At 38.2% G+C, this 288358-nt stretch overlaps 12 protein-coding genes across 35 annotated transcripts; 3 read left to right on the forward strand and 9 right to left on the reverse strand.

Moving 5' to 3' along the window:
* Positions 1-4973: 4973 nt before the first annotated feature.
* smyd5 (SMYD family member 5) lies at positions 4974-14764 on the reverse strand. Its single transcript, XM_028009589.1, has 13 exons — positions 14610-14764; positions 13905-14013; positions 13586-13725; positions 12602-12723; positions 12432-12501; positions 11935-12039; positions 11661-11723; positions 9103-9173; positions 8910-9016; positions 8647-8703; positions 8455-8549; positions 7590-7660; positions 4974-7199 (listed from the first exon to the last, which is right to left on the reverse strand). The coding sequence occupies exons 1-13, from the start codon at positions 14700-14702 to the stop codon at positions 7058-7060; spliced, it is 1245 nt and encodes a 414-aa protein (XP_027865390.1). The 5' UTR covers positions 14703-14764; the 3' UTR covers positions 4974-7057.
* Positions 14765-15165: 401 nt separating this feature from the next.
* On the reverse strand, positions 15166-25926 carry sfxn5b (sideroflexin 5b). 2 transcript variants are annotated; one of them, XM_028009579.1, is made up of 14 exons: positions 25743-25924; positions 22882-22950; positions 21659-21736; positions 21287-21313; positions 21140-21194; positions 21019-21044; positions 20849-20902; positions 19803-19859; positions 19658-19723; positions 19361-19451; positions 19018-19133; positions 18786-18871; positions 17434-17551; positions 15166-17214 (listed from the first exon to the last, which is right to left on the reverse strand). In XM_028009579.1, exons 1-14 carry the CDS (start codon positions 25797-25799, stop codon positions 17137-17139), a joined length of 978 nt encoding a protein of 325 aa, XP_027865380.1. In that variant the 5' UTR covers positions 25800-25924; the 3' UTR covers positions 15166-17136. The 2 variants fall into 2 exon arrangements, with proteins under 2 accessions (XP_027865380.1, XP_027865381.1); XM_028009580.1 differs by lacking the exon at positions 15166-17214 and adding an exon at positions 17221-17341 and having other exon boundaries at positions 25743-25926.
* A 2539-nt stretch (positions 25927-28465) lies between these two features.
* rab11fip5b (RAB11 family interacting protein 5b (class I)) lies at positions 28466-41375 on the reverse strand. Of its 2 annotated transcripts, XM_028009401.1 has the most exons (6): positions 40597-41375; positions 37191-37720; positions 35173-35767; positions 32191-34620; positions 30684-30819; positions 28466-29654 (listed from the first exon to the last, which is right to left on the reverse strand). In XM_028009401.1, the coding sequence occupies exons 1-6, from the start codon at positions 40974-40976 to the stop codon at positions 29394-29396; spliced, it is 4332 nt and encodes a 1443-aa protein (XP_027865202.1). In that variant the 5' UTR covers positions 40977-41375; the 3' UTR covers positions 28466-29393. The 2 variants fall into 2 exon arrangements, with proteins under 2 accessions (XP_027865202.1, XP_027865203.1); XM_028009402.1 differs by lacking the exon at positions 32191-34620 and having other exon boundaries at positions 40597-41374.
* A 1373-nt stretch (positions 41376-42748) lies between these two features.
* bend4 (BEN domain containing 4) lies at positions 42749-55161 on the reverse strand. 3 transcript variants are annotated; one of them, XM_028009850.1, is made up of 6 exons: positions 54405-55161; positions 47812-48375; positions 46244-46335; positions 46098-46121; positions 45771-46011; positions 42749-45477 (listed from the first exon to the last, which is right to left on the reverse strand). In XM_028009850.1, the coding sequence occupies exons 1-6, from the start codon at positions 54850-54852 to the stop codon at positions 45245-45247; spliced, it is 1602 nt and encodes a 533-aa protein (XP_027865651.1). In that variant the 5' UTR covers positions 54853-55161; the 3' UTR covers positions 42749-45244. The 3 variants fall into 3 exon arrangements, with proteins under 3 accessions (XP_027865651.1, XP_027865648.1, XP_027865650.1); XM_028009847.1 differs by having other exon boundaries at positions 46098-46160; XM_028009849.1 differs by having other exon boundaries at positions 46098-46157; positions 54405-55160.
* Positions 55162-55799: 638 nt separating this feature from the next.
* shisa3 (shisa family member 3) lies at positions 55800-64841 on the forward strand. Its single transcript, XM_028008311.1, has 2 exons — positions 55800-57246; positions 59802-64841. The coding sequence occupies exons 1-2, from the start codon at positions 56976-56978 to the stop codon at positions 60362-60364; spliced, it is 834 nt and encodes a 277-aa protein (XP_027864112.1). The 5' UTR covers positions 55800-56975; the 3' UTR covers positions 60365-64841.
* atp8a1 (ATPase phospholipid transporting 8A1) lies at positions 64415-172578 on the reverse strand. Of its 9 annotated transcripts, none has more exons than XM_028008301.1 (38): positions 172151-172578; positions 153986-154100; positions 148910-149009; positions 147207-147305; positions 142932-142977; positions 142707-142747; positions 141042-141115; positions 138269-138338; positions 138052-138179; positions 137000-137111; positions 136546-136711; positions 136214-136219; positions 131496-131623; positions 130758-130835; positions 130561-130649; positions 127905-127952; positions 124617-124689; positions 119790-119895; positions 117955-118037; positions 116962-117011; positions 116790-116859; positions 116291-116375; positions 114842-114981; positions 111721-111859; positions 107963-108027; positions 100160-100332; positions 97957-98140; positions 95025-95135; positions 88380-88454; positions 86816-86938; positions 81965-82043; positions 80099-80160; positions 79619-79675; positions 79206-79313; positions 71597-71685; positions 71178-71270; positions 69721-69812; positions 64415-66839 (listed from the first exon to the last, which is right to left on the reverse strand). In XM_028008301.1, the coding sequence occupies exons 1-38, from the start codon at positions 172197-172199 to the stop codon at positions 66748-66750; spliced, it is 3498 nt and encodes a 1165-aa protein (XP_027864102.1). In that variant the 5' UTR covers positions 172200-172578; the 3' UTR covers positions 64415-66747. The 9 variants fall into 9 exon arrangements, with proteins under 9 accessions (XP_027864102.1, XP_027864103.1, XP_027864101.1 ...); XM_028008302.1 differs by lacking the exon at positions 141042-141115 and adding an exon at positions 140318-140391 and having other exon boundaries at positions 127905-127949; positions 172151-172577; XM_028008300.1 differs by lacking the exon at positions 141042-141115 and adding an exon at positions 140318-140391 and having other exon boundaries at positions 172151-172577.
* Positions 172579-180830: 8252 nt separating this feature from the next.
* On the forward strand, positions 180831-186040 carry grxcr1a (glutaredoxin and cysteine rich domain containing 1 a). Its single transcript, XM_028009465.1, has 4 exons — positions 180831-181353; positions 183670-183909; positions 183989-184054; positions 185644-186040. Exons 1-4 carry the CDS (start codon positions 180955-180957, stop codon positions 185818-185820), a joined length of 882 nt encoding a protein of 293 aa, XP_027865266.1. The 5' UTR covers positions 180831-180954; the 3' UTR covers positions 185821-186040.
* Positions 186041-189229: 3189 nt separating this feature from the next.
* On the reverse strand, positions 189230-199647 carry slc30a9 (solute carrier family 30 member 9). 3 transcript variants are annotated; one of them, XM_028009462.1, is made up of 18 exons: positions 199518-199647; positions 198973-199088; positions 197638-197835; positions 197474-197521; positions 197276-197375; positions 196995-197087; positions 196763-196845; positions 196215-196273; positions 195237-195304; positions 194255-194413; positions 193609-193744; positions 193470-193509; positions 193309-193380; positions 192966-193073; positions 192672-192837; positions 191720-191849; positions 190614-190727; positions 189230-190514 (listed from the first exon to the last, which is right to left on the reverse strand). In XM_028009462.1, exons 2-18 carry the CDS (start codon positions 199070-199072, stop codon positions 190470-190472), a joined length of 1719 nt encoding a protein of 572 aa, XP_027865263.1. In that variant the 5' UTR covers positions 199073-199088; positions 199518-199647; the 3' UTR covers positions 189230-190469. The 3 variants fall into 3 exon arrangements, with proteins under 3 accessions (XP_027865263.1, XP_027865264.1, XP_027865265.1); XM_028009463.1 differs by having other exon boundaries at positions 198973-199113; positions 199518-199643; XM_028009464.1 differs by lacking the exons at positions 189230-190514; positions 190614-190727 and having other exon boundaries at positions 192660-192837.
* Positions 199648-201470: 1823 nt separating this feature from the next.
* Positions 201471-209057, reverse strand: gsr (glutathione reductase). Of its 3 annotated transcripts, XM_028009719.1 has the most exons (13): positions 208778-209057; positions 208224-208398; positions 207254-207280; positions 207074-207162; positions 205817-205886; positions 205499-205646; positions 205370-205424; positions 205194-205293; positions 204856-205104; positions 202724-202835; positions 202513-202644; positions 202241-202374; positions 201471-202117 (listed from the first exon to the last, which is right to left on the reverse strand). In XM_028009719.1, the coding sequence occupies exons 1-13, from the start codon at positions 208822-208824 to the stop codon at positions 201968-201970; spliced, it is 1488 nt and encodes a 495-aa protein (XP_027865520.1). In that variant the 5' UTR covers positions 208825-209057; the 3' UTR covers positions 201471-201967. The 3 variants fall into 3 exon arrangements, with proteins under 3 accessions (XP_027865520.1, XP_027865519.1, XP_027865521.1); XM_028009718.1 differs by lacking the exon at positions 208778-209057 and having other exon boundaries at positions 208224-208533; XM_028009720.1 differs by lacking the exon at positions 208778-209057 and having other exon boundaries at positions 208232-208366.
* Positions 209058-209648: 591 nt separating this feature from the next.
* On the forward strand, positions 209649-214659 carry znf518b (zinc finger protein 518B). The gene is made up of 2 exons (XM_028009079.1): positions 209649-209755; positions 210188-214659. Exon 2 carries the CDS (start codon positions 210338-210340, stop codon positions 212780-212782), a length of 2445 nt encoding a protein of 814 aa, XP_027864880.1. The 5' UTR covers positions 209649-209755; positions 210188-210337; the 3' UTR covers positions 212783-214659.
* Positions 214660-215552: 893 nt separating this feature from the next.
* clnk (cytokine dependent hematopoietic cell linker) lies at positions 215553-231050 on the reverse strand. 7 transcript variants are annotated; one of them, XM_028009081.1, is made up of 18 exons: positions 230885-231050; positions 229869-230052; positions 226029-226069; positions 222347-222500; positions 220189-220241; positions 220052-220100; positions 218783-218833; positions 218642-218688; positions 218546-218556; positions 218383-218466; positions 218012-218036; positions 217451-217475; positions 217291-217375; positions 217193-217209; positions 217030-217121; positions 216856-216933; positions 216015-216170; positions 215553-215925 (listed from the first exon to the last, which is right to left on the reverse strand). In XM_028009081.1, the coding sequence occupies exons 3-18, from the start codon at positions 226029-226031 to the stop codon at positions 215773-215775; spliced, it is 1083 nt and encodes a 360-aa protein (XP_027864882.1). In that variant the 5' UTR covers positions 226032-226069; positions 229869-230052; positions 230885-231050; the 3' UTR covers positions 215553-215772. The 7 variants fall into 7 exon arrangements, with proteins under 7 accessions (XP_027864882.1, XP_027864884.1, XP_027864886.1 ...); XM_028009083.1 differs by lacking the exon at positions 229869-230052 and having other exon boundaries at positions 218012-218033; XM_028009085.1 differs by lacking the exon at positions 229869-230052 and having other exon boundaries at positions 218012-218033; positions 218654-218688; positions 230885-231049.
* A 39586-nt stretch (positions 231051-270636) lies between these two features.
* hs3st1 (heparan sulfate (glucosamine) 3-O-sulfotransferase 1) lies at positions 270637-273338 on the reverse strand. 2 transcript variants are annotated; one of them, XM_028009581.1, is made up of 2 exons: positions 273134-273338; positions 270637-272708 (listed from the first exon to the last, which is right to left on the reverse strand). In XM_028009581.1, the coding sequence occupies exon 2, from the start codon at positions 272573-272575 to the stop codon at positions 271655-271657; it is 921 nt and encodes a 306-aa protein (XP_027865382.1). In that variant the 5' UTR covers positions 272576-272708; positions 273134-273338; the 3' UTR covers positions 270637-271654. The 2 variants fall into 2 exon arrangements, with proteins under 2 accessions (XP_027865382.1, XP_027865383.1); XM_028009582.1 differs by having other exon boundaries at positions 270637-272722.
* Positions 273339-288358: the final 15020 nt, after the last annotated feature.

Below are 288358 nucleotides of genomic sequence, written 5' to 3' on the forward strand. Positions count from 1 at the left end.
AAGGAATCTGCCCACAAAACCCTCACTGTAGCAGCTTCAGTATGAATGATTAACAGCTCAATTCTTCATTTTTCATTCTTTAATCCCAGGCAGCCCAGCAAGATTTATACGATGCCAATGAGGCTTTAAGCATTTTGTACTAAAGATGAATGTGAAATTACTGAGCTGCCCACAAACTTTTAAAAACCTTCCAGAGAACCACACAGCAGAAGCACTGCTGACAAGTTGTGATATTCTGATGTGAACTAAGAAAATGGCTTCAGCAGAAATAAACCGCAGACGTTTCAACCATCAATCAACGCCATCAGGTCACTCAGTTGCCATGTTTGTGTTCCTGAAACTGTACTTCTTCTGTGTTTATTTAAATTCAGGGTGAGCTAAAGTGCAGTACCTTCTCTGCAGGTCGGCTGATTTTACGTGAAGCAGTCATTTATCAGTTAATTCTGGAGCGTCGCTGCAAGGCAGCAATGGTGTCTGTTGGGGTAACTGATGTGGACAGAGTTAATGTAGTCTGGAGATTGTTTCCATATGGGGCTTGTTTCATGCAGAGCTGCTTTGCTTGCGTCTTTAAAAAAATCAGCTGTTATTTCACAGTTTGCTCCCTTCAAGCATTCAAAGAGACAACTTTTGCAGCAGCATCAGCCATAAACAAACAGTTCCCTTCTGACCTCGGTGGATAAATCAACAGCGAGACACTGTGTGCTCTCAAGAAAGAATAACTTCTGTCCAATGGGATTCAATTACCTGGCCTGTTGTTTTTTACTAGTGCTACATTATCAGGAATAATATGGGAAAAATATAATGAGGTGTTAATTTGAGGATTACAAATACACTACCAAGTGTGAAGCACATTTAGACATTAAGTTGTAAAAACACTTTGAAATAACAATAAATCAAGCAAAGCTTCATGATGGCAGTGGTTAGCGCCAATGCCTCAAAGCAAAAGTGTTCAAGATTCAGGATAATTTGTAAATATCCATTGTGATCTTAATACTATTGAAATATATATTCCAACAGATCCACATTTTCATCTCTCACCCATTTCCGTCTTGTTCCAGTAGCCCATTTGTCATCAAGGTGCTCTGGTTCCCCAACACCTGACGCAGACCTTGTTTGGCTGGGCGATGTCTGAGCCGGCATGTTATGCATCTTAATATCTCTCATGGTATGAGGTAGGCAGTAGCTTGAAGGGTCTTGCCTAAGGACCCAGACTGGATTCGAATCCTGCCCTCTCGGGTGATATACTGATGCCTTATCTATTGAGCTATCCAGTCAGCTGAGCTATCCAGTCAGCATGAGAAATACCAGGGCCTCAGGGAGGAACTGGAGAGGGCCTGGAAGGTGAAGACCACAGTGGTGCCTGTGGTCATCGGGGCCCTCGGGGCAGTCACCCCCAAACTGGACCAATGGCTACAACAGATCCCAGGAACAACATCAGACATCTCAGTCCAGAAATGTGCAGTCCTTGGCCCAGCCAAGATACTGCGCAGAACCCTCAAGCTCCCAGGCCTCTGGTAGAGGACCCGAGCTCAGAGGATAAGAACCACCCGCGGTGGGTGAGAAGGGAATTTTATATATATATATGACAGTCTCTCTAGAGCATGTTTTGTTTCAAAGAGGCACATTATGAAGGGATTCCCAAACACACAGAACTAGCATGGTTCTATGTGAATATGCAGCCAATACTTGTCGCAATCTGCCGTCAGGTCGGCCTGGGGTTGCCAGGGACATCATAAAAGCAGTTCTGTAGGGTAAAGTTCACATCTGAAGGGTATATGCTTTGCTTCAAAGAGCAACCACTGCTTCCTCAAGGTCAGAGATCAGACTCTGCCTCAAGCGGCAGAGATGAAGTATCTTTCTGTCTTGTTCTGAGTTGATAGTAGGATGTATTTACAGAGGGGGGCCTGGTATGAAATAATACAGGCACTGCTCAGGTCTGTAATGGTAAAAAAAGAAAGAGCTGGGTCAAAAAGAAAAGTAGTTAATTTGCCTCTTTGTCAATTATCTTATTGTGATATCTGGTTAAGAAATGTTGGTTTGTCACCAACAGACATGGATCTTGGATACAAGTTGCTCAACTGAGCTAAATGTTAGTGATGGGATTAAGCTGGTGATTGTTGGTGGGGAGAATTATGTGATTTGGCAAATAGGATCCCTGACAATTATGGAAGAATCACCACATTAACTGTGCATTCAATGATCTTTTATTACATTTCTGATAAAAATTTGTTTTTAGTTATTATTTTAATCATTAATCAATGTTCCCTATCTGGGTATTTCAAAAATATCACAAATTTGATAACTATATCCTTGGTTATGTTATCTTATGTTAGAAACATAAGATAATATATAGTTAATGTGCATCTTCTAGTTATTGGCTCAGCTGAAGACTTTAGAGGAAATAAAGAACATCAAGTTTTCCATCCTAGTTCCATCTTCTGCATAATAGATAATATTACATATTTCCTGATCCCACCATTAACTGTAACAGTTTGTAAATGCCGTCTTCTCTTTTGTGTAAAAAGTCAAGTACTCTTCTATCTTCCATCAGCATATTATGGTGATGACAGTAATGTGCCACTTCTAGTCTCTGAAATACATTTGAAGTGTTTGGTGCTTGATTTGCAAGAATAAAAGGCCCTTTCTTTTCATATTCATAATGGTTCTTCACAAAAGCCCACTCCCTCCTTCCGGTCTTCTTCCCAATTTTTAACCAAACTTCTATATTTCAGAGAAAAAGGGAAAAACTCATTGACCTCTCAGTGTTTGCTACTTGAAGCAGATGGGCTGTGTTGTGTGGAGGTCTACTGGGTGTGGACAAATCTACGGGCTCAACCCCGTAACCCCTGCAGAGTTCTGCTGTGGCAACGCTGCTGCTGAAGTTACAGAGCTCCTGCAGAAAGTCTGGCAAAGCTTTAACGCAAGACGAATAAGTGAGGGAACTTGAAGAGCAGGATCAGCCTAGAGGGTCCGAACTTCTGACACTCCCAGGTGGGCTTTATTTTATGCCTGTCTTTTACACTGAATATTTTTTATCTGACAATGATGTAATTGCAGAAAAAAAAGGAAAATAATGAAAAAGTAAGGAGAATTCTGAATGAACAGTGATATGGATACTTTTATTAAATGGTCCGTACCTTTTTACAAAGGTAAAAAGGTATTTTCCTATTTATCTATAAAAACATGTGCATTAAGTGAATAAAAAAAACATTTTTCAATGTTCTCCAAATTGTAAGTTTGATAACACTAAGACTGTTTATTAAGTAAGCTAGTTAAGGTTTACTTAAGCAACTGCATATTTTTTTTATTTTTAGGTTGAAAACAGAATACTTCAGCTGAGGTATATGAAAGGATTTAAGGCCACAATTTTGAATATTGCCATTAACAAATATTATACTTTTGCTCTTTTTAAATGTGTGCATCCTTTGTGCCAATATAAACAAACTTAAGCTGTGGCAACAACATTCAAATGTACTGGATATGGATCAATATAAATTGTAATGGTTTTTTAAAGATGATATCCCAACAGTTTTGGTCAAATAAAGACTGTGCCAAAAATTATTTTTTATTTCAGTGCTTTTATTGGTAAAACGCCTATGCAGTTTGATAAATCATAACAGATGGCACAGATGACCATTAGGGGATCCTTTGAAATGACTGTGAAAATGACAACACTGAAAATCTTACATGTCTGTGATCTTTGTGGCCGCAGGCTGCACTTTCTGAAACAAGCTCAACATAATCCGATCGCCTTTAGTCTCCAGATGTGCAAAGCTGCAGCAGACATGTCCCTAAAGACCTACAGATGTAATTAGGAGGTTCTACAAAGTGTTGACAAAGTGGTGACTGACTGAATACAAATTTTCAATCACACTAATAGGTATGCAATGTTTTATGTTGGTGTATCACAAAAACCCCAATAAATTGAAGTTGTCAGTTAAGTAGCAAAATGTGAAATGCTGAGACATGGGGTGTGAATACTTTTGCAATACGCTGTACAAATTAGCATATTACTTCATTACTCAGTTTCTCAGTTACTTTTTACAGCTCTTAGGTTTTAATCATTGACATTTAGGCAGAAAACTCCAGGAGTGCATATAACTGTCACCTAATAAATGAAAATCACTTCAGTCTTTCAGTCAATATGACATTTAACTTGCTGACTTGTGTATGTGGGGAAAAAAGCCAATTTGGAAAATGAACTGAATATGAACTTTTTAGCATCACATTTATCCCCTCAATTTTTTCTAATAATCTGTCGAAAAGAAACTCAACTCCCTCCAGACCTTGATTAAATCGGCACCCTGCACTGGTAATAATTTGCAAGTAGCCTGTAGTGGAACTGGGTGAGCAACAGGTGCGTTAGTGAAATGAAACGCTGCAAATTAGTGAAATAGGTTTTTTGAAGTAGAAAAGCAGTTTTAAGCCTTTACAATGCCTCCTTTAGTCTCTCAACTCCCCACAGGGACTCTCAAAAACTCTTAAGCATGTTATATTTATCTACTTGTTCCTTTTGTCAAGTCTTAATCTGAAATTTGCAGTCAAAGTTTTACTGTCTGTTTGGGCCTGTTCATGGATAAATTTCTAAGTAATGCAATAATATGCATATTATGAGAAAGCTATTTTTTAAAGGGACATTTTAGAGGTATGATTTATAGTTTAATTCAGGTTTCTATTTCCTTTTATTTTAAATAAATGTTTCATTTCCTTTGCTTTATTTAATTTTTACTTTGTTGTGGAACAGGATCAATAAAAGCCTCCATTGGGAAAAAACTATATCACTAAATTTAGATTTAATATGGATGGAGTTAAATATTTGCCTCTCTCTGTTCGGTGTAATGAAGGCAGATAAATGACTCAACGAACATCCAATTTCAGCGGCCTATGAAAGCGCAATAAAAACGACAACTGCTGGTTTGCTGCTGTAACACATTTTACATGGAACGTACACAACCAGCTGGAAGTGATGAATGCATTGAGAAGAAGGGTTTATTTATACATTTCAGATCTTTCCTCTGCAGCTGAAAATGTTGAGATTTGTGATTACAGTTGATGAAATATTGCTTGATGTGAGGCCATAGCAGCCTTTTCGCTCATGTGCAACCGAGATACACAGCTCTCAATAAAAGGCCAAACAGTAACTGACAAAGCAATTTTCCACTCAAGGTCTCCATAATACATTACATGAGCATTAACTGGAACCCATAGATCGTGGTATGAAAACCAAACTGTATTTCACTGTGTCTTTTCAACTCACAAGGTTGTCATTGTGAAATAAAAACCATACTCTAAAGTCAAGTATGAAATTAGTTTTAAAGGGCAAAAAGCTAAACATTCCTTGCTTTCTGTCAAGGTGGGCTCAGGAAAAAAGTTTCTTTGGTACAGCCTGCAGTTCTAATGGCAGTCAGATTTGTGGTAAGTTTCTGTTTATCTGTTCTGCTAATGAAGAGCTTTGAATCAGAAATAAATTCAGAAACGGACAACTCTGCTTTTCACAAAAAAGGATTAGAGTCACTGGAAAAAAGAAAGAATTTTGACTTTAATCAGCCATGTAAAAAATCTCATAAATCCAACATGTTCCCCAAGAAAATTAGTTATTGTGTGTATCTCTGTCATTGAAGCTGCTTGCTCCCAGCTGGCCACCTGCCTTAAAGTCAGAAGTCTGAGATTAAACTAATAGAAAAAAAGTCAGAATTTTTTTGGTTTGGCTTTTGTTTTTTTCAGTGGCCCTAATCCTCTTCCAAAGCTTTCAACTGCTAGAATTTCTAGAAAAAATAACAGATGTGCTTTGCTCAGACAAGAAAACATGAAAACCTCCTAACGGTAACATCCACCTGTTCTCTTATGCACAGATGAAACCAGCAACCAGTTATAAACAACTAAACTATCAGGGTTCACTTATCCAAATTTTAACTGTGGCAGGCCGGTATAACATGAAGGCTTTCGCAGAATCTAAGCAGAACGTGATGGGAAAAAAACAAGAGTTTCAAGCTACAGGAGAACTGTGAGTTTTGACAATATAGCCATAACGAAGGTTTCAGATGAGCCTAATAATAACTGAGAAAAAAAACAGCAATGTCAGCATAATTAATGCCATCATGCATTGAAAAAAGCATAAATGGACTAGAGTGAATTGAGCATCTGTCAAAATTTATGGAACATTATTTATTTATTTCTAATACTGATTCTGTCACATAGTGAAAAAAAGCAACACAAACCGTTTATCTCAAAGCACTTAATTATTAATGCTCAACCACTGCATTTGGAAGGACGTCTATCAACACTGACCACATGGCATCTGCTGCTACACTGACCATATTGTGATTCATACTGAAAGCAATAGAGCTAAATAACTCTGAAGATGCAAATCTGTCAGATCTGCTGAAAAAAGGTTTACATTTCTCTTTGTTCAGATTTTTCCAACTGATAATTAAAAACCCAGAAGAAACTAATGCCAATGTTGAGCATTTCTAAATATCAACTTAAAAATCACGGAAAACAAAATACGAATATATAGAGTGTAAGCATTTATCTGCTTAATGTTTTATTTCTCTTACAAAGACAACTAAAATATGAATTTTAGGTGAGATTTTCCTTCAAAAGCTACAAAATACTTGAGTAAAGCATGAAACAGGAGAGCTTAACAAAGACTTTTGAACCCTACCACTTTTTCTGCCCACCTGCTGACTGTGAGAAATCCATCTTGAATACTGATTTTGTTCACTGTTTGCTGGATTTATAAGCGTGTCAATGTTTGATCAAATCATTTGCAGAAGATTTAACCAAACAAAGAAAAAAAACTATAAATGCAGCATCAAGAGGTAAATTTCCAGCTATTTAAAAAAAAAATTCTGGGTTAAAGTATCCAAGTGAAACAGTTTCCACTGCTCTCTTGTAGTTCTGTATAATCTGACTACAGATCTCTAAAATACAGAGTGAAATGTGTCACTTCACGCTTCTGGACATGCAGATCACAGTCTGAACTGGTCTTTATTCTTTTTGGCCTCATGTTTCAGAGGGACGGGAAAAGCAGAGAACAATATGGCAGAGTCTTTCATCAAACATCTGTCATCTCATCTTCCATCTCGTCCCCTTCTGTTTCACCCTCTGCTTCTCCCTCCTCCTCCTCCGATGTGACGTCCAGCTCGTCCATCTGGGACGTGCACTTTGAACACGAGCAGACAAACAGGTAGTTTTCCCTGGGAAGAAAACACTCAGTCAAGATATTGCGCCCACAGAAACAGCTGAAGATATTAACAGATAGGTACCACAGCAAATGAATTCAACTATTTTAGTGAATACTTCCAATAATTTAATCAACTAGCATGATATAAACACTCACCAAGGGTGGAAATGCACTTTATTAAAACTGAAATAAGCAGGTTGCATTAAAACTTCAGGTGTTATTGAGACTGAATGTAATTTGAAGATGGATTGACATCATGCTGATCAATGAGCAGCAGCTATGCAGTTTCTGCCTCAGGACTGCCCATCAGTGCCTGCTGTTTTTTTTTTTATTGATCCACATTTAATCCATAAGAGTGTGACCCGCCTCTAAATGATTTATCCTAAAGATTACGTGTGTTTACCTCAGAATCTTGTGCCTGCTGTGTCGGCTTCTGTCCCGCTGACAGAAATCCAAATAACTGATGCAGATCTCCTGAAAACAGAAGATGAAATTGAACTGAGGAAGCCAGACCAGAAACCGCGCTCTTGGTAAAAACACAAGCTTCAGGTTTCCTGCACATTTTTTCCATGTAAAAATCTCAACTGCATGAATGGAAAGGAATAAATGGATGATGAGCAAACGGATGAATGTAAGGAAAGTCCAACATATTTTCCTTTCAATACGTTTTCCGCATATTGGTAGACGTAGAAAACAGATGAACAGATGGACGCATGGATATTTGGATGAACAGATATATGAACAGACTGATGCTTAGATGGAGGAATAAACAGAGAAAATGGACAGAGCAGATCGCCCATGACATTATGAACAAATGACATGGACAACATCCTATAATTAAAGCAATTTATTTTGACAATCAGATGTTCTTTCAAACCAAGACTTTCTAAATGTTTCCAGATTGTGTGGGAACCCCTGAAAAGTTGGGCTATTTTTCACCAAGAAGAAAAAGAAAATAATATGTTCCTCGCCTGTCTGTGCACAATGTAGCAGTAAGTTAAATCCCCCTGTTTCTTCGTATTTTCCCCCACATCCACAGGAGAGATTTGCTGTGAAACTAGCACAGCTTCTGTGACATTACTGTGCCATGCAGATGCAAGCCTTCTCAATCTTTCTGACAGCTTGACAAACCCACTCCGATTCTGGACGTCTCAGCCTTCTAATACCGTCTGACAGGGGAGAACACCAAGCTAGACTATAGAGGGATGTTCTGTCCCGTCTTTGCCGGACTAAAATACATCACTGTGAATCCAGCAGTGTCAGCTGACCTCTCCTGGGCTGATGTCACTCAGGGCATTGAGGTGAAGCAGGAAATTGTTGTCGGGGAAGGACGCTTCTGCGTTTGGGATGCAGCTGTGGTTACCTGCAAGAATCAAACGTGGAAATCTTTCTGGTTTAATCTACTCTTACAACTAGAACCTTTTTGTTGGAGATAAACAAATAACATCGCCGACACTTACAGGAACTTTGCAGCAGGTAAAGTCCAGATCCCTCGCAGTTCAGAAACTCTCCCGTCTCTGCACAGAAACACACAAGTTATGTTCATTAGCTTCGACTTTCTGTTTGTGTCTGCACACATATTACATGAATGCACTGCTGTTCCTGCTGGAAAGTGCAATACAGAGTAGAACAAGGTCTCATTCAGACAATATGAACATCTCCTCAGCAGAGAATAAATCTATTTACTTCAGAAATTACTGCAGTACTGAGATAAAACAGTGACCTTTGTCGATGTCCTTGTATAACTGGTCAATAAAAGAGTCGAGTTGCTCCCTCTGCTGGTTGGGAAGCTCCAGTGCATCACAGGCATGAACCCACTGACTCAGAGAGCTGTGTTAGACACAAAATGACATTCAAGCAGAGATCCGGAAGCAAGCATGTGGATAGTTAAAGGAAGGAGCAGAGGAAGGGCTCACCTGGTGCCGATGCCCTGGCCATTTGTTCCCACCAACGCAAACAGAGAGCGGAAACCCTCAGGAACAAACCACTGCAACACAGATACACAGCTACTACTTTCATTCAGATTACAAATAACTGCTTGGTAGAATAAGAGCCGCATTGTGAGCTATTTTGAAATATTTTTATATAAGAGAAACAACATTTAGAAAGGCATACTGACTCCAACACTGAGACTAAAATGAGCAGAAAAAACTGGAAAAGTAATCCAACATAAATTTTTTAGTCACAATAAAATCTACAATTGTTAACAAATCAGGAAAAAACAGCAAATTATTAAGCCCTTTAGAAACACACATACTTAAACACCATCCTCCTTAAAATGTTGCATGCATGGGCTAAAAGCAGTGAGCTTAAAACATGTTGAACTATACATGTAACAATAAAAACTTCCCATATTCTACTTCTAAAGTTTTAAAACTATTTATTTGAATCAGTCTTTCTTTAATGATGAAAGTTTCATACAAACAACTTCACAACCAAGTTGTGGATTTTTGTTTCACAGTTCTAAAACAATGCATTCACTGCCACAGTTGGATAAATATCCCTTAGCAGTTACACCTATTTAGTAAATTTGTGCAAACCAGCAAAGACCTTGGCTTTAATTTGTTTTCGGCATACAAATATTTATTGTTGGAAGGATTTTTTAGTTAATTATCATTTATTTGCTTTACCTTTATTTTATAATATCATCCATTTCATTTACCTTTGCATTTACATTTTAATAATGTGCTTTGAGTGTCTTGAAGTGCTTTGAGTGTTTTGAAGTGGTTGCAGAAACTCTGGAAGCGGCCTGCTGAGGAGTGAAAAAGAAGGATACCATGAACGAGACATTCCGGCGTTGATTGCCCAGAGGAACTGCAAACCTATAGTCTTATCTTATGAAATATGCTTTTGAAGATTGTATGAATGAGTTGTGTTCATGTGAGTGTGCAGCTGTTTTCTGCTCCCCCTCCCTTCAGGGCTGCACGCCGTCATGTAACTAGGGTGTTCCTAATTCTAATAAAAGCAGGGCAAGACTCAGTTGAAGCTTCAGAGCATAGGCAGAAATCTGTAACTGGGTTTCAACTGTGCTCTTCCTGCAGGTAAAACTAAATTCTGACTCTTGTCTCTTCTTTGTGTCTGTGTTTAGGTAATTTAGACCTAACATTTATATAAATAAATGTATGAAAGATAAAAACTGTACTGTTTGTCACTGAGTTGCTGAGCTCTGAATGTTAAGTGTTTGAAGTGACAGGTAGAAGATTGTTTGTGATTGTTTTCTGTTCTGAAACTTCTCAGGTCCAGAGAAAAGGTAGATCTTAGTAATGTGAAGGGATCCACAATAAGTGGAAAGTGAGGAATGAGGGTTTTCGTGAAACTCTACCAAAGTCCACCGCCATCTCCACATTCTTACGCAAGTTCAGTTCTGCGTGGTTTTGAATACTTCCTGTCCTGGGTCAACCAAGTGACGGCGACGTCGTTGGCAGAATGAAGTAGTTTCACAGGTGTTTGTTTCAAGAGGGAAGAAAACACATCTCTGCTGTTTGCCAGCTGTGTGAAAAGATACTCCCCCGTTTCACCAGCTGCTGGTAATCCACTGAGTTTATTATAGTGACTGGTTTCCTGCCTCAGCTTTAAAGTGTAGCTCATTAATTTTCAATAGGATTAAGGTCCTGGCTTTGGTAATCCTGTTCACAAATCATATGTCAGCCCGCTTAATCCTTCCCAGAACCAGTTTTAATGCGTGAATAAGATCATTGTTTGCAGGATCTCCCACTTCCCTTCAAGTTAAAACCATCCATAAGAGGCCTTCAAATCCAGTCCTCAAGGGCCGGCAACCTGCAACGTTTACATGTGTCTCTGCTTCAACACACCTCAGTCAAATAATGAGAACATTAGCAGGACTATGGAGAGTATGACTGCAAACTGAGGAGGTAATTCAGAAAACAGATTCAGGTGGATTTGAAAACCTCTCATCGAAGTGTTGATTTAAGCTTGTCACCCTTTTTTGTCATTCCATGTAGTTTGTGCAGTGGCAGCAAGGCAACCCCACAGTTTGATGCTGCCACCACCTTGAACTCTGGTAGTGTTGTGAGGGTTGAAATCCCAAAATGCTCAATCTTTGTCTCATCTGATCAAAAAACGTTTCTCCAGACAGAATTCAGCTCATCCACATGGCAGCTGTGCATTTCATTTGAGTTTTATGGTGACGATTTTATAGCAAGCATTTGTTAAAGCATATGAAAAATTGCCAAGGGACACTTAACTGAATATTATTGGAGGTTTAATGGACATATTTGATGATGTATGGTTTGAAAAAAATCCCAAACAAGCATTTTTATTTGATGATTCCACCTTGAAAAAAAAAACTGTTCGGTGTCCCCACTTCATGCTGATTATTAGTGTATGTAAACTTCTGACCAGCTCTGAAAAATCCAAACAAATTCTTGCTTTTTTGTTGTTTTCTGCAGATTTTTTTGCTTATAAGAAATGAATGATTGCCAGACTGAAAAGAAAGGGTGTGAGGAATACTGACCCGACTGAGATGCTCATCATAAAGTGCTTCCTTAAAAAGGCTGTGCAACAAGCCCAGCTGCCCCTACAAACACAACAGGACAGAAAAATTAGATCCCACTGAACAAACACCTTTCATAAAGTAAATGCAGCCACAGTGGGGGGTTCAAGTCAAAGCGCTGTGCTGCTTTGCCCGCTGAGCTGTGAAGAACTGTGATGTTCTTTTTGAACTGACAGATTTAAAATGATTCACACACACATCATGACCTGAGGTCTCCAACAGGAAGCTAACTCACCCTGAATTGCTCTCCCAGGAGCTTATGGGCGATCTCCTCCTCCTCGTTCGCCGCCCGGCTGCAGAAGTGAGAAAACAGCTTCTGCCAGTGTGCTTTATCTTTGGCCTGGATAACATTCACATCATGGGGTCCATTAGTTATAATGGTGAACAACAGCTTAATTCATGTATAATTAAAAAAAAAAAGCTCAAACTGAAAATTAATTTTGCTTAAGTTAATATGTTGATTAAACTTTAATTTTGTAACCTGCCTGGCTGATTTCAAACATTTTATAAAGCAACTTTCTCATTAAGGCCATCTGTATCAATCTTAAAACTCATTTCATGGCTGATTCAACAATAAGGTTTGAATTATGAAACAATGCAGGGTGAAAATCTAATTACATCCGTAGAAGGTACATTTTGTATTGCCGCGTCTGATACTTGTCAAGTTAAAATTAACAGATTCCTGCAAGATTTTGGTTCCAGATCAACACGTCTGAGTCATTAGAGACTCACCTGTTTGACCACAGCGACCATTTTGGCCATCAGCATGATGCTGGACGTCTCTGGAGGATAATGCACGCTCCTAAAAGCAAACAATACCTTTTAATTACTAGCGAACAAACATGTTTGAATGCAATCAGGACACAAGAGGAGATAAAATGGCGAGTTAAAGTCTGCGTCACCTCCATGCATCTTTAAGCTTGTTGATGGGGTGGTCTGGATCTTCCTCAGAGGGACCCAGACACAGAACCCGATGGTATTGATCTGCAGCTGCTTGCCGACACTCGCTGCTGCAGTACATCACCTGCAGAGCAGCAGCAAAAAAAAAAAAGATAAAAACAGTTTTGCATCACCTGGCAACAATGTAATCAAGAAAGTGATTGTAAAGTTTATTGGTCTTGTTGTCTCCCAGGCTAAAAGTACAAGTACAAGATATTCAAGCATGCAAAGGGAAGTGAGTTTTAAGTCCATCTAATAAATTCTTAGGTAACCAAATTTTATTATTTTAAATATTTGTAAATATTTGTAAAAGGTCAAATTAATCTAATGCTAAAAAATACTAAAACATTTCTGGAACACCAGCTATTCCTCAACCTGTATAAAAAGATATGTGGAGTTTTTTGCTGTTTAAATACAAAAAAAAAATGTGGAAGTGAGAAATGTGTAATCTAGCAACTGACCAGCAGGGGGCAAGTAATTTGGTTGCAACAAAAAATTAATTTTTACTGAATATTAAAAATATGTTATGTGTATGTCCAAATTGCATTGTAACGTTTTAGCTCGATCAACTCATTACACTCCAGAGTTAAATTATCAAGATGATGATGTTAAAATATTTAACTCCAGGCTTTAGATCCCGAGAAATTAATAAAACTCTGTGTCTCAGTTAGCTGCATGTTTTTTTTATGTTTTATTGTTTTCCACTGTGACACCCATGTAATACTGATGTATTTAAAACTACTGTAAAGGAAATATGCAACTCTAACTGTAAATCTGGAACTGGAGAAATGTTTCAGTTTATTATCATTAGAAAAACCAATTGATTGTCCAGAGATCAGATTCGCCCAATTTTGACTTCAATAAAAAACCAAAAATGCAATATTGCAAAATAGCAAAACACTAAAGCTTGTGTTGTGGAGCAGCAGAGGGACAGCGAAAGGGCCTACCTGGCACTGAGGGCAGGCTTGATGGAGCTCAGGCCGGACACGGCAGAGCTCGGGATGGGGAAGGCTGAGAGCGGGATTGCGGCTGAGTCTCCGGGCATTTTCTTCTGCAGTCTCCAGAGATTGTAAGCAGTGTTCACAGGCTGGGAAAAGGCAAAAAACAGAAGGGAAACTATGAACTTTTAAAATATTTAAGTTTAATTTTATGCAAAATTTCCACAAAAATTTCAGACCTACTTTAATTCTGAAGAGTATGCATCTTGGTGTTTTTTTAAAAGTTTTTATGTTTGAGAACTTCACTACAATGAACAGCACTTTATACCTTTATATTTATACAAGGAATTCCACAGGAACTGCGAAGAAACCAGAGGCCGCTCAATAAAAATGGTTTCTTCCTTCTTGATGCTTCTTTTCGCAAAGAGGCCCTTACCCTGCAAACAATCAAACAAGTAGCTTGAGAAAAAAAAGGAATGTAGCAAAAATGAATAAAGCAAAATACACTGCAGCCCTTACTGCAATCATTTAGTTAGGATGGATAAAAAAATGGTAGAAAATAAAACTAATTAGACCAAAATGCCACAAGGTATGCCTGCAATGTTTAATAAACTGTACTTATTACCAAATTAATGAAATAACTCAACAGTTTGTACTTCATGACATCATACCTATTCCAGTTTAATTAAAAGACAATATGTTGATAATTTGACTAGAAACAAAGATGTTTTAATGCTCCAGCTGTTCACCTCTGTACTGCTACACTAAAGGGTCTTAGTGAATCGTAGATGGAAAAATAAATAAAAACCAATGAGTTTGCATTATATGCAACAATATCCAACATTATAGATAACATTTAAGCTAAAATGTGATCTCGCTGCCTTCTTACTTTATTTTCTGTTCAGTGTATAATGTCATGTCATGCAGCAGTGAGCTGCAGCCGACATGCGGCTAGCAGCACCGCTCCTGAGGCGCCACTAAACCACAGAACAACTTCAGTCTGTTTAAATGTGACAAAGCAGGAAAGTCTCACCTTTATGTTGTCTATAAACTGGACTTCCACGCTGCTGGTGACTTTACACGGGTCCACACAGAGGGAAAACATGTCATCCACGGGAGCAGCCATGTTTGACAACACTTTTGCCCTTTCAACCCTTGAAGATAATCATGTAGAAAAAATAGGCAGCGCCTCCTGCTGGTGGGATGATGAATAGCACCTTTTCTTTCTTGTTCTTACTTCTTTATTGGATTCTTTCTTCTTTCCTTCCTTCCTTTCCTTTTTACTTATAAATCTAAAATGAAATTATAAAACTTCTATAAGCGATCAAACATGCTAGATGTTTGATCGCCCCTAAATTCCCCTAAATTCAAAGGATGTAAGAAGAATGTCTGTGAACTCCTTTGAAATTCAGATACAATGAAATTACAAAGAAATTAAGAAACAGGATAACTTTAATACAATTTTTGAGTAAGTTAAACAAAAATGTAAAACGATAACATAGAAGCTGCTGCCCAAGAGCACACTCCTTACCAACCCACTCAAAGATATATAATGTAAATTAATAAAAACACAGATATTACATTTTTGACAAGCAAACATTTAATAAGAATGAATTTATAAACAATACATCTCATCTTACATATGTTACACATATATTTAAAATAATGTACAGAAAAGAAATCTGATGTAACTGCAGTTAAAGTTGAATAACAGTCAGTAGTGTAAAAATATTAAGACAAAAACTTCATACAATATCAGAAGTTGTGAATGCTAATTCACATTACGTGGGTTAAAAAAAGGTGCTCTGTTAATATTTGTCGGTCTATAAATCAGTAAATATCTGCAGCAGATGTTCATTAAACCCCAGTAAACAGGGACCAATGTGCCGGCTAAAACAAATCCAACCTGGTCTAGTAATATGTGACCAGTTTAGATTTTGACAGACTGCTCCAACATATAGATGTACAACACAAAGTCTGACTCATTTCAATTCGTACTCTTCAGAAACTAATGTTTTCTATCACAACTTTAGCTTATGTTACAAAAGAACAGACTTGTGACTGAATAAAAGCAGTCATGGTACCATTCACCTTTATTAGCACAAATAGTTTAGATAAACAAAATATTTAATTTCAACATATCCACAATTAGTAAAGATCAATTAATTGGCATTCTGTGCTTTGGACAAACAAGCCAAACACTAAATTTGATTTTATATGTTTGTGACAGTAAAACATTTTAAGTTAAGAATTATTTTATGATTTTTTTTTTGTATTTTTAACTAATTAGAAATAACTGATATATTTATGTACAGTTACAAATAACATAAACTAAATTTCTTTGTACATTTTTCTGTCCCTTTGCTCCAAGTATGCCTCTGAAAAAGAAATGTTTTAATTTTTTGCCTTCCCCTCACACCACAGAAATAATGACAAAGTATGAGGGTCAAGAGATTAAATTAAATCAGCATAAAACTGTGTTTTTGGCAACAAACCCTACATGTAGGACTAGTAAAAAAAAAAAAAAACACTGGAGGACAAATCTCTAAATCATGTCTACAGGTAGCAATGATGGAGGATCTAAAATGCTGTGATCCTGTTTTAAATAAATACCTGTTGGACTTTACTACTGAACATGAAATGGGTCACCAATGAGGTCTTCCTGTCCTATTTGCCAAAACAAGTTGTTCAAAATATCAACAGCAGGGAAGAAGAAGAAGAAAGTGAAAATAAATTACTGAAAGAATAGCTAGCAAATTAAAAGGTTTGATTGATAAAAAGGGATGTTATAGTAAAAATTGAGAGTACAACATTTCATAGTGTAAACGTATGCTGCTGCAATAAATCTGAGGCATTTCTACATTTCTACTAGGGTGCCTATAAATGTGCAGGGCGCTGTCTATAAAGTGTATTTTGAGAGGTGCCTTCAGTAATATTAATGCACAGGGAAGAATCCCCACACTGTGCAGCTGCCCTCTGCTCTACAAAAACTCAATAACCTCTTTCATCCTGCTGCTTCCATCCCAATTCACAGACTTTCCTTCTGTTGCTTCACAGGCAGCTGTTCGCAGTGAAAATCTGACAGAAAAACAAACATATCACCAGCTGCCAGAGCTCAACACTTGGGGCCAAAAAAATATGAAGAAATGCGAGAAAAACACAATACATATCTGACTCAAAAACAGTCCAGGAAAGATGCATTTAAATGATCTCATTATCAAAATTTAATGGATCACCATTTAGGTTGATTGTGCTACAGAAACTCCAGAAAACAATACTCTGTAAATATCAGAAACACATTATTGATAAAAAGGGATGTTATAGTAAAAATTGAGAGTTCTTGGTCAGCTGTAGTGAAGGCAACAATCTTTGGGCTGTTCAGAGGATTCACCATGGCTCAGTGAATGCAGCATTTTCTGTATGAGAACAGGTCTAGGAATGTTGGGTAAATACAACTCTAATAATAATTACGTGTCAGATACCCCGAAAACCCTGCAGCAGGGTCGCGGTTACAGTCATTCATAAAGCAGCCTCAGTTTAGAGCTTGTGTCCCATCTTCATCATAAACCTTTGTTGTAGGTCAACACTTTGCAATCCGTTGCCATGGCAATCTCCGGCTCAAGGCGAGATACCTCAATCTGCCAAAGGAAAAAAAAAAAAAGACAAGAAAAAAAATTATACTGAATTGATTAAGCTGTGTAGCTCTGGGTTTCACCTTGAAAGTCATTTTTAGAGAGCTGAGTAGAGAACAAAAGCCTGCAGGCCCTGTGGGAGTTAAGTGGAGTATGTTTAATGTGAATATCTTCCCAGCTGCTTCATGAGCCATCTGGCCTTGAGAGCAGCTGAACATGCCGTACCTGAGACATCTGAGGGAAGAGGCTGATGGCCACGGGCAGCGAGAGGCCGAACGTAACCAGGCACACAACGCTGTGGATGGGCAGCAGAAGTCTGCGGTTTCTCTGCAGGAATCGCAGCCTGTGTGAGTCAGGACAAGGATAAAAGGGAACATGAGCCTGCAGCGTGGATTGATCCAGGCTGACTACTGCTATGCCTGAAGTTATTTTAGGATCGTTTGCAGATCTGGGGGAGCTGTTTCACACAATTAGAGGGTGGGAAATTCAGAAGGATGGAGTTTAATTAACCAGATGGCACTTTTCTTCTGTTATTTAAATTTTAAATAAAAATCCTAAGTTTATTTTTGCCTCTTTTTGCATTTCTGTCTTTGGTTAAATTTCCCTCCACTGTAGCGACCTCAGGGCACAACATATGTTGGCTCCCATTTGGTACATGCACAATTATATGGACTAGATTCAAACCTTCTGATAAGAGTGTCTAACAATAACCTATCTGTAACATAACATAAATATAAAAGTAAAATTAAAACAATTCACAGAGTTTTTAAATGGTGTTGAACTAAAGCTGATGAATGTTTTTCATAAATTACAAGAGGTCCATTTGATTCAGCGGGTCTAAAAAGTGTAGCTGCAGACCCTGTTAAAATGTCAGGTGTGATGTGAAAAGTCAGACAATAATAAATTACAGCAAATATCCAAGGTCAAATATCCAAATTATTGAGGACATTCTTGCCTGTTGTCCTCTTCAGATGTCACCCCACAATTTTTCTTTCAAATTTATCACCAGACTTTTTCAAAACTCTGGTTATCTTCTCCTGAAGTCATTTTTTCTGTTGGCTTTGATGTATTCTGTTACTCAATTATTAAAATCTAATGAATAAAAATAGAGCAATAAAATATTAAATACAAGGAAAATATTGCATTAATGTTAAATGAACATGAAATAAACATAAATCATTCTATATATGGAATATTTAAAAAGTAGACCTTTGATGCAGGTGAATTATTTTTTGTCTGTTCTTAACTTTTAAATGGATGGACAGTGAGTTACTTTTTTTCTTTTTAAAGCAGCATCTGCTACAGATTTATACAGCGCCTGCCACATTTATCGGCAGACATAGTGAAAATGTGAACAGCGGCTTTAAAGTAAATTTTAAAAAGTCTTTTCCTTGAAAACCTCCCCGCAAAAATTGTTGGTATGTAAATACATTAAAGTGGTTGTTATAGAGACTTGATGAGCAAAGATTATCCTCCTTGACAAAAATACAATATACTAGTTGTTTTATTTGATTTCTCAAATGCAATGATTGTTTTTTATTCCTTCTTATTTTTCACCTGTGTGTTTCTGCACAAACCTTTCGAGGTAGGCCATGATGATGGGCGGCAGCACGAAGATTGGCATAGGAAGAACCACACGTGTGAAGGCGGTCTCCATTATTGCCTGGGAATAAACAACAAAGATTGTTGACATGTGATTAAATCTGATGCTGAGAGAGTCGAGCGAAACAGGAAATGAGAAGTCACCAGTTAGCCACCATGATATTAAACATTAAATTCACAATCAAACAACACAAAAAAGAAGCTTACATGTCGAGCAGCAATTTTGGAGGATCCCACCACGCTGCCGTTGTTGTCCAGAACATCGACACCTTCAGATAGCTCGTTGTGTCTCATCAGGGCTACATTACAGATGTTTGCACTTGCTAAAGAAGGAACAAAGGAGGCATTACAAAACATAAAACACCAACAAGAATTCAAGAAAATTTTGCTAAAAATAAACAGCAGGATTTTAAATTAGGTACACTATGACCTTCATAGTTATTTGTTAATACAGAGAATGTACAGTATCTTCTATGAGTTTGCAGCTCTAACCAGCAGAGGGATACATAATAAAAGTCTCATTATGACAGAGGGTCTTTTGAAAACCCACCTACAGCTGGGAAGGGGACAAATCTCTGGATGATCATTCTGGTGCCAGGGCTCAGATTGTTGGCCTTCTGAATCAGCACATTCAGTACCACCTTTAAAGAGAAAAATCCAAATTAGAAAAAGTAAAATGTTGCAATTGATGCAGTTGTATTAAACTAAATCTTGTATTTTTGTCAGTGTGCTCAATCTAATTAATTTTAACTTAAAAACTGCAACTAGTAATACACCAAGATTTCTGAGAATTACAGAATATTACAAGTAATGACATCAACTTCAGTGAAGAAGAAAGCTAACTTACTGCAATAGAGACAGCACTGGTCACAGCTCCGACATAGCCTTCCAGAAACTTAGATGTAGGAGTAGGCTGCAGAGAAAAAAAATGAACGCTGTCAGTTTTATTTATTCAATTTCTACAAAAAACGGGAATCTGAAGTCGTTTTTACCTTTGTGGCATTCCGGTTGGCATAGTTCACGCAGGCATTGTGACTCTGGTTCAGCCACTGAAAGAAAACACAAAATACAAAACACAAATGATCCATAATCTATGAGGAAGGAGCGAGAAAAGAGGTAAGTCTCTCAGAGTGGCAAAGCTGACCAGATGATCAAAATGGGTAATAGATGCTGTGATGTGATGGTGCTAAAAAGTATGGCTTTTCTGCCTTTAAGTATTTCCTATAAATATGCATAAATATGATGCAACCGATGTAATATTGTGACTCAGATTTTAACAAGCAGATTATATAAATTTTTAGCAATGCAACAAGGATTGCAATGTCTTATCTTGTGATACTTGCCTTGAGTGGATGAGTTCTGTTTGAATTTAAAAGTTAAAAACTTAATTGTTTTACAGTGGCCTGGTGGAAATATGTTTTATTTTAAACATCTTATCTGAACACAAATTGAATCAAATTGTATTTTTGTTATAATTGTTTATTTTACTGTACAAACCCTTGCAAAGGTAATTCTACTTTTAGAACTTTCTATCTCTTCCCCGTTGCAACTCTTCATACAAACTTTATTGTATTTTACTGGGATTTTATATGATGGATCAAAATAAGGCAGTGCATTATTGCAGACCAGAAAAAATAAATATATTCATGGTTTTCACTGTTTTACAAATAAAAATCTGAAAACATCAAATTACATTGAGCCCTCTTTCGTTAATGTTTTGTAAAAAAAAAAAAAAAAAAAAAACACATTAGATGCAATTACAGTTGCAAGTATTTAAAAATATGTCTCTACCACTTATGGAGATCTGGAGACTAAAACTTTTGCTTCTGCCAATCTCCTCAGTTTCAATAGAGATGTTCACTATTAGTTTTCTGGCTCAAAGATTTGCATGCAGGACAAGAAGTTTGGTTTTGATCAGGGCACTTTCTCTCGCCACTTCTCCAAATTGTAAAAAAAAATCATATTTATACACAAATATAAATGACTGTAAAGATTTTGGATACTTTAAAGCACCACAGTGGTTAGTTATTTCCAGTACCTGCCAGATAATGGTAGACATCACAGTCTGATTTGGGAGGAGAAGGCCAATGACCTAAATGAAACCAGGAAATAAGAGCTTATTTTTGAACAAAATAAGTCCAAAGTTTCATTTTTTTTGTCCCCAAACATGTTTACATTCAAAATGCATGGGTTGTATGTTAGACTTACAATTGGTGTTCCGAATGGCACATAACCTGCATAGTGGAAATATGATTTTCAGCATAAAAGCGATGGGAAAAATGATTCGCTTTGAGGAAATCTGGACAAAGATCTTCATCTGAGGACATACCTGACATTCGAAATGGCATGAAGATCTTCTCTCCTGTGTCAGGGTGAATGATGGCCTGTGACACAAAGATGAGAGTTTCCTCATGCTGCCACCAGCTCAGGGATGAATGGATGAAAGTGGGGTTAAGATGAAGAAACATAGTATTACCTGTTTAATCTTCTGGGCTTCCCACAACTACACAGCAAAACCAGAATGTCATTAAATGAGGAATGTCATCTTTGTCTTCCAGTTTCACATTTTGCACCGTAAGTTGCATCATATTTTATGATGCAATCGACTTTATAAATTAATTATTCAAGAAGATGCTTTAAAAAATCTCGCAGTCTTCCAAAGAAATGTACCTAATTTTTAGTTTTGAAATGAAGGAACCGATTAGGAATTTTGCGTGTGTGTTTCATTTAACTCATCAACTCTGAATCTTTCAGAGAAGGGGAATGATTCATTGCATTACTTATATTGTTCCAAGCCTTCTGAACAAATTTTGAAACACGGTTTGCATCAACTCTGGCAAATGCTCACCTGAGCTGCAGACACTCCAGGAGGAAGTGTGTTGTGTTTGTAGTCATCAAGGAGTTTGATGCATTCTTTTAACTTTTTCTGAAAAAATAAAATAAGTCATAAACACACTAACCTAGGGACAAGGGTGTACAGAAAATGGATGGATGGACATGCTAACCTATTACTTGATTAGGTACACTGGTACAGTTGTTTGTTAGCATGAATAGTGAATCAACCTGAATATGATGAAGATACAAGCATCAGAAGGGGGATGCAAAAAGACCTTTAAGTTTCGGTGCCAGATGGGCTGATTTATCTGGAAGTGCTGATACCTTTGGTTTACAGAGCATGGGGTAAAAAAGAAGAAAAGAAATGTGTAGCAGTGGTGTGGGTAAAAATATTGAAAAGTTAACCAAAACTGTGCAGTAACAGATTGGAAAAGTGTCTACTATGATGAGTCTTGATTTCAGATGCAAAATCCAGATAGCAGGCTTAGAATTTTATGAGGAATCTTCATCTTGTCTTCTATCAACTTTTCAGGCTAGTGTTGGTCATATAATGGTAAAGGAAAAATTTTCTTGGCATATTTTGGGCCTTTTGGTACCAATTGGGATCAATATAAACTAAGACTAAGCATGAGTGTTCTTGCCCACCGTGTTCATCCCCGTATGACCACCTTGTACAAGTTTTTTGATGCCTATTTCCATCAAAATGAGGCATCCCATCAGAAAGCTCAAGTCACCCCAGACTGGTTACATGACAACAGGCTGATTGTATTCTAAAGATCACCACAGACTTTTTCTGGTAGAGCATCTATGGGATATGTTGGAAGAAATTATTTCATTGGATATGCAACTGAGAAATCCATCTCAGCTATGTGATGTTTTTATAACAAAATGGGCTAAATATAGGAGTAAAGTTTCTGATTTCTGACAATGAGAAGACCTAGTGAATGGTGAGAAATGACTATAAAGCTCTAAAATTACAGTTTACATTTTTAAATATGCGTTAAGCTGACTAAAGCTTAATATGTTTCCTTTATTATCCAAGAGTAAAATGTGCTATTCAATTTCAATTATGGAAAAGAGAACCCAAATGTTTAAAATTAGTGGAGACCAAATCTGTCATTTGAATCAGATAACAGATTGTTTCAATAAAAGAGAATAACATAGAACTTTGCACACAAAAGACATGCCAAACATGCAAAATACTTGCAAAACAAGCATTTTAACAGGAAGCTTTACCTCTGAGACAAACAGGGTGCTGGGATCAATGATGTCAACAAAGTGTCTCAGACGTCCAAGGAATGAACTCTGAGGAAACATCATATCACAGGTAAATTTTAGTCTATTTTAAAAGAAAACATTAATGAATATCTTTAGGAGATTTTATGTTTGGAAATATTTGCCTAAACTAAAAGTGTAAAAGTCAAAACAATGGCACAAATGTTAAATTATTACACAGCTTTTTGTGCAAATGTTTCTGCAATTTCCTACAGGAAACATCATACAGTTGTGAGATTCAAGTTACTTCGATGAAAAACTCAACTTTCAAGCTATTTAATTAAAATCTTGTTAAAATCACATTGTGTTCTTCATGGAAATGAGATACACACACTTCATAAATTAGATACTCTCGATGCCCAGTGGCTACATACTGAAACTCATCCTAATAATTATTAGTATTAATCTTTGGGGAAAGCAGGAAAAAAATATAACAGCACACTTCAGTGGAAGGCTCTAAATTGCTGTGGTCAAGCATTCTGTTTTTCTCCGTCTGCGTCAGCATGCCAATTGCTGAGTTTGTGTGCCAGCTCTTTGAAAAGACCCACTAACAGTTTGTGCCAGGAGCCTCTTTGGCAACCTCATTGGACAAAAACAAGGCAACAAGATTCAGTCAGATTCCCTCTGAGATATTTATTAGTTATGAAGAGCAGAAAACACAGCGGAAACAAAGTGTCTTTTTATAATTAATTCCTTAGGAGCATATCCTAATTGAAATGACTGGAATATTATTTCAGTCTTCACGATAGACCATCATTCCCTGCTCTGGGTTTTCTATCACTGCCTTTCTGTCACTGCACATCCCCTGTTCTGACAGGCCATATGTGCTGCAGCGCTGTTTTGTAAGAGAGGTGGAGAGAGCGCGGAGCCATGTGAGGAGCCGGCTTTAATTATGCATGAGCTTCAGCTCCCATGAGAGAAAACAACTAGGCTAGCAAAGATGGAATCCGGCTTGAAGCGCAGACAAAAAGCAAGCAAGATTTATGCTGATTCAAGAGCTGGCCTGATTTCCTGCACTTTAATGCGAGACCCAAGAAGTGTTACAGCAACTTTATCAAGGTGTTATAAACTGAAGGTGGATGATTAAAGCGGTTTTCTCTTGATGTTCTTCAACTGGTTTTGAACAAAGAAATGCAGCAGAAAAAAGCACAAAAGCAGTGACCCATGAAAGAAATAACATTATTGTGATCCATAGATAAATTTGTGATCAATGAACTAACTGTAAATAAGTGAACATAGACCAGTTCTTATAAATATGATATAAACATCCTGAATCATTTTTACTATTTGTGCTTAACTTTGAGCCTGATTTTGACTTCAATCTATTGTGTGTGAAACCAGAGAGATTCTAAAGCTCTTTTGTGTTACTTTATGTTTCTTTTGTGTTATGTGATAATTTTTGCATCTCGTTACAGCAATTTTGCAAACATTAGTGATGAGTTTGCAACTCATTCAAAATAAAACTTCAGTGTTTTGGGCCTGAATATTTGATCGAAATGTTGCAGAAATATGAAAAAACAGCAGGCGCGATGAATAAATTAAGCACAAATATGTCTCTGCATTTATGTAATCTTTAATAAGAGTAGCATTGAGTGTAAAACTCTGGCAATCACAGTGTAAAAGCATGGAACCTTAAATCTAATACGCAACCAAATGCTGCATCTACACAAGCCTTAGCAATTATGATATGGTAAGAATTTATATATTGATATCAATATTACTGATATACAATTGCAAATTGATATGTTGTTCAGTTCCAAAAAACAGAAAAAAGAACTGATCTCCAAAATGAGCCAAGAGGAATGCCACTGTAATATCTTCACCTGTAAAGGTATAAGCCGGTAGTTATGAAACAAACGATGTTTTCACATTAATCAATTGTGACCACTGAGTTTTGTTCAATTAAGCCTTAAATAAGTACAATTGTAAATGTCACTTTAAACTTTCACATAGGTAAGATCTTTACCAAAATGGCATTGCAGAAGTTTTGTGGATAAACATACTAGTTAGTTATATAATGTAAACATAGCCTTAGATATCCATTTACTAATTTTGCATTATGCTGTCATGAAGTGCGGTGACTGGTGGTGAGGAAGACGCTGAACAACCCAGGTTACAAGGAATAAAGCGATGATTTAATGATTAAAATGAAGCACAATCCAAAAATAGTCCAAAACAACCAGGCTGAGCGGAAGCCAGGGCTCAACGCCGGTAGCAACTGGAGAAATGACTGGACAACAGAGAGACAGATTGACGCTTACAAACGAATTGCCCTGACGCTTCTAAAGTTAATAAGCAACCTGAGTTGGCGTGAAGGTCGCATTACCAACATAAAATAATTTCATAACAGTAAATTATCATGAAGCTTCAGGTCACCAGGTGCATGCTGAAGCATGCACTGTGTAAAACTTTCGGTTTACACAGGAACTTCAGTTTGAACCGGTCTGGGCTTATTTTGAAAATCTTGCAGAAATGAGGAGAAAATCACCAATTTGTGCGTTTTCATATAAAACACAAGCACACCCTCTGCAATGGTGATACCTTATAGAATAAGACTAAACAGCAGTAGAAGACAATAGAGCAATATTTCGCTTTGGTGCAACAAACTCCTAACTAATCTGATCGCATTCAGAAGTTTCAGAGTTTTTGCATGAATACAATCACTGATGAACGTCGGCGGCAACTTTTGCAGCAAAGAGTCAACATCCAGAGCGAAGCGATGAGGGCGGAGGAACAGGATGTTTCTTTTTTTCTCAACCGAAAGCCTTAACAAACAAAATGTCAAGAAACCGGGTGGTTACCGGAGGACACGGAGCTCCTACCTGATCGTAGCGGGGTCTCCCGAGCTGGAAAGCGGGACACGCTGCAGATTCCGCCATGACACCAAACTCTTTTTATTTATTCACGAACTGAATCATTAGAAGGGATTTTTTACAGTCGAGCGAACTACAGTCAGTGTGTGTGAGCAACTCGGGCGAAGCGACGCGCCCCTACGCCAGCAGGGAGTTGTAGTTTTTTCCTTTGCCTTAACACTGGCAAAGTTGATGCGCATGACTACACATCCCAAATAATCGATAAGCTGAAAGTCATTGCATAACTGTTCGGATTGATCTTGGGAGAGATAACCACTGATGCGCCCATATAGGTGTCAGGTTGGTCCCATCAATACTGTGTGAGGAGGTTTGGTCTCACGGAGAAGCGATAATTAGACCTGGACTCCATTCAGCGATATGAATCACCAGGATTTTCATTTTCATTCAGTTTAATGTCAGCCCAATCGCAAAGTTGATTGAATTGTGTTGGAGTGATAAAAATATAATACCACTTGAATGGTGTCATGTTACAAAAACCAACTTAACTGTAGTAGTGAAATGGGAAAAATAAACGAAACATGATTTTAAAGGTTTAATACAAATAAAATCTGAAAAGTGTGTTGTGCCTTTGTGTCTGGTTTCCTTTTATTTTACATCCCTAAATAAGATGCAGTGCAACCAATAAGTCAACTAATTGCTTTGTTAAAGTCTATGAAGTTTATTGGAGCTAGTTAGTGAAAAATGTTATGTTAAAATAGTATCACAAACTATGAACATCTGATAGAGCACTGTTCTAACCATCATCCAAAAACAGAGTGGGTATGGCCCAAATACAAACACACAGATATCCTCCTAAAGATTCCAGGAGCAACTTCTGAGATTTATACTGATCAGTTAAACTTTTACATTAAGTTTAATGCAAAGATTAATGCAAAACATGCATTAAAAAAGTTTTGCATTAAGACAGAATTACCTGTGTGGACTATTCTGTCTGTGTAGAATAGTCTACATTTTTACTACAATTACACAGATTTTTTTATTTTTGAGAGCACCCTTTCTTAATTATTATTTGAACGTAGTGATGTACATTCAAATAATAATTAAGAAAGGGTGCTCACAAAAATAAAACATCTGTATAATTGTAGTAAAAATGTCTAATTAAATATGTGGTATCTTAAAAATCGTCATGGAAAAAATGGTGCTCAAATGAAAATTTGAGCAATGAGAATTTCAGTGTCTCAAATTTCACGTCAAAGAAGTCATGACCTTCTGTTGAAGCAGTGTAGACCATGAGCAGATGTTTAAATATAATGCCATTTAAATTAAACAAAAATCCATATGCCCAACACCGGCATCTACATGATAGTTTTATGACTATCACATAAAGCAATTATTTAATTCTTTCTCTGTTTTTTCAGACAGATAAGCAATTCATTGAAGCTACATTTCAAAGCCTGTGCAGGTCTTCTATTAGATTATGTAACCTGTGTTGGAAGTGCTACACAGGATCTCTGCAGTCCAAGTTATTTTTCAATCAATTACATAATCAGGTTGCAAAACAAAAATGCAGATCGAGCAGGTCCTTGATTAAAACAGTCAGGGGCGCCCCCTAGTGGACAAAATTGACCAAGTCTGCTGCAAAGTACACCCCGTCAAACAGTGTGGTCTCTGCACCAGCGTTGATGACATATTACTGTTCATTTATTGATAACCTATTAAAAAACAGTACCTCTGTGGGATCATCATACTCTTTTTCTGAATAGAATGTAAGACACATTTGAATTAAAAGGTAATTTTCTCTAGTCTACATGGACTCATATCTAAATACATTTAGCTTAATTTAAACATCCCATTAGTTGCACACTGTCCATAGTTATCAGAAAGGTTCTGGCATAATTCTGGCAATACATCTAACTACATTTTATCAGTGATGGCAAAGTTCAGTAAAATTGGTTTGGCCCCTGACATAGAGACTTATTTTAATCATAGTTCATGCAGTACTAAGGTCAGTAATTTGGGAAGACCTTAAATAAAAACTTTCAAAAATTTGTTTGGCATCATTTAGAACAAACAAACAAAACACCACAACCGTTTGCCCCAAAATGTTGATTAGATGAAAGGAAAACAGTTGTAATTTTCAGAAGCAACAAGTCTCAAACTGGAAGATGCTGGAAAAAAGATACTGTCCACAAGTTGTGCATCAAGTTGTCTGAGGGAGAGCTTAACATGAAAGAAAGAAGCCAACACTTTATAGCATGACTGAAAATTATAGTTGGATGCTGTGAAGAAGAATGTTATGGTCTATAATGCTTGACTATAAGAACCAAGTTTAGTTTGGATGAGTACATTTGTTATCAAACTCAAGCATGGTGATGGAAGAATCACTCTAAGGATCTGTTTTTCTTTATTTCAAGCTTGTTGTGAATTTGTTATGTTTAAATGTTAGATTCATGCCAAGAAACCAAATAAAGTAAGCAAAGAATACACAGTAAAGAGGTACACCATTTGTTAAAAGCCAAAGAGGCCTGTGTGGTAGCTCTGCTGGCTGTAGAAAGACAGAAACGGTAGGTGGTAACCTAACTCTTGCTTCAAAAATTGCTGTTGTGTGTTGAATAAGCATAATTAAAAGTGCATAATTTAAAAAACACAAAACAAATGAATATGTCATTATAGTGCATGATGAAACACTCCATATGGGACTTCATCAGGGACAAAAAACTAACCATATAAACTTCTGTTCATGTGCACTTTATTTTATTACAGTTTTGCGGTCATATAAAGCATTGCAGCTAGCTACAGTGGTGCTTCAGAGTGGCATTGGATACATTATCATGAAAAAAGTAAAGTAACTTACAATACCATTATATAGTTGTTTACAGTAAAATATTACTGTTTCTGTATGTACATAATGCAATAAAAACTTAAACATTGTCATTGGTTCAGTTCAAGTGTGAAAAACAAGTTCAGGGAAAACTTGAACAAGACATTTTTAAGAGTCTTCAACACTTAAAAATGCATAAACTAAGGCTTTGTCCTCAAGTCTTAAGACGTACTAAATGTTGCTTTGACATTTGTGAGTTTGCAAAGCAGTTTTTCCTCCTTTTTGTTGTTTTAATTTTTCTTTCAGAAGAAGTAATAAGCTTAAATTGACTCTTTAACTTACTCTTTATGGCATGAAATAATCTGAAATTAGATTGTTTTGCCAGAAATCAAACTTTTTATTTCAAAGACAAATTGAGTCTAACTGTAAATTCTATAAGAGCTAATTCAAAGCACTAGAAAAATTAATTTTTTCAGTCTGCATTTATTTTGAGCACATGCAAAAGCTGCCATTTTTAAGATAAAGTGGCAAAAGCTGACTACTTTAAGTTATTCTACTACAGAGAGCTGTGTGAAATCATCATCTGCGTCTGCTTTTATGGAAGCTTTTATTATGGCATGTCTTCAGTTTTTTGTTTGTGCCAAACTGGGAAAAAGTAACCAGCATGCATGAAAGTTAATATTATGTCTACATCAACAAGGCAGTAGTATTAGCAGGGAGACCATCTGGATGATTGTGAGTTCAAATTAATGGAGCGTTTCTCCAGAATAATACCTCCTATCTGAAAGAAAGAATCCTTGCATACTTTGCTAATCTCCAAAACAACACTGGCTCAGTTGTCACTTGTGCCTTGAGCGTACTTGAAGCAGTGTGGGAGTCTGCTCCATGATCCGCAGTAACAGATTATCAATGTAGTCCTCCATGTCTCGAACCTGCGCTTTCACTTTCTTCAGCTCTGCCTCAACCTTCTGCAGCTGCGCCCCCTGCTGGTCAGATGCTGCCTGCTGCTTCTCCATGTCCATCTCCTGCTGCAGTAGCAGGGAGATCAGTTCCATGTTGGTAAGGTGCTGATATTGAGCCACTCTGTCTACGGTAACCTCCTGTAGAGAGAGCAGATTTATGTAATTATGTTTACTCGCCAACTTTTTGCACTTTATTCTAAGCAAAATCCAAACCATCAAAGATTTTCTTCTGTAAACCCCTCTGTTCTGTAAATGGGACATTTTTCTGTCTTTTTAGATTGTCTTATTTCACAACATCTAAAAAGGTCAGCAGAGTCCAAGATGAAACTCTTTGATTTTATCTACTGTCAGCTTTATCTGAGCATTACTTGGTCTGAGCTCAGGATCTGTGTCTCCATCCAAGCTGTTTTGAAAGGTCCTATAAATAACTATTCTCATTGTTTATTTATTTATCTACTCTGAGTAGTTTGGAGATGTCCCCTAAGTCCATTCAAATCAATGACCGAAAACTAAAAGGCATTCTGTCTCAACTTTGTGTTTACGTTAACACACACCTTTAGATAAATGACTGAAAATTAACATTTGTCATTTATTTATGTAAATTATAATATAAAAAATACCAAGCAGCTATTTAAAAATAAAATCAAATATTTATGGTTATAATAACAGTGGCTTTGACCTGCTAATTATGCATTATCCATGTAATATTAAAAAACATACAGCTTTTTATTAACCTAACTTGGCGACCTGCGGGTTTTATTGTATTGCACTTTAAAATGTTTTGAAGGTTTTGAACAGATACAAAAAGGTGCTTCTTTTATTCTTGTTTCAGTGAAAATGTGCATTTAGTTCTTAACAGCAAAATGTCAGAAATGTCTTTCTGTATCTTGACTGACACACTGAAAAAGTGAGTGGGGCTGTCTGGCCACGTCGTAAACTTGTTCCGATTTTATTTGGTTAAACAAGACCACTTTGTGTCATTTGGTAGTTATAAATCTGAGAAAATGAAGTGGAGTCCCTCAGAATTTCAGCTTAAGGCATAAATCAATGTTTTCGGTCACAAAACTGAAGCTGTGAAATCAGAACTCAACTGTTTCTTTAAAAATCTGAAAGACTGTAAAACTGTTGTATGAAAGACTAAAAACAAATGTATCTTTTTATCTGTACCGGACTCTTCTCAGGTTCAGGTGCGGCCTGATGGGTGGATCGTCCTGGATTTATGGTAGATTTTAGCTTCTCAAGAACTGAGCGACCCTCTTTCTTCTCAGGCTGGCTGGATGTCAACGGTTTCACTGGATGAGACCTGAAAAGGGAAGAAGTTGGGACCAGCATTCCAACACTAACATGCTGTTTACAATAATGCAAAACGCATTTTGACAGTATGCGGTTTCTGAATGACTTAGTTTTGCAATTTAAACTTGAGGAACAACAGAGAATGTTTTAATAAGTACATATTGAGAAAAGCAGAATGCATAAAGGCCATCAGTAAATAAAGCACTCGTCTTTATAAAAGAATTGAAGTCAAAAATGGGGAAAATTATATACAGTTCATTCATTTAGTCAATAACAATGAGTAATTATTTACAAAACTAAATGTTGAATTTGAACTTATAGGCGTACAGAAAAAGTTGACCAGTTTTAGCTTGATGGTATATAATATGCTCCCACTGTGAAGTCACTGCCCTTTCCATTTTCACTTGTTGGAACTGAGCCTTAGAATAAGAAGAAGAAATCAAGTCCTCAATGTTTAAATAAATTAGCTATGGAGACAAATCAGCTGTCTAGTATCTCTTTGCTTTAAATAAATGTGCATAAAAAAAACAGCAATAGCCAGTGGCCAGCTAGTAAGAAACTCAAACATCAGATGATTTACCAATTTGTGAAAGCACATAATTAATCACTATCAGGCTGCACTGACAACTACTCTTTTCAGTGTGGATGTTTTTACTGAGGGAAAGACTCAAAGTTATTATTTTTCAGTGTTAGTGAAGTGCTTAAAATATCACAGGAAACAGTAAGATATAAAAAGTTTTTAAAAGGAAACTGTTTTCAACAGATGCCAAAACACATTCATCTGGAAAAAAAAAACATTTGTTTTTTTAAAGCCAGCAGTGCTAACAGCTCTCATATCTACTAATGGATTATACATGTCATATATATAATATTATTCTTTTAAATCCTCCATCTAGCAGCCCAAATATTTACCCTGAATTGTACCATCCTTATTAATTTGTACATATTAGTGTCCATTTCTTTCTTTTGTATGTAGAGAAAACTGCAACGACAATGGTTCTACTATGGTGTCATTAGCCTTTTAGGAAAACACTCATTTGTTCTCAATAGTAGCCAGTAGCTAGCATAATAGCAGCAAAACAAGCAAAATTAATGCAGTGCAATGTTTTAAGCAAGCAACACAATATCTTTTAGCCAAAGAAATAATCAAAACATGAGATGATTTACATAAATGTAAAGCAAAACAGAAGCAATGCAACTGCTACCATCCAATCAAATTGGATGTGAACGCAAACCTTAACATGAATGTGATCAAAATCAAATAAACCATCACAGCAGAAAACAATATTAACAATGATTTAAGCAAAAAAAAGACATCCCATTTTTATGTTTTGTTGTCTAGATCTTACAAAAGGTCATGTTCTAGTGTGAGGAGTCTCACCTGCTCTCCTGAAGGGGCAGGCTGCCAGCAGGCTGTGTCTCCTCAGGTAAAAGTGAGTGCCGTGCATCAGTCAGGGGCTGGTCAGTGGTGAAGGTGGCAGACAGCGAGGGGGTGGAAGAGGCCATAGCCAGCAAAGTGCCGACTTTAGCAATTGGCCCTGTGCTTGAGGCTTGTATGGGGGGGCAACAGACCAGGGTGTCAGCTGACAGGGGGAGTGTAGAAGGGATGGAGGGAGAACAGGGTTCATGTTCTTGCAAAGATTTCCTAATCTTTGTATTGGAAGGGGTTCTGCAGTATGGTGCAACTTTTGCATGAAGATCTTCAAAGCTGATTGGAGTCGTTTTTTCTTTGTCCAATGAAGGTATTGGGGATATTGTGTTAGACATAAACTGGTGTGTTTGGTCACTGACAGAGGTCAATTTAGACTTGTTGGGGTGTTCAAAAACTTGTAAGGAAGACAGCACTGATTTAGTTGGTTGATAAGACAATGGTCCTTCACTGACTTCTGAAATGTTCTGGACGAGGGATAGAAACTGCACAAACTCCCTGTCTCCATATTTGCTTTGGCTGCTTGGGCTGTCACTGCTGTTCTGTCTAGAAACTCCTTTTGGTCTGATTCGTGCACTAACAACTCCTGAAAATGACTCGGTCTGCTTAAGTTTGTCCAAGTTGTCTTCTGGGTTCCCATTATCATCACAGTCTTTCTTATTCTTTTCAAAGTCATCATCACATCTTATTTGTTCACCTTTATGTTCAGCTTCAACATCTGGTGAGTTAGATGCAGAATTTTGTTGCAATGGAGCAACAACCCCTTGGCTCTTTGACACACAGGGACCACACAATGTTTTATTTGGTAGCTCGCATAGACAGTCATGGCAGTTGTCTTGGCAAACTGGTGATACTTTGCAAAGTTTTTTAGAAGATGCAGTTACTTCAAAAGAAGAGTTCAAAGTGGTTATATAGGTGTCCTTTAATGTGAATATGTCCCCAGATGTGGTCTCCTTCTGGTAAATGTCTAATTGTGAATCTTGGGGTAGAACGTTTTCTCCTAGATTGCTTTTGAAATGATCGGCTGCTTCAGATTGAGAAGATCCATCTGAGTCAATGAAACCAAAATCTGAATTGCTCACATTCATGTTAAGGTCTCCTAGTGTTAGTGAAAAAGATATGTTATTGTTGAGGCATGTGGATTCACATGGGTTAGGTTCTTCTGTCTCCTCTGCTGTAGTATATGATATATTTGGTACATCAGGGGGAACACTGGACAGTATGCTGAAATGGTCACTATCAAGAAGCCCTTCAGACCCTGAGTTCTTGAATGAGATTTTATCCCCTGCATTTTCCTCAGTGCTCATTGATAAATGATGACTGTTTAGTCTTTGTTGTCCATAATTTCCCCTGCATGCACGTCTGTACAAGTCTTGCTCAAACAATGTTCCACCCCAACAGTCAGCTACATCTTCCAAAGGTTCATATTTGAACCTTTTGGAGTTCTCTTCAGATATAAGTCCAAATGAGGTGTTGTTTGTATATGGTTGGGTGTGGACGCCTACAGACTCTGATGTTCCGCTGCTTGAACTTGTGTTGGGAGAAGGGATCTCTTTTTTGGATTCACCCTCCCTGCCATGCTGCAAAGATGCCACACCAGTCTGAGAGAGGAGATAGGCTTCTTTATGGACAGCTAATTCCTGGCCTCTGTGCAGCCAGCCATCTGAGAAAATTTCATTCACCGAAGTCCTTATAAGTCTCCTTGGAGGTAAAGGTGGAGGCTCGTCATTGCATCTTTGCAGTTCTTGTACGTAGTTACAGCCAATGTTTTCCACTGGAGAAAAGCTACGTTTACAAGATAAGGTTGGACTGGTTCTGGGCTCTTCTGGAGGAAGTCTACCTTTAGGGGAGTTGAGTCTACTACAGGCAAAGGCATCAAAGGATTTCTCCCATTCTCCTGGATGCTCAGACATAGAGTAAGGAGGGGAGTGGATAGAGAAGCCAGGCGTGGTTCCTTTGGGCACTAAAGCAGGTAGTGATATCTGCTTAGCAACTGGCCGGGGGCGCTCACGTTTTATTGAACCCCCATTTTTACTGCTGACTTCAGGATTGGTGTCTGCTGGCAGAGTGGTGTAATGAAAGGGGGGTGAGTCTGATAAGGAGCATGGTGCAACAGAAGGCAACTTCTCTAACTCTTCTGCCACAAGCTCCTCAAAAAAGGGGTTGCGCTGCATACATGGCAGAAAAGGGTTGGAAGGGGAGAGAGGGTTTGAGGAAGGAGAAGAGGAAGGGGTGAAGAGGTTGATGTGACTGTGATTGTCGGGTGAAACATGACCAGAGGGAGAAGCAGAGGGAGAGGAGCACGGAGGAGGTACTGGGGAGCAAGGAGAGAGGGAAGGGGGTACATCTGAGCTGCTTTCTACCATAGTAGAAACTTCCAGCCTGTAGAGGAAAATAGGGCAAAATATTCCTCTTGGTTAATGATGTGCCAGATTACCAGCTGGGGAAAATCAGTTTACAAAAACAGAATACTTGCTCATTAACTAGGATAAACCTTCTCAGCTAAGTTCAGTTTAAAGATATCAGATCATAAAAGCAGAATTGTGGAAACATAAATAAGAAAAAGCAAAGCCCATTTGCAAAATAATCAAGCAAAGAAAGAAATAAGTGATGTACAGTAGCAATTCAAGCTCCACCTACACTTTCAGGTACAGTGTTGGTGAGTGCTGGGTGAGCAGGTGTGTGCATGTGATGCAGTTTGGAGAGAAAAACACACTGAAAAAAATGGCAATGCTGAAGTGCCAAATATGAAAATACGGATAGTGATGATGATACCATGTGATTCTAAAAAGGCCAAAAATAAGTAATTCTGTTTTCAAATGAGCACATAGTAGAACAAATACTTGATTTTGACACCCATTTTATTCAGTATGCCCCAAATGGAAACCAAATATCTTCAAAACTGTGGAAAACCTATGATGATTCCTGACTCACCTTGGCTTGTTCTGGGAGTCTCCGGAGCCAAACCAGCCTCTGAGCCTTCCCTCCGATGAAGCACCAGCCTGGTTTAGGTCTGACTTAGTAGGCAGAGAATCGCTCCTCCCTGCAGAGAACAACGTCTTTCTCAGTTTCCTTCCTTTTTCAGGTGAACAACCTGCTGAAGACACAATTGGCATTGCTGCCTGAACAGGGCGATCTCCAGTCTGAGCCTCTTGAGCTAATGCTTCTTTCTCTTCCTCCTTTTCCTCTTTCTTCAGCTTATCAAAGGACCAGCGCCGTCCCTCGGTAAAGGAACTTTTCTCCTCTCCTCTTTTTGTGAGATTCTGCAGAGACCGAGACAGTGGTGAACATTTCTCCAGCAGAACCAGTTTGGACGGGAGTGCTCCAGAGCTTTTCAGAGTCAATTGCTCTGAATCGTAGACATGGCTTCCATTTATACAGAGAGATGACTTGGACTGAGTCATGGTCTGACCCTTGAGAGACTCCACTGTGACATTTGATCGAGGGAGGGCTGTGGTGATCTTACTAGCTTCATCGCTGAAGGCTCGCTTGTGCGTAAGAATCTTGGTGGTGTGCTGGGTGGTGAGCACTATCAGAAAGAAATAAGAAGAGATATAATCACTTTTTAAATTGTAAAATATGAAGGATTATGTTAACAGCAGCTGAAAAGAATATTCAAGTTTACTCTTAGAGTTTCCATGCAGGTCTGCTTCTCTCTTGCAGGGAAAGTTGTGCAGATTTGACCTTTTCTCTACTTTAGGATCTTTTTCCTGGTCATGTTAAAGTTTCTTTACCAAACCTTTAGGTGTCGTCTACATGTATTGCTAAAAGTATTAGGTCTTTCCTTAAAAAAACATTTGTGGTGTTTCGGCCACATGTGTAGCCAGCACCTAGGCATGCAGACTGCTCCTACAGGCATTTCTGAAAGAATGGATCACTTTGAAGAGTTCATTGAATTCCAATACTGTGAAAGAATGCTACCTGTGCATTGTCTGATCTACACAGAATCCGCATCTCAGCCTAATAAAATACATTTTATAATAATTAGAGCAGACTTTGCCTTCTAATTCCACATCAGTGTCTGCCCTCACAAACATTCTTCTGAAAGAATTGTTATATGCTCCTATAAATTCACGCCTCGCTTGCTTTAAATAAAGATTTGAAACTGATACAGGTGTGAATAGAAGACTAACATCTTATTACATCCTAAGCTATGGGTTAGGATTGAAATGTCTCTTAGATTCATAAAGGGAAGTGACCCAATAGTATTGACAATACACCATAATCTGACTTTTTTAATTACCTAGATGGCCGTAAACTTAAAAGAATCATTTTCTGTGTGCCTGTTAATATATGTCCAAATATCTCTGTTTCAGAAACTGAGAAAGCTTCTTGATTCTTAATCTTTGCTAAATTATAAGACTAATTCATTAATGAACATTAATGTTGATTGCAGAAGCTTACTCAGACTAAAGTTGTGTATCTTTTTTACAGAAGTGGAGCTTTGTTGAGTTTAGTTTCTTTGCCTTAAGCATGGAAACATAACCAACAGTCCAAAATATCATGTTTCCAAAAGCAATTACCAAGGAATGTATTTACTTTTCAAAAACAGGTAAACTATTGAATTCCTTGTAGCAACCAACGGACCTGAATAGACAACATTCAAAGCAGCAAGCAAAGACAGAAGCCTTATCCTACAGTACAAGGAGTACAATTTATATTTGTCTATTTGTTTTGAAATGTATTTATGTGATCAGGTTCACAATAACTTTTCAAACTATAAAGATACTTTCAGAAACTTCTGTATCTATGAGTTTGGTAGCTCTATACATAGCTATATAGCTACCACATAAAGAAGATCTAAATAAATGTATTTTGTTTAACATTATTGTAAAATTTGTATCATTTTTGTTGCTTTTGAGACCAACTTATCTTTGAGAAGTGGCAAACATCTGCAGTTTAACTAAAAACATTGATTAATTTAATAATTCTGCAAATAATTTCAGACCTACCTTTTTTTGCTAGGTCTGCTTCTCCATAGTGTGCATCAATTCTCACTTTGCTTGTGTAAATGGGGGAGCTGGGGGGGTCTGACAGCAGATCCAGGCTGGGCGGAGGGCCAAGGTTATCACTGGCCATGGAAGACAAGCTGCTCTCTGAGGCCAGAGATGAGCACGACCTCGTGTCAGATGACTTTTGCAGTCTTCCCTTGAAGAAGTCTTTCATCTTGCTCCTCTTCTCCTCTGTTATCTCCACCTCTTTTGACTTCACCCCAACCCCTCCCTCCTCTCCAAACGGTTGCCCCAGGGACCCTGACAACGCAGCGTAGCGGCCCGGCACAATGGCTGAGGAAGACTCCACATCACCCCTTTTCCTCCCAGTGACGCGATCCTTGAGCTTGCCGAATGCAGACCGGGGCTTGTCCTTCATGGTGAGGTCGAACATGCTGGCGGTCATGTTGTTGCGGGTGAACTGGACCGTCACCTGAAGTTCACCACGCTCCTTCTCTTTTCTACCCGCCTTGGAGTTCAGCTTGAACCATCTACAGAAAAAAAAGAGTCCAATGCATCTTTGTTTTAAAGGGGTATTATTCTGTATTTTCCAGGCTTATTGCACCATTTCACAGTGCAATCAAGTAACTATGTTCAGATTTTTAGTTGTCACAAAAAAGCTGAACATATCACTAACAACTTAAAAGAAGAGAGACTTTGTAATTTTACCACTTTTAAATGGACCTCTGTCTCTTTAAAAGGTTTCTACTCTTTCCAACCCTCCACCTTCAGCAGGTCATAATAACAATGCTCCTCAATTATGACAGTTCTACCAGGTGTTTTCTAACTGCTGCTGCCACTAGTCTGGAGGAGTTTTGTGGGGAATGCGTGAGGGAATGGGTGCTCTGTGGGGCGGAAACTCAACTGGAGTCTGCAGCTACAAGGAGGAGCTTTGGGTAAATAGGTTTTGTATGGGCAAGCTTTTAGGCACCGCTAAACGGCTGCTATGTGAGACTCAGTAATTCCTCCAACATGTAAGATAAAAAACAATAATCCAGGTATGTTTTTGATGAGGGAATGAAATTATAATATAAAGCTCAAAAAATTGGATTTTACATAATACTCCCCTTTGAGAGCTTAAAAAAGAACTTGTGCAATAAAAATAATAGTTTCTCTGAGTAAAAGTGTCCCAGTTATAAAACTTTTAGATAAAGCTCAGCGGTGTGTGCTTTAGTTCTACATTTGGCAAAATTATTTGAAGGCCTCACAGCTACAAATGGAAACTCATATTTCTCGAAGTGCACAAAAAAGGTCAGCTGAAAAAAAAGCATTAACAGATAAACTGGGTCAACCAATGAATTCAGTCCTTTCTCTGTTCCTCCCTCTCAGGTCCACTGAGAAACTGCTACAGAACGAACAGCAGGAATTCAGTGAGCATAGAGGGAGCAGGATCCTCAATTAAAGCCAGATGTTGCTGTTTTACTCTATTCCAGTGTTTCAAATAACAGAAAGGCCAGTTGCGTCACCTGTTGTTGTATGAAACACGGGTAGTTCCCTATCATTCACAGTTAATCATTTAGACTGATAATAACCAAAAATGGATATTATTTATATTGACATTCCATTGAAAGTGATCATTTTCATGTTTTCCGATCACCTGTTCTAAGTATGACACTGTACTTTTCTTCATTGAATGTAAACGATGAAGACATCACAGAAGACCTGCATGATAGGAAAAAGGTCTCTTGACCCAGAAAAGTGGATGCTTACTTCTGCCTAACTGTACCTCTTGACTTGTGAACCAAAAAGGTAATGAGTGAAAGACATGAGTTTGGAGGGAAAACAACCACTTATGGTGTTTTGATTGAACTGGTGAGTCAGCCACATTTAATACCCTGCAAAAACCATTATAAAAGAACAATGTTGAATCTTTCCAAGACTTGACAGCCAGTAAGTAATCTAAAGCAGAACTCCAATAAAAAGAAACTGACCGTATGCACAGGTTCTTATATAACCTGTCAGTTGGGTAATGTTGGTCATCGATTTTCCAGAAATATTTGTATTTTTTTATTCAATGTGTTTATAGGTAGTAAACAGATGCAAAGAAGAAAAGTATCAATAATTTTTTTTTAAAAGAAAAATAGGAAATTGTGGCACACATTTGTTTTCATCCCCCTTTACCCTGATGCCCTTTAATAAAATCCAATATAACCAGAACCAGTTTAACAAAGAACTAAGCAACACAGCAGTTATGTAGGAGACAAGGTTGTGGAGTATGCAGAAGGGTTAGTTCATAAACAATATCACAAGCTTTTGACATTTCACAGAGCACTGTTTAATCCTTTCTACATAAACAGAAATATTTTGTCACAGCTGTAAACATATCAATACATGACTGTTGGCCTAAACTAAAACAGCCAGGAACCGTTGACAACATAAATGTTAGTTATACACCTCCCAATTATAGTTTCAATGGAGGAGTGAAGCAGGAAAGCTCTTTTTGAAATAAAGCAAAAAAAAAAAAAAAATTTAAACGTTACATTAGCAGTCTAACAGAATGTGTTAAACTGTTTAATCGGCAAGGCAGTGTTCAGGTCATGAGAGATCAAACCATCCCCAGAGTAAAACATGTTGGTGGTGGAATCAAAGTTGAACAGGGAAGGACAGTGAAATTCTGTAAGAAAACATGTTGGAGGCTACAAAGCCTTGAGGTTCACCTTCTATTAAGACTGTAAACTCCTGTTCATTTACAGAAATATTTGTTTTTATGTCCTAATCTTTAGCTGAGGCTCAGTTCAATCACAGGTCTTAAGGGCCATTTAATGCAATATGTTCTCTAAAGCCATCTGACTCTCGCATAATCAGCTTTTAAAATCTATTCCCAACTATTAACTGAATTTTTCTGTCACAGCCTTGGACTATTTATATAACAACATCAGAAGAAAGTTAGATGTGTCAATCTCAGCAGCCACATGCATAATGATTAACATTTTATGTGATGGCTATTAATAGAAAATTACAGACACAATGGCTGCTGTTGTCAGACATGTTTTCTCTGAAATTGTACAAGATTGTCGGGAAATGTTACTTTTGCATGAAGACTGACTTAATGGTCACGATGAAGACTCGTGCAACAGTGAAAAGTGCAACTCATCTTGTTTACTTGCGGTGCATTATGGGAACCTCTGCTACATCAGTCCATAGGTCAGGTCTTTCTGAGGATGTTGCTTCTGCATCTTGCATCCCTGTCCTGTCTGCAGAACAGTTCTGGTTCCTTCTTACACTAACTCATTGAGAATAACCGGTTAGCTCAGCTGATGCACATGACTGATCATCACAAACTAAAAATACCAGAGTCTTCCTCGACTATAAAAAACACTGTCTAAAAGTGAGAGGATAGTTAACTAAAATGAAAATGTGAACTTACTCATCTCTGGGACACATTCCGTCCTGGAATATCCTATCCAGAGGGATGATAGTTTGACCCAGAAACACGTCCAGCCCGATGAGGACCCGGTGCATGACGGTGAGAACCAGGTCTCCGCTCCCTGGGGGGAACGCGCTGCGGCCGCCCTCCTCCAGGATCCCGGGGAGCAGCTCGAAGCAGCACTCCTCGTTCCACACGGGCACCTCCGCCTTCTCCACCAGCCCGGTGGTGTACTTCTCCTTCCCCACCTGGATGATGGTGTAGAGGTAGCGGCTGCCGTGCTTGCCCTTGGTTCGCAGCCCCCTGGCGCGGAGCACGGTGACATTAACATGAGTAGGCACCCACCGCTGATCATCGTCCAGATCTATCAAGGACATCATCTTGTACCGCTGCCCCCCCTTAACTCAACACACGCAGTTTCACTCACTGATGTGTCTGATCAGCTGATCGAGAGGTCATACCCCCCCTTTTTTCTCAGTGCTGCGCAAAAAATACCGCTGCAGGGGGAAAGAAATCTCCCAAAATTCCGACGAGCCTCAGTTTTCAGTCTTCAGTTTCAGCCGCTTCTTGCTGCTTAAACTCAGTCAATGCAAATCACGTTATAGTGGAGCAGAAATCATCTGCTCCCGTTCATGTCGCATCATCAACGAGTTGACGGTCCGGAATCTGCTCATTGTGTGTCCACGGCCCGCCCTCCTCCACCACAGCAGGCCGGCATAGAGAGGAGAGAGATGCCGCAGAATTAAAGAGAAACACCCAAAGCTGCATGCGTCTGATCCAGCGAGACACAGAAAAGCTGTGTGAAGGTACAAAGAAAGCAGCCCGCCTGCGCTGCGTTTTGATAGGTGATAAGTGCAATATTCAATTTAATAACTGTTAAATTCATTTCTTGCAACTACACTGCAAATCTTACAAAGTATTTTTGGTCTAGTTTCCAGTGTAAATATGTTAGAATACTTGAAAAAAACAAGACTGACTGTAAGTAAATGTTCAGCAGGATATATGAGCTTGTTTTAAGTAAACTATTCCTTAATATTGTCATAATCTGCCAACTGAACAAATATTTTTTCATCAATATTGTTATTGACTTAAAACAAGCTCATATATATTGCTGAACATTTACTGGTAAGTTAGTTTTGTCTTGTTTCTAGTGTTTCAAGTGTAAGATTTTGTGCAAAAACACAAAATCTTACCAAGAAGATGTTCTCGTTAATGCTAATCATCTTGTCCATGAAAAGACAGTAATGTTTATGGTTAAATGGCATTATTGTCTTGCAGCAAGGAGGTCGTGGGTTCAAATCCCTGTCATATTTCCTTCTTTATATGTTGCAGCTTCCTCCAACAGCTCAATAACATCACTATGAGGTAAATTGGTTACATAGACAATGAATAGATACAAAATGTCTCTCAAAAGTTCCACATTTTTGAAAAGTAAACAAAATAAATACCTGAACAACAAACAAATCTATTAGTGGGAAATGCACACGCTTAGAGTAATACTATTTTGAGGCAAGCGCTGATTTATTTTCAGCGTTCAGCATTTTGGAGTTCACACCTAACTGCATTTATGCAGGAGTATAAATACCTCCGTGTTCACCTGGACAACAGACTAAACTGCACTGTACAGTGAAACCATGTAAAAGCCACAGCAAACTTTACTGTTAAAGGAAAGCTCACAGTTTGGAGCAAAACGCTGCAGGCTTTCCATAAGTCTGTTGTGGAGAGTGCAATCTCTCCGATAATCATCTGCACAGACGCCTTCATGACAATATTTTTACTAGTTAGTTACATCTTTCTTGAAACTGCAGAGCCACCGTGTGGATTTTTGCAACTTGGACTGAAAAAATTTCACAATCACCTCCTGAAATCCTCCAGAGGGAGGAGCTGTAGTCTCATCTTGACTCTAACACCGACATGGACTCATTTCTACAAATTATTTAGAAGTTTTGACTGGATAAAATGAAGCAGCAACATTTCTCCATTGTACAACTATGGAAATATATTCAACTAAAACTCATCACTGATATTCTCACCATCAAAAAAAAAAAATCTTGATTAAATTAAATATCAGTGAAATGTGATGAGAAAAACAGTGACAGTTCAAGGTTACGATTAATGATCTGTTTATAAAGACATTTTGAACAGAGAGGACTTTTCAACTTCATCTTTTAGTTTATTCATTGGAAATAAAAAAAACTTTTACTGAATATTTGTAAAAATTGAATGTTTCACAGTGTTGATTACAGCCACTTTGAGTAAAGAAGTACAAGGGAACAAACGCACACATTCAGAACAGCAACACAAACAGCACAATCCAACAGTTTTAAGGTTTCTCTGGCACTTATCTACTTGGCTTTTTAAAGAGGGAGACATTGTATTTTCTGAAAGAAAAAAAAAACTTTAACAATAACCATACTTTATTTTACACAATTTACACAGCACATTTTATGGGTGACTTGGCCTCACGATCAGCTACATTCAGATGAAGAAAACAATGTTACATATTAACGCAAAGAAAGTTGTTCAGCATGAAATCTTTTTTGAGGTGAGTATTTAGCTCTTTACATCCGTTTGTCCCCAGTGAGACCATGAAAAGTGCAAATAACAGCTTCAGAAATAAACAAGTGCTTCATGCTTTCTCTCTCAGAGGAAGTAGACGCTTTCAGTCATTGTCAGGGAACAACACACACCACATGATGACACAAAGCTTTAACATTTTACTATGTTAATGTCTTCTTACTCATTTAAGGCTTCATAAAGTGGCAACTGCCTTAAACTAAAGATCTTTACTGTTGTCTGTGTTTTGCTCCTAATTTAGGTTTTAAATAAAAGTATTAATTGCACACTGCTGCCCATGAAGTTGGATAAATTACAGTATACAACAAGGTTTCATTTGTCTGACTTAATCAATAGTATTTAGTAGGATGTTGACTCCGTTGCAGAAGAGCTAACATCTTCTGACAGATTTCTACCTGTCAGAAGATTTCTGAAGGTACCAATCTTCAGAAATCTTTCACCAGGCTAAGAAGTGTGTTTATGTGCATTTTTGTTTCCTATTCTTCCAATAGTGCATTTGTAAGGTCAGATACTGATGTTGGATGAATCGTATCCACCTGTAAATATGGAGGAAATTGGAGCACCTGAATTTAATCATTTCCATGGGTGATCCAATAAATTTGGCAAAATAGTGTATTTTCTACCAATTTTAATACAATTATTAAATTGTATTAAATTGTCTATTTATGACATGCATATGTGCATATCTTCTGAAAACTGCTTTTATAGCATAGTAAAAATTAAACTAACAACAAAAAAAGGAAAAGTGTGTAAAAAGAGAATTATTCAAACCTGGTAGGCAACAGTGAGCAAAAAGTAGCGGTATCGATGCAAATTCAGAGAAAAACGCAAACTAAAGTCGTATTTCCATTCGGCAGGACTAATTACTGGACTCTAAACAGGTTAAAGACACAGAAAACTTTGGTTAAAGTTGTGCTCTAAGGTTGCCCTGACGTCCAAAGCAATTGAACACCCTCCCCAAAAAAGTCTTTGATATTTAATTTAACTATTTCTTTTCAATGTGACTTTGAAATTTATGTTTGTCTTAATTGCAGTGTTTTCTAAAAACAAATTTCAAGAATGAAATTTCTGTTTTGTTGCTTTACGTTTAAATGTTTTTAGTATTGACTTTTTTGTGAATTTGTATCTAGCACCTACTGTGACACTTGGAAGCAGTCCACTGAATTAAAAAAGATGTCTCCTTTAAAACTGCCAAAAGTAAAATTTTGACTGATGCAAGTATGAAACAACCGTTTTTGCTAATGCACTCACGGAAAAACATTTGCGTCTCTCCTGTGGTCTGAGGATCCTAAAATTGAACCAAGATCACCATTGTTATTTTTGGAGGTAAAATGTGAAGCTTGCAAAATCGTGAACAAGGATCCCAACTATAAAGTACGGCTGTGGCTACAGCATCATGTTTTGTGTGTGGTTTGTTGCAGAAGGGACTGGAGGCTTTTTAAAAAATAAAAATGTGGTTTCAATTACATGTAACTACCTCCAAAATATAACAAGATAACTTTTAAGTTTGGTTGTGACTTGGAACAAATGTCTAGTGTTGACCTACATATTTTTGTTTAGATTAAATGAAGATTGAATCAAAGTCAAAGCGCAGCAGAGCGAACAAGCGAATGTGACGATGTCAGAGGCACTCCTGTTAAAGATTTCAGGTAAAGGTGCTTTCACTACATACAGATGCAAACAGATTAAATGCTACTTTTAGCTATGAATATTATGAAGGTGCAGCTTGTGTAGATATATGGAAATTCTAACAGAACTATGCTATAAATTTAACACAAAATATTCTCTGAAACTGACTTAGCCCTAAACATAACCCACTGACAGTTGCTATTTAAGGTAGCAAAAAGGAAGACTCAAATTCTTTTAAAATTGGAAACTGGCAAAAGTCAAATTTTGACTCAAAAAATACAAGTATAAAACAACCAAAAAGGTTATAAAATTATTTAAAGCAAGGGCTGGAGTTGTATTCTGTATAACACGCTTTCTCTGGAATGTTTTTAGATAAAGGTTGGTGTTTCTGGATATGTTGTTGTACAGCTACATATTAAGGTTCATCATTTTTTGTATAGCTTCAGTCCGACTGGCCGTTCTGGCAGCCTTTCAGAAACAGCTCATCCTGCGACAGATGTCCTTCGAAGCCGTCCATGTAGAGGCTGCTGGTGCTGCTGCCGCTGCTACCCAGGAACGTACCTACCGCCCGGCCCTGGCGGGCGTGGCCGACGGCGTCGCTGAACACTTTGTTGATCTGCTCCTCTGAGGGCATCCACCAGTCTGGGTTTGAGGCACAGTGCATCCGGATAAACTCTGAAAGGTAAATAAAAGTTATTCTCCTTACTGGAAAATCAAAGCACAGTTAAGATTTGAGTCAGGATTTTGAAAGTGAGATGGCTAAGATTCATATCTGGTGGAGGAAGATGAGAAAAGAATGACCAAAAACACAAGACCATTGAATGAAACATTGATGTAAAAGCAGATAAACCTGCTTGATTAACAGTCTAAAATCACACGGCTTTAAAACAAAGTTGTCACGCTTCAGTGCTTTAAATCTGATGGTGAGTGCATACTCTCCTAAATCAGTGGAGACTGAGGCGACGCACCTCTGAGGCAGCTGACTTTGACTGGGTTGAGCGGCCGTCTCTCCAGGCCCGGGTCTCCTGAGTGCACCGAGCGCTTCCTCTTCCCCAAACCGCAGGAGAACTTGAGTTCATCCGTGGTGAAAACATAGCGGATCAGGTATCGCAGGAGCCGTCGGCCATCTTTCTTGGAGGAGTTGACGGCTTCGTCCCACTGCTTGTTGGTGATGAAGAGCGGGTAGTTCTCCAGCAGCTGTTTGCTCCCCTGAAGGGAAGAGGAGCTAAACTTAGGAGTTTGATTGAAACAAAGAAAAACACTTGTATATATGATCCAATGATTAAACGACAAACCTCAAAGACGGTTTGTTCTTCCTCCTGTAGAGATACATCTTTTAATTCCATATTGTCACACTGCTTGAAGATGGATATGATGTTATATTTTTCTCTTTATCACATTGATAATCCTTTATAAAGCAAAACACAAGCCTGTTTCTCACCTCAGTGAGCTGCTCCTCTGGCATTTGCTGGGCCAGCTGGTTGTGAAATTCAAGGACAGCCTTGAAGTAGTCCAGAGTATTTTGGCAGGGAACTGGGGAAAATATAAACAGGTGTTAAAGTGAACAATAGTAGAAAAAAATCCCTGCAGCAAAAATAATTGATTTTGTAAACCTACAATCATATCCTTAGATTACTTTTTTACCTTTCTTATAAATCTGAGAAAGAATTTTGAACATATCTTTATTTTATTCTTAACTTACTCACAACTGCAACATATTACTATTTAAAGCAACTTAGCAAAATTATATTTTATGTGAGAATATGTAAACATTTTTCTTGTTGCTACAATTCCTGTTTGTAGAGGTGAATTTTTATTTATTTTCAAATGTAATCTAAAAATTCATTTCTTTCAAGTAATAGAAACTCATTCACAGAGTCAAATATATTACAGTGAAAAAAAAAATATTTGACGCCTCATAGATTTTTTTTGTCATAACTAAATGTCTGCTTTATTGTGATTGTGAAGGTCATAACATGGACATCACAGAACATATCTGTGTTAGAAATATTTTGGGGAATTTCATTAGACATACATTATAAGAATCAAATTGCATCCCTCTGCCGGCAATGAATTTATAAGACACTTCTCTTTTTAAATTGAATTACTCAATTAAATTAACTTTATGATGACATTTCTGCCCGTCGTGTAAAGTTCAATGCTGTATCATGATCTATAATCCAATTCATATGTGACTTTCCCAAAGGTTTACTAGAAGAATGGGTAGTGACTTTCATATCAATGGAAAATATAGCACATGTAATACTGTTTCACTCCAAATGTAATTTTCAATTATGGTTACTTTAGAAGCTTGTTGTTTTTCTTCACCACTAACATCTGAATGTGACCGTCTGCCTGGACCCTCAGGCCCAGTCTGGTCCCACAAAGGTCATTCGTACTTAAACATACTTCTACTTACTACCGCTTTAAATGTGAGAGCTTATAAGCTGTCTAATATTTAATTAAATATTTTAAACCAGGTTTTATTTTCATGCTTTGTCTTTAATGAAAATGTGTGGATGGACAGATAGAAAGAAGAAAAGGAAAAGATTCTCATTAATGATCCATAGAGACAATCAGCTCAAACTTATTTATAAAGTTTTAAATGATTTAAAGCAAGCAGAATACCTATGATACCAGATATTCTGAAAAACATCCAGCTCATTCATTTGGAAATAATACTTAATTCTTACTCTAACCGTACTCTTAACAAACTTAGCACAATCAGTATTCTATCCATTATTAGTCTAACATTTTCTGTTCAAATAAATTGCTAACTTTGCCTGACCAAGACAGAATTTCAACAATCGTGCTATTTCCTTCTCTCTTTTGTCATATAAAATCCAAAAATAAAAAACTGTTTTGTGAAACTTTCTCCAAATTAATCCAAAATGTCACAAAGAAAACAAAAGCAAATGAGCGCAAGCAAGACGCAAACAAACACAGAGAAAGAAATAGGAATAACTGGATTTAACAACAAATTGAGGTTGTGGTCTTGGATTACTGCACCTGGAATGTTCTCCAGTTTGTTACGCAGCTCCTCGTTCTCCTGCTGCAGACACAGCACCTCCTGCTCCAGCTCCAGGCAGCGGGGGCAGCAGCTCTCCTCCTCCTCTTCCTCCTCCGGCAGCGTGGATGAAGGGTGTCCATACGACTCTGACGGAGCCGGGGACCCCCATCCTCCCAGGTTGTGTCTCGACGGAGACACGTCTAAACCGCGCTCGGCGGGAGCACACTGCTCCCCTTCGAGACCTGCAGCCAGGTGATTCTGAGGCCCAGAGAGCAGGTAGCTCTGCAGGGAGTCCGTGAAGATGCGGAGGACGGCAGAGGTCTGGTGCTGGTTGGAATGGCTTTGCTGGGCCTCGTCCTCGGGGTCGGTGGTGGAGGAGCTCTCCGGGGGTTTCAGCTTCCCCTGAGAGGAGCAGTGAAGACCCTGAGCGTCCCCTCGCCCGTCTTCCAGCTTGATGTTAGAGTTGAGGGAGGAAGACGGAGGCTCCAGGAGACGGCCATTGTTGAGAAGGTTGAGGACTCGGCTGCATTGCTGGGCGAAGGCATCTAGGATGAGACGGTTCTCTGTGGCACAAGAGGAGGACAGGAAGTAAGAGAAGAACTGGTGTTTGTTTTTTGTATTTTTTGGTCAGTTCTTATCTGCTTATCTGAAGGATCAAATTATAAATTCCATCTCAAAAGGTGCAAAACAAGTGACTTCTGGATGGATTTCAACATGTTCAGTACAACTGGCTTTGCAGGTCAATAACTGAGTTAGACACAGATTCAATCTGTGTCTAAGAAACACAGTAGAGCCATAAAAAATAAAGTTATGGAGACGCTTAATGCAGAGATAGATAACAGAACAGTAGTTCAGGCTTTGGACTTGTCACACTGCATCTTTTAATCTGTTATTTTAAAATAGAAAGAGTATTGTATATACTTTTTCTATTAGGATTAGAAATCTTGGGTCAAAAGGCCTTTGGAGGAGCTGCAGTGTTCCACAACTCAGGTGGAAGAATCTGGATAGAACTGTAATTAGTTGTGAGCTCAGCAAATCTGGCCTTAGAGAAAGACCAGAAAGAAAAGAAGCCATTAGGAGTTCGGTTTGCAGTTTGGAAAATGAGTGCTCTGGTAACATAAAAAAGAAAAGAAAATTTAAATTTCTGGCTATGTTTAAACCACTATGTGTGGAGGAAAAGACTGCGCATCAATCCTAAGCAATCCCTTCCACAGTAAAATATAATGATGGTGGTAATGCTGAGGGAATGATTTTCTTCAGCAGGGAAAGGGAAAGTCAGCAGAGTTTATGGTAAGATGAATAGAGCTGGTCCTGACAGAAATCCTTTTGAAAGCTGAAAAACCAACTTCAAACTGTGGTGAAGGTTTGCCTTAACAGCAATCACAGACATAATAACATAATATTATGTCATAATAACACAATGGATACTTCAGATCAAAGCACAATCATCTGTCAGAATGTCTCAAAGTCCAGCTCTAAATCCAGAAGAGAATCAGCAGCAAGGCTTGAAAACTGCTGTTCAGAAATTTCCCCCATCCACTCTGACATACAAAGGCTCACCACACTTTGAAAATAACTCAAATGGTGTAAAATGTTCCTTCCTTTTAACTACATGCACTGTTTTGTGTTGATTTATGACATAAAACTCCAATCAAGTAATTGGACGTTTGAGGCTATAACATAACCTTGAGTGTGAATACTTTTGCAGAGCAGTTGGTATTACAAATTTAGATGAATTGTAAACATTTTTTTCTTACAATTCATTGTGCTGATGTTCTTAGGCTGTAAGTACTTATTTGAAAACTTAATTACTCAAGCTGACAATTGTTTGATCTTCAAATAAAGGCAACAGAAAGAAACAATCTGCTCACATACTAAATAAGGTGCTACCTACTTTCACTTCTCTTTTTGAGCTAAAGTGCTCCACAAAAAGCCTTGTGTGAGCTGCTTTGTTCATAGAAATGTCAGCTTTATTATGGTGATTTATTCAGATGTCAATAAACTCTAAGGTCGCCGTATCTGCTGTGACCAAGACAATCAGCACATAGTTATAGTCCAGATTCAGGCCTCAGTGCGCATATTTCCCCCGGTAGTCTGGACACGTCTCGGTGAAACGATCCCACACACCTCCACGTAATGATTACGAGTCTACTGTAGCTGCAAACAAAACACACAAACAGACCCGATGAGTTCTGGGCGGCCGCTGCGGCATCGGTGGCACTCGCTCGGACGTGTCTATCAGCCTGGCGCAGATGTGTCGCATTTATTAATATGCGTGCTGTCTCTGTTTACCCGTGGAGATGTGTCTGATATCATTCACCCTCACCCCTGCTCCCACCTCCCCCCTCCTCTCCCGGTCTGTGGCACTGAGAGCTGAGAGCCTCATAAAATTTCATTAAAAACAACACGGTCGGCAGAAGCAAATTTATGAGGCCCATTTGTTTTAATCACGACTCTTTGGGAAAGGCTTTTCAATGCAATTTGGGTTATTGTGTGTTGAACTGATTGCAGGTTCCAGGGTCTCTGCTGCTGCGCTTCACAGAAAAAGGGACACCCAGTTTCTCCGCTACAGGAAGGAGAAAGACAATAACCTGTCTCATTTGTGCAGATAAAACCACTTTGATGTACCATTATCACCTGAGGAGTGGCGCATCCTGCGTGTGTAGATTCAATTTGGCATGAAAAGTGCTTGTCGAAACATATGCAAACAATAGAACCGGGTTAAACTGATCTTTCGACATGCTATCACACATTTGCAATAAAACGATTTAATATGCAGCCGTTTATGTCGCCCAGAGTCTGTCTGAAAACTTGACTGTGAAGCTGCAAAAAAAAACAAAAAACGCAACAGCACGAAGAGCCTCTGCTGCCTGCAGAGATAACCAGATTAAAATCTGATTAAAGGATGCTGTGTCTAATATTTAATTTTGAAACTGCCAGGATAAGGTTCATCGCTTTCATCTAAATGTTGGCTCCCATGGACCAGCCACCACATGGGGAACACATTTCTTGCCTGTATGCAGCCTGCTAATGAACAGCAGCTGAGGGGGAAACAAAAAAAAAGAAAACATGAGCAGGGAACAATGAGTTTCAACAGGATGACGGCGAGGACCCGTAATGGTGCACAGAGAAAAAGGGAGAAATGCAAAGAGTGTAATTTTGTGCACATGAAGAGGAGATTCGATCACGATTGCTCCCATTACACAAATAAATCAATCACTGCTGACAGGAGGAACAAAGGAAGAAATGGAAAATATGAGGATTAGGAGATGCTGGGTTTTTTTCTATCAGCTTATTGACTCTGCTTACAGTTTAGGAGTGTACATCTAGGAAGTAAATACAAAACATACACAATGAATCAACCCCTCTAGGCTGCACTGCGGGGCAATTGGTTGCCTTGTAGGAAGCAGGTCCTGGGTTCAAATCCCAGCCTGGGGTCTTTCTGTTTGTTCTCCTACAAACAGAGAACGACATGCATCCAAATGTTATATTGATGAACATCCTCCCAGAGTCTAAGGACACTGTTGGGTAAATCGTATTTTTAGTAATTATCAAATATTCGTTGTATCATGTAGCCTTGTAGTTACATTTAGATAATGTTTAATTATATGCTTTTACTCTTTTCCTTCTATTTTAAGTGATGTTTCTGTGTGTTAAATAAGTTTGATTCCTTCCTAAGGCCTCCTTTGTGAGAGAGAGGTGACAGCTATTCTCAGGATTTGTTACTCTGCGGGGTTCCTTGGGAGATGGAGGTGTTAGTAGTTCCCAGCTGAGTTTTACAGTCCTGCAAAGAACTCTGCTTTGTTCTTCGTTGCTTTGAAGCTATACAACGTGTCCCATTCGACGCCGTGCCTGGAGCAAGAAGGATTTAGATTGTAGATAACATGTGTTTAGTTAGTGATTATCATTTAGCGCTGCAACTATGTGAAGAATTGTTATCCCCTCCACCCTTTTAGAGTTGCAGCGCCCCGTGTGGCAGGGTTCCTAAAATCAATAAAACAGAGGAGCGGGAGATGTGTTTTTCAGAGCGGTTGGAGATTTGTAACTGAAAGCACATCTCTGTCTGCTCTCCTCGCGAGTACAAAAAGAATTTAACTCTCTTGTCTTTCCTATGTTTGTTTAAATTGTTTTAATAGGTATTTAGACCTGACAGACAAGTTTGGTCTGGCTTATGTGCTTAAAGGGTCGGTATTACTTATTTTCTAGCCATATAATGCCATTTTATAGCATAATCTTCTGTTGTTATAAAAATACTGCATACATCAAACATAATTGAAAATACATTTGACTTTGTATTTGAACATCTGAAAATTGGCCCCTGTCTCTTTAAGAAGCTCCTGTTTTTTCCGACACTGAGCCTTGAGCATTTCGTCACAACAATACTCCTTTATTTCACCATTTAAAATTGTTCTTATAAATGTTGCACTGACAAGCAGTTTGTCTGACAAGCTCAGCAGATGCATAGTCCTACCAGGTGTTTATTTACTTCTGCCGCTAGTCTGGAGGAGCAGAATAGAGGAAAGAAGTGGGAAGAGCTGCTCTGTGAGGCAGAAGCTCGGCTTGCAGACTGTAGCTCCAAGAAGGAGCTTTGAGTAAACAGGAAATGGCTGCCACAAGAGATTTAAAGAATCAAGGTGACACTCCAGGTATGTGTTTGATGAGGGAATTAAATTATAACATAATATAAAGCTATAAAAAAATCTATTTTGCATAAAGCCACCCCTTTTAATATTTTATGGATAAATTTAGGAGAGGCAAAGACAAATTTTATGAGTTTCAACATTTACTGACTTATGTGTTTCATGTACCTTCATTTTATGTCTTTATTAGAACCACTTTGCGAATTTATGTCACTTTGCCACGGTCCTGGATTGAAAATAGTACCAGTGTTAAGTTGCACAAAATTCAAGACCAAACTTCGGCTTTAGGAGAGAACAAACACAGCTTTAATTAACATTTGCAAATGGAGAAAACATACAAAGCTCACATCTCAGTGAGAATCAGATGAGTTCTGACTTGGGGCTGAACGTCCCCTCATCTATAGGATACATCACACATTACTTAGTCACACCCCCTGGCTCAAGTGTCAGGCAAAAATCTATAAGTTACTTATCTGTAAGTTTCAGTTGAGCGGGGTTGCATACACATTCACAGCTCAACTCTGGCCATATTCTCTCTGTTTCTTGTGGATAAGACACCCTTTTAGGTTTATCTAACGACACATAGTAGATAACCTCTACTTTCTTTCTGTGTCCAAATAGACGTTTATCCAAAAAAGCCTCTCTGCTGATGGCTAAACAGATACTAGTAACTGAACTTCTACAAAATACGCTTATCACCTTAGCCATGTCTAACATCTCTAACCGCTGAACACCCTGTTTTTCACTTATTTGCGGAGGGTCAGAAGAGCATATGTCCTGCTGAGCTGCAACTGAGTGCAAACCTTTAATAAAAACATCATAAAGTGTACATTCAAATTTAATTAAACATTGTTAATAAATTTTTCCTTCACACCAGGATCTTACTGTTTAGGCGAATGAATGTGGATAGTTACAGAATTGTAGAATTATAGGCCAATTTTATGCGTTGGTGAAAAAAAAAAACACGTTTTAACAAGTATGGCTTCTATAGTTATTTCAATGCACAAACTAAATATCATCAGATTGTTTAAGAAAGGAATCTTTTTCTTTGGTGTGATCTACACCTTGGGTTCCCACATGACCACGCGCTTCAGACCATTTGACCAAAAGGCTTATTATTAGATTACTTAATAGAAACATTAAGAACTAATTAAAAAATATAAATGTCACGCTAAATGAAATACATAACTATCAAGAGAAATTGAGTGGACAGATTTAAATAACATTTTTGAGAAAGCTGAGAACCCAATGTTTTTCACATATGGTGTTGAAAAACACAATATCATCTGTAATCACTGCTAAATAACTCAGTCTATGGCAGTCTATCAGTCTATTTAAACTGAGATACAAAGTGGTTCTAAATCTAAAAGTACACTAAAAAGGCTCTTTCTTGTGTTCACACTCAGATTTATAAACCTTAAATTTAGCTTTAAACAATCTCCATTGAGAGAGCAACTATTCAACTTTAAATGTAGACCTGATTTCTTATAAAAAAGACCATTTAGTCAAATGCTAAATCACAACTGCCAACATCGTGTGCACCACAGGGAGGAGTCCACTCCCATCAAATGGACATAAATAAGCAATAAGAAAATAACAGGAAAACTGGCAGATGTTTGTTTTCCTCATTGTGCCCCCCTTTCCTTTCGCCCTGGGCTGAAAGCCATATCGTCATAACAAAAACCTCCACTGGCTTCTGGTTTTTATGTGCCACCCTAAAATTACTACCATCTGGCCACCGATTTTACCACCTTCTGGAGGTGCCTATTGGTAGATCAGAAGGAATAAACACTTGAATATGGTTGATATAAAGAGAATATTCCACGGTCCCATAAGAATATTTAGTTTAAGGAAGGCACGAAGACTGGTGAAGTATCATTATTTAAATAAAAGACACTATATAAGAAGGAGCGGAACTAACAGAGCTCACTCCGGACAAGTTTCACACCCACCTGTGCTGATTCCGTAGGTGCAGTCCGGGGAGAACCGGGGCTCCGAACCGCTGCCGGAGCGCCGCTGGGAGCCGAGGGATGCCGTGGCCGCTGAGGTGGATGTCGGGACCCTGCTGCTGGGCCTGGCCTCACATGGGAGACGGTGGTGCTGTTGCTGAGGCAGCGGGTGATGCTGCTGGCTGCTGCTGATAGCGACGCTGCTTTGGTGGAGGTGGTGCAGGCGCTGCTGATGCTGCTGCTGGAAAGAATGAGGCTGCTCGGGATGGAAAGTGAAGGGATGCCCGTCGCCAAACACAGGCAGCTCCAAAGCAGCGGACCGATCAAAGCGCGACTTCCCCGCGGAGCGCTTGCTCTGGAAGGGCTTCAGGGTGCTGTACGGACCCCGCTGCTGTCGGCACATCTTCGGGGCGCAGGGCCCTTCATCCGCGGGCTGCATCTCTCCCTCCATACCGGCCGGGTGTCAAGCTGCTCTTTGTGGCGTGCTGGCCTGACAGACAGCTGATGAGTGAGCGATCCGACCGTCACTGTCTGGCTCGGTTTCCCTCCACACACACACACACACATGTACGGCGTGAAGCTGGTTTACTGACAAGTGGCCGCTCCAATCCCCAGTCGGGAGCGCAGACATGAGACTCCCTCCAGAGGGAAATACAGGCGGGACTTCTGTGTAGTCAACATCCCCACCGAGAACAGCGGGGCGCTGTAGCTGCGACGTGAAATTATACTGAATAAATAAATAAATAAAAATCCTACAAAAAAAAAAAAAAAGGACGCAGAGGCCATTTTGGTTTAGAACAAAAAGAATCGACATAAATTAGATCAAATATTTTATTTTAAAAAAGCCAAAAAGTTGCTGCTACAATAGAATAAAAAAAAAAAGATAATAAAAAAAAAAAAGAATAAGGGAAAAAAAAGTCTAATAAGCAAATGAAATAATCTTTAAAATATACCGCAGCTTCATGGTCTGATTTATTTCATCTTTAGTAACAGCCTACAGACGAGCGCCTAAAACACAAGTGTTTACATCTTTAGTCTGTTGCAAGTTTATGTTTGACATCAGCTGTGAGAGACAGCTAACAGCTGCCCTAAAAACCCCTGGCTTAAAAGTTAGTGTGGCCGCGAGGGGGCGCCGCCTCAATAGCTTTCAAACAAGAACCACAGGCTTTTCCGTTCAATAAGACTAAACAGATCAGCGGGTTTTACGCCATTTAGCATTTTTACAGCATATATAGGTTAATGGTTAAATTAAAATTCAGACAGAATTAAGTAGCAAATCTAAACTTTCATATAATTTAAATGTAAATAGCATTTTTGAAAGTGTGAAGGAACCAACAAGATGTACATTTCAAAAGCAAAATGAATCTCAGAAATTCTACAATAAAGTAAAATATCTAAAATTAATGTAAAACTACCAAAAAAATATTGAAAAGTGGCACCAAAAAATCACCAGACATAGCATGACCTCAAGTGAATAGCATCAATCATGACAGAGACAACAAAATCACTACCTGTCAGACATTGTGCCTTGCAAATGTATTCAAACCTCTTGAGATTTTCACATTTCATAACATTAGAGCCACAGATGTTGGTGTATTTTATTGCGGTTTATGTGACAGCTCAACCAAGACTTTTGCATAAAGTCTTACGCTTCCTTCCTTCCTACATTTAAGAAGCATGAAGACTTCTATACTGTAGGTAGAGTAACAACATTTAAAGTCCCACAAAATCTGGAAAGAAAGAGAATTTCCAATTAAAAAATGGGTAAATATAAAAAAATATCAGCCAACAGAAGAAAAACAACTCTGTAGGAGTCAAATATGACCACAAAACAATGGCCTAAACAAAGTAAAATAAAAAACACAACGGATGATCAGACAAAAACTACCACAAAAACATACCTTCCCAAATTAGAAAGGAAAATAAAGGTATGATTCTTGTTTAAACACAATGGACTGATGTTTATCCTATAATTTTTAACAAATTCACACAAATATGGTCAGAAATTGTAGTCAGGTTTTGTTTCTCCAACTTATAGTTGCTGAAGGGAAGTCCATCTCATATTTATAACGAGTTAAGAGAAGAACTTTAGTGTCAGTCTTTAGGCATCTATATGACTATTTGCTGTTGAACAACGTGAACGCGCACGTACGGATGAAGTGGGGTGCCGTGCGCGCGCCCAAAAGCACAGATTCACAAAAGCAGCAGATCAGCAGAGAGGTGAACACACACCCAGCCCCTTCTCAGTCTGCTACACCAAAGCGGAGAAGAAACCGGAGCAGTTTGGTTCTGCTGGGCTTTCCCGTCTCCTTCTGGACCAGAACTCGCCACGGAGATGAGACTTTTAAAAGTCACTTAAACCCATCATTTGGATCCTGCTCACTTCAAACGCCGCTGATGTCCCACCGCGCTTCGGATGCAGCAAAGATGGCATAACTTTACATGCATTGGGTCCAGTTTCGCGTGGGGACATTCATCCCAGCTCGGACCCCGTGTCCAGGCAGCTGAGGCCGAACAAGAGGCGAGGCGGCGGGAGGAGGAGGGGGAACCGTGAACCCGGAGCGGCCGGGCGGGATGGTGCGCCTCTGGAACTGCCTGCTGCTGGGATATCTGACCTGGAACCTGCGCATATCGGACGCTCAGGGGGAGTACTGCCACGGCTGGCTGGACTCTAACGGGAACTACCATGAGGGCTTTCAGTGTCCGGAAGACTTTGACACTACGGACGCGACCGTGTGCTGCGGCTCCTGCGCGCTGCGCTACTGCTGCGCGGCCGCGGACGTACGCCTGGACCAGGGGGTCTGCACCAACGACAGGGAGGTGGACAACACGGAGTTTGCCCCGCGTAAGTTTAGGGAGTTTTTATTGTTTAGAACTCAAAGCCAATTAATGGAAGTATATTATATATAATTTTTTATTAATATTATTTTAAAGCAATATTTTGTACAGCAGCAATAACTATACCACTGATATGTTACTAGTTTTTTAAAATTACAAAATTTGCTTAGATGCTTGTACTGTTAACAATTAGTGGTGGCAGATCTTTCAGTAGAGGTCAGAGGTCAGCTGGAGAATCTGGACGAGGAAGAACAGGTTAAGTTTCAGACTTGGTCAGAAATACTTCATGTCTTTAATTGGAGACGGGAGTCTACAACAAAAAGAGCGCAATGCAATCTTTTTAAATCACGGTCAAAATAGAAATATTGCAAAATAATAAAAAAATGTAGCTGCAGAATCTCAGCCCAAGCTTTTAGGCTCCTTTTCTTGTTCCTTGGGTGTATTTTCTTTTCAGCTTTGAACTTTTAGAGAGCTGCTTAGATTCAATAAATTCATGCTGTTTCAAAGTTGTATTCTCAGCATTATTTTGGCTAAAGAGTCTAGCCACCTGCTTTCATCTTTGCTCCAGATGCCTTCTTTTACCTCAGCACACTTTAGATTGTTATTTGTGGAAAAACTGGATATGTTATGATGCAGCATATCTCTGCCTCTCGCCTGATGTACATAAAACACACAATTTTAATATATTTTTCCAAAGATGAAACCTGAAGAAGTGGAGGTTGAAGGTTTTCCAGAATCAAAACTAGTTTTTGCACAAGTTGGCAACGTTCTGCTGCCAAACAAAACTTGTTTTAAACTGAGCTAATCACATCATTATTGCACGGAAATGCGTTTTTACAGCTTGTACAAACCATGCAATGTAAGCTGTGTAGGTTTTAATCTTCTGCTGCCTAAATTTAGAGGTTTTATCAGTTTTCTTTCAATTTCCAGAAGGGAAACAGGGGTAAGTCTTGAACTGATTTCACTGCGTCTCATAAAATAAATAAATGCTCACAGATTTCCTTCCTGAGCGCAACCAGGCTTCATGAAGAGCAACTTGAGATGTTTGTGTGTTCAGCAGGAATGCGTCCCTGTTTTGGTTAAAACATTTCATGGGTTTTAAAAGAAAAACACGATTTAAAGTGTTTGATAATGATCCATTTGTCTGGATAAAGGTTATTTTTGTATACATCCTTGGATAAGCATTCATATTCTTTGGACATTTCCCACATTCAGTCATGTCAAAGCCACAAATCTTAATTTCTGTTTCCCAGATTTAATGCAATGGGCCTCATAGTAGCATATTATTTGAAATAGATGCAATACATTGCACAGTTTTAAGAATTTTTAACATGGAAATCTGAAAAGTAAAACTGGCGTTCATATTCAGTCTTCTGTAGTCTCAAATCCATGGGTGAAATCCAACGCTGTGTGTTTTTTTTTGATATGGGCATTTGTCCAGGGTGTCATTAGATAAGGGGATGAATGATATGATGGTCATCCCACAATGAAACATGTTTATGGCAGCCCCATGCTGCAAAGTTAGGAAAGATAATCAGAATTTAAAGGAGCTAAATAAAGGGTAAAATCTGGAGAACCCGTTAGAGGCAGCAAAAAAGCATGTTTCACTTTCCAGCAGGAAAACAAACCCAAAGCTACAGAGCTAGAGATTTAACTGAATAGTTTGAATCAAATCTGTTTTTAGGTGTTAAAATGGATCAGATAATTGAGAATCTCAGACGTTGCTGATCTATTCGGAGAGGTTAAAGCTACAGAAATGTAAATTTTTCACTGTGTGAAGCTGATGGAGACATATGCAAAAAATAAAAAAAATAAATACAACATGCAGCTCTAATCACAACAACCAGAGGTCCTAAAAAGTACTGTATATTGGTTGTACTGGACTTTATTTAGGAGAATCAGAGTAAGGGTTGGGCAGGAGAATATGAATGGTAATATTCAGATTTTTATTAGTAAAATATTGAAGATGATTTTCTTGTGAAATACAGTACATTGAAGTTTGTGGAAAATATATGAGTAGTTGTGCTGAGGTCGGTTTTTATGAAGTGCATGTCACTAAAGTCTAAATTCTGGTGGTGAATTCACTTCTAAAACCTGATAATGAACTTCAGATCTAGAACATTTTCACTAGAGGTTCACCAATAAATCGACCCAGACTTCTTCAATTTTTGGAGATCAGTGATCGACCGATAAGTATCTTATCTACCTCGACAAAGGTCTAAAAATTATCCACGGTCCTATTTTTGCTCTGCTGTGAGAGGTTTGACTGGCAGACCCGCTCAGCAGGTCAGGTCTGTACGTTTGGAGTCAACAATAGTCACCACACTGTTACCTACTCAGCGACTTTCTTTCCATATTTAGAAAGATTTCAGATTTAACAAAATCAGTATCGGCCAAACACTGAATTGGCGTTCAGCCAGAAAACTGCAATCAGTGCACCTCTAATTTTCACAAAGTTTCAAGTGACAGAAATTTTTTTTTCTATATATAATATTTTCCAGATATGAAGCTTTACTATCATGGCTGTAGATCTTATTTGCATTTACTCCTCCTCTCCCTCAGAGCCCATCTATGTTCCTTTCCTCATGGTGGGAAGCATCTTCATAGCCTTCGTCATCGTTGGCTCCCTGGTGGCGGTCTACTGTTGCACCTGCCTGCGGCCCAAGCAGCCCACCCAGCAGCCCATCCGCTTCTCTCTGCGCAGCTGCCAGGGGGAGACCATCCCCATGATCCTGACCACGGCCCCGCCCAGCCTGCGCGCCCCGTCTCGGCAGTCCAGCACGGCCACCACCAGCTCCAGCTCAGCGGGTGGGGGCAGCTCCACGCGGAGGTTTTCTCTGGGGGGTCCGGCCCAGCAGCAGCACGGCTGCCTTGTGACTGCCACCGTCTCCTCCTCAGCCTCCACTCCCACTCAGACCCCACAGACTCTACTACCTCCTCCACCACCTCCGCCCTACACATCACCGCCCATAACAGGAGCTCTCCAGCACCCACAGCTGCAGCTCCACCAACCCTCTCACCCCGCTCAGAGCACCAGCTTCCTGCTTCCCCAGCAGTACTTCTTCCCCCTGCAGCCCGACGCCTTCACAGCAACCAAGGGCTTTGCTGACTTTGGACAGAGCTGACAGGCATCACCAGAGGCTTACAGGAACTCCATGAGTCACTGAGAACAAACATGGCTGCCCAGGTTGTGATGTTAAGGACTGAAGGGGTGGACACAACAACAGGCCTGTTTGGGGGCCATTTCTACATTTTATGCACTTTTATAAAGCCAGCAGATCCCTGTGGTCTAACTAAACTCTTGTCCAACTTCCTCCAAAAACATCTAAATGTCTCGAAATGTTGTTTTTTTTAATAGAAGTATATTATACAGAGAATGTAGGAAGTTTTAAATGTAAAAAAATGACACCTGAGAGTGAAGAAACACTTTCTTCGTGTGGAAATGTGGGCTTTTGTGAAATGATTTCTTAATGTACACTAATTAAAAGCTGTTTATTGTCAGTTCTGTGAAGCATATCAGAGATCTACACAAAAACAACTCTAGTCCCCTTGGGTCAGACATACGGTCATGGGAAATAATGAGAAAACCCTTCAGCAGCTTGTATGATTTTGTGACATTTTGATATAAGGACATTTAAAACAATCTAACAATACCTAAAAACACAAGTATTATGTAGAAATACTAAAAATGAAGAAAATACATTTCTAGCTTTTTTGTAAACTGTGAAAAAAACACTGCAGCTTCCCTAAGGGTAATAGAAAAAGGGCACCTCCATGTTTAATTCAACTAAAATTAAACATTATCTCATCAGATAAAGGTAAGTTTATAACATCTTTATACTTTGTATTATGATGGAAGTTTAGACCTCAGATATCCAGCTTGGTGTCCCACTAACCTTTGAGAGTAAACACCATGAAGAGATCCAAAAAGCTCGCAGAAGAAGATTGGTGCGGTTTATGAGTCTGGTAAAGGATTTATGGAGGTCTCAAAAGAATTTTAAATCATCATCGTTTATAAGAGAATAACGGAGGAAGCAGCAACTAGAAACAGAAAATCAGCAGGAAGTGGGCAAGAATAAAGAAATTAAATGTCGTTGGGGAGAGTCGAAGCCCAAATATTCATATCATTTTGAGAGCGATACAGACAGTACATGGAAAAACACCCCAAACATCTCAGTGACTGAATACAAAAATTGCAGTTAGCTTTTAGAGTTCATATTTTCTTCCTTTCCTCAGTGTCTATGAAATATATTAGACACTAATGTGTGAGGGTGTCCTATTAAAGCACCTAAATAAGTGAGTACTTAATGGGGGGCGGCTAGTGGACTGGTTGGACCAACAAGGTAGCTCCCTACCTGTAGCTTCCTCTTGCGCCAGACTTCACGGCAGGAATGCAGAGCTGAGATCCGTCATTGTCAGTGCTCAATGAGCATGGCATGGTTGCAGTGTTAAAAACAACTCCCTCCAGAAACAGGTTTATGTTGCAGCAGGAGCTATAGGGTAGCCTCCACAAAGACCTTTCTGTTCCCCGGTTACCTGACTGTGAAACTGATCTGGTGATCAGCATCTCCTGAAACCTGCCGCGGATGTTTGCTGCTGCGTGGAGAGGATGCACAAAGTTACAGCTTTTATCACAAAAATGCATCTTACAGGATGAGTTTCAGGGTGAACATCTGCAACACATTCAACGTCTGTCCTCTCAAAGGAAAGAACAAGTTGGCAACATATTTAGAGCGTCTCTGGAGAGATGCTTTAATGCATTTGGAAAGTTAAATAAAGCTCTCCTTCCAGGCGCACTCAGACTATTTTTTGTTAAAAGTGTTTTATGAACTTTGCCTCTTTTCTGAGTTGTAAGCTCTTGAACACATTTCAGAAAAACCACACAACCTCTGTTTGCCACAATAACAAGAACACATTAGTTAGGATTCTTCATATAATCAAACTCTGTTGTTGGGATTTGTGGTCATTTTTCCTAGCGAAACAATGTATTCACCACCATGATTAACAGCAGGCACGATCATTCATCTAAATTATGTCAAATAAAAAAAGAACCAGCTTCATGTCTCTTTGTTTGGGTCAACTTTAAACATCAGATACAAAGAAACATTACTAGATCTTTTATTTCTTTCTGAAAATCTGGCTGCTTTAAAAACAAGTTTGTTGAAGACATAAATCAGTCTCCCTTACCAAATAAAAATAAAATCTACAAAAATGGATTAGTGCCTCTGAAAAAAACCCCAAATAAAAATCTGACTTTAATCTGAGAGATCTGATTGTGGGTTAATCAGAGAACCTCATTGCTGGGTGAAGACCCATTTTTCTCTTACAGTGAGGAGGACAGTCTCTATGATAACCACTAGATGCCAGCTGGTTGTTTGGGGGGCTTGGCAGAAATAAACATCTCTTCTGTTCTACAGTCACAAACATTAGGTGGATTTTTAACTGGAACCGTGCGCTTCAGGTCTCACAAAGCGGAGCCCTAGAAGAGAAACTGTGACACTATTGGCTTGTTTTTCTTTCAAACACCCTATAAAACATTTTGGGATTAGTGGCATCAGGAATTATTTTTTAAACACCATTAAGGTCTTAAGTACGGTAAGTATCCTTGTGGAAAGAAAAATACTGAAAATACAGCAGTTCATCAGGATAATGATGCACAACATGAAAGAAACGATTCCTCAACACAGAGAAGTCAACCTTCTTCACGACAGTCTGCAGTCCTAAGGAATGGTAAAGATCTGTCTCTGTACGCTCCCACTTTGTAAAATATTTTGAAAGTTTAAATGCTGTCATTTTAGCAAGCTGGTTTGACAAGTGACTAGTGATTTAGTTCATAAACTCAAATTAAGGGTTGGATTCTTTCAAAGTTTTAATGTCAAACTGAAGGCCTGCAGGCAAAATCCAGCTAAATCTAAAGGACCACAGAAATAGAAGTTCAAGATCACTTAAATATTATTTAAATCAGTTTTTATTTGTATGGTGGAAAATTTCTTCAGTGTGAAAGGATGGCAATATTTATTTATAAAAGTACTAATTGAATGCAAAGAAATATTTTGACAATTTGTTAATAGGTAGTTTGATCAATATATTCTGCTTCCCTCTGAGGTCATTTATTATTTAGTCATTTAAGGTTTTTCACACACAGAGGTGCCAATAAATCCAGACAGCATAAACCACAACCCAGCTTATGGAGCACAGAACCAATTAAAAAATCCTGATGATGGTTCTAGGGGTTCAAAAAGCAGTGAAATGACCTTTTTCAAAACTTAAACACCAAAATGTTCAATGAGTAAGAAAAGCTTAACTGTGATGTTGACACAAAGCTATAAATCACAATGAATTTTTCAATTTTTTGAAGTTTTCTTTTTAGAGTAAAAAATTAAGTTTCATACTGCAGACATTTTTCCATTCTTAGTTTGATCCTTTTCCAAACCTGTCCACAATTTAAGAAGGATAATTGTACTAAACTCTATTCTCCTCAACACTTTTCATTTCCAGGAACATAAATATAACCCGATGAATGCTACATCCATTTCAGTCAGTGCATTACCCAGCAGCCTCTTCTGTTAATTTGCTATCTTTGGATCACTTCAAAAGATGGCGTCCGTTTTGTTTTTATAGTGAATGCAGCAGATGCCAACACAGGGGCCCCTAGTGTGAAACAAGGAAATTAGTCTGGAGGCTTGTCTGTTACAGTCAGACAATTAAGACTACAGCAAAACCGCACACAAATTAATCAAAAATCTGTATTTGACCTATGATTTCATATTTCCTGGTGATGTTTTTGTCCTCTCTTTCCCTGTTTCCCTGTTGTTGTTGCTTTTAGAAACACACAAAATTAATCAAAGATCTAAGTTAGCCGCTTTTCACTTGATTTTGTTCAAATCCTGCAAAATATGATTAGTTTCTATATTATTAATTCGATGCATTAAAATTGAACTTAAACTTTCATTAAGTTTGATGAAAATGAGATAAAGGCCAGGGACATTTCTACAAGCACAGATTACATTTTTTTCCCTCTATTATGTGCTGTAGTGGCAGAAAAAAATTAATTGGCAGATTCTGCCTAAAAAAAATCCCACAAATTGGGAATAGACCAGGAAGATCCTAATCTGAGCATCACTGGTTGCTCTCTATACATGCACAAAAATCAGCCAGTGTGTTTACACTGTTCCTTCCTGGTTGTAAAGTTTATTTCAGTAGTCCTTCATGGCAGTAAAAGACAACACTTATTAGGTTTGCAGTCCCAACATGCAGAACAATCATTGAACAAAAGAAGAGAACAGAATCAGACATTAAAAAGAAATTGTTAAAAGGTGCATTTTTTCCAACTTTTGCAAAGTGATCAACACTCCAGAGAAATTCAGAGTAGTACAGTTAACACGTCGGAGAACAGTTTGTGTTATCCATTCATGCAGCCCACAACATTCACAGACGACAAAGTTTTATGTTCTCTGCAGAAAAAAAAAAGCGACAGTCCAAGTCTCCCACGACGACGGCGACGACATCCACATTCAGCTGCTTGGAAATTTCCGACAACCAATTAAGTCTTTTTTTTTTAATGCTATTAATGAGCAAAAAACAAGAAAAGTATCTGAAACTTAAAACACAAAAAGAAAACATTCCTGTAGAGCAGAGGTACATCGTATGAAGTAAAACAAGTTACAAACATATACACTCTTTAGAAATGATAAACTATATCATACCAGATATTAACAACTGGAAAGGTACATTGAGTGCATTGTGCAACACTTCGTGTAAAAGCAAGCTGAACACATACACCCCCACACACCCCTCATCCTGATCACACACACTCCCCTGTACGGGCCATGCAGCAGTACACACAGATAAATTAGAACTATACCAGAAGTCGTGCAGACGGACAACTGGAGCAAGCATCAACACACACACCCTCCCCCACACACGCAGATAATAAAAGAGACACACCAGGACTCCCAGTCACACACATGCAGTCCAGCCACACACACATACAGCACATGCACATGCAGGCTATGAAGTGACACACACAGTCAGAAATCTGATCTCCCATAGGGAGAAAAAAAGCAATCACACAGACACTGACCAGTCAAATATAAATAAAACAAGCCGGAACAATAATATTCATATTAATTGTTACGAGACATTTAAGAAAGCTCAGTTTCCACGTCGGATCTATTCTATCTTGCCAAAAATGAAAAGCTATAGACAATTCATAACAAAGCCAATCAATGCAAAAGTCATAGATCTCCAATATAAAAATACAAATTCACAAAGAACTACAGAGAGAAAGTGGTTTTGATACCGTCATGGAGTTTCCTGGCTAATATTTCTCTCGCTTAAGCTAATGGCACTTATGTTTGAAGGGATAAAATCTCCATTTTTAGGGAAACACTACCGCTACTGTGAGCTTGCCTTCAGCTCTACAGATCTGCAGGAGCAGATCTGTAGTTTTAAACACTGCAGGAGTGCAATACTCTGGAGTTCAGACAGTGCTGTTGTCTTCAGGGGTGTGCGTGTGTGTGTGTGTGAAAAAGAGAGAAAGGGAGAGAGCTTCCAAGTAGCACTAAATTATTCTTGGCAATCTTTTTCTTCTCAGAGGGAAAAGTTTCAGGTAGGCACCGCTGTGATTGTTGAGAGAGGAGTGATGTGTGGAATGCGATTCTAGGTCAAGAGCCGAGCTCCGGCTGTTAAAAACAAGAGGAAACGGGACTACTGTCGGCTCTAAAAGGAAAAAAAAAAATAAAGCTCTAAAAAGGATTAACCAGGCACGGCATCTACATGTTTAAAAGCTGCAACTAAAAACCTAAATTAACGCGAGGTAAAAGAACAAACGGGGACGAAGGCATGAGCAGATGTAAGGCATCACACAAGAGATGCTCACTTAAGTGCAAAAACAAACTAAACCATTACAAACATTTGCTCTGAAGTGGTCTGGAGAACATTTACCTGCATTTGGTAGAAAATAGTCCGAATTCACTAGTACTTGGACGATTGTATACACGACTGCTCTTTGGCAATCTTTCACAAGTTCGATTCCTCTGAACTAGATCCTCTCCAGTGGTGTTTACCTCAGTACTAACAGTGATTAGGAGTGGTTTAATAGAATGATTTTAGGCTTTGTGGCTGTGCTAAAAAGCTGTCATTCAACAGGAAGGAGAGGTTCGCTTGGACAAAACTGAGAGCGAACAGTGAAGAATTTCAGACCACAGAATGCCAAAAAACGCACAGTGCTCATCAATTCTGCTGGACACACAAACACAGCTGATAGTGAACATGGTTTGTTTCCGTCCTGGTGTTTTTGTTGTCTTTTTTTTTCTTTTTTTTTACGTCCATGATTTTCATGGACTTTTTATTGTTCCACAGTCCATCTATTTGTCCGTAGCTACTTTTGTGTGCTGGAAGTTTACGCTCCCACCAACGCTTTTCTGTCCATTAAATAACCCCGACAGAGATAGCAGCAATAGCTCCAGGTGGTCCGACCGGGAGCAAGAAGGACGACGGCGCACCTCTAGTTGCTTCTCTGTTTGGTAGTGTCGTACGCTCTGATGACCTCAGACTGAGACACCACTCCGTTCTCATCTTGAGAAAAGGCGTAGCCGTCTGAAAACAAAGCGACATGGTTAAAATTAACCCCAAACAGAACGTAAAACATCGAGGACACGAAATAAACAAAAATCCAAAGTAAGTATCTGGGAAATACTAGAGCTGCCATGATGTTGTGACATTGCTGTTGAATATTTCAACAACATTCATTGTGAGGTTTAGCATCTTGATCACCAAGCTGAAACCACATTTCATATTCAGTTTAAAAACCCTAAACCTCTTCTTCCCTCTCTCACTATCGGACATCAAATCAGACTGAGCCTTTCCTGTTTTAGGCAATTTAGACTTACCAAAATTATTATTCTTTACTAAATACCTGATTCTTTTCATGCAGTTTAAACTATTTGACTTTAAAACTGCATGAGTTTGATGAAACTTCAGCCAGCATCTTCACACGGCCTTCTACTCTCATCACTGAGCTGAGACACAGATTTCACACCAAAACCATGTTCCGTATTATTGATGAATGTGGAACCTTCAGGAATCTGGAAAATGTTAAGGTCCACAAATCTCTTCTTTTGTTTTTTTTTTCCATAATGCCAGCCAAGGCACCAGTGTGTTTAAGGTGTTACCCTAAAATCCTAAAATTAACTGAAATATTGTAAATTAACCTATTAGAAGTCTACAAAGCATTGACATAATCCCCCCCAAAAAACATGTCTTTTAAAATAGCCTTAAATATTAGCCTTAAATATTGTACACTGCAATTGAGTTATTGTACAAATTGATATTGAAATGATGATTTTGATATATGTTGTGCAGCTCCAGCAAATATGACTATAACAGGTCCAAAAAGATCCATTTTTTAATTAAAAACTTAAATAAAATAACTTTTCAATGATTTTCTAGATTAGCGAGTACCTGTACGTTTTCAATTTTTATTTCTTTAGCTTATTGATGCTAATGATGACCTAAAGGAGATTTTTAAAGGACAGGGTAGAATAAACACAACAGTTGCTCTCAGTTATTTTTTTCTAACTCTTAATGCAATTCTATAACCAGAGGAGAAACAAACATTTCTGGCAGTGACAAATGCTCAGTTTTCTTTCTTTTCTTGTCAGGAGTACAACAATAATGCGAGATGAAAGTAGTATTGGTTTTCTGAACATACAAATGAATAAATTAATAAATATTTCAAACAAACATTTCTGTTAAATAAAATAATGTGATGAGTCTGAAAAACACACAATCCCCCCCACCCACAAGGTATATCTGTACTGTGAAGCTGCACTATAATCTACACCTTCACTCTCCTAACAGGGTCTCACTTGACCTTTGGCCCGTGACTCACCTTCAAGTGTCAAATGACTCGCTCAGTGCCTGGCGGCCAGCAGGGCAGTTCAAAGGAGCCCGCTGAGTCGAGTGCAATGTGAGGGAATAACAGCGCAACATTTCATCATTATCTGGCTCTACTGAGCTTATCTCAGGACACACTGAGGCACACGGCAAGGAAGGAGCGAGAAATAAAGCTACAAGGAGAGATAGAGGCGTCTATCTGGGAGCTACAGAGGGCTGAGACTTAAATAGGGATGAGGTGTTAATAATGAATCAAAAAGGAATCACACAACAATGATTTCATCCCCACCTAAAGGACAAACAAAAAACAAGCTGATCAGACAAAAGACACAAAAGAACAAAGAAACACACAAACCAGAAAATAAAACCCATGCCAGAGAGGATATCGGATGGTTAAGACAGCTAAACCTGAATTTTTAAATATTAAACATAGAAATGCTTCATTCTGACTGATTTAAGGCTCAACTGGGATCAGATTTCTGCCTGGTTTGAGAGAAGAAATGTTTCAACAACATCTAATAATCTGAGATTATTATAAAAAACAACAAAAAAAGGAACATTGGCTTTTCCTTTGTCAAACTTATTAAGCCTGCTGGGAATTGAACACAGTTTGAGCTGATTACTGTATATATCAGCAGTTAGCAGTGTGACAAGACAGGGCTGAGAAAGCCTTGTAAGATAATACACAGCATTAATGATGCTGTCTGACGTCGCCAACATGAATATATATCAATCATTTAGCTCTTCTGTCTGAGTGAAGATGGATTCTTTTCACACAGACCAAATGAAGAATATTAAAACTATTCATCAGGCAGAACCAGTCCAGAAATTACAAGTTTAACAAGTTTTCCACTTTGTTTCCACAATCTGGTGGTGCTGATGAAAACACTGTTTGGTGTGAAGGTTGTTACTGAGCAAAGAAAACTCAAAAGTTAGCTGTTGCTTAGTTTTGGTGAAATGTTTCAAAGTTTCACAATTATCAAATTAAATTAGCTCTTTTTTATCCTTTAGAAGATCACAGGTGTAAAAAATGTTGGCAGGCTCGCTGAGACTGATTTTTACAGCTAGCAATGCTGACCGTTTACAGTTTGAATGAATTTTGTAAAATAAAATGAATGACTTGCATTGAAGCAAACATCTACATAATTAGTTGTGCACAACATAAGTTGGTGAGCGTTAATCTGTCTTACAGAAGACCAAAGCTGAACACTGATAACCTGGAATATTTTACGTAATTTTAGGCCGTTTTACTGCAAATTAGTTACGGATAAAATTAATTAATGGATGCCTAATCTGTACATAGCTGCTTCACGAATTTATCTGCCTTGAACAAGTAAATAAAAAGGAAAACATGATGAAAAAAAAAAAATAAAGAAAAAGAAAACGTTGATAAATGGTGAAAAACTGATCCAGAGGTTTCTAGCAGTTTTTTTTCCCCACTCCATGCTTCTCATTGCAGTTTTAATATCCATTTAAAATTCATAGAGTTATGTTGTCAATTTTTCCCAAACAATTACGGACACTTCCCGAACAAAAAACATAAAGAAACCAGAGAGAGAAGAAGGATGTGTGAGCAACTTACGGAGCAGGTTCTGCTGCATGGACTCGGAGCGGTACAGACCGACTGTGCTCTTCTTGAAGACGTTCTTCAGGAGCTGGGCCCTCTCCGTCAAACTGCACACACAGAAACATTGAGAGTGTTGGCTGCCTGCAGAGCATCACGGCCAGACTTAATGACCCATACATCAACCTCCAGAGTGCCTCGACCTGCCAGCCGCTCTACCTGCTGGTTCAAACATCGAGCATGGAGACTAAACTGTGGAGAGGCTAGAGGAAGGGCCAAACGAGAGCGTGGGGAAGGATGGGAAACAGCGGGGCAGCCAGGAGGAATTCATGTACATGTGTGGGACAGGACATATCGGCGTGTGCGTGAATGTGTGTCTGAAGAGAGTCGTTCATGTGTTTGTATGTGTATTTGTTGCGTGTGTGTGCTCCTGCTGGCTCTTGGACAGCAGCCAGTCAGGAGGATCACTTTCAGCTTGCAGGAGATCTCACACTGATGTGCTGCACATTGATGTGTGCAGCAGACCTCAGACCCCAAACAGCAGAGGAGACCTGCCTCGGCTAAAACACTACAGCACTGTATGGCTTTAATTAGCCGAAGAGCTTTTGCTCAACAATCCGACGTTTTGTATTTTTATGGGAAAGAAAAAAAAAACATGGGCGAAAACCACCATTATGGCATGATTACTGATATTACAGTCAGACTCCTGCAATTTAGCAACAATTTTGAGATTTATTTCCTCCACAAAGGACTGGTTGCTGGCAGAGTAGCTGTGAGTGTTCGTGACATTTTCGTGACAAAAAGATGATTCTTCCTCCTAATCGACGTTGGAAAAAATGATTCATATTTTGTCAAAAAGGCGAGAACAGCAGCTAAACTTTAAACAGTGTGGTCGTGAAAAGGTCAGGAGAGAAATCACACCCTAATATGACACAAATGAAATTCAACAAATGATGAGAAAAAACTTCTTTAGATGCAGCTTTTTATGAGTAAAGATGTAAGTACTTTAAAATGTTTATATCCCTTTCTTTTAAGATATTTTAGGTTAAACAAGGTAGGATTACTTTTTTGCCCAAATATTGTTAATTTAAAATATGGTTGTTGAAGAACCTGTGCAACTCAAACTATGTGAAAATTTCAGATTTTTAACTATACATTTATCTAATAAAGTAAAAAGAAACTCAACATTTATTCCTTTTTGCTACTGTACCACTGAAATATGTTTTGAACTTTGATATGTATGTAGAGTTGCACCTCGAGAAAACGGGTGCAAAAAAGTGCTTTTTTTTTTACTTGAAACGACCTGATGGTTTAAGAGCACAGGAGGTGTTCTGAGAATAAAAAAGAAAAATCAGGCTCATTTTTTAAAATGTTCAGTAATCTTCTGTAGATACGCCCGATGATGTCACTAAAACCTCGCAGATCGGGATTAAACAGTGAACACACAGGAATAGTGGACTGGTGTGTAGCTGTACCTCTTTCCTTGCACTACTGCTCCAGGGTCCTTTGATAAAGCCTCCAGCTCCTGCACCTCATCCACCAGGGTCTTGAAGCACGCTTTCTTCACACTGTACATCAAACATGCAGTAAACAGCGTGTTGAACATAGTTTACCACAACGAGGTGTTTGGAGACTGATGATATAAAATGTAGAAAAGGAAAATGAAGCTTTTAAGTTGGCAAATTGCTCCAGACGCAGTGAATCTGCTGATGGATGATGTCGACCCGACATCTCCTGCTGAGAATTCACAAAACGGAAACACCAGAGTTCCTTGGAAGTTTGTTGAAAAAGAAAACTTCCAAATTTAATCTTAAATTTCTGCTGGCGATAGGAGAGATACTGGAGGAATTTCCTGAACTGCGAGCATGTGAGAGAGAGCGGAGAGAAAACTCACACTTTGTAGGTTACGTCAAAGATCAACGAAGTGACCGGGATGAAGAACAGGCCCATCCAGAAGACCCCTGAGCTGAACATCATTCTCGCCTGCAGGGAACAAACACACACACGCACACATTTAATCTCAGGTCACTACGGATAATGCAGAGTTCAACAGCTGGGAGATGTTAAAGAGGAGAAACACCTGAAAAACCGGAACAACAATCCCTATCCTCTGCAATATCACACAACCAACAGCCCAAAACAAACTGTTTTGTGCTGAAATGGAGACTATAGGTTCAGATAACTTGCTCAAGGCAGGTTGATCAACCATGACTGAAGGATCCCATTGTTTTGTTTTTGTTTGGAGCCCCTTAACCTCTGTGCCCCTGTGGGAGGAGGAAGTACCTGTGGCATATTAAGATAGTTGAATCTTTTTCAAAGAAAAACAGCTATGCAATCCGTTGTGTGGAGAGTTTCTGTCAAAGCAGCATAAATTCATTTAGTCAAAGATAACTCAGCTTCTAATTGTTTATTTTTCATTTACAAGTGTACATTTGCCTTCGGCTGCTCCCATCAAAAAACATTCTAATTTCTTAAATATTTTCTGGCATAAACAATTATAGAGCCTTCTAAATATATTTAAACCATTTATTTTTATATTTGTCAGTTTGTCTCAAACTTCAGTGCATGTTATTGGGCTTTAAATGTGAAGCATAATTGTGAAGTGAAAGGAAAATAATACCTGGCGAATCAATGTCTATTGATTTTTAAAATATTAATAGGTAAAGATTCAGATGTACAAACCTGGTTGGGGGTTGTACAAGGTTTGTACATCCTTGTACAGTTTAAGTCAAGACTTAAACTGGAACTGATGCCAAAATAAAGTTCTACAAAGTATTAACTCTGTGAACTAAATATAAATGAACATCACAGTTTACACTCTTATTTGTTCTAAAATAATGAAAACCATGTGTCATTTTCCCTCCACTTCTCTACTTTGTGTTGGTTTAGCACATAAAGTCCCAATGAAATACATCAACAATTGTGGTTATAAAGTGGAAAAAAAAATACGGAAAAGGTCAGCAGGTAGAACTTTTGAAAAATGCCATAATGGAATTTCCCACCCTTGTTTCCAGATCTAATCGCCTCTCAAACAGCCCCCTAGGGTCGCCCAAGTCTTTAGTAATAAAGTTGTTTATCATTTAAGAACTCCAAGTAACATATATTTACTTTATGACTTATTAGTTTTAGCTTCAGTGAGGTTGTGAACCGCTATGGTGGGGGTTCAAAACTTCAAGATTGTCCTGTTTTCTTTGGCCCACTGTACTGAAACTATCCATCATAACACGTCTGAGTTACGACTCATGTTCCTTGCATTGTAATATGCCACTTGTTTAAACTGCCGCGGCCCCTTGACAGTACCTTTCCTGAAATGTGACAGCGCGACCCGTGGGATGCACACGCATGGATCGGTGTCAAAACTATCAAAGCACTCAGGTTAGCCTAAATTACCTAATCTGTTTGCAAACTGACTTTGATATCTGACATAAAACTAAAGGAGAGGAAGCCTCCCGAAATGGCAGGAAAAAAAAAAAAAATACTTTCTCCTACAGGGATGAATAAAGGTTTTTCTGTGACACCCAGAGGCTAAAAACGTGAGGGAAAATTGCGTTGAAGCACAAGATATTTTCGCAACGGTTTTGAAATTGTGCAGCCCCAATGGGGACATTTACCAATGCGTTTTTATTACTATTTTTATGGTTTGAGTGAGTTTAATTATTAAAATTTTTATTAAGCTTATTAAACATTTTCAAGGGGGTGCTTAAACTGTCTACAGAGCCCTTTTCAAAATAAACCAGAGTGTATACTTGGTAAATCATAGCAAAGCAGAATGAAAAATAAATTATGTTGTTCACCAGTTCAATCTACGACCCGTATTTATTTATGCAACCGTGTGATTCAGCTACAAATTATGTATACATAAGCTTTATACATCAGACATAAAGTTAATTAGGTAACAAAGTCTTATTCATAAATGTATACAACTCAGAAACCTAAACTGCAAGTAAGAAAGTCGAGCTAATAGAGGGTATTTTTCATTTTGACGTCAGTTTCAAAATCCAAACAAATCGGAGCAGTTACAAACAACAAATGTTTGTCCGCAGGCATCTGGTAAGGCTCCATGGCTTTGAGCGGGTCCAGCAGTGGCGATGCTTGCAAGTATGTCTCATATCATGGGGGCCCCTGGGTGCTAGAGGGGCAGGAGGTCCTTGGAGCTGAGCTGTATTTTTAGGACAAACTAATAAACTTTTCTGGCCAGACAGACAGTAGTGTCCTCTAGCAGGGAGTGGGGTGTTTTGACAACCTCCTTCGTCCCACCCTCTCATGGCTGTAGAAAGTCACAGACACACTGAGTTCAAAGCTCCTCCTCACACACACTCCCACCCACACACTGGACACATGTTGGAGGCTCATTGTCCAAAACAGTGAACCGCACACAGATGGATTGGATGCATAACAATAAAAACTGTGAATCAGTGGCCAAAAAAGTTTAATTGGTCCAATGCAGTCTTTACGAGCTTAACAGAAGTTTTTGATTGAAAAAATAAAGCACAAAAATTCAGAATTAATCTCTATTTAACATTACTTCCTTTAGTAGGTAATTAAAAAAGGTATATTCAACTAATCACAGCTAAGTTTAATTGGTTATCAATGTCTTCAAATTAAATTGAGAGCATTTGTGAACCTGGACTAATGTGAAAATTGACTCTGCAGGTGTATTTAACAAAGGACAAACAAAGCAGGGATCTAATTTTCACCATCACTGATTTTGATAAAACCAAAACATAAAGATTTAGAAATGAGCTAATTAGAGAGAGTGGACAAGCAAGGTCCAATAAGAATGTCATTCTTATAAGACACCTATAGCACCTAAAGAGATTTTAGGGTTTTAGGAAACATCTTGTGATCTGCTTACAGTGTGAATTTGCCTGAAAGGCCAAATGATAGCAATAGTTTTGAATGTCCTTAAATTACAGAATATAGACTCTTCCTTACAGAAGAACGGCTGATTTCAAATTCTTTTAAGACCTCTTTAAGTCTTTTCGCAAACTCATTAGCTACTACCATCTTCTTTCTGGTCGCCTCAGGCATCTCTTTTCATCTCATCACGGTGTGCACTATCACATCAACAATCAGGAAACCACCAAGCTAACTTTGAGGTTTAAACATGGCAGAGGTCTTTCAAAATGCTGAGTATTGATGTTCTAATTATGTGCACCTGATGGGGAACGCCTGTGGGTAATTTTAGCCGTTTTAGGTAGGAATGTTTTTCCTCATCTGAAATTGCTTTTGTCTTTTTGGTTTTACAAAAGCAGTCATAAAACACTCAATTTAAACACTCTGTGGCTGAATATAAATATGTGGTGTATTTACCTCACCCAGATTGCTCCACTAACTTTGTGTTGTGGTGTTTATCAATCATTAGTCAGGGAAAAGAAAATGTAAAATAAACAGCTATAAAGTCACATAATCAGGAGTATTGAGAGAGAAGATAAAACCTTTTAAAACAGCATGAGGGGAAAGTCCACTGGTGATGAAAGGATTTAAGTAGGGCCATTTTAGTCTGAACAAATAAGAAAGAGATTTCTCAACGTCTAACATTACACACAAAAACATGCCACCAGTCTTTGAACAGCCTTTGCAAAGAGAGTCCGCGATTAATCAAACATGTCATCGCTCCTCGTCTGTCGGCTGGTTAGAAATTGTATTTGTGAAGAATTGCTCAGCCTGCTCCAAGAAAAATTGACAAAAAGGGGAAATTTATCGCATTTGCATTCACAACTCTTATACATGACAGACAACTGCATTCATCAGTGTGAAGGCTGTTTTGCTGATCTGGGAAATCTTGGCAGCTTTCTCTCGAGCTTTCTTCAAATGGTCTTCCAGTTATCTTGCACACACCAATAAACACTTAACAGAAAACCCAAAAGGGACACAAGATGGATAACCTGTCTAAAGCAAGATTCAAACTTCTCCAAGTAAACTTAAATAAAAGGATAAATATGGAGATATGAGAAGGAAATGTAAATAAAACCAAAAATGTTGATGCACTTTGAAAAACAATTAACTAAATAAATCAAACATGCAAATTCCTAGCACCTCTCTTTATGAAAAATGTATGCCAAAGCTGGGCTTTTAGAAGCAGCTTCATATTGTTGAAAAAGTAACCTTAGTTTTATTTGTAGCACACTGAATGGTTAACTTTACTTCACTATAGTTGATGCTACTCATCATAACTGAAACTATAGGGAGGTGAGGCGTGGCTTGCAACTCAAAGAATTCAACATTCACCTGAGGGAGATCTCTTAGTGTCATGGTCCTCATGCTACTGTCCAAATGCATTCAGGTCTTTATATACAAAGTTGTATGGTGCATACAACTTTGGAATGTTATCTTCAGTCGACTCATCAACATATTTCTTTGATTAGGCAGACTGGAGGATGGTACGTCTTTAGTCTGTGTGAACCCAAAGACTAGAGAGCTGTTGTCTTTGCTTTCTTCTTTTTCAAATTTGTTCCATAATCCCATATAGACCTTTACAGTTCATAGTGGCTATGGGTTTGTGACCACATCAAGTGCATTGTAAAATGCTCAGTTTGGGAAACTGTTTTAAAACCTAAATCTCCTTTAAATTTCACCACTTTATCTCTGACCTGTTTGCGGTGTTTCTTGATTTCCATGATGATGCCGTTTGTTCACTAAAACTCTCAAACAAACCTCAGAGCTTCTCAGAACATTCATATGACTTTTTTAGGTGTTTCAGAGAAAATTAGGCTGAATACAAATCCATGACGCACTTCTGGAACTATTATCAGAAAGAAAAATACAAATTTCCCCCTCGCCACTTCACAATTATGTAATATTTTATGGTCTATAATGAAATTTAGGTCTTTATTATTGTCAATTTGCAGAAGAGATTGCATGTATAAATCAATTCTGAGTACCATGATTGCTTCCAAAGAAAATCCTTCTCCTACTAACGGACTGTACAATTCATCAGCTAAAGAAATACTTTAGTCTAGTGTGAAATGTATTTTGCTACAGCATTGATAAATGGCAAAATTATGTGCAAGGAGAAAGACAGAAGACTTGTATTAGAAACATATGTATTGATATCCGTTATTGTAGCAGACAGCAGGTCAGACGTCTCTAGAGTCCAAGCTTCTCGGTGAAGCATTTTGCCCTGCCTGGACATAATGATCAGAGATGTTTATCCCTTCATCCCTCTGTCAGACACTTGTCAGGAGAAGACACAGTGAGATGGAGCCAGTCCAGTAGCCCAAGTGACGCGCATCATGAATGGATCCTGCACCTGTCCTGCTCGCTGTCCAAAGTATGTTTTGCCTGAAGCTGATTAATGCGACTGCGAGGATCAGAGCGCTGCTTAGCATCTCTTGTTGAGGGCCGTGTGAGAAAGAAAAAACGGGAGGAGAATGAGTTCTGGTGTCTGTTATACAGTTCGCCCTGAGGTCCTAGTTCAATCAGCGGAGGTGAAGAGGAGCAAATAAGAGAAAGAGGAAGAAGTTTCAGGAGGGAAAAGGAAAACAGACAGAACAGAGGGCAAAAAAGATTCATGTAAACACTGCGGAGGTTCTGGTGAAGTATGCGGTCGGTGTGTTTCTGCTCCTCAGAGGCTAAAAGGAAACTAAAGCTCATGTCTCTGATGTCCTCTCAATTTTCACAGGGATATGTCATTGTTTGATGATATAGTGGTATCCCCCAGTTAGTTCTGGGCATAGAGTTACCATCTGCCCACAGGACACCGTTACAATCTTCAGTCAACTGCTGTGGGGCATGGATGAAAGCAGCAGGACTCAGACAGAAGATGGGGTAAAGTTTGCATGCCTAATGTTAGTGTAGGCGTGGGGGCGTGTGTGTGTGTGTGAAAGGGGTGTGACAGGTTGAAATTCAACAAAAAAAAGCCTAAAAACTAATGAAGCAATACTCTACAAAGACTGTATCTGTCAATCAATCTATCTGCTAAAAAAAGAACATATTTGATATGAAACTGAAGTTCTTCACAGAATTACCTCACATTTTTACATGAAAAGTTTTACAGGCTTAAACTTCAAAATTTCTTAGTTCTTCTCTGCCAACTCTTGAACTATAAATATAGGACTTCATTATCAATTATTTACCTTCAAATTGCAGCTAAAAAGAGAAAGGAACAAGCAAACAAAAAGAACAGATTAATGTGTTAACAGATCACTGGATAACGAAAGGAAGGATGGACAGATGGATGGATATATATGGAGAAATGGATGAACAATGACTGACTGAAAGGATGGATGATACACTGGGCCAGATGCCCAGTGTATCCCAGAAAAATTGGATACACTTTGGACATGTACAAAGCCTGTATATAACCAGGCTTTGTTGAAACGTTGTTCTTAAGAAAACCTTTTATATTGTAGAAAAATGCTATTTGTCTTTGCTCACCAGAATCACTGCAGATTAGAAGGATGATATCAGCTGCATGTGGTGAAACGAACAGCAGCTGCTGAAATAAGACCCACCTACAATGAAGATTGTAATTTCTTCTAATAATTTGGAACAAACTTTCAGAAAACTGCAAAACTGCTGAAATAACGGACTCCTTTAAATCTAGGCTAAAACCATTTTCCTACATCCAAAATTAATAACAAAAATATCATACTTTTACACATCTTTGTTTTCCGTATACTTTTTTCTTTTTTGCTCGTTTAATTTACCTTCTAATCATGCAAAACACTTTAAATTGCCTTGTTACTGAGGTAAAACTGTTTTCTCTATTATCTTCAAAAACCTTCTCTTTGCCTCCTAAACAAATGAGGGGGCACAAAACCAAGTAATGAAAAAGTATGAATGATTAAAAGTAAGATTGTGCCTTCATGATCCAGGATTATCAAGGCAAAAATCTTCAGAAAAAATGTTAAAGGTTTATTCCCACAGGAAAACTTACTGAAACCATGATGTATTTTCACAGCAGGCGGTTGTTTTCCTCTGCTACAGACTGTGGAATACCAGCCTTTTTTCCTAAAATAACCTCCTCCTGAGTTCTTGTTCTCTGATGAAAGGACGCCCCAGTACCCCTCTCCCAGAATGCACTGGGAAATGTCAAATGTTTATTAGCTTCCCATTAAACACCAGGGGTGAGTCAGAGAATTAGCTACATTCACATGTAAATCATAGCTTGTAAGGGAAAACTAAATCTTTAATGATTATTGTGTTGGGTGAACTCAAAAGATCTACTTAAACTTTTTTTGTTGTGGTGATTGTAGATTTTTGTTTTTAGGACATCAGTTTCTTAGCTTAGCTAGCACTCTGTTTCACTACTCCAGCATCACCTGTGGCTACTCGGAGCTGAAGGAAAGAAATGTAACACAAACAGTCTGCTAATTGGCTCAATTAAGTCATTATGCAACACAAGCCAGAAGTTGCACCCCTCTGGCTCTGTTTCTAAAGATCGGGGCTCGGTTTTACTCAGAACTTTCCCACCAGCGTTCTTCTATGGGAAATGAAACAGAAGGTGCTCGGCATCTGCGCGGCTCAGATGAACACAGCGTGTGGATTTGCATGTTTACCTGTCCGGACATGTCGGGTGCCAGGGTAATGATGGGCCACAGGGAGGAGTAGATGATGAAAAACACAACCCACAGGCCGATGCTTCCCCAGATGGCAATGTGACTGAACTGTGAGAAAAACGGGAACACGGTCAAATAATTAGACTTTGTCTTCAATGCAGGAATTATTTACTGCAGTTGAGTTTCTCTGACTTGCTTATAAAAAAATGCAGTAATGTTTCTGTTTTTTTTTTCTTCAGTGTGTAAGAGTTCTTAGAAAGTGCACTCAGAGTGAATTTCCAGTCATTTCACTGGTTACAGTTACAAGCCCACAAAGAACAAACTGTAAAGAGACTTTAGGATAAGTGAGGTGCATGTAAAATCTATCATAGGTACCTGAGGTGATATAAACAGCGAGAGAGCCTTTGACCTACCATAGTCCAGGATGAAGTTTCCAGACCAGCTTTAAGACAGACTGTGATGACGACAAACTGTTAAGGAGCAGAAAAAAACAAACATATTGAACATTTTAACTTATTTTGACCAAATCCACATTTTTATTCTTCCACAATAAATGGACATATTGAATAGTGTGATGGTGTGACTGTGACGCAGTATTATCAGGAGAAAATATACATGCAAATGAATACTAGAAATACTCAACTACAAAGAAATAAATAAATAAACTGATATGGACTGGTTCAAGTATAAACCAAAATGAAAGGAGGTGAAATGTACAGAAACATGTAGGTTGACTAAATGGGGTCTAATTAACCCAGAGCTAATTAACAGCCACTCCCATTATAAGTATTATGCTAATGATAAAAAACAAAAACAAAGACAACAAAATGTATGTGATGTTTATTATCGTCACAGGACAGAAAACTTTGAGTCAAAAAGACTGATGCACTTACTGTGTAGACCATATTTCCTAAGAGGAGATAGTCTGGAGTTTTTCCGCTCCCAAGCACTGTATCTGTGAAAGAAGTCGAGACAAGAGAAGCTTTCAGGAACATCACATTTCTTCTCAGGGTTTCAAACTCCACATACACTACATGTCCTTTTAAAAGCCCCAGTAAGAGCTGGTGCTGGTGTCAGTTAACTGGTTCTAAAAAACAAACTCATTTGGCTTTCCACAACCATAGAGCCATCTCAGTTCTATGTCATTACCTCACTTAATGTCTCATCCAGTAAATCCTCACCTGAATATTTATTGTCTCCAGGACAGAGAGACATTTTAACTACGCTGTTAGTATTATTCAACTTTATCTCTGCAAACTGATATCTCGATATCATGAGCTTAATTTATCTATGTCGTTTTAAATAGGGGGGATTTAATGAATGCTTAACTATCCTGATCAACCGATTCCTGATCTGACCAGTTCTGGCAACACTCATATCAAAAGCGTCAGATAGGCCATTTGTGGATTCTGTGGAAAATTTAGCAAATGCAGTTTCTGATTTATATAAACTGCAAGATAGGAAACATAAAAAAAGAAAGCAGATAAAAGACAGTGAGCTGGTGTTTTCCAGTGGTAATACAACATTTCTACGGTTAAATAGATAAATAAAGCTAAACTAACTCAGGAGAAAAAGTAATTGTTCTCACAGTATGTTTAGTTATTAGAGACACAAATCTTACCGCAGACGGCAAAACAAAGACAGGTGGCAAGTAGAGCAACACAATATATTTAACTGCAATCATCATTGCAATTAAATGTGTATAATTTTGTGATCATAAAGGACTGCAGTTTTTTATTTCAACTGCAAGGAATGAAAATTCTACACATAGATAACATATTTGGGCGGTATGATGGATTTTCCTGCCGTTTATGTCGACACAGGATGTGTATTTAGTGGTGGGGACATTATGCAGACATACAGTAGTTCTTAGTAAACACTACCTAGAAACTGTATGGTGGAACCCTAAGCTCATTTCCTCATTAAACTTTGAGGATCAAATAATAATTCTGTATTTTCAACTTTGTGGAAATGCGATTTACATTACAGTCCATTAGGTTGAACAATAGCCTACATGCCTTCATAGTGGTGAAACATCAAACTTTCCTGGTCACTCATTACTAAATCAGATGGCTGGCTTCTAAGGCAAGATAGTCATTTAGTTATTATATGTGACCTGTATCTCCAAATAAGATTAAAAAAAAAAACAGTCACACTGATAAGACTGCTACAAAACACAAGTGAGTTTGGGATGTAGAAAAGTTAAAATATCAATGCTATGTGACTGCCAGTGGAAAAAGCAGCAGAGGTTCTCTTTACTTCCGGCTGGTAACATGCCCTGTGCTGACAGCCTGTCAGTCAGAGTGAGGCTGCTTGGCGCCTTTGTATGGAAAGCAGGCCCAAGCTTGTGTGGTCCTCAGCTCTGGTCAGCCAAGACTTAAAGGCTTAAGGATAGCCATTTTCTTTGTACACACAAAAAAATTCAGTTTTAAAATGCACACTTTTAAAGTTTTTTACAAAATCCAACTAAAGATATTTGCTCAACCGACATAAAATGTTAGTTTCCTGCATAAATTGATCAGTGTGATAGGTTTTTGTCTACGACTGCACAGAAAAGCTACCAGCTTTCGCTTAGTGATGCAAATATGAACACATGCTTGTTGCTGCATGTCCCTCAGACCAAAGATGCCACATGTTTGCAATTCATGACTGGAACGGCCAGAGAGAGAAGTAATTAAGACAAAGTATGTGAGCTTGACTGTTTTCTCTTTTCATCCAGTCCATTGAGAGCCACGGAGGAGTCGCTGGGAGCCACTAACCATGCTGGAAGGCTTTCAGGGGGAACCAGAAGAGGATGACGGAGTGGAAGAGGCCGTTCAGACAATGGGCCCAGAAGACCTGCAAAACAGAGGCAAGAGGAGTGGAGGAGGAGGAGGAACGAGGGAGGGTGAAGGGTGGAGGGGGCGTTGAGTGAGAAACAGAAAGAGTGAGAGAAAAGGGAGAAAAAAAGCATGTGAAAAGGGTGTGGGGAGCTCCAGGTGACCCCTGACCTGAGCCCTTTGTGCCATCCCAGCACTGGGCTAAGTGGCGGTTTTGTCAGGGCCTCCTCAGTGAATGGCCACCCCGCTGACAGACACGTTGTATATCCTCCGAATGTTATGGGGGGAGAGCGAGGCTACGCGGGATATGTATTAGCAGTGAAAAGCAAGTGGATGACATCAATGTTCGGGTTTTAATCATTTTCTCCCATTACAACCAATTAGCACAAAGGAACTGACCTTAAAAATAGTAAAATTAAAATACTTGCACTGGCTCAAAGAACATTAAACAACATTATACAAAGAGGTGCAGAGGAAAGGTTTCCACTCATTTAATGTTGTTAGATCTGAGCTCATTCATAAGAGAATTTAAACCGGAGTAGCAATACATTACAGGAGAGTTTAAATAAGTAAAACAAATCAGTCTAGAAACACACACAGAGTCCGACAGGCTGGACAGAGATTAAACTGTTTTCTGGGTAATTATCAAGAGCCTGGAAAATCGAGGTATGGAACACCGTCTGTGCAGACGTATACACCTTGGAAGAGTTGGCTAAACCAATACACCCACTCCAAAACCACCTTGTTTTAAAATTTATATTAATGCAGCCACTCGGCCAAACAAAACACTAATGGGCCATGTAGCATGAAACAGCCGTGAAATCTGTGAGGCCAAAAAGAAGAAGAAAAAAAAATCTCTTCACTTGTGCCCTCTTTCCCACTCCTCACAAAATTGGTTCTGAGACATGAAAATTGCTCCAGCTTAGAAATTAGAGAAACTGTTTTAAGATTTTTCAATTGAGGTTCTGGTAAACATTTCTAAGCAGTTACTGTCTCACCTGTCAGAAAACTTTCTTGGCACCTTAACTTATCATTTTCTATCATTTTATAGCAACTTCGATATCAAACACAGACATTTGGATGATACTCTATGAAACTTTAAACAATTGTCTTTGTTTTAGTTGGTTCACACAGGAGATAGAGACAGAAGGTCATGTGCCAAACTTGATTTTCCTGCGTTAAACATGTACCAAGAACGAAAAAGGTGAAACGTTTTTAGTTAATCTGGTATAAGTACAGCGATTTCTAAAACCAAACATAATAGCAATTTCAGAAAATACCATGTCGTTGATTTATTCTTATGGATGCTAGCTGTTAGCTTAACCTTCAAGTGCAATGGCAAAGAAGGTGCAGTGCCTGTCTTTATCCCCTTTAAAACTTCCACTTTTACTGCCATATCTTATAGAATTTTATGACACAGGACAAATCAGGATAACACATACTGGCAAATAAAATTTGAAAGGTTTTGCACACCCATGTATTTAGATAAAAGTAGTTGCCTAACTAGTAAACAGAGTGTGTGTAATTTAGTCTCAGTGTAACTACAGAAGCTCTGTCGAGGTCCCTTATTTTGTATGAGAAAATAAGAGAACATAGATGTTCATGAACACCAAGGAACACACAGCCAGAGCTACAATGGAACAGTTTTAAATCAAAGCATAGTTAGATGTTTTAATGCCGTATGTTGGAATGGCTTTGACTTAAATATAGATAAGAATTTTTGGCAAGACTTGCAACTCTACATCCAAACTGAGTTGGAATTATTTTTTAAAGAAACAACAGGGAACAATTTTAGCTTCACGATGCACAAAGCTAATAGAAACATTGGCTTTCTGTAAGTCACAAAGGCTTACAGCAATGACAGTGAAATGTGAGTGAAAGGTGATTCTATTACACATGCATGTAGAAATGCATGCCACACTTCTCTGATTTTCATTCTTTTTAATTTAACTATTTCTCAATGTCCTTCCAAGTCAGAATTGTGCATTACGGTACCTTATGATGTTGTAGTACAAAAAGCCAAATGAAAACAAAAGCAACTTAAGTTTTTGCATGTGAAGAAGTTCGACAAGTATTATTCTTGCAAGGTGAAAAAAAACATGCATTTATGTTTTAATCAATTATCTCTTACTAAAAGAACAGCTGAAAGCATAAAAAAAAATTGCAAATATGTCTTGAAAACTTAACATGACATTTTTATGTCATCCTGAAAAGTGAATATTTTATGGTTTTCTGGAAATATTTAATGTTCTAACACTTAATATGATCTTTGTTAATATACTGTGACCTCAGTGGCACAACCTCATCACCTTCCCGCCAGCCAAACAAAGTCTCATGACAGCTACCCCCACCCTGGATTAGCTCGCGCTCCCACTGTGTACACAAAACCCAATCCACAGAGCGAGGGTGGCCAAAAGCAAACCCCCCCCATTCCCCTGGCTCCTCGCTGAAACGCGTATTAAATTATCACTAATGTTACAATCACATGTTTTACTCAATTAGCCTCCCACTGACAGGCTCAGCTCTCCATCAGTTTCCCCCTCAGTTATCCTATCATGGTCACTGCAGGAGGGAAGACGAGCCTCCAGGTTTCCGTCTACAATAATGATTGCTAATGAAATCAATAAATTCTCATAATCATTTGTCACAGTGGGATCCTTTCCTTTAAGCCATCAATCCACCTGGGTATCTCTTTGCTCTTGTTTTCTCTTTGAGTTGGTTAGGATCCACTCTGAATGAATGGCTGCTCTGTCTTGGGAAAATCTGGCCCTTTGTGGATGCCTTAATGGCCAAAAAAAGCAAAACACATGAAAGGCAGTAATTAATATAGAGCCAAATATTTCCAGAGCAGCCTTCTCTTTTCCGTTTCTTTATGAACAAATGAGGTAAGGAGGCAAGAGAGAAAGAAAAGCTCTGTAAACGAGGTGTTAGTTGTTGCTAAACTGCAGTGGTTATTAGGGCTGCAAAGTGATTTAATAGTTTGCATGAGAACCTACTATGTCCTTAAAAGTAAATGAGTGACAAAGTTGAAACCCCCAGGGTGAACCTCTCCCTGCTCACCCCTCAACACAAACAGCTTTAATTCACAGAGACAGTATCTGTTGTGTACAAAAGAGCCGGGGCCCGCAGAAAGACAGGTTTCGGAGGGGCCAAATTCCTGATGGATTTTCTCGCCTCGGGCCAGCTGCAAGGAAAATATCTCTGGAAGAGAGTGGACAAGCCAGCAAAAACAACTTGCTGACCTGACCGAGTCATCATTTATGGGTCTTGGAAAATGTGGCCCAAACAAAATTTAGGTTCGTTTGCCTCAAAGTATCAAGAGGAATACTTCTGGGATTCTTTTCTGGCATAAGAAAACTTCATGAAACATCCCAAAAGGTTTAATCAAGGGAAAATCCATCTGAGAGCAGGATTCATACGAAAAACCCTTTAGCTGTGTGGTAATGTAGCTCTGCCCAGTGTTGTATTCAGCATGTGTGCTTTCATTCAAGATGGTCACAAACTGATTCTTTAAAGCGGGCTTTATTGACCCATGTCATTTTTTACTGTAACATATACTGTTTCTGTTGTCAACAGTTTAGGTTTCTTTAAATGCATGAGTAAACATAAAATAAAAATCCATACATAGAATTTAAAACTTTGAAAAATGAAAAAATAAAATTTAATTTAAAAACTCAAACTAAATAGAATAAAATTTGATGAAAACTTAAATGGTAAATACATAAAAAAATCAGAATAGTCAAAATCTAAAACAATATATATAATGTGATACCTCCAAAAATGAATTCAATTAACTAAAATGTAATAGTTTTTATAAATGAATAAACAATAAGCAGATTAACAAATTTCCATCTTAGGAACATATTTATATAACAATTCCTGGCCATACTAAAGGGTTAAATAAACAAATTTGACAAGAAAACAGCTAAAATATGATTAAAATGTTTATAAATGACTAATTAAATAATTTACTTTAGTCCTTCCAAAGAAAGAGGAGTTTTAGACAGAAACTGATGCATATTGTTCGCTCCTGTCTGGTTTAAATGTGATCTGATAGGCCTGGCCTCCAAACACACGACTCTTTTCCTTAAACAAATTGCTTAATTTTCCGCAACAAATCCTTGTTATATAATGACAACATGCTCCCAATTTTCTTCCTCGCTCTCCCTTTCAGTTCCATCCCAAAACTCATCTGACCTTCCCTGCCCCAGACCACCATGGCCAATCCTCCTTTTAATCCACCTCCATGTGCAGCTAACCAGGTCACCACGCCTGTGAGGAAGGTCCAGCAGTCTGTGGCTGGGCATGAAGAAAAGAGGAGACAACTTTATTACCCAGCAGGGGAACGCTAACGGACAGGCCCCCCCATGCCGCCCACAACCAGACAGAATAGGTCAAGCCTCGCCAAATCAGATACTGAGTGGAGATCCACGAGCTACAGCTGCCAGGTCACTGAGAGAGGCGATAAATCCTTCAGAGCAACAACAGAAACATCGCCTTTCATTAATGTGATGACAGCTGGTTTTAAAATCAGGAACGTTTGGCCTTTGAATGTGTGTAACAGAACATTTGTTGTCAACCTTGGCAAATGAAATGTGTATTTTTTTCTCAGCATAAGTTTTGTTTCAAAGAATATTACAAATAAACATCCTCCGATATCTGGGGAGATCTGGTCATTTCCTATCAAGTAGGCAGGTTGTGAAAAAGTGGGAAAAAGAATGATGGACATAAGAGATAATGCAAATTCTATAAACATTCACAAGCAAATAATTTGTTAGAGTTTTGTCTTACCTTGGTGTTGAAGCCCATTGCATTCTGGGAGGTTTTGTAGAGCTCTGGGTATTTTAGCATATTTTCTTTCCTGCAGGAGCGCTCAAATATTCCCAAAGTAAGAGGGGGTAAGGCAGTAAAGAGCTACATAAAGAAAAAAGCAACACACACACACAAATATCAAGTTTCAGCTACACCAACATAGAATATTAACTAAAGTGATGAAACATCTGATATAAAATGTTAAAAAGACAAAAACAACAAATTAATAATTTGATGTTTGATGTATCGTGATTGCTCTCACACATGTGGCACGAAACTGCCTCTGCACCTAATGTCAATTTTATTTTAAAAAAAATATCCTCAATGCTGTTTTTTATAACTTTTTGCAATGCAGGTCATTGCACAAAGTTCTGATTGGTGCATTTCTGCTGTAAATCTCATGTCTGTTTTTAACTAATCACAGATGCCTATTATGATCATTCCCAATACCTCCATATGCTTTAATTTGCCAGAAATTTGTTTCAGTCTGTTCTCCAATTGCGCTACACTTAAGTCTGATTATTGAGGACCACTGACCTTGAACCCTTTTGGGGTTTGTTTTGATTGGTCACACTTTCAGTCCGTTCATATGCAAAACCCATCTCCCAATAAACATCTGCCAGGTTCTGGACCAGGAGGCAGGTATTTAAGTCTGGCTTAAGTGTAATTTCTTAGAGATGTTGTAATGTTGCATGTAGCAGCTGCTTAGAGAGAAGCGCTGGTATTGTGTGTAGCTGAGAGGGCTCAGTGGCCAGTTGGTGTGCACTCCCTGCAGGCCCATCTGGAGCGGGAGTTGGAGCTGGACTGGCAGGACACAGGACATGCTCCAATGGGTTCACTTTCTTATTCACAGCCAAGCCCTAAAGGACTTCTCTATTGAAGGGTGGATTCAGACCACTGCCTCCAACAGACTCCCACACAACCAAAAGAATTCCCCAAGTCTTTAAGAATAAAAAACTTTCCATATTACACCGCTGGTAATATGGAATGGTGGTTTATTATATAACTGATTAAAGAGGCAGCACTGTTGAGCTGTCCTCGTCAACTGACAGTTCATGCTGCAAATTGTTTCCATATTTGAAGAATATTTCAAATTTTGAATGGAGCTAAGTTGGAGTTTTATTGTAGAGTTAATAAGCACACTTTTTTCCCTCTGCTTAATTTATGACAGATATGATATATGAGCTCATTAGGAGTGGTCCTGTTATTGTGCCCTGTGGGATTCCCAAAATCAGCTCACTTGCCGCTCCACTCTTCCTATTCTTTTTATCATTCAAACGTGGCCACTCTAAATAACTACCCTCTGTGGCGCGAGTAAAGCTGTTATTCTTTCACATTCAGTGCATAGCTTGGGGCACAGAGGGAGTATAGAATTGACATCTGGTCATAAATAACAAAGAAATATTTCAGGATGTAAATGCCACACTCTGGCAAAAAAAGAATCACTTCTGGGGTACCAGAGCTAAACTGTTTGGTGTCAAAGAGGGGATCGGGTGGAGGTGCAAAGTGGTCTCTTCAGAGAATAAATATTCCCAACACTCACCACGTTATACAAGCCGATACACCAGCGTTCAAAGAGAATCTGTCCAGAGAAGCCATTGACGAATGCAAACCAGATCTGTGTTTAAAAAAAAAAAAAAAAATTAAAAAAGATTCACACTAGAAGGCAGGAAAGTTAAATAACAATAGATGAAATGTATGTTCTGCTGTCCAAAAACATTCACAATACTCTCTACTGGTGCTGTCCTTTAAAGCTATAAAACTAATGATTTATGAACAAGATTATAAATGAATGTTTTCCATTAGTAACAGAATAAACCCCAATTTATACCTTTAGGTCAAGTCTACTGTCTGCTCCACTGTAAAGTGATGTGATGTGATTTTCTAACTGTGCTCACTGTCAGCACCAACAGGGAAATCACAATCACAATCTTAAAGGTGGTGTCCAGCATACAGGAGTTAATAAAAATGAGTTAGATCACAAGCAACAAAAAAAAAAAAAAAAAAAAAATCTACAATCTAAAATACAGTATGGAGAGATTGACTGTTGTGAGCTTAAAATTGCATAAATAAGGGTGTGTGCCAAACTTCTTCTTGTAATGACTTTCGCTTTAGGAACTAAACCTTGCAAAAGCTGAATAAATAAGTAAGTTAAGGTGGGGTAGTTTGAACTGCTGACCTAGGATCAGCATATCATTGGTTGGACTTGCCAAATTTCTTAATTAGGTAAAATGGGGCCAAAGAGAGAAAAAAAAAAACCTTCAATGGAAACGGTTCACTGTATTCACCGCAGGTTTACCTCTAAACCCGTTGCTCTACCTGACATGTGGGTGACAGATGAGGTTTGCTGCACTGCTTAAGGTAATCTCAACGAAGTAGACAAATGTAATGCAAACCATCTGTTGTGCGGAAATAAAACTCACAATAACCTCTAAAAAAGTAAAAAAATAAAGTGTAGAAAACTAGGACAAAAATTATGTATTCTGAATATAAATCTATCAGTACAAAGCTGATGTATCAGAAACACCATGAAGTGAAACTGACAACCCATGGAAGCTATGATCAGAAACTGCACCTCACAGTGTTGAAGTTTGACAATTGGTGATCCAGGACAGGCTTTAGCTGCTGCCAAAACTGTCAAGAGAACATAAGGGAAGCTGTGTTTTGGCCATGGCCTACCAGGAATTTCCTCGCTTCATTTAATGTCATTATGAAGGCATGAACTGCTACAAATTCTCACATCGGGACAAAGCTTGTTTGACGACCCCGCCCACCGCTGCTGCCAGTGTCTACATGACCAATACCAGTCTGCCCGCTGGTTTTTCCCATTACATCGGGTTAGCATATGCATGACAACAAATACTGGAGGGCCAGCCGATAAATCCCAACTTTCCCTGTGTGCCCAGATCCTGCCCCGCACCTTTCAGCTTCTGTCACACCCACCAATGACCGATCCTCTGTCAGGTCCACTCTATCATGATGATTTTTTTTTTTTTTTTTACATGAGCGGCCTGTTAAATCACGTGGGATGTTCAGATGAAAATGGAACCAGATGGCTCTGAATGCAAAGACAATAGAACCACAACTTCAGATGTTTTGGATCTCGGCTTGTTTAGAATTGCATTCAGATTCCATTGCTAGGAGTTATGCAGTGTATGGATGAAGCTCAAGTCATGAGGCAGGTTCAGCTGTTAGGAAGGCTCAAGGGTTGGTACGGAGCAGCTTGTGGGTAGGTCAAACTGCTGAATTAATTACAGATCTGCTCAATAAGAGCCTCTGGGCCGATATATTGTTGTGCTAAGTTTAAAAAGCCTCCTATTCACATGGTGGGGTTGCTGCTTCTGTGTGAGTGTTTTGGCCTCGTCCTCCAGGTTCCAATGGCTTCGCTCTCTTTCTCACTCTCCCCATCTCTTGAGGGACAGATGCATTGATTTGCTCATTAGGGGAAGTACCAGGCAGGATTTTACTTCCCTTTTTTCTTCCCCTCATTGAGTGCCACTCAGTGAAGGGGTGTGGCTGGCCTCTCTCCCTCACTGCACATCATGAAAACATTGTTGGAGCAAAGCAGGAGCTGGAGGGGGAACAAAAAAGGGGGTAGACGAGAGACTAAAGAGGCTTGCATATTCATCAGCAAATGAAAAATCACCGATTCCAAGGTCGCTCCACATCGCTGCAGAGTTGTATAAGAGCCTCGGCCAGGAAGAGGCTGGGTGGGAGTGACATTTGTCCCCAATAGTCCGAGTCTGGATACTCTTAAGTTTGGCTCTGCGGGATTGCTAATTGAATTCATTCACAAAGCAAGCAAAGTATAAAGCAGATGACAAAAAGGGAGCTGATTAATATGCTGGAAATATGTGAAGCTCCAAACAGAGGTTGTATTACAATGCCAAGCTCGGCCTTTAAGTATTAATTCAGTCCAAATGGTCGGTAAGATTTTACTCCTCTACTCAGAGCATTCCTGAACCACAGTGAGCATGATCTAATGAGAGTTTTATAATTGCCTCATGTGTATCACTCGTCCATCATGTCCCCAAGTAGCGCCCTACGTTATGTCAATCAAACATGAGAAGCTACAAAGAGTGCACATTTCAATAGAGTTGCTATGGATTCTTTCACAAAGGCTTCCCAGTCTTAAAGTGAATAAATTCAAGTCTTTTTATTGCTGTTCTTTATCCAATTGTAACTTGTTCCAAAGTCAAACTTGGGAATTAAACTCAGGGTTTCTTGAAACCATTTTGTGTAAGAAAGGCAAGGCCTTGCACAAAGATATTCAGATTCACTGAACTTTTTTTTTTGTCATCCTACAACTATAGACTTTAATATGATCTCTCAGGATTTTATGTGTAAAAGCAACCAAGTAATGCATAATTATGAAGTGGAAAGAAAATGTGTTTTTAAAGATTATTTCACAAACAAAAATCCAATAACTGAGGTTTGCATTTTTGTTCTACCCATTTTACTTTGACATACCAAATAAAAAAACAGTGTAACCAATTGTCCCAGTAAATAGAATTTACTTGTGTTTATTTTAATCTCATTACAGATGATCTGTGAGGTTTGTTAGAGATCATTAATGGAGAAATGGTATCAAGAAGGCTAAGGAACATACCAGACAGGTCAGGGAGAATGTGGTACAGATGTTTAAAAAAGCAATAAATATTAAACTATTTACCCAAGACTTTAACTAAGAATTTATGGCAAGACTCAAAGACAACCCATCCATCCAGTCTGAAGAAGCTATTAAGGAAAAAAAGAATGGGAAAATATTTCAGCATCCAGATCAGCATAGCTAAGAGATCTACCCACAAAGACTTGTAAGTGTATTGAATGGTGCTTCTACGTAGGCTCAGTTGAGGAAATAAAAATGCCCTTTAAAAAAAAAAAAAAATTACAAAGTTGATTTGTAAAAAAACAAAACAAAACAAACAAAAAAAACCATTGAGGTTTAGACTTCCATGCAACAGAATCATTGAAGCCAAAAGAAACTTTGAGGTAGTTGCACTGGTCAACCATGCAGTTAAGAGACAGTCTTATGCACTTATAATAAACCCCATAATGGCTGACAAAATCATTAACTGCTCCAAGCGTTTGCACCCATGGTCAAATCTCTCACAATACCCCCTGAAGCAACAGAAGGGCTTTTCTAAAGAATCAGAGTTTGGGGATAGAGAGGCAGATGAAAGAGACCTATCCATTGAGTCTCTAGTATTCATATTGTACTCATCAGTGTATAGGACAATGATGTGGAGAACAGAATGTCAAAATTTCTATTAACGGCCAATTCTCTTCTTGTAAACCAGCCTTAAAGTTGAACAGAAAAAAGATGAGTACTCAAACGTAAACCCACTAGTGCAACAAACGTAGCTTTTAATCATACCCCGGAGCTGAAGGTGGGTTTTATGTTCGGACACTGCAAATACTGAACCAGTGAAAGACTGGATAAATGTCTCATTATCTGCTTCAGACCCCTAAACACATGAGTGGGGGGAAGAAGCTGGAGGGCCACAAATGTGTTCTCAAACTCTAGATGGTAGAGTCACGTTTTGGTGAAATCACTGGCATGCAGCCTGGTGAATTTCAAACAGCAAATACAAAAAAAAAAAACAAAGATGTTGTCTTGATTACATATCCTTCACTTCTGGAAAGTATCCTATATTTAGTCCCTTACAATAGAATGTGAAACACTTGATAAAAAGCAACAGATGAAAGTAATTCAATTTTCATGAAAGAATGAAATGTCAAATGTAAGGGTTCGTTGTCATATAATCAAATTAGTCTAAAATTAAATTTTCCCTTGGATTTGTGTATGTAACTTCAACTTAACCTGATCCTGAAAAGGGTAGTGTGGTTGAGCAGATGTAATAGAAACAAAAATGCACTTGTAGTCTCTTTCTTCATGTCACATTGTCTATAAAGGACACGCGCACTGAAATGTCTTGGGTAGCTGACTGATTTTTCATGGCAAATAAACTTGAAAGCCATCCGAGGTCAAACTGTCTCAGAAAATGTCAACGAAAGAAAAACAGTGCTCATAATTTAAACACTGTGTTTAATGTCTGTTTTTCATCCACAACAACAGCAGAAAATGTTGCAACGTACCATCTTGTTTTATTCGGTGTTTGTTAATCTTGCCTATGTTTTCATGTTTTCCACTGACTACATTTCAAATGGAGAAGAACCATATTTTGGTTCCGAACTGGAAGTTAAATACATTTTCTCATATATGGCATCTTTTTTTTCAGGTGCCAGGTTTAAAGGGAATAGACATGCAGCTGGATAGATTGTTATTTTGTGCGTCACACTGAAACACAGATTAGAGAAAGCCAAGGCAAGAGATGTCTGAGGAGCACAGACTGAATGAAAACTGTTTCCACTGTTATCCAAAAACAGTGTTTTATAGGAACGTGCCCAACATGCCATGATGTAGATACAAGAGGAAATGCAACCTGAGGTTGGTAGAAAAAGAGCCCAGATGACCAGTCAACCATTCAAGCTGAACCCCAAAGTCATCAATGTGCTTAATTTTCTGGTTGTACTTTTGTGCAAGTGGGAAGCATCATGAACTCCATCGGACAAGACCTAGCGGGTTTCATTATAGACAGCTGCCCTCCATAAAAGGGCCAAACTGGAATCTCACAAAATGAATGCTGACAGGTGCCAAAGTTTCTGGGAGAAAATCCCTTGAACTGATTTATTTTGGCCAGCTACATCAACCCTGCAGTATGTTTATAGAAACTGAAATTAAGCTTTCAAAGACCCTCAAATGTGGAATCATGGAGGCGGTTTTGTTTTGGGGCTGATTTTCTGCATCTGGTAAAAGTAAGTTATTTTTTTATATAGGAAATAAAAAATAAGGTATGTCATAACTGTCACATTTTAAGTTGTGTCAAGGATAGTTATGTTTATATCTATTTAGTTTGGAAGGTTATCAAAGCATTTGTAATGAGTGTAGTGCTCCAATAAGAACGGTAAAAGATAGAATTAACATTGGTAACCATTTGGCTAAACATGTAAGTAACAAGCAATAAATCAATTAATTGCATGATAAATTAAAATGAGCCAGATGATTTCCATTTGTACAACAGTGATTAAGAGATGTTCTCATTTAATATTGCTGGAAAACTGCCATTTGGAGAAACGCTGCAAGCATTTGACACAGTACAAAGTAGTTAATTTGCCTGTTTTCTCAGCTGAATGACTGAGCGGAATCTTTTTTTTTTTTATGACATTTTGTTTACCGAGACCTCATAATCCATTTTAATTATTGTTGTGTTGTCTATTTTGTTTGTTTATTTAAAATATTAAAATGCTTTTAAGTTTCAGAGTTACATATTCTTCAGAAAATGCTTTTTGCTCTTTGAGAGGATGTACTTGCATTAATAGGGCATTTCTATTATTATATTAGTTGAAAATAGTCTCAGGATAATATTGTTTATTGTAATAATTTCTGGGACAATTTATCGTCCTGCAGAATTCATTAATGTAACTGGCCTACATAGGGTATTAATGAGCAAAATAAGTGCAAAAATAGAAGAATTCAGTCGACCTCTAACTGTTATGTAGGTTAAAGGATCATTGAAGGGGTCACACAGTCATCACACAGTCTCTACTATTTTGCAACCTGTAAAATAGTAGAGACTGTGTGATGAAACTCTCAGTAGTGTCCAGGTTTGAATCTCTGAAAAGACACAATGAATAAACAGATGGATAAGAACATCTGAACACTGGTGGTGATAAGGACTGCTACTGCTGATAGCAGCTACTTAGCCAGTCTGGTCACTCTTAGTGATGGCTCTGAAGCAGCTATCGGCACTGAGTCTGGTTTCTGTCAAATGCAATCAAACCCATCATACACAGAATAACAGAGGCAGGGACTAACATGAAAATCTATCTAAAGCCTGTCGACTGACAACATGGTGGTCAGCTTGTCGTAGCTCCTGATGAAGGGAGCAGGTTCACAAACTGATCGCTGATTGTAGTAACTCGGGTCTAGCTTGAACACCAGATAAAACTACAGTAGGTGCCATCAGTGATATCTTGAAGAGTTTATGAATTTTCTTAGCTCAGGATATTAATTATCACTGAAAATAACAGGGAACATTTTCTTTTATGTTATTTGGTCAATATTTTTTATATCCATCTGATTCTTTGCATTATTTTTAGTATGGAGAAACTTTGTTCAACTTACCTCAATAATGTAGAGTACAATGTTCTTGTAGAAGCAGTACAGGATGCATTTGGCTACACGGTTGTAATTCCAGGCTCCATGGACGAGCAGCAGATTCTTCAAGTATTTGAACTGTGTGGGAGGGAGGAAATGGAGGGCAACGACATGATGAATGAAGAGCGGAAGCCTGAGTGCAGCACAGCTCTAATCGTTCTTCATAATTAGAGATCATAGCTGGAACACTGAAGCAGCAAAATGTACTTTAAGATTAAAGCAAGTGTTTAGTCTTTTTTTTCCCTGCAGAAATCTGAAGGACCAGTATAAGATTTTGGCCAAATCCCTCACTAACACATTCCAGAAAAGACCAGTCACAGGCTGCAGGGCCAAGCTTTAAATTGCAGCAATTAGCGAGGTTCGTATAGGGGTATTGGTCTCCAAAAGCTGTGCATTATACTTCAGTGGCTTTGTGGTTATGCTATTATTTAGAGCTTATGTTAAATTTTCAAATTATGGACTTATCTTCACAATAAAACAAGTGAATAAAAGAAGGCAAAAATTTATAAAAACCCAGCAAAAGCTGGACTTCTGGTAAATTAAGATTATTAGATAGAAACTAGGCCTTAATCCAGATATAAAGTAGCACTGATTTACAGAGCAACTGCATCAACAACAGAAACTATAGGAAAAGTCGAACTGTGGTTGCTTTGTACTTTCCATTTAAGAATTTTATTCATTACCAGGCCTAAAACTTCTGATTTTTTTAAACAGGTTTTTTTAACATTTGAGACTATTTACAATTTAACGAAAAAAAATCCCTGAAAGTGCTTGTGCAGTTGACAGGTTTTCTTCTCTGCATCTTTTACAAATTAGGAAACAATAACTTTGAAGTTGACTGCATCATAACCTTTTAGGTATTTAAACCAAATTACATGAGTCCCAATATTAAAAAAAAATGAAGCTTAGATTTCCTAAAATCAGGGCAAATTCTAATGTTTGTGAACTTTATACTTTCTCCCTGTTGAAGGCCATTCCAATACTTTGTTCTGCATCTGAACCATCTTCGAACTTGCTTATTGTCAGGACCACAGGTCCAGTAAATCATGATTAAAGTGGACAAGAAGTTAAAAGGGCTTAGAAATGTTTCTTTTTTCTGGGTTTTTCTGTAAGTCAGCAGGCAGAAACCAAAAAACCAAAATACTGGTGGCCAAAATTCCAGTGTTTAACTTCACAAAATTGTAAATTTAGATTGTGATGTGGCAAATCAAAGATAAAGAATAGTCTATAAATAAAAAATGCAATGCAAATAAAGAAAATGAGATAAAATAAGTTATCTCATTTTCTGGCACCAGATCTATTCCTCTTTGCCATATTTATGTATCCTAAGGCAACAGGAAATTCTTCTCTGAAAAAAAAAAAAAAAATAGTGAATCAGTTCCTTCCTTACCTGTTGCTGCCCAGTGTTGGTAAGCTGGCTGAAAGAAAGCTACCTGAGCATATGACCTAATTTACCCACTTCTATTCACTTATTGTAATTTAGTTACTCTATAAAGAGCAGAACAGCATAAAAATGTAATATTCTGCTGCATATGCACTTCAAAAGCACTACTAAATGTATTGTTTCATGTGTAAATAATTACTATAAGAATCCACATGTGCATCTTTTACCATAAGGAAGGAATTACCATTTTCTGTTTAAAATGAAAGCAATTACATCATATTATGTCTTTGATTAAAGTTTTTTCATACGGAAAATTTGTGGTACTTTTACTCAAGGTTCCCAAACATATAATTTCTCTGGGGGTCTGCTGACCTCTTCTTAGCATAATCAAAGAACTATCTGTAAAAATAGTAGTGGGCTCCAGCTAGCATGACCAACCCTCATGTTGGACATATGCATTTAAAAAAAAAAAAGAAAAAAAAGTTGAATCCACAATAGATGGACAGCAGAGGTGCCATGACCCAAATATTTTTAATCCTGAAACTGACTCAGAAAGCAAACCTGATTCTATAGGAGCAATAAACTGAATCTCCAGCAGAAAGGAGCTCATCCAATTCTCTTTATGATCATTTAATTCATGTAGAGGGATAAAAAAAAAAAACCAAGCTGTGTAATTTTCTAAGACTGATTCTGGTTTGAACTCAACAAATTACAGTTAATGTGCTGTAGCAGTAAAATACCAGTTGAGGTCTGGAGGTACAATTTAATTTAAAGCGGGAGCAAAACCTAAATGGATTATTAGACCACTGGGTTTTGAAGGATACAAACTCTCCACATGTCATGTGGATCAAAGGCCTTCAAGTCTCTTGAAATGTAATTGCATGCTGAAGTACAGAGGATGTACTGTTTTGTTTCTCATCCTCGAAAGCCTCTTAGCGTTAATAGAAACACGATGCTCCGTACATCGAGGCGGTGAATCAGGAGCTCCCCGGCTTTTGTTGCTTACACATATCGCATATCGACAAAGTGTTCCAGACGAGCTGGTTACCAGGATGCAAGCAGGTATTTACACAACATTTTGCCAGAATCCGTTTTCGTGGAGCTTTGTTGGGAATTAGATGTCACCAGGCGCCTGTTTTACAGGTGTTTCTACTTCAGTTTTAAGCCCCAGCTCATTCTCATAGATCACCTATTGTTATTCAGAACAATGTGCAATCCTATCACTCACACAAAACACATGAGAAGGCAGTGACAGGAACGACAGAAATGTACCACTATACCCTGCTGATAAACTAAGAAGACAAAGTAGATGTTTATGTTTCTTTTAGCTCAGGTGTATTCCTAGGTGTTGTTTGCCATTCAGGCACAAAAACATTTTAAAGATTCAGTATTACTGTTTGTGTCACACTATTCAGGTCTTAAACGCGTCTTATCCTTCAGTTTATCCACTTTTTATATAAAAAAAACTTGAAAACACTTCCTCTTTCCTTATGAAGTCCATGCTATTGCACTCACCTGGGCAATAGAGTAGTCAGAAGAGTTTGCTGCCTGCAAACCTTCGTTGCCAGAGATTCCCACTCCGACATGAGCTGACTGGATCATTCCTACATCGTTAGCTCCGTCCCCGATGGCCAATGTGATTACCTTCACTTGTTTCTTCACCATTTCAACCACCTCCGACTTCTGAAGAGGAGAAACTCTGAAAGAAACCAGCGACGCTTGTATTACGCAATACATGATTTAGCAAATTCAAAAGAAGTAATGTTTTTATTATACAACATTCATCTTAAGTACATAAAGTTTTTGTTGTATTTTTATTAAATAAATTAATAATTTATCAATAACAATTTTACATAAAAATGAATAAGAATAGCTCAATAAGTTGTAGTTTTTAAAGAATCTTCTTCTTGATGTCCTTCTAAAACTGTTGCATTAAACAACAAACATCAAATACGTATAGTACTGGTATAAAGAATCTGTACTTAAATAATAGATAATATTCATTGCAGCCCAAGAAAAGATCTATAATATTCCTTTATAGTTACAATAAATTATTGAATTCAGGAATCTGATTTTTCAATTTCAAGTTATACACAGTTGCTTTTTATTTTGAGGTGGACCTTAAACTTTGAAAAAAAGAAAACAGCCATATATGTTTGGGTAAAGAACTAAATGGCATTCTGTGTTTAATCAGGAAGTAATTTCATATTTTCAGTGAAGGAAATAGACAAGTTTGTAACTTAAAGCTTTTTTGGAAAGAATGAATGTTTTATTTTCCCACATTAAAGTTATTAAGGGAGTAAAATTAAGAGAAACGCATTTGTAGCTTTTGCAGAGGAACTGGAATTAGCTACAATTTGTCTTGGTTGGGTGAAGCATTGCAAATTCTGTGATATTTTCAGCTTATATCCAATCAGCTTGATATATTTGTATCAGCAAAGAAGTTAAAAACCAAACTCAGGCAATAAATCTCTTCTGCAGACACAGAAAAGGATAAAGAGCACATGTTTAGTGGTAAAGCACAATTTCTGCAAAGGGAAATGCATAAGTTCAAAGAATTCACATTATAACAAGAAATCAAATAGCACATGCCTTCCTAACAGTTGAAGTCAGTGGAGAACGTTATTTATTGACTTGGTGGTTAGACAGTTATTACCTGTTGCACGTTTAGTGTGAAGAACGCGAGGACGTCAGGGAGCAAACCTGCAAGTGTATTTTTCCATTTGAACCGGCGAGCCAGCTGCTGACACTTCATGCATCGAGGGAAGTAAAGATCTGTCCACAGCTCCATATGAAGTAATATACTCCACCCAGTAGAGATTTTTTATGTTATTTGACTGGAGTCCAAGTAGAAGAAGTCAGATTATATTTACTGTTGCTGTGTTGACACCTGACCTCTAGTAAAAATCTATCCAATGTGCAGTTTCCTTCAACCCATTAAAAGCATAATCAGCACAGCCAACTTTGATTTAGACATATTTCACACATATTTTGTATTTACCATTAACTCAGATCATTCCCTAGATGTCATTTCATAATTTTTTTTCAGTTAATTAATAACTAGGTCATAAAAGCAAACTAAATTAAAATGAAGATATAAACTGCTCACATCTGAAACATTTTACATTTACATGTCTAAAACGGTAAAACATGGAAGATCCCTCTTCGCGAACAAATCGCAGAGAAAATGAATGTTATATCGGTCTTTAAAGGGTTAAGCTGTGAAAGCTTATTTTTTGAGGTTTATGAAGAATTTTTCCTTCTCTGGTGTATCTTTGTGTGTACCCAAGGCAAACACAGTTGGAGGGGGAAGAAAAATAAAAATTTGATATCATGTACACAGTGCAAAGGTAATAAGGTACACTGAGAACATGCTGCTGATTTCTGGCCTGGTAGCCCGTCACAGGCGCTTAAGCACATAAGTACTTCCTACAGTTTATGTGGCAAAGGGGGTCACTGGAGTATCTTTTCATTGCCAGTTTTATTTATTAGTGTTATACAGTTTTGATAACAGAGAAGTAGAATTATTAGTACTCCAAGTTTAATTTGTCTTTATGTTTGCAGGTTCTGCTGTCATCAATTTAGGAATTGTGATTTCATTTAGACAAATACTTTAGTATCCTGTGTCTGAATCAATCAAAACTGATTGCTTGTTGGAATGTTTCAAATGTTCACTTGTATTTCAGGTCTATTTTATTCCTTCAGGAGTAAATTTTACCTGCAACAAATGACTGCTTTACAGGACAAGGCCAGATCCAGGAAGTACTGACGCACTCCGAACGTTAGAGCGTATTTAAGAGTCTTTCCATCAATAATGAGAGCAAAGTCATTTTCCTTGTAGATGGCATCTCCCAGAAGTCCACAGTGGTGGCTAAGTATTTCCCTTGTTGCCTGAAAGATACAAAATATGAAAATCACAAATATTAGTTATATACAGCTATATTTGTTTGGAAGCAATAATATAACCTCTATTCTTTTGCTTTGATGCAGTTTTTAGAAAATGCACATGTAGAAGAACAATGAAGCACCTTTTGTATACATTTGAATAAAAGTTTCACACAGTAGCTCAAATAAACTCCACACAGGCCTTCATATACAGTAGATGATCTCTGTGTAGAGTCATGTACGTATATTGTAATACTATATGCTTGGTATTAAAAACTCATATTTACTTTTGACTTGGTCCTACTCCAACCTATTTGTAGCACTTATAATAAGTCATTTCCTTAATTTATCCCAGGAATTTTCTTCAAAAACTGGACTGAATTCTTTAATCAACTCTCTCTTCATGAGGTGTGTAAATTTAAGGCGTGTTTGTTTGAATATGCAGATTTCTTTTGTATTGTAGTAGGTAAAAAAACAGTCCCTGAATTATAGAGTTTTGAATAAATAATAAATAAACAAGTCCACAAGCTTTGTCTGAAACATTTGTTCAGAAAAAGCTTGAACAAATGTACGATGTAGAGAACATATTGTTCTTCACCCTACTGACATTCCCACTGGGGTCTAAATTTCAAAGTTCATTTTTAAAATGAAAGGTTTTGTTAAATTATGATAAAACTTCACATGTGGAGGTTATTTTGACATGTACCATCTACTAAAGTATATCAGATACTGCAGCACACCTTCAGGTATTGGTGGAATTCATAGTATGGCAAATCAGGGATGCTTTAGTGGCAACTCTCCATCAGGCAGGTGGTCATACTGCTAGGTCTGATCAGCTTACATCTTAACTCCAGTTTCTAACACCAAACTGCTGAGGAACATCTGCTTCTCATCCTGGATGTTTATCATCTTTCATATTTATTACACTTAGACTCAGGCTATGAGGCGACACCTTTGATAAATTGAAGACGGATTCTGATATCTTTATAGTAGATCCAACGATGACTGATAAGAGATGGTGGAAAAAAATAAACGATTCTGACAAGAGGATCAACTGTCTTGGAATACAAGCATGTCTGAAAGGACGGAGCGGTGAGATCACTGTTTTTATCTTCTGTCTTCTGCACAGATGGTGAAGAGAGTTTCTTATTATCAGACAGGTAGGAAGCCACTTTATTTAACTTCAAACATAAATAATATATTTGGAGTTATGTATCGTAGTGAAAATTGTTCATTTATAAACAAGCTTCAACTTAGAACATAAAATAAAAGAGAAAGTGTTGAATATGTGGTGCCAAGCAGATGCACAAACAGCTGAACTCAAAGAAATAATGGAGACCATTTTCAGAACTGAAGGAGGAAGGTGCCTGGCCTGGTGTGGAGGTCAGATATGTCAAAGCATTCAGATTGCACCATGGGGACCGTGCAATTTTTGCCTGGCATAACAGAACTCTGAAACCTCAGCTTAAGGGAAATATTTGGAGAGGGAGGCTTTACGTTTCACAAAGTGAGCAATGCAGACTGAGAGACACGCAAGGAGAGAAATGATGGATTAATAGGAGAGAAGCTGAGCAAGAGGATACAAGCCGAGAGCAGCTGGGAGGACTTTACCATCCTGATGGGATCTATAAAACAGCTTGAGATGGTGAACAGCGGACAAGCGCATGTGTATCCATGAATGTGTTGAGGTCAAGGTACCCACAGGCTGGGATATCTAAATTTAAGTACAACAGTTAGATCTGAGTTACCCTGGGTCTTTTTAGATTACATCTCAGTGCATTAGCAATGTATGAAATGCTCTCTGTACAGACCACTGGAATGAGAAAGAATTCACTTTGTTTGGGACATCAGCAATCCATCACAAAGTCTGATAAGCAAAGTTTACAATTTCCTCAAGTACTTTGCTCATTTCCCCCCTTATTTCCACTGAGGAATTTTAGCACTAATGCTACGCGTCTCCGGCTAAAGCCTCTTTGTTATGGCTATAATCACCAGTTGAGCCTATGTGACGAGCTAGTGTTTGGTTTTGGAACGGGTATGTGGTGGCCATTCAGAAATCCACGGGAGCTTCCAATAAAGACTGAGCTCCATTGTTGATATAGTTCTTGACTGATGCAGCCAAAAGGACGTGACCATCATGATGTGGAATCTGGACATTTGTATGGATCAAATGTCATCATCTGTTCAGACACAGAGGCCGACAACAAGGGGACACTCAAACTTCATAAAAAAAGCACAGAGATGGATTTGCACATTTATTTGTAAAGGTGAGGCAAGCCTATACAAAACATGCTCATATTTTTTGAAAATAAATTTACTAGATTTAGATTTTACTGTGCTCAGTTCTACATATTTGGATATATTTTCAGAATGATCTGGTTTAGAGCCTCTATTTGAATCAACATAAGCTGCTGCTGGCCACGCCCCCAACTGAACATTTACACTGGCACTTGAAAATGGCTGCAAACAGATGCACAATTACACAACTGCAAATTTTTGAAAAGTAGAACTAGAGCCTCTTACACAACCAAGAAGAATGCAGCAAAATGTTTCTGGATGGGAAGTCAATAATGAAACAATTGCGTTTTCTAGCAGTAATTGTACAGTGCATGTAGCAATAAAACCAGGTAACTAAACATCCTGGAGCTCTGTTTGGGATACTTGGTGGTGAGCTGGGCTCAGCAGGGGTCCCTAGGTGGTGTTCATCAAATATGACTTATCGGAAGGTTTTTGAAATGGCTTGCTTTGCAGATACCAAAAAACATTTACTTATTACCAAGAAAAGCCTGGGTGGGTTTTTTAAGTGCTTGAACTTTTTTTTCTTTTTTTAAAAAAGACGTCTAGACATAAAGGGAAGCATAAAAACGTATAAAAAGTAAATTTTGCATAATAGGCCCCCTTTAAATTAGAAACTATTGGTAGTTCAGGCATATTTGGGACTGAAAACAGGCAAAAAAGATCTATGTTTGAATAAGTGCTCTCATATCTGCTGACCCCACAGCTTGGCTCTCTGTCTTGGTGGACAGCTTTCTGTTTCTGAGTTTTAACAAACTGCCTTATGTAAGCATCTGCTCAACCACAGCAGAATGGGAGCTGACATTTCAAAGCACTGGCCTGTGGGCTGTATGAATGCACCAACCTAACATTCTACCTCGGCTCCATTTATCACGTTTAACAAACGTATGACAGAGTGAAGGCCGTCCGTCATCACAGAGAACCACCCCCTCCAGCCGCTTCATTCACAGCTTTTCGTCTTTTTCCTGTCTTTCTGCCTGACAAAGCCAAACCCGGTGGAGTCTTGGCTTCAGTCGACATATGTAGCTTTTCCCCTGCTGAAACTGCAGGGACTTGCCCTTTTCAATCGCAGGAACAACAGACATGGCTCTCCTGCAAGGGGGTTAACAGACTTCCCTGTTGGGTGTCGTCATGTCAAATGCGGATTTCAGGATGTGGGCTGGGTTTTTATGGAAGGCACTCTGTGGAATCATCGTTTAATATAGGCAAATCTTTCTGGCAAAGAAAGATTTGCCAGAAAGACTAAGTGAGGATAATTAAGAGTTACTTCCAAAGCAAGGGATGAATTGTTATTAATCAAGATAAAATGTGTGTAGCCCTATTTAGATTTTCCAATTAGACACGTAGAAGTGCATGCCAACAGCAAGAGGTTTCCTTAAAAAGTAGAATCTTAAGTTTCTTTAACATCTTGCAATAATAGATCTTCAGAGCTGATGTAGAAACCACAGATGTAAATTCTGCAGAAACATGTTTACACTATATATGCGCAGAGGAATTGGCTGGTGTCCCCAAAATTAGCAAAGTTTTAGTTCAATCAACTTTAACAACACTCTTTAGTGTGGATGTAGTTACTGAGTTAGGAAAGCTAACTTAGTTTAAAAAGTTTAATCAGTATTAGTAAAGTAAATATTAGGAGGACGACAGCGATGTAAAAATATATTTAGATGAAACTGTTTCCTCTAACATGTTTAAACATGTATGCAGTTCATTCAGGCAAGATAGAGCAAGACTTGCAGGTAACAGGAATGCTGAACATAGTACAGTAACATTTTTAGCTTTTTTTAAGCTTTTATCTTCTGTCATGCAACAACACTGGATTTGGAAATCTCGACAGGGTCTTCAAAATCTTAGCATTAAAGTTATAATAGCTGGGCTGACTGTGCAAATTTCTAAAATTAGATGTTAGTCAATTTGAATTTCTGGTCTCATTCATTGACATTCAAGTCAATGAATGTCTAGTTCTCTGTAGAACTTGATGGCAAAGTGAGCTTATAATTTAACCACTTAATGTAGGTGTTTGAGCAAAATTACATCTTAAAGGTGCAGAACAAAAGCTCCTGAGGACAGGAATTGGAGGCCTATGGTTTGAACCATTAACTCTATTTATTCTTTAAAATAATAGTAAAATGCTGTGCAGTATTAAATATGCACCATACAGTAGTTGTTAAAGAGAGATCATACAACCAAATTTTACAAAAACCTGGGAGTGGAAATGTAGTTTAAAAAAGCAGATATATACAGATATACTAATTAAAAGAAAATATTTTACATTTATTTTTGCATGTTTTTACATCATTAGTTTCCATCCATCCATCCATCCATCTTCTTCCGCTTATCCGAGGTCGGGTCGCGGGGGTAGCAGCTTCAGAAGGGAGGCCCAGACTTCCCTCTCCCCAGCCACTTCTTCCAGCTCCTCCGGGGGAATCCCGAGGCGTTCCCAGGCCAGCCGAGAGACATAGTCCCTCCAGCGTGTCCTGGGTCTTCCCCGGGGCCTCCTCCCGGTGGGACGTGCCCGGAACACCTCACCAGGGAGGCGTCCAGGAGGCATCCTGACCAGATGCCCAAGCCACCTCAACTGGCTCCTCTCGATGTGAAGGAGCAGCGGCTCTACTCTGAGTCCCTCCCGGATGACTGAGCTTCTCACCCTATCTCTAAGGGAGAGCCCAGCCACCCTACGGAGAAAACCCATTTCGGCCGCTTGTATCCGCGATCTCGTTCTTTCGGTCATGACCCAAAGCTCATGACCATAGATGAGGGTGGGAACGTAGATCGACCGGTAAATCGAGAGCTTCGCTTTTTGGCTCAGCTCTCTCTTCACCACGACGGACCGGTACAGCGCCCGCTTGACAGCAGACGCTGCACCAATCCGCCTGTCGATCTCCCGCTCCCTTCTTCCCCCATTCGTGAACAAGATCCCGAGATACTTAAACTCCTCCACTTGGGGCAGGACACCCCCCCTGACCCGGAGAAGGCACTCTACCCTTTTCCGGCTCAAGACCATGGCCTCGGATTTGGAGGCACTGATCCCCATCCCGGCCGCTTCACACTCGGCTGCGAACCGATCCAGCGAGAGCTGCAGATCACGATCTGATGAAGCCAAAAGGACCACATCGTCTGCGAAAAGCAGAGATGAGATCCTAAGGCCACCAAATCGGATCCCCTCAACACCTTGGCTGCGCCTAGAAATTCTGTCCATGAAAGTGATGAACAGAATCGGTGACAAAGGGCAGCCCTGGCGGAGTCCAACCCTCACCGGAAACGAGCCCGACTTACTGCCGGCAATGCGGACCAGACTCTGACACCGGTCATACAGGGACCTGACAGCCCGTATCAAAGGGCCCGGTACCCCATACTCCCGGAGAACCCCCCACAGGGCTCCCCGAGGGACACGGTCGAACGCCTTCTCCAAGTCCACAAAACACATGTAGACTGGTTGGGCGAACTCCCATGCACCCTCCAGGACCCTGCTGAGGGTGTAGAGCTGGTCCAGTGTTCCACGACCAGGACGAAAACCACACTGCTCTTCCTGAATCCGAGGTTCGACTATCCGACGGACCCTCCTCTCCAGGACCCCTGAATAGACCTTGCCAGGGAGGCTTAAGAGTGTGACCCCTCTATAATTGGAGCACACCCTCCGGTCCCCCTTTTTGAACAGGGGGACCACCACCCCAGTCTGCCAATCCAGGGGAACTGCCCCCGATGTCCATGCGATATTGCAGAGTCGCGTCAACCAACACAACCCTACAACATCCAGAGCCTTAAGGAACTCCGGGCGGATCTCATCCACCCCCGGGGCCCTGCCACCGAGGAGCTTTTTAACCACCTCGGCGACCTCGCCCCCAGAGATTGGAGAGCCCAACCCAGAGTCCCCAGGCTCCGCTTCCTCAGTGGAAGGCATGTTGGTGGGATTGAGGAGGTCTTCGAAGTACTCTGCCCACCGGCCCACAACGTCCCGAGTAGAGGTCAGCAGCACACCATCCCCACTATAAACAGTGTTGGTGCTGCACCGCTTCCCCCCCCTGAGACGCCGGATGGTGGACCAGAATCGCCTCGAAGCCGTGCGGAAGTCTTTCTCCATGGCCTCTCCAAACTCCTCCCACACCCGAGTTTTTGCCTCAGCAACCGCCCGAGCCGCATGCCGCTTCGCCCGCCGGTACCCATCAGCTGCTTCCGGAGTCCCACAGGCCAAAAAGGCTCGATAGGACTCCTTCTTCAGCCTGACGGCATCCCTCACCGAAGGTGTCCACCAACGGGTTCGAGGGTTGCCGCCGCGACAGGCACCGACAACCTTGCGGCCACAGCTCCGATCGGCCACCTCGACAATGGAGGCACGGAACACGGTCCACTCAGACTCCATGTCCCCCACCTCCCCCGGGACGTGTTCGAAGTTTTGCCGGAGATGGGAGTTAAAGCTCCGTCTCACAGGGGATTCCGCCAGACGTTCCCAGCAGACCCTCACAACACGTTTGGGCCTGCCAGGTCTGACCGGCTTTCGCCCCCACCACCGGAGCCAACTCACCACCAGGTAGTGGTCAGTGGACAGCTCCGCACCTCTCTTCACCCGAGTGTCCAAGACATACGGCCGCAGATCCGATGAAACGATGACAAAGTCGATCATCGAACTGCGGCCTAGGGTGTCCTGGTGCCAAGTGCACATATGGACACCCTTATGCTTGAACATGGTGTTCGTTATGGACAATCCATGGCGAGCACAGAAGTCCAGCAACAGAACACCGCTCGAGTTCAGGTCGGGTGGGCCGTTCCTCCCAACCACGCCCCTCCAGGTCTCACTGTCGTTGCCCACGTGAGCGTTGAAGTCCCCCAGCAGAACAAGGGAGTCCCCAGGAGGAGCACTCTCCAGTACCCCCTCTAAGGACTCCAAAAAGGGTGGGTAATCTGAACTGTCGTTCGGCCCGTAAGCACAAACGACAGTCAGAACCCGTCCCCCCACCTGTAGGCGGAGGGATGCTACCCTCTCGTTCACCGGGGTAAACCCCAACGTACAGGCGCCGAGATGGGGAGCAACAAGTATGCCCACTCCTGCCCGACGTCTCTCTCCCTGGGCAACTCCAGAGTGGAAGTATGTCCAGCCCCTCTCAAGGAGACTGGTTCCAGAACCAGAGCCATGCGTCGAGGTGAGACCGACTATTTCCAGCCGGAACCTCTCGACCTCACGCACTAGCTCCGGCTCCTTCCCCACCAGAGAGGTGACATTCCACGTCCCAAGAGCCAGTTTCTGCAACCGAGGATCGGACCGCCAGGGTCCCCTCCCTTGGCCGCCACCCATTAGTTTTATACAGATAATTTTTAATTATGATCAAAGAAATCCAAAAATACTTACATTCAGACTGTCTTCATTAATCACCAGCATGCCCATGTTCTTTGTAAGAAGTTTGCAGGAATGTCCTGTAGGATCACAGAAAGAAAAAAGAAAAGAAATGTACTGAAGCTTGTTGATGTATTACAAAAGACCGAAGCAAAATCATTGCATAGGTCATCCAGTACATGAAAGGCATAAAACTACAAAAAGGAGAAAATTAAATGGGCTGTAAAAATCTAAATGTTACAGCTAGCTGAGAACTCCAGTCTAAGGACATGACTAATGAGTTTGGTTTACAAGAGTTTGTCAGTTTCCTGTTTTAACAGGCAGTTACAACTCTGGGTTACCCAACATGGCTCTCTGGGGAACGATCTCCACAGGGTTTGGCCTGGACACACACTCAGGGTCACCAGCAAGTGGTGGATGGAGTCTCTCATTGGGGGGAAAACAGAAATATTTCATGAACCAAGACTAAAGTCTTCACTTTAGCGCTGGGGCTGCATGAGAAAGCTGCCATCTGTGGCATAACCACATACATATTTGAGGGCTTCAACACTTTGCTTCTGTCTGGAAGCAGATTTCAGTAATTTTTTTTAAAGAAATTACCACATAACCTGTCTTGAGAACACATGGGTGGCATTTTCTGAGAGTGAAAATGAAATAAGCATATGAATAAACAACAGTGCGCACACACAGAGGAAATTAACATGTTTCAGAGTTAAGCTCAAACAGGCTCGGGTCTGGGGTCTAGCAGATTGTTTTCTTAAGTTCAAAGGTGCAAACGTCCAAAAATTTGCCAGTGTGGAAAATGTCTCCCCATCTCAACACCGTCTCTGTTCCCTTCCCCCACTCGTCAATTCTTGACACAACCCTTCCGCCTAATGTGTTTACCTTTTAACTCATTTCACTCTTTTTTTTTTTTTTTGTCATAGTTAAATTCTTGAGCCTTTTCAATTCCAGGAGGAACTAAAAACCGTTCCGGCAAGCCTCGAGGAATGCATAACGACACTCATGTCACAGCAATCTCAGCTGCACAAAGGAAGCAAGATTTAATTCTTCACACAGAACCTTAACAAAATAATATCCTTTGAACTTTTTCACATTTCATTAGGTAGCAACCTCAAATCTCCATGTACTTTACTGGTATTTTATGTGACAGACCAACACAAACTTATTCACCATTATATAATTATCATTGTAAAGTAGAAAGAATACAAAACCTGGACATCTCTCCCAATGAACCAGACTTTCTAGTCAATCAAACGAGAGTTTGATCAAAGCGGGTTTATATGAAAGCACCCAGAACAGCATTTCATTTTGTGTCTCTCTGCTGACGTGACTGATCAAACCAAGGGTTAAACATGCAACGTATTTACAGAGAAAGCAGTAAAAGGCTGTATTTCTGGAGAAAGAAACATTGCTCTTTTATAGAACTGGCCCAGATTTACAGAAAAGCTCTCTTAGGTTATGTCCAGATACATGAACTCTGCAGGAGTTATTTGTAATAAATCAGCCGCTTGGGTGGTGTAGGCTTCATTCAACTGTTAACACAAATCTTGAGCTGCATCATCAGTTTAATTTGGAATATTGTATGGAGCGCCGTTTCACTGGCAATGGGAATAATGTTTCAGTGAGGAAAACAGTAAAAAATAACATAAATACTGAGCAGAGTTTTTACAGAGCAGCTCAGCCAAAAAGTGGAGCTGTGAAAATACTTCCAGTGAGCATTAGCCTCAGCTGAGCCCCCTCACATCTGGGCACAGTGGGCACAAAAGGCTGATTCAGTCAGGCCTCAGTGGTAGGTGCAGCCGCAAAAACGAACCCACTTTTAAAAGCTATTTTTCTAAACTTTATGCTACCGAGTTGGCTGTATTCAAGGTTGATCCACTTTTGGTAGTCATCCACTCTGTGATCCCAGGACAAACAAGGACGTGAACTACAAACTGAAACGGCCAGGCAGCGTTGGGTTGTTTACCTTCCAGATAACATCTGCAACAGTAAAATCTCTGAGGAAGTGAGATGTAGAAGAGGGGCCTGCTTGAGTACATATGCATGGCATTTATTTCACGTCAACGTAGGGAGCTCATACATCATCCTGCAACAGATGCTTTCATTAAATGTGTGTGACACAGCAACATTGAGCTTATCCGGAGTTTATCATGCTGGGTGAGGAATGACTGCAGGGCCGACTGGAGTATCTGTACCAGGGAGGTGAACAAACGCAGCAAAAAGTGTCATGATGCAGGAACATCAAGAGGAAAAAAAGCACCTGTACTGCAAACAGCTTTACTTAGTCTTGCAAAATTTATGACTTTTTCACCTTAACTCATGGTACAACCACAAAAGATCAATGTGTTTTATTCAAATTTTAAGTATCGAACCAGAACAAAGTAGTGAAAAATGACAAAGTGAAAAAAAAGACAAATGGGTTTAATTTTTTTAAAGAAATGTGCATCTTTATTTAGCCCTTTTAATCTAATGCTGCTGAATAATCAGCAGAAGCACAATGGCCTTAGAGGTTTTTAATATAGCATTAATGTAAAAACAAAGTAACTGTTTAAAGAAAACTTCTTTGCACTTTGGCACAATCCATGACAGGACACAAAAAACATGTGGAAGAGGCTGGTCTGGTCAAATAAAACCAAGATTGACCTTTTTGCCTCTATACAAAACACTCATTGTCTGTAAAACTAACAGCACATTACTCTGAATACAATGTCTCCTCCTTGCACCATGGCAATGGCAGCATAATGCTGTGGGCTTTGACAGAAAAACTGGTCACATATGATGGGAAGATGGTTGGAGAAATGCTGCTCAATTCTGGAACAAAATCCTAAGCATAATGCCAGAGTTACAATGGCTCTGGCTTTATGCTTAGGATTTTGATTTGGACTGTGATATTCCAATGCATCTTATGTATTGGAATGGCACAGTCAAAGTCCAGGCATAAATCTATTACATTTATGGCAAGACTTAAAAATTGATTTTCACATATACTCTCCATCCAACCTGACAGAGCTTAATAAAAAAATAGACTAACATTTCAGTCTCTAGATGTGTTAAGCTGCTCTAATGCACGAAAAGACTTAAAGCTGTAATTAAATGTGAATACGTATTTCTGTCACACATTTCACATTTGTTCCTTCAGAAATATTCACTACAGTGTGTTGGTCCACTTGTTAAAACCCCAATAAAATACATTAAAACAAGTTAAGAAACATTCAAAAGGAAGGAATTCTTTTGCAGGGCACTGTAAATGTTTTTACTGTACATGTGTTAACAATTCCAGCAGCAGTTAGTCATTATGCAGCTGGTAGCAGAGCTTAGTTTGTATGAAGCTTAAGTAGTGGCTTCCCTCTGCGTACAAGTAGTTGTTTTCAGTGAAAGGGAGAATTAAAACAAACTCTGCTGCAAAGAATGTTTACAAACTACACCACTGATGATTTTAGAGGTAGACGGCACGCCACATTACATGACAGAGAACAGAGAGCAGCATTCACATAAAACACAAAGCCTTACCAAGTATGTTTGGTCTTATTTCTAGTGCAAATATCTTAGTACATTTGAAATAAGGCAAAAAGTAGAAGTGACTATTCAGCATGATCAGAGCTTGTTTTCAGTAAATAATTCTTTAATATTGATGAAAAAGTACTAGTTAGACTGGCAAATTATTTCACTTTTATCAAGACATTTTTCCCATGTTATAAGTGAAATTATTTCAAGTGTACTAAGATATTTGCACTAGAAACTAGACTAATAAGTTCGCTGTTGTTGCTCACCGATGTTGATGGCTGTTTCCTGTTTGTCCCCCGTCAGGATCCAGATCTTGATGTCAGCCTTCATTAAGGTCTCAATCGTTTCAGGGACTTTATCTTGGAGCTTGTCTTCTATGGCTGTGGCCCCCAGGAGCTGCAGGTTCTACCATAGAGAAGTTCAGAATATACAGTATATGAGTTAGTGCTAACGTGGGTCAAAAAGAAATCTTCCAACTATTTTTTGTTTACCACCCAGAAAAACCACCAAGGGATTCTTAAAAGGTTTTGGATAAATTTTTAAGCTCCTCTAAGTGCGCATTTCTTCACATGATTTCACCCCACGCACACACAAGTAGGCCCATAAACACTTTTGGTCAGTTTCTCAGGAAACTGGGGCTCTTTAGGGTTAGTTGTGGACTTGTAAGGGCTCATCACAAGACCAAGAATTTGACAAGAGCCAGTGGCAGCGGGGAGACAGAAGCCAGCAGGCGAGGAAAAACCAGAGAAGCTCTTTAAATTGAGACCTGAGCCCTAATGCCAGTTTGTGTGTAGCTCTGGCCTGCTTGTTTGCTGGGAACAGGAAGCCTGCGGAAGAACCTTATACTTATGTGCTCTGACATAACCAACTTTTTATGTCTGAAATATTTACTTTTTACCTCAGTTTGTGGAAAAGAAGAATTAAGGCATCTACTTCATAAATCGGTTAAAAGCAGTCTGTTGTTTAGGATTTGTAGTGAAGCACTGAGGCAATAAGATGATGCCTTCATGTGCTCCTGTTCCGTATAAAAAGAATTGCGGATTGTAAATTAACAAACTGATCTCCTACCTGAGGGACCAGTCTACTGATAGTCTTCCTACAAAGTACCTCCACTTAACTGGTATTGTATTTAGCATAACTGTAAGAAAATGGTCCAAAATAATGGCTTTAAGCTTTTTTGGCATATATCAATCTGCAAGGTCTAAAACAGACTTCAGTGTCAAGGTGCAGTTTAGCTGAGTCCAGGTGTTGTTGTTAGTGGATTGTGCAGCAAAGACCACTGAAGAGTTTGGGGGAGATTCAGAAGATGTGAGCTGCAGATGAAGTCAGAGAGAGATGAAGTAAAAGTCACCACCACAAAGACATACAGGAAATGCGGTACAACTGTTGCATTCCTTATTTTTTGCATCACAAGGATGGCAGAAGCACCTTACCTGAGTTCAGGGGGAAGGAACTGAACTCATTTAGTCAGATGAAAGTAAAGTGACATCAACAAGTGTTACCAGGACATCTTAGGAGCACTGCATGCTTCCCTCCACTGATTTATTGAGATACTGATTTCAGTTTCCTTGGTACTTGTCCACACCACCAAAAGTATCAATACTTGTTTCTATGATCACTGACTAGCCAGCAAACTCACCTGACCTGAATTGTGCAACGCAGCAATGATGCAGTCATTCATGCACAAAATGTATGGTACACATACATACAGTACTTCTCAATATGCTGCAGTTCTCTATTAAAATCCATTCTGCTGTTGGTCTTGTGCAGTATTCAATTTTTCCTGGAAAATTTGAATACTGAAAATAGAAGAAAAAATAGATTTTTCTTCTATTTCTCAGTTTTTATTAGCTGTCAGCCATAAACATGATAATTAAGAGAAATGAACACTTAAAAACAATCACTGTGTGAGTTAAATCTATATGTGCTCGGCTTTTTTTCAGTGAAGTCAAATTTTTTTACTGAAATAAAATAACTTTATAATGACATTCTAATTGACTTTAGCAGATCTCAATAAAAGTCTTTACAGTAAGTGTGGAACTTTTGCATCTATAAAATTTGACTGTGGCTCTATTCTGCCCCCTTGTGGAGCTGATTTGTATAAAGTTGAGGTGTGGGTGGCCCAGAGCAGCAGTGAACCCAAACCGTGGGCAGCCGCAGTGTCACACTCGGCTCATTAGGCAGCGCACGTTACATTTTCCTTTTTGAAAGCTTTTATGTTTGGCTCATGATTGATTGCCTCCATTTGTTTTGGGCGGCCCCAAGCAGCCATGAAGACGAGCCAAAAGATTGATTTACAACTGCGGCTTCCTGTGTTTGAGACACGCTTTCACACACACCAGCCGCATAGAAAACCAACACTACCTGCTGCAGAAACGCTTAGATTCAAACCAAAAGGACACATTTTAGAACATCTGAATCTCTGTATGTATAGCTACACCTGTCTTTCTAGTTACACTTATAATCATCTCCCTATTTAGCAGCACCACAGGTAGAAATGAGTGAAATGCCTTATGATAAATGTATTTTTTTACTGGAGAAACATATTCTTACACAAACAAAAATGTAAAAACTTAACTTTTATCCTGAGCTAGTATATTCTCTGGTTGTTTTTTTAAATTAAATAATAATTGTATAAACTAAACCAGTGCTGCAATTATTAGTACCTTCAACAGTTTCTATGAAATAAATGTAATAAAGCATTTTTTGCAATTTATGCTTTACACCTTAAATTAACACCTTCCAAAGAGCCAAATAATTGACAGTTTCTCTTTGTCCATCCTGTAAAACTACAACAAAGAAAGTAATTTCATTGGAAATGGTCTTGGAAATGGGAAAGACAAGAGTGCTGGAGATCATCTCTGCATCACCTCTTCTATTCCTACATTCAGAGAAATAAAAACTGGATCTGAGACCAACAAGACTGGTAAAGGTCCTAGGTTTATCTCTCCACCTCAAACAGTGAGAACGGTGACAAAACATCAACTTTAACTGGATCTGTGAGCTCTGGTCAGATGAGCCAAATTACAGCTCTCTGATCATCTGTGGTGTGCTTAGTCTGAAACAAAGTATGAATGTGTTTTCACTCACTGTTCAATCTCCTTATATTCACTGTTCAGCGTACTGAATGATCGATTACGCTGTGGGCCTGCTTCCCTCTTCCTTAACATGTTTAAATAAAACTCTGGTGGCCTCTGACAAAAAACTAAAAATGAGACATCATAAGTTCATCCAACATGGCAAAATGTTGAAAGATGACTGGCCACTTTCCTCTCAACAAATAGGGATGCCAATAACTGTAGCATAGTTGGGTTTGTGATAAACTCAAATTAAATTGAATTGAATGGGTGTTATCAACAGAAAATCAGAGCGTTCCTCATCACAAACCTTCTCTATGAGCTCGTAGCTTTCCTCTAGTTTCAGGGCTCTGTTCTGGATGGCGGTGCAGGCTCGGTGGTGCAGCTCCTGCCAGTGCTGATAGGACGACTCGCTGATGTCTGCCACAGCAAAGCACAGAGTGCGCAGGCCTGGAGGAATGAACGCAAAATCACAACTTCTTAAATGGAGATCCAGTCAGAAGCAGTGTCCAATACTCATTCAGATTTTGTCTCCTGACAAACAACTACTCAATAAAAAAAAATATTTATCCACATTACTGAAGTGCACCATTTGTGGATTTGTGTGTATATCAGTGTTTTCTGTTTCTCTACCAGACCAATGGAGATCTTCAAATTTTTTCCAGATACCTTGTTTTTTTTTTCCATTGTCTTATGACTTTACAAAAGATGACAGTGTTTGAAGTGATGCCTTAGAAAACAACTCAAAGTGTGCCATTCCACTCACAGGTTGTTAATTAACCTGAGAATCCTTCATTCTGGCATTTACTAAAAAGAAACCATTTAGGTAGACATAAATGACTTAAAGCAGCAACATTTTAGACCCATTTAAAGTCAGACCATGAGGGAAAAGTAAATAAATTGTGTCCTTTCATACAGTTTATGAAAATAGTTTCAACTGAATCTCTCCCATACAGTGCCCAGAATTGTGTTGATCTGTAGAAAAACCACCTATTTTTTTCTTTTTATTTTTTTAAAATAACTGATATGCCCCCTTTTAATAACTCAGACAAACAGGTACATTTCTGTAGAATGGAGATAGCAAAAAAACCAACACTTTCTGTTTGAACAATATGGAAACTTGCTGAAAAGTGAAAACACGTAAAGACATTTACTGATGTCTAAATGCTGTTGAGTCTCTTGAATCTCCATGTTCACTAATGTTCTCTAACAGACCTTTGGGACCTTCACAGAAGAGATGGATGTATACGGAGATTAGACTGTACACACATGCTCCCCATTTACTAATTAGATTAATTCAAACCCAAATTAATGTAATGGCACCAAGTTTATGTATAGTATCCTCCAAAACAATTCACAGTAACTGATGTTTGTTTTTAGCCATTTCCAGCTCTTTCTAATTGACAGATCAAAGATCTTCACAATCCAGCCAGAATGCTATATTTAGCCTACATCAAATATTCCCAGTGACATAATTTTGCTGCTGTTTCACAAGGGGGCAGTATGAACATAGCACATGAGGGGCTCCTTCTACTGCAGTTTCCAACCAGTTTACAGTTTTATGTTGTTACTCCTCCTTATACTCATCTAAATCAATTATCCAAAAAAAGATTAGTGGGAGTGAAACCACTTGGGGAGAAAAAAAAAACCCTCAGTGGGCTGCTAGAATAAAACATCTCATCATGGCCAGGAAGACATAAGCGCCGTCTTCTGTGCATTACAGGCTAGCTGAGACAGAGGGCAGTATTTCTCCACTCACCCTCAGTGGCAAACTGCTCCAGGTGCTTTAATGTGATCTCTTTGTACCTTGAGCTGTCGGCCAGACGGTCGTAGATCACAGTGTCCTGAAGGGAAATAAAAACTCATTGGTTACCAACAACCAGAGGGTAGAGACAGTAACCGGCTGAAATTGTTTGCGTTGTTAAATGGAATCTGTTTCCATTTCCTATCATATGTGTGAATTTTCGTGATCTTCTTGATAATGTGTTCCAGTTATCACAACTAAATTCAAAATATAGAACTTAAAATGTTTTATTCTCAGTGTAATGCACTAAAAAATTTAGAAGGTTCTGCTGACTTGTACCACTGCAGATAAAACCAAACATTTCTGTCTGTCACACTGCACATGTGTAATACGAAGCAGCCTTTATCCTGCTGCTCAAAGAAAGACTTCCTAATGTGAGGGAGAGGCAGAGCGGGGAGAGTGGCGATGGTGGTGTTGGGCTGTCATGTGTTGCCATGGAGAGAGACAGACTCACAGCTCCTTTGCAGTAGAGGCGAATCTTGCCAGATGGGGTGCGCATGATGACAGACATCCTCTTTCTTGTGCTGCACAACAAAAAGCCCAAACAGGATGGTGAAAGTGAAAAAAACAGGGGGAAAAAGAATCTCAGTGTGAAATAACAGTAGCATTTAAAAGAAAAGAAATACCTTGTAAACTCCAGCACATGAAGCAGTTCATACTTTTCTTCGCTTCCAGGCTAAAAAAAAGAAAAGAAAATGAAAAAAAGAAAAAAATGTAAGCGAAATGCGAGTTAAGCAAATCAATCCAATGGAGACTCCTCCATCTTTGTTTTCTGTCTGAGCTTTCATTAAATAGCACAAGCCAACCCTTTCTCTTCATTTAAATCAGCCTTAACTGCAGTTTAAAACTGTTTATCAGTTGCCTTCTGATGGCAGAAGAACAAGGTAAAATTCAATTAACCTTCCTAATTGGGAAGACTGTGAGGTGAAATATCATGAGACCTTTAGAAGCGATTAGGAAATGGAACAAACATATACGCCCCAAGAGGATTAAAAAAAAGAAAACTGTTCTGGTTAGTGCAATTATCATGTTTGCCACTTAAGCTAACAGCTCCAAATCCACAGTATTAATAACGGTAAAACAAACTGGACGGTTTTACACTTGCTAGATATTATTGAAAAAAAATGTAAGACTGAAAGAAACATTCCTTTTTTTTCCTCAATGTTTTTCTGGCATTTGGACCACTCTTAAGAGACAAACATGAAAAGCACAGGTATGGTCTGGTCATCCATGAAATAATTTTTGTAAAGTACAAGACTAGTATTGAACATATCCTTAATACAGGTATTTATGATATTTTAAATAGCAAAAGTTATTGTTATTTGCAGATGGGTGTTTATTGGCAGGGTGAGTGTTTATAGGGGCTTATTAGGGGTCACATTACACCACCACTGGCTGAAAGACTTAGAAACCATTTCTTTCAACAGAAAACATGCTCCAAATGTGTCACGTTTCCTATTTAGCATTTAACATAAACTGTGCTGATTAACTCCCGCGTCCCACAGTATGGTATTCATGTTTACCATCATGAAATCAGGAAAACGGTGTTATATACATTCCATGTTCCATCTATCAACACAACAGCCTGCTTTACTTTCCTCAGCTCAGTCTCGACTTACCATTTCCACAATCACGCTGTCAGGGGTTCGTCCAGAAAACACAAAGCCGAGGTTTCGAGCGGCTCTCACCAGAGCGCCTTCATCTTAAAAGAAAATAAAGGAGTAAAACGTGCCATGAACAGACCTGTTGACATATTGTTGCCCTTAGATAACTTGGAATTTGAGCTTGAAATTCTAAAGAACTAACAGCTCGCACATAAATCTTCTCCCCTTGGGAAAAAAACAACAATATAGACAGAAACTTAATATAGGGAATAGGTAATTAATGCTTAAGAAACTGCAGTGTAGTACAGTACATTATAGAAGCGTTTGTACTAACGATGCACAACATATAAACATATTGATATCAGAGTGTTCAATAGCACAGTTGCAAAGACAATAACTTAGAATGCATTCATTGTTGGTTATTATATTCCAAGGGTAATGAATTAAGACAAAACAATGTTATATTTTCTCAGTTGGAGGTCTTGCTGCAATTACTGCTGACATCTGACATAGATAATGGCACCCAGTGGGCTTAAAGGTCACAGAGAGAGTTTGAAGCATCACATTAATAAATCAGACAGACAGGAAAATGTGGATCTTTCCCAACTGAAGTCATCGTTGATATATTTACCAAAAACAGAGTAGAAGAGGAGAATAGAAACAGCCTTTATTCACACAAAATATCAAAACGTGCTAAAAAAATACATTTTATATAAAAAGATTTATAATAGTACATTGAACAAATATTGGTATTACTTGATGTTCATGTTTTGTCACACAAATCCATAAACATCAATGTATTTTAATGGATTCTATGTGGCAGAACAATACAAAGTGGTGCAGAATTATGGACTAGTGGGAGTGAAATAGAAACTTTTTACAAATTAAACTCAATTTTTGTGTACTGATATTCAGCCCCCCTCGACCAATATTCCAGTTTAGCTGGAGATCCGTGTGTTGATAGATTTGTAGTTGTGCTATACTTGTGTGTTGGTCCAAAATGTAAAAACATTTAAAGGGATTGTATTTTTGTTGCCGAATTTCAACTATGCTTAACATATCTCAAATTGCATGTTTAAGCATGCAGAAGTCTTTATGAGTCACTCATTTCCTGAAATTTACATTCAACTGTAGAGACAAAACACTGTTACACTGACAAAATAATGCAGATGTAGGCTTGTTTTGCTTGTCTATTTCATTGTAAATGCTTTAAGGTTTTCCTCTTTCTCTAGTGTTCGTCATGGTAGCAGTTCTGTGGAGTTAAAAGAAGCACTGAAGGGCATGTTTTCCTGACTGACAGCTGTCTCTATTCCTTAGACTGAACTGTGAATGTGTGAGACTGAGGGATCATGCTAAGGCTAAAGGAATCAAAAGTGACATACACCATGCTTTTTGTAAACAGGAGACTGCATTTTATAGTGTGATCTTGTGCTCTTAGGATTATATAAATGCACTATTACATTCATATGAGATACTGGGGCCAGAAGGCTGCAACAGAGCGTTTCCATTGCCCAGGCTCACAGGTCACTACACGGAGAATTAATCATCACAGAAACGCTTCAAGGACATTATTTTTATTCAAACCACCTAAAAGCAGGTTCAGTATTGTTTGTTATGTAGTTTCAGAGGGTGCATACAGAAGCGGTTTGGGATTATAAATAGATAAAATGTGTCCTAAACAATGTTTTCTTTTTATTATAAACTTGTAAAATGTTGCAAGAAAAATTCTTGAATGTTTACAACAAAGACCAATCCTGAGTTTATCAGTCAATTTAACAACTGAACAGAGCCATTTGGCACACACAACATGCTGGGATAATATACCAGAAGAGAACAGTAAGCTGTAATACCTGGAGAAGCGGCTTGGTAGATGATTTTTCCCTCCACGCGCTCAGGGACTGCAGTGTGACAGATGGCCATCATGGTCATGAACTCCAGAATAACAGCAGCTGTAGGCTAAAGACAGAAGAAAAGACCGCTTTGACTTTTAATGTTCTTAAATAAAACATGTTAACAGAAGCCAAACGACCTTGTTCTGAAGTGGAAGAGAGGCACAGAGAGCTCAGATTGAGAGACACATCGATATGAAGGAGACATTTTAGACATCTAGCTGATTCTTAACCGTAAAATCCAGCAAAAGCAGCCATAGTAAGAGTAAGACATGGAAAAAGGGTTTTTATTAATTATTTGCTGTAGATCAGGATGAACTGCAAGTTGACATTTTGACATTTAAACAATGCATGGTCAGAGAGCTGCTTCACTGGTAAAGAAAAACAGAAACAGAAATATTACTTAAAATCTGAACTGGAAAATAACTAAAGTTCAAAAATACTATTTATAGTGCCTTGTGTTTGCATTGAGCCGACTAAAGACAATATTCCAGTGTAAACAACTATAAATAAATGCCATAATTTTAGACCTTACTCAAAAATAATTTCACTTCAAAATCATGAAGTATGTTGTGTTAGTCTATCACAAAAAACCCCGTAAAACAAAGTGTTTCATATTGTTCTTTGACATAATTTGAAAATGTTTCAGTTACTTCAAAGTTGAAGTATGAATACTTTTGCAAAACAATGCAAGACCTTTCTCTGTTTTGCAGATTTAACCCAAAACATCTTTTCATCCTAATAAATCTATCCATCTTAAATCAAACCTAGAACCAGTTTTCAGTTTGCAAAAACACTAAAATTATCCAGTATTTCTTTTATATTACACTCTTTCATTTTTTATACATTGGCCATCAAGTCTATTATGAATAAAACAGCTCCAATTTGCTAGAATGTCACCATTTCCCTTGTTCCTTTGAAAAGCCAGCCTAAGGTGTGTGTTACCATCTTAAAAATATGTGGTGTAAGATCTGAAGTGTCAGATCTGATCGGACAGATGACAGCTGGTAAAAAGCCAATAGGCTCACAGAACTCGCCTGCTGGATTCAAGCTACTGACACACATTTAGTCATGCTTTTCCAACCAATATAAACTTGTCTCAGTTCATGGGGGGGGGAAAGAGCCCAACCTACATATTCAGGGCATTTACATTAATGAGAAGACCAGTATGACTAAGCTGCCGTAGGGTGGACTCAGACAGGCATCTGCTGAGGCTCCAACTAATGCCGAAGGACTACCAGTGTGGAGTCAGTGACTACAACTGAGCCAGGGATATTAGCAGCCTCCAGGGCCGCAGAAGGCCTTCCTATTACAGCAGGGGTAAAACAATAATAAAAAAAGGAATATATTTCCTAACAGTGGACTAATATTAGCTCACCCTGCTGCTTTACCATCTCCATGAGAAATGAATGCAGCTTTCATAAGGCTGCTGTAATGGAATACAAATCCGCTGTTAAACATGCAGTAATCACTAACCTTTAATTATGCTTTTAAAGTGTACGAATCTGTGAAGTGATTATTTTAAAAAGTGCTTCTTTCACTCTCTTACTTAAACACAAAGCTGTGTACTTGACATTGTTAGTAGATTTGTTCCACTGGCCTTGAGAACTATGATGAAAGGAGCAAAAGGATAAAATAAATGATAGGGACACAAAGGGCAAATCAAAGGGCCACTTGTGACTGAAAATACACAGAGTCTATTACAGTCCAGGTGGCGCTGAGAGTCCCCTCTGTCTCCTGGCAGCATGCTAATCTGGTCTGGGGTGACAGGTATCCTCTGAAGGACATGTGGGGGTGGGCGTGTGTGTGTGTAGGAGTGAGAGAGAATTTGTGTGTACTAGCTTAAGAGCTCAAGGATGATGAGTGTAGAAATCCATCCTGGAACTCAGTCATAATTAAAAAAAGGAAAAATAAGGTCTTTGTTTAAGAATCTGTATTATTTAACTGTAAAAACCTGAATTTACACAAAATTGTTGGTTATGCTTATTAATGCTTGGACAAATGGTAACGAAACATCCCAACAAATCTTTGCATGAGATTTGATCAACTCTCAAACTGAATTCTGGGTAACTTGTGTCACAGCAGTGGTGAAAGACTCATCACTTCAGACTTGACCAATGTGCAAAGAGGCTGAAGGGTCAGGAGAAAGTGAAGAGGAGAGCTAGTGAATAAACACCCAAGATGGTGAAACCCGTCAGACAGCAAGTTCAACATAAATATTGCTACAAGGTGTTTCATTTTATCAGAACTGTTAACTTCTCCTAACCTCCTCACCACGGTGTTAACATTATGACTCCAAACAGCCTCCAGACAAGTGTCTGAAGAGTGAAAGTTCCAGGCGTGAAGTGAATTCAGCACTGCCATGCAAGTGCCAGTGATATTTTGGTACAGGGCTAAATGAGCTTTAGTATCAAAATATATTTAAAATAAAAGTTTACCTTTTCGTGGCTTATAAATATGTGTAAAAGTCAGTAAGGACTAGGAATCACTAGATCTTAGAATAAAGGAAAATCAGAAACAGCCATCTTTACTAGAGGCACACCCAGAAATCAACAATTTTCAGTTGAATCACCCCTGATCGGTAAGCGTTCAGTTAGAAACTAATTAAACTAGGAAAAGAAAGATTTTATTTTTTTTTTTTCCCCCAATTTGGAAATGAGCCATACATAAACACTACCAGGTTTCCCTGACATCACTCTTCGGTGTAGATGGTATTATAGATAGAATAAAGAATAATCGATGTTGCCTATGAGGTGATTATAAATGATTCTCATCTGCCTTTATCTGGTGCATGAGGTAGATTTAATACCAACAAAAACATATCAAAAATGCTATTTTGTGTCCCCACTATTGGTTAGTCGATACCAATCTGCATCTTCAGTTTCTATTCCAAGTTAACAGGAGTGACACATAGTGGTCTTCTGCTGATGTAGCCCATATGCTTCAAACTCTGACATTTTGTGCAATCATAGATTGTGTTTAATATATCATGGTTACAGACTGTGATTATTTGAGCTACTATTGCCCTTCTGTCATCAGAAACCAGTCTTTCCATTATATTCCAACACCTATAAGGCCCTTTTGTTCACACAGCTACCTCTTCTTTTTTATTTGGGACCACTCTCTGTAGAACTGACAGATATTTTTTTTACTCTGAAGCTCAATTTGCACCACAAACCATCAACTTCACTACTTCTTATGCTTGAGCCAACCATCTGATTGGCTCATTTGCCATTGGTGCTCACAGACAGTAGAGCAGGTGTACCTAATAAAACAACTGGTGAGTTTTGGGATTGTATTTAACAAATAAATAAATATTAGGTGTGAAAATAATGGACCTCAAAAGTGCTACGATGTTAAACACCATTCACAGTTAATCACCTAATAAGAATTCTTGCTTCAGCACAGCAGAGTAATCATGAGCAGAATTAATACCGAAGCCGCAGAGAGACTGTGGTTTTAAAACAGCGGTGGGTAATTAGCAGTGGGCGAGGGCCTATCAACACGGAGCCGGAGCAGACCTTAGACAAACCCAATGTGTGAACAGATTCTGCTGTCATAACAAAGCAAACATCACAGTGGGATTACCATTTTCCCTGAGCAGAGATACTGTACATAATTAGATCTGACATTCTGCCTCCTCAACTCTGCTCTGCAGCTGAGTGAGTCACAAGCAACACAACCACAGTCTTCACCCAACCTACTGTACGTCTGCAGATGGTCATGAAGGTTTCCCTTATTTCACATGTAGAGTGCCTGGTGAATTTTAGGGTACATTTTTTTGATCTCCTGGGCGATGTTGAATATTTACAGTAACTTTAAAAATAGTCTAAAAAGGGTGTAATTATAATAATATTAAATAGTTTTGTTCCTAACAAAGATCTGTAAGCAGGGTTTGTACATTTCTCCCACAGCATGTCTAAGGTAAGTTTTCAGCAGCACACCAAGGAGATAATACAAATGACATGAAACAGGCAGCATTAATTTACTATAATATTATATATTTTATTACTAATATGAAATTATTGTGCCAGCATTCTACATTCTAGAGCAAAGATAAGAAAAACTAAAATATAACAAAATTTTATGTTTGAAATGCGTCTCTCATACACATCCTAAATATCTGACCAAGACAAAACACTAATCGATAAAAAAACTCCCCCAATTTCAGAAACGTTAAAAAAAAAAAGTCAACCTTTACTTCAATACAAATCAATAAATCATTGAGAATTTATGAATAATACAGACTCATTACATTAAAACAATAAAAAAGTGACATACCTCTTCAAATTAAACACAATAAGTCAGTCCCAAAAAAAATCTCTGTAAAATGTTCATTGTAAGATTTCTAGCATTTAGCAAATACAAAAAAAATTGGCAATTCTAACTGCCTTAAAAAAAGAAAAGATTAGTTTGTAAATAATGTTCTCCAAAATTAGCCTTTTAATCAAACGTTAGATTGCACTTTATAACAAAACTTTGCAGTTTGAATATTTGGCACTTTCAAGGACTTTCTACAGAAAACAAGCACTTTCTAAACCTCGAAAATGTCCCATTGAAATTCAAGCATTTTCAAGGATTTCACGCAACCAAACAAACTATGTATAAGAGTGAAAAACAGCCATGCAACCATATGAAATCCTTAGTAAATTACATCAACACACATGCCAAAACAGGCAAGGAACAAATCACACAACATCTAAGACTTGGACTCAAAATCCCTTTTAATTTGTCCTAAGCAGCAGCAGTCAGTGGAGGCAGGCGACGGAGATCCCTGGCATTACTTACGTGATTGTTTTGGAGGTTTTCCAGTAAGCTCTGGTCATTAAATCCAGCCTCCTCTGATGAGTGTGTGCTGTGCCTGGAGAGAGGCAAAGGGGAAATGTCGGCTCACTAGAACACACTTTGATAGAGCAACTGAACAACACTAAAAGCGGACTAGAAAGTTACCAAACAATAGACTTGGCTGGTAAATAACAGATAAGCAATATATATTATAATCAAGGTGCAATTTGACAGCAATGGAGATGACGACAAAAACATAAAGACCATAACAACGGGAAATTATCTCTTCTGGTGTTCCACAAGGACTTATGGATTTCCCCAAAATTTAAGTTATTTTATTTCCTGCCATTGCACTGTCAGAGAAAATTATTTTAATGGCAGATCAAACTCTTGTCCATATTTTTTTAATAAAAACCTAGAAATTATACAAATATCTCCATCAACTTTAATTCCAATCATTAATCTGCCTGCATAATGTTGAAAAACTTAAATATCATTCATATCTTAGTTTCCCAGAAATTACACAGTGTCTTAGGTTTAAAAACTAAAGAGTAGGGCCTACTTCTAAAGAATAACATATGTAAAGGCAGCACCATATGACCCCTGTGGTTGCAAAAGAAACGTAAGAAACGTCTTCTCCACAAGTCTAAGAGAAAAATTACCCTGCTTCTCACTTGATTTATTACCTAAGTGCTGACAGATCTCTAAGAGTTAATAGCGCAGTCCGTGCTGTGTGCCAGCAGTATTGACATAAATTGAATCAACTACATTGCAGGCAGAATGCAAATGCCGGGTTCTTGGGCTTCAAAAAAGCAATGTTTAGAGCGAATATTTGGGATTGTCTGCTCTTTGCCAGAAGCAGATAAATCCGAAAACAAAGACATGATAAGAAAGATTATCATTTTATAAAGAGTTCACCCTCAAACATTAATCTCTGTTTCCGTGTAAATAGCTAATTACTTCTTGACCTGGCTTATTCTGGTGCATTAGATAAATTAGAATATGATAAAAGTTAAATGATTTCTGTAATTCAAGTCAAGCTCATTTTATAGATTAATTACACACAGAGTGATACATTTCAACCACTTATTCCAATTAATTTAGATGATTAGCGCTTACACGGCTAATGCAGATTATATGAGACCAAAAGAAGGACTTTTAATATAGAAGTGTTATGTGATCAGTAACAGTCAAGCGAAGGATTGCTGTTGCAGTTATACTAAGAAGCTGGTGGCTCAGAATGTTGCATCCAAGAATACTTCTGGGTAGTTGAGAGGACGGAGAATGTTTGGTCTGTGTACAAGCAACAAAGATTTCATTTCTTGAGCTAAACTGAAATCTGGTTTCTAAAGTCTCACGACTGAGAAAAGAGGCACAGAATCAGAAGCTAGCAGTCCAGTTGTACCTTGGGGAGCCATATTATCTACTAGTATTGGTTGACTGTGTTTTATGGAGCTTAACACTACAAAGAGATGCTGATTTAATTTTTTAGCAGGACAACAGCAGTACCAACTCTAATGGCCAGAAGATCACTTACTTGACCTCAACCTCTCAGAAAATATAGAGACACCAGACCCAACATTCTCCAGTGTAAAAGCACAGTTATGGTAAAGTTCACAGTCATACTTAAAGTTATTTTCAATATTTGAACAGAGAAAAGTGACATGCCCTTCTTCTCATTTTGCCAAGAAAATCTAAAAAGCTAAAAATCCTCACTGTTCCCCAGTACACCCAAACAAAGACACTTGGTAATCTTTTTTTAAAGTAATTAAATTATATGTCTTGTATTAATTTACTTGTTTAGGATTTAAAACAGAAAGCTAAGGACTTGAAGCCTGGCTAAATATGTTTATGGAAAGACTAAATTGTGGCAAGTAGATCTTTAGATCAACGTAATATTCTACTCATCTGACAAACTGAGTTTGGGGACATTGATGATGAGTTTTAATGGCAATAAATTACTGAAATACATTATTATTGCAATTTATTGAGATATACGTTTTCTAAAGGAAATTGCAAATTAAGGGTTGCTGATTTCACATTTTGAATAGAAACAAAATGTATTTTTTCATCCTCGTAACATAAGGGAAGTAAATTTATACATAGCCACTAGTCTCCCACTAGGCGTCCAGCAGGGATCAATCTGACTCTAAATAGAGTCCTATAGATCAGGCAGACAGCAGTACTGCCCATGGCACTGAGTTTGACAGTTTACAGAGGCTGTTGTTACGCTTTCTAGTCCAACAGGATGAGAAGTACAGAGCCACGAAAGACAACCTGATGGCCAGCTTAAAAATAACCGTAGGAGACACATTTAGGGAAAGGATAAATGATATATGAAAAAGTACGACTCCTTATGAATCATAAACTAGTGTTTGGGAAAGCTATCTATACTCAGGTCACTGAATAAAGGCTTACTTCATAAAAATGCCAAAATGTGGCACTTCTTTCCTCGAGTGTTTTCTGTCATTATATGATATAAATAGAGCAGCTTGCCACGTCTTTTGTCTCAATGAAATTTGCTAGAAGCTAGACTGGGTGAGAACAGATCGAGATATTGATTATCCGCCAGAACGCTCAGGTCCAGTCGCTATGGGAACAAGGGTGAAGGCAGTTCATGGTCAATAATCAGGGATCCGATATAGATCACAACTTTCACACACCCTGCTGTAATGTTTCAGCTATGAGAGGGATATACTTATAAGCGAGCCTACTGACTCACTTGCTTTTTTGAATGTTTCAATTTTAAGAAAAAGATCAGTCAAGAAATTGTCTTTGGAGGAAGCCTGCAGCAAGTATATTTAACAGATTTAAATATTCCTTAGAATGGATAAGGCAAACCCATGCTGCAAATATGTGTAAGAGAGGAGGTTATACATATAAGTGGCAGCCATTGCCAAAGTCAAACAAATGTTAATATGCCATATGAAAATCACAGTTTCAGCCTCAATAGCTACCAGTGAATGCTTATTCTGATAATTATTTTATCAAATCAGACCTGCAGATGTATGCATGCATTAAACACAATTACACAATTTGTTCTTAAAGAATTGCCACAAATATTAACCATAATCATCTGTATCACAACAGATATACATGGTGTTAAGAGCCACAGTCACACACAAGACGTCCAGAGAGTACTGCACGGCCACAGAGAGGAATCACACACTGAGGTATTGTTTTCAAAGTCACCATTTCAACAAGGCAATGCAGCACTAATACATCACAAAGGCAGGGAGAACAGTCATTTTTTTGTTAAGTTTTTTTTTTTTCTTACACCAATCATCTTACCAGTCTTCTTCTGCAAAACTACCCTCCTCAGCTTCAGGGACATGGCTGCTGGAGCGAAGGTGGGGAAAAAAATAAAGCATCTTGATGACAAAGTGTTTGGTTAATGTGTGTGAATGTTCAGGCGCCAGGACTGGAGTTAAAATGAGGCTGTTAAAGTATCAGAGGTCAGATAACTTACTATGCTCTCTAATTAAGTATTCAGATGCACCACATTGATTTTACCTCAAGGGGCTACATACAAGCAGCGCTACATTTATAGCAGCTGGGAGTAAAGAAGAAGAAATGCAGGAATGGCCTGGTGGGTGGTAGCTGTTTTAGAGGGACGTTCTATAAACCAGGAATCTTCTCTATGCCTCAAACCGCCCTGGCCTCAAAGCATCCAATTATCATCCTTAACACATGCATGTTTTCTCTGACGACAAAGCATTAGTATTCAGCTCATATTATGTATTCAATGTTACAGCTCCTCAAAACTATAACAGTACACCAATCAGGCATTAAATTATGATAAATCTATCTGTACCTTTATGGCATTAAATGATTTTTATCAAAAAATAATAAAGAGGTGAGTTGGAATTTTTAATCATATATATGCTTTCACTAAAGTCCAGACACCCCAAAGGGTTCAGAGAGACATTTTCTTTCAAACTAACATCATTTCTACTTCAGACTTGAACTCCAATCCAGTGGAATTAATTAATGTCTACACCCTTGGGCATGGCTTTATTAATTACAGCAGTACTTAATTTGTGGTGAGGCACACATGCAGGCGGCGGTGTCAGTGGGGGTTTTGTATGTGCGCTGAGACAAAAATTACAAGTCACGCTATTCAGTAGGAGCTAAGCACATAATTTCACATTTATTTTTGATTAAGTTTGCATTTCCTAAAACGTTTCCCCATTTTCCCTTAATTTAGTGCAACACTCTAAGGTGGAGTCAAATGCTTAATATTTGCTTGTATGCTAATCTGTCGATTTAATAATTATTTCCAGATTGATAGATTTATTAAATCTATTACAAGACACAAAGGAGCTACTACAGTATGTGGTTTTCTTTGTTTTGCAAACTACAACAATTCAACATTTTTTTATCATTCTGTTTTAGATTGAGAGCCTAAAGGGTGAATAGAACCAAACATCAGCAGTTGTTCCCGCTGATCCTCGATTGTTCATAGATGCACAAATGAGTCCTTACTTAAGAGAAAAAAGTAAAAAAAATAAAAATAAATAAAAGGAGGGAAGGTGAAGAAAAACAGCCAGGTGATGAAACTGGACTATTTTCAGCTTAACCTGCTGCGACTTCCTGGTTAGAAACTCAAATATCCAATCAAAAAACACTCTTTGGTGTACGAGCTGTCACTTAGAGAAGAGGGCTAAACGTTAGGTACTGTCAACATCACTGGGCAGTTTAAAATGACGACCAAGGCGACACAGAAATGGAAAAAGCTACTTAAAGAGAAATTGTATTTTCGACATGTCAAGACCTCAGTGAAAACCCTGCCACTCCACCTCCACATTCTTCAAATATTAGAAAAAAAATGGAGTTAGACATTTGTGCTAGTTTGATCAGGAAAAATGTTGTTTTTTTTTTACACCAGTGTAGTTATAAAAATCTTAAAGTTTACAGAAAACAAAAGGTCAATCAGCCTCCCCAACATTACATAAATGAAACATACAAGTGACTGTCCGAGGTTCTACAATAGGGTTGCTAAACTTTTTGTTTCTGCTTATTAACCCTAATTTTTTACCTTTCATGGCTAAATTTTAAATTGGTTCATCTTTTCACTGCTGCCTAAAATAAAGTCTTAAAGGAAAAAAGAAAATTTCAATCAAAACACTACAAAATCACACAAAAAAGGAGGAAAAAATATAAGATAAAGACATAAAGGAAAAAATCTATTTCCGTCTTTCCTCTGCATCTACAGTTTTTAAACTGAAATACGGGCATAGATTTTTGGGTGGCAGCACGTCAACAACATCTTTTCTACTGTAACTCTCTAGAATGATATGAGCAAGCCGTCTTTACAGTGGTTCTAATCACAGCCTAATGGGAGCAGAGACAACCAGATAAAATAATGTCTTTTGTCCGTCAGTGTGAACTTCATCAATCACACGTTTTAATTGAATCCTAATGGGATTAATCACCTACTGTCACGCCTGCACTTGCTTTGCTTCTCTGAAGACACTGAGCTCGCCCACTTGTTTTGCATTTGTTGAAGATAATCATTGAGGCAGAGAATTTAAATCAGAGTAGGAAAAAAAACTGATTTAATGAAATGTTAAAATGTTGCTAGACATATTTCATGTCTGGTAAAACAAAAAAATTTATATGAGGATAATTAGCTTTTACATCAGCATCTATAACAGGATACAGTACAAACGGGGGGTGGGGGGGTGAATCAAGTTTTTGCAAACACCAAAGGGCTGCGAAAACGATGGTGTGAAGAGCCTTGGCTTGCGAATTTCTGTCCAGGTTTTATTTATAGTTAACATTCAGAGGCAGAAGAGCATCGATGCAGTTGCTAATGTGAAGGTGAGGAAGAACAGAGAAATGCCAGATCCACACTGATGCATACCCAGCATTTAATAAAGTCTATGGGGGAGGCAAAGGTATGGGATGTAGGGCAGAAAGCAGGAAAAGATAAAGCAGGACATACCCATAGGCCACACCGGCGATGGTGCACTTCTTAAACTGCATCACATTACAGGTCAGTGTTCCTGTCTTGTCAGAGAAAATGTATTTTACCTGTATGGGTAGAAAAAACGCTTGTGGGTGCACAGTGGATTCCAAAATTCACATGGAAAACTCCTGAAGTTTTCCGTAGGAGAAAATAATTTAAACTGAGTCATTTACCTGGCCTAGTTCCTCATTCAGATTGGACGTGCGGGCCATAGCCGGTGTGTTTGTGGCCTCATACAGCATGTCGGTGTCCTAAAAGGGATCAAAGACCGCCATTAAAGCAAAAACTCAAAATGCATCTGAAAGATAACACTGACCTGCAAGGGAGAAAGAAAAAAAAGAATAAAGTTCCCAGAACTCATTTGCTGGAGTTTTATTAAGAATGTGAAAACTGAATAAGTATTTGCAGGTTAGCTTAAAAAAGTGCTTCCACAGAGGGAATACTTAGTTGGTTGACCTAGTTAGGAAGATTAGCATAAGGCCATTTTACATCTTCAGTCATGTACTTCAGATCATGTAGGATTGAGATGCACATATTCTGAGTATTTTTTCCTCAGTGTGCATTACAAGCATACACCTGAAAATCTTTTTGCTGAGAAAAACATTTCCATGAATGATGGTACTCTGACAAATTCATTTAAGTTCACTGTACTCTGTTTACCATCTGCTTGTTGATTATCCTGTTGAATTGAACCAGAAGTTATTTTTACCAGTGAACAACTTAAAAGGTTTCATTTCTAAATTTCCTTTCTGCAAGAAAGCAAATAAAACATAAAAAAAACTTGAGTTAAAATGTGTTTTCAATATTTAACTGAAGAAATAGTGAGAGCCTTCAATGATTTGATTTGTGTAGTCATGTCAACCTGCAATGTTGACATGACTACAAGATGAAAATTAACAGTATTGACTCACCCAGTTGATGAAAAAGGCTTGGATGAATTTGATAACCTCCAGTGTGACCAGGAGACTTATTGGTATCAGGTTGTTGAAAAGGATAATGAAGGTCAGGAAGTTGAGGCCAAAGTTGGCAGCCCCACCATCTGTCAGGGGAAATGTTTTGGACAAAAAGCAATGAAACAGAAGAAAACTCATCAGTCTTTGCTTGGTAATACCAGTTAGTCAAATCAAAATGCCAAAAGGCTACTTCAAGCTGAGGGTCAACATTCAGCCAATCCACAAAGTGTTTTAGGACCAATGTTGAGCATTAGCTGGAAGTGGTCTTTTCTTCCACCCAACCTCATCATTTTTTTCTCAACCGATTAGCAATCCAATTCAAAGTCCCGAAGATTTAAGCCTTGGCATCCAGCATGATCCAGGCAATGAATTCTACAAAGCACTATGCAAGAAATGATACTGGTTCCAGCAAAAAGCCCCCAAACAACTGGTAATGACCAACATGTAACCCCACTGACACGAAATATGAAAACAGGAGGGATGTGATTTACCTTTCCTCAGCTTGCAGGAGATGCAAATGTTACCTTCCTCAACCCAAGCCTTGAGCTTAGCTTTGCGATTGAGAGGGCCAGCCCTTCCCCATGACAGAATGATTTCATAAGCAAAGAAAACTACACAACACAAAGGAAGTGGCACAATGGAAAGCTACAGCTACAACACGAAAACAAGGGAATAATGCTTTGTTTTTTGAAGAAGTGAGGAGGAAGACAGACATTTCAGATGCTCTCAAGACAAAGGAGGGAGATTCAGTCCACAGCACATTCTCAACTGGCAAAAAGTGGAAAAGAGAGGGTGGATTGTATCAGCAGAAGCGTAAGTGTGATCATCATTTCAGTTATTTCAAGTAGCAGGCTCAGAGAGGAATGTTGGTAATAAGTTGGTATTAGATAAAGTAATACTGGACTGAAAGTTGATAGATCAAACCAGCAATTCAGGACAGGCAAAGTCAAACTTAAAAGATGCAAAAATACTGCTGATTCCCATTTTCTTTGAGTCATCAAAATGTGGTTAGATTAATATAACGCAATAGTAAAAGATTTGAAGATTTATGTAAAAATACAAAAAGGAAATAGCTTTTTCTGATTTCATTATTTTAAGTTTTTGAATATAGTTGGGATGTCACATTTTAAAATAGGAAAAAATTTAATATTCAACTGATTCAAATCACATTGAAAGCAAAGCTGGGCCAAATATATTTGTACACAGATCTACTATCCAACAATAGTTTTTCCTTAAAACAGAACTAACATTTATGCTAACTAAATGTGAAACTAATTGTCTGAACGTATGTGAAACTATGCAGCCAATTTTTAAATTTGCAAGGATTCTGTTTAAAAACATGCAATGGAAAGACAAAAAAGACCAAGACATTGCAACCACTATCTTGTGGATGTACAGGAACCATTTCTGGGACTCTGTACGTGTTCTGGGTCAAAATCTTCCCCCAAAAATAGCCCTCATACAGAGGAAGGGTTTTTTTGAAAGGTGGAGCTTCGTAGTACGACGAGGACAAACGTCACTCTTTGGTTCATCTCCAGCAATTTATTTCAGTAATCTAATCCTCTGCCGGTGATATTTTCTGTTAACTTTGAATTTTATAACTGGATTTGTGTATTTTTGCTTGTGAACAACCCTAGCTGCCTATGCTGAAAAATCTATGCTTTATAGAGCTTACTTTCAAGCACGTTGATAAAATCCAGCAGCTTTAGTAGAAATCGCTGAGCTTTTTTTTTTTTAGAGATTTTATTCATAAAGTTTAAATATTTTTCAGTTAATATGTTCCGAGATACAAATTAAAATGATCAAAACTCCCCAGGATTGTTAGTCTTTCACATATCTAGAGCTTGAACAGAGCAGACTTGCTGCTGCAGTGTTCCTATGTGTCCATGGTTATTTTTCCTACAAAATCAACAGTCAATTTGAAATCCAGTCCAACTTCACATCATCACAAAGCTTGGAGAGGCAGAGTGTGGTTTTACAGTATAACAACTATCAAATAATTAACGCTGATTTCCTAGTTTTTTTTTTAAATTGAATACCGGACTGAGTTGTGGCATCTCTGTCCCACAGAAGTTAAAGGAGAATCACATGAAAAGCCCAGGTTCCAGTCCCAACAGCTAAAACACACAAAAAAAGAAACCTAGGTACCGTAGTTTAAAAGTTCCACTAAGTAAACTTTTAGGAACCTATAGTGGAAACGTGACTTGAGATATGAGGTAAAGTTATTGTTGGAAAGCATAGTTTTTCAGCTATTAGATACAAAAAAAACAATTGCAGCAATTTTAAGTAGTAAAAGGTGTAATTTTATTTTTTTTATTTTATTATTTTCGATTACACTTGCAACTTTAAATTATAATAAATTGAAAAAGGTTTTTTTTTTATTTTAGGGATCAAGATCTATTGATTGTATAAATTTTATGATTATAAATTACTGCATCGTCCATGTTAACTACTCAAAGCAAAAAGAAAGGTTATATACATATTTACACTGGGAAGCTGCACAAGTTGTCACAATGCATTAACCCAATCAAATGCAATCACCAGTGTCAGCACTTTTGAACATGTCAAAGTCAAATTTATCCATTTATTCAATCAGAATGCATAAGCTGGGGTTAGAGTCAGCACTACATTGACTATTTTTGTCTGCATTTTTTAGAGCGATGTTGATTAACTGATGGATTTATATAAAAAGTGTCAACATAATAAATGACAATCTCTGCACCTCTCTTTTATCACAGGTTGGATAATATGCACTGGACAGAGCCTCAACAGCTCCTTATGGAAGTAAAAGTATTTCAACATGGATACTTGCTTTACAACTCACACTTCCTTGACCTCTGACATACGATCCTTTAGATGAAGGTTTTAATGTTGGTGGGGACAGTGTTAAAACCTTTTTTTTGAGCCGACAGAAACTAAACTAACTTTATGTAAGTTGTAAAAGGGGACCATGTAAGTTGTAATGCAAGCTTGAATTGGCCAGAGGAACAATCTGTCCTAAAAAGGCCTATCAAGGTAGAGAGAAATGGCAGGAGTCACGATAAGCACTTTGCATACCAGATTCAGAGCTTCATCAAGATAGACCAACAACTCATTAAAAAAAAAACAAACAAAAAAAACACGTACATACAGAGCTCTGCAAAAGTATTCATAATCATCGAGCATTTTAATATTTGGTAACATTACAACCACAAACTTCACTGTGTTGTACTGAAACAAAAATAAAGCAGCATATTGATAGACTATCAATATGGGTAAAAATGTTGTGCAACTATATTTAAATTAGTTTTTTTTTATGATAGATTTGTAGAACGCATGAACAATAGTTGTCCTGTGGAGAGATACTCCCACCTGAGATTTCGATCTCCGCAGCTCATCCAGGGTAATCTGGCATCACTCGACTGCTTCTCTTCACGTTTTGCCATCCTTCACCTTTCCAGGTTAATTTTATCTTTCAAGGAAGTTTACTCTTATTAAAAGTATCTTAAAATAACTATATCAAATCAAATAATGAGATTTATATTGAACCATTTTTTCTTATCATATAACTGAGCAGTTAAAATTAATAACGATATTTGTACGGGGCAACTGTGGCTCTTTGGTAGAGTAGTCGTCTTGCGATCGGAAGGTTGTAGGTTCGATTCCAGCTTCCTCCTGCCACATGTCGATGTGCCTCTGGGCAAGGCACTTAACCCCAAATTGCCTACCGACCTGCATATCGGTGTTATAAAGTGTGTGTTTGTGAGTGCGACTGGGTGAATGTGACTCTAGTGTAAAGCGCTTTGAGTGGTCAAAATGACTGGAAAAGCGCTATATAAGTTCAGTCCATTTATTTACCATTTGTAAGCCATGTCTGATATCCCTTCTTCAAAACTGCGCATATAATAGGCCTGGGCCATTAACTGTAAATTAAGAATATGTGACAATGACCAGCATCATTTTGCCCATTTCTGTATTTTAAAAAAATGAAAAGTACTCTTTTGGCTCTGCATTGGTTGAGCTACATGTAAAGTCTGACATGATTTTAGGCAATACCTGCCAACCCTAACATTTAATATCCTAATAAATGGAAGATTGTGGTTGTAATGTGACAACAAGTGGGAAAGTTCAAGGAGTGTGGATACTTCTGCAGTGCACTGAACTGAGCTGCTTTCCACCAACCATCCTTCCTCTTTTATCCGTCTTGGAAAAACTCCAATGCGAGTGAGAGGGCAGCAGAGGCATTTAGAAAATGTCAGCCCTTGCCCCTTGGCTTGCAACACACTATGTTCAAGCTGCAAACACATAAGCTTCCTGTCATCAAAAAAAAAAAAAAAACGACCACAATCTCATCTGCCTTTCTCTTCTTGCAGGAAAAATTAGAATAAAAAAAAGGTCTGAAGCTGGAAACTGCAAAGAGTTTAACGTGACAAATCAAAAAACAAGGAAGAGAAGTGAAACAATTTGCATCAGGCACTGAAAATAACTGGAAGAAGGTATAAGAGAGCTGGAGGGGAGAAACCTATTGTTGGATCCCTGGTCTGTGCTTGTCCATGGCATGGGCCCATACAAAGTGGGGCAACGATATAGGGGGCGAGGGTAGGGGGCTTCATTTGCTTAGCAAAGGCAGAGCTTCAGTAAGGGGTTAGTAAGGGAGGGTCATTCACGGATGGCCAAGGCTTTTAAATGGTTGTTACCTGGAGCTGTTAAAAAACGACAACAAAGAAAACAAAAATCAAACAGAACATTAGAAAAGAACCAAAAAGTACAGCAGCGCAGTGATATTCAACCATTTCTGTTTCAATGACATTCATCCACATCACAAACAATGTTTTTGACTTTACTTATTCCCACATTGCCACATATTTCACTTGTTGTACAAAATGTAAATTAACTAAAGCAACAGAAAAACACAACGCGTACTAGCTGTTAAGGAACTTAAAATGGCAAAAGGAAAAAAGCCGATATGAACAAGTGAGACACAATATGTGGAAATAAGATGCGCAGCTGCGGCTGCCCGGATTCTTACAGTTGAGATCCATGTACCAGGCGTCATCGCCGTACTGGTACTTCCAGATGGTTTGGCCGATGGAGCAGATGAGAGAGATGGCCAGGAGACAGCCGAAAAGCACGAGGATCTGAAAGTTGGTGATCCGCTCCACATTGGAGAGCTTCAGAGGAGGCCGGGTGGAATTCTGACCAACATGTGAGCAGATGGGAAAACAAATTAAAAAAAAGTAAAATAAAACTGCGGTGTCCCTTCGCTACCAAGTGGGAGCAAGAACATTTGGTATATGGGTGTCTTTGTTACAAAATATCTTCAGAGAATTAAATGCATTGAAGCTAAAACAGTAGTGGCTAGTTCAACTCTTTTAGCCTTTGATCAGCTACAATATCCTCTACAAATGCACAAGAATATTTCTCTACGGAACAAATGTTGGTGCACAGTACAATAAATGAGAAATTGCAAAAAATGATTTTACCTGCATGAGTTTGGTGTCGTGTCCCGTATAGACAACCACTCCATGGATCCACTGTGTGTTCCTCAGCTGGGCTCCTCTCAGTAAGATCTGGTCTGGACCCAGAGGAACGGTGCTGAGGTACGGAGCACCACAACTGTTAGGGCTTTCAAACTTCACCTCTGTTTCCCTCAGAAATCATTCCCCAAACTGATCAAAAAAAATTAGGACTGAAACGAATAATCGCAAATATTTGTGTCTGTAGGCACCAGTTGCTAATTCCCCCCTCACTTTAAATTTCACCTAAACTTAATTTAAATGAATGTCTAATTCATTTAAATTTATGCTGATTTTTTTCTCTCCACTTTGATTTTGTCATTGTGTGAGAGCCTCCTGCAGACACTTAGAAAGATAGAATCTGCCGATTCTAACTTTCCTCTCTGACCATGGTAGAGGTGGCTGCAGTTGAAAAATCACAAATATCTTTAAATTATACAAGTGACACCTTTGACAGATGTAGCAGTTTATTAAAGAGAAACACCAGTTTCGAGGGTGGCCACTATTAAAAACTTTACCTCTACAACTTTATAAAAGTGCATATTCATTATGTGGTTGACAAACAAAAGCATTGAAGTATGTGGATTTAAAAAAGTTTATTGAGAACTTCCCCTTATTAAAATACAATTTATATGACCAAAAGAGCAGGAGAAAATTAATCAGATATAAAGTTTTTTTTTTGGTCAAAAGTGATTTTTTCCCACCAAAATCACCTTTAGCAAAAATGACCAGCGTGAATGTTAAGAACATACATATTTTTTTGAAAGCAATACTAAAAAGGGTTAACAATGCTTACTAATAAGTTTTTTTTTACTGCAGACATTTGAAATCATTCCATCATGTGCTAAAAAGACCAAAGAGCTTCAATTTAAAAACATCCAAAAGAAATGAATGTGACTGCAGCTGGAAATTTTTATTTATTCCCTCACACCATAAAATGCAAGACTTTCTGACAAATGAGCTCCTGAGATGGAAAGTGAGGCAGATAATTTGATACACAGGTCTGAAACTGAGCTCACCTGTGTCCAACCAAGCGGATGTTTCCAACAAACTCATACAGGTGCCGGTTTGGGCTTTCACATTCCATCCGCCCCGACAGCCGCATCAGGTTGTCAATGTCCTTTATGTCTGCAGTCATTTGGAGACCCTGTAGTTGTGAGCAAAACACAGCTTTACTTCCTTCTATGCTGTAAACCTAAGTGCTGCAACAACAACAAAAAAAGAATATATACCAACCTGTCTGATTTTAAGGTTTGTTTCTCCATCCAAATTAGATGTTTCAATGTAGCACATGCCCTGTGGTTCACTGTTATGGAGGAAGAGGATACAGAATCTTGGAGCAGAAAAGTAACAGCAATTTGATGTTCTATATTCAGTGATGTTCTATATCAGCGTGAATTAAACTTTGATTTGCTTAGAATGTTTTCTATATCAAGCCGTTAACAGGAAATCAATGAGTAAAAAGCTACAGTAACAGATTAAGAGGCTACAGTAGAGAAACAGCAAGACTAAAGCGCAACAAACAAAGATATTGAAGCCAGCAAAAACTGCCACCAATGTTTGACTGATGCTGTCTGTTTAATATACAGCAAACATCTAGGGGCCAGACAACATTTTTGTTTGGGGCTGCTGTTTCCCATTAGTTAAACTGTCTTTCTAGAGCAGCAAGAATAAAGTCCAAAAGGAACAGAGAGAGGAAACATCAGAGCAGGGTGACAGGAGCAAGCAGGCATACCAAGCACAAACAATGCAAACAAATGGGTCTCAGACAGACTCTTGGCAAAGTGACAGCGGGTTAGCGCATGCCTGAGGTTAAATGTTGAGTTGGGTCACTGGTTAGCAGCCCTGCTAACAGATTAATCTTCTCACACAAAAGGCTTGATTGATAGAAATGAGCAGGAGGATGTTCCAGCGATGACAAAGTGAATTAAAACTGAACTGAAAAAGAACTAATGCGTTGCAGTAAATTAGCACAAAATAGAAATCCAAGATGGCTTCCGGGTTTCATCTTGAAATGTGACTGCATGCAAACTGTTCAAATAAAGCCAATACATTCAGGCAGCCTGCCATGCAAAGATATGAATACGAAAAAATATATATTCACACCCAACAGAGAGCATGATATAGAGGGAGTTTCCTTTTGAGCAGTTAGTAGTGTTAGTTTTAAAGGACATTACAAAATCATAGTAAAAGAGTTAGCAGTTAGTGATTTTTAAAGCTAAATCACAATTTGAAAGTTTTTGAAAAATCTTTTGTACAGTGCCTTTTAAAAGTATTCAAACCACATTTTGTCAAGTCACAACCACAAAACCAACACAAACTAGAGCATAATTGTACACCATTTAACAATCAAAGTGTGACGTGAACTTGTATTTGCTAAAGTTACATATGTTGCTTCACATTATTTTTCTCTGAAAAATAGCCTGAGCTCAGAAAATTGGATAGAGCTTCTCTAAAGCTTTCATACATTTTCAATAATTTTCTGTTGCCTTTAGGTCTGGTTGTATCTGCTTTCTTCCAACTAAAGAACATGCTTTGATCCAAACTATTCCACTGTAGCTCTGGCTGAATATCTGCCCTCCTGGATCGTGACCCTCTGCCAATTTCAATTCTCCAGCAGACTCTGACAAGTTTTCTTCCAGACATCAACAGAACTTGATTTTTTTAGCTGCAAATGCATTTTTTGCTACAAGTAATCAAATGTACACTACAGGTATGCTGTTATTGCGTTTTAGGCAATACAATATTTTCTTATTTAATTATGTTTATCCACAATTTTTTGTATTTCGAATATTGCATAAAATAAGCTTAAGTGATCAAATTAAAAATCTGCAAAATGTTTTAAATTCCAGCCCTATTGGACTGAGATTAAATTACACACAGATGGAAAACTGTCTATTTATTAGATGACTCCAGAAGGTTCTTGGTTGCACTAGATTTTAATTGGGAGTATCGGCATTAAACACAAATGCACACCACATATTTCAGATTTTTATTTCCTTCCACCGTTTTGCACTTCTTTGTGTTTGTTTGCGACACAAAATCTCAAATTATATTCAAGGTTTATGGTTGTGATGTGGCAAAATGTGGAAAGTTAAAGTGGTATGGAAGACTTTACAAAGGCAGTGCAATCAATTTAACTAAAAAGTTTTCGATGACAGAAAAAACGTCACAGGCCCCTTCCTGCCTGCAGACTGGAAATAAAGTCTGATCCCAGTTGTAACAAAGCCCCACCCCCATCTCTCCCACCGCTGTTTCAGTTGGTTATGTTGCTGGTTTGCTGACCTGGACGACAGAATGACGAGGTCAGCCGGGAGATGATCTCCATTTGCAGCTCTGACTACTTCCCCAACAGCCACCTGTTATTACCAACCACACACCAGCAGGGGGCGAGACAGAGGCAGTGTGGCAGTAGTTTGCACAGGAGGCAAGAAAGGATGAAGGAGAGGTTTGAAAAAAAAAAGAGGAAGGATGGGAGAAGAAAAAAAAAAAAAACAAGAAAACATTGAAGGGGAGAGAGACAACTGGTTCAGTTTTAGGGAAGAGCACGATGATCAGTCCTGTGTGATCACAGGTATGCTTCTCCATGTGTTCTCCTTTTCACAAAACCATCTAGAAGAAAATGCTGAACAGTGAAACTGCTTCACCAGAGAAGGATCTTAGCTTTATATATTACAGAGGAGTCAAATTATGCTTTTAAAAGTCAAATCTAGACCAAATCCAAACAGTTTCTGAAGAGGAGAAGGAGATCAGTAGGCTTATGAAGACATGACCTCTCAAATCTAGTTCAAAAATCACATTACTTACAACCCACCAAAGGAAATGATGGTCATTACCTAACACAAAGGTTTATGTATTTCTAATTGTGCATTAGATTAATCATTGAAAATCTTGACTCAAAGGCTTAATAAACCATCACTTCTTTAATGTGAGCTGAGAGTGTCAGAAGAAAAAGGGAATCGGGGAAAGAGATTCCTAAAAAGTCTTGCATGGGGGCTGATTCCTATACCTGGATGATAAAATGACAGCATCCGCAGGAACAAAATCACTGCCATTTACTTTAATAATATCACCCACTTCGACCTGTGAAAAATAAACTGGTTACTGCTGCATGCTGCCTATAAAACAGCACAGAAAACGTAAAATCAGCAGTGGGAATAAAAATTCACAGCTGGGATGATAAAAAAAAAGCGAGAACATTAAACCACAGAAACATCTAATAGTAATGAGAAGACACTGCTGGAGCAGCTGAAGTCGTCTTCCATTAACACTGAACCCTGCACACAGTTCATCAGGCAGCAAATAAAACAGAAATATTTACATAGTTTCTAATTAACATTTTTACTGTGAGAAACCAGGATCTGACAAGTATCTTCATGGGAGCATGAGCTAAAGTTTGCAACATTCATACAATTCTGTTCTATCCTGATGAAAAAAACAAGGAATTATATAAATGCATTATATACAATTCTCTTCTGCACATAAAAATGACAAGAAGTGACAGGAACTTAAAATAAAAAAAAATAAAAAATACAAGTTTGCCACTTTGGCTTCATTCAAGATGCTCTAAAGAGGAACAAACACCACTGGACAAAAATTTGGAACAGAGTATGCTTTTGTAAAATGCATGCTGAAGAGGAAAAACTCATCAATTATTTAAACTTTGGCTTTTTAGAGAATCCCAAGTCTGTAACTGGATGAGACATTAGCATGGAACCAAAGGGAAGAGGCAGATTTCCATCCAACAGGAACTAAATTTAAAGCACACATGATCAACACTACTTCTTGTAAACTTTGCACTAACTCCTACTTTGGGAAGATTTGTTTGCAATAAGTTCAGCCTAATCTCAAATTGCATCTGTAGGGCTGAAGGAGGAAAAAACTAAGTAATTCTCACACAGGCCATGAACTGGTTACCATGGTTTCAAAATCCATTAAAATGTGCTTTTCTACTTTTCTTTAGTGGCATAGAGCATATATTGTATTAATGCTCCCCCCTCTTTCAGTTGCTGCTGCACAGATTTTTTCAGACTGCATTTGAACCCTGAGACAAACTGGGAGCCCTCAATACAAGATGGCACTCTCTTTACACATCGTTCTGCTCTTCACACAAATCTGCATACACAAGTTTTACTGCAGAGTAACAATATGAAATGTTACTCCTTTGTTTTGTTTGTATTACATGTCCATCCGCTAGGGGCACTGTTATGCGAGAAGTATACGTTTTCGTGTTTGTACTCTTCTTCTCTGTCTGGTTGTCTGTTTGGCTGTGGTACTTGGCGGAATAAAACTTTGAGCAAAGAAACAAGTTATTCTTACTGACTAACAAGAAAGACTGCAGCATCAGGAAATAAATCACAGCGGTATTGTCTGAAAAATGTTCAAAAACATGAGCCAAAATTTTCTTACTAAAAGCTGAGCAGAGTTGCCAAGCGGCCCTGTTTTACCTAAAGACACTCTACCTACAGCTGGCCTGATTTTGCAACAGAAATTAAAGAACTAAATCATGAGGGGAAACTTCCTCTTTGTCCTCTGGTCTCACTTTCCAAAGGCCACCCCCATACGGGCATGCTGTATAATTATTTTAGAATGCATACTAAAGTGAATTGGAGTATAAAGGTGTCTCAACTCCTATTAGTGAAATAAGAAACGGCGACAAACTATGGGCACATACCTTCTCCCAGTGCACAATCTCCCAGGCCCCGTTCCTTAAGACTGCGGTGATTCATGAGTAACGGTGAGGAAGATGGAGCCAAAGACAAAAGAGGAAGTCAGAAAAGGAATAAAATAGAGACAAAGAGAATTGTTTGTAGAAAACAATACTGACATTGATTTTCTGTATATATGTAGCAAAACAAATTCTATGGTTTTCAACAAAGCAGAAGAGTGTTTTCAGTACCTTGACATTCCTTTTTGTTGACAACATTGTCAGCTTTGTGGCGTTTCTGTAAAGAACAAAAATTTACCTTGAGCACACTTTATGTTGGGACATAAAATATATGCAATTACAAAAACTATATTCCAAATATGTTATTTTATTAAATAAATAAAACATCTTTCAGTGCAAGTTACTTTTTACACTGAAAGACAGAGCTGCAGATACATAAATTAGCATCATAGAGCTGAAGTGAGATTAGACCACCACTTTTAATCCAGAGTGATTTTCCCACCAAGCCTTTGTAACCTTTTCAACAGTCACATCATTTAGCATTTTATCCACCAGTATAGTGGTGGATAAACCCACTGCAGCGTTTTTCTCCTTTGTGATCCCAATAGGGGTTCTAAATCTACAGCTTAACTTTCCTCAGTTATCCCTGAAGGGTCACCTGACAGATGGAGAAAAGTCAGGAGAGATTAAAGTGTTGATCTAAAACCTGTCACATAATGGGTTTAACAGAAGCATTTGCATCTCAGTCATGTTTGCTTTACTTAAAAAGAATGGATTAATTTTTCAATTTATTAAGAAGAATTTAAACATTTGCTCATTACCATGTGATTTGTTTTCTACTATGTGGTGTATCTCAGTTGTCCTGCCAACAAATTCTCCCCACCTGAGCTATATGAATCTCTGCAGCTCCTTCAGAGTCTGATTAAAGTTTTTATCTCTGTCACTGTCAACTCGAGGTGGACAGTTATGTTTTGGTAGGTAGTGAAGATGAAGTTGATGGTAGTTACATAAAATGTGAAAACGTTGAAGGGGTTTGTACAGATCTTCCCCTTGTGCCGCTTGTTTGCTCAACAATCATACAATCATCTGTGATTTCTGCAGCTGATTCCAAGGGACAGCTTGTCAACCAGCATCACGCTGAGTAATAACGAGTTGCTGCACCCATCTCATTAAAATGATTACTGTGCATTAAAACTGAGCTCCTGAGAGCAACGTGTGCTCTAGTTGATTAACAAAGAGAGGACACATCCACCTGCATCTCCGCTAACTACCTGTTTACAAGAAAAGAGACCTGCACCAAGGTAATCTAGTTTAATCTGCAACAAATTCAGCCCCTCAAGACTGTCACTCAAAATATTTATTTTATTAAACAGCTGCCATCAGAGCAGCGTGTGCTAATACAAATCTAGGCTGTTTACATTTTAAATGACAGGCATAATTTATCAAATCAGCAAGAAACACTTAGGAAGAAAGGACAGACCCTCTACAGGTTTCACTAACTCAAATTTAAGGTTTTTAAAGACCTTTTTAAGACCATTATGAATTAAATTTAAGGTTTATATTATGACAGAACTGTACAAAAGAAAATTACACATTTTATATGGCAACAGTGCCAAGATTTTTGCACAAATGCACTTAACGCCATATGGGTTGGAAACTGAAGTGAATCAGTGGCCACAGTGGCGTCCAGCCACTAATGATAGATTTACACTTTCCCATCATAGACGAAAAAAAAAAGTTATCTAGCTAGCAAAAGGTATATTTGCAGCTAGTTAGCGGTAGCCTCAATCGCCTCAACTCACAGATTGTAAGATTTCTCCACTCAACTCAAATGTTTGCTTGGCAGAAAAATCAAGCAAGGAAAATAAACTACATAGAATATGAAAGATTAAATAAAATTTAAGACCTGTGATTAATTTATTTAAGGCCAACTAACATTTTAAATTCACATAACATAAAAATTCTAAGGTTTTAATTTTAGTTAAATAAATTTAAGACTTAAGGATGCACAGAAACCCAGCAGGAAGATGTACGGAGAGAAGGAAGAATGAAAACACAAGGAAGGACAAAAAGAGGGAAAATGGAATACAAGGCTAGAAAAGGAAAGGATAGAAGGAGAGAAAGGCAAAAGGAACGATGGAACAACACAAAAGTAAGAAATGAATGACATAATGGAGGAAAACTGGAGACACAAGGAAGGACCGAAAGAAGGAATGAATTTATGACAAAGTATGAGCGAGGAAGACAAGGAGGACATAAACAAGGAAGGAAATAAGGACATAGAATTTAGATGAAGGGATAGGGGAAAAAGTCTGAAAATGCAAATATTTTTCCATACTCTTCTTTTCTGTGCTGATAATAATATATTAAAATCATATTATTTTGATAATATATAATTATATTATATTAAATAATATGATTTGAAGCATAGGAAGCATAGCATTCCTATGCTTCCAGACAGCATAGGAATCCTGAACTATAGCAGGTGAATAACAGTGACATCTCCAGTTACTAAACTCTTTTTCTCTGTGACAACTTGTCTTCCCTTCCACACTCAGGTGGCTAAATGAAATTATATTTAATATCCCTGCATCATGCTGTACTTTTTAATGAATGGACCTGTCTGCGGTGCATGACTTCAGGCTTTTTTTGGCCACACTGTTCCCAGAAAAAGTTTGCTTCTCCGAAGGCCATTCATCATGCCCTGTACTCAAGCTGTCAGCCCGTTTTCATTCATCCACACCATTAGGTGTGGTGCCACAGATAGACCTCTGCCTTTTTTTAGGCAAGACGTGTTAGGAGAGCAGAAATACGTTTAAAAGAGCAACTCCATAGGTTTGGCTGCTTTTCACTTGTCCTCATATTCACTACTTTGGTCTCTAGCCACAGAGAAAATGAGATGCACTGTATTTAAATAATGTGTGTAAGCTCACAGTGCAGCAAAAGGTGAGCCAAGTGTGGAGGTTATGCACAAGTACTCCATCATCAGGCCTCTACAGACTTCCAACACAGTAAAAAAATAAGCAACGATGAAAGCAGCATTTGCCATATATTTGTTTCAGTCTTCATTTTCAGGTCAAGCATGGCAATAAAATGCAACCAATGCTGTTAAAATGAAGCTACTACAAAGTCACATTATTATGTTCCCATTTGGAGACATTTAAATCTGAATGATGGCAGAACTGCTTTGAACAAACAGCCTGAGGCTGTTGGAGAAGAGACAGCCAGCAACAAAGTAAGGCGTGTGCTGTACAGTGTGTGCATGATTCATGAAGTTAGGGGTCGATGCTGGCTTGTCAGGTCAACTTGTGAGGGACAGCGCAGTACAGAGAACAGACGTGTGTGCAGGTGACCTTCAGCGATAAAGATGGAGTCATCATCCATTCTGTTCCCATGTTTTTCACAACAGGCCAGGAGACAAAAAGTGCTGCGCTGGTCCCTTCAGATAGACGCTACAGTGTAGTATAGAGTAACTGCCCACCGGGACCTGCGCGAGGGATCGCATTGCAGTGTCACTGCAATACAGTGGAATGCAACATTCTCTCACTTCGCTAAGATAGGCTTGAGTGGATTACACACCAACTGCAGAATGCACATATTTTTAGTTTGATTATTAACCCACCCAAAGTACAATATGACTAACACCACATCCAACGATTATCTGCTGCTCACCCGGGACTGGGTCAGGGGGAATGAGGTACAATAACCTTCTTTTTTCCCCAGCTGGATTTTGGTTTAGTTTTATTCAAAAGATTAACAATCAAACAAAGAACCAAACTCACATCTAAATCTAAAGCAGGGGTGGGCAATCCTGGTCCTGGAGGGCCGGTGTCCTGTAACTCTTAGACGTCTCCCTGATCCAACACACTTGAATCCAACAGCTGAATCCCCTCCTAAGTGCAGTCAGGTTCTCCAGAGTCCTGCTAATGACCTCATTATTTGACTCAGGTGTGTTGAAGTAGAGAAACATCTAAAAGTTGCAGGACACCGGCCCTCGAGGCCTGGAGTTGCCCACCCCTGATCTAAAGCAAACTAAAATCTAAAGCATCTTCAAGCATCTGTTCAACAGCTCAGGGCAGTCACTTTGTTTTGTACAAACTGTCTTTGTGTGTGAGCACTGAGTATCTAGGTTAATTGAATAAATGTGTTTTTGGGTCCAGTTGGCACAGCTGGGGCCCCAGAAATGAGTGTCCATGTTTGTGTGTGTGTGTTTGATGGCATGGCTGTGTGTGTGGTGTGGTCATAACCACTAGAACCTGCTTTCTGCCAATAGGCCACAGCTCATGATACACAGAGCTGTGGAAAAGTATTTTCCCTCCTTGCAGATTTCTTCTGCTTTTGCTTTTTTAGTCAAACATATTTGTTTCATATCAACAAATTTTAAAAAAGTATAAGACTGGAACATACCTACCGAATTCTGTTTATAAAAAGAGACACATGGCCTAAAATTAAACTGTAAAAAGACTGAAGAAGCTAAAGCCCCGTTCTGACTGATGCATGTCTTACCAGATCTTCAATTATTTCCTTGACAGCAGCGACAACCAGAATAAAGATCAGTGGCACCAGGGTGGTCCAGCGACCAGTGGGGGACACATCTGGGATTTGCTAAATAAAACACAATGTCACAATATTAGGTTGGATTTTAGTGATTACTTTTTCTGAAGCTTTTACCCTTCAAAAAAAAGCATTTTATTTTGATGTGGGATCATAAATTCCCACCAGTAAAGTTGCTGTATATTACAACTGACGCAACAGAGAATGTTTTAATGCTTTATTTCTCTTCTCAACAGCTTTTCTTGGTTATACTAAAAACTTACATCACTAAATGCGGTTCTTCATCTGCTAAACAGTATGCATGAGCAACAAACATTTAAAAGCAAATTTTCATCAGGTTTTATAAATGTTGTGTCCATCTATTAGAAAAACTGATTTCCAAGTTTCTTAAAGGTCTGAGAAGTGATTGTTTTTCTTCAGAAGGATTACACAATACAAAAAGTGATACAGGTTCTTTGATAGATGAAGTAGTTTAATCCAGTACATGAAGGAATTAAAGGCAAACCTGGACAAAAACACATCGACATTCAGAATTTCAGGAAAAAAAAAAACACGGTCTGTAAAAATGTTCAAACCAGGATACCTCAAGTCTCATAGTTTTACCTTCGCATGGTGTAAATTCTGTAATTCTGTAAAAACTAATGTTTTGACAGTTACTATTTAGTCAAAAAAAAAATACTCAGCAAGAAGTCCTACACTGCACTGATATAGTAAATTGATTAGAAAAGTATTTTTAGCTATAGATGCATCTTTTGTTAAAATGGTCAGGTGTACACTGAAGGAACCCTATGTTATTCCATTATAGGCAAAAATGTGTTTTTCATTTCATTTCCAATTAATGTATTGAACCTTTAAATGCATTTTTAATACTGTGTAAAATAGGCTTAATTGAAATAAAAATGATAGGAATTGCCAAATTTTTATCTGATTAATCATTAGAATAATCCCTAGATTAATCCATTATTAAAATAATTGTTAGTTGCAGCCCTAATGCTTCGGGCCTTAACATGTAAACAACAGCAAACCCACAGTGATAAATCAGTATTATACTCCTGGAAAGAAACTTGAAAATTGATTTCATGTCTCGTTCATCTGCATGGCTGTTTTATTCAAGGTCGACATATCGACACGGCAGGAAATGAGGATTCACACTGGCTGCGTTTCAAAAGGACACTGGATGGAGTTGTTTCCTAACCGCACAGCTTTCTCTAAGTGGGACAGTCTGTCAGCTCAAATATAAAGACAAAAACTCAAGTTTTTGTGCTGTACCCTCCTCCATTTTCTGCTGTTTGCTGGTGAGCTCCAAACACCTGAAATTCAAGTTGCAGCAGTCTCTGCACTGCAGTGTAGTACCTTAAAGCAGCAACCTGTACATATTTCATGTCATTTGATGCATGTTGAGTTAGTAGGTATAGAATTGCATGTATTTTTTAATCAAGTTATATAAAATACCGTGTCTGAGTGTGTGTGTGGTTGTGTGTACATATGAAATTACAGACATGACCTTCCAGGAAGTGATGTCTAGGTCAATGCAAAGTGTGGTTGGGAAAAAAAAGTAATTAACCAAATGGCTAAAATTGTATCTCAGTATTGACAAATGTAGCTGTTTTATTTATATTTTTGCATTGCAGAAATACAAAACTACTAAATCTTACCTGCAGGAGTGCAATGAAGAGAAAGAAGGCGTTGGCTGCCCTCCTGAACTGCGAGTAGAGGAACCGAGGGAGAAAGGTGAGAACGTTATATTTGGCTGTGCTGAAGAGCCGAGTCAGGCACGACGCAACGAGGTGATGGTGGGGAGCAAGATGAGACAAGAAAGGGAGAAAACAAAATAGGTTAGTTTGCAAAGTGTAATCTACAGTGGAAACATTGCTGAAACAAGAGTCATTCAGAGGAGACTTTAATTTTACCATTCTGACAACAGTCTCCAGAGTTAGTTTTACAGAAACATATTTATTTGTGTCATACAATGACAAACTGCAAACACTGGTGCACTAATAATAAAGAATAATTAGAGGCTAGGAGGTGGCAGAGGGGGCATAAAGACATCCTGACAGAGATGAGCGATGCTGCCTGTGCTCCTGTGGTCATCATGGTGGAATATTGAAACTAGAGGCGCTTTCAGCACCCCCACAGCCGAGCCTCCAGCAGGCTGATTTACGGCCGAGTTAAAGGGGGCAGTCAGAGGAGCCACTTTAGGAGAAGATGTATATACTGCTGCAAGCCAAGCCAGTAGCAATGCTTTGCATACCCCTGCAGACAGACAAATACAAACCAAGTATAGTGCCTCTAACTCGCAAAAGTGACCAAAAGAAACAGCAATGATATTGCCATTTTAAACCTACCAGAAATACAATATATATATATATATATATATATATATATTTACAAATAAAAATATGGAAACTGTGGCACATATTTGTATTCCTTTGAGTCAATACTTGATAGAAACAACTTTCACTGCAACTGTAACTTTTTGAAGTATGTCTGTTAACTTAGCATACCGGAAGATGCAAAGTTTGCCTGCCACAGGTTCTCAATTGAATTTAGGTCTGGACTTTGACTAGATGGTTCAAAGACATGTATATTCTTTGATTAATATAATTCTGTTGTAACTCTGGTTGTAGATTTCTAATCAATCTCCAAATGGAAAGTCAATCTCCATACCAGTTTCAGAAGACTAGCAATTTCCAAAACTTTCAACCAGTTTCTCTATTCCCATTAAAGAGAAGAATCACACAGCATGATACTGCCACCACCAACTTTAGTCATGGTTCAGAAGTTCTTTAACCCATGTATCCTTTACTTTAAACTTAATGATGCACAACTATTTGTGCAACTCTAGCACCTGAAGTCCTAATAAAATATACTTGTTTACTTGTACTTGGTTGTTTTAATAAGGCAAAAAAACAATCACAAGACATACAAGTAACTATGTAGTCTTCTTTTTGTAAGACTGACAAGTTTTATTAAACAAAATTGAGAACATGTATGCAAATGACCGATGATCTAAAACCTTACATATTCTTAGACAGATATAACTGTTGCTTTGTAGCAGTCACGTGAGTCATGATCATAAGAGGAAGCTCAGCATTATCTAAGTGACCGGAATGATCAAGCAAACCAACAGGCGGTATGAGACATGCAATTAAGAGGAAGTTTCTTTGTGAGAGTGACTTTTACACACAAGTACGGTAGTTGATATTGTGATCAGATCAGAGTTTTATTCAATCTTTAGCCTAAACTCACATGAGATCCGAGTGGGAAGTAAAAGCACACAACAGTGGCTAAAAAGTTGTGATGCCAAAAATATGGGCCCATTGTTTTCATTCACTATAATTGTTGTGCTTAAAAAATATATATATGTGTGTATATATATATATATATATATATATATATATATATATATATATGTATGACTGCCTTCTTACACATTGATTTCCATATTAGAGTAATAAACTAAACTAAAGAGGGCAGTTTCAATAGCCTACTAGTTGAAATAAAAGTATAGCTGCAGTGACAAATACTTGTCAGCAGCAAGTGCAGGTGTGTAAAATATATATATTTTTTTTTTTTCCCAGAACATAACTAGCACACACATTGCTTAGTTGGCACTGTTCTGCTAACAAAACACAAAACTGAACAGTCATAATTGTTATTAGCAGTGACAGCACACTATGCTGTTTACAGCAATGTTAAGCTGTTGGAGGTAACATAGGTTAAATATTTAACCTTTGACAGATGACTGTCAAAGGTTAAATAGATTTAAAAGCAAAACTCAAGGTATATACTTGTGTACTTCCTTTAAAAGGCACTACTTACCTGCATCCATAATCATTATTTGAGAGTATTCATTTTGCAACACAGTGTTAGAATTATACCAGTATTGGGAGTGAACTTTCAAGCCCGACCTAAGCAGGTCATGTACCTGGGAGGCTTACGTGCAAGCCTCCCACAGGTCAGGGAAGTTTTCCAATAAATTCTTTGAAACAAATTAGAGTTTAATGATGCAAACTGGGGCCATTTTCAGGTCGTTTGGTAAATAGCAACCTGTCCTTCAGTAAGTATCTCTTTAGTAACAAAAAAATTGCATTTCAATGTTGGAAACATGTGGCAAGTTGGTAGGAATTGCAAACGGCTACAGCAAAAGCCAGAATTAGTCATGTATGCCAGACTGGAATTGCAGTCTGTTGCATGGAAAGCATAAAAATGCTGATTAATAGATTTCCAATCAATACAATGCTATTTTTGTAATTAATGAATTCCTAAAAATTGTACAGGCCCAGTTAAAGGCAAACATTTGACCACATATTTGACCACAAAGCAACATTTCCTTTAATTTTATTGCACCTTCCACCTGACAAAGATTAGGTGAAAGTTGCCAATTAAACAATAGTGAGAATCAGCATAACTTGTACTGGAGATGAGAATGATCTAAATCAGATGGCAAATATATGCACAATTATATAACTTATGTGATAAAAAACAAACATGTGTCACACTAATATTTGCAATGGTATTCATGAGTGAAATGCATTATAGGACATACACTGTGTACAGTAGCAAAATTGCCAAGGCTTGTGATACAATACCAACATAAGCATAATTTACACGGTACAGTACCATCGCATATACAACATTTAACATTAAGCTATTTTTCATTGAGCTATGTTTCTCATTAACTTGACAGTAGTTTCTTTGATATGGTGACATGGAGCTTAGCTTTACACAGAAGCTCACATGGATGCTTATAAAATCAGTGAAATACATTGCTGATTTGCTTTGGAAAGTCATGATGATTAAAAAAAAAACATATTCCACATTGGCTGGTTATTTAGCGCTTTGTGTGTTCATATCAACTGTACCATGCGTTTCACACAATAGATGGCCAACAAGGAAAAAGGCACGCTCATCTTTTCACAAGACAAACTGTCAACATTAGAGATTAATTGCCTTTTACATTAGTCTGTCAGCAGCAGGTGCAGGTGTGTAAACAATCCACAATAACATGAGCTACAGCTCCTTCACTTTGGATTTAATCCAGGTGGAGACTGAGGCGAAGATGTATTTAAGTTAGTAAAATTAGTTTCACTATAGTACACTGATTTGGGAACCTAAACTGTTGAAGAAATGTTAGTAAAAGTCTGAATATATAGAACATTTTTATAACATCTGAAGGTGATGTAGTTACTTGACTGTGCTATAAAATGGCACTATGTACCTGGAGTATACATAATACTGGCCCCCTTTAAAGCTTACGGAGAGTTCCTAATTTGAGTCTCCTTCAGTTCTTCTTTGGTTTGTTAATATGTAAATTTCTTAACCCAGCGGAGTAAATAGCCTAAATGACCATCAGGATGCAGGCCACCAGGATTCTGATGACTAAGCTAATAAAAAACAATGTAATGTGGAAATATTAAAGCACAGAATAACTGATTACAGTATCTCACCATGCCATCCTAATTGATGCTTTCTAATCCTGATCCCTGAGGCACACTGGCACCGGACTCCAGGAGGCTTATCTGGGCTGGAGTGAAACAGAACCTACAGCAGACGCCAGCAAGTCTCTGCAGTTAATGTTTTATACATCTTAGATCCACTAAAAATATGTTATCACTTCTTCAGAGTTGCCAATTAAACAATGAAATCAGTGAGACTCTGCATAACTTGTACTGGAGATGAGAATGATCTAAATCAGATAGCAAAAGCTTGTGCATGTTTCCATTCAAAGTCTCCTGTTACTACACCTGTTCAGCTTACAGTCATCTCTGCGTGTGCATATACTGTACATATCAAGTTCCTCATGCAGGAATGCTAGCTGACGGCATTTTCCAAACAATTTTGACCTTCAAGGCAAAAATCCTGTACTCCCTGGAGAAGAGCAACAAAGTAGAAAGGTCAGGCTGAAACATCTGCTCTAATCCATTTCTAGTGCAAACACTTTAACACTACCTGTGCAGCTCATAATGCATCAGTAAAAAGGCTTCCTATCAACTACAAAAGATAACAAGATAACAAGAATGTATTTATTTGCAACTGGGAAAGCCTTAATAGACGGCCATATTATCCAAGTAGTCAACGCTATTTATTTCATAGTACATTTAACTCATGATTTAATGATGTATTTATTTAATTTTGTCCCTTTTACCTTCCATAAAGTAGAAGAACAAAAACAAATAAACGAGAAACAGATGGAAATATTATTGGATTGATGGATGTAGGGACACAGTATGAAAATACAAAATAGTCTCTTGTACCATTCACAGAAAGCAGGAAAGTAGCAATTTATTCAAACATAAAAGCTATTAGAAGAGTAAAATTTTGGGACTGAAACCATGAAGAAAAAAACTTTGAAAGGAAACCAAGTCTTCAGTTCCTGTTATAAAATTTTAAAAAATAAATAAATATATCCAGTTTTCTTGAGAGGACATTGCTACTGGGTCCTGAGTTTAGTGAACAACAAATCTGTGTTTGTAAAATTGTTTTTGGGATCATTTCTTGGCCACCATTGTATTGCAACAGCACTGAGCATGTTTGATAGAAAAGGAGCAGCAAAGAGCCCCACTTAAGCTTAAACTGACCACCTGATGAAGTGGACCAGTCAGCTGCCCAACATAACATTAACTCAGCTCTTAAATATAGAGACTCCTTTGTACCTCACGGATCTGTCACTAGATATAATGCACACATAGTTATTATCTTTGGCACATTTCAATGAATAACCTTCTTACCTGACACGATTGCTGCAAAACTTTGTGAACTGCGGCTGATTGAGGTATATAAGCCGGGCATCTTCTTGGTCAGCCAGTGACGTCTTCTCTGGTGTGTCCTCTGTCTTTTCATATCCTGCATCAGGCAAGAAAGGAGGTTTTAGTCTAAAGAACAAATAAAACATCAAAAGAACCAAAAAAGGTAAGATGAAAAGCTGTTTTGAAGTCTTTGAGTTGTCCAGTGTGAATAACACCAAAGGAGACCTTGGTAGGAGAGGAGGAGCCACAGTCAGGGGAAGTCTATGGAGACATTAGATGCTTTACTGCTTCAGATGGCAATATGCCTTATATTATTTTATTGTTTATATAGTGATATCGTAGATGATACTAAATAACATGGTAATTCTAGTCTTGAATTATTTGCAACACTTCCTATCAATCTATTATCTGAAAGAGTGGGTGTGGCTAAACCAAGTGTCAACTGTCACTGAATTGGTCATGAAGCAGACAATGAATTAGCAAAGACAAAGAAACATTTAGAGTTAAATTCACAGAACACTCACCTAAACTTTGGAGCAATAATCTGACAGCAGTAAAAAGTTTAAAACATCAAAGAAGTGGGAAGAGGATTTAGAAAATATTACATAGAGTTGCCAAGCTAATTTCTTGTAATCTCAACAGCAAAAGTTCGCAATAGGAAATCATCATATCATATGAACAATGTGACTTTTATGTCAATGAAGAATGAACAACAACACTGTTAACGCAAACCGAAGGGGATGCATATGTATTATATAAATAGAGTAATAAAAACTATATCTAAAAAGATAAACAAGAACATTGTCCATCTATTTTGTGCAGCTAAATAAGACAAGCAGTGAAAGACTGGGAATGTCAGAGTGTTTAAGTCATGGTCACCCAAAGGCATTGTGAAACACCATCGAGAGAATGCGGTCTGACTCAATGATCATTCCTTTCTTTTACAGGAAGTTTGAGCACAGACCACCCACTCATTAAACCAGTAGATTAAAGAAAAGTATGCGAAAGTAAATGTTTGTGGTCTGATTACTTAAAACATGTTAATAAAGTCTACATTTCAATTACTATTTTACAGTCAGGGGGCTGTTTTGTTGCTGGATATGTGTGATTATTACTCAGAATTTCCTGTCCAATGTGACATCCTGCTGCAGAGACTGCACAGCTCTTATGTGAGAAGATTAGCTGATGCAGTCTGATGATTTGAAACAACACCACCAAAGTGCCTTTGTCAATGTGTAGTTGAACTATTTTACTGAAAATTTGTTTTATGGCTAAAGTTTCAAAAATACTCTGTTTTAATCCTGTAAAGAAAATATTGATTTTATTGTTTTCACTCACCAACACTTTCTTTCTTCCAGATAAAGCAGTTTTAAAACATGGAAGCAATTATTCTGTCCTTTAAAAGCCTCTCGTTGATTGGATGAAATTCTCCTTCCATCTCTGAAATCACAAGGCGCTTGTCTGCTCCCAGCCTCCCACTGAGGTCAACAAAGTGGGCTGCAAGGACAACACTACTGAGGCGCAACGGGGGCTGCATGTGGGTTGCAGAGACGCTCATGAAGGTAGTGTGAAGCAATTTTTTATTGGCAAGGAGCCAATCCAAAACTGGCAAGGGTCTCACTTTGTAAGCAAAACTAACACAAGATGAACAGGCTCTGTTCTGCAGGTGCATCATGAAAAAGCCTACTTGGTGCAGAACAGGATGGTCTATGAAATTTATAAAAAGCAAGCTAAGTTTGAACTAGCAAGGTCTGACACTTATTTTTAAAACTACAGCAAAACAAATTGTTGCCATGTTACAACCAAAAACTTTACTGTAGTTCTAAAGGAACTTAATGTGATAGACAAAGACAAAGCAAAGCATAATTGTGAAGGTGAAAGAAAATGTCCTTGTTTGCTAAATGTTTTAAAGATAAAAAAACAAAAGTAATGCATATATTTTCTTTTCAACCCCCTTTATTCCAACAGTCCTAAATTAAAATCCAGTGCCTCCGATAACCTACTAAGGTTTTACTCAGTGTAAATTCAGCTGTGTTAGAAAACACTGGTGATGAAACAGCATTGTGAAGCTTGGAATACAACAAAGAGGTTCAGAGATACATAGGGGAGGAGGGGATTTAAAGCAGGGTTAAGTTATGAAACTATATTCCAAGCTTTGAGAATCTCAAAAGTCCAGTTCATACAATAGAAAGAGTATAAAACATCTGCAAACATACCAGGACATGGTGGAGGGAGAGCATTTATCAACGAAGCAGCCAAAAGGCCTACAGTAACTCTGGAGGAGCTGCCGAGAAGCACAACTATGAAAATCATAAGAAAACCTAAAGGCTGTCCTGAAGGAAAAAATGGCAGGAAGAAATCATTGTTAATAGACAATGACACAAGAAGTTGTGTTTGGAGTTTGCCACAAACCATGTGGGGCACAGTGGAAGACGTTGTTGTGGTAAGATGAGATAGAAACTGAACTTTTCATCACCTTTTACATACCTTCCCCAAGATGAAATAGCAGAGGAGGCAGCATAATGTTATGAGAATACTTTCCAGCAGGCCGAGGAAAGATGGTGAGAGTTAATGGGAAGACGCAATGGGCTAAATACTGAGAAATCCTGGAAGAAGACACATTAGTGGCTGCAAAAGACTAGAAACTGGGGTGAAGGTCCATCTTCAAATCACATCACCGTCATGTGTCAGAAAGACCCAGTCAAAGTTCAGGAACAAATTTTCTTGTCAACATCTATCCAGTCTGACTGAGCTTGAATTATTTTGTAAAGATGAAAAGTTTTAAGTTTGTAGATGTCTAAAGCTGGCAGAGGCATACCCCAAATATGGTCAGTTGTAACGAAAGTGAAAGATGATTCTACAAAGTGTTCACTCAGGACTGAATAAATATTCATGCTCTACATTTATTATTTGGAATTTAAAAATATTTCCATATTAATTGTGTTTGTCTGTATACCAATAAAATATTTTAAAGTGTGAGGTTATAATATAAACATCCAAGTCCTTCAGTAATTTAGGTCTCCATAGTTGCCATTCTTTTCTCTTTTCACATGTCTGACTTAATAAAAATCAGCTAATTACCAGATGATAGAATGCTTAGATCAATCGATGTGTAATATTTAAACTTGTTTTTTATGCTTCTTTATAGTCACAGGAGTTAAGTTGTAACTGAGCTCCAACGTCCAAGCATTGGAACTGAAAGATAGACAGCCTAGATCACACAAAAAATTTAAAAATATACATTCTGAGAAAAATTGTATCATCTTTTTCCTTATTTTCAATTAAATGTTTGGAGTGATACCAAGGGCAGACCCAGGAAAGTATCACTCAAACCTTCAGGTACAGAGAGTATTCCCTGACTATAAAATTATCAGGCTGGTCCTGATCACATGCTACTTGTTGCGTTAGAAGATATGGGTTGACGTTAAAGAAAAGCTTTTATGACGACAAAAATAGGAAACGGGAAAGAAAGTCATGTGAGTGCAGAAAAATGGCTTCAACGACAACAAACTGGAGAGTGGTGAGATGCTGTAACCAGAGACACTAAATGATATGCCCCAGTTGTAACCCTAGCTTGCTCTGCAGTGTTCCCTCCATGTCACGTCAAGGAAACAAGGTGGAAGACTGACACCGCCTTTAAAGTCAAGCTTTCCACTTTCACTGCTCCGTGCTTTCCTTCGCTTTCTCACCTTACCCTTTATTACTTTCCAACTCATGTTATGTAAACCCCAAATCTCAAATTCCAGTCCTTGTTATTTTAACAGTCTACTTAGCGTATACCAAGAAGTACCCAACAAATCTTATCTGGAAAGTTTCTCTACTCAGCATGTGTTCGATAGCTAAAAATAAACGGCCTGTTGTAGTCATTTGGTCACCAGGGAAAACATTGGGTGGTCATCCCGACCTCGTTATGCAAGATGTCAGATCAGGAAAGGTGGTTTATTGGATTAGTTTGGGGGGAGCGGGGAGGATAGTGTCAGCACAACAACAGCAGAGTCAAGTGTTGTGTCTTTGTCTTTTGCTCACTTAGGGACACACAGTGTACAGAGAGAACAGATTTCAAAAACAAATCTGTTTTAATCTGAGGTAGAAAGTCTTTAATCTATAATGCAAGAATTAACTTAAAAACAATATTGTTTGTAACACTTGAGGACAGGAAAAGACAGCAAGTATCACTGCAGCATGAGGCCATTGTGAAGAAGCAGGCCATGTGGCTGAGGATGTGATTGATGCTGCACCTCTGTGTTCTGAATGAGCCTTCGCAGCAGGAGTAGGCCACTGGGGTAGGCCAGGTGCTGCAATGCACCAGTTGCTGGTTGTGCTCTTTTTTAACTTAGCCTCCTCCCCTCCCTTTTAGCAGTTACGGAACAAGATGAGAACTCAATTTGAGTAAATATGTTAAGTACGTAAATATTTCATTGATCTCTATGAAACAACCCTGACTTGTATTTGTATGTTACCATCAGCTACTTTGACCTTAATATTTTCATTTTCTAGATGACACATATATAATTAACTGGACATGAATTTAATAGGAATCAGACAGGAGGCATGAATTGCTTTACAATTTTAAAGGAAGTTATGTCTTACTTTTCAGCTAACTGAAATGTAAAAAAAAAAAAAAAAAGTAATAAATAACATTTTCTTGCGATTTGAAATATTTGTTCTCAAAAGCATTTGTGTGTTTCAAAATGAAAACAAAGGAAGCCAAGAAATGCACACAGCCATTAAAAAATATATATTTTCTGCCACATGTCTGCTGCTCATTCAGGTTAAGAGACGGAGACATTAAGAGTTGCAGAAGATAACAGGAAGGCTAAACTGAGCAAAACAAAGTTGCTTTCTTATGCTTTTGAGATGTCTATAATAAAACAAGTAGGATTTAGAAACAGACAGTTCTGGAAACCTTACTATAATAAGTTTGACACTATGAGTAATAATTTGTATCAGAAGGTCAAAGTTTTACAAAAAATAAATAAATAAAGACGAGAAACTGGTCACAAAATTATTATCTTGCCAAAATTAACAAGCTTGATGATAGAAGCCAAGACGTAATCCCAAAGTTGTAAAAGGGAGTTACGATAGAAAGATAAAGTGGACCAGCAAGAAAGTAGATAACAGTAAACCTGAGTTTTACTTTTGCTGAAGAAAACTAAGGGGAAAAAAACAAATAATGTCTCAGGCTTGGTCCTACTTGACTTGTAATAATAAATTAGTTCCTTTGATTTCTGATGTCATGTTTTATCTCCATTGCTGTTTGCAATGATTTAAAAAAAACATTTTCTCCTAACCTTTGTTATGACACTGGAAAACATATAATGCAGATTTTATTGCTTAATAACCTTCATAAATTTCATAGATTCAAATCAGAAAAAGAAATTGCATTTTTTTTATTATTCCTTCTTGTGTGTGTGTTCATAAGAACTACATGATTGTTTTAGATCCCTACCTTATTTCTTAACATTACTTGAGGTTTCCTGTGGCGTCTTTACCAACGTAGTCCAACGGACAACGATTTCTATTGTATGTCTTTCCACATACATCTCATGACAGAAGCACAACTTCAGATTCCCTAATGTTGCTTCTGTTACACACAGACTGGACAACTTTAATTTCGGTGTCACAAGTGTTTATTTTTGCATGCAACACAAAACAGAGAGATTTAGATAGAAGTACATGAATACATACTTCTGACTGAGCTTCTGACCGTTTACTTACTGACTGCTGTAAAATGCCCTATACAAGAAGTTAAGAAATAATAAGAAAGAAATATAGTCTAGCTAAACCAAAATACTGCTTTAGAGCACAATGTCAGACACCAAAGACAAAAATTTATTTTAACAATTAAAGACAGAACAACACACACCACAGTATGTAATCTAATGAGTAACGTCGCCGTCCTACTAAGGACGCAGTGGGAAGTAGCGACTTAGCTTCCAAGGTTAACCAAACCCAGCTAATAAACATAACTGGTATGGTCACTGTGTGAGAACTTCATAAAATGAAATACAGCACCATCAAACATCACTGGACCTATTATACATAGACTCTGTATGTTTAACCTCACCTGTGACATAAAACAGAGCTTTTGATAGATACAAGTACACAAAAACATTTCTGACTGAGCTTGTGACCCTTGACCTTTTTTTTTTATTTTCTAACCATTAACTTACTACTTCTGCTGTAAAATGCAGAGAAGCGACAGTCAGTCGCGCTCAAAGGTGCTGCACTTAAAAAGAAGCAAAAAAAACAGAATGGAAATTATTCCCACACTGATCTTACTTCTGAAGCATCTCCTGTGAGGTGGAGGGCCTCTAATCGGCAGCTATAAGAGTATAACTAATTCAAGTGCCACTATAACAAGCAGTCTGAGGTTGTGAGGCAGAACAAGGACTAAGGACCAGTTTCCTAAGTATAACTTAAATTCCAATGGCTTAATAACTTCCCAACATGATGTCTACCTCTATCGGGTTGGTTTATGCCTCCTATGTGCCTAAGACCCTCGTCAGGTTTCTGTTGCAGCAACTATTCTTACACATCTGATCCAATTTAAGGCTTTGAGTTGAACACTTTAATTGGATTGGGGAGGAGAAACAGGGTGGAAGCCGGAAAGTGGTCTAATACTGCAAATACTGATCTAACATTCAACATTAATCCTGTAATTTAAATACGTGTGTAATTATTCATCTCATCATCAGCAAAAACTGATGAGATGAAAGAGTTGATAGTTCCGATAAATTAAGTTTTCACAGAACCCTTTTAAAGAACTCTTCTGAAATCTTCTCTGTTAAGTTCAAGTCCCCTGGTTCTACAACAGCCTGTGTAAAACATATTGTGGTTACTGCTATTAACGTCTTAGTGGAAGTTCTGCTTTTTATCTCTAGAAGCTACATTAACTCCAGTGTGCGTCATGACGTCAATCCCACTCACAATAATAAAAACAAGAAGGGAAACCAGACAAAAACTTCCTTTGAGCTTTATTATTATCCTTCTGTACTATAATAAGCAAGTTAGAACTCCACAGACGCTCCACAGACAAGGCTAAATAAACCTCAGTTGGAGCAGCGAGGAGTGGCAGACAGCTCTGAAGGGAAAGCCTCTTGGGGAAGGATCAATGCCACTGAGAGTTGTAATATGTTTGGATGCAGGCCAGATGTCAGGATTATTGCTTGTGTCAGCCAAGATGCGGACTGGTGGCACAATACTCAAGAGAAGGGACATATTTTGGACAGGGCGCCCAGTGGGAAAAACTGTCCAGAGGACTCGACTATGACATGATGGTCTTCCCCCGTCAGTCTAGAAAGGCTGGGCGACTATTGTACTGTATATAGCAGAGAAAATGTCAAGCGAGACAAATTCCTATCTTAAAAAACAAATTCTGTCCAATATAAAGATGCTTCATTTGTTCAATTATTATTACATATAGTTCATGCACACATTATTGAAATAGTTTTTCCCATCTATGATCATCTCTCATTCATAAGCTCTAGCCACAATTTCTTTAAAGATTTATATATAAATAAATTAACCAAACCTTTACATTTTTAAGCAGACTTGGTATGTTGCCTTGCCTTCATATTATTTTTTTTCTCTTTATTGTAGATCAAAGGTTTACAGTTAGTCGCATAAGTGCATCCCCAAACTTCCAAACATCAAGTCAAATATGGTAGAATAAATAAACAACACAAGTATGAAACTGCGCAACTCTGGGCGTATTACTATATTGTGCATTTCTATGAATACTTTTCATTTTATTCCAGCTAAAATCTAAAGTTAGCCATAAAAACGTACAATTTTCAACAAAAACTGAATCTATCAGCAACCAAAGATCATACATTTTGTTTATTCAAATTTAAAAATAGGTCAGCCTACTTGGATTTAATTATTTCATCAATAATGTTGTCTCAAATATTTATTTGAGCTGCAAAGGCAAGTTATTGTTTACTAGACTTTTCGTTTATTTCAAATGTACCAACACTAAATCTTGTAGGACGCCATATTTGACATCTTTGCACTGTGATATTTTCATAGAATATATCAAATGGTTTTTGTTTGTCAAATAACTACATAACCATTTATCCATTAGGTCCGTAATTTTTAAAGTACGCAGTCAAGTACGGCATTTAAAACTATAAATTTCTCAGAATACAACACATCCTGTCTAGTCTCCCTTAGACACAAAGCTAGGACCGATAAGCCTGAGAGGTTAGTAAAGTGTGATTGAAACTGTCTGCCTGGACAGAATCAGGCTCACTCAAAGCTTATTCAATAATAAAGGAAATGGGAATAAGAAGCAGGAAGGTAGTAACACTTATCCAACACCAGGAAGTGAACACCAGTCAAACCAGTTGAAAGAAAAACAACAGATCTTAGCATTGTCATTGTTGAATGGCACTTAAACAGAGGCTCCTTACCATCATTAAGGTTTCATATTAGTTCAGAAGTGATGTAATTTGTGATCTCTTAATGGGTTTGCAAAGTTGGCCTAATATACCACGTCCCTGTATATCTGTATAGCGGCACCAACTCTCTACATGATGCATTCAACCCAGATAAATATTTTAGTGGACAGAGCAGCCTATTCAAGGCTGCAGTCTATTTATGGCCAAAGTCTCAGAGATAAAATCATCCTTTTCTATCTTTTCACTGTTTGTGAATGGAAGGAAGGGCTATTGGAGACTATAGGTACTGCCTCAATCTAAGCTATATCCATAAGTCTCTTATCAGACCTCGGTGCTGTAACCAGCACCCACAACAACAGGGCAGCTGCAGAATTAATCCCTCCGCCCTGTTTGGCTCCATCTGGCTCCTCATAGGCTCAGGCAGACTGTAGCGGGACGAAAAGTCCGGGGACAACGCAGGCAGCTGGGTCTAGCAGTGACATCACAGGGATGGCCTGGCTGAGCTTAGTGAGGGATCTGCCGAGAGACAAGCCTTTCCACTCAGAGCGACTTTATGAATGATCAAACACAAGAGCATATGCTATACACTTTGCAGATCCCTGCAAATGCTTCGAATGTCAGCAGCATTGATATATTATGAAGGCATCAAAACCGTTTCAAATAAGGGCCCTGAAGGATTTCTTAGGCTAAAACAGCAGCTTCCAGCATGCTAAATATAGATCATGCTAAAATGCTGATGTTATGCAAATCTTAGCATAGCTTGTTGGAATACTAATAAAGGCCAATTAGCACCTTGCATAAAAAAATCATTGCAGGAACCGAAGACTATTATGTGCTCAGTTAGTGTTCAGCTATAAACAAAGACAACAATGTGATGTAAAAAAAATAATAAATAAAAAAATAAAATGCCATTCTGTTGGCAGAGATTCATGAAAAGTTAATCAGGCCAAAGCTAATTAGACATCTTCTCTGGATCAGAGGTAACACATACACTGAAAAGCAACCCCACTCTAAAGATGTTTCTTTAAATATTTACAAAAATATTTATCACTAAAATCTTTTAGAAAATACAGCACATTAATTGTCTGCTTTTGTTTAAAATAAGGCACTAGGAATCAGCTTTAATAGCTATAAGACAATTCCAAATTTCTGTGTTCTAAATTACAATTAGACAATGAAACTTAGAAATGCCATTCTGTTGGCAGAGATTCATGAAAAGTTACAAATAATTTAGGAAATACTTTCAACCAAAACAGGCCAGATATTGCTAAAGACATAACAAGTTTTGTTTTGTTTTTTTCCCCTCCAGAGGGTCTTTTGTGGGCTCTAGTGTCCCTTATATGAAAGTAGGCTGATTAAATTCTGAATTTATTTATGTTAATCCTAAATTAAAACCTATTTGATCAATTGTCTTGTTTATTTATATGTATCAAAATTAAAACTAAATACATTTTAGTTTTAGTAGTATAAATCAATTACTACTTTGCATAACAAGAAATAATTATTTTTTTAAAAGCAGTGGCATCATGTTAAACATTTTTGTGGAAATACCAGTATAACTGTTTTTACTAAAGGTCATCATTCAACAAAAACCTCACAACACCCTATGCCTAAAACAGACCAAACCTGTTTTTATGTTATTATTCCAGGGTTAGACTTATTAGGCAGGACAACCAGGATGGTGTCTGTCTGACCGGTTTAGTAGGATTCAAACTTAAAAACAAACAGCGTATCTGTTCATTCATGCTGACTAAAAAGAACCTGTGTAAACTACCATAGCTTAGAGATCGTGTGAAAGGGATGAATATATTCTGTGCATATGTTATTATCCAATGTGCATTTTCATTTTAAAAAACCCTAAAATAGTAATTTAAACAATTTTTACTTGGCATTTACCAAAAACCGACAGGAAAATTAAAAAAAGGATAAAAATGACAGACACCAGGCTCATTTCCATCAAATACCATCTATAAATAGCTGCAATAATGAAATGGCAGATAACAATTAATCCTAGTCAGTGTTTTAAATGATGTCAACTGACCTGATGTGTCGCATCTAATGAGACCATTTGCCAGAAACATCTGCAAATTATATTGCACGTCTGCAGAGAACATGCCCTTTTCTTAAGTGCATTGAGGAAACATTTATGTGGACCTCATACTTGTCTAATTGATTCAGGCCTAAATCTTTAGAGTAGGTCATCTGTTAATATTAGTTATGGCGCTTCTATTATAGGAGCACAGACTCTCATGAAAGCGATCACTTCAGGTGCCATTAACATCACCATCTACAGAACATGACCTACATATGTCAAATATTGCAGGGCTATAAATTAAAAGAAAATGTAGATTAGGCTACAGTTTCTTTTAACCCAGATATTGCCTTAGATATCTGAACTGGTAAAAGATCACTTATTCAGAACTATGAACCAGTATCACAAATGCACATAGATATATGTGATAAGATATTAAAAAGAAAAACGCTTCAATACATGAGTAGTTCAAATTATCCATTTATAGATAGTTTGAATCCATCTATAGTTGATGGTATAGAATCAACTATACTATCTATGTATAGTTGATTATATACATAGATAGTATAGAATCAACTATCTTGATTCTATACATGGATAGTTGGAACTATCCATGTATAGAAGAGGCACTATGACTTTGTTAAGCCAAAATCTAAATTAGACACAATCAGGCCCATAAAATCCACAAGCTCTGGGAGGATGGAGGTGCACAGGGAGGTGAAGGACAGCAGGAGTTTCATCTTACCCACCATTGATGGTGCTGCTTTCCTGTGGAGAGCCTGCCAACACTTCTTCATCAGACCTCATCATCCCACAGCCTCACTGGCTGTATTCTTGCACATAACCTTGTTGCATTTTCTTGCTGTGTCACAGAGACACACCCAGATCAGAAAAACAACCGGCAACTGCTAGGATTGTTTGGGAATATCGACTTTATCAAATGAATTCTCGTCATCTTTTACACCACAAAATACTAATTTATGACACATCTGGAGGTTTAAGCTTCCTTTCTACCATCAATGTAGAGATTATTTTGCAGGTGTTAATGGAAAGAAGACTTTAACTGTGGATCACTGAATTTATGTTGAGAGACTGCAAGATTCCAGAGATTCAAGTTGTGATCACAAAGTGACAATTGTTTTGAACCGCAAAGCATCCCATATTAGACGTCTTTTAAATAGTTAAATTCACACAGATGGCAGATGGGAAATGTACCCAATCCATTAAGCAAATCATAACACTTGAGAGGCATCAATCAGAATTTTATGTCCGATTTCCAGTATCCAGTTTTTGCACAGCTCAGGCCTAGCAATGCTAATTTCACCAAAATCCACATTTTTCTTTAAAAATTGCAATATAAAAAAAGCTTTGAAAATACAATTACTAATATTTCTCAATTTATAGACTGAAGCACCTGACCACCTGAACTTGTCATAAAATACATTTATTTTAGACTATTAAATCTGCTCTCCCTAAATTAACTTTAGACTGTTTTCACACTTAGTAGTCTGGTAAACTAGGTTCAACTGAGGACCAAAGTTGTAACATTTGTTACATCTTCAGCTGTTGCAGCTTGCTTTCACACTGCACTGTCAAACAAACCAAAACTTTTGAAAACCTATTTACTGCCTCATCTAAGATGAGGCTGCACCAAAAACCACTGAAGAAAACACTGAGCACTGCATCCTTCTTCACAAAAAGTAAGTAAAAATAGAGCAGAGTGAGATATTGGTGGTTGTAGGATTTCTTTTTTGTCTCTGGCAAAATACCAGAAGCCATTTCTCCCACAGGTGCTGATTCGTACATTAGTTTTGGTTGCATTTACCAGAATGCCCTGCGCTATGGCCCGCTTCTGCTTTTGGAAGGACCTTCAGTCCACTTGCATTCAGATATGAATTCAAATTATACCAGAGTTCACTTTTCCCAAACCAAGACCTAGGTTTTAGAAAGACTAGAGTTTGATTTATTTATTTTTTGTCCACATCAGAGTTTAATTGCATATTTACACCTCCCCGTCAGAAAACTAGATTTTGATTGAAGCGGACTTAACAGGGCTGGTGTGAATACACCCTCTAACATCTTAACTAAAATGAAAATACTTTTTACCTCGTATCAGCACCCACACCAAAGATTATTGTTGTCAGCATGACCTGGTAGCGCTTTGCACGGTGTGCTCACTGACTGGGAAAAGAAGAATCATTTTTGAGTTTCCAACTGGCTGATCAGTCAGGTCCAATCAAGATGAATCTGGTTTCTTGGTGCAGGAAAGCATGCATCTATGCTTTTTTATGTTGAATTTTGCATTGACAACAGTTGTTATTGTTTTTATCACTCTTATTTCTTTTCAATCACCAAGATTTTCTCATCACTTTCCATGAGCTTCAGCATCACCAGACCTAAAATCTGAGAGGACATTGAGGGCTGAAAATGTTAATGCAGCTGCCCAAACATTGGTGTGCGAATGCATAGCGCTTAGCAAACATTGCATCTTTGCACCATCTAGATATAATGTCTAGCCAAAACACTGATTTCAAACAAACACAAAGATGCTATTTTATTGCTTTTATCAGAAAACACTAAAATATCTAACAGAGCAAATACGACTAAGACTGGTCATACGATGTTGTGCAAAAGTTTAAAAAGTTTAACTGTGTAAATGATACACAGTTAATCATTTACCTAATTATTATTTTATTATACATTCTAAAAGGCGTACTTTTGGCTTTCACAACACAAGGAATTTCCAAACTAGAACACTGTAAAATTAGCAATCAGTAAGTTCAAAAAGGGCATTCTAGGCAAAAGTGGGATTAAAATAAACATTGGCAAAAACATACTGGTCTGGAGCTGCCTTTGCTTTCTCCACATTTTAGAAACTGTACCTCCTTTTTGTCTGCACTTGCACAATAGTTCTTATACCTAATGCAGCAGTTTGCGATGCACAGAGAAGAGTCATTGAAGTGAGCGCAGTCAAGAGTCTGAAGAGTAACAAGGTTAGACCGGCAGCAGGTAACCGATGAAGGCAAGACGTTAAACAGAAAGCAGAGAAGAGGAGACGTCCCATTCCAGCACATAGAGAAGGAAAGCCCGAGGGGACTTGATATATCACATTGGCAGCTCAAGACGAGGGATTTAGTGGTGTGTTGGGCTTCTGTGCCACATTATTATCAGCCGGTGATCCGCAGGGCACACAGGTAGCACTGGATCCCTTCAGAAGAGAGAAGTCTGTCCCCCTCCAGTTTCTCCCTTCATGCTGATACCACAATTCAGACAGACTGAGACTTAGCTGGTGTTATTGAAATGCTACAGGGGGAACATCCCGCTTCACTTACACTTGGGAATAAAACCTTAAGACAGGCAGGCAGGCAGAGAGAGAGGTACAGGGCTTAAAGAAACAGCAGATTATTTTGTGTCTCACAGAAAAAGCATGTTGGCAGTAGGAACTAAGCAACAGCTTCCTGTCAGGACAGGTTTTACCAGCCTGTTCTCATCTTTAGAGTAAACTACACAAGGGGATTTTACCCATCTGCAGCTAAACATGCAAGCTAAGATAGCAAACTAGATGCTTGTCCCTTTCTGCATCTCATTTTAACTGTTGGTGGCATTTGTCAGATTCTCCATCTAGACCAAGGAAGAAGTGATCAATCACCTTCTATTGTCCATGGAAATTTGTGTTCAAGAGATTAGAATCTAAAGGTGCCTGCCTTTCGTTGCTGATTTACATATTAAATGTGCCGATCGCTTCGTGTGTCACATGTGTGCCAAGTGTACTTGATAGGGTTATTTTGGCAACGCATTCCAACAGATTGGCAGAGATGCCCAATGTTTCCACCACACAGTAAAGAAGAGTGACACCGAGTGAAGTAACACGTGGAAGCCAAGAGCGAGGGGTGTGCGCAGTATGCAGAGCTGACGGACGGGTCGCTGATGGATTAGGTGGTAAGCCTGGCGGAGGGTTGCCCTTGCTAGATGGATGTCTGCCCCGTGTGCTGGGGTGATTAAAATAAAAAAAAAAACTGGTTGGGGGTTTGATCTGACTCATAAAAACACCAAAAATAATTATGTGACACTGGTAGGCCTGTCACAATAACACATTTTGCTGGAAGATAAATTGCTGGAAATAATTATTGAGATAAATGATAGTATTGTTTTGTTGAGATCATTTTCATGGAATATATTGATATGGCATAATAATGTCAGAATGTCTTCTCAAACACCCATAAACTTTCATTTTTGTAAAGATTACGTGACACTGGAGCTGGAAAATATTTTAAATATTCAAAATAAGCCACAACAACCAAAACCAATAAATAAAATGGATTATGATGTCTCTGTAAACAAAATGTTCCTTTAAAAAATATATCAAAATGGAAGTTATTGAGCTCATTTTTGATTTATCATGCTACTAATTCAGACTTATACACTGGACTGTCCATTAAAATGAAACAAATCCAAAGCCATGAGACAGCTTCATAGCTTATCAAGCACACAGATAGGAAAAGAGCTCAACTATTTCCTCTTCGTAAAACTAAAAAGTAGTGTAAGCATGAAAGCAATAGCTGATGCATAATTAATGTTTTTATTCTTGAAACTCCAGCTTCTACATTGAGAATCTACATTGTCAACAGTTTTAGAGAAAATCTATATTTTGTATTAAATTATTTAGGTTTCTACCAGCAAACTGTTTAAGAGCACCTAAAGAATAGCAGCAATCTGTGATGAGATGTTGGCACAAAGTAAGGATGCACCAATCAGAATGTTAAGTGCCAATCTATGGTTTCTGGAAAGCTTTGCCCTGCTGATTATAGCTGATTCTAATTTCTCTTCAAATACTTTGACATAAAAGGATACAAGAACAGCATTCAAAATATTCCTTTACAATCATCCTGTTATGAGTGGTCAATTACTAATATTAGAAATTGAGAAAGCAAAATGGAAGAAAAAAAAATAAATTGAGAAAGCACTACAGTATTGCCTTATAGATAAATCACTGTAAAACAGGATTTTTCTACAGCACTGCAGTGTAGTTTGTCCTCGTTATTTCAGAACAAGGACATGAGATTTTAAACTGACTTTAGTATTAGCATGGTTAGTGCACTAAGTTTTATTAAGCTTGCGTTGATATTACAGATAGCACAATATATCCTCTGAGAATTCTACTAAAATTATTAAATGCAGAATGCTCCATCAGGTTAAAATGGAAAAAGTTTCCAGCAAATGGTCTGAGACCGGGACTCAAACCCAGAACAACCGTGATGATGAGTGAGTTTTACCAACAAACCACCAAGCACCCCAAAGTTTCCTTTTTAAAATTGATTGTTACATTCTTGGACGTCCTGCAACTTCCTTTTTAGCACCCTGCTAATTTAAACAAAACAGGAAACTTTTGGTCTGATTCCCCCAGTAACCGTAGCCACACCAAAGGCAATTGCAGCCTGGAAGAGCTCAGTGTGGCTTGGAAAAAAAATGTCTATTTTTTCCACCCCAAACAGCAGGTCATCACTATGAGACAAACTGAAAATTGTCCAATTTCGTGGTCATCTTCCAATTTCACTGTCCATGTACAACGATGTTAACAACTCTAAAGAAAATATTTCATCAGTTTCTTTCAGCAAGACCTAAATTTCTTCTTTCAGAATTTATTTTTATGTTGTTCTGTAGCCATCTGTTGGGACAACAGTAACTCAAAGTTAAAAAAAATAAATAAATTTTAAAAAGCAGTCAAAGGGTATTTATTAGATGATTTTTCAAAACTCAAACACAGAAATAGAGGTGAGAAAAGTGCCACTTGATATGAGCCTTGTAATTGTCTAGCTGCGAACTGTTTCTCTTCTGAATTATCTGTTGATAGGCGGGTGAACAGACTTCAACACCAATATCAAATATTGCTGGCAGCTAGTTCTACAACAAAGTTACTGCATAGCAATTCACTGTTAGTCAAAAACTATGAGTTGTCCATGTTTTTAGGTTCATCCACAACATTTTAGGATGTAGATAAGCAAACAGAAAACCCTCAATGAATTTGTTTCATTTCACTTCTACCGGGCGAGCTAGTTGCTATGCAGCCAAATAATATAGTAGACAGCCATAATTCAGAATGGGGAAGTAGCCAGTGTATAAATCAAACTTGGGCTTAATCAAAACACATCAGCACAGACTCTACATTTGGTGCAAAGAAAAGCAGAAACTGCAAGAAGGGTCATAAATCACAAGGTATAATATTGATCACTGCAGATATATTCAGCCCCTGTCCTGAGAGGTCTGAGGTCAGCGCCAGCATCAAATCAGGAATGTGAAGGGTCGAAGGCTTCAAAACTGACTGCACCTGCACCCTGTGGTGAGCATGGATTTGCTGAGCTATACGGTAAGCTCCTGAAAAAAGAGACGCACCCAAAAACTCAAATCTACTGAGCAACTTTCACAGACAAAAGGTAAACAAATTTTCTCATAACTATAAAATCTTGAAGAGTTTATGTTGTACTTCACAAACAAAAGAACTGTAGCGGATACCTACTGATAAATCCCAACTGAATGTATTTTTCAGTAGAATAATACATCTGGAGAAGCCATAAGAAGTCCTGTTTAAAGTTTGTCATGTAGTGAACATGACAAACCAGGTGAAGGTACTCTGGTCAAATGAGACCAAAATAATTTTTTATATATGCAAAAAAGCTACGAATGGTGGAAGACAAACATAGCACAAACAATCCACATTAACACTGATGGCATCATGCTGTGGGACAGGGAAGCTGGTCATAGTTGATGGGAAGATCGATGGAGCAAAAGCCAGAGCACTCCAAGAGGAAAGTATTTTGTAAAAGATTTGACACTGGAGGGAGGTTTGCCTTCCAGCAGCAACATACAGCAGATTCATCCATCTTCCTGATCTACAAAATGAAAATTGCTTTTGTCCCCGAGTCTTGGTTTAGCATGCAAGTATTTTTTCTGAGTCAAATTAAAAGTGGTCCAATGGCAACACATTTAGCCAATATAGTCACCATTATGTTGCTTTTATTTATTCAAGCCTGGTTTTAATATCATTTCCTGCATTTATAAAATGGATACGCTTTCTCACTACTATTTTTGGTATTTAGGTTATTTTCTCAAGAGGACCCCAATGCTCCATGTTTACATACGTGACCAGTTGCTAATTTAGATTGCTGCCTGTGTGTTAGAAAGGCCTAACCCTAAACTAATGTTCACTGACCGTCTCCATTAAATCTGACTGAGCTTGAACTAGTTTTAAAAGGAGGAATGAATAAAAATCTCGATCTCTAAATGGAACATCATGTTTTTGTAAAATATCCTGAAAGCAATGTAGTTCCCTTTACTTTACAAAAATGCACTAAAATATCTCAGTCTGCCATAACAATCCAATAAAAATAAGTTTGTTTGCCTTATAAGTGAAAGAGTTACATTAGTATGGATAATCTTACAAAATTTCACGTGTCAAAATCCACTTTTTTAAAGGATGACTTTTACTTTCATTTCTGGTTTTGTTTTGACACATTCAGGCTTCCAGAGATTTGCCTCGTTTCTGAAACTTATAAAGTCTTGACGCCAGTTTAACTCAGAGAAGTTTCTGCACTTCCCCTCAGCTCATACCAGACGGCCTTCATTGCAGCTATATTAAATAAATATTCACAAACTGCTACATATGCTCTCCAGCGGCTTCTCAAACACATAAAGCTGATTACAACTGCATCTACATACCCTCCGCTCGAGTGCGAAGATCGGACATTGTTCTCTGGACGGGCGGCATCTCTCCAAGCACAGCCGAGTGACGGCACCTGTCAAGCGGCCGAAGCTCGTGGGTTCTGCACCCTGCGGCGGCGGCTGGTGCGGCTGCTTCTCGACCGTCAAGGAATGTCGAAACCCCGTCTGAAATGCAGCGGAGGAGCCTCTCTCATGCGGACAGCACTTTCTGTGTGCTAACGAGAGAGGCGGGCGAATTGAAAGCAGCCTCCGTTAAATTTCGCCGTAGCCGAAGGGAACATGGCTAAGCAGCCCAGAGGTTCACAAGCCCTCCAGCATCCCAGTGTCACACGGCCAGAATCAAACCGTTACACGCCTTCATTTCCTAGGGAGTGGACGCGGACTTAACCCAAACTGAAGCGAGGGAAGACGGTGCCGCTTCACAATATGGACCGTACCACATGAGCTCACCGGGGGAGGGATGGAGGCGGTCGAACCAAAATAACTGCCAGTTCTCTCCGTCTAGTAGTTAAATAATTCAGTAAACCTATGAATATAAAACACACCCGGCGTTTGATTAATCATTATGGCTCATAAAGTTTGACGTAAAAATGTTTTTTTTTTTTCTTTAAAAATCTGCCGGTCGGAGTGAAGACCTCCCCCCTCTGCAGTAGATGTTGTTTACAAAAGGGGAGTTGGCGCATCACTGATTATTAATTTTGTTGTTTTATTGGAAATAAAGCCGAAAATAAAATTGATTGATGGATTTACATGGCACGACTGGTAAATACTGTAGACCAAGCCTTAAAGTAAATCTGAAGACATTAAAAATAATAGTTTTATTTTTTTTATTTTTTATTTTTTTTTACTCACTGTTTGCAGTTTTTGTTACTGTAACAATCTCTCAAAAAAGTTATTTTTATTTAGTGTTTTTATATTTCTTTGATAATCTACTTTTTAAAAGTTAACCAGACCCGCAAGTAATCTGTGATTTTTTTTGTTTATTTCCTGTATATAACTTGGACATTGCAAGTAGGTCAATTTCTTTTTGACAGTTGTCACTAATCTACAAGAGACTCCAGGTTTATCTTCCGCGCATAGAGAGCAGTATGTTTGAGGAGCAAATGCAAAACCAAAGTTCACTTATGGAGAACTGCAGCAAAAATTTGACCTTAATCTCATCAAATCTGAATAATATCCATTATACACTATCTAAATACCAATCAGTTGTTTGGGAGTGATGCCGGAAACTAGCCTTTTCTTTTCTGACTGTTCATCAAAGACAAAATCAATCTCCTTCTACAGCCATCTCCTTCCCCAGACCTAATTTCTATAGAAAACCTGTGTGGTGAACTACAGAAGACAACATAAGACAAACCAGAACCCTGAACAAAAAGGAAATACATAACACCATAATGTCATAGTTCATTTATGCATTATATAACATTATGGATATCCAAGTTCTAATGAAAATACATACAAATAAAGCATGTATATTTCGTTGTGTCTTAAAATATGTACTCATGTAAACTTCTACGTTTACCTGTGCTTTAGAGGGCACTATGGTGATTTGAACTTAGGCCTGTGTTGGTTATCTAATCTCTATTGAAGATAAGTAAGCTGACTAAGTAATCTTGAACTGCATACATTTCTATGAGCTCCTATTAATCTTTAATGAATAAAATTGTTGGTTAAACTTTGTTTCAACTAAGACATGAGGCCTAGTAGGAGCTTGCTGTTTTTTCCATATGAGTGAGTTTAAGATGCTTTAAAGCAAAAATAAAGAACTGATCTATTAACAAGGTTCTGACAAATCTCTGTGATTTGTATCCTCTCTACTTCACGTTTCCCTTTTCCTAGCAACTAGTATCTATTTTTTACCTGTACTCAGGCAGGTGAAGGTTGTTGCTTATACATTGAACATGAATTTTTGAAGAAAATGTTGCTTAGTCGACCCCTTTTACAGATGATGATGCAAAACCCATAAATAAACCAGTTGAACTATCTTTTCCATAACATAACTCACAAAGTAGTGCATAACTGTGGATCCAGACCTGGATACAGACCATAGCAGCAACACTAAGCATCTGTAAGCAGACGCTGCTATCAGTCATTGTGTTATTATGTGATTACTGTCTGGAGACGAGCTCAGCAGAAGATGTAATCCACAGGTGATTTACTCTGGCCCACAGTTTCCTTTATATCCTCCGTCAATGTGTCATGGTCTTGTCATGAATCGGCTGGATGCTCGGTGATCTGAAACTAGATACTTAAAAGATCTGCATGCAAAAACAGAGGGAGTGAGCAGCAACCACCCCATCTCTGCTGCCTATCTGCTGTGCATTGCTTTTTATGCTCATTCACATTGCAGTTAAAATGTTAATCACAGCTCCGACGCCATTTGTGCAGCAGCAGCTCCACTGCTGTTGCTTGAGAGAACTGCAGATACACTACAGATGGATTGGGGTTTTTTTATTTTTATTTTTTTACAATGCTTATCTTAAGCATTGTAAAATGCTTTCAACAGAATTTCAACAGAAATAGATGTTCAACATCTATTTTTGGAAAACATTTAAGATATTCTACTTCCTTTCTTGAAATGCTCTTAGAAATGTTAAAGATTTGCATGAAACATCCAGAAAATCCAAAGCAGCCGTGTTTTCTAACAGAAGGTCAAGCTTCATCTCATCTAAAAATAATCAGCAAACACCAAAAACGTCCATGCTTTCCCATTTGCCTGCTACAGAAACATCTCCTCTGCAGATTTCCTTTCTTTCCCTCCCCTCCACCTAATTCAACATCAGCCCACCACCACGGGGATTTGGCTCTTTAGCTCCCACCGTTGCTAAGAAACAGTGACAGGAAGCCTGCCTTTTTGACTATGTGCGAGTTGCTCTGGTTTTCTGTCTTACAGCATTCCCAGCCCAAACAATGACGCTTTCAGCCAGCTATCCAGATTCCTACTGCTGCTACTGTCTGTGTCAGCTGTAAACAGCAGGAGTGATTTCATCAGCTTGTTTTACAGCTTCACCGGACCTTTTATGAGTCCACTTCCTGAAAATCGTTTATTTCGACAAAGTAAATAGACATTATTGCTGCAAGTGAATTCAAATTCAAACCTATGACCTATTTTGTCTCCTTTTAAACTGTCAGAAGAAAAATAAATCAACTGTAAATCTATTGATAAATGCCACATTTAAGTTCATGGTTAGGGATCTTCAGATTTTCTCCACAAGTTTTCAAAAGTTTTAGTGTAGGTTTTTTTTCTAATCCTAGCAGTTTCTAAATTATATATCCAGGTTCAAATATGTACATCTCCCATAATTATTTGGATATATTTCCTCTGAAGCAAACCATTTTTGTAGCCATTAATGAGATCCTTTTCTGAGCAGAGGTCATCATAATGTATAAGTCTAGTGGCACATATCCACTTTTTAAAAACATGGTTCACATTTGAGAAGCTTAATATCATTCTGCTTCATTCACTTTTAAATCCCTTTTAATGTGTTTTTTGATCACTGACCCCATTACCATGCTTGACACCTTGACTCCAAACATACTACATGTAGCTAATGTGATGGCCATTGAACTTTTGAGTATCTGTATTCATTTTTATGTGCTATACTTTTAAAGATGAAAATAAACCGATCAAATCCTAAAACAGACAAGTGGTGGTGAGGTGTACATTCTTAATAGGTCAAGGAAATGCTTAAGGAGACTGAAATCCTCCCATCAACAAATAAATCAGAATTATGCAGAAAAATACATTTAACTGTCTGAGTCTCTGCACTGTCTGAGAATACTTCACCACTCTACCGCTGATGCACCGCTGCATCAAACAGCGATATATTTTCAATGTCCCTAAGAAAACCTTGCTTCTAATTGATGTTGTGTCCTCTCCTTCTTTTAGCCTTTCTTTTGTCTCTGTAGTAAACCACCTGAGCCACTTTACTGCTGTTTAGAGAGGCAGCATTGGAGGAGACAGTAGAATAAAACCTGCAACAAATTTACAGCATCCATACTTAGATGGATTTTCAATCTGCTTTCAGAGAATTATGCACAAGGCTTTTTTTTCTTTAGTGGCATGAAATAAAACTGAGAGCTTATTTAAAGTAAAGACTAAACTACCAATCACAAAGATGAAACTCAGCTTCTAAAAAGAGTACATGACATGTCATCATTTCTGTTTTCCCTTCTGCTTCTGAGTGTGTTTTTAAACTGAAAGATTCTTCTAAGGTGCAGAGAGAGGATATGCAACCCCTTAGAAATAGACTTCTTTTGCAAGGGACCATTTGGGATGTTTTCTAAACTAACAGATAGACCAGATAACTGGTTTATTCAACAGTTAAAATTATACCAGAGCTTTTGGTTTGTGCTTGAGCTACAGCACCTTCATGCCACTTGAACTATTTCACATTTTTGGTCAAATCACAAACTATGTTGTATTTTATGGATTGTGTTTTCAGGGTGATGTGCAATCATAAGTGCACACAGTATTTTATGCAATCAAATTTTGAATTTTAGCTTCATCTGACCCGAACATCTTCTTCCACGTGTTTGGTATGTCTCCTATGTAACCAGGGGCAACAGCAAAAGAGGTTTTTTATAGCTTTCTTTCAACAATGGCTTTCATTCAGGCACTCTTACAAGAAAAACAGATAATTGTCCAGTCAACACCTTCTCCAAAAACCTGAGCTGTGGGTGTCTGCAGGTCCTACAGTTTTTTATTTTTTTTTATTTTTATGTATGTGCCTACAAGGGAGCAGTTTGTCTTGGTTCTCATTTCTTTAAAACACTCTTGATGGTTTATAAATCAGTGAATGGCTTGGTACCACAGTTCAATAACATTCTGTTGTCACTATATCAACCTTCCAGACCGCTCAGGTCTTCTGGTTCTAGTCTCTGCATCCCCAGAATCAGAACCAAATACGGAGAATCAGCTTTCAGTTTATGTGCTCCTCTAATCTGGAACAAACTTTCAGAAAACTATGAAACTGTTGAAACACTGAGTCCCTCTAAATCATGCTAAAAATACATTTGTTTAGAGTTTCCTTCAACTAATGATAAATTAAGATAAATTAATTTAAGTGTGAATTGCATTTGTCTTATTACTTCTCTTTATTTTGTAATGTAGTGTTTCTTCTTTTGTTTTACGTTTTAGGCACTTTGAAATGTTTGAAATGCCGAAATGTGTTATGCAAATAAACTTGATTTTACTTGGTGATTTTGACTACGGGCTGCACAGTGGCGCAGTTGGTAGCACTGTTGCCTTGCAGCAAGAAGGTCCTGGGTTCGATTCCCGGCCGGGGTCTTTCTCCATGGAGTTTGCATGTTCTCCCTGTGCATGCGTGGGTTCTCTCCGGGTACTCCGGCTTCCTCCCACAGTCCAAAAACATGACTGTCAGGTCAATTGGTTTCTCTAAATTCTCCCTAGGTGTGAGTGTGTGTGTGCATGGTAGTTTGTCCTGTATGTCTCTGTGTTGCCCTGCGACAGACTGGCGACCTGTCCGGGGTGTACCCTGCCTCTCGCCCGGAACGTAGCTGGAGCTAGGCGCCAGCAACCCTCCCGACCCCATTAGGGACAAGGGTGAACAGACAATGGATGGATGGATGGATTTTGACTACTTCTCTAATTCATTCTCTTATCCAGCCTGTCAATCAGTGAGGACCAGCATGTTTGCAGTTGTGCCATGAAATCATTTTGGGAGCATCAGAATAAAGAAAGCTGAATAAATACACCTGACACACTTTTCAGATCTTCAATTGAAATCAATAAATTTCAATAAGGCTTGTGGTGAAATGGGACAAAATGTGAACGTTTCCAAGAGGTATAAATATATTTGTCAGGTGCTATATAAAAATACTGGCAATGTTTTTATTTACTGATTATTGATGAATCACTGATTTTAGTTATTATTTAATTGTTGACTACCTGTCAGATAGTTATTTCAATTTCTTTATTTTTTTTTCTGGGTTGATTATATCAGCTAAAAATCCTATGATGGTAAGTTTGGAGGTCTTGAAACAGAATATATTTTTTTCCCTTTTCGTCTTTGTGGATCCATGTTGTTCTCTTGAATAACTGTGTCGTCCATTTTGCCATGAATTACAGTTTCCCTCAAGCCTGATTAAACTAAGATGATGATCCAGCCTTCTGGCCTGCAGCTGCATCTTGCACTCGTTTCCTATAGCTCTGCAGGGAGTGGCCGCTGGTGTAACGTTTAGCTTTGATTGAATTGTATTCTGCCCCCTTGTGGACGCTGGCCTGATGTCAGGGAAGGGTTGAAGAGGTTTAATGGGCAGCTTACTCATAAACACGAAGTCACCTTAGAGTCATTAGATTACATCTTATGCATTTGATTAAGTTATGGTTCAGTTTAAGGGCATTTCATTTCTTTTTAAGATCTAATTTATTGCAACTTACATTTAGATAATTATAATTTTTCTTCTGATGGGTCCAAATCCAAATCCTCCATCTTGTTGCTCTGTTTACAGTCAAGCTGTCAGTCAGCACTAAAATTAAAGAGCGTTTCTGCATTAACCCCTGTCCTCTAAATTACCACAGCTGTGGTGGCCTCAGAGGCCATATTAGCCTCACATATGGGAAGGACAGGCAGATAAGCTCTTCAGGTTGCTCTCTTGTCTAAATGTGTTAAAGCGAGATAAAATGGCTGCTGGATGCAATGTGGACCTGGTACATTTCCCTGAACTCCAGATAAGAAACTCTTTCTGTCTGCAGGAGGCCAAACGAGATGTTTGACGAGCCTGCCTCAGTGTTTTCATTTTTGCCCATAGCTGCACAGTGGCTTGACTGCTTCTGAAACATGTCATGAAGAGAAAACATTTTTTCTGGAAAGACCATAATTAGAAAGTCCATAATTATTTGTTGTCATGTATTAATCTATTCTACATACTGTTAAATAAGTAAATAACTTCCACATTAACAAGGAAATGTCAATAGAGTGATTTTGTAGTAGCAGTGAACTGGTGGCGACCCAGAGTCACACTTACACTAAATGTTGACTCATTTCAGCGAGAACAGCAACCAATCAGTCTCAAAGAATGACGCATAAAGGAGCTCAAAACGCATTCCCAGTGAGGAATATAACTCTCTGTAGAGTTTGTCCTTCTGTTTGGGTCCATAATGCTGAAATCTCACTGTCCAATCATCAGCTGCCACAAAGAGGAGGAGCTGTCACCGCTCTAAGATGACATGTCACATCTCCAGGGATTCGCTTCATCACCTGTTGAGTAGAGCATGGGCTCTCATGCAGATGCTCTCCTGTATTGTGCTTGTGTGACACCTTATATGGCCCAGTCCTGTTTGCCCCAGTAACCTCAGTGAACAGCTGCACTCTCCCTTTGGTTGTATACTATTGAGGAATATCACCTTACTGTGTGTTATAAGTTTGGACACAAGGAAAAGCTTCCTTCCTTAGTTTTCATATGAAAATGAAAACTTCCTACTTTGAATGTAAAAATTCACAAATAAATTAAATATCTTTTTTAACAAAAGATAATGAGCAATACCTCATCAGCAAATCAAATGTAATTGTGTTTGAAAAACTGTTACAGTTACAAATAACCAATGTTAATTATAGACAGAAAAAAAAGGAACATAGCATCTTTGGTTCCAGCTCCTGAAAACTCAAAAAGGCCCACATCATCACACTACCACTGCCATGTTTGACTGTTAGTATCATGTTATTTTTCTAAAATGTTGTTACTTTTACACCAGACGCAATGGGACAGAAACATTTCGCAAAAGTTTTGGGGATCATCAATATATACAGTATATCATTTTATTTTAATCAGTTCAATTTATTTGATTTTAAACATCTTCACTAAATAATTGAACATGAAATGAACCTGTTATTTTTGTAAAGTGATTTAAGATTAGATTCTTTGTGAACTAGTACTTTATTGAATTTAAATAGGTTGTTGCATTGCAACAACACGGTCCGGGGTTCAAATCCCATGACAAGATATTGCTGCATGGTGATGGCATATTCTCTGTGGCACAATTCATAATTCAATGCAGCCAATAAGTGAAGTTTTAACTATACTGATAATGTAACCTTTCAACCTTACCTTACATACAGTGATCTACACCACCAGCGTGTTTGTGCATAGTTGTTTGTCTTGTGGCGACCTGTCCAGGGTCGACCCGCTCACCCGATGACCTTTGGAGAGAAACACCAGCACCCCCACGACCCTGCATGCATAAGTGGGTATAGACAATGGATGGATGAATTCTAATAAACTTTTCAACAAAACTGTGCTCAAATTCAACAAGTAAATATTTGCAATAAAGTAAGATTAATACCTCAATTTTATTGCAATGACAAATTAAAGGTGTCTGTCATGCAGCAGGAAATAGAAGTTGGTTTCATATTGGTAAAAGATTTAAAACTGCTGCATTTACACCACCAAATTATCTAAGATTGTTTTATAATCTTCTTTCAAGACAGCTAATCATTTGTTCTATTGATTTAAGAACATATAGTTTCGTTCAAAGCTTCAGTGAAAACTCTGTAAACTGTGATAAATAATTTAACGAACACTATCACTTTACTTGAGATAAACCTGCTGGGTTACCATGGTAGGAATGCATATATTATTTACTGGCTGAGTCAATGTGACTGCAAGGCAGCTTACTGGCTCCCAGTCGTGTTTAGATCCCTTCACACAGCGAGGATTAAACGTGGTATTAATCCATGGCAAACAAAATACCGTGTCTGGGCTGAATGTTTACCTCCGAATGAGAGGGAAGGAGCTGAACTGCAGTGTGCTGGACCATGTAACGTGGCAGAGAGGTTGCAATGGAGGGGACAGTAGTGACGGCAGGACCGGAGAAGCCACAGAAGCGGGTGAGGTTCCGTGTGGCTTCGGGGAACAGTGGCCGGGTCCTGAAGGAGATGTTCAAAGATGAGGGGCCCTCAGACTCCCTGGATTCTGATTGCACCAGCAGCTCAGACGCCGAGCGGGCCAGCACCCCTTCTACAGCTGGAGACGTTCAGGGAAACCTGTATGGATTCCTGGGCTCGGAGTTGGATGACAGCGAGAGTGAGCCTGATGAGCTGCTCATGTACGCCGGGGCCACCAAGGACTGGATGTTCACCACCAAGAGGGTCAACATTCTCAGCAAAAACGGGACAGTTCGAGGGGTCAAACACAAAGTCAGCGCAGGTCAGGCGCTCTTTGAGAACCTTCCTGACGGTGTAAGTACCGGTTGGCCATAATCACATTATTGCCTTAGTGGTCTTAAGACTATTTTCTTTCTGAGTTCCATATAGAAGCTGCAGTACCTTGGAAAAAACATTCAAATGTTGCTAAATTACAACCTCAAAAATTAATGATATTTCATTTATTTTTATAATGGACTAACAGTAGTAGTAACAGAAAGTAGTGCACAGTTGAGGTTTAGTGACTTTTAGTGCCTTTCAAACTTTTTCAGGAATAAAAAATGGTGGGCAAACCAATATATTCGGCCCCTATTTCTCTGATCCCTATTTTGAATAAAAGTGCTGATCAGGTGAGAGAAAGATTGACCTTTGAACCCTTGTACTGGAGAAATTCTATGTGTATTGGAAAACTGGCACAGGGCATCACCATGAACACACCACCCCCATGGTGAAACATAGTGGAGGCACCATGATGCTGTGGGGAGGATTTTCAATCTTGGAAGAAATTGTAGTAGAGGTTGAAAAATGTTTGAGATCCAGGTGGAGGTTCACGTTTGGACAGGGCAATGAAAGCTGCGATGAAATCAAAAAAACAATAATAATAATATGTTAGAGTGGCCTGATCAAGTCCGATTTAGAATATATAGTTAAACCTAAAAGATGCTGTAAAAAGATGGTCTTCATGAAGTCTCTGATTTGAGCTTTGTTACAATAAAGAGTGGGCATAAGTTTTAGCAACTGATGGTAGTTTTACAAAAACTTTGACTTAGTCATGTTTAATACAAAAATTAGTTAAATTTTGTTGTTTGTCATAATACAGGTAACTGTTTATCTGTCACAAGAAAATCCAATAAAAGTATTGATGTTTGTGGTTGTAAAGTGACAAATTTGAAGTTGTAGCTGTATAAACACTTTTAAAAAGCGCTTTTGGAGTGGAACCAGAATAAACGCTCCCAAGCGAAGATGAGCTCATACAACAATTAAAGATTAATGATCTATTTCATTAAGTGTTTCAGGAGGAACTAATCAAGTTAATGAATTCAGCACTGCTTTCTAGTATCACAGCACCGTCTGCTGCGTGTCACTCCAATGCAACACTGAGCCTGTGTGCTTCCTAAATGAATGATGTGATATGAATGTAAAAGTTATTCAGGGTTATGAAACTCTTCAGCTAAGTCCAAAGTACCCAATGCAAATTATTTACTTCAAACACATATTTACAAAAAGGGGGAAAATCCCATTCTAAAAAGATGGCAGATATGTAATTATCATAAATCCAGTTAGAAAATCAGTTAATTTGGGTCAAATCATAGCCAAGGACCTTAGAACAGGGATAATGGCATTCAATTAATTTTGTTAAACTGACTTGTAAATGTTTTTGAGGGCACATACAGGTCAGTTTTTGCCCAGTTTTTTCCCACAGATTATATGTCTTATTGCCACATAATAATAATTTTAACCAATATGTCAAAAACATATATTTTTTAAAATGCAAGTTATATCCTGCAGTTTTAACCAAACACAATGTCAGAAGTGATTTACTGGGCTAAGGAGGGAAAGAACTACACTATTACTCAAGTTTTCTTTGGGGATTCATTTTGGAAATCAAGATCAACAAGTAACAGAATACAAGTGTCTTGAGATCCAGTGAGAAGTTATTTACCCCCTCTGCTGACAAGGAGAAAAGGGGATGAACTCTAAAGATCTTTGACAGGAGTTGAGGGAGTTTTTCTATGTAAATTAGGCAAACCTGGACTTCCTTCTGCTGCAGGAGTAGGATTTAATGAAGGTGACAGTGGAGGTGAAGGGTGTATGGATTTGACATGCTGCTGTGTTGGAATGAGGTGCATTTATACTGTGACAGAGTGAGTGAGAGATTTTTTTTAGAAAATTTTTTATGTACTTATTTTAAATTCAAAAACGTATTCATATGAAGATCATGATACCTTTTAACAAATTGATAAAGCCAGACGATGACGTCATAGCTTTATAAGCCTCTGATAGGTTAATTCACAACTTATACATGTTTTTGAGACACAGCTATGGAGTCCTGAGTTTAAATAAGCTTAAAAACAATTCTCCAAAAAAAGCATATTGTTCACTCTTCAGGCAAATATAAATAATTTCATCAATTCTAAATAACCTAAAGCAGCAATCATGACTAGATTCAGGACAGCAAAGGAAGCATTTTATTTCTGACATAGCACAACATTTTTACTTGTATTTTAATTAGCTGGGGGGAAGGAAGAAGGACAACAGTAACACAATCCGCAATGCAGTGCAGCCAAGAAGCAAAGTTTCAACTTTACTCATGATGTAACATTCTCACCTTTCAATTTTGACTTTTCTCAGGTACATTTACCACTCGAGTTTGGACGCATAGTGATCTACACCACAAGTTTCCGTGTGGTGAGGACCACTTTTGAGCGCTGCGAGCTGGTCAGGAAGATCTTCCAAAACCACAGGGTGAAGTTTGTGGAGAAGAACATCGCCTTGGACAACGAGTACGGGAAAGTTTTGGAGGAGCGGTGCAGACGTGTCGGTAAAGCCCCCTCCCTGCCAGTTGTGTTCATTGACGGACACTACTTTGGGGTCGGTCCCGCACATTGCTTCATAGCAGCTCCAGGCGTCGATTTCATGCACTTCTAATAGTTTTGAACTTGTTTTGCAGGGTGCTGAGAAAATACTTGGCATGAACGAATCAGGAGAGCTGCAAGATCTACTGACAAAAATCGAGGTTAGGTTTCCCCTTCAGCCAGATTTGAAAATTATATGATTAATTATAGATTGTGGCCAAATAGATGAACTAGCCAGAAGTGTGTTTCCCCCCGCTTCAGTTTGATGCAGACAAACAATAAATAATTCAGTTGTTTGCTTTGAGATTTATTGGCATAATCATTATACCAGCAAAATTTTCATGTCCCAAAGCACTGAGGTGAATTGAGTGCAAACAGGAACAATCAGCTCCTCTTACTCACTGTGTCATCAATAAAGCATGTGGAAAGGAGCTAAAAATTTCATGCACATCAATATCCAGGCATCTGTAATACAGGGGCCGTTATTTTCTTGATTTTACACAATGCAATTGGCTCCATAGTGTCAACTATAATCCCTAAAAAGAAATATTTGAGCTTCCCCCTCAGCTGTGGTTGGCCTTTCTCATCCTTTGCTTTAATTTTGAATTCAGATTCCCTCCAAAAAGAAACCAAAACTAGATCCAAAACTACAATGACATTTAAGTCATAGTTTTTTTTTAAGCCCCTGAGGGCAATTAGAAGGGTGCCACCCTGAAAGGTCATGCATGCAAAAATTAGCCTGAAACTGTCCAAAAACATTGGTGATTGTGTGTTTACAAGCATGAACACCAAACTATTTTGAATGTTAATTCTGCGAAACTATAGGAGACTGGCATTTTGGGAAATGCACTCATTTTCTGAGTAGTGGATGAGGAGAGGATCACTGTGTACTCTGACTTTTAAATGTTAAACTAAGAAGAGATATAAAAAAAAATTACTTTGAAGGCATTGAAAATAATAAACTCCTTTCAACTTTTCTCATTTCGTCAAATTTACATAAACTTAAGTGGTTCATAATTGTGAAATGGAGTAAAGGGATACTTCGTTTTCAATTAAAAACAAATACTCTGAAGAATGCAGAATTTTGTATTCCATCCATGAATTTTGTATTTTGATTACCTGTGCCTGTTAAAAAAAAAAATCATTCCCCACAGGATGATACAGCCACCACCTTTATTTACAGTGGGGACAGTATGTTCAAAGCAATGCAAAGTGCTAGCTTTGTGACCACATTGAGTGGATAGAAAAGTCTACACACCTTTGTTAAAAGAAAAATGTATTTGTTCAATTTAAATGAAAAACAAATTACAAACAGGCAATGAGAACATGCCCTACCTTTTCCCTTCAACCTTTTCTTGTTCTATCAAATAAAATCCCAATAAAGCACTCTTTGAAGTTAGAGTATGTGATGTAACAAAATGTGAAAAGAATTACAGTGTGAATACTTTTGAACAACTAAAAATGAAAGCCAAACAATTTGATACTCCAGTTTGCAAAATCTGCCTGAATTTATAAACAATGAGCATTGAATGAAATCACTGTGGCCTGCAAAAAGGTATGTAAAGTCTGCCTTTGAAATAGTAACATGATAATTTTAAAGAATTTTTTCACAGGTTTGCTTACATCTTGTTAAAAAGTTGTTCCATTTTTTTTCTTTTAATCTGGACTTTATTTGCACATGGAACATAGGCACTGTTGGCATTTGAAGCCTTTATCCAGAAACTAAAACAACATTTTCTCCGTCTCTCAGAGGGTTCAGCATCCCCAGACGTGCCAGACCTGCGGAGGCTTCGCCTTCATCCCGTGCTCAATGTGCCATGGCAGCAAGATGTCCGTGTTCCGCAACTGCTTTACGGACTCCTTCAAAGCCCTAAAGTGCACTTCCTGCAACGAGAACGGCCTGCAGCCCTGTGCTAGCTGCACCTAGTGAAGACGGTGTGATACCTGAACCAAACATCCCACTTCAGGACAAAAAACAGGAACCTGAAATGGACAGCAACATGGCCAGTAAAACACAACACAGCAGGATTCTTTCTCCATGGCCATTATTATTGTGAAAACTGGGATTTCTAATAAAATCTGCAAATTTTCCGATTGTCTCCGTGTCAGTTGGATTTCCCTGAAGCATATTTGATTTGTAAAAAAAACCCAACAAACATCCACTGAAGGGTTGTGAACTATCTTGCCCTCTGGGAAACATAAGCTTGTTAGTCAGGAGGCGTCGTAATTAACAAATCTCTTGTCACTAATCCTATATCAGACATGGTTGGATAACAGGCACTCGGGACAAACAGTGAAAGTCAAGGGCTCAATTTTCAGACAGTCGAAGGCAGCAAACTGGAACTTTGCTCACAGGGAAGCACAGAAATTAATTCAAACAGTAACATTAAAAACCCTTCAAAGAGTTACTTGTCGATGCAATGCTAGTCTTGATTTATCACACACGAAAAAACCTTAATTTAGTCTAAAATCATTCTAATAATGTTTAGGCTCAATGCTTGTGTATTTAAATGCCAAAAATAAGAATACTTTTAAAAAATATATTTTCTCTTGTTTTTTTAGGCCTTGCAAGATCTTGTGTCTTTGTGAATGACTGTAGCTCTACTCTCTTGACCTGAATTCTTGATCCAGGTATTATTTGAAGATGCGGGAAGAATGAATGACGAGCAAAAATAAAGAACATTTAAATGCAATATGTTTAATTTTATTAACTGTTTTATATTTTTGCTGAACATATCATGCATAAAAGACAATCTGTCCCAAAACTAAGAGAAACACAAAGCCCACATTTTCACACTATGGACTTTGTGAAGAATGCAGGGGGAAAAAATACAGTTTTGGTCATCAAAGAAGGTTTACAGACATTAAGATACTTCATTTACAAAGGGACAATCGCCTGAATTTCAAGCAGACTCACGTTTTTACAAATAAACTGATTCTTATCAACTGTATTACAAGTAAAACGGTTTTAGGGGCAGCAGCGGCTGATTTCGCTTCTGCTCCTGGCCGGCTCTGGTTGGCAGCAAATGTTGGGTCTATTGAGGAAGCGCAGATCAGCTCTCTATGCTGTCATAGCCCTGTACAATGCTGCTTGAACATTATTAGACAAGGCAGCACCGTAAAGAGGCTAAAAGCGTAGAGCAGGGTGATGGTGATCAGCAAAAATGATTCTCCTTCAAGATGCTCCTCTTCCACCTGCGATTCAACCCAAATAAGCGACCATTATTAGAAGAGTTTAATTACTGAAGGCTGGTTCTCTTCATTGGCAATAAAAAGATAATTACAAAAAGCTCACAGCTTTAGTTTTGTTAGGGGTTATGAGAGTCTGGGCTTTGTGATCACAGGCTTGACGTGATGGAGAAAATCTCCAACTGTGTAGATTCAGTGCGCCCCCATCTGTGGGGTGATTGAGATGAAAAGACAGGAGAGGGGGTTGAAACACAAATGGAAGATGCATCGAGGATTTTCACCCCCTATCACACTTCTAAAAGCCTAAAATAAAAGGTATATGTAAGGAATAATAAAAGCGTCATAGTGAGCGCTCAGTTGCCGGAGATGGGATGATATATGAGGCGATCAGCAGACGCGTCTCGACGCTCGTCTAATATATGATGAACCCGGTGATCCGGTTGCTATTTTTTCTCTCTCTCTCTCAATGAGCATGTATTGTGTGAAGATGGGGCGATATGAACGGAAACGAGATGGGCAGTGGCGGAGCTGACCTGGGAATGGGAAGACGAGACATGACACTGATGATACGCGCAACACCCAGAAATGTTCACACAACATTCAGTGGTTAAAAACCTGCAATGGTGGGATCGTCCGCACTGCGTCCGCTCTCCAAGGATGTGCGAAAAAAAAGGTTATTTCAGTCGAGTAATCGAGCGTGGTCCGGCCGCGGTGCTGTGCGTAATGTTTTTGAATGGTCGGTCAATGCGCAGACTGGTTGGAAATGACTGTTTTTATTGACGTCAGCGTACAGGCTAGTGCCCCCCTCTCTCATCCCCACAACTGCACCATCTAATGGCTTTACATTCCAGTCAACCATCTGGGGTTCAAACAGGAAGCAGGCCCCCGAGCTGCTAAAAGAGAGGCTAGAAATTTGACTTAAAGGGCCCCAAGATGTAAACATCTGCAGAGGACAATGTCACACAAACAACCAAAGATATTATTGATAGTCTGCAGGTGCAGATTTAACATGAATTTAAGAGTCCCATATTAATTTTTCTCAGAGACTTTAGGCACAAAATAAGCCTGGACTTCTTGAAAGGGTCCCATAAATACAACCCATATTGGTAAAAGCTGAGTGCTTAAAAAACAAACAAACAAAAAACCTGAGTGTCAACTTACCTGGCCAAAAAGGTTTTGCGTTTTGTGTTTGTATTGCTGATATGGGTTGAATTTAGTAAAACCGATTGGGACCCTTACAGAAAACCCGCTGTGAACCCAGAACCATGGAGCATGAGAAAACTCATATTTAATATATTGTGCAAGCATTTCTGGACTGTAATAAATTCTTGCATATTATGTGATGTTCTCCACAGGTTGCAATAGAGCCACATCTTAACTGCCTGTATCGGTTCCCATCAGAGTGGGCCCACATGGGGCCTAGATGCCATCTACATCCAACCTGTGGTGACAATGTCATGATCACAGTTTTCTTTTTTTGTTTCAAAGTCCCAAAAGACTCACACATGAAGCAAATGACTGTCTTGCACATTTTTACTAAGCTAAAACATATATGTGGGCCCCAAATTAATTTTGCTCTGGTTTAATAAGCACTAAATGGTCCTGGGCAGATGATGGATTTCTTTTATGGGTCTCACTTTTGGGTTTAATATAATTTATATCAGAAAACCCAGTTAAGTACTTTGTAAACAACGTAAAAACTTCAAATTACACAATCAATCTAGGGCCCATATGGGTCCCTCCTTGTACCCAAAGTTGTTTAGAATCAAATTATCTGCGATTAAAAAGGGCCCAACTTACAAGATTCAACCACAGTTTGGTTCAAAGTTCAAAATGACATTAAAAAGCATCAGTAGGGGACTTGGTGTACCTGAAGACCCATTTCGGTTCATTACATTTAATTCCTATCAGCAAACTCAGTCGTACAAAATCTTTATAGATATAAATAGTAATTTGCCCTGTCATTCCGGTCACATACATCCCATTGTATTCCCTTAGATTTCTTGAATCAAGTTAGCAGTTTACATAAGGTAAATATGCTATCCTGTGGACAGTCAATGCACAAATGGGTCCCCTATGTAAGTGCTGATTAATCACACAACTTGCATGAAAAATGTTACCAATAGTAACAGAATAAAACACCATGATTCAATAAATTATTTCAAATTTATTCTAAGTCCTTCAGCAGTGGCAATATCAGTAAAATATCTAACTATTGACACCTTCAAAAAAATATATATAAACCCATCGTCCATGAACAGAGCCATACGACCACATCTACATGAACGGCCCACCTCCTGAAGCAGAGAAGAAGCTTGTGGCAGGTGTTTCTGAGCTGCAGGTGCAACTGTGTGCTGACAAAGAATTTAAAAAAGGAAAACAAAATACGCATTTATGCTGAATTGTTTTCTTTTTTAAGAATAATCAGCAGAAATACTAAAATGGGGATTGATTTTTCGATAATTCACTGTAGAAACAGAAATGAACTGTTGTCAGGAAACCTGTTGGGAGGTTTGCTTTTGATGAAATCTGGAAAAGATGAAGCGTTTTTGTGCTTTTTGTTGAAAAAGACAAGAAAGGAACAAAATAATTCCACCCCCTCTTAGGGTTTAATCTTTGAAGCAATACATTCACCTGCTGATCAGTTTAAAACAAAAAGGAAACCTATGTAATAATTTCTGGGGATCAAACTGTAATCTTTACATTTTCATCTCTACCCGTCTTCTTTTTTTCAATAAAATATCACAAAGACATGATAAATTACTGCAATTTTTTTTTGGTCTTTCTGGTTCATTTTTCACTCCCACTAGAAATCAAATGAGAAACTTTACACCCATTTAATCAGATTTTTTTTTTCTTCAAGCATTAAAATTTTTTTTGCCATTCTCATTAACCTGCAACACTGAGCCATTTTCAAAAAGGCTTCAAATTAAAAGAAAAAAAACATTGACTAGCCTTTAAATATTTTCTGTTTAAATACGTAGAGCTCGAGTTTCCTTTGCGCTTGTGAAGGAAACACTATCACTGTGGTTCACACGTAAGATTAACGCACAAGAGTAGTAATTGACACTGGTCCTGTTTCGAGTTTTGACCTTGTTAAAATCCAGACACAAACACAGAGGAATGTAAGCCAAAGCAAACAGTGGCTGGTTGGAAGGACTTCTGTTTAGATTCAATAAGATGTTTGACAGTCTTGCTCTCTGCTGACGAACTGAGCATCTCCAGCAGTTACTGTTCAAACATGCTGTGTTTATGCCCTGGGGAGTGAACAGGTGTAAGACTTCAGGTTTATCTGTGGTGGAGATGGTCAGAGTGGGAGGTGGGCTTGGCTTTCTCTATTCCTTCTGCTAAAGTTCTTTGTGCAGCGGGACATTTCTCCAGCAGTCACTATAGTATCTCCAAGTCGACGTGGCGAACCTCTGGGTTACGTTGCTGCAAAAGAAAATAAAGGCAGTGACAAATCTACCCGTGATATATTTTCTAATGCACACATCAACAAAAAACAACTTCAATAACTTCCTCCCTCACTACCTTCAGCTCCTTCTCCAGGCGATCCACCTCAGCCCCTAAAGTGTCAATGATGTTCTCGCCATGTTTCAGCATGAAGTTCTCCAACTCTTCAGGTGTTTTCACCTGCTGAATGTCCTGGAGAGACAGAATAAAAAAATGCCACGGCTGAGCAATCCATTTCACACCCTGATGTCTGCAGTAAACAATGCAAACATTGTGGCATCAGGCAGTCTTGAGGTAGATTGAAGATTTCCAGATCTTTGCAGAGACTTCTGTCTAGTTAGGACAGATGAAAGATGATGGTAGACAAGTGGTGGTTAAGTGAAAATCACAGATCTTTGCTTGGTAACGAAGATTGACAGTTAACTAAGGTTTTTTCCCCTATTATCAAGAGTAATGGCCGCCTAAAATGTGAGCCTCCCTTAAAACTGGTCACTGGCACCAGGGCTGCCAGGACCTAATTGATTATATTGCCAATAACATATCTCCTCCTCAATGTTTTTTAAAATCAATAAAGTTGTTGAATTTTTGTTGTTTTTTATTTCACAAAAGTGTTAAAAGCTTTCCTCCAAACTAATTTTATTTCATTTCATTTTAAATTGCATTAAGGTTTGTACATGAGCATAATGTCTAAACAAATCAGATTTAAAAACTGAAAAATTCAAATAAAAGTTGCAGTTAAATACAAGCCGTTCTAAAGTCATTGTTAGTTTTTATGTTGAGTCTTATAGGAACAGATTCTTCTTTCAAACTCATGACTGAACTGAAGTCTATTTTTGTTTTGTTTTTCCCCCTCAGTCTCATCTGACATTCTGATTACCGTACTCAGGCTTTTTTGTTTGAAAATTTATAAGAGCTTCCCTCTAATTTTTCTTACGATAAATTCAGATATTGTCATCTGAATACAAACACTTCTAACTTGACTTATTAAAATGGACATCTCAGTTATTCTGGCAAGTTAAGCCAATTGGTCAACCACTGGCCGGAGACAAAAATCACCATAAATGTTTACCAAACATGTTTAGCTATCTACTGACAGAAAAAAGGACCATCAAAAGCTGTGTATGAAAAAGCATGATCTTTTTAATAACAAAGTTATCCACTGAAAATAGAAAGAGCAAGCTTACGTTAAGGATTTGGTCAATGTCTTGTTTCTCCAGATAAGACCGTGTCACCACTCGGCCATCGAAGTCAACTTCAGCCTTGAAGCGCACTTTACTCAGTCCCATATCTGTGGCCTTCACATCATGGATGGCTCTGTGTGCAAAAAAATACAGCTGTAAAACTTCAGTACATGCAGGATTTCTGCCACGCAAATCACAATCACATGCAGAAAAATATCTGATAACCTTTACTTCCTAAAGCAAAGGGCTACAAGGGCTGAATCATATAGCAAAGACAAGCAACAAACAAACTGAGGCGCAGGCGTTGTACAGAAGCCTCCCAATAAGTCTGGCAATGCTGCACATATTCAGCTAATGTGATGAAGCGTAAGTGCAAAAGACTTCTTTGAGTTCAGTTCACTGCACCATCACCATACAGCGAATACCTGGCTAGAAATATCTGAGGTTATTTCTTATTACTTTTTAGGCCAAAAAGATTTGCCTTTGGTGATTTTTATTAAGTAATCTAATAATCAAACTGAAAGAAAGTTTTGAAAATTTCATACATAAATATAAAACTCTAGTTGGTAGCAGGTTTAAGGTTCGTGTGAGAAAAGTAATAAACTGTGTAACTGAGATTCTATAAAGTTGAGCAGAAGGTGCATTTTATGTCCACTCCTCTAAACAGAATGGTTTATTTGAAGCCTCATTAAACACCACAGTTTGATGTCTTTGACCAGAGGTGGGTAGTAGATAGTTAGATTTGCTTTGATGACGTCATTATAAAATTTAAATCAAATCAGATGTTATGATTAGTTTTTCCAACACTTGAGAAACCTTTTTATAGAATACCGTTCTACTTGACTAACTTCTTGGATGACTGCTTTTTACTTCTACTTGAGTAAAAATATGTTGAAGTCGTGTGACTCTTACTTCAGAACAACTTTTTGGGTACTCTACCCACCTCTGCTCTTACCTCACAGCCGGGTCGTTCTCCAGGAACTCTGTGAGCTTCTGGACTTGCTCCGGCTGTATGGAGCGGCCCAGTAGGGCCTCGGTGTTGGTGTAGATCAGGAACGCCGAGACGGTGCCCAACAACGTTCCCACGCCGAGAGAGCCCAGACTGTCATAGTACGGGTTACCTGGGACAGGGACAGTTCCATACTGAAGTTTTTTGAACAACAGGAATTCAAACAATGACCAAATGGCTGAGGATGTTTTATATTCGATATGAAAATCACAATTTGGGATATAGTGTATTTGTGTTCACCTGTGAGTGAGGTAAGTCCCATACAGCCAGAAGCGATGATGACCCCCAACACGGCAGCAGCATCTTCCAACAGCACCACATTGGTGCTGGGGTCTCGACTCTGCATGACTTTACACAGGACACATAAGGTTTTTTATAAAACATGGTTTTACACAGCAGCTCATAATTAACATCATGTTTTTACCAATAAAAGCTTTTGGTAACACAGAGATTTAGAAAATTGTGGGAATCTGACAGAAACTCGCTTTTTTTCACAAAGATAGTTGGCTGTATTTTCTGTGTACTGATCAGAAATCACAACAACAAACTCTTAGTCACATGATTAAATGCAAAATGTGCATACCATATTCATAAAAAGACACCCCATGCTTGTGGGCACTCTTCTTTATCTCATTAATTGCAACTAATAAGGTGGCTGAAAAAGAAAAACAAACACGTTTCAATTCAAACTGCAAAACTTCAGCTAAAAATAATAAAATCTTATATTTTATCAAAACAACCAACCTCCTTCAGACACCAGAGAGCCCGCTAAAATACAGTAAGCCTGTAAAATTAATATGTGAAACGCTTTCTTTAGTCTATAAATTCTGACTTTACAGAGTTAAGTTAATATTAGATATTAATATTCAGAGTAGACACTCACCCAGAGCAAAGACTCAATTGGTTCTGGGTGTAGTAATCCCATAATGCCATGGTACCAAGAGAGACCTGCTCCCATCATAAAAATACCCACGCCACTGATCAGGGAGGCGATGTAGCGCATGTTTGAAAAGCCGTACCTGAAACATGGAGTCGAGACTTAGACTAGCAATATCTACTCAGTTACAAACACCAGGTCTGTCTGTACATACAGACCGTAAAGCAAAGTTCATACAGATCACTCATTTCAAAATTCAACACCTTTCCAGACCCAATAAATTTTGAAGATTAATGATCTGCAATAAGTACTGAAACACCGAGCAGCTGGACAGTTGCACTCAAAAGTTGAGGGAAGGTCTAATAAAACTCATCCGTAATGTTTATAATGCATTTTAGGTACATGCTCAAATTTTCATCAGAAAGTCCAATATCCCTAACTCCTTGTGAAAGTTTTTTTTTCACTGTCACTCATTCAGAAAATATTCAAATAGCATATTTTTTCTAGGGTGCAGACAAAGCATGCTTAGTGTTTCAAGGAATAAAACTCCTACAAAACATTTGTTCTTTACTAACATGGTAACTTTAAATTCTTTAATGGCAGATAAGGAACCACGTTTTTGAGTTTGTTTTCAGAGAGGTGTACTGCTTACGGGTGAATGGCGTCTGGGTTTCGGACAGACTGACTGATTCCCAGGGCGAGCAGAGCCTGGTTGCAGGTGTCGGCCAGAGAGTGGATAGCCTCGGAGAACATACTGGCTGATCCGGTGTAGACCCAGGCCAGAAGCTTAAAGAAGAAGTTCAAGCCATTGCTGAGGACATAAAATAGAGACTCGTGAAGCCAAACACTCAAGTTCTACATATATTTTGCTAAATGACATATATGTACATGTTTTTTAGAAGAATGCTTTGGAAACCAATCTGACACATCACTGGACCTCTGATGAATTTACTGATTAAATCTTTAGGTCTCGTGCGTTGTCTGGCTTCATGTGACTCCACATGTCCTCTAACACAATCTCACTAATCTAATAGGCAGCAGAAGCTCATGTGACGGCAAGTTTCCAAGCTCCCACACATTTAAAAACAACCAGATGTATTGTTCTTATTAAACAGGAATATATACTGTACATTCCCTTCCACTTCACAAATATTAAATTCTATATACAAAGTTTTCAAAAAGTCTGGGCTTTAACATAAAAAATGTTTTCGAAGTCACAACAAAGGACTCATTATAATTTACATAATATATATGATTTGCATTAGTAAAACACTCAAAAAATGTGTCTGTGATTATGGAAGGAGAAAAAGAAAAGCTTAGTGCAACTTTACGATATAGATATTTTTAGGAATCCCCAATAATGTCCGGAGACTTTCAGCACAACAAGTAGGTTTTTTATGCATAATTTTAAAACATTTGTTTACATCAGACTTCTGCACCCATATTCTACCATAATGCTCTCTAAGGATTCTGAATGCAGATTGTAATTCGGCACCTGCCACTATGTGTGCTGCAGCTCAGACAATTCAGTAAATATGAGACAAATGTTCTATAAAAACCATACAAAATTCAGAAACAAGGCAATCTGGTAGGACAATAGAAATAAGACAAAACAACAAAAAGAAAAAACTTACATGCAGATGGCCACCATTACCACCTTCCCTGGACCTTGCAGAAATGTCGCCCTCTTTCCGGATCGGGGCTTAAGAAAGAGAAAAATAATAAAAATACAAATGGCTTTCAAGGGATGATCTCGACATACCTGATAGTTATTTTTAGCAATCAGAATGCCTATTATAATAACAATAACATCAATAATAACAATATTACAAATTTTAAATAGTATTTTGTCATTTTGTCTCTATTGTTCTCTCAAAGGGCAGCAGGTTAGATGGCTCCTCTGGCCAAACAAACCAGCAGAGTGTAGAATATACCACCACATACCAGCCAGGTGCAGCGCAGTCACTGAAATAACGTCAGCACCATACAGCAAAGACAGGGGTCAACATGAATGTCACTATGTGTAAAAGATGCAGTGACCTCAGTTATCGGGACAAAGGTCACTCAAACACAACTAGGAGTAATTAACTATGGTACAGTGGCACAAATGTTACTGAATGTTAATGCTATACATTACCATATCAATATTAATATAGCTACTAATAACAGTACAGTGTCACATTGCAACATTTCAAAGGTGTCAATCCATTGGTTCATTTTTAATGTAGAAACGCAACAGTTTAATGTGAATTTACACCAGGTGTTTCTACAGAAGCCAGGCTTTAAATACAAAATATAACACATGATGGAGAAACAAATAGATGGAAAAACAAAGGGAGAGATGAATGGATGAACATATGATGACAAATGAACAAAGTGATAAACAAATGACAGATAAACAACTGATAGATGGATTAAAAATAAACAAAAAAGGATTAAAGGATATAAAGAAAAACAAATTGACACATGGATAAATTAATAGTCGAGACAAACAAACAAAACAAATGGAAACACAGATGGATGGCTGGAGTATTTAGATGATGAGATAGGGAATGAAATCAGGAAATTCACAACAAAATACCCCCCAAAAAGTGGGACAAAAAAGCTCTTACCTTAGTGTTTCCCCAAAAGTCTTTGTATTCCTTTAACAGCTGCTGGTTACGAAAAATATCTGCAGATAAACAGACAACGGTTCAAACAAAAGCCAAAATTAAAATTATTTTACAACCCCACAGCAAAACAGGAAATAGATAACTATACCAGCCAAGAGATGATCTGGTCAGTAATACTTATGATGTAATTGAGAAAACAACATTTTTACCAATTTTTCAAACATGCAGCCTAATATGGGAACTTAAAAAAAATATATAAAATAATTTGTGGCTTTTTCGACAATTTTGCTGCTGTAAATTGTGTGACTATTAGTGTGGCTATGACAGGTATGGCTCCGGCAGTTTACCTAAAGATTTAAGCACTATTCCAACAAATGCTTAAATCCTATCTGAAAAGTTATTGAAAACATTTCCAGTTGTGACTTCGAATTGTTTTTCTACCTACATTACAAACTAAACATATTTTGAGTATTTTTTATGCAGCCTCTATGAATAGAGAAAACTTTGTGCTTTTAATTTATTCACAAAGAAACAAATGTTAAACCTACTCTCTTGGTACTCTCTCTCCACTTCTTTCCTGAGATTCCTCTCTCGGTCTAGAGCTTCATTGCTTCCCCACACATCTAGTGCTCTGATAGCAAGAAAAAAAGAATATAATCATAAACCAACATAAGAGAAATATGCATGTAAATGCTGGTTTAATAAATGACTTGTTTGAAGAGATTTGGTATCATTCTCTGCGGATGTTTTGGAGGCGCAACAGAAGAATTTTGCACTAACTTGGCCTCCACGTCTGACCGCAAAAACACAGTGAAAGCCTCTGTGTCGTCATGGGGGCTGCGCCTTCTGATCTTCCGGAGCTGCTCCAGATCACTTCCAGTACAAAAAGAGTAGGGCAAGAAAATTTGAAACAGACTAACAGAAATCTGTTCAAGTGAACTGCAAAAGCATGTTCAATTATTAACACCAAAGAAATTTGTACAATTGTTATGGCACACAGAAATAGAACAGTTTCCCATTTTCCATAATATTTCTATAAATATACAAGACAAAGGAATCACCTTGGTTTGAGACAGAACTCATTCATCGCTCTGACAGCAGTGATAAAGTTGTTCTTAGTGTACTTGGCTCCATACTCCCTTTTTTTGAGGACAGCTCGAACTGTGTGCAAAGTTAAAGAGAAATGAAATGACAAAATGATTTCAATCTGAATCAGCTAATTCAAAATTTGACAGGAACACACAAATGTCACGTCTTACCTTTGACTTGAATTGCCTCAGCTTTCCTCAGTCCTTGAAGTGCTTTATCTATGGAAGTAAAGATATTAATAGAAATAATAATTAAGCTTAAACTTCCATAATTCTTGAACAAGTAATCAGGCACATATAAAAAAATTAAACAGTTTGTATATGGAAAAGTTTACCTGATAAATTTGTGGGGACTTTTGCAGCACCAGTCACCACTCTGTCTGCTGAAGGGGAAACAGTTGATTTTGATTTTGGAGGACCATCTTTACTATCACCAGAGGTAGAGTAGTACTGCACCGATGTAAGCCCCAAAGAGGCCACACGGGAGTCAGGAAGGCTGAGCCATAAGCTGTGTGTGCCTCCAATCTGCCAACCTGTGCAACACAGTGGCTCATTAAAGATAATATGCAATGATGCGTTTCCTTTTCATGAAAAAAATACAATGACAGGAAAAAACAACAACAGACAAATAAGTATAGATATCCACAGCAAGCTTTTACAATATATATGTAGTTTAAAAAGCCTACTTAGGTAAACACTCATTATGCTTTGTGTATATTTGTATCAATGACATCATAAGAAGTACAATAAGCTTTTGGTGCCGTTTCTGAAGGTTTTTGGTAAGAGATTGAGCTGAGACAAAGTCTGGCCTGAACATGTAATATGGCTCAAACTACATCTATCATGAAGCTTTAAACATCGTGACAACCCTCTGTAAAAATATCAGGGTTTTATCTTAAAGAATGTACACAAAACTGTAAATAACACATTTAAACAGGAATTGAAGTGCTTTTACTGAAAAACAAAAAATCACTTTTTATATTGCAGCAAAATTAATAACACAAATGTCTAATAGTATAACTACAATTTTGGAAAACAATGCAGTTGTGATAATATCCATATTCTTGTCACTTCTCTCTTTGTTAACAATGCTCCCAACTGTCACTGGAAGTATTTTGGCCACAACAACATGCCAGGTGAGAAGTGAGACTCCATGTATTATCAGCATGCAAAGTGTAAGTATGACTGCATAACTGTGATATATTACACTGCCCAAACATATGTACTACAGTTTGGATAATTTGACTATTGCTAAATCATTTAAATATACACCCAATAGTCTTGGTGCTCATTTTGTCATTCTGCCCTTAATAGAGTAAAAAAATTATATTTTTTCTTTCCTGTAAGAAAGGAAAGTGAATTTTATTAAAAACACGCACAATGCGAATGGAAGAAAATCTGAAATAATAAAAAGGTTAACACAAAAGAACTGATTAGTTGCCTTGTTGGTTGCTAGGGAGGATAAATCTTGATTCAAGATCAACTGACAACAATAAAGCAAGTAGAAAGAGTGATCGTGAAGTCTCCTAGACGTGACATAAATGATCTGAAATTAGTTGGTTTACATAATAATAAAAAGTCTGGCTAGGCTCCAGTTGTTTTTTCCCGACGGTAAAAAAACGGATTTAAAGTAGATATAAGGGTAACAGGCAACCCATCCAGAAGCTCACCTCGGAGAAACCTATAAGACCACTGGGACAGCGAGGACCTGCGCTGCAGGGACACTCTGCAGAAGACATGCCATGGTCTGTGGGCCAGGCTGGGGAACATCCTCTCTGCAGGGGAGCTTGATGTTGAAGAGCAGGAATGTGCTTTGTAAATTCACAGATATCCGAGTCACAGTAGTGTTAGCATTACCAGCCTACCAACTTAACCCAACCACCTTTCAAACAGATTAACGTTGAGAAATATCCTCTCAGGTTCAGACAGTGTCATTAGTTAGCAACGTTAGCGTGGCTAAAAAGAAACTGACAGTTATGGTAAAACTGAATATTTTTCATTTAACAGAAAAGTACAGCTTCTGCTTGTTGGCTAGCTCTGTTCTGCTCCGTTAAGCAAACCCGGTGGAAAAAGAGCTACATAGCTAACTAGCATGATCAGCTAACGTCATTAGCCTTGGAAATAACAGGTGCTCTTTAAGATTTAAATTTTAGACTAAATTGAAGCAACTGAGCAGCGGGTGCGTTTATAAAATAATGTCTTGAAAAACAAATACCTTTTTACGTTGAAGTTTGCTCTGCATAGTATGAATCCATTTTACAAATTGATCGTAACGCCGCTTCAGACATACGATGGAAAAAAAACTACAAACATCGAATCACGTGACCCATGACATTTCAGTGAGGAGATCCCGCGCGAGTGACTGATGTCGCGATACTTTGCACTATGCTGTGGAAGGTCAAGTTTCTTTTTTCTGTTTTTTGACATTAAATTTAAAGATAGGTCAAGTTTCTTTTTTCTGTTTTTTGACATTAAATTTAAAGATAGGTTAACTTTACATATTGAGTATCACAAGAAAAGGAAAACGACTATCAGAAAAGAGGATGAGCTCCTTTTTCATTATCTATAATAAGTTTTTTTTTTTATAAACTTACAGAACATAGAGATAGTTCCCTTAAAATGAAGCGGCTGTCAGAGTGGTGCAAAGTCAATAACGTGCTCCTCAACACCTCCAAAACAAAGGAGCTGGTGATCGACTTCAGGAAGAACAAAACGGACATCCAGCCTCTCACCATCAGTGGGACCTGTGTGGAGAGGGTCCCAGTGTTCAGGTTTCTGGGCATGGAGTTGGAGGACAAGCTAACCTGGAGCACCAACACCAAGGAGCTGTTGAAGAAGGCACAGCAGAGACTGTACTTTCTGAGAATACTCAAGAAGAACCGTCTCCCCTCAGACCTGCTGCAGGCCTTCTATCACTGCTCCATAGAGAGTGTGCTCACGTACAGTCTGTGTGTCTGGTACGGCAGTAGCACATCCGCGGACAAGAAGGCGCTCCAGAGGGCTGTTAGGGCAGCAGAGAGAACCATAGGCTGCCCCCTCCCCACTATAGAACAGATTTACACTTCCAGGCTCCACAAGAAAGTTTTGGACATTTTAAATGACTCTTCACACCCTGACCATGGTCTCTTCCAGCTGCTGCCATCAGGCAAGAGATACAGAGCAATAAAAACCAGGACAAATCGCCTAAAAAACAGTTTTTACCCAGTGGCAATCATGGCACTAAACTCAAAGACTCAAAGGCATAAGAACTTCTGCTCTTGACACCACTTTGTTAAAAATGTCAATTCTGTTGCGACACCTCCAGGCGCTGCAACCATCTTCTGATGTCTCTTTATTTCTCATTTTGTACTATTTATTTCTTTATCTTTGTATATTATGTATATACACATAACCTGCATCTTAACTCGAGTCGAGCAAATCTCAATCTCGTTGTAATCTGTTGATGAAAATGACAATAAATCTTATCTTATCTTAAAAGGTCACAATATCATACTTACCTAGTATAGAAAGTTTTAAAATGCAATGCAAAAAGCTGTTTTGTTAAAAAAAAAAAAATCCACTCTCTTTGTAGTAGCATAATTTCACATTTAAAATTTGATTTTTTACCCCACTGAATAAATGCACTGAAAATTACAGGTGTGAGATTATGCTGCTGCAATAAAGGGTTAATTTCTTTTAAGTCTTCCGACATTACATGTTTGTGAACATGCATGGTCATGTTTATTTTGCATGCAACTTAATATAAGATTCAGTTAAACGCAATCTGCTTTAATGAATAACTACAGCACATTTGCATGAGAAACTAAGTTTTTCCTCCTTCAGTGTAATTTGTAAAAAAATAAATAGGAATAAATATTGTAAATATGTTATGTAAATATTATGTAATTGTATATAATATTTAACTGAAACAGTCAAACTTTTTTTACAGTCTTTCAGCAATATGCACACCACAAAAAAGAGGAAGTTTTTGCAGAAAGTCTGTTAACATATCTTCTAACAGAAGAAAAATAATGTGTTAAAGCACTAATACAGCTCATTGGTCAGCTTGAAGGGAGTGCTTCCGTCATTACCCAACCCAAATTAGTTGTAAATACAAAAGGGAAGAGCTTCTTAACAGTGTAATAATAAAAAAGGGTGTTGTCACCAAGCGACAAGATAATTCCAAGTCTTAAGAAAGAAATATGCAGGTTTATTGCATCTGTAGAATACTACAAAAGATACAGATCCTGACTTTGCATTAAAATTGTGCTCCAAAGGGTAGCTCTGGCTTTAATATAAATGACATAAATGACCAATAAGTCAAACACAAACACAAGGAGGTGTTATTGTTTGGTTATTCAGGCGGTTTCTTGACAACAATCTTTGCACATTCATTGCTTTCACCGTCATTGTACTGTATTCAGAGTATTTAATCAGTAGTCAAGACCCACCACATAATTCAATAGAGTCAAAACTGAATTTAAGGTTGTTTAGGTAAAATATATAATCTGTGAAAAATATGAATAGTGTTTACAATTAAGGTCACTTAAATGCAAAAATTATAAGATTATAATCCATTTCGTGAAACAAGTCATCACTCTGATGAGAGAATATTCTGGTTCTGGGCTGATTGTCCGGAGTTTTTGGTCATGTAGAGAAGCAAATGGGTTGGGGACGATGTCTGCATCAACGCATTGTGACAAACTCCTCGGACGAGGTGGGGTGGATGGCGACAGTGTTGTCAAAGTCTGCTTTGGTCGCACCCATTTTGATGGCAACAGCAAATCCCTGAAGCATTTCATCACAACCAAGGCCCTGCATATGCAGGCCCACCACCTGCAAAGATGAGATGGTTCAAGTTAAAACAAACAATCAAACAAAAAAAAAAAAACAACAGAACTTTGTGCATGAAAAGCAATAAAAAAAAAAAAAAGGTCACCAAAAACAGACATCCCGTACCTTCTCCTCCTTGCCCACACACACCAGCTTCATGATGCATGGGCTCCTCCTGCTCGTGATGGCGTGATACATCGGCGTGAAAGATGTCTTATAGATCTTTACATTCTCCTTTCCATGGGATTTAACAGCCTCCTCTGAGAGAAGAATATGAACAAGGACGCATTTGTCATGCTGGTTTGCTTAGTGAAGCTAGGAATGCTGGGATATTTACCAAAATATTAGATAATAGAGAATGCTGAAAGTGAAATCATTTAGGATGCAGGAGTAGTCACCTTCTGTGGGGCCCACGGTACCAATGGGTGGGTGGCTGAACACCACTGTGGGGATGCTGGAGTAGTCCAACTTGGAGTCCTTCTTGCCCTCAAACAATCTATGGGCAAGCTTTCTGCCTGCAGCAATGGCAACTGCCCCACAAGTAAAATAACAGTGAGCTTTTAATAAATTGGCTACAAAGCGACTTGTGTCGTTTTTGTTGTCTCCTACCAGGTGTGAGAAGAGCTTTGCCACAAACATCCCCAACAGCATAGATTCCTGGCCGAGAGGTGTTCTGGAATTCATCCGCGATGATGTGGCCTCTTTCATCAGTGTCCAGACCCTGGTAGACAAAAGGAAGAGCACACTTATAGGAGGCAATCTTTAACAAAATTTTTTTTAAATAAAAAACAAATCATTTATGCTTTTTCTCCCCAAATTCTTTGGCCAACTGATCCAATTATTTGACCTGTTTTTTGTAGAAAACTGGCTATGAAAAGTGATGGAGAGACTGAGATAATGTGGGTGACTGGAACATAGCTAGACTTTGTACCTTTACAGAGCAGAAAATAAATGTATTTATATAGTGGAGTGAAAATCCCACATGAAGAAATAATAGAAATAATTTCTAAGCAAACTACCAGTTGCAAAGGGATAGGCACCTCTACCAGTCCCTCTGTTAACTGTAGGATATTTTAATTTTAAGCTTACTTTTCTTAGTTGATTAGAGTTTCTAGGAACTTCTAATTATGTCACTTAACCAAAAATTAACACTGAAATGGTTAACAAGAAAAAAAGAAGCAAACATTTGTTTGATTTTTAAGACACATAGGGTAAGCTGAAGAGGAATCTTGATAGACTACACATAGGAGAATGGACAACAATCACTCTCTATGCACACTCCAAACTTCTGAAATGTTATAGGAGAGAAATAAGTGCTGTCCTATTGGTTAAATTATATGGTACAAAAAATAATGCAAGCAGCTCCAATGGTGGTGGTGAAAGCAATTTTGTTCAAAACAAAAGACAACAGGATTTTCAGCCTGCTCCACATTACTTTGACACACGTGGAAAGCAAAACAGCACTAACACTAAACTACATGACTACAGACAGGAAGTGCTGACAGTGCAACATCAGAAATCACCACAAGGAGTTATGTTGAGCCCTTTACTGTTCACACTGCTGACACACCAATGCTACGTCAGCTTTAGAAGTAACCTTGTGATTAAGTTTGCTGATGATACCACTGTTGTCAGGCTCAATTCAATCAATGATGAGGAGGCTTATAGAAAAGGGACATCAACTCACAGCCTGGTGCCTTATGCACAATCCAACCTTCAACACCAGAACACCATCAGTCTCACTGACACTGCCCTCAATTGGTCAAAATCTAAATCTCACTTACAGAACAGACCATGTTTCTATTGGCAATACAAAGTCAAGCTCACAGTGGGGTTCCACAGGGGTCATTCCTTGGACCCACTCTTTTTACTTTGGCCATGTCATCCTCCAATAAGGAATTTCATTTCAATGCCATGTAGATAACACACATGTAAAAACTATAACAGATGCTCCACTTTCATCATCCATTGCATCAGCACTCATCATCTGTATGGATAGGACAAGTTGGACCTCCTACACAGAATTCTCTCTCATCATTATTCACCAACTTTGAGATAGGTTTGATCCTTATCTCACTTTTGAAGACCATATCAAACACGGTTGTAAGATTCACTTTCCCTATTCACAAGAATGGCCGAGATTTGTCCCATGCTAAAGAGAAGAGATGCCTCAGTGCCTTATCAGAGCACTGACTAAAAACCAGAAGGTATTTAAATAAAATTACACACCATTGTCATGGTTTGCTTACTTTCATTTTTGCCATTTGGTATAAAATACCAAACCTTAAGATCAAGGAATGAATGGTTATTAAGCCGTTTTTCCCCTACAATCAAACTTCTGGATCAAAGCATGTGGAATGCACATTTAGTATTGATTTATCATTTTTAAGCCCAGTTTCAACTTACCAATGCACATTTTTCACTGATTGTTTCTGTTCTTATTAAACCAAATACTAAAAGGAAGATATGTGTGTCAAAAAGAAGATATGTGAAATATCTTCTTCTTAGTATTCTTATGAAACATCGCTGTTTTATAAGAGCTTTGTAATAAAAAGGGATGACAAAGTTAATTCATTAATCTATCAACTCTCTATATGTTAACATGATATTTTCCCCAATAACTAAATGCACTTTAAGTAAAATGTGTACTTTTCCAAATAAAAAAAAAAAGTAAGGCCTTCTTGAAATCTTTACCAGAACTGCCTATAAATGTGGCCAGCACTGCATGTGTAAATTGTTACCATGCTGCCGATGTTCAGCCCAGATGTGTTGGGCTGCCTTCCTATGGCCCACAAAAGGCACTCCACTTCCTCAATGGTGCTGATCTTCTCATCGTTCTTCTCTGGGTCTTTGGTAACAATCGTCACCTCAAGACCCTTGTCGGTCTTACTCACAGATTTCACCTGAGAGTTCTTCCACAGGTCGATGCCGTTGTTTTGGAGTTCTTTGGTGCAATTTGCGCTTATGAATGCATCAAAGTTTCTCAAAACCTACAGAGAGAGCATTCACAACTTGTAGCACGGTCATAGATTGTAGAAACATTACTGTTTCTGTTTCATAAGTTTGGTCTGTTTCTTACCCCTGTTTGTCGAATAACAAGGGATGTTTTGGACCCCAGGGTGGCTAGGATGCCGGCCATTTCTACAGCAATATAGCCAGCGCCTACAATCACACTGCGCCTAATGAGGAAAAAGATTTTTATTTACAGATAACTACGGAGGCCTAAAATCTTTTTTAAAACATATAAAACCTTACTTTGGAAGGGTTTCAAGTTCAAAAAAGCCATCACTAGTAATGCCAAGACTTGCACCTAAAATTGGAACACAAAAATGTTTAAATGTGAAATTCCACATCTTCAAAACAAGTTCTCATCACCACTCCAACCTGGAACTTCTTCATCACTCAGAACAGAAGGCTGCCCCCCGGTGGCTATGAGGATATGAGGCGCCGTCAGTTTTCTACCATTGACCTCCACGGTGGGCTCAGGGTCATCTGTAAACCTGGCGAAGCCTTGAATAGTTTCAATTTTAGCCTGGAAAACATCAGACAGAACTACAACATGAGGCCATGTTACATTTATTCATCTTTTTATTATGGGGGAAAATAAAAAAAATAAAAAAACAAAAGAAAATAACCAACAGATGAAATAATTCTAACTTGCCACAAAACTGCAGCCTAAACATTGACAGAAGTTAAACTCACTTTGTCCAGGTTGTTGCGATAAATGTGGTTCAGGCGAGAAACGTAAGCGTCCCTTTTGGCCTTAAGAGTCCTGCAAACACAAATAAATAAGTTAGTTGCATAAGATACAAAACACGTTGTCCTGAGAAGTTTATATAACAAATCAACCTTTGAGAGAAAACTGAATTTAGAACACTTAAAGTTTAATCAATCATTAACATTTTTACATAAAAAAAGTTTAATTAGCCATTTTTTTCTGTGAAGTCAAACAGTTCTGAATCAAAGGCTTTTAGAAGCTCTAAGAAAACTGTTATGTTTTCTGCAATATATATATATATATATATATATAAGAGCTTTTCACTTTGACCCGATCAAGAGTGTCTGCTTTTGAAATCTGATATCATTATTAATAAACCTGACAAGAGTGATTTTTATCTAAGCAGTCCTTTGCACTTTTTTTTACAACAAAAAGCTAATTGTGCAAATAACCAGAAACCACCTTTTTTTTAAAAACAAATGGGTGTGAAATGGTTTGATTACGGCGATAAAATGGAAAAAGAAAAAATATGGTTTCAAGTGACCTGTCAGATATTAAGTTAGAAATGAAGGGTGTGTATTATTCTCTCTGAACACGTCTGGTTTAATTTATTAGACCTCTATTAGTGTTGCATGTTTCATTAGAGCTTGGAAGGATTTTTATTGTAAGGCAGTAGAACAGTAGCTTATAATCCAAATGGAATGCCTGTTCATCTCTCAGACATGAATGTAAATAAAGGTGGAGGTTTGTGTTCATAAAATTCTTTTAAAACCTGTTGCAATTACATATTTGCACAAACGTCGACTTTTCCTTTCCTTATGTTGCAGAGTAAAGAATCAATGATAGATTTCTGATTTATATTTCTCATGCTATTTTTCTTTTTTTTAAGAAAACCTTCAATTTTTTTTTACTTTTCTCCACCCTACAATGTAATTTACATAAACAGCAGTGGAGTTGAAATGGAAGCGTATAGACACACCTTAAGTTTGCTCATGCCGGATAATAACACTCCTTACATAGACCTTTCTTTAACGGTCATGATGACTCAACTAAGCTCTGCTCAAACAGAGAAGTGGGCAAAAAAGACAAAAAACAAAAAAACAAAAGAGCATTCGAGGGAGGAATTGTGCCTGTGAAAGAACACTGATTTCTTTCAAGAACTTTCCTCCAAGCTTTCAAAAGAGCTCATTGCAGCTGACCACAAAAATTGATCCAGAGACAGAACAGACAGTCAAACTTACTCCCAACTGAAATGAACTTTTTCAGTTGCAAAGCCATAATCGCTGTGATCGTGCAGATACTCAGCATGAACTGCTGCATTCCACATAACCTGTAAAAACACAGAAAAATGGTCTGATTTAAAATTCTTCCGACTATTAGTCCAAACATGACCAATCACATGAGTAAGGGAAATTAACTACCTTTTTAGGAACACATCCAACGTTGACCTGGGAAAATATTAAAACGCAGCATATAAATGTAGTGCAATCTGAGTAGACCATTTCTAAATGCATGTGAAATGTAAAAGACAATATCTTTAAGCAATGTAAATTTATTTACACTATAATGTACTTTAGAGTTTAAAGAACAAGGATTCAGTGTCTGCTTAAAGCAAAACTGGACAGAAAAAAGGGAATTATATCATGCTATAAAATCCAAACCTTCAAACATAGGAATTTATCAACTATGTGGAAATCAGATTAAAAAGTATAGCGAAAACTATGTAACATCCATTAATTATACAAAACAAAAACAAAAAAGGAAGTGAATACAACCTGTCTTATTTACAGAATTAGCATGTTGTTTAAGAGCTTTTAAATAAATTAGCAGAGGCACTTCTAAACCTAAAAGCAAAGCAAACAAATAATCTAGAGCAGGAGTCTGGACTTTTTGACTTTTTCAATTTGCCACAGTCGAGCCTTAATGTTAATTAATTAAACTTAATGCTTTTTGGGCAGTTGGATTGGGGTGATGAAATAAAATAAACTGAAGAAGAACAGGGAGGAAAAAAGTCTATTTGAGTAATTACTATATTAAAATAATGAGCAAAAGAAACAAGCAGCAAAATAAAAGTTCAACTTCTTTACTTAGAAACAGAAACAGCTTCCACACTATCATTTCCAGTTCTCACAGTTGACTTGTTATAGTAATTTATTTAATGGCAGAAAATATAAGCAAATTCCCTGAGGTTAATTAAGATACCATGTTTTATGATGGGTTAGAGAGAATGCTAGATTAAAAAAAAGAGAGAAAGCAGAATAACTTCTTATTACTACTAACATTCTTAATCACTGTGTTTGGATTGTGAGCAGTCAACAAAAATGAGTCCGGAGAGTTCACATTTACCCTGGTGTATGTGTGTTTGTTTGTTTGGTTTTCATTTTTACTCACGCAGGTACCTCCGAGTTTGTGGCTCTCGATCACGGCGGTGTTCGCTCCGAGTTCCGCCGCTCTCCGAGCTCCGGCCAGACCTCCAGACCCGCCGCCGATCACCAGGAAGTCGAAGCGGGTCGTCTCCGCTGCCGATGCCCGGTTCGATGCCATGCTGCGGCGGACAAGTTCGTGTCTGCGAGGAGTGGAGAGGATTAGCTTTCGGGCTGTGAACCAAGTCGAAGCTTTTACAACTGCTATCTGGCTCAAGAATATTGCCATAACCAGGAAGCTGTTTCAGGGGAGCGAGGTAGGGACAGAATGGGAGGGTCAAGTGAAAGCCTCTGCTGTGTCATTGTGACTTGCAACAATGATGTGCAAATCCCAGAAACAGTTTCCACAATACACATGGTGAGCCTCACATGGGCAACTGTACGGGGGCTATTATAACAAAGCAGGCATTATCTGCTGCAACTGTTCGATTAAATTTACAGCTGCGGTGGAAATATGCTAAAACCATTGGATATTCATTAAACCAGACCTATAAACTATCAGAAACATGTAGCTAAACTCACCTCCGCAAAGACACACACAGTAACCTGCGAATTTTTAAAAGCTGCATGCTCCAATATGTTTACAAGGCATTTTGATCCATGTCAGCGAAGGTCACAATGGGAACGTGGGAAGTCTAAAACCGCACACAGTAGGGTAACTGTTTGCTCTATAAATCTTTACAACCTCCAGATAGATAACGGTCTATTCGAGTTAATTTCGGTGGAAGCTGCCGACAGTAATGCGTTCCTCCTTAACAGCACGTTGTTTTGTCGTATATTTAGGTCCTTACGTAAATTCTACGCTGATTTGTGAATTGCCAATCTTTAGGAATCGCACTAGCGCAAGTCAGCCTGTTGTCAAGGTGACACAATTCAGACAAAAGAGTACCGTCAAAGTAAAAGACACTTCCTGCAAATACATTAAAGCGTTTGTCACTAAACTCACAATAAATATGATTTCTGTCAACTTTATAAACATTTATCATCTCAACCATAAATATTCAGCTTTCTCAGTTATACATTTTAGATCACGATGCAATTGAAAAACATGTTATTCAAAAATCCCCAAAGGAGATTAAATGTCAATTTTTTATTTTAGTTTTTAAAATACCAGAACTTGCACGTCTTTAGAGTTTTTTTTAATCTGTCTGACTACCTCAGTTCTAAATATCAAATCAGATATAGTAATGATCAGATACTTAGTTATTAAATCTCGTAAAATAAAATATTGTTTTACTTTTATTTACTTACTTTGTACATTTACTTGATTGAAAATGTAGCACTACCTGAGTACCTGAGTACAATAATAATAAAAAAAAACGCTTCCCACTTCTGAGACAAAAACTTCAAATATAAAGTTAACGTTTCATGCTCTTAATTTGAAAAGAAGACAAAATTATTTCCGGAGTTGTATCCAATTGCTAGCTTTAGACAGCTAAAGACAAGCTAACTCCGGGGGGGGATCCATTTGCTGATGCGTTAAAATCACCCCGATCGAAGGTATTTTCACTGCTTTTACGATCTCTAAAACTATGTGACGGACCATAAACTGTTTCACTACAGTCAAATTAGATGCATGCTAGAGACCTGACTCATTTGAAAACGTAAACATTGGGAAATCGGAGCGTCGTCCGGGAGAAGCTCCTGTTTGACAGGGAGGGCCTTTTCCTTACGTTCAAAGCAGGCTAGCTCCTGGCTGCAGATAGAGAATGCTAATAGAAATACATGCTTTCAGTCTGATTAACTTCCCGATTACCGTAAGGATGTAATGATTTATAATTTTGTGGATAAATAGCTGCAGAAAATGCTGCAATAGCTGTATGTGAGGGGGAGGGGCTTCATGGGCCTCCTCTTCAAAGAGGCTGTCGTGTCTGTAAGGTTCACTGAGTGCTGGAAGTGTTCAAGCTCTCTCTTTTCATCTGCTCCATACAGGCAGGGACTCCTCATTCATTTCTACATGACTGCAGCAGTGTGAACCTTCCTGTGGACCAAACCCTGGATGTCAGGTGAACATCAATCAACTTTATGGAGTGAAGAACTTCAGTTGTTATCGGCGAGACCAAATGACCAGTGGAGTCCACCATGAAACCTGTGACCTATCAAAGCATACCGTCATCTGTGAATGGTGTCCATCCAAACATGGCGCTAGAGCGTCTTTTGGGCACCTCAAATGTGATGTACTGTGAGAAATGTGGATTTACAGCCACAGACCCTGTGGTGTTCAAGACGCACATGATCGAGCACGGGACGAGGTTTTACTGTTTTTATTGCAATGCCATGTCCTTCAGTGAGGCGGAGCTGAACGAGCACTTGAAGCAGCACACGTCAAAGTATCCATTCAAATGTCTCCACTGTGGACAGGGCTACATGAGGAAGAGGTGTATGATAAAGCACATTGACCGTTTGCATAGTAACAGCATAAATCAAGGACCTGCTAAGTCTGGCATGACAAAAGCTCCGCCCGTTGCTGTCTCCAGTGCCTTAAGAAGTGCGCCCACTGCTGATTCACTGCTGCCGCTTCCTCCTCGACCTGTCATCCGGGTGGCTGTGCCGACCCCAACTGCACCTGCTGTCAAATTGGGGAAAACACTGGACACAAACTTAACCAACACCACTAATAACAACACAGAACGCTTGCCTCATTTAAATGGACTCATTCAGCCCAACAGGGCCCTTACAGTGTCTCTACCAGAGGAGGTGAACATTCCCGCTGGCTGCTTGGTGGAACTTGTTGAGGTGAAAACTGTTAATGGGACTAAGGAACTGAAACTGCGGCTCATCTCACAACAAGAAAATGAGTCTGTGATAAAGAACACAAAACCCGCAACTCTCCAAGAACCTGGTCCGGAGAAGCAGTTGTCGTCCACACTACTTCACCCAAACACAATGAGGTCAGTAAGCGCTAGCATGTGCACAGGCAGCAGGAAGCAAAGCGAAACAAAAACAATGGCAAACGTCGGCGTGAACCCTCCGAACAATCCAACGAATGTGGTAACTAAAGAGAAGGTTGTGCTGAAGAGGCCTTCGACGGAAATTATCAACCTGGAGTGTGACGCGGTCATCCCAAACAAAGTTTCCAAAACCATTCTCACTCCTGTGCGGGAAGTAAATACTGGGATTAGAGTTACGCAGGCGGCACCTGTAGACCACGTCTCCTCGTCTTCAGGCGTCATGTCTGGTAGAGGTCCTATCAGGTTGAATGCTGGCCTGCATCCTGTCACTGTGGCAGCTAAAGTTTCTCAGAGGATTGTGGATGAGAGGAATAATGCAACTGTGGATCTCTCTAAGAGCATTCCACCCAGGAGGTTGTCTGACACAAATAATGTTCAAGAAGTGTCAGCACCTGTGAAGCTGGGAGCTAGGGAAGTCCGCCTCAAGAGCAACTCTGCTTCTAAAGAAGACATAGATGTCGTGTGCTTGGATCAGCAAAGCACACCAGCTTCAAAGTCTTTAAGATCTCATGTTCCTCAGGCCATCAAAGTGAGATCTCCTGCTGTTCTAGTCAATAAAGACAATCTTGCAAATCAAACTTTTCCAATAAAAAGCAGTCTGATGAAAAATTTATCAATAAACATCCCGGTCCTATCTAATCACACAACCCCTACAATATCGACCTGTATCCAGGACGTTGGATCTAAAAACATAGCAAAAGATGCAGATGTCTTAGAGCCTCAGAGGTTCCCAGTCATCTCCTCTGTGTTTTCGTTAAGCGAGCAGCCAGAGGAAAGCCAAGGTCCAATTGAACCTCTGGTAATGGCTCTGAGAGGAATAGTGATGCATAAAAAACAGAGCAAAAGTCAAGATCAGATCAGAAACGACACAGATGAAAAGCTTAAGGCGCCAGCGTCAGGCCGGTGCGTCCAGCAGGCTGAAAAAAACGGGGTCTTCACCTGTGATGTGTTACTCACAGAGAAGTCAACTGAGTGTGTGACAGTAAAAAAGGAGGTTAACCTGCAGCCACCAGCATTGACACAAAGCAACATTCACATCAAGAAGGAAGAAAATGGAGCAAAGATAGGAGACACTAACAAAAGCAGCCACAGTCCTGATTTAACGCCTTCCATATGTGAAGATCCAAAGCCTGCTTCACCTGTGGAGAAAGCAAACTCTGTGGATAAAGTACAGCAAGTAGGGAAAGGCAAGGAGGCCGAATCCTCCAGGTTCTTGACCATCTCTCTTAAACGGGTTCAGGTTGGCATCTGGAAAAAAAGCAAGAAAGGACTTAAGGTTCGAATATCCAGAGACAAACCTCAGCTACCGGCAGGCAGCCTCGATGACTGTACAGTTATCTACCCCATGCCGCTGAAGGAGGACCAGCTGGTCAAGCGGCCAGGTCCGAACCAGCCGGTGGTGGTGCTTAATCATCCGAAGCCCCGGGCTTGTGTGCAGAGAACAAGGACGGACTCTTTTTCAGACATGGGAGACTCTGAAGCGACTCCAAAGTGCCAAATTTTAAAAATGAGGCTAAGCAAAGGGATCGGACACAGCTATGAAGTGATGGGATGTACTGTTAGAGACTTTCCCTGAATGTAGTGTTCCATCTGCGGACAGGAGTGTACATTTATTATAAAAGTAGTGTTATCTTTGAAGTCTCACAAAATATTAAGGCGGTTATTTTCTTAACGCAAAACATATGGACATCGATGTTGTAAATTGTGTTATTCTGAATATTCAAGTGCAATGCAAGTTGATGCTTTTATGCCCAGGAATTGGACTGTGTGCCACTGTAGACTCCATCAATTAATACAGAGTTCTAAATGCTGTTCAAGAAACCCGAAAATCCGTTTGAAGTGTTATTAAATGTATTTTATTTAAAACCAGTTTTTATCAGTGACGTTCATCTGACGCAGACATGCAGTAACATGAAAATGGTTGAATTACAGGAGTTCATGTTACCTTTCACACAGAATATTGTGGAATATTCACATGTTTGTTATTCAGCATTGGTAAAATACAAAACAACCTGAATCCAAATATTCAAATCAACAGAGAAGCTATAAATATATCTGAACAACGTTTTTTTTCATTGATGATGTTTGAAATTGCTACCATTAGAGTCTGTGAATTTTGTCCAAAAAGTTAACATTTTAACATGCCAAAGGTGACATGTTTTCACAGTTCAGGCACTCCATGATAATTTGTGTGTTTGGGAAATATTCTGTGCTTTTCAAAAGGTCATAGGTCACTGGCGAGTTCATCAAATGAAAAGCCTAAATGAGAGCACTGCTGTAAGGTGTGAAAAGTAAAATTTAGACATAGACTCCTTTGTATGTTTGTTTTGATGCTTGTTTGGTTAAGTTAATCATCACTGGGTGTTACAGGTGGAAGCGTTTAAGAAGTACTCTTAAACGTACGAGAAGTGTGACAAGAAGTGTAATAGTTGTGTTTTATAACTTAAGTGTTTACTACTCTGTCATCCATTCATTGATGGTAGCATTTTGGGCGTCGCCAGATGACATGAGGTGATTGAAGGCCTTCGTGACTTTAGGGGAAAGTAATAATTTAGACTTAACACTAGTTAGGATGGAGGTAGATGTGGTAGAAAAGGAAATGAATGGCTGGATTTTTTCCTCTAAACTACCAGGTTAAAAGTCTCGATTATAGTGCATTACTTTATCTTACCATGTGTGAATTACCATAAAGGCTCTTGATTTTTGTGGACATGAACTAAACAAATCCCTTACTGTTTTAAGTTTCCCATCTTATCTCAAGCAAAAGATGTAAAGTATGACAGAGAAACTGTATGAGGAATAAATAGACCCACATGTTTATTTTTTAAAAAGCTTTTTCTGTCTTGATGATAAATGTAATTATTCTTGAGTATTCCAAACCTGTTGTATATATTTTCTCAACATTTTAACTTGCATAATCTTTTGACCAGATCATTTTCAGACTGTATTGCTTCTTATGGCAGCACTATGACACCTGTTTGTTATATAATCCTGTCCTACAAGGTGCTAGACCAATGATTACATTCATAGTTTTTGGTTGCCCACGGACGATATTTATGGATGTTTTCTATTTCTTTTCTTTGTTTTTATTTTTTGGTTATGTTGGTCATGTTTGTGTAAATAGATTTGAATATATAGACCCTATATGTATGTAAAATCAAATAATGGTGTTCATACTAAATAGAGAATGGCCACCACCTCATATCCCTCCTTACGCTGCAGTATCTGAAGCTGCTGTGCAGTCACTGTTATAAATTATTTCAGAGTCAGAAACATTTGACCTTGCCTTTACATTGCTTCTCATTTGTGCTAGAGTTAATCATCATGTAGTCCAAATGTGTTTTTGGTTTTCATACATGCTCAGTGTTCATTATTATTGTGTTTCATCCTTTTATAACAGTTGTGTAACTCCATCTTTTCTAATAAAAACATGAGAAATATATTAATAACTGAGATGTTCTGTTTTCCTGTACAAAAATGTGTTACATCAGCTTTTAATTAACACTGTTTGCCCCCTCCAACACACTACTCTGTTTGCAAACACCAGGCCTGAGCTCTAGAAATATCACAGTTAATGATGTACAGAAAGCTTGCATAGACTGGTGAATCAGTGTTCATCGATGCACTTAATGGCTTTTACTTACTCTAGGAAAATAACATAACTTTAAAATATAAATGTAATCCCTTTTAATTTACATGGGTGTGGTGATAAGTGCGGATGATGTCAAAATATGGTTGTGAAAATGTAAATCTAGAAAGATTCCAGCTTCTCAAAAACCTTTGAAAACATGCCTAGGTCAACTCTCTGAATTTTCTTCTGACATCTTGTGCAAGGTCCCTCAACTGTGGGAGGTCTTGATTGCAGTTAGCAAAAAGTAGAAGTGCACAGGAACATTACTTCAACATTCCTTTATTAGAAATGAAACCCGACGACTGAACCAAAAGCAAGATCCACTGACCTGTAAAGTGGGAAACTGAATCTTGTGACACGTTAATACGCAATCATGTTCTAGGTAGAAGTTGAAAGTGTTGCCTTCACTGAACACATTGTTAGCCGGACAATGTAGTTCTTTATATTTATGCATTTAAACACTAATAAAACTTGTTTTATATTAGGTTTGTGCATGTGCTTGAATATTTATTGAAATTAAAATTGCCTGAAGTGCAAATAACTTGCTTGTTACTGCAGCTATCACAGGATTTCAAGTGCTTGACAGCCATTTTGGATTTTGAGTTCCAGATTAGAGCAAACACAGTCTTTCCCTGAAATTCTGAATACAGGGTGCCTTCCTGGTTATTTTTCCAACTTCAATCTTGGCAAACTTTACATAAAAATTGGAGGCAAATGAATAAGAATAATTTTTATTATCATTATTAGCAACAAATCATATACCAACTTCAATGTCATCATAATTAACAATAGACATAAATTGTGCAACCGAAGATAATCAGGTCCCAGCACTCCACCTGAACAAAAGCTATGTGCAATATTTTTCTCAGAAATTTAAAAGTATTGTGGGAAATAGCTTGAGATGAAAGCATTTTCTTGGCTGGAAGATGCAGACGTTACTGTAGTAGCTGTAGAACATCACTTTTGGTTATTGGACATGTCAGCACACAGTTCTCTGGGCATTTGCTGCTTGCTGTGTTTCTCCCGCTGACGAGTGTTATTGGAAAAATGGAATGGAATTTGATGATTCCTGCTACGGAGTCAAACATCTAGAGAAAAACAGGATGTGAGTTACAATAAATTTAAGGCTTTCATGAGTACAATGTCTAGATATTATTTTCTGAATTATTATACTTACATCATTTGATCGTTGGCCTGTTCCAAGTGCGTACTTCCTGAGGGACCCAATAAACCGGATTTTTACATTATAGACTTTCTTCTCATGATACACGACCAATACCAAGGGTTCACTGTTGGTGTTATTGGAGCAGTCTCGAACTAAATATGCCCCATCCTGTTATCAGAGTTAGTAAAATAAGAAAATAAGTTCATGTTTAAAAACATTTAATCGAAAACACAGTTAAAGTTTTGTTTTTCTTTTACCCTGCTGTTTGTGGAATGTGTTCCTCTTAGGTTTCTGGAGAATGTATATTTTTATATATATAAAAAGTTAGCTGTTAGCTTTTTGACTGTGATTTCTTATATCTTGTAAAGTCACAATCAACGTGTAAGAGCAACATTTAACAGCACAGTGACACACGCACACGCTGTGTTACAACCTTCAATGTATTTTATTGTAATTTTATATGATCAACCAACATATAGTAGTGTGCAATTATAAAGTATAAGGTAAATGAAAAAGGACTTTCTAAATTTTCCACAAATAATAATCTAAATAATGTGGTGTGCATTTGCATTCAGCCACTTTTGCTTTGATTCCCCTAAATAAAATCCGATAGAAATTGCTTCCAGAAGTCACTTAATTGATAAATTGTATTTATTGATTGAATACAAATGTTCATCACACTTTGCAGAGTTTTATTTGTAAACCTTTCTATAGACCATACATCTGATGCTTAAATAAAAATGCTCACATAAATTCCCAATAAAATGCACTAAGTTTGTGGTTGTAGCGTGACAAAATGTACTAAAATATAATAGGGCCATGAATATTCTTACGTATTGATATATTGAGATACCTTGTTCACCAGGTGTAAGGCGTGCTCAGCATCTGTGCGATTACAATGTCCAATATACCAGTCTTCCTCACAGTAGGTCTGCAATAACAAATGAGCTCATACTTCAGTTGTCAGCTGTTGTTATTAAATGTAGGACAAATTCTGAGTATAAAATGTATGTACAGGACAGCTTACGTTAGGCTTGTCCATTGGAACAAAATCATTTTGATCAATGTCTTCTTTGGTTTGAGGCCACTCATGGTGATGACGTCTGGACTCCATCCCTTCTTTCAATAGATGTAACTTATTTAGCCAATTTTTAATAATGATTAAGATGATTTCTAACATAGATACTGACCTACATGTTGATGTGACCTGAAGAGAAACATAAAGCTAATTAGAAATTACATTCAGCATCACTTTTAGTAATGAATCTGATAATTTATAAAGTCCCACCTATTTTCTAAGTCATGAGTCTCCAAATCCAAAGAATGTCGTTGATGGCTCAGTATGCCTGAACCATCTTTAGTAGACTGCGGACCTAAAAGGATGTTTAGGATAATTACAACAACCCAAATGCTGCATTCATGATTGTCAGATTATTTTTAAGCCTTACTTCTGGCATGTGATCTGAAGTCTGCCTGGGAAAATAAAAGAAATAGAAAACAAATGATGGAGATTAAAGTGAAGTCTTAATTTATCTCTGAGTTTATTTTTTTACATATTTCTTTTATCAATGGCCCTTTCATTTATCTGAGGAACATTTTATTTATTTGCCTTGAATGTTGGAGGATTTCTTATTACTTTTTTAGAGTAACTCAACTGTTTCTAAGTAATTTGTTAACACTTAGTAAATTACTTAAAAACCTTAACTGAATTTATTTTTACTCTTAACCTTCTTGATATGGATCTAAAAATAATTAAAGCAAAAAAATAACAATAAATATAAAAATAAAAATCACCGACAAATAAATAAATACATTGTTTGCCAATGTAAAAAACCTAAACAAAGCAACAAAAGAAAATCATATGTTAGTCAGTTTGAAAAATTAGAAGTCTGGTTCTTTGAAAGTAAACTTCTGATAAAAGAGGGCTGGCTCATGACTATTGCCCAGTAATAGAGAAACCTATGGGAAAACTGGCTATGATTATAAAAAATAAAGTAGGGTGCACTTACTTTTTCAGTGTTTCTCATTTGTCTACTGAAACCAAAAGAGCACAAGACATCAAAAGAAAGTATTATTCCACATTAGCTGAGATTTTACCAACCAGCAGATGGCGACATTGCTGTGCTTTAAAATCAGTATCAAGCTGCATAAGGCAGTGGTGCTGACATCCGGCATGCTTTAGTTCTCTCACTGGTTTAACGCACCTGGATCAAATGATGGCTCATTAGAAGACCAAAGAATAACATCGACATGCTGAAAAGGTTGTTACTATCACCAGCGAGAGAACTGAAACATTCAGGATGCTGGCCCTTGAGGACTGACTTTGGGTACCACTGGCGTAAGGTGTTGATCAAGTAATGGCATCGTGGACTGTACTTACTCTCTGCTGTAGGTTTCATGCACAGCCAGCCCAGCAAGGTTGTTGGATACGTCCAAGGCAGAAGGTGGGTGTGGCGAAGAACTTCTGCAAAGCATAGAGTCTTTATAAATCTGCTCAGCTGAAGTTAAGGAGGAAGACTTCAAGTAAATATTTATGTAATTACCTGCGAGAATGCTGTCAAATTTGAAAAAAAAGAAGAATCATGTATTTAACAAGTCCAAATCAAAACATTAAGCACCAATGAAAACATTTTTATTACACAGACGTTTACTTGCTCTTCTGGCTCCAAAGGTGGGGGCCTCCTATCTGTGAAAGCACCATGTGATTATTTTTGATTATTTGAGTTTCCTGTATTAACCAGAGTGATGACATGTTTTTTTTAGGTATTGAATGGTCTTACCTATTTTAACTTTTTGCCGTCCTGGCTTTATGTCTCTATTTACAACTGGAACTGAAGTTCAAAAACAGAAACACCAGAAATTAAAATCAGATGTTAAAGCACAAATTATAGTAATTAGTTTAAGAATGAATTTACAATAATACCACAGGAACTCAAATATCCTATAAAGTTACCTTTTAGTATAGCTTTTATTGGTAAGACTTCTTTCTAATAACTAAATTGCACCAAAGAAAAAAATGTGAACACTAAATCTGGCCACTAAACAAGTACAATCCCTTGCAAATTGACCTTCTGAATTTATCACTTTTTGTTACGTTTTACTTCTACAATTTGGAAGGAAATTAATGCAGGGTTTTTGAACAATTGCTGTAGGAACAGGGTTGTTAAACTAGGAACTGGTGAACATCATAAAACAGATGGTGTCATGATGAAACAGAATTATGTGGAAATACTGAAGCAACATCTAAAAGACATCAGCCAAGAAATTAAGGCCCAGGCGGAAATTGGTCCTCCAATGAACAATGACCCTAAACATGCAGGCTAAGTGGTTGCAAAGTGTTTAAAGACAACGACATCATAGTTTGGGTGCGGCCATTATAAAACTCTTATCTCAAACCTATAAAGAAATTGTGGGCAGATCTTAAAAGGTGTGTGACTCAAACGGCATGCAAACCTGACTGAGTTACACCAGTTCTGTCTGAAGGAATGGAAAAGAACTTCAGTAAACTATTGTGAGAAACTTCTGGAAATAAGCCCTAAATGTTTGACCCAAGTCATACAAAGGCAATGCTACCACATACTGAGGAAATGCATGAAAACTACTGATTTGGACATTAATAAAACAAAAACTGTCATATGCTTTCCCACATTATTATGGCATTTAGCAAATAGAAATTATTTTGTTAATTCTCACCGAAATAAAACAAGAGAAGTTTAGTCTGATTTAACTTTAGACAGTGAGAATTTTTTTTAAAATCTTTTACGTATGTAGTTTTATTTTCAACTGTACAACCAGAGTAACAAAAAAGGGTTTCGATCAAAGCACGGGGCAAATATTCCTGTGTACAGACGTTCAAAGCTGGTGAAGACATTTCTGAGAGATCTATGAACTTTTGACTCAGGAGGTCTAAAAACAGACTTAAAAAAACAAGTGTTATAATAAAATACAATGAATTCTATTGCTGTAACATGAAAGGATTTTAAAAAGCACAGCATGTAAAGTAATAAACATTTTCTATATTTACCAAAGCATAAGACTGTCTAGTTTACCTTTATATTGAGAGGTCTCTCTGGGCGGACATCTAGGAAGGGGTCTACGCTGATTGATTGAAGAGCAGAACAGAGCATTTATAAGCAGTAAAGTGGCGCAACTGAAGTAATTTACAAGCAGTGAAAACAAGGCTTACAGTAGAGATTGATGACAGGCTCTGAGCAGATGATGGCCACTGAATATCCCTGTCTTGAAGGCAAATAAAAATATCATTATCATATTTGTATTAGTAATGGCAGAAGTTTTATTTGAACTTTAGTTCTTATCAAAACCCTGTAACTTGGTCAGCGCCATACCCGGTTTTGCACAGAAATAAAAAAAATCACTCTGATTGCCGACAGAGACTGCTGCAAGTGTAAACATTTAAGAGATGCATTGGGTACATGGTTGGAAACATGAAGCTGTGAAGCCCCTGGCTGATAGCCACATCCAGGCAGGAGAGAAAAGCCTGTCTGTTCCCATTACTCTTTCCTCCTCCTCGGCTCCTGGATAATTGTAATCTCCTGCAGTCTGACTCAGCCAACCGATGGCCCTGGAGACCCACTAGCAGATCATGCTCACTCAGCATGAGCTCTCAGTCAGAGCCACACTCCTCCCAGTCTCACCATGCATTTAGCCAAGCTGTTTTTACTTCTTTTTGCAAGATCTTCTTTCAGACTCTTTCTAATTATATGCACAAGCGCATACTCAGCCCCTGAGTCTTGGCTAAAGTGTAAAGTACAACTTTAAGCTTCTGTCACACTGTTTCTTATCTTGCCATGTGTATTAGCTCTTTTAAAACATGTGTAATGTGAGTATGGCAGAAAATTTCCCCCATAATACAATGGATTTTTTGGAAGATGAAGTCAGCATCTTAGAGAATGTGAGTTGGTTTGATGTGGTTTTTGGATGTGCGAGGATTAATTGTGAGAAATTCAGATATTTTATTTATTTTTTATAATATTAGAGAATTAACTGATCTTCTGGGAATGAAACTGCAATGCTTCCCAAGTTCCCCCAAACAGTGTGATAATTAATAGCCAAGTGAATGTTCATGTCAAGCTTCTGTTGGGTTCATTCATAACATTTGAGTTGAAATGAGGGACATCTGTTAATGTACTCTTTGGCTACACATAAAACACACCATTTTCTTGTATGACATCAGGAAATCAAAAGAAATTTGCCAAGATATGAAAAAGACAATTGTGGACCTTCAAACATCTGATTCATCCTGATGCCTTAAGATGTAAGTATGAACAGGATGGAAATGTTCAGTCTAAAAACTGATCAGGAAGGAGACAAATCCTGTGTCTGAGAGAAAAACTGTATCAAAGGTAAAAATAAAAGACCTTGTGAGCTGCGTTATTCGCAGTGAAATGAGTCCTTCCCCATATTGGTGAACTTCCCAAAACACACGCGATCATGAAGAAAGGACATCCTCAAGAATCCCAAGACAACAGACAGGATGTTAAAGGACAGGAAGTTTGGGCAATATGTATGTTCAAAATGGACAACGAACCAAAACATACTAAGAAAATAGAAACAGAACTGTAAGTAAGCCAATTCTTTTTAAGTGTCCATCAAAGAACCCATGATCTATAGTTCCACGGAAAATTTGTGAACAAAGTTGAAAAAGTGTTTGAGAGAAAGATGATGTGCTAACCTGACCCAGTTAAATTAAGTCAGTCTGGAGGAATGGGCCAGAATTACAGCATGCTATTGTAATGTGATGTCATGTAAGTCATGAAGTTTAAAAGACAAGGCGACTCAATTCTAAGGAAATTAGTGCACATTTCTAACAAGTGGAAATTCTTTTTGTAATCGGATGAAAAGTGTAGTTGAATATAATGTCTTACAGTGTTTTATCTGTTGATATAGTGCATGGAAATGTCTTTCAACTGTATCTGATTTATTTAGTTTGCCTCATTACTAGTTATAAATAGACATCAGCATATTTAATATTATATAAAATTTTTGTACTTGTATTTTTAACTCTTAGGGGTTTTTTTTACATTGATTTGTTCAACAAATATAAACAATAAAATCTATGACAATGCATTCATCTTTCTTAAATTGAAGTTTCACTCTCCCTGGAAAGATCAAGAATTTATCTTCAGACTTGTGCATTTTTATTTGAGAAGATATGAGGTGGACTGCATGTTAATAAGCAGGGAGAGCCACTGAGTTATGGACTTTATAGTCAAGCTAACTCATAGTTACAAAAAAAGGAGAGTACCCCAAACATACACTTGTATTTTGGAGAGATTTAAGAGAAAGTGAAATAATGGGTGCTAAATGTGCATCTCTGTTCTTACCTGCATACTCTCTCTCATCATTTATAGGCCTAGCAGGAAATATGCGCACATTGTGCACTTCCTCATGGTCATCCACCACATCATACTCAGGCTCCATCTTGCCGTCAATGTCACCACATGTTTGAGCTCTGTTCCGGTCTTCTCTGAAGCGATCCTGCAAACAGAGAATTGCAACTACTTTATACTACACTTATTTCCAGAAATGGTAGCCTGTGGTCTTAGTACGCTTAAATTCTTCTTATTACAGTAAAATATTCTGACCCATTACTTTTTAAAATCTAAATCTGTACTTCTTGAAAAGCACAGGAAGTTGTTAAGTGTTGTAACACAATCTGCTTGTCCGCCAGGGATTTCCTTTTTTAAGCTTTTGACTCACTCTTGCATTCAGCCTCAGAGAGGTAGCAGGATATGCTTCACAATTTTAAATAATGAGCACATTGTTTCAGTCAGAAAATAGATTATGTCTCAGACTTTAAGACTAAACAACGATGGTAAAGCTGGACCAATGCATTTGATTATGACAACTACAACCGTGGTCCCAGAAAGCATAATCAAAGTAGTTTGTCGTAGTTGAGATTCTTTGTGCTTTTACATGAAAAACTACATTGACACATCAGACAAGATTGATTTTTCTCTCTTTTTTTGTGTGTGAAATTTAACACTTTCTCCAGGCGTGGACAACATTAGGTGTGAAGAAACTTTCTCACATGAAGAACTCATCCTTTAAGATATTGCTTTACAAATAAAAATATCTACTTCTTTTTGTTTATATTAACCACATTTGTTATCAATCTAAAGTTTTTGTTATATGAGTTAAGATAACTAACTTACATTTGTGATAAAAATAACATGAAAGCATAATCTATAAGTAGATGTGGTAAGGGAAAAAGTCTGATGCAGAAACGTTTCACAAAGCAGCCTGACTAAAAGTAACCTTGTTCAGTAAAGTATATTACCTGAGACTGCATATATCCTGAGGAGAGATGTGACTATTTATGAAGCAGGTGTCATCGTCAGCTCTATCACCCCTTTCCCAATTTGCATGAACAAAATTGTCATTTTGTTTGTTCCTAATAAACCATTTTGGCCTCATGTACTTAGACGATGGCCATTCAGTTTATTATTTTTTTATTAGGTATTTTTGCTAATCCTTTAGATAAATAGCTACACAAACATCAAAATCTCATTTTAAATTAATTTATTTTTTATATTAAAAATCTGTTTTTACATTTAATTCTAATTAATGTCCAGTTGGATCCCTGCTGGGTACATTAATACAAAAATAACTGGTAATGAATCAAAACCCATGTACTCTAGTGCAAAAAACCTTGTGCAAGCCTAAGCCCTATGACTTTCTATGGAGTGATTAGCTTTGATTATACCTTGCCAAACGCACAGTAGCTTACCTATGCAGTTTCCAACATGCTGACCAGGGATATAAAACATGCTCTTTGAAGAGATGTTGGAATAACTAGAGGGATATAAAAATGAGGCAATTCTAGAGTTTTTCAAACATTGCGAGCTTCGTGTGTCAGAGTTTTGTGGCGTTGTTGGAGGCAAAAGAAGCACCGAGATTTGATTTTTACACTGTAAATGCCAGAGGTTTCACAGTTTAATTAGTTTCTGTTCATAGTGTCTTTTGCTGCTGCCAGTGAAGCAAATATTGAACCGTTATCTGTTAAATAAAACTGGTTTATATGAAAGAAGTCCCCTCTTCAATGAGTGTTCTGGTGTTTATAACTCCATCCATCCATCCATTTTCTGTACAACCTTGTCCCTTAGAGAGGTTGGGAGAGGTGCTGGTGTGTATCTCCAGCTGACGTTTTTGTTCATGACATTCAAACTGCATTGTCAAAATTTTTTAAATAAATGGCATTTTGTTATTATGAAAGTGTTACTCATTATCAGCGCCACTCAGTCCGTACAATTTGTTTTCAGAAAGCCTGTCTTAGAAGTTTTGAGCTGAAAATATTAACCGGAATGTTCCCTAATATTACAATAATTTGGAACGTTGGACAGTCTTCTTCACCTGAGTCAATTTTAAATCAATGGCTGCCAAGCATATCAACTGCTACACAAGCTGCTGTAATGTATAATTGTTTTTATTGCTTGGGGAAATAGCTAAACTATTTGCCAATTTGGTTATTTTCGACTTGCAATGGGAATTTTATCAAAATGAATTAAATAAAAACGTTATCAGAACATTCTGATATATGGGTTCTAACCTATCAGGCAAACTGAGCTGCATAAGTAATTTTCCAATCATTAGAAACCTCTTCATTGGCCACAAGGACCAAAACATAGCAGAACAAGAACAAAGTTACTTCAGGCCAGAGTATTTCTTGCTTTGAAAAGACAAGTCCAGAACTCTCTTCAAGTCCATGCCATCGGAAATGTGCCAATGATGTAATTTTTAATATTGTATTGTGTGTTTTTATAAATTAAAATACAGAAATCCATAAACAAGCTTAGGCTCTAAATGTTTTGTGATGTTCTGTATTTGTTGATACCAAACACTGGTCTCTCTCTATATATAAAAAATATGATTTTAATAAACTCATGCACACTTTATATTTCTGACTAATTTACAATGGGATTTAAACATTCCATGAGATAAAAACTGACCCTAGATGACGATAAACCAATAAGAACTCTCAAACCAGGGCTTCACGATAAGACGCTTGTTCAGGCCGTGTCATAATCTGATTTTCAAACTAACAGAAAACTTTTTTTCTTTTTAAAATTACAATATTAATGTTTCTTTTTTATATTGAGATTGCAAATTTGTTAGTGCGGTTGCCTTGCAACAAGAAGGTCCACGTACTGCGTACTGGCATACGCTCTTTCTGTCAATGAGTTTACATGCTCTCCCTTGGAGTGCATGGGTTCACTTCAGCTTCCTCCCACCATGCAAATAATTCTTGTTAGATTAACTGGTCCCTCTAATTTACCCTTTGAAGCTAGCTCTTTGTCCTGTATGTTGCCCAGTAATTTAGACCTATGCAGTGTATACTCTGTTTCTCATCCAACTACAGCTGGAAGCCCCCTGTGAACTTTAAGGAATAAATGAGCATAGAGACTGAACGGATGGATGGATTTTCACATAATTGAAATGAGTGCTCGCTTCTGAGGTGTTTGGACCAACACTACTAAATACATGGCAATGACACAATGTGCAATAAAAATTGGATAGTCTTGTGGAATAAAAATTAATGCTTGTGTTATGACAACAGATAATGTTCAATGGGCCTTTTCAGCAAAAATCATTAGAACCTGCTGTCGATCATCCAAATTATCCTTTCCTCAGCTCATTGAAGCAACACATTATTACAGGTACTCCACACATAATTATAAAGAATTGCAGTACTCCATCCCCTTATATTGCACAACCTAAGTGTTTCAATAAGAATTGTGGACACAGCTCCAAACAAATAAAAAGAAGCCAGAAACACGCGACTGTGGACATACTACAAGTTTGCAAAATTTAAATTAAACAACAGACAAGACAAAAATCCCCAAGATAGCTGCCGTAGTTTTCAGTGAAAACACCAAAAATAATCTCTGTGGTTTCTGTGTTTTATTTACAGAAAATTAATAATTTTAAAAAGTTTCAGCTGACTCCAAAACTTCCCTCTTGGGAACATTCATGTGGAACCAGAGTTACTGGAGCACCATAACTCACCATTATCACAGCGAACTCATAGCTGCTCCTTCTCTCGGTGGCTAACGAGGGAGAAAAACAGAAATGAAAAACATCATTAGTTGGGTGTTCTGCTAAAAAATGTGTCCTTCCAACTCAGTTTGTTCTTGGATTTGTCTTCCTCAACAGTCAGACATGCAGAGGAATGGGGTCTTTAGAAGCAGCACGCTGTGCTGGTTGTGGTTCCCTGCTGCTTTCAATGGGGGTGTAGTCTTTGCTCTTCACATCAGGAGGAGTATGAATTAACTTTTTTTTATTTCAATATTTTTTTTCATACTCAAACATTGAACAGCTTCATTAGATAATTTGTCGTGTTAAAAGTATAACACATTTACCTATTGTTTAATTATAAGTTAAGATAATTTCACACACATTTTCTTGGTGTTATATACGTCACAAGGTAGAACTTTTAAAGATTTCATCCTGATGGTTTTTAGATAAATTTATCACACAAAGTGATCTTGTAAGCCTTCAAGTATGACGCAATGTCCCCATGTTAATTTCACCGCACTCTCCTTTAGATCTTTTTAGAGCACATGTGTCAAACTCAAGGCCCGCGGGCCACATGTGGCCCGCTACGTCATTTTTATGTGGCCCTCTACCCCCACCACCGTTTTACAGCCCCATTGAATGACTTAAAATAGATTTTGAGCACGAATTGACTACAAACTACATCTCCCATAATGCCGTCCGATTCTTACCAGCCAACATTACGGCTTCTCGCCACTAGAGTGCAGCAGAGTCACCTCAAGCTGATTATTAATTTTCCCTGCGAATAAAACTGAAACATCGACAAGCTAACAAGCTAAAGAGCGAAGTCCCGTGATGTTTCAATCGAGGACTTTTACCGTTTCCTGCCCCCTGATTTGATGCCACAGCTTCGACTCCATGCAGCTCGTGTTTTTTGTCCATGTTTGGAAGCACCTATCTGTGCGAACAGATGTTTTCAATAATGAATTTAAACAAGACCAAGCACAGATCGCGCATTACTGACGAAAACCTACACGCCATTTTGCGGATTTCCTCAGCGCAAGAACTAAAACCAGACATCGACGAACTGACCAGGGGAAAACGGTGCCAGACATCCGGCCAGAAAACATTGGTAAGCACGAACAAACTAAATTAAAACAGAATGAATGTAAAACCAAAACTCAGTATACTGGAATATGCATATAGTTTATTGATTTTGCTTGTGTTTTGTGTTTATCTACACAACACAACGAGGTTGTGTGTGAGTTGGTGACAGGGTGAAGAGGGATCACCTTTGTGTTCAAGGACAGGCAACATCACCTAATTGTTTGGTTCTTATGTGAAATACATGTTCGTTGTGTAATAAATAACGAAAAAGTTTTGTGAATGAAGTTGAGAGTTAATATCAAAACTTGTTTTTATTCTTTGTCTGCTTATCTTTAAAGCAGACAAAGATTAATTTTCCCAGCGAATAAAACTGAAACATTGACAAGCTAACAAGCTAAACAGCGAAGTTTAGCTGAGCAGTTTAAAAATACTGAGCATATTTTTAAACTGAGCAGTAATTTTACATCCATGCAAACTCAAATGTAATATTTAAAATTTGAATACATAAAATCAGTTATGAGGTGTTGTTTAATTTATTTTTAACATTGCATTTTCATGCATTTATGCTAGGGTTGCCCAAGTCTAGTTTTCCAGACCTATCACTCTGCAACTTTACATGCGTTCCTTCTCTAACACACCTGGATCATTGACTCATTCATAGGCCTCTACAGAACTGAGTTGCTGCTAATGAGGGAAGTCAACTTTTTGTGTGGGGTATGTTTTAGCAGGGACGCATCTAAAAGTTGCAGTCTGGAGGACTGCACTTGGGCATTCCTGATTTATACCGCCAATGTGGCCCGTTAAGGGTGGCCAATATGCTGAAGTGGCCCTTGGTGAAATTGAGTTCGACACCCCTGTTTTAGAGCATTACTCCATCTAATGTACCTAGTTTCTGATGTTGTTGTTATTTTTAACTTCAGAAAGATTTTTCCTTTTAAACGTACACATTTCAACTTTTGTATCTGTTCAAAGAGGCTTTTCTTGTAAATTCAGAGCAATTTCAAAATGAGGCTTAAATAGAGTTGCTGCCCAGTAAAGGTCACAAATCATTTCTCAAAACATCACAGTTTATTTCAGCACTAAGCATTAATTTCACCTGGCAGTCATGTGAAAATATATATTCTTACATTTGTCATTACTTAGTAGAGTAATCAGACACACCACAGATTGAAGAAGAAAGCGTTGTCTTGTGCACAAAGAAGAAGAATAGCGACTGACAGAGTAGCAAACGTTTTTTCTAGCCTACTTATTCAGTACGATATGTCAAGTAATTTAATCTTAAGATAGGAAAAAGTTATTTGACCCTGATGAAACAAAACACATATTTATGCTTTAAAACATTTGTGGATAAAAATCCTTAAGATTTGTTTTAGAAACAGGCTGTTTATAAAGAATGAACAAAGTCTTTACCTTAAAATTAGCTACATTGTGGTGGCAAACAAAAATGTCTAATTTGGCTTTCAGGTTTTATAATGCCTTATTTATTGATCACTCAAATAAACACAATAAACTAATTTGAACTAAGCATCAGTTGGCTATATTTGGGGATACTACCATTTTGAAAATGTATGGTTTAAAAGCACAGCAATGTTTTATCATACGTTTCTTATGGCTTAAAGATTTTTCCTGAAATGCCAGAGAAATTAACCAGAGTTTTGTCCAACTGGTAGACGCATACAGAAAAGCACGACTTCCCCTTCCTCAAATTTTGCTGTGCACTGCAGATCAGCTGACTGAAAAGGGGTTCTACATTTTTTTGTTTTTGTTAATTTAGACAAGTTTGACTGTTGGGAAATATTTTTCTTATATCTTAGTTCAATCCATTCTGTTGCCTTTTAATTATTATATAATTTATATTCTAATTCTATTATATAATTTCACACAAAAATAATAACTTGTAAAAAATTCTTGATAAGTTTTATATGTTTTGATCATTTTCAATGGTCTTGTTTTACAAATTAATTATCTTTTTAATAAATCATTTTTTTCTACAGCACTGCACTTTATTTTTGTATGAAACATGCTGTGCAAATAAAGCTGGTTTGGTTGTATCAAAATAATATAATATAAGTACTATAAATAATATTTTCATCACCATATTAATATTATCTTAGCAGCAGTGTAAACAATTCTTGTTGTTCCTCTTTCAAAAGATAGCTAACAAATATTTTACCTTTAATTTTTGTCTTAAAGTTTTAGACACAGGCCCCAGCTTTGTTTAGTTATACTGAAAGAAAGTCAGTCTTGTCAGCAAAGCACCTCGAGTGTTCAGGTAGGATTTAAACCCGTGTGTATTGTCGGATTGAAGGACATTCTTTTTCGAATAGTTTATATTTTTCTCTTACTGGAATTTCTAACTCTGTAAGTGGTACATAGGAGAATGTGCTCATTATTAAAACTCCCCTTCTCTGCAATTGCCAGGTTTTAAATTCACTTAGCTGTGTGGACAAGTGAAATAGAAATTTAAAAAAAGACAACCAACCCAAAATAAATGCTAGGACAACTTAGCAAAAAAAAAAAAAGAAGAAGAAAATGCCAGCAGACAGTAAAGAACACCAGCTCGCATTTCTAAAGGAAAACTGTGTCTCGGTAGTCTCAGATTTGGCACTGAGGCACAACGCTCAGTGGGAGCCGTCTGGCTTCTTCACAGAGCTTACTAAGACATGGAGAGTGGGGTGAGATGAGGTGTATGAAAAGAAGGAGGGATTAAATAGAAGGAGTTAGCATCTGAGGATGAGGACTTACTCTGGAAAATGAACTCTGGCCTCGTGGGAATGGGTGCAGAGGATTCTGTTGGATCATAACAACCTGACTTCTCAAGGATTTGTGACCTGGCTTTGCTTTGTGTACCAAGAAAGCATCAGCTGCAGACATCCAATAAAGGTTTGGTCTCTCAGAAATTATAGTAAGGGGATTCAGAAAGGATGCACTGTGGGTAGAAGGAATATTAATAATGCTATCTTGGTATAACATATCTGTATATGCATTACGAGAGCTACAGTTAAGCCTAAGTTTATTTAAATCCATGGCAGATTTAGGTTTTAAGGCAATCTTTTTTAATCTAGTGCACTTCCCCTTGGTTACTGGAAGTTACAATGATGTTTTGGAGTTGTGCAGCAACTTGAATCTGATAGAAAATCTGTAAGCCATTTAAGATTAGGGTGATGGCAAGAGGCCTTTCAAATGTAAAGATTTGAAGCTCATCGCCTGTGACAAATCATGAAAATACCAGTGAAAAATGCAAAATTCTGGCCAGCAGTTGTAGAAATGGTTTCCATTACATTAATAATTTCCAACAAACATACCTATCTTAAAATGTAAATACAAATAGTTTATTTTTTCAAAACAATTCTCCTTTTACATTGTTTTAATACCATTCGGGAGATGTTGGTCCCATCTAAGGGAAAACCTTTTCAAATATAAATGTCAAAGTATGACTAGTTTAATCCTGAACCAGTAAGAGATTTGTTTTAATGAATCACAATTTGCGTCGGTTTAATATAGTTATATTATGAAGCTTTAAATGCAACATAGTTGCATTTTGCTTTGCTATTTATCTACATTTCCATATAAAATGAAATTATCATGATGCACATATGTGAGATTCTCAACTTCTGTAGGAAATCTTTAAAGTGTTTCACATCTCTTCAATCTTTTTCATCCATTTTTAACTTAGACAAGCCTCTCTTTCCTTACTTTAGTGTATAATTGTGCAGAAATACACAATTCGAAGAATAGGAATAAAAATTCAGTCTACCTACCTTTTCTGAAGACTTGAACAAAAGTGCACACCTGTGTCTGCGGGTATCCAGCAAACTCTGCCTCTTTGGTTTGTATTCGGCTACAGAAAAAAAAAGTCTGCAGTTTTTCTTCTTCTGTCGTACACCGAACAGCAACTCTTGAGTGGCTTCAACTTTTCTGTGAGTGACGAGCAGCCCACTGCAAAATGACTTCCTGTGTGGTGACTTACTACCATATTATCAGAGGTGTGTATTTTAGACAATGTGCACGGCTTCTTGAGCTGTGTTCTGTGATAACATGGCATTTCTCGCCATGTTAAATGCTGGCAGTGAAAAGAATGAGCAAAATATTCATCAGAAGCATTGCTTTTCAAATCTGCATCTCTCTATGATAATCATCTTCTTTAAAAAGAATCAGTAATGTTTCCTATGTTCTATTTTTGACACCTTGTTCTTGCTTTATGTGCATCATTACTGTTGCCCAACAACCAACCACAAAATCTATGCATTAATCAGAACACTACTTCTTTAAATCAGGGTTATAGCAGTATGTCACAGCATCGGTTATTTCTGTTGAGGTGACATTTCAGCTTCTACCTTACTGGCTACAAAAGGAAGCGGGGTGACATTTGCTCTTCGCATTTCCATCTGCTTTTATTTCTGCATCAAACAAGAAGGTGAGCCCAATTTTAATGTGTGACTACTTTTAATTAAAGGTTAACCTTTCAAAGCGACATTACTCTTCAGCGCGATCATTTTATTTCGGAAAATAAACACCAAGTTAGGTTGTAAACGGCTCCAAATAGGTTTTCATGTAGAGATTTGTAACTTCAGAAGAGAGCTGGCAGTGTAGTACAGACTAAAACCAGGCATAAAAAGCAGCTTTGAGTTGTGTTGTGAATATTTTACTGGAGCTGGATTTTATATCTGAGCATAAAAAAGCTAACAAATTGATGACATATGGGATGAAGGGGCAGACATTACACATTATTTTTAAGGAAACGTAAACAACAAATGAACGTAGTTCAATTTGTAATGTTTGACTCAGTCTTAAAAATGTGGTTAATTCACTTCTTAATTCACCCATCCATCATCTATACCTGCCTAACCTTGCAGGGTGGGCTAGTCATTATCTGCAGGGATCATTGGGCTCCACATTGATCAGGTCACTAGTCCAACACAAGGCAACACAGAGACACACAGGACAAACAAGTTGCGAAATCACAAACCCAACTTACAGTATAAGAAAAACTAAACTGTTTAGCTCCGCTTCTACTGTGTCTTACAGAAGTTTAACTCGTCTTTACGAGTGTGGTGTCCTTCTACAAGTGCCCCATAGAGAGCATACTGACTTACTGTATCTGCGTATGGTATAACAGCAGCACTACGGCTCAAAGGAAAGCTCTCCAAAGGGTCGTGAATACAGCCCAAAAAATCATTGGCTGCCCTCTCCCCTCACTGGAGGACTTGCACAGCGACCGCTGTCTAAGAAAAGCACAACACATCACAAAGGACACTTCTCACCCCGGACATTCTCTGTTCACACTGCTGCCTTCAGGCAGAAGATACAGAGCAATCAGAACAAGAACTGATCGTCTCAGAGACAGTTTTTACCCGATAGCAATAACAAAACTAAATGCAATCTAAAACAACCATTAATAATCATAAATGATGTATGTGAGGATGTAGCTGTTCTTATTTATTAGTTTTTTTGTTTTTTTTCCAGTTATTTGTTAATTCTTACATTGTGTGTGAATTGTGAGACAGTTATTTTTTGTTTTTAAGCATATGCACTGACTGATGGCACCTTTTAAATTTCGTTGTTCTTGTGACAATGACAATAAAGATCTATCTATCTATCTATCTATCTGTTGATTAATGTATGTATGTACTGTATATTTATATATATGCCGATTTTCTTTTACTTGACATCTTTGTCTCCGATCACAGCTCATCATACGTTGCATGAAGTAGAGGCGATCTATCGTCCCTTTTATTTCCTAGAGTGAATTATGCAAATATGTTTGTAGAGAAAACCTTCCCTGACACTGCAAGGCAACCAGACCTACTTTACAATAAAAAGGATTGACATAAGCATTCACATGGAAATATGTTAAAATTCTTGTTACAACAAAAAAAGAGACAAATGTACGTATTTTTAAGGGGCTTTTGGTTTAGTTAGTGATTTCAGAAACATTTTTGACGGTTTCTGTAAAGATGTTTGACTACTTCTTTACAATCACTCTTCTCTGCTTTTACAAAGCAGAGCTGTAAAAATGTTGTGTTCAAATTCATCTTCCCGTCTGCAGTGGGTGTGAGGCCAGCGCCTCTTTCCTAACAGCGCTGCAGCACTAGCGCACAAGGTCAGCTTCTCTCCTGTGGTTGCTTCTGCAATGGTATAGCCTGACTTCCTGTGAAAGATTACCATCTTGCCTCTCATATTCTCATTGATGCTTATCTTTTGAGCCGCTAACACCAACTCCCCAAACATCTCCACGTCTCGGCCCCCAGTGACAGCTCCGTCGGCTAGTCAATCTGGCAGGTCATTCTGTGTCCTCAACCTGCCCTCCTACCCCCAGGCTCATCCTCGTCCCAACAGCCAAAAAATGAGCCTGCTGTGTCCTGGACCTGTCAGGAAGAAATAGGATCCATAGTACCGCTCTGGGGTGTTAGCAACACAGAAGTTTAAAGTGGGTGAAAAGCACATCTAGCTGATTTTTTTTGCACATCAGATTCTGACAGAGGTTAAAGAAAAGATGTTCAATTCCCAACTTAGTAGGAAGTGTGCATTTAATCGCAGTGGTAAACCACTGAGGCAGTGTGTATCAGTTCCCTACAAACAGAAATAACCAGAAAGTGAGACTAACTGCGAGCTGACATTTCCTTCAAGAAGCATAACTGCACCTTAGCAAGTTGATAAGGACATTTTTTTGAGTTTCGAATAAGCATTTATCAGTTTGTCTTCGCCTCAAAAGAACATAAACTGATGGATCATGTCGTTTTTTTCAGTGTGTCTCAAATAAACTGCACTTTAAAGCATCTCATTTGTCTTGTCATGTCAGAGCATCTACAGTCATCTAAGCAGCTCTGTGACGCAAACAGCTTTAAATGTTCTTGTCACCATGCTAACGTGTCGGCGTCTAGCTGTGGCTTTGAAGGCTGAAAAAAGTTCAACACCCACCCTTCAACTTTCAGCTGCCTGTCACAATTACAGGAGATCAAGGCTGGATTTTTAGGGAAATTAAAGTCAACAGGATAAAATCAGATTTTTTTTAACTTCTATTTAGGGTTAAACAAGGAAACTCCCATGTAAATAAATCAAACCAATTTAACCACATTTGGGCAAACGCAACCAATCCCTTTTCTACTGAACAATAAAAAAACCCCTGACATTAAGTCAATCTGTCAGATAGATAAGCACGCAGGGGGGAGAAATGAATGACATCCTCCCTGATGAGCAAGTGATTCAAGCAGTGTGAATAATTAAAACCCCGAGCTGCGATAGGAATCTGTAGACGCTTGCCTCGGATAATACTTGAAGGATATCAGAGGCTTTTGGTGCGAGGAGGTGGCGGCTGCGACGACATTAGTCACCCTCTGCGTGCCCCGGGCAGCCGTCAGGACACTGTGCTGAAGGTCAGGAGATGACGGATGGCCAGAGATGGGTGCTGCCTCACCCGCTGAAGTTGGCTAGAAAATGATTGTCCCGTACATGAAATATTATCCCCGTGGAGAGAGATACCTGATCGGACACTGCAGTAATGTGTCACACCTATATGAACTTTGTGAAAAGATGTGGTCCATCAACATGATAGAAAGCCACTGAAATGGAAGAACATAAAAAGATATCTGTTTAGCCAAATATCTCATAAGTCATTTATTTTATTTTCTTTAGTCATTAAAATAGGTCAGTGTCAAATCCAACTCAAGTCGCAAGTTTTTAAGAGGCAAGCTCAAGGTAAGCCTTAAATCTCGTCTCCCAAGTCCAAATCCGGTGGAAATCTTTACTTCAAGTGAATTCTTTTACTCTGAGTCCTAGCCAACCTTATAAGCAGCATTTCCATAATCACATCTCTAGTTCTTTTGTGCCAAGTCAGGTCTTTTCCTCAGAGTTATTTTCTCAACACATTAGTCTTGAGTTCAAATCCAGTCTCAATAATTTTACTCCAATAAGTCAAGCCATTCAGCCCAAGTTGTAGTCTAGTTTCAATCTTTATGAGGGACAATTCTATGTTGAATCTCAAATATTTTGTTTCAAACCCAGTCTAAGCTGTTTTACCCTGATTTCTTTGCCTCACGTTTTCAAAGGACACACCTCAAAGGCCTCTTTAAGTATCTAATGACTAAAATTAAGATTATCTCAACAACAGCATGTTATCTAGTCTTCCTTAAAATGAATTGCATAATGTAATAATTTTTAAGCTTTAACACATGGGCATTTGACATCTATGTTTTCTGTAGAACATTCAACACATAAAAGTATGTTATTTGTTAAATTATAATGTAAAACATTTTAAAGTAACACATTCCTTATTTTAACAAATTTAATTAAATAAATTAACAAAATGAGTTCAGAAATCAATATTTGGTAGAAAAAAATCCATGAGGTTTTCAATGGAGTTCAGTGCAGTGAACCATTGCCATAGCTGTATGTTTAAATAAATATATATCTATGCCTGCAGGGATGTTAATGCCACCTCCAGCAGTCATCAGGTGAGAATCTGGGTACCACCTGGACAAGCTGCCAGTCTGTGATAGATAAAGTCAAGTCTGAAGTCTTTGTCTTTTAAAATGGACTTGAATCTGTTTAAATGTTCAAGATCTCCTCTCTGATTTGTGTGCTGTACTTTAAAAGGTCACGCTGACTGTTTTGTGCTACTTTTGTGCTGTTGTTTTTGCTTCTCTCATCCGCTGGTTTCTGTGAATCAAATATCTCTCATATCTGCTATAAAAAACACTAACTACTTCCTTTTTTTGGTTATTTTTGACAATGAAACCCATGCCGAAAATAAGAAGAAGTATTCAGTGAGTTTATACAAAGATTAATAAAACTAAACAGTATTTTGTTAAGTCTGACAATCACTCTGCTCTAAATATAAACTGTGGGTAGACTCCTCAGCATGCAAAAGTTAACTGAAGCAAGCATCTGTATGAACTAAACCACAAACCTCTCCATCTCTGAGCACTGGTGTGGTTTCACTATATGCTTGTCTCTCTCAGCCTTCCTCCATAAAGCACTTTATTCTTTTTAATGTTCGCAGCTTTTTGGTAGAGTCTCGGAGGAACTCTGTATTCAGGTCAGCTCGCGACCAGAAAGATTCCTTGATTATTCCTTATTTATCGCAGTCATCCGTCCTGCTGTGGCGTGGAGTCTCTGAAAGATGTGTGAGAGTGAGAGCAACTGAGGTTAATGATATGAGAGTGAACCTGCTGATTGTCGGCAGCCTAATTGCATTTTAAGTCACACACACAATATTTTCAATCTTAAAAATAGTAGAGACTTCTTTAAAGTACTTTTTTTTGGTTCACATTTCTTTAGGTATTTTCAATGATCACCATATTATAGCAAGTTGTAAAAATATTTGTATTACTTTGAAATGTCTTACATTTTGCCAGGCTACAGCTGGATTTTATCTGGTAGAATAACATAGACGTAGGAAGACTTTGTACAAAGATCAAAAGTAACACAGTAAAGACCAGATTGCAACATAGAAGGAAAATGATACATGTTCCCAAATTTGTCATCCCAAGCAGGGAAGTGTATGGCACAACTGGAAACCTACCAAGACGCTGAAAAACTGAGTAAATATCTGGATCAAATCAAAATCTAAATTTTGCTATCACAACTCAGATGAACCCTAAACTTGAAAATTAACCTGTGGTTCATCAAGGTGATTATACTTATCTGCAACATATCTCTTAACCACACATAACCTCTCTTAAGACATTTAAACAATTCCTTCTTTTGAAATTTGAGGTAAACAGAGCATGGAGACTATTTGGCATTTTTTAGTTCAAAAATCCACGAAAGATTTTCAAACATAACCACTATGATTAGTGCTGATTGTTTTATTATTTTTATAAATAACATATTCAGTGTTGCATTAGAAACCATGCTTTTGTTGCTTTCACATGGGTTAAAGCTGGAAATGTTTTTTAAAACATTTCCGAAAATAAATGAATGTTTATTTTATTATCTTCTTAAAATTAAATTTTTTAAATTGACTTTTATATGTATTTTATTATGTCAGCTGGAGAGCATGACATTCATTCTGTACATCTATAATGTGTTCAAAGTAGTTTTTCTGTTTTTTAACGGCAACCTTTACTCTGAAAATTAAAGAGAAATTAAGGAATTGAACAGAATTAAAAGTACAATTTATGGGAACCAAAACAAGGAAACATGCATAGCAAATGAACCGATTTAATCTTCTGAACATTCTGTATCACATCTGTAACCGCATTTTCTTTTTCTTAGAATCTTATTAACTCACATTTCCTATTATACAGGTGCACCTGGCAAACAGGCCTCGCTTGCTCCATCTCACTGCGGTTTCAGATGCTGATAAGATGATCTCACGTTTTATGGTAAATATAATTAGTGGGCTGTTTATCCTTTAGATGCTGAGTTGTTGTTAAGAGCAACAAAATAATAAATTTGCCAGATGCTCTCCTTGCCGCAGCTAGAGCTCTATTCTTTCTCTCGTACACAAATATAGTGAATGTTTATGGTTGTGATATTGTCAGGTTGAACTTATGTATTTTTGCAATCTAATACAGACAATTAATTATTATTGGAAATTACAGGAGGCAGATTAAAAAACGCTGAAGGCTTTTCTCACAATCAGCCGAGTTGGGTTTTCCTTCTAAACAACTGTTGCATTGTCTACTGTCAACAACTCCTTCCTAACCTTGGATTACACTAATCTTCGGGTGAAAAACACCTGAGTGTACTTTTTGTGGTAATTAAGGCTAAATAATCAAAATTAGATAACAGATTACAAAGTCTTGCAACAAGTTCAGAACTAAGTTTGGCCTAGTTGAAGCCCAGTACCATCAGTCATTGGCCTGACCACACATTTCTCAATATCAAGAACCATACAGTAGAAAGAGTCATGATATGAGGTGAGAGGTGGTGAGGGAGACACTGTGGACCCAGGTTGTTGAGAATGAAGTGATGAATTTAGTGATGAAACAAACAATAATCCAAGTCCAGGCAGCACAGAATGAGCAGAAGGCTAAAGCTCAAAACTGGTAGCAACTGGTCACACTAGACTTCTGACGACACAACAACCATACCGCTCAGACAAACTAGACAGCAAGACAAGGACCCGACAAAGAACAAGGAACAGAGGTGGGTTTAAATACACAGGGAGACAATCAGGAGAAACAAGGGACAGCTGGGGACAATCAAGGGGTGGACAGGACAACATGAAGATTCAATTAACCAAAAACGACACAAAAACCGAAATTAACACAGAGAAAAGACCAAAATCTTCCAGAAAGCGTCGATAGCAATATTTTTATTAAAGTACAAATCTTTGACCTCGCCTCTGCAGCAAACGCCACCTGGACAGCAGAACGGACCGAACAGATCCTGCATTTTCTAGAGGGAACCAAAGCAAACATCCTGTTTCCTGCACCCTCTTTCTACAGATCCATGGTTAAAATGAGGATTGGCTTCGAAACAGTTTCTGGAAATAATGCCATCAGTCGAATGTAGTCTGCAATCAAATGAGTGCTCAACCAGTATTCCACTACTATAAATCCAGCACAAAACAGAGGAGGTGGCCTCAAATTTAATATTTCATATAACATCCACAGTGCAAACTTGACTTTACAGCCAGGCACACCTTGTGCCTTCTGGGTGCCATCTACACCTTATAGATGACACCTACAAGGTGAAAATCCCAGTAGTTTAGCACTTCCAACCTTGACTATGAATCTTCTCTGCAAGCTGACTAAATGGACTGAATTTGTGTCATGTAATCCACAGAGGCATGTGTATTAATTGTTTCACACTGTAATGTGAATTTGGGAAGCAATGTCATGTTTTGTTTTTGTTCAATATAAATGAATTAATAAAAACTGTATTTGATTTTAATCTCCTGAGGAATCATTTGATATGTGAATCAGACAAGGAAGGGAAAAAGCTGACAAAAACTGTCAAAGACAAACACAATCACTGTGTTGAAAAGTTGTCTAAATAAGAAGAGAAAGTTGTTCTTTATTAGCTTAGAAATGAAAGACGTCCGCAGTGGAACTGCTCTCCTTGAATGGGCAGGAACCAAGTCTTCTTTAAAAATGTCAGGTCAAATTAAGTTGGTACCAGCCCAGTCTCTGTAATCTATGAGATTAATCAATTTCAACAATAGCTACAACCTTTTAACCTGAAGGCGAGACCAAATTCAGAAACTTTATCCAAAGTAAAGCTGCTGTATTATCTTTACTCTGTGCTCTTTGGATTTTCAAGCAAACTTTTCGAACACAAACTCACACGGGGAGAATGAGCTTGGCATACCAAATGAGCTCCAGCGAAACTAGGAATAATGGATGAGCAGCAGCTCGGTCAAGTCTAATTAATGCAACCTCTCGACCACTGAATCTCGGTCCTTACTTTCCCTGCCACCTCTGCTCCGGTCACATGTGTAATAGCCTGTTGGGAGGGATGGCATCCGTCTCCTTAAACAGGCAGACGGTTCAGGACTTTACACCGGCTGTGGCCTCTGGTAAATGCGACTTTACATCATCCTGGACACAATCCATCCACATTAACTTCAGGCTGGAGGAGCTCATTTCATCCTCATTGCCTACAGTGTCTGAGTCCGACAGCCACTCCATTTATATAAGGCACAGATCCTGGGTGCTGTGTGGAGCTCGTGAGGATCAAGTGGTTTAAAGAAAATGATGGGACAGAGATGGTGGCTGTTAACTGAGGGCAGGATAAATGTCATAAGCTGATCCCAGATAAGAGTAACGTAGTTAAAAAAGAGATATTTACCTACTCTCCAGATAGACACGACGTTATTTCAGATTAATATTAATTGAAACAAAATTTGTCTTAAGGTTAGTCAGAATTATCAAAATAGTTTCTGCATGCCAAATGAGGTAATAATTTGGCTGGATGTTTTATTACGTACTTCAAAGTATTACGATGGAGCATTAGGGCCAAACAAAAAAAATTAAATATAAAAAAAATAAAATTCCGACAATAAAGTCAAAATAACACGGGAATAAAGTCATGGTATTTTGAGAATAAAGCCATAATATTACAATTTTAATCTCAAAGTTTTATTTATTTATTTATTTTTTTTAATCATGTATAGCAAGATTTCTGTGATTTAAAAAAAATGGGCAAAGTCAAGCTGATGATGTCATTGATTTGAAATCTTCTGATAGGCTAATTGACATCATTTGATGCCAATGAAAGCAAATCAGCAGGTGTTTTCTAGATGTGCTCATCCTGTAACTGAAACTGGGTTGCTGGTTTAAACACCTCCATCATCTGTGTCAGTCATGGTGTCATTAGATAACACACTTACACCTGCCTTGCTTAAGTATTTAAATTAATACCTATTTCAGTAATGATATTTTGTAATTCTTGTCAAAATTCTTCAAAGTGTGAAACAGCCACTTAGACTTTAGCAAAATACTTCTTTTTAAAACTCTATGCCCCTTCCTACAGTACAGCTTATTCACCTGTTATTAAACCAGCTATGCTAAAACTGTTTTCATCAAAAGTATCGGTATAGATCTAGAGAGTGCTCTTAGCAAAATATCTGGAGGTTACGGTTGGCGAACTGAAGAGCCATATCTAAAACTTTCCTCTAACTGGAGTAACACAGTGAGATGATATCCTTAAATATATAAGTATTTCTTTTTAGCTCCAGCATCAGCTTCCGGTAGCATCTGTTTGATCTAATTCTGCAGTATTTACTTCAAATACAAAGTGTCTTTGATAGTTGTGCTGCAGTAGTGTAGAAAGGAGGATGAATTTATTAATCTGAGTGGTTTTCTTACATAACATGTGGGGATCGCTGACATTGAACAGAGCGATCAGATCTTCATCCTGCTTGTTTATCTGTGCTCCCTCTGAGCTTTTTATGATAGATTATGAAACCTTTTGAGTGGGGGAGGACGTACTCTTAAAAAGGAAATGCAAGAGGAAGTAGAAAACCATGCATATGGTAAAAGGACCCTCTGATGTCTCTTTTCAAAATATCTGAAAACTTGTGTCATTAAAAACTAACTCTTCATACACAAGTGGGAACACAACATCTGTTTTCTTCCAAATCTGTAAACCCACGATGTGCTTAACTTACAGAATGAAAATAAATTAAAGCATTAAATCTTTGCAAACATTTGTCTCTTTTCTGAATTTAAAGCAAGACCAATTTCTTTTTGAAGTCACCACTTGGTGGAGCCAATAATCACTGGCAGGATAAAATCTTATAGACCTTACCCTGGGAGCAAATTTAACACAATTTTTAAAAATATATTAAAAATGGGAGATATGCTAAATGTAAGATTGCCAAACTTTTGAAAGCGTTAGAAATACCTACTAAGTATTTCAGTTACAGTTAAGAAAAGATAAAATATTAACAGGCCACAAGTGACCCAATCCTGAAAAGCCATTTAAAAAATATTATTGTCAAACTCGAGTTAATCATCTTTGAAATGAAGCAGCTGTATGACTTCTATTTCTGCAGTACGAGGATGAGACAATTTTTAAACTCCTCTGCAGTGGCCAGCTGAGGCTTCCCTTTGCCTTGTGTAATACACACACACACTAACGTACACAAAAAATGGCTGCTTCTCAAAGACAGAGAGTCATTTTTTTGTCAACTTTGAAGCAGGTTTGGTATTTCAGGTTCACTGCTTTTAAATTGGAAAGGTTGGAGTGTTACACTTACTTTGTTCACTAAAGTCCCTTTGGCACAATTTGCGCAATCTGAACCAAAGACAAAAAAAAAAAGAAAACCATGACTGACTTTTCTGGTTTTACTGTAGAGGCAGTGACCACAACTCTTTTACCATTCAGTGTTTTAACATACTGGTTTCCATGTCAGAACTGATATGATGTTTCTCAGTGATTCTCACCTTTAGATTGGACCTGAAGAGAGAGAGTAGCTTATTTTATCAAAATCAAAATGCAGTTTACAGAACATTTGGACCAGCTTTGGTTGTTAAAATTGGGGTTAAGATATTTGTGCATATTTAAAAGTCTGGAAAAGTTGTGAAAATCATCTTATCATTGCTGTATCCACTGTGCGTGTTTAGAAATAATGCTAAAACTATCTGATACACCCTGTAAATTTCCAGTGAACATGAGATTTGGCACATGATGTCAACCTGCGTTTGTGAATATATCCTGACATGGTCGTAGCTAAACGTCATCCTGAAAGAGTCTTGAAGTTGCTTTAAAAATCTAAATATTCAAAATGATCAAACAATAAATATGTGACTAAAATAGCTCATTTAATTTGATGGCGCTGCTACCGAGGTGCGTTGAGCAAAAGTTAACAGATAATATTTAAAAAGAAGAGTGTGTGGTTCTGCTGTTTTGTGAACTTTTTAAATGTTTGACTCTGTTTGTTTTCTTGGAATTCGTTTGTGCTTAGTTGTAGTGCTGCTCTTGTATTTAAGTTCTGCTTTTTCATATTTTTTCCGTAGATCCCCAAATAGTCAACCTTTATTAATTTGTACATTTTTAACTCTTCAGTTCATGTCCCTCATTAACCTGACGCTCTCAGCTTCAGTAACCATCCCCCCTATGTTTATAATCTAGTCAGTTTTGGTTGCTCCTTGTCAGATCCTCATGTTTTCCTGGTCTTGTTTCACTTGTTTCCAAGACAACTCTACATCTGTTCGTCTTGTGTTGCTTGCCAATGTGTTCCCTCTTTTGTTACTATTGCAAGCTTATTCTTCATTAAATCATCACCTTAATTCAATGTGACACTCCAATTTTCCTCGGGTCCCGTTCCACCACACATGCAAAACCTGCATGTCGTCAATGTTCTTTGTATATAAAATAAAATATTACCACGTGTTGAGCATTTTTTATCAATAGACGTGAGCATAAAAAGGTAGATATCAAAGCTGACATCCACATTTTTTGTATTTGGTTTGTTTATGCAGCTTTTATGCTGCTAAAAGGATTCTGCTGAGCAGTGATCTTTCTGCTGAGTCATAATCCAGCCTCAAACATAGTTAATATGCGTCAGAATCAGTGGTCTAAAAAATACCAATTTGGTGTCAGGATGTTCAGAGGAGTCGTCTTGTGAAAAATGAATCAACCGTTTTCAACTCAACACTGTGGGGCAAAATAATTGATCAGAATCTTTGCCCACAACTCCCACTGCAATTAACCGAGTCCAGATTAGCTGCTGGTCTTCCACTGCAATGCCAGTGCATGAAAACAGCACAACACAGAAAGTTTCATTTCTGAGCAAATTTGAAAATCTGTCAGACTTGTTTAGTCCGTTAGATTTGATACTTTACAGAATTGCCTTTGCTGTAATTGAAGCTGCAAGCCTTCAGCCGAGACTGAAATGATTGCTCATTCTTCTTTTAAAAAATGGCTAAAACTCAGTAAAATTGGATGGAGAATGTCTTAGGGATTCTTAGTGTAAGTTAGATGTGGACTTTGAATAGGCCATTCACATACATAACAATTTGACACAAATCATTCTGTCAGCTTAGGTGAACTGTCAAAGCAGTATGAATCTTCATGCTGAGATTTTTACTGTATGTACAGTTTTTCTTCCACTTAAAGCTGCAGTATGTAACTTTTATGAGAAATTATTTTTCTTCTTACATATTTGTTGAAACTGTCTATGTTGTGACAGTTTGCTATGAGACCTAAAGTGGCACATAAATGTCTTTGTTTGTGTTGGTCTACCACATAAAACTGAAAAAAATTAGGTTCATGGTTGCAGCATGAAAAACTGTTAAAAGTGTGAAAAGTTTGAATACTTATGCAAGATACTAAATCCAGGCAGAATCAAAACACTCTCTATCTCATTATGGGAGGATTTTAAGCCCAGAAGGGATTTAAATTTTCTCCAACAGGTTCTGGGTCCGACTCATGGTTTCCTTAACGTGACCTCAAATCCTTCCACAGGTAGAATCAAAGATGCAGCCTGACCAGATGCCTTTCGAGTCCTAAACTAAGCCCATTTGATTTATGTTTTATCCTCATAGGACATTTGTCAATATTTCTCAAGCGAAGCATATCATTTTCTTTAAATTGTTTTTCTTATAACGACAAGAGCAAAACCAGACTGTAAAAAGTTGCTTTTGCAGATTTAGACAAAAAATATGTTTACCTAAAACTTTTAAACCTATGAACCCTAAAAGCCTTTTATTTATTTATCTTTTTTTTTTTAAAGAACAATTCATAAATTAGTAAACTCTAAATATTAGTGTTTTTTCTTCCTTTTTTTGCAGTAGTAGTGCTGGGGTTTCTCCATGATGGAGGAGCTTGGCAATCTAAGCTGTACTGCAAACCGTCATGATTGAGCTGTGTTTTTCCACTGCACTGCACACACAAAGAAAAGCTGTTTACTTGAACCAATAATGAAACAGCAGGAAATGTTAGCTTTGTGGCACCAGTAACTAAACACGCCCCTGATAAGTCTGAATGTGATCAATAGACGGGAAAATTGGGACGGTAATCTGAATTTTGAAAAGGAGACGATGAAGCCAAATTTTCAAATCAAAAAGACTCAGACAGAATATTCAACATAGCTGAGCATTTCACGCTCTTTGTCTGTTTCAGTTTCCTGCAGAGGTAAGAACAAAGGTAGAGAGGAAAAGACTGCGTCTAGTGGGTCACAGCACTTTCATGACCTGTTTGGGTGGTTGTACTGTTGAAACATAAGCCATCAGATCTGGGCTTGGTGCAGATGAGATAAGACTCACAAGCCCAGTTTGAAGGAAATTCCCTATTTGTAAGGAAGTCTGATGAGTCTGAGTAACAAAGCAAACATGACACCACCAGCAGCAACCCAGTTCATTGTTGCATAAAGTGAAAAAAACAATAAAATTGCCTAACATGCATTGTTGAAAACGATAAGATTTACAAATCTGCCTGCTTTTAATGATTAGGGTATATTAAATTTATTTATTTTATTCTTAATTTCTTCAAAACTTTAAAATATTTCTAATATATTATAAGCTACTGTACATTACCTTGCAAATGTATTCATATTCCTTGATTTGTCCTACTATTTTTGGTCTTGTTAAAACTTCAAACTTCAATGTATTTTATTGGAATCAAACACTAAGTAGTCAATAAATGTGAAGTGGAAGAAAAATTATGTATGTTTTAGAATGAAAAAATCTGGCATGTATTTGTATTTAGCCCTTAAGACAATATTTTGCAGAACTAGCATTTCGGAGTATGTCTCCTCCCGCTTTGCACACTTAGAGACTGGAACAGTTTGTACTTTTTTCTTCAAAAACTACATCAATATCTGAACCACTGATGTCAACAGACTTTCCCAGCTGAGCTGTGAATCTCTACAGCTCCTCCAGAGTCACCTCCTGGTTGCTTCTCTTATTAATCGGCTCCTTTAGATGGATGGCTTTGTCGTGGTTGTTTGCAGTTGGACTGTATTCTTTCTAATTGTTGATAAACCAATGTATTAAACGATTAAAGTTTAGCATATTGTTTTATAACCCAACTTTGTTTTAACAGGGATGAATACAAACGTGCATCACATTTTTCTGATCTACATTTGTAAAATAAATTAAAACAATGTATATTTTTCTTTCCAATTCACAATTGTGCACTACTTTGTGTTGGCCTACTGGATGAAATCCCAATAAATCATATTGAAGTTTGTTGTTTTAACACAGCTAAATGTGAAAAAGTCTAAGGTGTGTGAATCCAGTTGCAAGCCTCTGTAGGGGTCTCAGTTAAGCAGGTATAAGAATGTCAACAATCTGCCAAGATCAGGATCTGTGTTGCAGCTATTTTAGTTACGTGCAGCTCAGAGCGAATTCAACTTTTTTTTTTTCACTGGGGATAAATCGTCACAGGCGCCAAACAGAAAGATTGATCTCGATATAACTTGAAGCCACAATTTCCTCGAGGGGGAATAGTTGGAAGGAGGAGATTCACTTGACGAGAATTCATGGGCCTTAAGAGGAACGAAGGGCGAGAAGCTCCCAAATGTGCTTAAGTTGTTGAAAGTTTTTAGAAATATTAATAAAACCCAAGCTGTTTATTGTCTTTATTAAAATATGGAAATAGCATTTCCTTTGTGCTTCTGCAAATATGTGTCCATAAAAACTTAAATTATTATATTTCACAATGTACATTGCAAATTAATACTTTATGAGTTTCCAAAGTGTTTGCTCTTGGGACTGAAGAAAAAGTGCAGTAACAGCATGGCAATCCAACAAAAAAACATTGGCACAGCAACAATGGCTTCATATGCACATGACAAGTTTAACAAGGGTTTTTGAAGCTGACTTCATACTGAGATTTTTCTTGCAAATCCCTGTCCTACATACTGCGGCTTCCAGCCCGGGAGTGAAACTATTACATCAAACTAAGACATCATTGGGCTCTTGTTCTCCTTCCTGCTGGTATATAAGTAAAGGAAGTTTACTTAAAGGAATAATACACCATTTTAGAGAGTTCCTGGAATGAATTTAGTCCTCCCAATAAACAAAACAAAAAATTAATTAAAACTGATAAAATTGGAAAGATACCAGAGTCACATTTGGCAGAATTAAAAGAGATCTGAAAAGAATCTGAAGTTTGGTTATTTGGACTGTAGTGCAGCTGAGGAAACCAGAAGGGTTAGTTAGTGGTTCAATTTAAGGCAACACATACTGTATATAATAAATACAACTGCATTGTAAAGTTTTACTTTTAAAACTTGATCTCAGCGTTTTGAGGAATATTTTCTTTGTTCTTCATAAAGTGATTGTATTTAGTTTTTGTAGATCCAAAGGCAAACACCAATGCATGACATACACAGAATTTAAATGCATTGCAAAATTACAGAGTCAGACAGAGCAACAAAACAGACTGAATGTCTGGAATGTTTTGTTTTTTCTCTGCAGCTTTCTAATGCACAACAAGGACATTACCTCAGCCTTTTTACCTCTGCTCCTGACGGGGGAGAGTGAAAGCACAGAGATGTTTTTTCAATCAGAAAACAAGACCTTGTATTTGTGTAGATATCATCAGAATATTTGTGCTAAAAGCTCCAAGCTTTGTTTGTGTCCCCAGTTTATTAAAAAGCCTGAAGTCTGAAACGTTGCTAAAGTTAGTGACTGTTCCTCTGCTTTGCAGATGTATCTTCGGTTTTCTCCTCTTGAGTAATGTTTTGACTTCGTAGAAGGGTAAGTAAATGCTCTTTAACACCTTCTTTAATTTTTTTTTTTTATTGCAGAAGTATTACGTAATTAATTTATCTAATTTCTTTTAACTTTTAGTTAATCAGGTGAGTTATTAAAAACAAATTCTTATTTATAGTTTCACTTGGTGTGGATTTTCAGTCGAATCTTTTCATGTTCATGAGTTTACATATTTTATCTACTTTTGTTTAAAATTGTTCAGCTGGCTGTAGTTTTATAACTTACCCCAGAATGTGTAGGGTTGAAATTTGTTAGTTTACTTATATTGTACATTATATTACAAAAACAAAAAAAATTTGTGGAACATAGTTCAAATAGTTGAGTGATGTGATATAAATATTCTGTAAATTAGAATATACATGATGATGAGTGTCGTTTATCAGATTAAAAGCATCTTTTAATCCTATAAACAGGTATTAAGCATAATTTTCAGTAAGCCCACAGTTCCTTTCAAATAGTTTTTTTTATTATTCTGATCTAATATTCTAATTTTAAATGTCAAGTTCTTTTTTTACTCTAAGTGGAAAATCATCAAACTTCCATCTGTGTGTAATTCATCTATATAATGTGATAAAGTTCCTAAAATGAAAGAAGTACATTTTCACTAATACATCTAATTTATTGAATGGTGTCTGGAGACATACAGGTGTAGTAGGAGCTGCAGCGCCCACTATTGGTGAATAAAGGATGGTGTAATTGAACTCCTACTTGGCTTCACTAAAGAGAAAGTTTTATTTCTTGTAAATGAGAAAGCAAAGAAAAATAATGCTAGTCATACAAATGTTTTATAAAAGACAAATAAAAAAAGCAACATGAAAAAATGACAGCTGCAACAGTAAGTTAGGTAAGTTATAGAAACTCACGAGATTACATTGAGAGTTATGGGATTCTTTATGATTTGCTTTTCATTTTTACAAAGTTTCAACAATTCATACAGATAGCTATTGTAGTCAGTGTGCTCTGACTACAATGTTACTTATGACTGTATTAATGGGTTTCAAACAAAGATAGTCATTTATTTTAATTTGTATTTAATTAAATTATTCTACAAATTGTTCTTTGTAGAATAATTTCATTGCAGCAATAGTGTTCAATTGCAACTTGTACTTGACAATAAATCTGAACTGAGTTTGTCAAATGTTGCCTTAAGGGAAGTCAGAGTCCATCCAACAGACCAAATGCATTATTGATGCTCAGAGCATAAATGCATGAAGTTAGAAACAAAATATTCCCACCAAATATTGGATCCAAGTAACTCCTTGCTATTTGGATGTTGCCCAAATTTACCAAATCTAATGATGATTGTATTGTGCAGCTCTGCATCACAGCTCATTCATATTATATTGTGAGTGTTGTCTTCCGAAACACTAACCCACATGGCAACACTGGTTACAGCTTGTACTCGTGCAAGTAAATTTGCAGACTGAGCTTTTGTACCACTATGCAGATTTTGTAAGCTCTCTGGCCTCTAAACTACACCCATTCTTTGGGTCAAAGGTGAAGTTTTCCTGTAGCGACATGATGCGACTGAACACTGAGGTGAGGAGAGCTGCAGCTGGTAGAGTAGTAGTATTTGTTTCTCAAGTAGCAGAGTCGAGTAGCGATGAGGGAACTGTGGAAAAAAAGCAACCAGAAGCCCAGCTCTCCCTTCGCTAATCCCTCCTCCCTTCATCCTTCTCCTTCTCCAGAATTCCAAATGGCTATGAATGGTTTTTTTTTTCCTGCCTGCTTTGCTCAGAGCTGCGTATTAACAATTGCATTGCGCTGCAAATGGCATCTCCATGGTATGGGCTGACCTTCCCTCCTCTACAGAGGGCACGGCAGTAAATCCATTTCTCCAGAGATGCGGTTCACTGAATAACAAATCACGAGGCCAGACGTGGTTTTCTCTTCTGTTAAGAAGCCTTTAGCTGGAAGCGTCCCTCGCAGGGAGAGCAACACCAGGAGTTTATTATGAAGAAAGGGGAGTTGACAAGCACACAATCTGTTGCCAGGGAACTATACCTCCAAACACATGAAACCTAATCTATTTTTCTTTTCCTCCTCCTCGTCCTCCAGTTCTCTTCTGATTATAGTCGAGTAAATTACACATATTATTCCCTTCAAAAAAAGCAATAAGGCATTGTGTATAAATAAAATGCAGTACTCTCTAGTTTACACACAAGCAGCAAACACAATGACACCCTCAGCATCATCTGGGAACAATGCAGAGTCCTATTTCTTTCCTGATATCGCACAGTTTCTGCACGTATTCCTGCATCTCATTTCCGATGTTCTCCCCTCTGAACCAGCTCTGCAGAATATCAGCTACCTGTCAGAATCTGTTAATGCCCACATTTCATAATACACCTTATCTCGCTTCATGACCAATGCAGCGTTATTTACACCTTGCAAACAAAATAGCTGCTGCACTGCTGATGCCGATAAGGGCCTTTAGTCACATAATAAAGTGACAAGCAGCCAGATTACAATTTGGTGATTTACCCTACATTTGTTCCTGTGACCTGAACCAAACAGCCAATTTTAACAGACACTGCTGTTCAGTTAGAGATAGACCTGATGAACTGTGTTTCATTTCTTTGTACTGAATCGGCTTATGATGTTTTTCTCTGTAATTTGAGCTTCGTTTGGAAAGACAAACAAAAAAACAGATATTTGGGTTCATACCGTTTTAATGAAATTGTGTTTTAGTTCTTGGTGATAATGTAATTTCTTAAATACAGAGCAGTGCAATAGTCTTCATACTCCTTTAGCAGTTCTTTACATTTTGCATTCTAGAAGAAACCTAGCAGCAAAAATCTTGACACCGGGGTTGAGGTGTCAACCCCGGCAATACAACTGCCAGCAATACAACTGCCCTAAATATACAGCCAGAGCTACAATAGGATGACTGGCCTTGTGGCAAAATATGAAAATTAAAGTTGACAGGCGCTCCCCATCTGATTATGTTTGAGCTGTTTTGTGAAAAATGACAAAGTCTGTAAATATGTAAAGCTGGTAGAGGCAAACCTCAAAAAGGCTTGAAGATATAACTGCAGTGAAAGATGGTCCTACACAAAGTCACACATTTCTCAGATTTTTAACTGTAACCCCAAAACAGGAGTTTTAGTTTCAATGTTTTTACATAACCTTGTGTTTGTTGGTCACTTAAAATTAAATAAAACATGTTGAAATTCCGATGAACATGCCTTCAGAAACTGCTCATGTTTGGCTTTTATCTGGCTATGGTGATTTTGGAGTTTTCTTTCGGCTTCTTCCACACTGAGTGGGTCACCTATCACTGGAAATACTGCCACCCGCTTCATCTGTTTAGTGTCTCTAATTCTCTTGAATGAAATGCTCTCTCTAATTATTATGGCATTTAGAAACTAAACATCATTTGTAAACTATAACTGCCCCTTTACTCTCACATAGTGCAACCAACAATCCTCAAAACTCAACTTGTAAATAGAGTTTAGTTGTGTGTAATTCCATTTATCCGGGAGTTCTGTGAAAGCATCAGTGGTTTTTGGGAAACATTAGTGAATAAACAGCTTCATGAAAACTAAGACAAACAGCAGACAGATCAGGGTTATGGTAGTTTTAGAGATGTTTAATGCAGGACTGAGGCATGAAACAATATTGCAACCTTTGAAAATCAAACAGAGCACAGACCCGGGTTACTAGATCCAAACAGGTGACCTCTGAAGATAATTGAAGTCACCTTTCTTATTTAGGAATATCACCAAACATACTGTAGTTCTTAAGCAAGAGTAGCATTTCTTAATAAATCTTTAAGTAAGCAGTTACTCAATTTTACTCAAATTTATGTGCACCAAGGAACTGTTATACAAAAGCTGTATGAATGTAGCAACTGACTCACCTTTCCTCCTGCTTTAGACAGAAGGCAGTAATAATAAATACATTCTAAAAACAGGAGAAAAAAAACCTCTGCTTTGAGTTCATTTTATGATCATTCAAATATGCGGCCCATTCCTTGAAGAAAAAGCTATAAAGAGAGAAAAATAGAAATAATTAATAAAAAAATATCAATAAACAAATAAAATATTTCCAGTGAGTTTTTTTAGAACATTATTGTCTTATTTCCAAATTGTTCATAATATTTCTTCATTGTTTAGATAAATGTTTTGAAGCTGTAATTTTGACAAAATGTTATCCATGTTACCAGCTGTCTCCATCATGTCTTTGGTCTACTGTGTTCAAAGGAGATTTATGAAAACTGAAAAGTTTTACATCTTAAGGGGGGAAAAAACAGAGAAGAAGTATTGATTTGTGACCTGACACACGCGGGACACAGACGTGCTAAGAGCCCTCAGAGTGCGAGCAGGCTCATTCCTCCTGACTCGTGCGGAGATGTAGCCAGCAAATGGTCTTGCAGGGATGCCCAGAGCTCAACCTGATAAGTGCATCTAACACACTCTCCCCCGTGTTGGAGGCAGATTACACTCGAGCGCGTGCGTGGCTGGTGAGAATGGGCCTCGTACCAGCTTTATTAAATAAGTGGTGGTCCTGCCTGGTGAAATGGAGCAGTGAGGAAGAGTTACATGCACCGCCTCCTCTGCAGTGTTGGTGGACCGCCAGCATCACCATAAGCAGTCAGTCAATAGGCTGACTCAACAGTGTGTGAAATTAAGAGGGAAATAGAAGTAGACAGACATTAAGCCTTTCTCCCACTCCTCCTCACCCTCTCAGACGCCAGACAGCAGCTAATGCACCCCCTCCGCCCCCCAGAGCCCCCTCACGCTGCTATCACACACCAGCAGCAGCAGCACTCTGCTACTTGTCAACTGCTTCTCAGATTAAAAAGAAAAAAAAGCTGCACGGGCTACACTGACCTCCTTTGACAGCATTAATGTAAATATCATACTGAGACAGATTTCACAGACGTCTGTTTCTGCAAGTTATAGGTTTAATAAAAGCTAAAGAGAAGGAGTGTAAACATGTTCACACACAGCCACATGGCAGGGAGCTCTAAGCTGCGTCTGCAGGACGAGGTTTTCCCTGACAGGCTCTTCTGTGTGGACAAACATCAGCTGTTTGTGCCATGACAACATAAAACGGGAATTTCATGCATCTGAAAAAGGAGAACAAACCAATGAAATTCTGTTTGAAATTCACACGATTAAAATATCTGCTACGGAACCAGACATCTACTGTCAGGTATCCACAGGGAATATGTTTAGAATAGCTACCATTTTCCCAAATTTCTTTCTTCTCCTTGATATGTTAATACAGGTCATGTTTTTTTGTGTTTGAAACAAACTCCTTTCTGCTGAGAGCCTCATTTTGTCAAAGCAGGGAGGAGTCACATTTCCATACCAAATGTCTGGGTTAAAATGCAACTACTATTAAGGAAATTTTCAACAGTGGCCTGATGATAAAACAGGCAGTTGCCAAGGTAATATGCTAAACAGTTTCATTGACTGTGAGTTGAACTATGAGAGCTGCATCCAAAATGGAGTCTGGGGGTTTAACTGGATCCTGCTGAGTGGAAATAAATTCAGCTTTTTACTCAGTGATATTAATAGATGGTTTGCAACAACAGGCAGAAAGCTAGATTAAGATATATTCACTAATCATGTCACTTTTGGAAAGTAACTGAAGTGTGGGGAATTTTATTTGAATTTCAAGTCAAATTAAGTTATTTATTGCTTGAACGGGAAACATTAAAATTTAATTACATTCTTTGATCCAAAGCCCACATTTGACTCTAGACTGTCAGGCTATGTGGACAACATAACCCTGGTAGAGTTGCAGTTTTGACATAGAGCTTTGAGTTTCAGTTTTTGTTATGTTTGTCGGTTCATCATATAAAATGTGGATAAAATACAATGATGTTTGTTGTTATATTCTTTCAGCAATGGCTCTTTCTTTTTCCATAAATGTCAGATCTGTAATGAACAAACTAAAAGTTCAGTCCACAGACATTTGCACCTGAACTGTGGATCTCTGCAGCTCCTCCAGAGTCATCTTTGGCCCCTTCATATTTTTCAACAATGGATTGAACTAATAATTGTTATCTGTTTGGACAAATGCTCTAAATCAGGGGTGTCGAACTCAATTTCACCAAGGGCCACTTCAGCATATTGGCCACCCTTAACGGGCCACATTGGCGGTATAAATCAGGAATGCCCAAGTGCAGTCCTCCAGACTGCAACTTTTAGATGCGTCCCTGCTAAAACATACCCCACACAAAAAGTTGACTTCCCTCATTAGCAGCAACTCAGTTCTGTAGAGGCCTATGAATGAGTCAATGATCCAGGTGTGTTAGAGAAGGAACGCATGTAAAGTTGCAGAGTGATAGGTCTGGAAAACTAGACTTGGGCAACCCTAGCATAAATGCATGAAAATGCAATGTTAAAAATAAATTAAACAACACCTCATAACTGATTTTATGTATTCAAATTTTAAATATTACATTTGAGTTTGCATGGATGTAAAATTACTGCTCAGTTTAAAAATATGCTCAGTATTTTTAAACTGCTCAGCTAAACTTCGCTGTTTAGCTTGTTAGCTTGTCAATGTTTCAGTTTTATTCGCTGGGAAAATTAATCTTTGTCTGCTTTAAAGATAAGCAGACAAAGAATAAAAACAAGTTTTGATATTAACTCTCAACTTCATTCACAAAACTTTTTCGTTATTTATTACACAACGAACATGTATTTCACATAAGAACCAAACAATTAGGTGATGTTGCCTGTCCTTGAACACAAAGGTGATCCCTCTTCACCCTGTCACCAACTCACACACAACCTCGTTGTGTTGTGTAGATAAACACAAAACACAAGCAAAATCAATAAACTATATGCATATTCCAGTATACTGAGTTTTGGTTTTACATTCATTCTGTTTTAATTTAGTTTGTTCGTGCTTACCAATGTTTTCTGGCCGGATGTCTGGCACCGTTTTCCCCTGGTCAGTTCGTCGATGTCTGGTTTTAGTTCTTGCGCTGAGGAAATCCGCAAAATGGCGTGTAGGTTTTCGTCAGTAATGCGCGATCTGTGCTTGGTCTTGTTTAAATTCATTATTGAAAACATCTGTTCGCACAGATAGGTGCTTCCAAACATGGACAAAAAACACGAGCTGCATGGAGTCGAAGCTGTGGCATCAAATCAGGGGGCAGGAAACGGTAAAAGTCCTCGATTGAAACATCACGGGACTTCGCTCTTTAGCTTGTTAGCTTGTCGATGTTTCAGTTTTATTTGCAGGGAAAATTAATAATCAGCTTGAGGTGACTCTGCTGCACTCTAGTGGCGAGAAGCCGTAATGTTGGCTGGTAAGAATCGGACGGCATTATGGGAGATGTAGTTTGTAGTCAATTCGTGCTCAAAATCTATTTTAAGTCATTCAATGGGGCTGTAAAACGGTGGTGGGGGTAGAGGGCCACATAAAAATGACGTAGCGGGCCACATGTGGCCCGCGGGCCTTGAGTTTGACACATGTGCTCTAAATCTTAGGATGATGTTGATTTATGATGTGAGAGTAAAGGTGGGGGGAAAAAAAATGCACCTTTCAAATTTTATTTGCAATACACTTTGAAAATGCAACATAATTTCCCTTTGATTTCAAAGTTTTGCATTCGTTTGAGTTTGTTACATAAAATCTGATCAAACTACATTTCAAAACTTAAAAAGTTCAAGAGATATAAAACATTTGTATTGTTTATGAATCTCAGACGTGATCCTGTTAATTATATAGTCACCATTTCTTTTAATAAAACAATATCTTTGGAACAACAAAGAATTAAAAGATTTTGCATATTTAAGAAAACTTTGAGAAATATTTAACCTTTTCAACAATTTCATCTCAATTTCAGAAATAATGAGTATTCAGTGCTTAAGAATTGGTTGTAGTGATTTTAATGATTCAAAAGGTCTGTTGTTGTGCTCTGCTTGCTAAAAGCAGCAGGATAAAGGTAAACTCCTGAGGATCAGAACTAAAAAGAAGACAATGTCTGTGGAGACTCTTCAGATGGGTATTGACCAAAGGGGGGAAAAGCTGATGGAATTTCATTGACCTATGGCAAACTGCAACGTGTTACACAACCAGATCAATGTGCTCCTTCCCTCCTGCGCCCCCTGGCCGCCTCTCTCTGGGGGACTTTTAATGCTCAAACTTGTTCTCATTGAGGAATCGAGAGGCATTGTAACTGCTGAACATGCTGACAGACGTTTGTGAGAGGGCTGTGTGAGGCTCTAAAGAATGCTTGGTGTGTCTCATCTGCGAGGATGGAGAGCTGCTTTTAGAATATTCCCTTTCTGACTCCAGTGGGAACGATATGGAGATGGGGAGATTCTGTGATGTGGAAGGTTCTGCACAGATGATGCATGTGATTCTCTTGCTCTTGGAGACATTTTATAATCACGCTGCTGATGTGCCGCATTCATGTTCTGTGACCAAGGTCAGCGAGTGAAGATATCTGATTAAATCCCTTCTGCTTGATTTGTGGGTTTTACAAGGACACCATGCTAGGTCAACATCTCTGACTTATAATAAGTGCAGCTAACACAATGTCAGGGTTTCACGTGGATGCAGATAGAAATCTCTTGAGCAGAAAATTAAAAGAAAAACAGCAGCTGGAAGTGGTGTGATAAAAGCAGATATCCAAATTTTAATACAAATATGTGCTTCTTTGACTAAATATTAAAATGTTGCTTTAGACGAAAATGCAAAAATACAAAAAAATGCATCAAAGCCTATAAGAATGTGGTGTTGTGATTGATCCATACCTACTTTAATATCTAGGTTTCCATCGTCTGATACAGGCTAAAGGCAGGATGATTATACAGAATGCATTGTCATATAAATAGCCCTATAAGAAGAGGTTTGCACTGTTGTGTACGCACATGAGTTGTTATCTTGATAGGAGGCTTGTTTCAACAAATTTGCAGTGTGCAAGTGGCAACATGAGATAACGCCATCCCCCCAGTTGTTATCAGCATGTTTTATTTAGCGGAGCAAACATCATTGCAATCCATGACTGAGCATGCAACACTCACCTCTGTAGAAATCAGACACTTATTTACAAATTGTGTTCTTCTGTGGAACAGGACACTAACAATATTTGCAATCTGTACAAATTAGGTTTGCATAAAAGACAGGTCAGAAACGTAGCAAGTTCAGAGACTTCAGGGAGAATCAAACTATATTAAGGATCATAAACTAATCAAGCTCAAATTGATCTGCAGGATAAAAACCTTAACTTTGCAGGGAGAATATCCACTTCACTACAAAAAAGCAAAGGAGATTTCCATAGGTTGTAAATAAAATTTATTTAGAATCATAACTAAAACAACGGTGGGTATGAACTGTAACATAATTGGTTCAAGAAAAAAAAGGCGTAGGGGTGAAATGTCCAGAGCCATTTCAAAAACCTTTTTAAAAATAGAATACACTCATGTAACTATATAGTGGCAAAAAAACACACACACTACAAAAGCCTACACTGTAAAACACAGGGAACAGATTTTAAGTGACTGTGTATCAATTAGAGTTGTATTATTATTCTCCAGGTGAGAGGCAATGCATCAGGCATGGAGGTTATTGGATTTCAAGACTCGCAGATGAAGGGATTTGGTCAATCATGGACCAGGCAATTGATTTTCCTCTCTTTATTTGCTGAACTTGACGTGAGGCAGAGTGAAACTTCTCTCCCTGGATGCACACACTGAATGTAATTTTACCCATTATCCAACAAGCACTCTTACCACCTGTTTTCTATTTTCATGTGCTGACATTGGGGAGTAGGAGATATCTCGGTGAAATGTCTGTGTAAAAAGAAAAAAAAAACAGAAAGTGTAAATAGAGGATGGGAAGAAGTATGGCTTGAATGAAAATTGAGATTTCTTTTGTACTGTGGGAAGTGTTAGTATAGGATTATGGAGTGAATTTTCCAAAGTGTGCCAAGTGTCAAATCAAATCAACTTAGCATAAATCATCTTTAATGCACTAAGCTGCCTCCCTCTAATCTCAGAAATTCTAAGATAATTTCTAAGAGTTGAATTAAAAGCTTTAGCCAACAATAAGATGAAGGAAGTATTTTTAATTATAGGTCAAACCAATGAATATATGTCAAATAAACATAGACTTGACTTGTTGTGGACATGAACTTGAAGGATTCATTCATTGGCAGCAGCTGAAGCTTTTTGTTGTTACATTTTCTTCTGTCAATTTATATTCCTTGATTTTTTCCTTGTTGCTGCTCCGACATGTTTTTGGTTGCTTTTACTTTTGTGGTCTTTATCAGTTGATTTGTCATCATATTTGTATTCCTGCAACTGTCTATCACCCCGTGATATTTTGCAGCACTTGCTTTGGTTGATCATCAATTCCTTGTTTTTATTGCATGGAAATGTTTTTTTTAATTTTAATAAACATGCATTGCAGACATAAAAGTTTCCAATTATGGACTAGAAGAGCTGAATGTGAGCATACAAAAACCTGCCCTAGTTTAGTTTCCCCCTAATGAAACATTTGCATATGCCAGCCTATCCTCTAGAGACTATATTGTGAGGTTTACATTTAAGTCTGCATATTGTTTTTCACTCTCTAATCCAAGCTGTAGATTTGTTCATATATGTATGGTACAGATTAGTGAGGTTCTATTCAGAATGTTCTGTCTCCAAAACCAGTTTGACTCTTTTAAAAATAGGTACAGTATTTTCCAACACTGAGTCCCAATCAATTCAAGCTTTTTTTACTCAACATATTTCAGCCAACATGGAAGTTGAACACAATAACCAATTGTGAAACTATCAACAAGCATTACATTTATTTAAATGCCATCCTCAAAATCATCATCAACTATACATAAAATACATTTATCAGTGTTCCAGTTGTTTTTAATCAACAGCTGGTGGTTGTTATATAAAAACTACTAAAAACTGATTGGATTTTAGTAATTATTATATAATCAGTGCCATGCATATGATTAAAGACTCTGTAGCTTCATGCTGCATTAAAGTAACCGACTACATCTTAGGAGTCATAGTTTGGTTATTATGTCCCACTTAAATGACTCACTCATACTATCCAGAACCCAGTGAATGTAGGCCACATTTTCAAAATCTTGCTCTCAACTAAATTTCTTCTTGGCCATATCTTGGTTTCAGATGTACAGATGTTTCCTCAGGAATAGTCAACTCCACCGCTGCATTATCCTTTTACGGCCACTTAAGGTAAACTTCTAGTTGCATTCAGGCGCAATTAATATTGTTTTTCTTGTCATATGTTCCTCTAAGTGCTTAGGATGAGGACATAAAGATGAGAAAATCCATTGAAACATAGACAACATACATTCACTGATAATCCAGCTCTTAACATATTTCTCTGTGGTTGCATTTAAGTATCTGTTTATGAGCAAAATTTAGGAAGAAAAAAACTGATTTGTAGTCTCAAAAAGATTTGCCCAACAGGTCACACGAACTGCAGCAGCCAAAGCGATCTCTGATTTTCAAAACGTAACCACCTTTATAAATGGCTGAACACACCTGGCTTTATAGGCAATACCCAGTGGAGCAAAAAGTGGGTATGCAGTGTATGCAACGCATAGGGGCGCTGCACTAGAGGGGGCGCAAAAACCATGTGGGGATTTTTTTTTCTAGTCAGCATTTTATGTACTTACAGTTAGGATTGTGTAGGAAAAATGCTGATATCTTTGTTTTATAAATACAGTTTTTTGTGGTCAATATTATTTCACCATTTTATTAATGTGGGTTATCAGTTTTGATAAGGCTTCCTATCAAGCTATAAGAATGATAGAAAAGATGCTAACAAAATGCCTCAGACCTGCAGCCCATAGGCGGTTCTAGACACAGGCTAACAGAAGTGGCTCTTTGGCTCAAATATATTAAATTATGAAATACTGCCCTGTTTTTTTGTTTCATTCTTTTTTAATTGCCCTGTAGGCAACAATTTTTTCACATATATGTACATTAATTATTATTGATACTTTAATTAAAAATGAGTTGTACACGTTTATGTCGGTGGTGGTGGTGGTGGTGGGGGGTTGGGGGGGCACTGACATGTTTGCATACACCTCCAAAAATATGCAGTTGCGCCCCTGGCAACACCCAGACAACAAGATAATTTTCATGGCCTTTAACACAGTTTTGCAAGTTATGCAAATGAAATTCGGCTATGCAAGTTGTAACTACACGACTCATCTGGGATGCAACAGACGTAAAGTGACACACAGTAAACCCAAAAAAGGTGCCAAGAGTTGACTTTAGTCAGGGTACACAATGCAGATCATTTAAAATGCCTTGATCAGAACCTGGAACTAATACTTGGGATCAGACTAGAATATCACAAACAGATGGAAACAACAACAGTCAGGGAGAAAGATTTGCATGTCCATGTTCCTGGCCAGTGCTTTTGCATAGCTACTGCGCTGAAGTGCAATTGTGGAAAAGACAAAGAAAAATCGGACAGAGTTTTAGTCAGTTTCTCTATTATTCAGGTGTTCTGCTGTTTGGTTGGTTTCAAAATTGGGTTTCTTGTAAATTTGTGGCTGCTTTTGCAATACGTCAAGGTTGTGTTATTAAATTTTAGATTATTTTCAAGTTATAATGGTTGCTTGTCTCTCCCAACCTAATATAAATGTTTTCAGGATCTAAAAAATAATTATTCTGATTGTTTACTATGTTTTTTTGAATTAATGCATTGGATTAAGACAAAATGTTGTGGAGATCTGCAACAACCCACACCTTATCTGCCTATAGACCTTATCATAGTTTAATAAAGTATGATGAAAATGTGATTTTTTTTTTCCAGTGGACTAGAACAGTCGTGTTTTTCTGTATGAAGACCCTTCAGGAACCAAGCCAACACCTGGTTTTAATGTGCAGCTGTCTTACTGTTTGAATCAGCACACACAAAGAACATTCACTGACGCCGCAACATGATACATGAATAATCTTTCATAGAATTTGGTTTTTATATAAATCATTTGCCATCCAATTGTTGCATGCCTGAAAACTAACAGTATGGCTGTGTGTCTGCTCACAAAGATCTGTGTTTACCTCCAGGTGCATCCAAATTAGCTCAGCTGTGACATAAAGTGCAAATGACACTATTCTCAGTAACAGAACCCATTTGAATTTCATTCTTTGGGGAGCATCTAAAGCTCAGAGGTTTGGAAATCCTGCTTGAGTATCAAATTCTACATGGTTCACTGATTTCTTTGCATGGAAACACACAGACTTCATCCCACACGTTCATGCACTCCCATGGAAACCACCTGGCTTTTCCAGTTCACACGTACGGGGAAAAACACGAACAAACCATGCAGGTCATGCACAGTTGCACACAGAGATCCACATGCACACCCAGAAGGAGTGAGAACTATCTGTGGACCCAGTCATGCTTCACCCATGCAGAGGTGTTTGTTGGCTGTGGGAGTTATCATTGGCCATGGAGGCTTATTCCCCTGCCAGAAGACACTGTGCCATGAAATGAGTGATAACGGCACACAGCTATGACTGGCTCGCACAGCAGCAGGACATGCAGAACCTGCCCGAGATGAAGGAGGGATGCGAATATATGAACATACATCATGCAGCTGAACTCAATCCCTCCCTCCCTCATTCTTTCTCCTAATGACGTGTGCATTTACGTTCCATTAGCTTTGAACAGCTAAACAGGATTGAGGAGGAAGCTCACTCAAAGGGGAAACCACATTTTTCTGACGGAAGGCAAAAAGTTATTTGTTGCGATGTCAAGCTCAAAAATGGAATGTACGTTGATTTAATAAACCGAGATGAAAATTGATGAGACATGAGCAGAACTTTGAGTCATATGGGGCTTTATTTTATTCAAGTGATTCAATTTATTGACTATAATGATGCAATCTATTGGAAGAATTATGTTGTTTGTACAGAGAGGACTTTGAGGGCAGTAAAAATATGTCATAATTCACAATATCTTAGATACACAAGGTAAAATTATAGATTTTTCCTTTGGACATACTGAGGGTTTTTCCTCTAGTACAGTATGGGTGTATAAAACACATCAACTTCACAAGATGAGATGGTACATGATATCTAACTTACAAGAAAGAGACAAGAATCTTGCATTATTTGGTAAAACTAATTGATTCGTTTTTGCAAACACAGTCAGGATTTCATTTTAGGAACTGCATAAGAAAGAATCCATAATTACAATAGAATAAATCAGTCCAGGTTTGTTGAGTTCATATAATGCATTTTTGTCTGAGTCTCAGATGGTTTTAATGGCCAAAAAAGCTTTGAAAATCTCTATTGAGTGTAGGCCTATCAGGTTCACATGTAACCAGTTCAGACATTTTAGATTTTGAACTATAGATAAACATCTGCAGTCCAGATTTCTTAAAAGCAGAGAAACTTCCCTCTCTTCTACTGCCAAAGAAGAGTCTGCAGCAGATGATACCTTTAGCAGTATCAGTAGCGATAGAAAAGCATGGCAAGAACTGTAGAATAATTCACTCCTAAAAATTGTGTCAAGATACTTATTTAAGATGTTATTTTGTTTTGGGGGATTTCACAAATACAATAGAGGTTTCATAAACCAAACACTGTCTTTAATAAACTCTGATCAGTGAAGAATCATCCAAAGTCTAACCAGCTAAAATATTTAATATTTTGAACGGAAAGTGGTTCAATGCAACCCAAAGTCTTTAATTTTGCCAATTATATCCTGATATACAAAACTAAGATATTGCTAGAAATTAGGATATTGCTAAAAAGCAATATCACCATATCAAATACAGACAATGCGAGGCGTTCTTGCTGTGCTTTTGAATCATTTGTATCATGTTTGTCACCATTTATTTTTTCTTCAGAGTATACAAAATGCTACAGATGATTTACAACTAGTGATGGCTTCTTCTAAGTTTGTGTTGTTAGATAGTCCAACTAGTGTGCAGCTTCTATCATTAACCTCTAATAAAACCATAAACTACTTGACAACTGCATCTTGCTGTAGTTTAAAATGAATCTCAGACACAGATATGAATGTTTGTGGTTGTTATTTCAAGAGTTACCGCTGATCTCCAAGCAATCTCAAGTCAGAAAGGCAGCTCTCTGAGGAGAAACTTCCTAAATAAGCTGAAGAAGTTCCAGATAAGTACTGCAGAACCACATCATTACAATTCTGAAGAATGTGCAAAGTTTCTGTAGAAACACAAGCGGTTTTCCTGGTGGTTGGCATTAGAGCATAGAGAAACAGAAAAAAATGGAAATACTTTATGCATACTTTAAGAAAAGGAATGAGAATAGCTTGATCAGTGAAACTGTTTGTGAATTGTTCAGAACAATTGTGAATTGTTCTGATGAAAATGTGGAACTGGAAAGTGTTCCCGTTTCTATTTTTTTTTAAATTTATTTAAATTGCCCCGCAAGGGGTCTTTTTGTGGGCTCTAGTGTCCCTTTTTCAAAGTAGGTTGACAGGAAAGGGGGAAGGCATGCGGTAAACATCGTCGGGTCCGGGAGTCGAACCCACGACAGCCGCGCCGAGGCTACGTTTGCCTGAATGTGGGTCACGCTAACCCCTCCGCCACCACGGCACGCCCTTCCCGTTTGTATTTAACGTGCAGATTGACATCAGGTTTCTCAAACAGAAATTACTTGTCAGGTTTCAATTAAAAAATACCACATAGATTTGTTCTTACATCATCTCTATCCGGTTCATGTCCATGCATGTTGATTCAGTCACGGCAGTTTCAGCACTGAAACAAAGGCAGTCATTAACTTTTAGGAGTTCTATGATTGATGTGAAAGAGCAGCCAATTAAAAATGTTCTCTGCTGGCTGTGCACATGTGAACTTTGACCTCACATAATGGGATGTTTTATTTTTTCCCCATGTAAGCTGTAAGTGTGTACAACTTTAACCAATTGAGCGTCAGTGAATCAAAATCAAAATCTAAGCAAACCTTTAGAGATGTACTGAAATGTATGGTGCGAGTAAATTTGCAAGTAAAATTTGCACAACCTACAAATTTTACTTACAAATGTAGCACAATACAAATGGCAAAAGATTTCTAATCAAGAAGCAAGGTTTCCTTCCTGTACAATTTGCGGTGCTTCTGCTGGCTCCTTATTGGAAATATTGCCAATTTTATCATTTTCAAATTACTTTGGAAAAGTTATTTTCTTACTTTTTGTGCAAAGTTTAGATAATAGATATACAGAACAGATTTGTTTTCCAGAGACTCTTGACTCCTGGTTAATTGTTTTTTGTTCTTTAGTTTTAAACTTTGTTGCATCAAATTGCATCGAGCTAAAAGACACTAAAAAACTCCCATGTTTAAGGCTAAAAAAACATTCATTGACAAATTAGAGCAAAGGTAAGCAACCTTTTCCATTGAGGGAAACATTTTTAGAAATAAAACTCGCCTAGAGCCACAAAAAGACATTTTTAAATATGTACTCTGCAAAATGTTTTATCATGAAACCTAAAACCATTGAAATAAAATTTACTTCTATTTTCAGATTGTGGATTTTACATTAAAACTTACAGAAAACAACTCCTGAAATGATCATTTCTTATTGCGTATATAATCAAAAGAGAAGATCCAGAGTGGAGGGACCAAAGTGCCACACTGGCTCTGGAGTCACCGTTTGCAGGATGTCTTCATCTGAGTTTTATTTTGTTATGGTCATTATGATGTTTTTCTGTATATGTTTTTCTGTGTATTGTCTGCAGTCTTTAAGGCATCACAGAGTGAGACTGCACATCCTGAGGTATATATACTTTTCATTCGAAGATGGACATTTTCAAAGCCTTGGTAAAAAAAAAAAAAAGCAAACACGGCTGTCATAAATCCTGCTGCGGCAAACATTTTAACAGCATTCAGGTGCAGTGATGCTCTTCCTTCCAGCGCCACCTGGTATTTCAAACGATTCTGCACTTCCAACAAAATACTGAACATACATCAGAATGCCTTTATGTCTGTCTGCAGTTCTACTGGTAAACATGAAAACTTGAAAATCACAGTCCTTGAGGCGAAGCAGCCACTGTGCTTTGTTTTCTTAATAATCCCTGAAGTTGTAATTGTTTTTTTACCTCGATCTGAATAAACTTAAAGACTTGTTTGCAAAGGTTTTCAGGCGCAATAAAGTCAAGAAGATTATCTTTAAAAAAGTGTCTTTCATTTAGTGTTTTGATAATGGATGAAATCAACAGAAGCTGTTGTACAGTAACTTTGTCAGAATGATTGTTTGATGTGCTGATCTCTGCGTGGTGATTTAATCAAAACTGAGCATATTTTCTAAGCCCACTTTCTTTCCTCTGTTGTGTCTTGACTTCAAGGTTACGCCGTTCAAAAAGAAACAGAATTACTTCCAGCTGGAATGCATGTCTTTGAACAAAAGCTTCTTGCAAAACTCTTCTTACCAAAGAAAAGCAAACAATGAAAAACTTTTTTTTATTACATTTCTACATCTAAAGACAGACTATTCACATATTTGGTCTCCTGTGACTTTAATGTTACACTCGAGAGAGAATATTTGATCCAAAAATGAGTTCCTTCTGATTGTTATCATCTGAAGGTGCAGGCGTTTTGAAGGGGTTGACTTAACATTTCTGAAATTCCTCTAAGCATTTTAAAATATGCTGTTTTTTCTGCAGGAACATAAGTTTCTTTAACTGTGACTTTATATCTTCTGATCTAAAGTCAGACCTGGGACTGAAATACAGCATTTTTTGTGCTCGTTTTATGAACCAAAATAAAAAGACAGCCAATTAGTGTGACTATACACATACAGTACCAAAGACAAATGTGTATGACTCGTGAACATTTTGATATTTTTCACATTCACAACATTAACCTTAATATATTTTGGGAGGATTTTATAAAAATAGTTTCAATAGTGTGGCAAATGCTTTATAGAAATTGCAGCTGCAACCCTGAATTTTAGTTTTAACTTTGTATGAATGGAGAACATCTGTAACAATCAGTTTCTGAAACCTTCACTAGATGAAGGTTTGGACTCTGACTGGGCCATTGTAAAACATAGAGATTTTGTTTTACAAAGGACATAGTTATGAATTTGAAGGATAGTGATTTATTATTTGAAGGATAGTGATCTAAACTTGAAATTTGTCAAATCCTTCAAATTCATTACCTTCAAATTCATAACTATGTCCTTCATTGAATCCATAGATTTTTTTGTGGATTATAATTCCAAATTCTTTGCAGAAAACTCACCTATTTATGGATTTTTTTCACAGAATATATTCAGAATATTCACTTGAAAATGCAGCTTGAGAGCTGAGATACCTATGCACTTGCTGATTTGCTGTAACCCCAAAGACTGAAAATCAGTAAGACTGAGAATATTATTTACATTGTGAGAGCTAAGACTATTTTGCTGTCCATGAAAATGCATATTTTGTGAAATTTTGTGTGTCAACTATTAAAATAAGCAGTTAGAAGTGTTTTAAATGGATATTAAGTACTTGCTGTTGTCCAGGCCTTGCTTTTCTTTGTTTTGGTATATCACATAAAATTCCAATAAAATACCTTGAAGTTTTTATTTGAAACTCATTAAAATATAAAAAAAAAGTTTAAGGGGAGTAATATTTTTATAAGGCACCATATGTTAAATCAGTGCTGCTGATCTTATTCAGTAGATTATTACAAAGCAAAAATGATCTGCAAAGTGTACAAGTTGGGAAATTAAGAGAAAATGTTTCTTGCAACAAGCAAGGACATCAATTTGTAAGCAAGCTGAATATCCATGATACTTGATAAATGACTTTAAAAGAGCATGCTAAACAATTCCTTTAGAAACACAATCAGACCTGTGATGACTACTAAAATATTCCCCTGCGTGCCAGAAAATTAACCACTTAATGCACGACCAGCTCACTCTGAAGCTAACAAGTAGTCACAGTTTGAATGTTCCCGTTTCAGTTTGGGCCAAATAAAAACAGAATGGGTGCATGTGTTAATTCTACCGTGCTTCACACATTGACTTCGACAAACAATCTATTCCAATTAAAGCTGCAGCCCAGGAGACTGCGCATGGAGGCTGTGCTCCATCGGATCACATCAACCTTTGAAAAAGTCCAGAATGGCTGATTGTGGTTTGGAGGAAAACGGGCCTCTTCAGGAACAACGAGTGTGGGCTGGCAGCCGGTGAAGGGAAAAGGAGGAGGTGGAGGCCGACTGGCTCCAAACAAGTCCAGAAACTTCTACGGCAAATTACATTACAGCAGAGGCATTGGAGGAGAGGGAGGTGCCGGGAGGAGGGCAAAGCCATTAATCCTGGTTGTTGCTTGAGTTTACTGCTCTTAGTGCATGCGTGTGAGGAGACAAATTAATTATGTGGCTGAGATTAATTAGGTGATGTGGGGCGGGGGGGGGGGGGGGGGGGGGGTCTGTGACTGTAAAACTTTAGAGGGCTGCACAGCTGAGTAGACTAATGGGGCGTTCATGAACTCTTAATAGATGCCTCTCTTACGTTGCTAGTGTATAATCAGAGCAGGGAAAGGGAGACAGCAGCATCGACAGGGATCGTATTTCAACATCAGAGAGGCTCTGCAGGTGTTTATAAAGCAGGCTTTTAAATATATTTACATAACGGTCTATAATTTATGTTTTATGCAAGGGATCAAATGATTACTTTAAAGAGATGATGTTGCTTTAACTTACTGCAACAGTTTAGGGAAATTGACTTAAACATTCAGGTAGAAAGATTTAAATTTCAATCAGATCTCCATGGTAACCTTGAAGGCTCTTGGTTTGTTTTAAGCTTACAATTTTTTAAAAAGTAAGAAACTGTGTAAGCATACAGCTATCATCCCAAAAGAAAAATTGAGCTATGTCCCATTACAACTTTAAAACTTCAATACTGACAATAAAAGTTCAGTAAGGAGTAGCCCAAAATTATTCTCATGTAAAAGTAGCACGACTATAACATCATTTTATCCAAATAAAATTAAAAAGTAGACATCCAAATTATTACTCAAGTAAAAGGACCAAAAATTGAAAATCAGGGTTTTAAATTTTTTATTTTACCTGCGAACCTGAGCTCTGTGATACCTCCAAGGTGCCGGGAGGAATGAGAGACGTCATGAGATAATTCATCAATCAGAGAATTAAAGAAAATGATATACTGAAGAAAATCTTTGAACTGAATCTGTTACTGTACAATATTAATTTCAGTGGAAAGCAAAAACAGTTTCACACTCTAAGTTTTTCTCTTTTGAAATGAAAGTTAACAAGCAGAAATGCAGACTTTTTGTGACCTTTTCTGCTTTCTGCTGCCTTGTTAGCACATTAAGGGTTCATACTCAGACTTCACAGGTCTTTGAGTTGTTAACATCTTCACCAAACTGTGAATTCAACCTTTAAACTTCCCACTTTAAAAATGGGACAAAGCATTCCGGAGTGAGCCAGAAATCAGAAGGATAAGTCTGTAATGATTTCACTCAAGTAAAAGATTTGCTTTTCTTCTTTCCTCTGCAATTAATCTTGTCAGGCAACCTGAAGTTTATGTGGTGTCTCTTTCTTGTAATCTATGGTTTTATTCAGCAGAACCACTGATTTCCTACACTGATGCTTGCAGAACAAATGGAACATTTGAAAAAATTGAGTTATCCATGAATTGCCAACTTTGACATTAAACGTTTGTTTTAGATCACTTTGCAAATATCTGAGTATATTTTACGTTCTATTTATTTCAGTAGTTCAGTTAAAAAACTGAACCAAATACATTATATAAACTCCTCACACACAAAATGTTTGTCAAGTGATTATTTCTGTGAATTCTGAGGTTATGGCTTTATCAAAACTTTTGAATATCACATTAGACTAATTAAAAATTATATAAATAGGACTATTATATCCTGTGGCCAACACAATCACGATTGATGACTGCTTGACAGAGGTGGAGGTTAAGGCAAAATAGATCATTGCAAAAGAAAGTAGTTGTGCTGTATCTAAGTGTATTAATGGAAAATTAAGTGAAGGGAAAAGGAATGCACACACAACAAGGATAGTTGGAGTTTCAAGAGCATTGAGAAACATATTCAAGAGTTTTTTGGTAACTCACAAGGCATTGCCTTTTGCTGGAGAAATCTTTTCTAGGGCCTCCACATACAAATATATTCAATACTACCAATGTTTCTTTCTTTATCCCAGCTATTCCTGATGAACTGATATTTAATGTTTTGTGTTTCTTTCTGTGCAAACACTTTTAGACCTACGAAAGCAACTATGTAAATAAGGTTTTATGTGCTTATTATAAGTGTCTCACATAGCAAGGACAACATCAAAGGCACTTCTCTTACACAAATGAGAAATTAGTCTGGATTGCAGCTCAGTGGTCCAAAGGCCTCTTTACAGATGGTAGGAACTTTTATATTTCATTTGAAAATCAACATTGATTAGTCTGTGGGAAGAACAAAGAAGCACAAATCCAAGTTGTTTGAGGTCAGTTGAGAGGTTTTCACAGTTAGTCATGACTTGGGGACACTGCTGGTGTTGGTCCACTGTGTTTTCTCAATTTTAAAGTGATACAGTCATCTATCTTAGGGCACTAAAATGGCAAGCTTTATAAAAATGCTAATTTCATTTTCCAACAGGATTCGGTGCCTGCACACAATATCAAAAACACCAATTTTAATGACCATAGTATCATTGAGTTGATCGGTCAACAGGCTGACCTGATCATAATGAACCTATTGATTATTGTGAAGAAAACAAAGAGCAACACCAGAGCAAACAATACAGATTAACTAAAGGCTATGAAAACAATTTGAGCTTCCTTAATACATTAGCAGAACCAGATACTAGTGATGTTTATTTCAAAATAAAAACATAAAACATAACTCAATAAATAAATATTAAACATTACATTGCAATGGCAAAATCAAGTTAATTAATGAAAAGTTGAAATCTTGACTGAAACTAAAGATGTTCTGGTTGCTGTTAATCAAAGACAACTTTAAACTATTGGGTTTTAGAATTGATTTAAAAGATCTCAGTGTTTCAGCAGTTTTGAAATTTTCTTGAAGTTTGTTCTAGTAGAGGAACATAAAAACTGAATGCTGGTTTTGATTCTGGCGATACAGAGTAGAGCTGAACAATCAGACCAGACCAATGGTTTGGAAGGCTGATACAATTACTCCAGGTTGTTTGGTGATTTATAAACTAACAAAAGTATTTTAAAGCCTATTCTTTGAGCTACAGCAAGCAAGTGTAAGGACTTTAAAACTTGGGTGATGTGCTCCCTCTAGTTTGAGTGAGAACATAAACATCTTTTTAGGCAGACAGTTGAAGATTAGCATGCATGCAATTTATTCATCTTCTTCCTAAATGGTAGTTATTGCAGGCTGTAGTGTGGAGGGAAAATTAATTTATCTGGATATTTCATCAGTCTTACTTTGACCTAGGGGAAGGTGACATTGCTACTGTTTTGTGTCTTACTTTTCAAAAGCAGCTGAATTCCAGTACATTCCTCCAGATGTAGCTACCAGCAATGACCCCATCTTGAAAATAAATAATGTTCATTTTGTTGTTTTCCCCATGCAGGCCAGATGACGCACATTTTAGAGATCCTTGATAATCTAAGATCAACCCTGGCCCCTCAAGATCTCTGTTTACCTTCTCCGCCTCTTTCCTTTATGCCTGCAGCAAAACGGGTTTTACTCCAAAGCCTCTCTGATTGGGTTACTCAATAATCTCTCCAAAGTGAACACATGCAAAGTGCAGAGAGAGCAGGAAGATATAATTTGCAATCTCTGAGGGCAAAAGGAAAAGAAAAGAAATTCTTGTTGTGGTGTGGATTTAAGGAGCAGCAAGCTTAGAGTCCTGTCTGAAGTCCTGGCATGCCTCTGAGTGCATCCGGGCCACATCCAAATATCACAAAACCTTTTTGGAGCTGAGGTTTTAATGTTTGCGGATGTGATTTGAATAAATAATGCTTTGCCTCTCTTAAAAACTAAGTAAGATGATTGCACCCTTGGGCATAAACAACTTCTCCTTTGATTCTTTTTTTTTTGGTTCAGATTGTGCTCAAATTTTACTTCACCTCTGTCCCCCACACTTAATTCTCACATGCTATAATAGCAGATAATTAAGTTGTGTAAAGAACCTGCTCTGAAAACAGCTAATGAAGCATCAGACAACAGCTTATTAAACACGCACTAAAATCCAAATGTAGCTCTTCTGATAGCAGGCGGCCAAACTGGAAATCCAAGATAACTCATTATCTGAACTATAAAAGTTAATGCATAGTTTCCTAAACGCATGAGAGGCCGACTAAAACACGGAAGATACAGCTGTTATGCAAGTCACCAGGTGGAGAAATAATGACCCGAGTCATTATACAAGCAAACAAGCAAAGATAAACTGCACAGCGTAAAAATATGTAAAAAAGAAGAAAAAAAGAAAGAGAGAGCAGTAGACATGTAAAAAATAAAATAACATCTTTATTATAGTGTTAACTTCTCAGTTTTATAAAAAATATTTACAGTTGAGTTATTGATGAGCAATATCTGGGTTCCATGTTTACATGACTGGCTCTTGCAAACAAAAAAGAAACTGATCACAAAAAGAACAAATTATTGTTCAATATTTAGTGTGTGTGCCTCTAAAAAAATATAGCAGCAACAAATTCCTTCAGAGCCTGAAATACAGTTAGATCTGAACAATGCATTCTCAGATAATGCGAAAGAAAAACGTCTGACAATAAGAAGCTGCTCAGTGCATATCTTTATGTAACATTACTGGCACCGTGTAAAACGAGTCTGCTGATACGAGCTGAGCTGAAGCTGGTCCACATTCCTCACAGCACAGGGTGTCAATGAAATGGGTGTTTGGAAAAGAAAACCAGCAGTCTGCCCTGATTTTCACCTCACTGTTGGCCATTTCATACATAATGTTTAGGGGGAAACAAAACAGAGCTGACTGCAGGACGTTTCACACCAAGCCAACATCCATTTATACCCACTTTTATATTCCAACCACAGTCTACTGTTAAGTAATTTTGTTTCAAAACTATAATGAAGAATTTTCACTAGCAGGTCACTACTCAAAGATATTTTGGTTTCATTGGGCTTGTCGTGTTTTACAGGAGTTTATAGCCACAATCAGTGGAGATGGTGGTAATTTTAAGTTAATGGATAATAATATACAGATAAATGAATTGCCTTATCTCCCTTATTAATGAAATTGTCTAACTACAGCAAAAGATAAAGCACATCTGTATGAACTGGTTTGTTTACAGGTTCAAAACGGAAAACGGAACAAACCGAATGGCAACATCTGGGTACAAAGTTAAAGTATGAGCAGGCGAGGGGGTGGATTGACCCAGACTGCCCCCGTAACAAATATACTAGTAAAAAAATAAAATTTTGTTTAAATTTACATTAGCTTTTGTCCCTTCATTTATGTTGTTAGTGAGCTCATTATGCACAAACTCAAACATTTATTTCCAGTTAAATGTTCTTCCCACCAGCTCAAAGAACTTTTTGTTAGGTTGGTGGAAGAACTTGTAGAGTTTCTGCAGGATGGCAGGAGCTACATGAGGGTGTGCTCTGCCCTTCGAGTCGTGCAAACACCGCTCTCGCCCGTGATCCCTCAAACAGTAGAATCCTTTTGTTTTGTTGAAGTAAAAATTTGAAGCGTTTATCTGCGGCTCCAGCTTTAGGAATCTTTCCACTTTTTTCATCTCGGGTAAGGGGTCCTTGATTAGTCTGTCCCCGTCCACAACGAGGATGCTCTCCAGGGGGAAGTACTGCAGCCAGTTCTGCATGTGAACATAGTACAGGCTGCGATTCAGAGCCTTGTACCCCAGGTTGATCTCTCCGTCCTTCACCAGCACCGATTCGATGGGCTGGTAGCGCTTGTGCTTCTGGAGGCGGTTGTAGAAGACCTGGGTGTAGTCCGAGAGCACCCGCTCCGTTGGGTCTCTGAGGATGAGCAGCAGCTTGATGTTGGGGTTCATCTGATAGATGCGTTTAGGGACCTTGGCAGAAGTGAAGTAGGCTGGCGTCTTTTCCACCGTCAGCTGTTCGGGGAAGGCGTAAGGCATCTGACTGAGGTACCAGGGCAAGCCTTTTTGAAAGTGACTCTCCCAGTCGAAAAAGTGAACTTCATTCTGAGCCGCCACCACGGCGCTGTGCAAACTGAGCATCTCGATCAGAGCCCTCGTGCCCCCCTTCCTCACGCCGATGATTATGATCTGAGGAAGCTGCTGCAGGGTCCCATTGGGGTGGCTGGTGGTGCCGTTGTCGGCGGCCGGTGAGGACGTGGGGGGCGAAGATGACCCCCCGTCCGCCAGGGGCCTGGACGGGAGCGGAGGGGACTGCATAGCGAACAGCAGCAGCCCGAGGAGCAGGGCTGCCATGACAGAGGTCCTGACCCTGGAAGATTTCAGCCTGGCGAATGGAGCAAAACTGTATGCCACATTGAAAGAGCAGCAGCCTGAAGACAAAGGTCTGAGTGAAGGAAAGGTTGTTGTTCTCCTCCTGCAGCAGCAACTGGAAGGAAACAGCTGGATTTAGAGCACAGCAGGTGGGCATGCATTAGAAAACCCTTATAGCCTCAAAGTCCACATGTTCAAGGAAGTGAGTAGACCTTAATTCCATAATGATGAATGTTTAACAAGGATTCTCTGTTCTTTACAACTACAGTCTACCTCAATATTATGCCAACTATGAAGGGATACTAAATCCCATTTTATCCAAGTGTCTATTATTGTTATATAGTCCCTACAGATAAAATAAAGAATGCTGATAATACATCAACAACATATAAATTAAGAGGCCAATAACAGAAGCAGGTTGGTGGAAATATATCACGCAGCAATTAGAATAGAAATCACATTTTTACTACAACAATAAAGGACGCACGCTTTATCTTCCCCATCACGTTTTAACGCACCGATCTACAAATCCTCCTTTACCTTTCAGACTATAATCCTCCAATCGACAAAGATCTCATTTCCTTCAGTTTGAGTCTCTCTGCTGGCAGAACCGAGGTTTTACGATCCAGCTCCGTTCCGCTGAACCTCCAGCGCGCACAGAGAGAAAACTCCGATCTGGACAGAACTTCACCGGAGCGCGTCCGCTCTGTCTGCTCAGCTTCAGACGGTCCTCCCCGGTTTTTCACTCTCAGAAACTGTCAGCAAGCCCACGCCTACACTACGCCCTCGGGACCACTCCCCCTTCCGACACACGCTGTGGAAATGTCGGGAGGTATTAAACAGGATCACGCCGCTGGTATGTGAGAAAGCAGAGGCGCTTCCAGGAAGTTTAGCAAGGGGCCCCTCAGAGGGGGACCTCTAATAATAGTTGTGGTGCTTGTAGCATGGGTTTTTGTATAAACATTAATACCTGGCATCTATATACAATGTTGTGTAAAAAAATAAAATTAAACAAAACAAAACTTTATTTCCACTTTACATATTTTGTGTAGCACATAAATATTTCAAATTAATATATTTTAATTTCAGTCAAAAGCTAATGATGTTTTCTAATGATGTCATCGCATTTATTAGAGGTAGGAAAAGCTATCAACACCAACCAGGCTTTAGAGTAAAAAAATAAAAGTGATTTCTGCTTTCACCTGTAATCAAGCTTCAGCAAAAACTTTGATTTTAGTTTTTCATTTCATTCACTCAATAATAAATGTGAGTAGTTCACATCACTATTCACATTAACAGAAATGTAGCTGCTCAGTTCGAAGGCTGTAACAGACATATCTCAAATACACAAAAATACACAACAAATCATCAGCTTATTCAATGTCATATTGCCATATTGCCATACCAAATCGTAATTTTCTCTTTCTTGTTTCTTCGTTGGATCTGATTTGCAGGAGTCTAGCTTTGTAACCCTTTTCTTGATGTTAGAAACTTTTTTGCTCATCTTTTCGTAATTAGATTTAGAATAGGGCATGCTGTGTACCTTTTTGAAATCTGCTTGTCTGATTAAACTATTTCTTGATTCTGCACGTTTCGCAGTAACCGTGGGCCTGGGTTTGACAGGTGATAGATAGTTTTTTTTGTTGTTTTTAAAAAAATCTTTGTTCTTAAAAACTGCAGTGTATTTACATTTACTCAGCTTATCTTTGTCTGATAATACCACTTGTGTGTTAATCTGAAACATGTAACTGTGGCAACAAAACAAAGGACATATGTACACCACGGTATCTTACAATAACTCATGTCTTGTCCAGCAGTTCATAGGGCACAAAACATATCAATCTCTGAGGTCTGACATCATCTACAAACTATTATAGGGGAAAACTGTCAGAGCCAAGAAAAACAAAGAACACTTTGTCTCAGTCTGCCACGCCAAAAAACACAGCAAATCTGACAAAGAGGAAAATGAATCCACCTAAAACTGCATTTAATACAGATTTTTTTTTCATCACTAACAACAGCATGATTCAATATTTTAATTTGTCAGATGCTTTTTTTTAGAAACATTCTGACACACTTTTGACAGCTAATAGGTATCAACTAGGGCCAGTAGGAAAACAGATTACCGGTACTTTAATAGATATATTTTCATTTACCATAACACACTTGCATAATGTTATTCAAAAATTTTAAAGAGACAGCCAACAAGTTAACTATTAAACATTTATTTACTCTGGGTAAGTCGATGAGGGAGTGTTGGTAGGGAGGAAATTTAAATGGTAGCAGTGGGAATGACAGTCCACTTTGGTAAAATATTATCCCACATTTATTTTTATTACACCTTTCTCAAATATGAGAAAAAAGTTAACACAGAATAGATGCAAAGGTCATACCTATTAACTTTTATTTTTTACTTCCATTTTTCCAGGGTTGGACTTGGCTGGATTTAAGAAATTAAAGGCTTGTTTGAAACTGGGGTCTGCAGTCCAAGTCAAGCACTTCATCTTGAGGCTCTTGAATGAATTTTGTAAACAAATTTAATCAGGTAACACAATTTGTTGATACAGACAGGCACAAAGTTAGATTGTCACTGACAAATTTACTTTTCAAAATAAATGTTACAAATGTAAGAAAGATTGTTTCTTCTGCCATCCTTCTTTGTTGTTGCTTTCATTTAATTTCTTAGTAAATTATGTCATAAACATCCAGTGACTTTTGTTCACAGTTATTTTTGGGTAAACACAGCAAGCATTTTTGAACAAAGAGTGATCCCACATCCTGTTCATATCACAGAGAGAAGATTAAAAACTTTTTCCAGACTGACAAGAAAAAAAACCCATTAAACCTCCCAAAATCAAAAACTGTAGATATGTTTTTTAACAAGGCAAATATGTGCTATATTATTTTCAGTTCATGTGACTTACTCCCTTTTCTACAAAAATATTTGTACTTTGTTCCATTAAAATATTGTTTTAGTGCTGATCAGATAAACACCAAAGGTTCACAATGTAATTGTTGCTTTAATAAACAATAAAATCCAGTCCACAACTACTTTTTGCTTGCAGAGTTTTGGCCACTGTGGTTAACAGGCTACAAAAAATAGTTTTTTCATAATTTCATAAATCTTATAATTCTCCTTATTTTTGACCCCAATATGTTATCCTGGAATGGGGGTTGCCAGAAACAGAGACCTCCTCCATGGGCTGCCACCTTATCGTGGTGGAGGGGTTTGAGTGCCCCAATGATCCTAGGAGCTATGCTGTCTGGGGCTTCATGCCCCTGGTAGGGTCACCCAAGGCAGACAGGTCCTAGGTGAGGGACCAGACAAAGTGCAGCCTGAAGACCCCAATGATGAGTAAAAACATTGGACTTGGTGTTCCCTCGCCCGGACGCGGGTCACCGGGGCCCCACTCTGGAGCCAGGCCTAGAGGGGGGGCACGATGGCGAGCGTCTGGTGGCTGGGCTTTTACCCATGGAGCCCGGCCGGGCTCAGCCCGAAGAGGAAACATGGGCCCCCCCTCCCATGGGCCCACCACCCGTGGGAGGGGCCAAAGGGGTCGGGTGCACTGTGTGATGGGTGGCGGCCAAGGGAGGGGACCCTGGCGGTCCGATCCTCGGTTGCAGAAACTGGCTCTTGGGACGTGGAATGTCACCTCTCTGGTGGGGAAGGAGCCGGAGCTAGTGCGTGAGGTCGAGAGGTTCCGGCTAGAAATAGTCGGTCTCACCTCGACGCATGGCTCTGGTTCTGGAACCAGTCTCCTTGAGAGGGGCTGGACATACTTCCACTCTGGAGTTGCCCAGGGAGAGAGACGTCGGGCAGGAGTGGGCATACTTGTTGCTCCCCATCTCGGCGCCTGTACGTTGGGGTTCACCCCGGTGAGCGAGAGGGTAGCATCCCTCCGCCTACGGGTGGGGGGACGGGTTCTGACTGTCGTTTGTGCTTACGGGCCGAACGACAGTTCAGATTACCCACCCTTTTTGGAGTCCTTAGAGGGGGTACTGGAGAGTGCTCCTCCTGGGGACTCCCTTGTTCTGCTGGGGGACTTCAACGCTCACGTGGGCAACGACAGTGAGACCTGGAGGGGCGTGGTTGGGAGGAACGGCCCGCCCGACCTGAACTCGAGCGGTGTTCTGTTGCTGGACTTCTGTGCTCGCCATGGATTGTCCATAACGAACACCATGTTCAAGCATAAGGGTGTCCATATGTGCACTTGGCACCAGGACACCCTAGGCCGCAGTTCGATGATCGACTTTGTCATCGTTTCATCGGATCTGCGGCCGTATGTCTTGGACACTCGGGTGAAGAGAGGTGCGGAGCTGTCCACTGACCACTACCTGGTGGTGAGTTGGCTCCGGTGGTGGGGGCGAAAGCCGGTCAGACCTGGCAGGCCCAAACGTGTTGTGAGGGTCTGCTGGGAACGTCTGGCAGAATCCCCTGTGAGACGGAGCTTTAACTCCCATCTCCGGCAAAACTTCGAACACGTCCCGGGGGAGGTGGGGGACATGGAGTCTGAGTGGACCGTGTTCCGTGCCTCCATTGTCGAGGCGGCCGATCGGAGCTGTGGCCGCAAGGTTGTCGGTGCCTGTCGCGGCGGCAACCCTCGAACCCGTTGGTGGACACCTTCGGTGAGGGATGCCGTCAGGCTGAAGAAGGAGTCCTATCGGGCCTTTTTGGCCTGTGGGACTCCGGAAGCAGCTGATGGGTACCGGCGGGCGAAGCGGCATGCGGCTCGGGCGGTTGCTGAGGCAAAAACTCGGACGTGGGAGGAGTTTGGAGAGGCCATGGAGAAAGACTTCCGCACGGCTTCGAGGCGATTCTGGTTCACCATCCGGCGTCTCAGGGGGGGGAAGCGGTGCAGCACAAACACTGTTTATAGTGGGGATGGTGTGCTGCTGACCTCTACTCGGGACGTTGTGGGTCGGTGGGCAGAGTACTTCGAAGACCTCCTCAATCCCACCAACATGCCTTCCACTGAGGAAGCGGAGCCTGGGGACTCTGGGTTGGGCTCTCCAATCTTTGGGGGCGAGGTCGCCGAGGTGGTTAAAAAGCTCCTCGGTGGCAAGGCCCCGGGGGTGGATGAGATCCGCCCGGAGTTCCTTAAGGCTCTGGATATTGTAGGGTTGTGTTGGTTGACGCGACTCTGCAATATCGCATGGACATCGGGGGCAGTTCCCCTGGATTGGCAGACTGGGGTGGTGGTCCCCCTGTTCAAAAAGGGGGACCGGAGGGTGTGCTCCAATTATAGAGGGGTCGCACTCTTAAGCCTCCCTGGCAAGGTCTATTCAGGGGTCCTGGAGAGGAGGGTCCGTCGGATAGTCGAACCTCGGACTCAGGAAGAGCAGTGTGGTTTTCGTCCTGGTCGTGGAACACTGGACCAGCTCTACACCCTCGGCAGGGTCCTGGAGGGTGCATGGGAGTTCGCCCAACCAGTCTACATGTGTTTTGTGGACTTGGAGAAGGCGTTCGACCGTGTCCCTCGGGGAGCCCTGTGGGGGGTTCTCCGGGAGTATGGGGTACCGGGCCCTTTGATACGGGCTGTCAGGTCCCTGTATGACCGGTGTCAGAGTCTGGTCCGCATTGCCGGCAGTAAGTCGGGCTCGTTTCCGGTGAGAGTTGGACTCCGCCAGGGCTGCCCTTTGTCACCGATTCTGTTCATCACTTTTATGGACAGAATTTCTAGGCGCAGCCAAGGTGTTGAGGGGATCCGATTTGGTGGCCTTAGGATCTCATCTCTGCTTTTCGCAGACGATGTGGTCCTTTTGGCTTCATCAGATCGTGATCTGCAGCTCTCGCTGGAGCGGTTCGCAGCCGAGTGTGAAGCGGCCGGGATGGGGATCAATGCCTCCAAATCCGAGGCCATGGTCTTGAGCCGGAAAAGGGTAGAGTGCCTTCTCCGGGTCAGGGGGGGTGTCCTGCCCCAAGTGGAGGAGTTTAAGTATCTCGGGATCTTGTTCACGAATGGGGGAAGAAGGGAGCGGGAGATCGACAGGCGGATTGGCGCAGCGTCTGCTGTCAAGCGGGCGCTGTACCGGTCCGTCGTGGTGAAGAGAGAGCTGAGCCAAAAAGCGAAGCTCTCGATTTACCGGTCGATCTACGTTCCCACCCTCATCTATGGTCATGAGCTTTGGGTCATGACCGAAAGAACGAGATCGCGGATACAAGCGGCCGAAATGGGTTTTCTCCGTAGGGTGGCTGGGCTCTCCCTTAGAGATAGGGTGAGAAGCTCAGTCATCCGGGAGGGACTCAGAGTAGAGCCGCTGCTCCTTCACATCGAGAGGAGCCAGTTGAGGTGGCTTGGGCATCTGGTCAGGATGCCTCCTGGACGCCTCCCTGGTGAGGTGTTCCGGGCACGTCCCACCGGGAGGAGGCCCCGGGGAAGACCCAGGACACGCTGGAGAGACTATGTCTCTCGGCTGGCCTGGGAACGCCTCGGGATTCCCCCGGAAGAGCTGGAAGAAGTGGCCGGGGAGAGGGAAGTCTGGGCCTCCCTTCTGAAGCTGCTACCCCCGCGACCCGACCTCGGATAAGCGGAAGAAGATGGATGGATGGATGGATGGAGAAACAGAGACAAAAGTTTAAAGAGAAAAACAAAGTTTATTAATATTAGTAAAAAGATAAATGTTACAACTTAAAAAGCTAGTTGTGTGCACTCTTAAATTCAGGCAGAACATGTATGTCATTGTGCTCCTTGCTCCCCTTTTTAAACTCCCTTGTGAAGAACGTGAACAGAAGAGAATGGAGTTGGTGATCCAGGGCTAAGTTGATCTGATTTGAAAAAGTCAATTTACTTAAGCCTTGTCGAGCTCTTAACCATCTACTTTCAGTAAAAATTAGTGGAGGAAACAGACAGCTATTCATGCAAGGCATTCTTCCCCCCCTTTGTCCAAACTCCAAATGCATCTGTGAGCAGGCACTGAGTCCAAATTACACAATCTCACCATCTGTTGAGATATTTGTTGCCCCCCCCCCGGGAGATTTTACATTTTTCCACCAACAGTTCAGCTACAACAGGTTCCAAAAATTGTGCCAATCCGAGACGCAAATATTGATTCAAACCTCTGTTGCATTACGCAATTTCCCCTGACTCACCTTTCAAGTTTCAATGAGTTCAAAGTGATGATGAGTAAGCGACACATCACTGCTGTCAGAGACCTGACCGGTTTGTGTCACTTGTGCGCTACAGAGTTGAGAAAGCAGTAAAATCTCTGTGATGAACAGATTGGGCATCTAAATGAAAACATGATGACAAAGACAGTGTTCCAGTTACACAGGAACATTTCTGATAATATCACATAAAGCTTCTGTCTGTTCATTTAATTTTGTTTTTAAAAAGGATCTTTTAATTGCTATAGCTGCATCCTTTTGTGAATTGGAGGTTAAAGCTTGTTTTCCACACTGACACTATGCATAAGGTATAAAAGTCTGGAGTGCTTTTGCAGCTGAGTATGGTTGTCTCTGATTTTATCCATGTCTGCGGAAATTTCTGCAGTGTTGGTTATTTAAGTGAAGGCCATCTTTCCTATTAAAGCAACTCTAAACATATACAGTGGCACCGCAAACAGCAAACAAAAGGCCAAATACGCCTCTTAAATACATCCTTCCTTTGTGGAGAATGCAAACGCATGTGCTTTGCTGCTTCCGAGTGCAGAGTCTAAGTGCTGATGTAGCCATGAGTTTCCTCACATTGATTTTTTTGATGCAGTTTAGTAATCCTCAGATTCTGCTCTCGTCTCTCTTATAGAAACGTAAATTCAGCTGAATCGTACAAAATAATCCTTCTTTGAGGCTAAGAGGCGTCCGATCATATTAACATGACAATAGCAGATACTCACAGACAGTAAATACCCTCAAAGCCACCTCAGTGTCTTTCCTCATACTTAGTTAAACACAAATGTCAAAAGGCTTGGATGCAGCTTTATAAAATGATCCTTTAGGGTGAACAAATGGTGCTCTTGAACTATTTTGAAAATGTTAATGATACATCTATCAGTCTGACATAAGAATTTAGATGTAGAAGTATTGCTGCAAAGGTGTTTGAAGGAGACTGATTAAGATAAATTTAGCAAGAAGTCCCATGACCAGCCAAACTATGAAAAAGGTGTGACTTGTAGGCTGGAAAATATCATATTTACTAAGGGTATAGAGAAATTTAGTGGCATAACGTCTCACAACATTAATATTTCACACCAAAGAGAAATCTGTCTTGTGACATGTTGTTAGATGTCATCTTTGTCTTATAAAGTGCAAATTATTGTGAGCCCCAGATATCAAGGTATGTGCTCTCAGCTTGACACCCAGTTGAAGCTGCATTTGAGATTCTTATTTTGATGTAAAAAAGGAAGTCATTCTTGATTTCACCTGCTGCACTGACAGAGTAAACAAATAAACTTCTCGTTAAACTAAGCGTTGAAAGTTTCTTCCAAGACTGCTGTACAGTTGCTTGGTGGAAAACCAAAATAGTATATAGAAAAAAAGTATGAATTATTTATATCAATAAGAATAACACCCATTAGCTAAAACTATTCTGCCACTGACACTCTTACTTACATTAAAGTGTACCCCTGTCTAAAATATTCATTTAAGGCTAAGGAGGCTAAAATATAAATATTGGAGTTAGTAATTGTTGATCTAATAATACATTTATTAAAAACAAGAGAAATGTTGATTTTAAAATTACTTTTAATTTGGGTTAAAAGTACAAGAAATCGAGTTCATTTATTATTTAATAGTTCGTAAATTGTTTATTTTCATTTATTTTGGGTAAAATGCGAGTTATTTGCCGCATGTTTGAAATTTACATCTAAAAAAAAAAGTTCTTTCCACAACCTAACTTGTTGTGCTGTCAGTCTTGCATTTCTTTTGTTTCATTGGTTGATGTAAATCGAATGTCCAATCACATGTGTGAGGGCGGGACCTAAGGGAGGCAGGCGAAAAGTAGCCTGTGAGATTCGACTGCTGCTGTGCTAGGGGGAGGCTGAACGAGCTAAGCTAAGAAAAAACGGTCATGAAATTCTTCTGGTTCCACAGTTTACATTCTTGTTTTGAACTATTTATTCTTTGGATGAGTGAGTACCTGATGGAAATGATTTCTGTGCATAAATGAAATGCTAGAAAAGTATCAATATATGATGCTAATCGCGAGTTAGCATTTAGCGTGTGCTGTTAGTAACTCTATGTAGAGTTGATTAACCTTGGCCAAATATCTGAAGCTAAACAGAGACTTTCATCACACAGTGAATCGAGAGTAATTCTCTGGACTCTTGTGGGTTGAATGGTCGAGTTTTGCCAATTTACTCTATGGAGCAGGTGGTGACGTGACGGAAATTTCAACTCACCTGTTGAGTGCACCCGTGTGTTCAAGGACAAGGCCTCATCCATCCCTCACATCTAAACCCAAAGGATTTGTGAGTAAACTAAAGCACATACATTTCTTTTCTGCCTGGTTTCAAGTGTAGCGAGCATTTGTACTTTGGGTCAGGTGCAATGAGTTTGTTTATTTCAGTGAAAGACTAATATTTCAATGGTCAAGTTCTGAACTGAATTTAAAGGGGAACTATTTTGCCGGACTGTGATGTGTGTTTGTTTTGTTTTTAGTTTGGATTGATACTCCTTGATATTCCACCTGTGTTGCAGCATATAACAAATTCATTTTTACTGTATGTCCTAATATATTTACTAAATTCTACTTTTGATAAACATTTTATGAGTTGCGTCCTAATTTTATTGTTGCAGCTAAAAACAAGCTTTAAAAGCCAAAATGTTATATTCTTAGTGGGTTTAAAGTAAAGTAGCTCTTATTTTTTATTGTTTATTGGAAGGGCCATTATATTTTAAAATCATAAAGTACTGTTTACCAGTAATTGTCTTGTAGTGAAACATTCCCCGCCCAGAGTATTTCCACTACCTTGATCGAGGATTCCTATCTAGCTACTTGGGTGCTACAAAAGTAAAAGGGCTATTTAACAGTTGTTCAATAGTCTAAGTATTTTAATAAAATACTTAGACTGAGGAAACCTGGAGTGGATGATTCTATGCTTGGTCTTTAGTTTGTTTCATTTAGTGTTGAAACGTAGACCTTGATTATGCCGACTCAGATGGTTTCATTCTGTTAATGTATTTTAATATTGACTTCTACCTTGTAAAGTGTAATGGTTTGCTTTCTTATCAGGTCTCCCTCGGAAATAGAGATTCTAGTTTTTAAGGACTGGCTGTAAATTAAAAGGTCAATGTTCTCTGATGCTGAAATGGTTGTCCCTTTATGGCAGGGGTCTCAAACTCCAGTCCTCGAGGGCCGCAGTCCTGCAACCTTTAGATGTGCCTCTGCTTCACCACACCTGAACAGAATAATTAGGTCATTAAGGCTCTGGAAAGGAGGAGGTAATTAAGTCATTTCATTCCAGTGTTTTGTACCTGTGGCACATCTAGAAACTGCAGGACTGCGGCCCTCGAGGCCTGGAGTTTGAGACCCCTGCTTTATGCTCTCCCTGGTCCTACTGCATCCTGAAGAGTGTTGCCACATGTGTGAAAAACAGCAATAAACAACTGTTTTTTCTGTCACATTCAGGACACTGTAATCTGGTTAAAGTCACTCTTAACTCTCAGCAAAATCTTAACTGGTACACATTTTCTGTGTATTAGGGATACTAACTCTGCAAAATTTGAGACAGAGCAGAGATGAATGGAAGCTGAGACTGAAATTACAGAGCAGTGCTTCATAGCTGCAAATTCTGATATTTTTCCACAGAGGTCACACTCTGACAGTAAGATAAGAAAACATTAACACTGTTGTGTCATTGTTAATGACACATATTCCTGGGATGCTGTAGCTGTTCTTAATTTTGTGTTTCTCAATCTCGGTCCTCAGGGATCCTATTTTAGATGCCTCTGCTCCAGCACACCTGATTCAAATGATGGCATTAGAGCCTGCACACCATCAAGAGCTGCAGGAGCCTGTTAATCACCCACTCATTCAGGGGGGACACCTAAAACATTGATTGAGTTCACTTGATTTCAACTTTAGAAATCGTAATGAAACATATATTTTTAACTGATTTCCAATTAAGTAATTGCTTCCCCTGACAGCATTTCTTCTTCAAAGATGGAAATTTAGTCTTTTGCAATTTGGAAATGTCTTGCTTCTCCTTTACACAGATTGTTTTTATTTGCCCAGTTCACTTAGTAGTTTTGTTTGCTGAATGAAGATGAATTTCATGTTTCTAAACAGGTGAAGATCTACATTTACAGCAACACAATGTTTCTTCTCATTAAAAGACTGCTTTTGCATATTGACTACATTAAGTTGTTTTATTTTTCTTATTTTAATTATAAGGATTTCACACAAATAACGTGATTGTGTTTGTATTTTGCTTGGACCCTTTGATTATTTAGTTTTTCTTTTTTTTTTTGTACTGGGATAACTTTTTGTTGGGAATATTGCATATAATTGCACAGACCTGATTTCCTCTCCTATTTTTTGCCATGAAAGAATGTGGACACTCCCCTACTGAGTCATTTGCATGTAAAAACACAACTAATTAGACACAGCAGTGAAATCAGCAGTACACAGCCACAATTTCAATGAATGTGAAACTGAAACACTTCTCAGTGCAACTGAGGAACAGGGATCTTTTAACTGGGCAAAGATCAGACATCACAACTATGAGAGATTACTTTAGTTTACTTGCAACGTTTTATTTGTCAGTCTAGTATGAGAAAGTTGGAACAATCTTTAAATACTTTGCTGACTGAAGTCTCCTTATTTAGGCTCTCTACAGTACAAGTGTAACTCATGATCATGATGCATGGCGGAGCTTATTTTTTGAACAAACTCATAAAAAAGAGCAAACATAAAATCAGCTTAATTTTTTAGTGTGCCACTTATATGTTTCTGATATCAGAATATTGTTCAGAGAATATGTTTACTAAAGAACTGAAGAAAGCAGATGGTGCACATATAGTGAGTGGCGTATGCATTGTTTTTTAATTCACATTGTGCCATGCAAACACATTCATTCTTCTTGAGCCTTTTCACACTTTGACAAGTCACAACCACAATTTATTTATTTTTTTACTTGCCCCTGAGACAATACTTTTTAAAACTCCCAATTGCAGCAGCAGAGCTTTTGGGGTATTTTTCTGGAAATTAACTTCTTATTCCTTGTGTAATCTCTCAAGCTTAGTTAGATTTGATGGACAGCATCTATAAGCATTACTTTAAAATAGATGCCATATTTTCAATCAATGTAGGCCTGGTGGATTTTGACTGGATCATTCTAGCACTATTTTGCACTTGTTTTTTGCATCTCTTTCACGGCTCTTGGCAAACTCTGGACATGTGTTCTGATGGATTTTGTTCAGTAAAGACTTCCTTTTCTGAACTCTTCCTTCAATGCCAAATTTGCCAAAGTTTTTCTTTCAACAGATTCTGCTACGTGAAATGTGGATCTGTGAAGCTCATCCAGGGTTGGCAAGGACTTCTTGACAATTTCTCTTGTTGAATAGGCCAGCTTGTTTAGGTGGATGACCATGACATGACAGGTTTGCAGTTGTGGCTTAATCTTTTGATTTTCAGACAATGGATGGAACATTGCTCCATGGAATATCCAAAGTTTTACTCTACATTTTTTATAATCATTGTTTGAAACTATTAATATCTTTAATGCTCTCTGCAAATATCCATGACTAAACCCAGTAAATAAACCTCAGAAATTGAAGAGTTGGATATTAAGTTCATTTTTACTGTTTGGATACTTCAACCTTTAGTGAATGTAAAGAGTGGGCCAAAGGGGACTAAATAAAATATTTACAAAAGCCCTTCTTATTCCTAAAATATTGGCGGTTGTACGTCTTGGCGGTAAAGTGGTTTTTATACATGAAGAAGAGTCATAGAAAATCCACTAGTTCCTCTCGGAAATGTATTTTTGTAGAAGGCCGAAGTGAAATCACTCACGTGTACTTCTAAATATTCTTTTAGATGCAAGTCTCCCTTTAAGACGGAACAATTTCATTGTGATTTAGTGGAAGTGAACAAAAAACGGATTATCCAAAAAAAAGCCAAACTTTTCTAAACATGTTTCCCTCACTTTTATTTATGAAAGTTACCTTAAAATCAACATGACTGAGAACTATTTATTCTGTATTTCCTGCCTGCTAACAAAACATATCTTCTATGAATATTTTACATTTTTAATAAGAACATAATTTTGTTATTAAAAGAGAGAGCACAGAAAACTTTCAGCTGTTGTACGGTAATCTTGGCTGTGTTCACTCATTTCAAAGAAGAAATCATGTTTTTCTAATTAACCTCAAACGTAATATTATGGTAGAACACAATATTATGCAGAAACAAAGCCATGCTTGACGAGGTGCATTACACATTTCTATGCAGGAACTGATTAGCTTTTGCCATAGACAGAATTTCAGTCCTGCAGGCTCTCTGAGTGTTGTCGCGCTAAGCATTGTTACACCTCATATTTTTTTTTTTATTATTATTTATTCATTTTCTGCAACTATATGAGACATAGAGTTGCATCCCCAGGCTGCAGTTAGTAGTGCTTATTTTTAGAAGTAAATTATATATTTTAAAATGTATACAGTGGAAATGTATTCTTTAAATAATGCTTCACTGTTATTCTAAGCACCTAAGGAGGAATCACATTTATTTCTTTGCTTAGGCTGTTATTTTATTTCCACGGTTTAATTAAGTATGCTATGAATCTGTAGCTATTGCACTCAAACATGCAAATCATTCACTTTTTTATTTGTTTAATTAAATGCATTTCTTTGAGTAAAGATTCTTCACTTCACTCATCATTTTCAATAACCACTGAACATGATGTCATTCTCAAACGAGAAACATCTTGAAATATAGCTTTTAAATGTCCAGACATTCAGTCAAAGTTTCATGTTGGGGAGATGATGTGCTGTTATCAAAGTAACAGTGAATGTAGAAATAAGTACACAGAGAGAAATAGTGGACTGATGCAGCAGATATCCACATCGGGAGGCTGAAATTCTAACTGGATCCGGTTACGCAGATGACTGTCAAGCAGAACAGCAGATTTTGAGTTCTGTTAAAACCACTGATGCTTTAAAGAAAAAAAATATAGTTATACATATATTTACACATTTACTGTCTGTTCTGAGGTTCTTCCTGGGTCTGGCTGGGGTAATAAATGTAACGGCTCTATTAGGAACACATCATGGGTTTTGTTGCAGCAATTGTAAAGGTCAGTAGAAAATGAATCCTTATTTATATTCATATGTTCGTACTAAGTTTTTGTGTCTTTGTCAAGTTGTTTCTCCCTGAGGGTTTGCAGGTATTTCATATGAATGGCAAAGTTGGCATGTTGAAGCCAATTACAGTCTCCAGGTGCAGCCTCTATATTTGGATCATTTCACAAATACAGCTACTGGATCAATGAGAGCAGGTTGTAATGCTGAAAACAGCCAACTACCTAAATGAGCATATATTTGCAACATTCTATCCTCTCTTTAGGTGATCAGAGCTCCCAGAGAAATGGATAACCAAAGTTTTTTAGTTTGTTTCTAATACCTAGCAAGTCTGTTGACAGGGCTGTGCAGAAAAACATTTAAATAAGCATGTTTATTGTTGACATTCATATTTCCATTGAACTGAGAGCCTAACTTCCTAAACTTCATCTGGATGCAACTAACTGTGGTAACAACTACTTTCTATTTCTGTTAGTGGCTTTAACCTCAACCACTTCCTGCAGAGAATATGGACCATGCCCACTTCTTCTTAAGCATTGTCCTGCGTCCAGTTTGCGCTTATTGTCTCTAAGTATGTCACATTACAACCAAAAACAGTGTTCTACTTTTGACGTTATAGAGTGATGAAATTAAATGAAAAACTACATAACTTACAGAATCATATTTTTTTTACTGCCCCTTTACAATGATGCCACCAAGCACAATCCTTACTTAACAGAGACCACCTGTGTGTCACAACCTAAGTATAAATAGCTAGGAGGATTGGGTTTTAAAACCATATTTCCAGTATGGCAGATCTCAAAGAGCAGTGTTTAATCTGGAAGTGGACAAACAGTAGCATGAATGTAAACTGACAGACAACTAGAACATTTATTAGGAAAGCAGCCAAGAAGGTACTGGAAGCTGCAGATCACCACAGTTCAAGTGGGGTGACCTGCTGATGGAACATATATTAATCATACCCTCTGTAAGTGATGTGAAAAGGTCACTTAAACTTTCAATATTACCAATATGAATAGGTTATTCTCAAAACTATTATGTTCACATGCTCTCAGATAAAAGTCAATGAGAAGTACTCCAGATATTGACAATGCAAGTTTGCAAAAGTACATGAAAATGTTAGTTTTGATATTTGGATCACTGATACTGTAGCTGTGTGGAAAAACAGAAACATGCTTTCTTTTAATCTAATGTTGCTTGTTTAAACATGCCACTCCGGAATCTGTATTTAAAGCATATGTCCAAAGGTGGTTCTGTGGCAGAGTTCAGAACCACCTTTGGACACAATGCATTACTTTAAGTTGCACAAGCCTCTTTGTCTTTCTTCCTTCAGTCTGTCAGCAAGCACAACCTCATGTGTCTATAGCAGAACTCTTTTAAAATTTACCAAAAATCATTGGTTGCTCTTTTTTCCTCTAAACTAAAATGCCTGAAAACCAAGCATTGTTTAATACAATCCTAAAAAATGCAGTGCCTTGCACATTTATCAATACCTCATAAGGCCATGCTGCCCTACCTCATCACGTAACGTA

Source organism: Xiphophorus couchianus, chromosome 23, assembly GCF_001444195.1.
Source record: "Xiphophorus couchianus chromosome 23, X_couchianus-1.0, whole genome shotgun sequence".
In the NCBI taxonomy this organism is placed as follows: domain Eukaryota; kingdom Metazoa; phylum Chordata; class Actinopteri; order Cyprinodontiformes; family Poeciliidae; genus Xiphophorus; species Xiphophorus couchianus.

What these genes read in the sequence shown, in the direction of transcription:
- smyd5 (XM_028009589.1), bottom strand. Translation starts at nt 14,702, where the DNA reads ATGGCTGCTCCCGTGGATGACATGTTTTCCCTCTGTGTGGACCCGTGT. An exon ending in AGTTTATAGACAACATAAAG is followed by an intron (nt 14,014 to 14,609) that starts GTGAGACTTTCC and finishes GATTGTTTGCAG; the next exon opens with GGTAAGGGCCTCTTTGCGAA. An exon ending in TTACCTGCTGCAAAGTTCCT is followed by an intron (nt 8,550 to 8,646) that starts GTAAGTGTCGGC and finishes TGATTCTTGCAG; the next exon opens with GTAACCACAGCTGCATCCCA.
- slc30a9 (XM_028009462.1), bottom strand. Translation starts at nt 199,072, where the DNA reads ATGTTCCCCAGCCTGGCCCACAGACCATGGCATGTCTTCTGCAGAGTG. An exon ending in TGAGGCAATTCAAGTCAAAG is followed by an intron (nt 197,376 to 197,473) that starts GTAAGACGTGAC and finishes CTTTGCACACAG; the next exon opens with TTCGAGCTGTCCTCAAAAAA. An exon ending in AACCCAGACGCCATTCACCC is followed by an intron (nt 193,745 to 194,254) that starts GTAAGCAGTACA and finishes TCCATGTTTCAG; the next exon opens with GTACGGCTTTTCAAACATGC.
- clnk (XM_028009081.1), bottom strand. An exon ending in CCTTACACCTGGTGAACAAG is followed by an intron (nt 216,171 to 216,855) that starts GTATCTCAATAT and finishes CTCTGATAACAG; the next exon opens with GATGGGGCATATTTAGTTCG. An exon ending in CAGGCCAACGATCAAATGAT is followed by an intron (nt 215,926 to 216,014) that starts GTAAGTATAATA and finishes GTTTTTCTCTAG; the next exon opens with ATGTTTGACTCCGTAGCAGG.
- gsr (XM_028009718.1), bottom strand. Translation starts at nt 208,484, where the DNA reads ATGGCAATATTCTTGAGCCAGATAGCAGTTGTAAAAGCTTCGACTTGG. An exon ending in ATCGCAACAACCTGGACAAA is followed by an intron (nt 205,647 to 205,816) that starts GTGAGTTTAACT and finishes GATGTTTTCCAG; the next exon opens with GCTAAAATTGAAACTATTCA. An exon ending in CAAAGCTCTTCTCACACCTG is followed by an intron (nt 202,645 to 202,723) that starts GTAGGAGACAAC and finishes CTTGTGGGGCAG; the next exon opens with TTGCCATTGCTGCAGGCAGA.
- sfxn5b (XM_028009579.1), bottom strand. Translation starts at nt 25,799, where the DNA reads ATGGCGGAATCTGCAGCGTGTCCCGCTTTCCAGCTCGGGAGACCCCGC. An exon ending in TGTCTACCATTATCTGGCAG is followed by an intron (nt 19,860 to 20,848) that starts GTACTGGAAATA and finishes GTTTTCTTTCAG; the next exon opens with TGGCTGAACCAGAGTCACAA. An exon ending in ATCATGGCCTACCTCGAAAG is followed by an intron (nt 17,552 to 18,785) that starts GTTTGTGCAGAA and finishes TGACTCACACAG; the next exon opens with GCTGCGATTCCTGCAGAGAA.
- shisa3 (XM_028008311.1), top strand. Translation starts at nt 56,976, where the DNA reads ATGGTGCGCCTCTGGAACTGCCTGCTGCTGGGATATCTGACCTGGAAC. An exon ending in CAACACGGAGTTTGCCCCGC is followed by an intron (nt 57,247 to 59,801) that starts GTAAGTTTAGGG and finishes CCTCTCCCTCAG; the next exon opens with AGCCCATCTATGTTCCTTTC.
- bend4 (XM_028009847.1), bottom strand. Translation starts at nt 54,852, where the DNA reads ATGGAGGGAGAGATGCAGCCCGCGGATGAAGGGCCCTGCGCCCCGAAG. An exon ending in CACCTACGGAATCAGCACAG is followed by an intron (nt 48,376 to 54,404) that starts GTGGGTGTGAAA and finishes CTTGTGCCACAG; the next exon opens with AGAACCGTCTCATCCTAGAT. An exon ending in CAAAGTCAGCTGCCTCAGAG is followed by an intron (nt 45,478 to 45,770) that starts GTGCGTCGCCTC and finishes TTTACCTTTCAG; the next exon opens with AGTTTATCCGGATGCACTGT.
- rab11fip5b (XM_028009401.1), bottom strand. Translation starts at nt 40,976, where the DNA reads ATGATGTCCTTGATAGATCTGGACGATGATCAGCGGTGGGTGCCTACT. An exon ending in GACTCCCAGAACAAGCCAAG is followed by an intron (nt 34,621 to 35,172) that starts GTGAGTCAGGAA and finishes TTTCCTCTACAG; the next exon opens with GCTGGAAGTTTCTACTATGG. An exon ending in CTGCCCCTTCAGGAGAGCAG is followed by an intron (nt 30,820 to 32,190) that starts GTGAGACTCCTC and finishes TTCCCTTTTCAG; the next exon opens with GTCTCATCCAGTGAAACCGT.
- hs3st1 (XM_028009581.1), bottom strand. Translation starts at nt 272,575, where the DNA reads ATGGCAGCCCTGCTCCTCGGGCTGCTGCTGTTCGCTATGCAGTCCCCT.
- grxcr1a (XM_028009465.1), top strand. Translation starts at nt 180,955, where the DNA reads ATGGAGGGGACAGTAGTGACGGCAGGACCGGAGAAGCCACAGAAGCGG. An exon ending in TTGAGAACCTTCCTGACGGT is followed by an intron (nt 181,354 to 183,669) that starts GTAAGTACCGGT and finishes GACTTTTCTCAG; the next exon opens with GTACATTTACCACTCGAGTT. An exon ending in TTGACGGACACTACTTTGGG is followed by an intron (nt 183,910 to 183,988) that starts GTCGGTCCCGCA and finishes CTTGTTTTGCAG; the next exon opens with GGTGCTGAGAAAATACTTGG.
- znf518b (XM_028009079.1), top strand. Translation starts at nt 210,338, where the DNA reads ATGAAACCTGTGACCTATCAAAGCATACCGTCATCTGTGAATGGTGTC.
- atp8a1 (XM_028008301.1), bottom strand. Translation starts at nt 172,199, where the DNA reads ATGCCGCCCGTCCAGAGAACAATGTCCGATCTTCGCACTCGAGCGGAG. An exon ending in ATCGCCGGTGTGGCCTATGG is followed by an intron (nt 127,953 to 130,560) that starts GTATGTCCTGCT and finishes CCTTCGCTCCAG; the next exon opens with CAGCCATGTCCCTGAAGCTG. An exon ending in CACCCGACATGTCCGGACAG is followed by an intron (nt 71,686 to 79,205) that starts GTAAACATGCAA and finishes TGTTCCCTGCAG; the next exon opens with GCGAGAATGATGTTCAGCTC.